General features: G+C 46.7%; 1 protein-coding gene, 1 long non-coding RNA gene and 1 pseudogene across 11 annotated transcripts; all 3 read left to right on the forward strand.

Annotated features, from left to right (window-relative positions):
* The first annotated feature begins 17,385 nt into the window (after positions 1-17,385).
* Art4 (arginine methyltransferase 4) lies at positions 17,386-195,405 on the forward strand. 6 transcript variants are annotated; one of them, XM_055075535.2, is made up of 14 exons: positions 17,396-17,917; positions 27,627-27,761; positions 52,078-52,181; positions 58,120-58,224; positions 77,841-77,951; positions 91,101-91,278; positions 91,338-91,428; positions 114,948-115,029; positions 117,547-117,722; positions 121,116-121,426; positions 121,583-121,646; positions 154,965-155,126; positions 165,529-165,641; positions 192,268-195,405. In XM_055075535.2, exons 1-14 carry the CDS (start codon positions 17,785-17,787, stop codon positions 192,312-192,314), a joined length of 1,812 nt encoding a protein of 603 aa, XP_054931510.1. In that variant the 5' UTR covers positions 17,396-17,784; the 3' UTR covers positions 192,315-195,405. The 6 variants fall into 6 exon arrangements, with proteins under 6 accessions (XP_054931512.1, XP_054931511.1, XP_054931513.1 ...); XM_050186123.3 differs by having other exon boundaries at positions 121,583-121,642; XM_055075537.2 differs by lacking the exon at positions 165,529-165,641 and having other exon boundaries at positions 17,386-17,917.
* Positions 20,676-22,367, forward strand: LOC140214165 (piggyBac transposable element-derived protein 4-like; annotated as a pseudogene).
* Positions 195,406-217,875: 22,470 nt separating the features above from the next.
* On the forward strand, positions 217,876-221,150 carry LOC126517586 (uncharacterized). Of its 5 annotated transcripts, XR_011891254.1 has the most exons (6): positions 217,877-218,800; positions 218,937-219,001; positions 219,074-219,169; positions 219,243-219,401; positions 219,960-220,119; positions 220,936-221,150. It is a non-coding gene; the product is annotated as an uncharacterized lncRNA (long non-coding RNA). The 5 variants fall into 5 exon arrangements; XR_011891252.1 differs by having other exon boundaries at positions 217,876-218,800; positions 218,937-219,169; XR_011891253.1 differs by having other exon boundaries at positions 217,879-219,001.
* Positions 221,151-223,207: the final 2,057 nt, after the last annotated feature.

Raw genomic sequence — 223,207 nt, forward strand, 5'->3', positions numbered from 1 at the left:
ACCCCCCTCCCCCGGGTTTAGCCGGCAGAAAGGGTGTCTTCAGACGTATATGACATCCCCCCCCTTCCCACTGGCCCCATGCACCCGGGGCCCACGGCCCCCCGGCCCCCCCTGTTGCTACGCCACTGTGTGTGGGTGTAACATAAGAGATGGGTGCACAAGAATATGACAGATTGACCATATCTTGATATGAAATGAGCTCTTGCATGTTCAATGAAGGCTTGTGGATCGGTGATGACTACGATGTCGTAGGGAAAGCCGTTCTAGTCTGTAGAGCGGCGAGATAGTACCAAATCTTGTATCTTCATATGGAAGCAACCTACTCGTACTAACCGAAACGCAGCTTTCCAGAAACATTTACGACCTCGACGTTTTGTGTATCTTGCCTAACTTTGATCTATTCCGACAAGCCAGGCGACTTGTCAAATAAGGCGGTGTTCTTATCGCCGTAAACGGCGAGCTATCGTGCTGCCCCATCAACATACCACGTGATCTTGAAATCTAAATCTTGAAATATAAATATATATGGCTCATCTGCCCCGCCGAATCACAACTAATTCTTGGTGTTTGTTACAGACCACCCAACCATCGTCCCGATTTCCGCCGCAAACTGAACATCCCCAAGTGGTATCCTAATACTATTATTTATGTGGTATCGTAAAGTATCCTGAGTGGTATCCTAAAATTTATAGACATTTTAATGCGCGCATTTTCCTCTTTGGATATTTTAATCACGCGATTATTGATTGGACTATACTTCATAATTAGCTACAGGCAACCCAGAAGCTACCGCATTCCTTGACTTTTCTCTCAATAGCAATCTAACGTAACTGATAAAAGAACCAGCTCATTTTACGCAAGGTAGTGCTACCATCCTTGCTCTTATACTGACCACCGTTACGATCGGCCTGCGGGGGGCTGGTGATCTAGAGGAGAAGCGACATCCGATCCCTCTCAGCCCGCTGCGGCGACTCACTTTGTAAGGACGACAATGCGCCGCGTCAACAGCCCATCGGCGCCGGCATGTCTAGACGCGGTCGGCGGACCAAGTATTGTTAGTGGGTTCGCCGTCGCTATCTCGGTTTGTTTAGAGCGGGGGAACTCCTGGAAGAAGATGTTTTGCGGTGCGGTCTCACGGACCCCAGAACTGGTCAGTCAATGGACAGACGCAGCGGCCACTGTCTGCGGCGTCAGGCCTGGGATCAAAGAAGCGCCTGCTCGGGTCAAGACCTCTGTCTGCGAGAACCCTCTCACCTCGGTATGTTCAGTGAAACCTGTGCGGAAATGAGTGTGTAAACCGTCCCCCTCAAAGGCGGGTCGGCTCCGATGACTTTGGACGCTCCCATTGGTCGAAGGTCGAACGGCCATTTTCCCTCACCTAGGGATCTAGGGAGGAGAGGGTGCATTTAAGCAGCCGTCGTCGGCTATTCAGTGCGCATTCTCTTTCAGCCATGCTACACTGATGAACTGTAACGTTCTCATGTAGATACTGTAAATAAATCCAATATTCCTCTTTCTCGATGAGAACAAGTCTCTACCTTCAACAATGTCCTCAGCGTGAATGAGTTGAACGACAGCATGGGCCAGCTACCATCTATTTCATGCCCGACCCCAACCCTTACACCACCAACCCTGAGGGCTTATCATCCATAAGTTACGTTAATGAGTTTAGTGACCACAAAGTCCATGCCAACTTTGTTTCACACCCTCATTTCGCCACTCACGCATGAAATTTATTCGCTTACGAAAACGGAAACTACGCTGCCATAAACAACAGGGAACTTTACATAACATACTAGTTCAACTGGTTATCCTTTCAAATCAAGATAAATTATTTATTTGAGAAGTACAACTCAGTCATTTCAGTTTGTGCAAACCGTCATCATACATGGTTCACCAAGACCTTAGAACACTTGAGAAAAAATAAAATCACCGGCGATTACGGTACGCCCTAATGCGAAATTTGAGCCAGCTCTATGTGTTTCATTTCGCGATATATTGGCTGGCATGGACAATCTGTCTCGTGCGGCACGTTTCGAACGGAGCGAAGTGTGGAGCGACTCCCTCGCTAATCTGGAGATCGCGAGAGGCAGCGCGTGGGTGACGTGTGGACGCGATTCACAGCAGCCACCGCAGACGGACTACGCGCGCTACTGTGGCGCCATCTCGTAGACATCGTCGGCGCACTGCGCTTTTCTTCTTACGCTTTCACCTTCCTCTTCCGCTTTCCCCCTGGCTTCAACGTCCGTTGCAGTACGTTCACGGAGGACTGCACTAGGGGGCACCTCAGGAAGATCGCAAGGCATCCGGGTGGTTAGCTCTGTCCCCTCCCCCTCCAATTTACCTCACAAGGCATGGGAAGATGCACGACGCAATAAATCAATTTTATTTTCACGCAAACAAAAGAAACATTTGTACATTTTATACATTTAAATTCCAGAACTCACCGAATACGTGCTGTGATAAAGCGCGCGAGCAATTCTGCTATTTAAAATCCAAGTCCTCCAGCGGAGCAACTATGTCGTCGTTTGCTTCGGATGGATGCTGCAACTTGGTTGCAAAATAGGCTGAATTGTTTCTGCGCTATTTCTTAATATATACCACACATCGTCACCGGGAAACTTCCTGTAGACCTGTTCCAGGCCACGACGTCATGCAGATAGCTGCCTACCGTTGCCTACCGCGAACCTGATTTTATTGGTCCTGAGTCTTTTATCGTTCTACGGGAAGCCACAGATTATTGCGGCTACTAATTGAAGTGGCTCGACGAGGGGGGGGGGGATTGTTTTCTTCTGCCCATGTGTCTGCGCGCTAGCGACGTCATGGGTTTCCTGTTTACGAACATGAAGCTCCTTTATAGCATCGTGTTTTTTGGCACCATGATCTGTCTTGGAACAGTTGGGCACTGACCTTTGAATTGTCATGCAAAGCCTTTGTTTTCATTGTTTACGTTCGGTATACCTACACAGCTGGCTTCATCACCGCCGTGCGCAGTATGCACTTTCTGCGTCTCCAACCAAATGCTTAATACTTTCACTGACAACAGCTTTAGCACATTATACTTACTGGCTAGTTTCCTGGTCCTTTTTCTCAACCGCGAATCCCATACACAGTAACCCAAGAGACTGCTTTCCTTCATGTTCCCCAGTAGTATTTAGAAGCAGGCTTACTGAGCGCACAGCAGTTATGAGCCAGGAAAAGAGCTGAACGCGTCCGTACGTCCGTTTACAACCACTGCGAACGAGACTCACGCAACATAAATAAAAAGCTGGCAGACTCGGGTGATTTTTTGAAGGCGCAATTACTGCGAATAGCAACCATTTTCTCGCGACTGCTTCCGGATCGGCTTCTTTTCGAACTGCGTCCTCTGCCTGGCGCTTCCGAAGAGTCTGCTGCAATTCTCTCCGGACCTTTTCGGCCAGCGGATGCGAAACTCCCCGCCTCTCTATCTTCCGATCCGATAGCGAGGATCTTTTCCTGTGGCGCCATATATACTGCACTGATGGCGAGAGCCGGCGCGAAGCTTGTCGCAGCGATAGCAATAAAACTGCGCCAATTTTGAACGGGGGCGCGCTCGCACCGTGCTGTCCTGGTAGAGACACGTGGAGGAATAGAAGAGGCACGCAGTGAGTATGGATGCAAAAACGACGAAGCCAAGTTGACGCCCCACTCACTCTGCTGATTCCTGCGCGCGTGCCGCGTGCATGCATCACTGGCCTCCTTTTCACTGGGCTTTGTGACAAGGTTCCCGTAGGTCGTGCACCATTGTTGTGGATTCTGGTCATCGTTGCGATGCCACGGCGCAGCAGCAGCCCTCGCGTGTGCGGCGTTGTGCCTCGGAATATGTCTCCTCACACCATCGCCCAGCTTGAGGGCCAGCCACGCCCGGTATGCATGCAAGGAGCGCGGCCCAATGTAATATAATATGGCGTCATGGAGGACTGGACCCGACGCGCTTTAGTTCTAGCGATGCAAAGCCAGCACTTGGGAAGAAACAGAAAAATCCAGATATAGTAAAAGAGAACGTTGGAAATGAATCACTCACCATAACTCCAACTAACACAGCTTTCTGCCATAGTGAACGTACGTGAAATCAAGCCCCTGCACGTAACCAACAAGTGTAGAGCAGGTATTTTCTTAGATGTTGAGGATCGATATTTCCAAAAAGGATCCGGTAGGTGCACGTTACAGAAACGCAGGCGTACGAAACAAGAAAAAACAAGGACAACACAAGCGTTTGTGCGCCTGCCTGAACCATGTTGCTCGGCTTCCTGTCCTGCGTGGGACATTCCGAACCCTTGCTAAGAGCTGGCACATATGTGCGCCCAGTTGACAAGCGTCTACATAGAAGAATCCTACAGCGATCGACCGTTGACGCCATGTTGGTGCCGCCGTAATGTTATTACAAGTATTGCGCCTGTAGCGAAAGACGCGTGCTACCGCCGAGCCCCGCTCTCCGTGAACGCCCACAGAGCGCCACAACAATTAGCCCGGGTTGCCCGGCGGCGTGCAGCGGGGCGCGCTGCTCGTTAGTCGCTGCTGACCGTCGCGCTCATCGATCGGGGGCGGGCCAAGATGGCGGCCGCGTGACAGGATCTCTTTATTACGCGGCGCCGGGGAAATACCGTGAGCCACGTGCCGGCGGCAATTAGGCGGCTCTCCGCCCGCCTGTCGCGCGCCGCTAATAGCGCCAGGAATTTAATAAATCCTGCCGCCTGCTGACAGGCCGGATTACAGCTGTTCGGGCATGCATGCGTCCCTGTTGATCGAGCTCTCTGAGCGGCCGGGCTGCAAACATGGCGAGCCCGGCTCCCTCCTGCGGCAGGTGCGCGCTCGCGTCGATGCAGCCGAAATGCACCGTCTGGAAACGAGTCTTCTATGCCGCTGCACAAGGACGCCGCCAGCGACATGAAACGAACGCCTCTCCACGGCATCCACAGCCCGATGCTTTTGCGAAAAGGAATCGACTGTGAATAATGGATGTCTTTGGAAAGGCAGTAATCTGAATCTGACGAGGGAATATTAAAGCCCCAAAATAATTTTTCTTTATTGAACAATTATTGTGCGCCAGTTCCAGGGCTGTGCAGGATGCAGTGGCCACAGGATAAAGATGTCCTAGGTTATCTTCGATTTGAAGACAGGACGGTGGAAGTTGTCAGGAGAAAGCTGGTCAACTTGGCGGTCATGAGAAAGCCAGATGAGTTCAGGCTGCTGCTTGCAAGCAAATATGAAGCTTTAGAACAGATGATGAGGACAATGTAAACGCAGTAGCATCTGAACTTTCTTTTTTAAATTAATGGGTGTGCTCAGGCACAAGCAAGCTCTCCCAAGCAACAAAATACCCAATAAAGAATTTCAGAGAATGGAAGTTTAGAACGCTATATATAGAATAGGCGGAATTGGCTTAACTGCCTAAATTGACTAACATGCGCAAAATAAGCACAATGTGCTGTCGTCGTCTTGCCACGCTAACATGTTGTACAACTCGCTGAACAACGCGCGTTATGTCGTTCTTTGTGAGAGAGGCCGGTCGGAAGAATGCGCGAGAAGAAGTGAACGCTAGGGAGAGCCGACCGACTAACCAAGCTGTCAGCGCGCTTATAGATCCGCCAAAATAACGCTTTCGTGTCACCAATAACAAGACGACAGTTCATCTTTGTGCGAACTATCGCTTAGGAAATCGACAAAACGGAACCTTTCGCGTTTCCCATGTTCTGTGTTGAGGAGATCATTGACACCGTTTGCAAGGATTGACATATACAAAGGGCAGATGCATCCCACAGAAGAGACAAACTAGGCTGTTGCTTCTGTGATACCTTTCGGTACACGAAAGACTCCGGAGGTTGGTTCCAGAAAACGATGAATGAAGTACCACAATTCGCATGCGCCAAATTTACAATATGTACGCGGCGCGCCCACTGGTACCATTTCGATGTGGTGCCAATGGGCGCAATCTTGTCTGACGCGATAAGTATCGTCAGGACGTTTGTTTGGATATAGTCAGCTAATAGTCACCTCAAAACCACACAGATCTGTTAATATAAAACCGCACTACATTGAATGCTTTTCGGCTGGCGGCTTCCAATTATCAGCACGGTGGTAACGACATAAAGAACAAATATTTTGACAGCCCATATCGCCCTTAGCACGAAAAGTGTGGTTTAGGTGAACGCTGCGCCCTTACACAGAAACGAAAACGTTGTTTAGGTATTCAAAACACCCTTGCACCCACATTTTTGCGCGTTACTGTTTGGCAAAAGGGTGTTTTTTTTGCGCTCGAAAGCCCCTTGTAAAGTTGTTTACAATCAAGCGTGCGCGCCGGGCCGCAGCTGTATGGCGACAGTCAAGAACTCAACAGCCGGGCCAAATAACTGCGCGGCATATGCATGGTTTCGGGCCAGAACTTCCTCTTCGCGAACCATATACTCGCGCTGCCGCACGAGGCTTGGTTTGGTTTTCCTTCACTGACAGCGGCGGGCTCTGAGGAGAATTGGCCAAGAGCCGGCCAGGCGACGTTGACGCTTAGTTAGTAATAGAAACAAGGGAGAAACCTTGCGAGGAAAATTAATAAAAAAAAGAAATATCAAGAATTTATCTAGAGAACTGTCTTGAAACAAGCACACATTTCTCCACGGGTGAGCAAGCACCTCTATGACAGTGTCCAGAGAGGAATCTAGAGAAAGGATGTCCGGAATGAAATCAACTATACCAAGTTGTATAAACCGTACTTCTAATTTTCCCCCCTTAGATATGCAAAATGGTAACAGAATAAAAAAACATCATCTCCCCATGTTGGGCACAGATCGAGGAGCAGGCGCCAAACCAGCCCTGTGACGACAGAAGCTTAAGGCAGGTATCCCCGACAACGTAATCGGGTAAAAATTACGTTCGGGTGTAAAAGGAGATTTAATGCCAAGGGAGGCGTCGGTACTCAACGAAAGTGCAAGCAGACGCAGGAAGTATTAATCGAAGAAGGCCACTGTGTTATGCGCTCAGCTGGCTATCAGCCATTTCGTTCATAAATAAGGCCTTATGCATGGCCAAGCACCCAGACCGATATAATTAACTTTACGAGCGCAAGAACCAAGAAATGAAATGTGTGTAAAAGATGAGCACCATTGATTGATGTGTGCGGTGAACATATTGATAAATGATCTGTTATTATGAGAAATGTCGAGATTCATAATATTAGTTAGCGTCGCGCTCACTGCTTGAAATTCAGCCAGGAATACTGGAGTAAGGAATGAAAAGTCGGGCAGCACTCCTCCGACACGTGAAAGCGAAAGCCTGCTGCACACACTCGGTAATGCATCAGAGGGGTCCGGCTTCTCGCAAGACATAACGAGCCGTATCGCGAAGCACACGTGTGGCAAGCCTGCGGGCCCTTCGTTGCCGTCTCGCACCTCTGCGGCTTCAGCGTCGCGCCAACGACGTTTCTCTTCGACGCTGCACAGCAGGGGGCCGAGCAGCAGTCGCGGTCTCTGCCCCCGCCGCTTCGTTTCTCGCCTCGGCCGTAGCGTACTTCCGAGGGCAGTGTGCAATGCTTTATTGATGGTTCGGATGCTTGTTTTGAGCTTGTTCTTTATTCAAGCGTATGCTGTTCTGTTTGTTGCATGGGTGATTTCAATGAATGTAGGCACTGTTCGCTTTGCTGAGCGCTTGTAACCTCCACCTTAACGGGGTACGAGTCATTGCATCTTTGCTTACTTACGGGGGTGTGAGCCATTGCTGATGACGATATTTTTGTACCACTCGACTAGGCGCCGCGTTTTTTTAGCTATGAGCCATTGCAACGATCCACTTTAGGCTTTCGCCTTAATAACCAAGCAAGAACACGAGAAAAATTTCAAGGCCATCCCACTTTGCGAAGGTGGATGACCAGCGGAGTTGTAGACGTCCGACCCTATTGCATCGGTCAATCTCACTTAGTAACGATGGTCACAATGATTTTGTGGTCGCTATATGATATATCTTTTTCGGATGACCGCTATTCACCGTCTAACAAATCGTATCGCTCAGCGCGGGACGCGCCCGCATGTATCGGAAGATTTTCGAATGTTATCGATGGTTCTATCTGCTGTCTGTTGTCACCGAGGGTCGTGTGATCTGATCGTATGTGCGACGCAAATTGTGTGGAACTTTCAGGAAGACACACGGGCACCAGCGATTACTCTGGAACCCTTCGATGACTCATGCATAAAAGCCGACGCGCTTGACCGGCAGAGCATATTTTCGACGATCGCCGACTGTGTTCGCCGCTATCGCTGTGCTTTAAATGTAGCCTGCTTTTCTGGGCACAGGTTCGCCCAATAAAGATTTAGTCTCGCCATTTACAGTTTTGCCACTGTGTTCGTGACCGTCACTACCACGTGACAATATACACTGATCGGCACACTCGCAACTACACATTCTTTGATAATGTCAAATCGACGCGCGTACGCCGCTGGGAGGTCAGTTGGGACCACGGTGTAAGAATTATGAGCATAATATTCTTACACCGTGGTTGGGACTGACCAGTGTGACATCGCAAGCGATATGCCTGCAACATGAAACGCGTAAACCGCTCCCTTTTTCGGTCCCGTCACATCCGAACTGAAATCATCGACAACGACAACAGGGGTATATAAGTGTCATCGCAACTAACCCACGCAAAGTGAGTAGCCATGAAACTTACGGGGAGATGAGCGATTGCATTTTTCGCTTGCTTACGGGGGTATGAGCCATTGATGATGACAGTTTTCGACATGCTGTTCCGTATGTTGTATGCGTGATTATAAATAATGTAAGCACTATTGGCTTCACTTTGCTGAGTGCTTGTAGCCCCTGCCTTACGGGGCTATGGTATGGTATGATGAACTTTATTAATGTCCTGAAGATCAACCCTTAGGTTGACGCAGGCGGCTCCCATGTCGGGACATTTAGGCTATGAGCCATTGCATATTTTGCTTGCTTACGGGGGTATGAGCCGTTGATGATGATAGTTTTGTGTGCGGACACGAAAATTCTATGGTACCCTAGCCATATTTAGCTCCAGTGTGAAAAAAATACAATGCTAATTTTTCTGCCCCCTGTGACGCGTCTCGCAATGGCATTTATCGCTATACTTATCAAATTACCTTCTAGTATTCCCATTCATACATTATAGGAGAAGATAACGCATGCAGGCTGGGAAATGAGTATATGCTTTCCGATCTTCTTATAGGGGCTTCACACATATTCAAGAACGTTTGTACAGTCAGTAAACGAAAACTGCACAAAACTGAGGCAACCAATTATTTCTTGATGTAGCACATTATTGATACTACATTTTTGTAATTCGCAGCACTGTCGCAGGGCCTCCAGCTTCAGCAATACAGAGGCGTAATTTATAAGCCTGTGCTCCAAAAAATAACACACGTGCAAATTCTAAAATGGGGCGCGTGCACATACATCTTGTAGATCACCAGAAGACAATTTTTCCGCATTCCTGACCTCTTGTATCTATCAACTCCTTTTTTTATTGCGATAGCAAGTATAGGGTCACTCCGGACGCATTTCTGCCGTCGCCGTGGTGTTCCGCATAAAGTCCAAGGGCGACACCATCGCCACGCGTCGTATGCTGTATGTGCGAGTGAAAGCGCGCGAGGGAAGCCGACTATCGCGGCTCTATCTGGAGCGCGCGAATGAGGAAAGCGGAGAGCAAACGCGTCGCCTTCCGTCACGCGAAAAGCCGTGAGGGGCGCTGTGCTATTTCCCGACCTAGTGTTCCTGTATATGCTCCCGCAGGGAGCAGAGTTGCGCATAGGTCCGCCGCCGTGATCCAGCTCTGCAGCAAAGCCACTCCTCGCGCGCGCAGGAGCCAAATGCCGCGCGGTGTTCCGCCTTTTAGAGCGCAGGTCTTTGGCGTCCGTTCCTGGGTTTCGCGTCGTCGTCGGCGTTGTCGTCGGCCTCGTAACCAGCTCCGCCCCCCTTTCATCCCCCCAGCGCTAGCAGCGACCGACTGATACCGCTGGATGCCGCTGACGCCGCTAGAGAGTCAAGATAACGTGACTGCATAGAACACCGTCGCCGCCATGCAGAAAGAGGAGGAAAGGGTCCCCCCCCCCCCTGTTCTTATGTGGCGGATAGGGTGCTCTTCAGTTGCCGACGCGCCGGTTATTTCACGTAGGCCCCGGCACGTCGACGAATACGTGACCACCTTCCCACGGCTAGACCTGGTTCTTAGCGCTGCGGAAGCGAGGGTATCATATTGTTTGTGTCGGCATCGGCGGCGTTGTCCCTGAAACCAACTCCGCAGCTGGGGTTGACTCACTATCGGCGTCAGCGGCATCAGTCAGTCGCTGCTATCTCTTCCCTCCTCCCTTTATCGTGTTGTCCGCTTGCTGCGCGCGCTTCTGCCCCCATCGTTTGCCGCTGGGTGTACACGCCGCCACCCTCCCCCCTCTTCCTGCGAGTCTCCGGTTGTCAAAGCGCCGGCTCGAACTTAATTCCTTTCTTCGCTCCTCCTCCAATGCAACCCCTGTGCGGTGGCAATCAGAGAGCCAGATCGGTGGCGGCGGATCTGTATATGTGCACCGCCCGAGCCGAAATTGCCGCTGCCGTTCGCCCTGTGCGGTGGCATTTGCTGCGCTCAAATTTCGCATTAGGAAGTAACGTAATCGTCGGTATTTTTTTTCTCTAGTGGTCGCGAGCTACAAGCGCCAATTGTTCGCAGGCGCTTAGCAAAGGGCACTTCTTAATACAGGCTACGCTCGAACGAGTCATTCGTGCAGCCGGAGGGGGCGGGCTTCCAACCAACCGAAACTTTGTATGTACCTATGTAAACACGCATATACAAACACACACACGAACGTACAAATAGGGGGTAGGACCGCCTTCGATTCCCCAAAATAAAATACTCCCGTGGCTCGAGCAGCTCCAAAGATCGCTCGCAAACGCGCAGTACGTTGCCACAAAAAGCGGTGCAATGATTTTCAGCATGCATATGAAGTTGTCTTATCATGGTCAGAAAGCAAGAAATGTTTTAAAAAGTGCTTAAAACTTCACACACGTAAAGTGGACACTTAGCGCATTTTGGCTGCCGAAACCAGCCGATTAATGACCGTCGCCAAGAGAGCTATCGTGCCTGCAGTTATGTCAGTGACCGTTAACAGAGCGCCATTTATCACTAACCATTGTTCACAACAGCTGCATGTTTTCGATACATGCGATGCAGACACACATTTAAGCGCATTTCAAATGTTGACATGCGCACATTTTAAGCAAAGCTTACTTTTATTTACTATTACTATTTAGTAGTACTTACTATTTAGTAGTGCTTACTATTTAGTAGCAGCAAATCTGCAAGTAGAAAAAGATTCAAGATGCAAGAGCTTCTAGCTGCTCCTCTGAACGCACGATCGACGGTCCACTGATTGCAATGGCGATGGTACTGACGGAAACGACGAGTTCGCATGAGTCGGCGATGCGCCCGTAAAGTTGGCTTCGCAGCGGCGCGGATCTTGACGTCATTTTTCGCGCTCGGCCAATAGCGGTGCGAGCGGCGCCGGAAAAGTTATGCGCAACTCTGCTCCCTGCGGGAGCATATACAGGAACACTATCCCGACCGGGCGCGGAAGGAACTGACGATCGCAGCTCAATCTCGCGCACGACAGGAAGCAAAGCGGGGAGGCAGCGCGGGAGGGAATGGGGGCGGCTTCAACTCCGCTGTAGACAAGTGCGTACTTTGCACAGCCGCGCGCGCCGTATCCTGAAAGGGATCTACAGACGGCGCATACCTCTGTGCGCGCTGTGTTTTCGCCGCTCTCGCGTTTAAGCGATAGACAGTACGAAGGTCACTTCGCTCGCTGCTGCTGCCGCGCTTGCTCACACCAGCGTTTTCACAGGGGTGTCCGCGCTCATCGAGTGTGATGTGTTCATGTTTGCTTGTGCGCGCTGACACCATGCTTGTTAATTTATTTAGTAAGCGAATGTTACTAACTTCTTACGGCCCATAAAACTACTATCCTTCTTCGCATAGCTGTTTAATTTGCGATCGCAATCGATGCTTCGCCTTTCGGGCGATACTGCGACCTTTTTAGTCATTATGAAGCCATCTGAGGAAACCGTCATAAATTACACCCAAGTACTTGAGTGACTCCACTTGAGGTATATTCTCGAGACGGTAGCAGAGCGATATGTTAACAGGGTTACGAAGAGCAAAAGTTATTAGCGAGAACTTTTTGTTAATAGGAGGCGAATATTGTCCTAAATAATAATGTCGAAGTGACAGCTCTTTTACGAACAGCGCGCTTGCCTGTGCACACTAAAAAACGCTTATTAGAGAAGAAAATTTTCTCCCAGTCAAAAATGTACAAAACCATGGCACAAGATAATTTGCAAACTCAAGATTTCGTGATCTATCCAATAAAATATTGTGCTCTACGCTGTCGAAGGCTTTGGAAATGTTGAGTGCCACAAGCGCTGCTGTCTATTTCACTTCACAATTGACACATCGCGACGTGAGCTTGCCAGATGAAACATGAGGGACTGGTTCGTCCCGGCAGGGGTGAACCACGTATTTGTTCTGTGCAGTTTTCACCAGGCGGACATTCAGAATTGTTCCAATTAATTTGACCAAATTTTAGGTTAGCGCAGTTGGTATAATGTTATATATTGCGCATCCTTCCCAATGATCTTGAAAAGCTTTAATTATTTTAGCAACGTTCTACGCGCCATGGAACCCGCGAAAATTTCACTGAATGGTCTATAACAGCTAATTCAGAGGAAGCTTAAGCTCCTATCTAAATATATGGAAACGGAGTCACTCGGCAACCGCTGCACGGATTTTCCTAAAGCTTGTTGCATTTAAGAGAAATAAATGAAAGCCTAGCGACTATAGGAAGCAAATCTTTATTATGGCCGTCCTCTTTACAAATATTAGGAAAATAAGAAAAGCTCGAGCAAGAATTTTACAACGCTGTTCCGTGATGTTCCGAGCAATAAAGAATATCATAATTGTGTAAACTGCATCTAATAATACATCTAAAACAAGTAAATTCATGCATTATACACCACTCTGAAATATACAAATAATCTGTGAGTATAAGAGTATTGAGAAACCCTCGTAAACATGTCACGTAGGCTGTGAATTCATACACCGTGCCAGGTGTATAACAGGTGCCAAGGTATACACAATTGCGATATCTGCTTTTGGTGCAGAGTTACAGATTTGTAAACTTCCTGCTTAAATTTTTCAACTTACTAAGTTTTGAGAACTTGTGTAAAAAGTTCCAGGCCCTAAAACAAAATTCTGCTTTCTAGAGTCACTCCTCCTCTCACAGAGAGAGAGAGAGACAACTTTAATGAGAACCAGCAGTTTAGTCGGCTGGGCCTAAGCTTCCCGCGATGGGACGTCGAGGTCTTGCCTCTTCTCCGCTTCGTAGGCCTGCTGGGTCGCCCAGAGTTGGTCGTTGAGATGGAAGCTGCGCAGAGCGGCGTGCCATCTCGACGAGAGGGTCACGGGATTAAGGTCTGGGTATTGATTTTTCCACTCCCATAGCTTGTGGGGGAGTGTTGCTGATCGAGTTTTACAGATCTTGTATGTCTGGCTCGGGCAGATGTCGGGGTATATGATGTCATAGCGTGTGAGGGAGGGGTATGTGTTGGTCTGTAACAGGCGAAGGATGGTTGCCTGTGCTCTGTTTAACTTGCGGTGAGGGGTGGGGAAGGTTCTTCTTACCAGGTAAAATGACTTCACAAGGTCGTTGTATGTTGTAAGGCGGTCGCGCCCTGCGGGTGCACCTGCACCGTCTGCGGCACGGTTGACTAGTCCTCGTGCTACGAAGTGTATAACCTCGTTAAGATTGGTGAGGTGCGGGTGGACAACGCCGGCGTGTGCTGGGATCCAAACGAGGGTGATTTGATTTTCAGATGAATGCGGGGCTTGTTGTAAGATACGGAGTGATTGTCGAGAATTCCGAAAAACGACCCTTGATGTCGTTGTTGATTGCTGCGCGAGAATCGCTCAGTATGGTGTGACAGGCTGGGTCAAGAGTGGCCAGGGCGATGGCCACTTGCTCGGCCGTCTCGGCATTTTGGGTAACGATGCTGGCAGCATGTCGGAGCAAGCCGCCTGCTGTGGTAACCGCCACAAAGCGCCGTCCATCTTGGTACTCAGCTGCGTCGACGAAGCTTAGGTGACGCCCGCGGTGTTGGCATAAGCTTTGATGAGGGAAGTAGCTCGTGCCTTTCTGCGTTATTTGTTGTGGTCTGAGTGCATGTTTTTGGGAATAGGGTCCGCGTGTATCCATTGCTGAATGTCGCGTGGTAATGGGTGTTTGCTTCCATGATGGCGGTGGTAGATGATATCAAGCTTGGTTAGAATGCTGCGGCCCGTTTCCGTGAGGGTGAGCCGCTCCAGTTAGGATCGACGTTGCGCCTCGGTTAACTCGTCTAGCGTGTTGTGGATACCTAATTGTAGTAGAAGTTCCGTGCTGGTGTGGTTGGGTAGTCCTAAGGCCTGCTTATAGCTCCTCTGATGACGATGTCAAGTTTAGTCTTTTCAGCTTTGTACCAGTTGAGAAAGGGCGCAGTGTAAGTAATGTGAAAGATAATAAAAGATTGGACAAGGCGGATGAGGCTTTAACCCTCTATATGTGCCTTGAAAACTAAGGAGTCGCTTTATGGAACCTCTCTAGACGACCCTGGAGGGTGTATCTCGTCCTTATTAAAATCGGGGGAAATGTTCAAGCTTTGCTGTTTCAATTTCTGTAAATCCTGACTTGCACGATTTCGCGTTCGGAAAACAGGAATAAAAATTACTCGCGATCAGTCTGATTGATAAGGAGAGATAGCGTCACCTTTCAAGCGCAAGTGCGAAGTAAACTCCTCATTCCGCCATTTAATTAAATTATGGGGTTTTACGTGACAAAATCACTTTCTGATTATGAGGCACTCCGCAGTGGAGGACTCCGGAAATTTTGACCACCTGGGGTTCTTTAGCCACCGTAGTCCTCCAAAAAGAAAGCAACAAAATCCCAATAAAGAAAGGCGTCAGACAGGGAGATTCGATCTCTCCAATACTATTCACAGCGTGTTTACAGGAGGTATTCAGAGACCTGGAGTGGGAAGAATTGGGGATAAAAGTTGATGGAGAATACCTTAGCAACTTGCAATTCGCTGATGATAATGCCTTGCTTAGTAACTCAGGAGACCAATTGCAATGCATGCTCACTGACCTGGAGAGGCAAAGCAGAAGGGTGGGTCTGAAAATTAATCTGCAGAAAACTAAAGTAACGTTTAACAGTCTCGAAAGAGAACAGCAGTTTACGATAGGCAGCGAGGCACTGAAAGTGGTAAGGGAATAAATCTACTTAGGGCAGGTAGTGACCACGGATCCGGATCATGAGACTGAAATAACCAGAAGAATAAGAATGGGCTGGGGTGCGTTCGGCAGGCAGTCTCGAATCATGAACAGCAGGTTGCCACTATCCCTCAAGAGAAAAGTGTATAACAGCTGTGTCTTCCCAGTACTCACGTATGGGGCAGAAACCTGGAGGCTTACGAAAAGGGTTCTGCTTAAATTGAGGACGACGCAACGAGCTATGGGAAGAAGAATGATGGGTGTAACGTTAAGGGATAAGAAAAGAGCAGATTGGGTTGAGGCAACAAACGCGGGTTAATGACATCTTAGTTGAAATCAAGAAAAGGAAATGGGCATGGGCAGGACATGTAATGAGGAGGGAAGATAACCGATGGTCATTAAGGGTTACGGACTGGATTCCAAGGGAAGGGAAGCGTAGCAAGGGGCGGCAGAAAGTTAGGTGGGCGGATGACATTAAGAAGTTTGCAGGGACAACATGGCCACAATTAGTACATGACCGGGGTTGTTGGAGAAGTATGGGAGAGGCCTTTGTCCTGCAGTGGGCGTAACCAGGCTGATGATGATGATGATGATTTGAGAAGCTTAGCCGTGACGATCGTTACCGTTTCCACATAATGCAGTGGTTGCTGTCGCTTCAAAAGGAGTACACGGAGGAGTAAAAGTAAAGGGGTAAATCTAAGTACATGCGTGTTTTCGCATTTCGCCTCCATCGAGATGCGGCTGCCGTGGCCGGTATACGATCCCGCGACCTCGTGCTCAGCAGCCCAACGCCATAGCCACTGAGCAACCACAGCGGGTCTGATTTCGCCATACAGATGCGGAGGGTACAAAACGCCAGCGCCGTGATGCAGAGGCGATCAATGAGATTCACACGATTTATACCATTGTTTATAGATGTTTTGATCAATAAACGTTGATTCATACGCCATATATGCGACAGCGTAGTTTTATACAGCAGGTTTAGAGAGTTTAAACGCATTAAAAACCAAAAGCGCGATATGCACGCGCACGAAAGCGACTATTTTGCCGAAAACGAAATGTAATCGCCAATGCCTATCTTTTTCTAAATCACTGATCGTTTGTACGCATATGTGGGTTAACACCTAAAACTTGTAAAGAGCAGATAATGACGCCGTGAAGCGTGAGCAATGCCTTCCGTTAAGCGCCGTGCGAAAGCACAACGGTACGCTAGGCGCCTGCAGCAGACGACGCGCTTCCTTGGCGCAAACTTCGACAGCAGCGCCGCGGTGGCGGGTGCAGAGGCGGGCCGCATACTCGCTGCGGGCGCGGCGAGGAGATCAGGAACTGAAAAGATCTATAAACGGGTGCGGCCGCGGCTACCATAGACGGATACCACCGCGACCATAGAGTTTCCTACAAAATTATTCTTGTAGGAAACTCTATGACCGCGACACCACACCACCCCAGCCCCCCTGGCGGAGATAGGGAAGTAGGTGGCACCATCTCTTGACAACCGACCGCAACTCAAGGTGCGACGGCCATAGATAGTGAGAAACTCTGTGGCGACGGCTATACAATGGGTAAGCGAGCGACGCCGCAGGTATCTTTGTAGAGGAGGCGTTGGGCTGGGTTTTCAGACGCCATTCTGCCCACAGACGAAAACAGTTTCTCATTTTTGTCTTAAAAACAGGCGACTAATCGTGCCAAGTGTTATACTAAACGACTCAGACAACAAAATGCGATCGTTCTGCAAAATTTGAGCAAGAACAGCAGAGTGATGAGTGCAAAATCTTTTTTTTTGAACAAGCGCAATCCATTTTTCAGTACTCTGTATGTACGAACCCTTGCATGTGACAGGGGGCCATCCACATTAGTATAAAAGAAAGAAACCATGCAAAAGAGGCAGTGGCAAAATGCCTAGAACAAGGTTTCAGCGCATGTATTCGAGGTTGTTACATTTCACAATTAATAGATTGGCTCAGTGTGTATTGGCTTTGTAGCAGAACACCTATCGCGGCGGCTGTGCGCCGTGAACGCGCATAAGCGCAAGAGGAGGAAGATAGAAATGCAGTGGCATACGTGAGAGAGACGATCGTTTATGGGAGAAAGGTGGAGGTCTCAGTAGCCACTTTTTAACTCCATATACTGTCGATAATTTTTGTGGGAAACTCTATGCTGCCGATCAAGGTAATCTAGTGGTGTGTGGTCAAATGAGAGCAATGTCATCTGTCTACGCATGCTTTAACTCCCTTACCTTGCATTCAATATGTCTATCAGTCGCAAATTGCGCTCGAAGCCCATGTGCAAGTCATGTCACAGAAAAAAAAAGAAAAAAAAAGGAGGAATATAATATCTGCGTGGTAGGATTTTGATAATCCAGCGGGCTAGTCTCGCGCCCCTCCTCGCTTAACGCGCCGCTTTTCTTCTTTTACCCGTGGAGATCGCGCACCTGCACCTGGCGGTGGCTGGCAGTTGTAAATATGGCGGCCGCGTTTGAAGGGGTGCTTTTATCCAGTCTGTCCGATACCGGCGAAATAACTCAGAAGTTCCCCATCCCTTTACTTCTGACAGTGGCCGACGAGTCGGATAACCTCATTGTGAAGTTCAAGAAGCGTGAGTAAAGCCGTGCACCGATCCCGTGCGCTGTTCGTCGGCTCTGTAAATCGAGCTTCTTTGTCTCCGCGCGCATTGTTTACTGAGGCGCATACATGTTGCACGTTCTATAATCTGTTTAGGCCTAAGGTCCTTTAATCGGTCCCTACTATTGTTTCACAGATCCTTGGCTGTTCGAAAAGCTCCTTTCGGCTTAGACGCACTGTGGCCGTACCGAAGGCCTGCGTGCGCGTTCGAAAGTGCGCGACATGTCGGGCCGCGTGGTGAGCTTTGCTGGCCAGCCGGCATCGGGCGGTTTCACTTCACCAAATGTCGCATGCTGCCAAGTGCAGCGGTACCTGTCGTTGGACCTCATAATTTGCGTGACATGCGGTCGGTGACGCTGCAGACATGTCGGTCGAGCAGCCATTTCCACCGTTTCCTACTCGAAGAGCCGGCGAGTCTTCACTTGTGTAAAGGTGTCCGTGCGGGCATGTGCGTTTCGCAGCGATGGTAAACGTTGGTCAACTTTGCTCTCGTCAGGGGTGCCCAGAGTACTTCCCACACAAAAAAAATATAGATACTCGTGTTTACCCTGATTTATCAGAATTGTAGGCTTTTTGTCTGTGAAAGGGCTGCTATCAAAACTACTCTAGCAACTGGAAAGACGCTCAGTGCGATCGTATCCTACCACCTCGAGCGTATTTACCGGCCGTCTACTAGAATTTTTTTCCCACAACAAACGCTAGCGGTTGTGCAGATCGTGATGGTGTCGGGTTGTTTCCTCATTAGTCGTATTGTTAGACCAATCAATAAAGGTCAACATTTAATTGAACAGCTTACCTTCATTTCATGGCAACACATATCGCGGACACGTTTTTCTGGTCTTGCCATAGCCAATCAAGTGCTCTGATGAGCGCAAGAAGTTTATCCTGTTGCATGGCCTTCATACTATTCATAAGTGTAGGTAGTCACTTTTTGAGTGCACACAACCAGGTTTGGGCTCCTTGGCATTCTGTAGCCAGCAGTCTTGGAAAAGCTGTTCTTTCCCCATTTTGCCACACTGAAGTGAGACGCTGTTGTAGCTCTTCTGAAAACATGCAGTCTTGAGATCGGCATCTATGACTATTCTTGTACTACCATGCACATCAGCCACGATGAGCTGCTTCATACTCTTTCAGCAGAGCTGTTACCCTGAGCCAAGTATGGAAAACCGTCGGCATCTTCTGCAGATGTGTTACTGTATTTGCACGATTCTAATGCACACTTTTTAAAATAAAAGGTGCGTCTAAATTGTAACTTCTTTTCAATGAAAGATAGCTAGTCGCACTGCCATCGAACGGGTCGTCTAAAGAAAGCGATGCTCGGAGATGCGATGATTCTGGTTTCGTTACGTGATGTGTGCAGTAAAATTGGCACCAAGTTATTTTTAAAAAAATATTTGGATGGTAAAAGCAGGCTGGGGAACAAGCAATTGACAACTATGGTGTTGATTTTAGGAATGCTAGAGGAGAGATGTTGATAGAATCTGCAGAAACAAATAAGCTTTGAATAATGAATACCTTTTTCATTAAGCGTAGCAACCGAAAGTGGACCTGGAAAAGCCCTGATGGTGAAACAAGAAATTAAATCGATTTCATATTTTCTGCCGATCCCAGCATAGTGTAGGATGTAGAAGTGATAGGTAAAGTAAAGTGCAACGATCACAGAATAGTGAGGGCTAGGATTCACATCAATTTGAAGAGAGAAAGAGCAAAATTGGTCTAGAAGAAACGGGCCTACGTAGAGGCAGTAAGCGTAAAAGCAGACAAATTCAGGCTGGTACTTGCCAACAAATATGCAGCCTTAGAACAGAGAGATGAAGATGACATAGAGGTGATGAATGAAACCGTAACTAGACTGGTTTCAGAGGCAGCAGTTGAAGTGGGAGGCAAGGCACCAAGGCAACCAGTGGGCAAGCTCTCCCAAGTAAAAAAAGAACCCAATAAAGAAACGACAAAAAATGAAAGTGTCCAACTCAAGAGATTAGATAGAATTCGCGGAACTGTCAAAACTGATCAACAAGGCGAAAATAACTGATATTTGAAACTATAACGGGAGAAAGACTGAAGAAGCCGTAAAAAATGGTGGCAGCCTGAAATCAGTGAGAAGGAAACTTGGCATAGGGCAAGCAAAGATGTGTGCACTGAAAGATAAACAGGGTAATATCATCGGCAATCTCGAAGGTATACTAAAGCAGCGGAAGAATTCTGCACTGACCTGTACAGTACCCAAGGAGCCACGATACTTCCATACGAAGCAGTAATGAACAGGTTGCAGAGACTCCTCCTATAACTAGAAGGGCCTTGCAAGACGTGAAACAAGGAAAATCGGCAGGAGAAGATGGAGTAACAGTAGATTTAGTTCAAGATGGAGGAGACTTAATGCTTGGAAAACTGGCGGCTCTTTATACAAAGTGTCTATCAACTGCAAGGGTCCCAGAAAGCTGGAAGAATGTGAACATTATACTAATCCACAAAAATGGAGATGTTAACCCATTCGCGTCAAAAGACGGCGATGCGCCGTCCGGTGGAGAAAGGGCCGAAGTGGCAAAAGACGGCGAAACGCCGTCCGACTGAAAACCGCTGGTTATCGCAATAAATAAGAGATGGTGCCACATGAAAGTGTTTCGTGGTTTTTGTTTACTACTTTTTACACCAGGTGGAGATAGTTGTCTGCAAGATTCTCAAATATTTGCAAGGAGAAAATTATTTTTCAAGCCCGCGTTTCTGAGTCGAACATGGCGACGCGGCGAGGCAAGCCTCTCACGCAGGCAGAGATTGAATCGGTTCTATTTGCGAGTGATGATGACGACAGCGACGACACTGTAGTTGTAGATGACCTGCAAAGCAGTGATTCTGAAAGTGACTCGTCCGACGAGGATGTAGGCTCTGACGCCGAGTCAAACTCATCAGGTGTGGATTGCGCACCGCCTGCAAAAGCACCGAAGTTAGAAGACTGGAAGTGGAATCCGACTGACAGCGACAAAAAACTGGAAAAGTGTTTGTTCAGTGGGAATTCAGGAATGAAGAGAACTGTTCAGTTAGCTCTCTCTGCAAATCCGACAGCTTTGACGTCGTTCAACTGCTTGATCGGCGAAGACTTCTGGCAGATGATCGCTGATGAAACGAACGCATTTGCTGTTCTGAAACGGGCTTTAGCGCCCGATCGGTCTTGGGTTCCCACAACACCAGGTGGGATGAAGGTGTTCTTCGCCGTATGTGTGCTTATGGGCCAAGTCAAGAAAAACACAATTCAGTCATATTGGGCACACAGATCGGTAATTAGCACACCGTTCTTCCCATCCCTGATGCCAAGGCAGCGTTATCAAGCCCTTTGTAAATACCTGCATTTCTCGGACAGTAGCGGCCAAGCACAAGGGGATAAGCTGTGGAAGCTGCGCCCAGTATGTCTTGGAAGCTTTCTCCAGTTCCTATTATCCAGAAGAGCAGTTGGCAGTGGATGAGAGTCTCGTGAAGTTTCGAGGCCGACTCTGCTTTGTGCAGTTCAACCCGTCGAAGAGAGCACGCTTCGGTATAAAATTTTACAAGATCTGGGAATCGACCAGTGGGATACTGCCTCAAATTTGCGATATACACCGGAAAAAGCGACAAGTCGCCTGCGACGGCTGGAATGTTGTGCAGCGAGGCCATTGTTATTGAACTTGCGAGTACCTACCAAATGGCCATACCATTTTTGTGGACAATTGGTATAGTTCTCCGACCCTGTTTCTACGTGTCAAAGATTCAGGATCCAATGCTGTTGGTACAAGAAATTGAACTTGCAACGGGGTGAGTGCTCCACTCTGTTTTCCTATGGCATCATAACTGCAAAATGGCAGGACAAAAAACCAGTGACAATGCTCTCCACTGTCCACGCTGCTGCAGACTTCACTGACTCGTGCAAAAAAACAAAAGATGGTGAACCGATCCGAAAACCTCGTGTTGTGCTTGACTATAATATAGGCATCGGAGGCGTTGACCGTCATGATCAGCTGCTGGCTTCCTTCCCTATAATGCGCAGATACGCCAAAGGATACAGGAAAGTTTTTTTTTTATGTTATGGATTTAGCTGTTTATAACAGTTATATCTTGTTCCAAAAAGCAACCGAAAAAAAATGTCCTACGCGGATTGGAAGGTGGACCTTGTCGAACAGATCGTCGAAGAAACTGTTTTGCCAGGATATCAGTGCAGAGGGAAACCAGCTGTGGCTCCATCACCGATGCGGCTAGAAGCTTCTGAGTGGGCGCATTTTCCTCGCCAGATACTCCCCAATGCTGTGAAAGAAAATTCGTCTCGAAGATGTGTGGTCTGCAAAGCACAGGGGAAAAGAAGTGAAAGCCGTTGGGAATGTGAAAAATGTAACGTCGCATTTCACATGCCAGAGTGTTTTAAGATTTATCATACGCGAAAGAATTTCTAATTCCGAAAATGTGTGCGTGCTCAAAATAAAACCATCTTTTTACGCTACGACTTTTCTAGTGTAAGTTATCGTGGTTTGTTTGCAGCGACATCGGTCGTGCCGCGCGCTCAAAAAATGTCGCGGATGGCAGCGCGCAGAACGCGGATGAAGCGGCGGAAGTGAATGGGTAGAATTGAATAACTATAGGCCCATTAGCTTACTCTCAGTGTTATATAATATATTCACCAAAATAATCTCGAGTAGAATAAGGGCAATACTGGAGTTTAGTCAACCGAGGCAACAGGCTGGCTTCAGGAAGGGATACTCTACAATGGATCACATTTTTTTTTTACTTTATTACCCACAGCACCATAACAGGAATTACAGTGGGAGAGGGTATACACAAAAAAAGATCATCTGTCACACAACTAATACAAATAACCACTAATCAGAATCGGTCACAAAATACACGTGTCATTGGAACAAACTTAAGCGCGGTTATGCTAACATAGAAAAGAAAACATCATTAGATATAACAGAGGCAATGTTAGACGGCAATTGGTTCCATTCGTGGATTGTTCTAGGAAAGAAAGACAATCGTCAGAAATAAGTCAGTCTTGCATGCGATTTCCCTCACCTTGAACATATCAACTCTGTCTGAGGCATAGTGAGGTGCAAGCAAATATTTTGTATTTTTGATCCCAACACGACCATGGTAAAGAGAATGAAAGAATTTCAATCGCAACTTACGCCGACGATTATCTAAATGCTCCCAATGCAGTGTTTCATTTATACTTTCCGCCCCAATAGACCTGCGGTAATTGCCTGACACAAACTGGGCAGCCAAATTTTGAATCCTTTCCAATTTATCATTGTCTCACTTTGCTGGAGGGTCCCAGACTGTGCAGGCACATTCAAGAAGTGGTCTAACATTCGTTTTGCGCAATAATTATTTAGTAGGTACAGGAAAAGTTATGGCATTCTGACGTAAAAAGCCCAACACTTTCCCAGCTTTGGCTGCAACGTAATCGTGTCTCTGCCACCTTAGCGAAGATGTAAAATAAACACCTAGGTATTTGTAATCTGATACTTGTTTTAAAGGTACTGCTCATGTGTGGATACTTTTTTCTGGTAAATGTCATGTACACAGTTTTTTTTTTTTTTTCATTTAAGCTCATATGCCACTTTACACACCACTCGTTGATTTTGTCTAGATCTTGTTGCAGAACAGCTACATCAACACATTCTACTTCCCTTTATAGCACACAATCATCGGTGAATAAACACATCTGAGACTGGATACCCTCAGTTATATATCATTTATGTATAATAGAAATCACAGTGGACGCAACACAGATCCTTGAGGTACACCGGACGTGACACTCTCGATCTGAGATTGAGCCCCGTTAAAAACGACAAACTGCTTTCGTGATGCGAGATATGATCTGATCCAAGAAATAACCTGCGGATTTATATTATAAGCTCCAAGTTTTTTAATTAAGGAAGCATGGGGTACAGTGTCAAATGACATTAATCAGGTAATCGAGAAATCCATAGATCATAGATTACGAAAGCGCATTTGATACAGTAGAGATACCAGCATTCATAGAGGCATTACATAAACAAGCAGTACAGATCGCTTACATAAATACCTTGGAAAATATCTACAGAGATTCCACAGCCACCTTAATTCTACACAAGAAAAGTAGGAAGATGCCTATAAAGAAAGGGGTCAGACAAGGAGACACAATCTCTCCAATGCTATTCACTGTGTGCTTGGAAGAAGTATTCAAGCTATTAAACTGGGAAGGCGTAGGAGTAAGGATCGACGGCGAATGTCTCGGCAACCTTCGATTTGCCAATGACATTGTTCTATTCAGCAACACTGCAGATGAGTTACAACAAATGTTCGAGGACCTTAACAGAGAGAGTTAAAGAGTGGGGTTGAAGACTAATATGCAGAAGACAATGATGAATAGTCAGGCAAAGGAACAAGAATTCAGGATTGCCACTCAGCCTCTAGAGTCGGTGAAGGCGTACGTTTACCTAGGTCAATTAATCACAGGAAACCCTGATCATGAGCAGGAAATTCATAGAAGAATAAGAGTGGGTTGGATCGCATACGGCAGGCATTGTCAGCTCCTGACTGGAAGCTTGGCATTATCATTGAAAAGGAAGGTGTACAATCAGTGCATGTTACGGGCGCTGACATATGGGGCAGAGACTTGGAGACTGACAAAGAAGCTTGAGAACAAGTTAATGACCGCGCAAAGGGCGATAGAACGAAGAATGCTAGGCATAATGTTAAGAGACATAAAGCGGTTTGGATCAGACAGCAAATGGGTATAGCCGATATTCTAATTGACATGAAGAGAAAAAAACATGGAGCTGGGCAGGCCATGTAATGCGCAGGTTAGACAACTGTTGGACCATTAGGGTTACAGAATAGATACCAAGAGAAGGGAAACGCAGTCGAGGACGGCAGAAGACTAGGTGGAGCGATGAAATTAGGAAATTTGTGGGCGCTTGTTAAAATCGGTTGGCACGAGACGGGGCTAATTGGAGATGCTGGGAGACGCCTTCGTCCTGCAGTGGACATAAAATAGGATGATGATGATGATGATACCTGCACATTACAATCGGTTACAATCATCGGGTTTTGGCTCTTCTGTACCGACTACTTCATCAAAAAGTTATTACAGAAAGTTACAAAGGCATTAATACGCTTTAACTTACCGAATAAATTGCACGATACGGTAAGAATGTAAACAACAGGACTGATGAAAGATAAACACACTCTGCTGATAAATGCAGTTGTTGAGCTGATGTGCACAACCAAAGCATTTTTTGGTAGGTGATGGTACTGATTCACAATTTGTGTACTCAAACTGTGGATAGGTTTTGAACAAAGTTCTTGGTTTCTGCAGCATAGAAATTTCTCCAGATTCTATGTAGGACTTCAGAGTCATCATACTCATCAGCCTATTTTATGTCCACTGCAGGACGAAAGCCTGTGACTTCCAATCACCCCTGTTCTGCGCCAACCGATTCAAACTAGTGCCTGCAAATTTCCTCATTTCATCACCCCTCCTAGTTTTCTGCCGTCCTTGACTGCACTTCCATTCTCTTGGCACCCATTCTGTAGCCCTGGTGGTCCACCGGTTATCTAATGTACGCATGACATGACCTGCCCAACTCCATTTCTTTCTCTTGATGTCAGTTAGAATATTGGCTATTCCTGTTTGCTCTCTGATCCACACCGCTCACTTACTATTTCTTAACGTTACGCTTAACGTTCTTCATTCCATTGCTGTTTGCACGGTCCTTAACTTGCTTTTGAGCCTCTTTGTCAGTCTCCAAGCTTGTGCCCTATATGTTAACGCCGGTAGAATGCACTGATTGTACACTTTTCTTTTTAATGATAGTGGTAAGCTCCGGAAAAAAAGAAAAGAAAAAGAAAGGATTTCTTGATGCCTTGGCATGCAGCCTGAAGCTGAAGACTGCAGTTCAGAATGCACATTTTAAATGTTGCTATGCGTTTGTCAGTTTCAGGTTGGTCTGAGTTGCTAAGAAGTTCAGTTTTACTCCCGCCTGCAGAATCCCTGGTTTGCATACTTATGATCAGAGGTGTACGTCCTGCCAGATACCGTGCTGAAACTTCCATCTCTAGTTTACTAGTACAATGAATCACACTTTAGTTTCTATACAACTTCAGTTCAGGAACAGGTGCAAGTGTGTGGCAAGGGACAGGAATGAGGAATGATACACTAAGCTGCATTTATTCTGGCTTGAGTAGGGGGTCAGTGTGGCTGTCATTTTTTTCATGGCCTGGAATTGAGTACACAGTGGTTCTACATGATACAGTATTGCAGCGGTGTGCACTTGTTAAATACTTTATGTTAATATAATAGACCAACCTTTACCTTCAAGCTAGTAAACTGGGAAAGTTTAGGAGTAAGGATAGACATGTTCTATTCAGCAGCACTGCGGACGAGTTACAACAAATGATTGAGGACCTTAACAGGGAGAGTTTAAGATTGGGGCTGAAGATTAATATGCAGGAGACAAAGATAATGATAAATAATTGGGCAAGGGAACAAGAGTTCAAGATCGCAAGTGAGCCTCTAGAGTCTGTGAAGGAGTATGTTTACCTAGGTCAACTAATGACAGGGAACCCTGACCATGAGAAGAAAATTAACAAAAGAATAAAAATGGGTTGGATCGCATACGGCAGACATCGTGAGCTCCGGACTGGGAGCTTACCGTTATCATTGAAAAGTATACAATCAGTGCATTTTACCAGTGTTTGACATATGGGGCAGAGGCTTCGAGACTGACAAAGAAGCTTGAGAACGAGTTAAGTACCACGCAAAGAGTGATGGAACAAAGAATGCTAGGCATAACTTTAAGAGACAGAGAGTGGTTTGGATCAGAGAGCAAATGGGTATAGACGATATTCTAATAGACATCAACAGAAAAAAATTACGCTGGGCAGGTCATGTAGTGTGCAGATTAGATGACCGGTGGACCATTAGGGTGACAGAATGGGTACCAAGAGAAGGGAAGCGCAGTAGAGGACGGCAGAAGATTAGGTGGTGTGACGAAATTAGGAAATTTGCGGGGGCTAATTGGAATCGCTTGGCGCAGGACAGGGGTAATTGGAGATCACAGGAAGAGGCCTTCGTCCTGCAGTGGACATAAATAGGCTGATGATGGTGAATATTGAAGAGCTCCCAGTTACTCTCTACTGACTATTAATCAAATTTAGGCATGTAGGAATGTTGCAAGTTCACTGGTAATGGCAAGAAAGCTTGCCCCATTGTAGGCTCTAATATACTTTGGCTGATACTTCTTGCATTCCCTGGCACAGTTAATTACAAAGTGAATGGAACAGTGATCACTAAAACCAACTAACAAAACTATATTGTAAACCATTTCAGTAGTAGTGCATACGAGGGCGAATCAAAGTCATTGCCCGTATTTTTTTTTAGCCAAATTATGGCTGTAAATGCAACGTCAACACATACATTCCCAGCAGCTAATTTTCTCCAATATTAATAGCATTCTTCTGCCAAATGAAGACTTTAATATTGACCGCTTTATGTAGCTTTAGTGTTGTGTGCCCTTTTAAGCTTGTAGAAACAGTGATGTGTTATGCTAGGGGAATGTCAGCAAACTAGAAAAAAAGAAATCTAGAGGCAGGCATAGGCAAAGTGACGGGAACGTGGCTGCAAGAGTGATATGAGCAGTGCTGCCTAGATGTGGCGAAGTGTGGTGTTTCCTGTGCAGGCGAGAGCAATGGGCCTGAGGCTGTGCATGAGGTGGAGGTCTTCAAGGACACGGACACAGCCCGTGTGGGCAAGCGTGCCTTTGTCATCACCCACCCCAAGGGAACACTGCTGGCGCTCTTCCCCAACAGCCAAGGTGGGCCTGCTGTACTAGGTTGCTTTTCATGAGGAGCCAGCTGTGGATTACTGATGAACCTGTACTTAATAGATTTGCTTTAAAAAACAGGCTTGGAGACCCTACCATATTTCGGTTCTATGCCCACTTAAATGCCTGCTCCTTGTGAAACATTGGTTGAAGGTCTTTTTTTTTTCCCGTGGAACGCGGAACATACCTTTGCAGCTCCGCTCTGCAGCTACTTGCTCTAAAGAATAGATGTAGAAAGTAGGCCGTGAAAAACAAACTTTATTTCTAGCGCCAATGACCGTGTCAAGGGTTAGGCGCGCCGAAATAGTCTCAAATCTGCACTTGCTTTTGCGGCAGCTTCAGCTTCACAACCGTGGTGTGCATGGATTCCAGCTGCTGCGTGAACACTGGCGGCAATCCTTTAGCATGCATAAAATCAATTAAGGAGTCGATCGACGGCAGTGCACTTTGCGTGGACATCGATGTCGGGGTCAAGGAGCCACTGTCAATCTTCTTATCACTGTCGCTGCTGCCGTCGCCACCGTCGCACAACTTTGCCGTCTGTCGTGACAGCACATCTTTTGCGATCGCCTCGTCGGTGACCTCATCGCAGAACGAGGCAGCACTGTCTGCAGTCAAAAACTCCTCCTTCGATTCACCACCTGTGTCACCAGTAGGAACGAGCTCCCAGAGCTCGGTATTGTCAGCGGCTTCCACCGTGTTGGTCTCAGTAGGTTGGGGAAGTTCGTCCTTACGCACAAAGCCCACCTTTGTGAAGCAATTGGTGATGAACCACTGGTAAAGTGCCTCTTCAACATTGGCGTACAAAGGGTCTCTAACCCTTTTCCGCTGATCGGCATGGCCACTGATAGCTCCTGCCTTCACAATCGAGGCGCTCCCGGTTTTCAAGATGGTTGATATCGTTAACTGGGCGAGCTCATACTTCTTCACAAGGGCGCTCACCTTGAAGCCGCATCGAGAGTCCTGCAAAATATCCATCTTCGTGTCAAGCGACACAGCTTTGCGCTTTGTTGGCGCCATCTTCGTACTGGGTTGAACCGTTGATTGCACGCTGCTTCAGTGGCATCAGCCTGCTATCACAAGAGAGAAAGACGGACGACGGGCGCCACTGTGCCGCTTTGCTTGTTGCTGTTCATTTTTTTTTTTCTCTCTTTCGGTGCGACTGTGGCCAACGCGCATGAAGCAGCTAGCGCCATGTTGTGGCGCGCTGCGCCTACTCAGCTATTCTCCGGTGCGCGGGTGGGGCGGGACGCGCTGCGCGGTAATGGCGGCAGATACGAACTTACGGAGGTAAACATCGCCTCGTCTCAACATCATTCGTTTCAGGGAACTAAGCAACGCAAATGTTACGATTATTTGGCACGGAAAACGCCGTCCAGACGGCAAAATTTTGATCGTTATATCCGATACGCGGTGAATAACCTGTCATAAGTGGTTTTTTCCCCATAGACCTAATGCATAAAATGACACTCTCATGTCGACCCATCGTTATAACCAGTGTATCATTATATGTGGTATCTTTATAAGTGGACTGCACTATACAGTTATTGCTCGTTTGAGTTAAACAGTTGAAAAATATATTAGGGTGTCTATCAACCGGGAATCCTCAGGGATTTTAAGTAGTCTGGAAATACTTGGGGAAAACTAGGGGGCAGGGGGTGCTTCTATCAGGCAAAATTAGCTGTAATTTTATTGAAAGGGAACGAAAGTTGCGTTAATGCTGGCTCAAGTAACAGAGGAAGTGTAACCAATTGTCTTTGACGCCGTGTCATCTGCCGGAGGAGTTGTCAGTGTGCAGTCAACGACCAATTTTCCATGTGCCTGATTTATGGGACATGTCCGATAATTTGGATGGCTTTGTGGCATCACCACGTGCCTCATAGAGTCAATGCATAAGTATGAAATTTTGCATGCAAGAACCCATTGCCGTCCGATTTGCCGGACTTTTTACCATCACTGTGCATCCAAAACGGCATTAATGAGAGCCACCACCACCGCTATATTGATTATCTCACTGCCTCGAACCTGTGCTACAGTGTACTAATATCGGGGCAGTGTGGTCAGGAAGTGCTCGCCACTGAGGCTGTTCATGTAGATAGCACGAGATGGCGTTGTAGGAACATGGGCTGTACAAAGCCGACAGTGCAGCACTCATGCTGCGCGTGAATATTGTTGTGATCATTTTCTGTCGCAGTCAAATAGGCTTGTAAATGCTCGGCAGATGTTAAGATGCATGCCTGAAACGCACTTCATATAAGAGTTGAATTACATGTGTACTTCTAGCGCATCTTAATGCCCATTATTTATTTATTTATTTCATCAGTCATCATTAAACTCCTCATTAGATGGATTTATTAACCTGACAACAAAGGTATTGCAGACACCGAAGTAATTGTGTAAAGCCTTGAAATCTGTTTCCGTAACCAGAAATTATTCGGACGGAAAAAGAAGACTGATTGAATAATGGGTTTAATATCTGCAAGCAACACTCATGCTGGAAGTAGCACAATAGTAAAGGGCTTTGAATTGATTTGAAGCAACTAAGATTCCAGGCGCACACATCTTTTTTTTTGCTGTCCGCATTCATAAAAAAATGACCGCAGCATCAGCGACCCAACATCAAGTGCTTAGTTCCTCAGCCGCTGTTGTAGAAGAGAAGGCAAAACAGTATGTACGTACACGGCCCAAAGACCTTCTCTGCTTGGCATTTACTTTCTTTCGCGATGAACATTTGTCCCTCGTTCTTTCATTCTGTTTCGCAAATCCCCCGCAATGACTACATTTGCACAGTTAATTTGTGAATGAATTCTTTTAATATACATAATAAAGTGCTCCCGAACGTCGGGCTCATGTGCGAGCATGAGACACATCGACATCCTACATATTTTATGAAAGGAATAAGACAGGTAGGAAAGACTCCAAGTGAAAGGGATCTCTGAAAAACTACACACAGTATGCCGAAACACAGAAAAACAGTGCGAGTACATTCCAGCCCAGGCACTGTAGACCTACAGTGGAATTAATATGCTTTAATGCATTCCTTAAATTCATTTCTTAATTATATTCACAAAATTAGCTTTTTGAATGCACCAGAAAAGGTTGTGCATTTAGATAAAAAAAACAAAGTGCCAGCGTTCATGTTGCACCAGCCTGCTAAGAACAGTATAGCTAATTTTAAAGTGCAATTAATTTTTTCGTCATGCTTCTCTTCACTGCTTAAGACCTTTAACGTAAAAGTGCAGCCTTGTTAGGACATAAAAACGCACAACTGCTGATGTGAAATCATCAGCATGTGATATACAGCCTATGGCATAGCCATATTTAAAGCTTTCACTAGAATCATGGTATCAACTATGCTGTCGCTGCAAAAAGCAACTTGGAAGGATAGAGCAATCCTCCCCTGTCCCAAATTTCGTGAATTTTGAGACTCTGCCACTGACACTAGAGTTCTGCAAATAAAGAGAGCAGCAGTCCTCACACTTTTTGCAAGTAAAAAATTTCCATGCGACATACCCTGCCATATAATGGATGAAGCGGTCATCGCTCCTTTCCTCCACATAAGCCCAGTGCTCTGCCGGAGTACTGTTTAGCCTTTGCTCTAGCAGCGTCAGATTTCCAGCTTCATCTAACTCGTCAAGTGACGCAACGTCCCCTTCCTTGTCAGAATTATCAGGTGAGTGAAGTAGCGATACTGAATCTTCGCTGACCTTTGTGTTCCCTGTTTGCATTACCTTCGCCAAGTTATAAAAGGACAGGCAATTCACAACAACAAAAAATTGGGACGGCGTTGGATGATCGTTGGTTCCGCACGACTACCTCGCAAAAAGTTCTTAGTCTTATATTGGCTTAATCTAGATGTCAATAGGTATTTTAAAACCCTCTCCTTCCAAGTATTCTAACAGAGCCAAAGTGCTGCACAATGTCACACGGAGCCCATCTGCCGTCGACTGGCTCAAGAAGCCGCCAACTCCTTTTGCATGTGATTCCCAACGAGACAGAAACTCGAGGAATTTTTTCAGTCTTCACATTCTCGGATCCTCGGCGAAGGACTCTGGCTAGGAACCGAGAAGTTATGATCTTGACGAGTTGGTTGATAGCCTTGAAACAGTGTGAAATTCTCTTTTAAAAATGCACTTGTCTTAAGGAAAGGCACTTGTAATCGCTGTTCGCTTGACCTGAAGCATTCTAAATAGTCATTTCTGCTTACATGAGAAATCAGAATGTTGCATGAATCTTCCCCCACGACGACTGCAGTGTATCTTTGTATCAGACTGTCTCATGCAAAACTTTTCAAACAGCTGAAATGCAAGGGTCACCCGCATTTTCTCAAAGCCATTCGGCTGCAGATGTACCAGGGTGAGACCGGGTATTGCCTTCGGAATGATGTTCCCACTGTCTGTCTTGAATGGTTCCCTTAAAGGTTGGATGGAAACCTGAAATTATAGCTGTAAGTAGTTGTAAGAGTTCAGTGTGTACTCATTAGCACAGCGCAACTCAGCAAAATTAAACTGCAGGTGATTATAAGCCATTGACATGAAATCAAATAGCAATTATTAAGGCAATAGTTAGGAACAAACAGAATTTAAGTGGCACTTCTTATGAAGAGAAAATACTTACCATCCCATTCGAAGTGTACAGTGGGTGGCTGAGCAATGTATTCCTCACACACTTGATTAAGTGGGGAAAGTCCAACAGAAAATACAGGTGACGAGCAGGATCTGCAGGGTGCTCAGACTTGCAGGTGACCTTTCCTGACTCCACACCAATCCCCAAGATCTTCCACGTGCGACGGTTCCACGAAGCACTGTCACGCATGATCAAATTAACAGGAAGTCCACTGGCTTCAGCAAGTACTGTTGCTTCTATTAATATCTTGGCTAGGAGCTCTGCTTTCGCATTCCCTCAAGTGGCAATGGAACCTATTATTTGCATCCACTTCCTAATAAAGGGTAGGAACATACCACCATTCCGTGGTCGCAGGGAATGCTCTCTCCTCCTATGGTAAAAGAGCTCATGTCGACAAATCCCTCAATATGCCCGGATGACATCACATTTAGGTGCTCTGACAGTTTGAGTTCATCGACCAATAGCCTTCCATGCCTGATAAAAGTGCTCATGTGTCTTTTTTGCTTCAGTTGTCTCAGTATTTTAGTGCTGAAACCGAAACCACTATTGTACAGCTTCAAGTAACTTTTCAGTGTGCTCTTGCTTGGCAGTGAGAGAATATTGTGCTTATGCAAATGTTCGTAGAGTTTGGCACTTTTCATCTTCATAAGGATACATTCTATAAAATCCAGTCTTTTGAGTGCGCATTACCCTTAAGGTGCAGCGGTGGCGTAGAGGTAGAACACCCGCCTCGCGTGCAAGAGGTCCGTGGTTCGAATCCCGGTGCCGCGCAATTTTCCACCGGATAAAAAAAAATAATAATAATAATAAATCCGCGTGTTGATAAAATTGCATAAACAGGCCTGGAGTGTGGCCTGATGCCGGTGACCAGAACCGGTAACGCACTCCCTCACCAGAGCAGGATTGGCCACCCTGGTGCAGTACTTGGCCACAACCTCCTATATGAACACTACAATCAAACCCCGGCCCTCAGTCCCCAGCAGCTGCGAAGCAACTGACCACGGCGGCGGTCAGACCTGCGACGCTGCAGAGGGTGCTAAGAATCCCTGGCTCCGGACAGGCCGCCATTGGAATATGAACCTGGCAACGTTTAACGCAAGAACATTATCTAGTGAGGCGAGTCTAGCAGTGCTATTGGAAGAATTAGAGGGCAGTAAATGGGATATAATAGGGCTCAGTGAAGTTAGGAGGCCAAAAGAAGCATATACAGTGTTAAGAAGCGGGCACGTCCTGTGCTACCGGGGCTTAGCGGAGAGACGAGAACTAGGAGTCGGATTCCTGATTAATAAGAGTATAGCTGGTAACATACAGGAACTCTATAGCATTAACGAGAGGGTGGCATGTCTTGTTGTGAAACTTAATAAGAGGTACAAAATGAAGGTTGTACAGGTCTACGCCCCTACATCCAGTCATGATGACCAGGAAGTCGAAAGCTTCTATGAAGATGTGGAATCGGCGATGGGTAGAATGAAAACAAAATACACTATACTGATGGGCGATTTCAATGCCAAGGTAGGCAAGAAGCATGCTGGAGACAAGGCAGTGGGGGAATATGGCATAGGCACTAGGAATAGCAGGGGAGAGTTATTAGTAGAATTTGCAGAACAGAATAATATGCGGATAATGAATACCTTCTTCCGCAAGCGGTATAGCCGAAAGTGGACATGGAGGAGCCCGAACGGCGAGACTAGAAATGAAATAGATTTCATACTCTGCGCTAACCCTGGCATCATACAAGATGTGGACGTGCTCGGTAAGGTGCGCTGCAGTGACCACAGGATGGTAAGAACTCGGATTAGCCTAGACCTGAGGAGGGAACGGAAGAAACTGGCACATAAGAAGCCGATCAATGAGTTAGCGCTAAGAGGGAAAATAGAGGAATTCCAGATCAAGCTACAGAACAGGTATTCGGCCTTAAGTCACGAAGAGGACCTTAGTGTTGAAGCAATGAACGACAATCTTGTCGGCATCATTAAGGAGTGTGCAATAGAAGTCGGTGGTAACTCCGTTAGACAGGATACCAGTAAGCTATCGCAGGAGACGAAAGATCTGATCAAGAAACGCCAATGTATGAAAGCCTCTAACCCTACAGCTAGAATAGAACTGGCAGAACTTTCGAAGTTAATCAACAAGCGTAAGACAGCTGACATAAGGAAGCATAACATGGATAGAATTGAACAAGCTCTCAGGAACGGAGGAAGCCTAAAAGCAGTGAAGAAGAAACTAGGAATTGGCAAGAATCAGATGTATGCGTTAAGAGACAAAGCCGGCAATATCATTACTAATATGGATGAGATAGTTCAAGTGGCTGAGGAGTTCTATAGAGATTTATACAGTACGAGTGGCACCCACGATGATAATGGAAGAGAGAATAATCTAGAGGAATTCGATATCCCAGAAGTAACGCCGGAAGAAGTAAAGAAAGCCTTGGGAGCTATGCAAAGGGGGAAGGCAGCTGGGGAGGATCAGGTAACAGCAGATTTGCTGAAGGATGGTGGGCAGATTGTCCTAGAAAAACTGGCCACCCTGTATACACAATGCCTCAAGACCTCGAGCGTACCGGAATCTTGGAAGAACGCTAACATAATCCTAATCCATAAGAAAGGCGACGCCAAAGACTTGAAAAATTATAGACCGATCAGCTTACTGTCTGTTGCCTACAAAGTATTTACTAAGGTAATTGCAAATAGAATCCGGAACACCTTAGACTTCCGTCAACCAAAGGACCAGGCAGGATTCCGTAAAGGCTTCTCAACAATAGATCATATTCACACTATCAATCAGGTGATAGAGAAATGTGCGGAATATAACCAACCATTATATATAGCTTTCATTGATTACGAGAAAGCGTTTGATTCAGTCGAAACCTCAGCAGTCATGGAGGCATTGCGGAATCAGGGTGTAGACGAGCCGTATGTAAAAATACTGAAAGATATCTATAGCGGTTCCACAGCCACTGTACTCCTCCATAAAGAAAGCAACAAAATCCCAATAAAGAAAGGCGTCAGGCAGGGAGATACGATCTCTCCAATGCTATTCACAGCGTGTTTACAGGAGGTATTCAGAGACCTGGATTGGGAAGAATTGGGGATAAGAGTAAATGGAGAATACCTTAGTAACTTGCGCTTCGCTGATGATATTGCTTTGCTTAGTAACTCAGGGGACCAACTGCAATGCATGCTCACTGATCTGGAGAGGCAGAGCAGAAGGGTGGGACTAAAAATGAATCTGCAGAAAACTAAAGTAATGTTTAACAGTCTTGGAAGGGAACAGCAGTTTACGATAGGTAGCGAGGCACTGGAAGTGGTAAGAGAATACATCTACTTAGGACAGTTAGTGACTGCTGATCCAGATCATGAGAGTGAAATAATCAGAAGAATAAGAATGGGCTGGGGTGCGTTTGGCAGGCATTCGCAGATCATGAACAGCAGGTTGCCATTATCCCTCAAGAGAAAAGTGTATAACAGCTGTGTCTTACCAGTACTCACGTACGGGGCAGAAACCTGGAGGCTTACGAAAAGGGTTCTACTTAAATTGAGGACGACGCAACGAGCTATGGAAAGAAGAATGATAGGTGTAACGTTAAGGGATAAGAAAAGAGCAGATTGGGTGAGGGAACAAACGCGCGTTAATGACATCTTAGTTGAAATCAAGAAAAAGAAATGGGCATGGGCAGGACATGTAATGAGGAGGGAAGATAACCGATGGTCATTAAGGGTTACGGACTGGATTCCGAGGGAAGGGAAGCGTAGCAGGGGGCGACAGAAAGTTAGGTGGGCAGATGAGATTAGGAAGTTTGGAGGATCAACATGGCCACAATTAGTACATGACCGGGGTAGTTGGAGGAGTATGGGAGAGGCCTTTGCCCTGCAGTGGGCGTAATCAGGCTGATGATGATGATGATGATGATTACCCTTCACTCTTTTCTTCTTGGCCACTGAGAAGCACTGTTGGGCACAATCTTGCTGTTTCAAAGGCAGTGACGCAGTCTATCCCTGTAAAACTTCTTTGGGCTTTAGGAAGTTCTCCACCTGCATTTGCATCAGCCGGTCTTTTAACTGAACACAGAGATAAAGGAGTTTCATATTTTTTTTTTTTTGCTGCTACTCGGAGTATAGCAGTAGTGGTTCGGGTGCATTTTCTTATCAACCTTCAGCCTTGACTTTCGGGACTGAAGTACTTTTCTGGCGCACCGGCAGGAGATGCACGCTTGTCCTGCCAAGAGTGAAACAAAACTGTATTCTAGGAATCAAAATTACTTAATTTTGATAAAAACTCCACCATGCACCATAGTAAGTGAACTTGTAAATTATCACCTGTTTGTATGCATTAAGCACAGAGCACAGAAAATCATATCCTTTCCAGCATATTTTTGCTGTAGTATGTCCCATTACAGATGGTGACCTGCTGCTCTAGGCTTTCTGTTAAGTTGTGCTTGGGCATGTGGCTCGTTCGCAAGGCGCCAGGGCAGACATGATGCAAATCGGTTCTGAAAGGAATGTCCGCTGCTTGTTCACACCTCAGAATGGTTCCCTATTCGACAATGCTGCCGCAGAGATATGCTGTGCAAGTGATTTGAGGCTTGATGTGCCCTGTAAAGATAACCGCCCTTTCACAGACTTCGGACTTGCACATTCTGAGCTTAGAGTATCCAAATAAATTATGGCCTGGTACGTTGTGAGAACTCCAGTACATGGAAGGCACATAGAGAGTGCGAAGGGATAACGCAGAGTTTGCTTCGAACAGCTCCGATTCAGGTGCATTGCCTTGCAAATCCGGCCTACCAAGTGGAGCGAATTCATTTTCAGCATTATTGTGGCTATTTTGTTCAGTAGAAGGCCTCTTTGGCTCAGCACAATACACCGTGGAGTTCTTCCACTTTCTTGGTGCCCGAGGCTTCAGTGTTTTCAATAAATGGGCTGCGTGTTTGGTAGGAGCGTATGTACGGTATTCGGCAGCAGCTCTGGCTTTTCTCACGGAATGCGTACCTCTTTCCCGTGTATAATATGGACGTAATCTCGCAAGATGCAAGAAGGCTCGAAATCATGCTTGCAGTCTGAGCAACTTTCATTAAGTACTTAATCTTTGCTATGCAAGTTTCGTTCCCAAGCCTTTCTTCATCTTTTGGCACAGCGAACAGGCAAGGCTGCTTGCCTTGGGCCCACTTGTAGTTTGTGTCACACCTCGGCGCAAAGCAATGACGTTGCCTGCGACAATTAGGCATTGGCTCTCACTCGCGAACACTGCATGCAACAAAACATCACACAGCCCGAGCGACCGAAATACGTAGTTTCTTCACAGCAAGGTGGATCTCAGCAAGCACACTGCATTCGGCTGCAACACACGGAGAACACGTCCGTGCAGCCTGTGCGATTGCAGTGCCGCTGCATACATCCGGGACCTGTCTATCCTCCCGGCTTCAAAGCAGTGCGTGGAGCGCTCCGCTGTCTGAACACACTGCCCCTTTGCAGTACACTATACCGGCGCTCTCGCACGCAGATTTTCTGGCAGCTGTAGCCACCACCATGGGAACGCTAGGCCTACCTACTTCGACGTTCGCTACATTTAGCAATGTACCGACTCGGGCTTTGTAATCCTCGCCAATGGCTTTGAAGCTCAAAAAGCACAACGCGTTATGCCTGTTTTGAAAGTAAGCTTCACCTCAATACAGCAGTGTTACGCGGTGAAGCATACGCGAAGTATTGCGGTGAAGCAATACTTCAATACATGTGCGGGTGTAGTATTGCAGTGAAGCTTAACATGTGCGGGAAGGGGCAATTGTCATAAGACCCAGTATGTATTCCTTAAAGGGGTGGAGACATCACAATTTTCGTTCATGCGTTTGTTGATTCAAACGTTGTGTCATGCTTCAGGCAGCACGATACACACAGCGGGATTCATATATATCCGATAAATAATTTAATAATAGCATTATTATACCGAGCGATTTCGGTTTCGGTTTCTGGGCTCAGGGGGATGCTATGACGTCACAGAGGAGGAAACGCAACATGGCTTGGTCACGTGGGCCACAAAAAATAGTGACGTAAAACTATGCTGCGTCGTCTGCTCGCGCATACGCGTGCTCTGCCAGCAGATGTCAACAACTGGCGATTCGAAGTGCATGTCGGGATTATTATAATTATTGCGAAGAGCGACAACAACGGTAAGAAAATATTGCGGCTTGTGAGAGTCGGTGATTCATTCCGAAGCGCCGTACGCTTTAGCTTTGAAGTGAACCGGAAAAGGCCTAGCGACGATATCGGCGGCGCCGAAGATTAGAGGCGGTGAAGCTGCCCTCGGTGCCAGAGTGACCACTCCTTGGTCGCTGATTGGCCGCTTCGCCGTACGGCTGCCGCACAAATGGGTCCCGGGCCCATCCTCTCTACGGCAAGGAAATCTCGCCGTTCGCGAGCAAAACCGCCGTCGCACGGGGGCCCGCGAACGGCAAACGGCGTGCGGCGAGTTTCCGTGCCGGTAACGTGGACAGGCCCTCACATTGAGAAAGGCCAAGCGTATGAGAGACCGCTCCGAGCTGCCGAACTATGCGACTATGCGAAGAGAGAAGCGGACAACACGAACGCCGCATATCCTGGTCCCTTTCGGAGTCGGCCGGCTCAAACGTAGGCCCGACCGCTCGGCAACTTGCCGCACGCAGTTTGCCGTTCGCGGGCCGCCGTGCGGCGTTCGTGTTTTCCACTTCTCTCCTCTTGTGTCAGTGCCTGCACGCCTTACTCTTTCTTTGCATTAAGAAAGGATTTCTATATGCCTGTAGCTCGGTCATAGTGGAGGCTATGCTCGGTCGCTCGGCTCAGCATGCTCCGTAATCGGCATTTCATCGCTACTCATCATACGTCACGTTTTTGTGCTAGTGTGCTATGACGTCAATATTTTCGTTCCTCCTCTGTGACGTAGTGACTGCCGCGCTAGCGATGGGTCTCTACTACGAGAAGGAGTTTTTAATAACTGTTTGGAGCTGAATTAAAATTATTTTAAAACGTTTGCAGCGTCCAATACTTCGTTCTGGGTGTCCTTGCATACGGAAGCAGCCTACAACATGCTTTTTATAGCCTCAAAATTTGGTGTCCTAACCCCTTTAATTATACACACGTGCACCCACCATCTCCTGTCCAAGTATGAGAACCGATATGCTTGATAAGTGTAGTTGCAGGCCTTCAGACGTTGTTGGGATGTGCCTGTGGCAATTTGATCCCGTAAGGGCAGTAAACGACATGCATTCATTTTCTTAATCTGCCCGAATTTTCAGAGGTTTTCGTGCCCCCTAGGGAGTCTGAAAAATTGGACGTTGATTGTACTACTGCAGGGTGTCTACCAACCGGGAAAACCGGGAATTCTCAGGGATTTTGAGTAGTCTGGAAAAAGTCAGGGAAAACTCAGGGAATTTGGGCCTCTATCAGGGAAAATTAGCGGCAATTTTATTGAAAGGGTCGAAAGTCGCGGTAATGCTGGCTCGAGCAACAGACAGGAATCGTAATGAATCGTCTTTGACGTCCTGTCGTCGGCTGGAGGAGTTGCCAGTGTGCAGTCAACGACCGACTTTCCGGATTCCTGATAATTTGGACGGCTTCGCGGCACCGCCACGTACCCCTTAGAGTCAACGTATCAGAACGTGTGAAATTTCGGATGCAAGAACTCTTCGCCGTCAGATTTTCCAGACGTTTTGCCCTGATCGCAGGTCCGAAACGGCAATAATCAAAGGCACCACCGCCGCCGTTTTGATTACTTCGCCACCTCGAACCGGCACTCTCGCACGCGGATCCGCTGGCAGCCGTTGCCACCACTGCGGCAACGCTAGGCCTAGCTGCTTCGACGTTCGCTATGAAGCTTCTTGCCGTTGGGTGCCGAGCTTTTTATTGAAAGAATTAGCTGCTGTCAGCAATGGCACGGACTCCGCCTTTGGTTTCCTCGCGATTGGCTTAGAAACTTAGAAAACACGGTGCGTTGCATAATGCAGGTTCCCGAAAGTTAGCTTCGCCTCTGTACAGAAATGGTACATGGTGAAGCTCACGCAAAAGTATTGCAGTGAAGCATAACAAGCGTGAGAAGGGGCTATTGCCACGGAAAACAGTATGTATTCCTTAATTATACTCACGTGCACCCGGTATTTTCTGTCACAGTACGAGCGCCGATATGCCTAATATGTGTACCGACAGGCCTTTAAGGCACATTCACACCGAAAGCGGAGCGTCCAAGCGGCCAAGCGGATTTTCAACGCGGCGAAGCGGTGAGCGCGCGCGCCTTGTTCAGACCGGACGGCTTGCCTGGCGGCCCGCGTCGCAGGAAAGGCGGAGCATCGAGCATGTTCGTGGCACCCGTGTCGCCATCTCTTGGCACCGGTCGTCCGTCCTCAACGCGCGCGCGCGAGCATCGTCACCGCGCCACCGTCTTCTGGCCAGCCGCTCTCGCTTGCTAACCACTTGTGAAGAATGATCAGCTCGGACGAAGAAGACGAAATAGTTGGTATTCTACTCGCCGCTTCTTAGCAACTTTTCAAGACGAGAAGCAGAAAGCTCGAAGGAAAGCAGCCCGCCAACGCCACTGGTGGGTTCGCCCCGCCTTGCAAGAACGAGAGAGAATGGGTCATGCCAGTGCTTTGATTCTTGTGTTCAGTGTCCTTGTATACGTCGTGTCTCTTGTCATGTAGCATCGGGCAACATTTGATTGTGTCGAGCTGTCGAGATTGTGTCGATCCAGCTGTCTCGGTGGATGCCATTTTGAGTCGGCTTGTCTCCTCGAACCCTAGTTGGCTGCGGGAAAGCGGGAAGCTCCGGCGGGGCGGAAAAAATCTGTCCGAGAGCGATCGGGCTGCCCGCCGCGTTTTCCGCCTCTTTTGCCCGCTCGGCGAGGAGGTTTTCGCCGCTTTCCGCTTTCCGCCTGCCCGCTTTGCCCGCCCCGCCTTCGGTGTGAATGCGCCTTTAGAGCGTTTTCGAACGTGCCTGTGGCGGTTTGAGCCCCTAAGGGGAGTAAATGACACGCATTTATTTTTTTTCCAACTGGCCGATTTTTCGAACGTTTTCGCGACCCCTAGCGAGTTCTAAAAATCGGCCGTGGACTGTGCAACTGACCAAGGTGCTTTAAATGGTCCTTGGGGCGAACGAGTGGCAGAAGGAGGACAAGAACAGAAATGATGTATGCATTGAGGAATAAACGGGAAAGGAAGCTTGCTGCCGCCGTTTTGAAGGAGCTTGAGCTCAAAAAACAAAAGTTTTGGCTGATGCCGAGATGCAGATGTCCCTCATCCAAAGCAAAATAAACTCGTTAAAGCAGTGAAACACAACACTCAGGCGTCGTGCTTGGGCTGAGAGTATGTCAGGACAGTTGAGGTTGACTTACGAGCGGTTGAGAGAGAATCTCAATTGTGACAGAGTTCAGGCCTCATACCACTGAGCTTGCTATCAGTTGGAGTTGGAGTTTATTTCACCACAGTGATTCAATGTTTACATATTCATACATGAGGCAAAGATACAATGTGTGGTGTGGAATGCGGGAAAAAAGCTGCGACATAAACGCAGCTTGACTGGCCCCACATCCCAGCAATACAAGGCAGAAAAGTGACAGCATTTGTAGTCATGGAAACAAGTAAACAGGCACATAAACACATAGTGAAATTGGTACAGTAAGGAAATATAGTTATACAAAAACGAAAAAGGCATAAAAATTTGTACTCCTCGAGAAGACAAAAAAAAAAAAGAATGGTAAAAATGCAGCATCTCATGCCGCATTTTTTGCACCAAGAAAACACATCAAGAAGTACATCTTGTCAGTAAAAAAAAGATTGGACATATCCTGTCGCGAAAGAAGGCGTAATCGCTCAAATGAAAAATTGAACTTGTTTAGTATGTGGGGGAGTGAATATTTCAGCATTTGGAGACCATAGTTTGTTTGGCATCGAGGAACCTTCCAATAATCGCTCTGTCTAGTAGGTCGAGACGAGGTGCTGCGCTCTAAGCATGCTATGGAGGTAAGATTATTATTTCCTTTGTTAAATTCAGTTTTCAAGGACACTAATAAACAATATTCATACATGTTATCAAATCTTAATACTTTGAATTTGTTGAATAAAGACGAGGTATGTGCATTATATTCGGCATTTGCTATACAACGTAATGCATTTTTTTGAAGCGCGAGTAATTTTTGCTTAGATTGCAGGGTGCCAGTGCCCCACACCAAAGGACCATAGCGTAGCTGTGAACAAAAAAGCGTGTTATAGATAGTTAACATCTGAGTAGTAGGCAGAAATGATTGACATCTCCTAAGCATGCCTAGTGCCTTACTTAGCTTTTTTCTTACAATTTCACTATGGGAATCCCATAACATGTGTTCGTGAAAAATTATTCCCAATGCTTTAGCTGTCGAAGAAAAATCAATCGCGGAACCATTCAGGTATAGCTTTGAAGTAGCTGTGTACGTTGTTCCCTTCGATCGAAACAGAACAGCTTTGGTTTTAGAGCGCAGCTCTTTGGCGTCCGTTCCTGGGTTTCGCGTCGTCGTCGGCGTTGTCGTCGGCCTCGTAACCAGCTCCGCCCCCCTTTCATCCCCCCAGCGCTAGCAGCGACCGACTGATACCGCTGAATGCCGCTGACGCCGCTAGAGAGTCAAGATAACGTGACTGCATAGAACACCGTCGCCGCCATGCAGAAAGAGGAGGAAAGGGTCCCCCCCCCCTGTTCTTGTGTGGCGGATAGGGTGCTCTTCAGTTGCCGACGCGCCGGTTATTTCACGTAGGCCCTGGCACGTCGACGAATACGTGACCACCTTCCCACGGCTAGACCTGGTTCTTAGCGCTGCGGAAGCGAGGGTATCATATTGTTTGTGTCGGCATCGGCGGCGTTGTCCCTGAAACCAACTCCGCAGCTGGGGTTGACTCACTATCGGCATCAGCGGCATCAGTCAGTCGCTGCTATCTCTTCCCTCCTCCCTTTATCGTGTTGTCCGCTTGCTGCGCGCGCTTCTGCCCCCATCGTTTGCCACTGGGTGTACACGCCGCCCCCCTCCCCCCTCTTCCTGCGAGTCTCCGGTTGTCAAAGCGCCGGCTCGAACTTAATTCCTTTCTTCGCTCCTCCTCCAATGCAACCCCTGTGCGGTGGCAATCAGAGAGCCAGATCGGTGGCGGCGGATCTGTATATGTGCACCGCCCGAGCCGAAATTGCCGCTGCCGTTCGCCCTGTGCGGTGGCAATCAGAGAGCCAGATCGGTGGCGGCGGATCTGTGTATGTGCACCGCCCGAGCCGAAATTGCCGCTGCCGTTCGCCACTGCGAAATTATCTGCCAGTTCTTTCTGAGCCATGAGCGAGACGACCGATGGAAGTCCTCCGTCTGCTGCTGCTGCTGCTGCTGCTAAACGAGCTGCCAGAGCAGAGGCCCAGCGCCGTCGCCGTCAGAATCCAGAGGTGCGTGCCGCCGAAGCAGAAGCTTACCGTCGCCGCCGTCGAGATGATCCAGGAGTACTCACGAAAGACGTCGTGCACTTCCTGCAACTCGCATTAACCGTCCATCGATCCACACCGATGTTAGTAGTGGGGGACTTTAATGTTGACATAAAGACAAACAGCAATTTCCTAACACTTATGCGGGAGAACATCCCGTTCCTCTCGCTCGTAACGCGTCCCACGGCTGTGACAACCTCGCGAGGCACTTGTATAGATCTCGTCTTTGAGAATCAAGCATTGGTGTACCAAGTCGAACATATATCAGTCTATTTCTCCGACCACAAAGCTTCCTTCATGACTGTCAAGAACTGTTAGTGGAGTCTTTGTTAAAGGAATACGTGTGAAAAATAAAAAAAAAATTCTGTGATAGCGCATACATGTGTTGCTCGATTTCTTTGCCTCAATCTATCGAAAAGGTGAAACAGCTTATTTGCTGCGCTCAAATTTCGCATTAGGAAGTAACGTAATCGTCGGTAATTTTTTAAGCAGTTGATTTGTAAGGAGTTTACGGTCGACCACGCATACAAGTCACCTAGTGTTTGCTGCTGAAATAATGTCATTTGCGTCTACACCTGTGAAAAACAAGGAAGTGTCATCCGCATATATGACATATTGGATTGTCTGGTTTATGTTTGTATTGTCGTTGATATAAGTAAGGAAAAGTAGTGGCCCCTATATACTACCTTGAGGTACACCTTGAGCAACTTTTTGCAAGGACGATTGTTCTGTGTTTATACTTACACACTGTAGCCTATTGCTCAAATAACTGGCAATTAAATTCAGTGCAGTGCCTCGGATGCCGTAATAGAGTAATTTTTGTAAAAGGGTATTGTGATTGATCTGGTCAAAGGCTTTAGAGAAGTCAACAAATATACCTAGTGTAAGTTTCCTGTCCTCTATAGTGCCTAATATAATTTCCTTTTGTCGTAGCAATGCTACCTCTGTCGACAGCCCTGACCTAAAACCGTACTGAGCCGGCGTAATTACAGAGTGTTTTGTAAGGAAATTCGATAATCTCAAGAATATTAGTTTTTCTATGGGCTTTGAAAACAATGGTAGAACGGATATGGGCCTATAGTTTTTTTAATCATTTTTGTCTCCCCCCTTAAACAGTACTGTAACTTTTGCATGCTTCATACGTTGTGGGAAAATACCTGTGCCTAAAATGAGGTTATAAATGTATGTTAAAGGGACGACTAATATATCTATAACAAAACAGATTGGAGCGTTCTTCAAACCGTCAATATCTTCCGATTTACTTTTCTTGAGTTTTTTGAAAACGCACATAACCTCATATTCATCTGTTGGGGAAAGATAAACCGACGAAGCTATTTGTGGGGCGGACATGTAATGTAGTGCAGTGGTGTCACTGACGCTGTCTACCGACGAAGTAAGGTGATCATTAAATTTCTCAGCCAACGCTTTGCCCCTGTATGTTCGATCCCCCTCAGTTATCTCTTCTACAGTAAAATTAGCTTTATGTAATGTGGTAATTGAATTTAATTTGCTCCACATCTCCTTAACCCCTGCAACACACTCGAACATGCAGGAATAATAGTTGCGCTTCGCTATTTTCATAAGTTTAGTTAAATTATTTCTATACTTCCTAAACGAATCCAATGTGTCTGGATTGCGATTTTTCAAGAATAGTTGATACATGCCATTTTTCTTATTAATCATTTTTAACAGCTTCTTTGTGACCCATGGTTTCGTGAACGTTTCGACTTCTTTATTTCTTTATAGGGAAAATATCGCTTGTAGATACGGGAAATTATCTCCATAAAATTGTCATATGCGGCGTTTGCTGATGAGCACGAGAGCACTGTTTCCCAACTAGTTCTGGAGATTTCGTCTCGAAACTGCGAAAGAGAGTTTTCAGTTATGTTCTGGCATCGAAATTTATAGGTTGGCTTTGATTCAATGTGGCACTTATCAATAACAAGATATATCGGCAAATGATCACTAAGTGTAATGTTAATTGTCCCAGAAAAGAGGCTTTCACGTGGTAAATTTGTAATAAAAAGGTCCAATAACGTGGCGCTGGTTGCTGAAATGCGAGTTGGTTCCAGTACCACATTTGACAACAAATACGAATTAAGAAGTAATGGAAAATTGATAGAAATAGCTCATATTCGAATATATTTGCTTCTATGTGCATCTCCTTTTTATTCGTGTTTGTGAATGTCCAACTTCATTTGCAATTTTTTTCGAAGACACTTTATTTGCTGTGCATTTTACTAACCCCTGCCTTCTATTCTCTTTTTGAATAAACACTACTCCTTAGTATTCAAATTGGATTAAGTTGCTTTTTTATTTTTTTCATGTGCTTACTCGAGAGTGACAGAATCAGGCGATATGTTTTCAGCCCGCCTTGACATAAAACATAGTTCTGCATCACTCAGGGAAATGTGCAAAGGCACTCAGGGAAAACCTGGAAAACTCAGGGAATTTGGAAATGTCAACTTGGTAGACACCCTGCACTAAACAAATGGTCCATGGGACGAACATGCACCGGGAGGAGGACAAGAACAGAAAGGACTGACGCAATGAATGAACGGGAAAGGAAGTGTGCTGCTGCTTCTTTGAAGGAGCTTGAGCTAAAAAAAAACAGTGTCCCTCATCCAAGCCATAATAAACTCTTCAAAGCAGGGAAAGGCAACACTGAGATGTGTGCGGGCTTAAGAGTATGTCAGGACAGTTGAGGTTGTTGAGAGAATCTCACTTGTGACAATGTTTGGGCCTCGTATTTATGAGCTAGAAACAGCTCATATTCTAAAAGATTTGCTTCTGTATGCATCTCCTTTTTATTCATATTTAAGAATGTTCAACTCGATTTGCAATCGGTTTTACCATTTCTTTCGAAGATATTTTATTCGCTGTCCATTTTACTAACCCCTTGCTTCTTTTTTCTTTATGAATAAAATAAACACTACTACTTACTATTCAAACTGGATTAAGTTGCTATACATGATTAAGTATTTTTTTTAAACAAGCTTACTAGGGAGTGACAGCATGGGGCGACATGGTGTCAGCCCATCATGACTTAAAACAAAGTTCTGTGTCACTCAGGAAATTTTGCAAAGGCACTTGGGGACAACCTGGAAAATTCAGTGAATTTGGAAATGTCAACTTGGTAGACACCCCAACTATGCATCCTTCCAATGAGATTTCCATGCCAGTTATGATCTCAAGCTTGGAGACACAAAGGTTGGCATTAGCGCAATAAATGCTAATGCAAACCTCTTGTGGTGCGAGCAGCACCCATTTTGGACGCAGGCTGTAAAACTTTGACAGGGTGATGGCACTTTCAGGGTGAGGTGCTTTGAACATCTGAAACATGTCGGGGATAGAACGTGTCGTAAACCACCTTGAGATGTACTCTCTTTTGCCGTTCGTGATGACTGACACAATGTCCTTCTTGTTCAGGCTCTTCCAAGAGCAACCAAGTTTGTCCTTGAAGTAGTCGAGCGTAGCTTGTACATTCGATGGGCTTAATCTTGACCTCATGTACAGATCAAAATCTGACCACATTCCATGCTTTTCGTGCCAATTTCAGGCCTTTCTGAGCACGTATGTGTTGACAGTTGGGATTGCCTCTTGAATGTGTTTTCTTCAACTTCGGTGGCACGACGGTCAAGAGACGGAGGTGCTCTCGATAGGACCTTGAGGCTACTTACGCTTGCTTCAAGCTATTTAACTAGCCTATACATGCCTGACACTTTGTTACAGACAGTTCAGGTGTACTGATCCTTCCGTATGCAAAAGTTGAATGTATCTTCGTCACCACCACGCTTTCAATCTCTGCCTGTTTTTTGTCTGCTGCATTTGTGAATGCAAGATGGTGGCTTCAATGGTGAAATATCAGAAGAAATGTGAATGTGCCTGTTCCAGTTGTCAATCACTTCTTCCTAAAGGAATGCCTCGTCAGCTTCATTTCAGGTGTCATTAGATGAAGACAGGATTTCTTTGAGGTGCGTAAAGCAGTGCTGGCAGACCTTATTTTCTAGCAGTAGTTTCCGCAGGGAGGCAACATGCGAAATGTTTACGCAATGAAAATTTTTTTCTTGGCAATCTTCTTCTTGTGAATGTGTAAATAATCGGCACAGGATACTAGAACCGAGCTATGAGCCACATGCATTGTGCATACCTGCCAACCCTCCCGATTCGCCCGGGAGACTCCCGATTTTTGATTGAACTTTCCAATTGTACGATCACTGTCTTATATCTCCCGAAAAGTGGTCTCTGTACGCACAATAATGGTTTTTGCGAAACTGGCGCTGCGAAATCTAAAGCCACATCGTAATCGTCAGCATCGCCAACAACGGCCGCACTAGCACCATCGGTATCATCGACTAAGCGACTACGGTGCCTAGTAAGCCGACAAAAGCCAGAGCCAATGTAGCTCTTGCATTACATGCAGGCCTTCCTCGATGGCACATCTTGTTGCTGCTGCTTGCAAGGCGTTGCTCCTTGTGTGTATGATTAGTGTTGGCTAGGCCGTGTGCACGCGGTGCACCGTGTAAAGTTACAATCCTCGTGTGCTTGATGCCATGGCGCTATCAAAGCCCAAGAAAAGGTATTTGCAGAAGTTTTTGCGATCTTATACTTCTGAATTTCCATGCTTTTAAAATGACATCAAGAAAATGAGAACCTTATGCATTTTGTACGTGTGGTTGCGATGTCAGCACACTGTGGCAAGGACAACTTGAAACTGCATGTTTCCACGGTGCACCGCTGCGCAGCAAGACATCATATTGAACTTTCTTCGGAACAACTGCGACGACAGTGTCATACATGTGGAGTGCCTGTTTACGGGATTCCTCGTCGAACACAACCTAGAGCTTAGTGTCAGCGACCATGTTGGGCTTCTTCTACGGAAAATTTTTCCGGAATGCGACGAGGCGAAGTGGTATAGATGTCGACGCAACTCTGAAATGCAACTCGGAAGAATGCGGAGGTAGCCAACCTTAAATTTATTTCGCAGGCATTGCTCTTGATTCTTCGTTTTTTTATTCAGTTTCCCTCAGCTGCTGCCCCAAGATTCAAATGAATCAGCTGAAGATGTGTTAGATGCTCTCGAAGCTGAGTTTGCCTCACTACAGGCGTACAGTCTTCAAGAGCACATTCTGAATGAAGAAAGGTGGGACGTGCGTTGTCTATGGTTGGAAAAATGAAAAACACTGATGGAAAACATGTTTCACATGAGTTGCTCAGGTGATGCTCGATTTACTCGTGATACCACATAGCAAGGCAGAGTGTGAGAGGATTTTAGCACGGCGCGATAAGCTAGGACTGAATTCCGCTCCTCAATGTACAGCACAACCCTCCAACACCTGCTGCTAGTGAAGGGCCGTCAGTCTGGACCATGTTTTGAGCAAAGCTACTCGAACAAATTTTTGAAGTGAGCAAAGCCTGCTACTGCAAGGTCTCTGCAAAAGGAGTCATCGAACACTGTATGAAAGTTTGAACCCCCCCTGGTCCCACCAAAATTTGAAACAGTGTCGCGCATCCCACAATATTCCAACAGAGTTGCGCATCCCCACAATATTCCGAACTATACACGTCATTAACTATACCCTTAGTGATCAGTTGCAGCAGGAAGGCCATCCCAGTTTTGAAGAAGGAATGTATAGGGGGAAAATGAACAGTATGGACACACAGGCATGTGACTAGATAACAACCAGGTGTTCATGTTGTCTGCTTAGGTGGAGTTTTAAGGATACGAACCCTTTCAGTGACGCTGACCTACTGGTACATTTCCAGATTTATGTCACACCTTGTCACTGACATACCTGTACATAATCCACTCTATCCAGTAAGCAGCTGTGGAGTGTGCCCCTTCATGGGCCTGGTTGGGCTGTGCAGAGCGCGTACATCTACAGAAGGGAGGGATGACTCCTGGACATTGTACGTCACTACGGCAGCGATTCTTCATTCAAATATTCATGCTGTCGCGTAAGGCTACCACTCTTGCATGTTTCCATTATTTGTTGTACAATTGTAGAAGATACAGTGAAACCTCGTTAAACCGTAGTTGGCTGAGCGCGAAAAAGGTACGTACTAAACTGTAGTACTGCTTACCCGAAATAGCATGAGATCGTCCACTTACCTGTCAAAAACAGAACTCAGAGAGAGTGCAATGAAAGGGGAAAAAGACATGTAGTATTTATTCACTTCGCACGACAAAAGATTTATTTTCGTTTGACGCCGCGGCGGCCTAGCAGTGATGACAGCGGCCTCGAACAACTGAAGCTGTGAGCCAGCTTTTTAGCCGGCCCCCGTCTTCTCGGCAGACACTCGCGTGGCAGATTCGTGCATGGGTGCGGTAGCGCTGCAGGAGTCGCGGGGCGCCTTTTTCATTGTGGGGTGCTGTTCTTGTCGCGACAATTGCATTCACGAGGCTGACGTAACATGCAGCTTCGGCCACTGTCGGGCCTGCATCGCCCGTGCTGTTGCTTTCAGTGTTGTGCTAATCACTGTCATTAGATGACACTTCGGCAACAACAGAGGCAACGATGGTGAAAAGTCAAAGCTCTTAGTCGACATGGCATCTCCACGGTTGCAGCAGCACTGTCGAGCAACTTCTTCACACTCCAAATGCCACACACCATAGTCAACAGTAGACCTCTGTCACGTGCAAGCGCCGACTTTGTGTCATGTTCGATAGCACAAAGGATGTCTAATTTTTCTTCTATGCTGAGCACCCTCTGTCTTTTTTATCCGTGCTTCGGCATGACGCGAGCCCTTGCTTGCACAATGCCGCAACGCTCTGGCACTGCACCCAAATGATGTTGATGTGGCTTCACGCGCAAACGCACAGGGTGCTTCGAGGCCGTTGTTCTGCCCGAGTGAGATGACGCACCGTCGTGTTTGCGCGATGAAAAGTGAAAACACTAAGTGGCAAATCATACGTACGCAATAAGCTGGTACAGTTTATGCAGATACAAAACACATTATGTTCAATGGCTGTTGAGTCGGGGACTTGACTTTACTACTTTTAAAACGAAACTACTGTTTAAGCGGGTACGGTTTAACAGGGTTTTACTGTATATATATGTATATTTTTTCTTTGTCTCGCATTGTCTTCACTATCGCACACCTCTTTTCCAGCGATGAGGTTGCTCCTAGGTTGCTCCTTTCATTGGTTTGCTTTCTTCAAAATGATGCTGCCTTCTGTTGTATCCCTATTATTTGTTGCTCTCCTGTTTGCTTTGTCTGGTTGAGTGCGATTAAACAAAAGCACTCCTTCGTTGAGCATGGCTGCTTGCTCAGGGCCTTCAACTGTTGATTGAAGCGGCGGTTATACTAACTCCGAATGTGAGCTGGCCGAACTCGTCAGATGATAGCTTGTCGTCTGAGGAAGAGGCAACTGCGACCGTGTCGGACTCTGACCCTGACCCAGTGGTGTTATCGCGAAAGCATGCACATCAGAATGAAACTAGGTAGGAGACAGGAAATGGAAGATAAGAATTTGAAGACCGTGCATAGAGTGCATTTGCCATTGTCTGTGTCATTTTTTTCCCTTCTGCATAACCAAGAATAAACTGTTGTGCTTGTCTGATAACACCCAAGAAAAGAAACCTGACACTGAAGGGGGTTAATGAGAAAATTGTAATATTACCAGCCTTCCAGCTTTGCCAAGATCGCTTCACTAGTACTCTTCACTGATTTATAACCGCAATCTTACAAAGGTAGCGAACACGTACAATGCTAGTTATTTTCTCTGTTTCATTTAAGTTAACATAAATATGTGCTTTTCTAGCCAAGCAAAACAAGAATCGTATACAAAAACCGCACACTAGACTTACTGATTGCACATTGTGGTATACAAGATTTCGCTAAGTTGTAGATGGATGTATTATATTGGCCAGACAGGGCGCTACTTCAATGTGAGAGTGCACTAGCATGGCCGAAAAATTTCTGGTGATTGGGGCTTACATCGTACTTACATAACACTACCTTTTTAAGGCATGCAAAAACAAAACACAAGAAAAGCAGTCCACTATTAGGTAAGCTGCATGAGCACCACTAGTAAATATTACTGATAAACAATTGCAGTTTCCGAATGGCCATATCTGATGTTTATTTGTTGTTTGATCATGTCTGTATATATAGGAGTGTTGATAGTTTTCTTTGTGTTCCTATATGTCCTGTCTATTTGCTCTGCACAAACTCGGTTTTCATCTGAGGGCCCATACCAAGCCAATGGTATTTGCTATGTGGACTGTGCGCAGAGTTACTTCGGTTCCATCGGATAGTGGATGCCTTCAAGACGGGCCAGAGCAACTCCACCTTTCGGCAAAGGACTGACGAAGCCTCGGCCACCCAATATTTCCAGGTTGGCACCCTTTCTTGACAGTGCAGTGCCGTGCAAGTTGTCATGATGTGCACCTGCCCAGTGTTGCAAATGTCAAACAGAGCCACCTGGTTTTACAGTGTGTCTGTAGCTAGGGGACTTCGAGCATAGCACTACCCTCACAACCTTTGGCACTCTCGGCCAGAAGTGTCCCTTATGCCATAAAACCCAATCATCATCATCATCATCATGATCATTGTAGAAAATAGGGAATATATTCCACAGGTGCACTTCCCTACACATCTTATCCGGCTTTACCAAGATGGTGGACCTCGGCCTATAAATTGAAATATATCTCTACATAGACTGGTGCCACCACCCCTGCTAACCTCAGCGTCTTCCATCTCTTGGCTACTGCAATGTTGCAAGCAGAAGGTTGACCACCTTGGTGAAGACGCTTTAACACTTCTCTATCTGTGAGAAAAAAAAGGCAGTTCTTGGGTAATCCAGCAAAAATATTTTTAATGCTATTGTAAATGCTTGATATTAGAACGTATCGTATCAATTTGTAGAAAAAGATATGTGCCTTCTAATGGCATAATTTGCAAGCTACCATTTATTAACAATTCTTTAAAAAATTATTTATTACAGTGAAACCTCGTTAAACCGTAGTTGGCCGGAGCTCGGAAAAAGTACGTACTGAACGGTAGTACTGTTTAACCGAAATAGCATGAGATCGCCCACTTACCTGTCGAAAACTGAACTTGGAGAGAGTGCGATGAAAGGGGAAAAAACATGCAGTATTTATTCACTTCGCGCGACAAAAGTTTTATTTTTGTTTGATGCCGTGGTGGCCTAGCACGATGACAGCGGCCTCAAACTTACTGAAGCTGCGTGCCAGCTTTTTGGCCAGCCCCCTCTTCTCGGCAAACACTCGCACGGCAGATTCCTCGTTGGCGTTACGTATTCTCCGTGCACGCTCGCAGTAGTGCTGCAGAAGTCCCGGGGCGCCTTTTTCATTGCCGGGTGCCGGAGTTCGGAATACCTTTCAGTTGGAATAGTTACATTATTGCGCCCCTGTTCCCGTTGAGACGATTGCATTCATGAGGCTGACGTAATGTGCAGCTTCTGCCACTGTCGGGCCTGCATCGCCCTTGTGCAGTCGCTTTCCGTGTCGTCCTCATCACTGTCGCTCTGGTTTGAGGCTTCCGGTGCAAAGGTCTATAAAACGAAACTTGCCCATGGAAAGCTGTTGACGTTACTGGGCTATTTGATGCACTTTCACCGTCTGTTGAAGTCTGATGAATCAAAATCTTCTCTCGAGCCTGTGCTGCTAAAAAATTTTGTTGACGACTCGTCGAAATCCATCAAAATTAGCCGTTTTCCAACGGCAGCTGCGTGCGACATTGACACCATATCAGAAGCTACGAGTGCTCATCCATGAAGGAAGGAAAAAGTTAGGCAAGGGCATTACTTCACGCTGCCAGCCTTGGCAAGCAAACGCTCCGTGAAGCCCATACATTTGCTCAGTGGTGGTCCCACATGTGACATCGTGCGTCGAGATCACGAAGCAAGAATTGTGGTTCGCTGAGATGTTTGCTTCCCAGTAGCTATGCCAGTAGTTTTTATTCGGTGTGCATTTGAGTGTCTGCCCTGGCTCTGCCTGTGGAGCGGGAACACTAAAACCAACTGCGCACATAGACGTGCGATCATTTGTTGAGCCGACAGGTTTGGCTTCAATCGCATTGCGCAATGCTCCCTCCTCTTTTTTTCCTTCCCCCATGTGCTCGTTACACTTGACTGAAAGGCGCTTTAAAAATCCCCCCCTGCAAAGCAAAAGTGCAACTAGAAAAATAGTTTACCTTTTAGGCGCTGGATAGCACTAGCTGTCCAAAAGCGCTGCCAGCGTGGTAAAATTTGAAGTTGACATCATCGATAGCGGGTTATGGCACTGGGCAGGTTATGTAATGCGTAGATTAGATAACCGTTGGACCATTAGGGTGGCAGAATGGGTACCAAAAGAAGGGAAGCGCAGTGGAGGACGGCAGAAGACCAGGTGAGAGTGCTAGTTAGAAGGAGTTGGCACAGGAGAGGGCTAATTGGAGATCGCAGGGAGCGGCCATCATCCTGCAGTGGGCATGAAATAGGTTGTTGATGATGATGATAATAATAATAAATATAATGAAGTCGCTTTACTCGAGTTGTTGCTTTATTCAAAATTTCTCTGAGTCTTGACCAGAACATATTTAAGTCAGATTACTTTAAATTTATGATCAGATTACTCGGGAGCACCCCGATAAACAGCTCCACTTGAAGTGAATTGTGAAGGGGTGCATGTGCACCCATAGCAGCGCTAGGTGCCTTTTGCACCGAGTGGCGCTCTCTGGCGCTAGGTGAGCCATTGTGTGCTGCCTGTGCCTGCGCCTTATAAGCAGCAAGGGGGTGCATACTCACGGCTGTGCTCAGCACCTAAGCTTAGTGTATAAACTATGTGATGAAGAGCAACTGTCATGGCACTGGCACAAGCTGAAGCAAAAGACCATGAAAACAAAAGGCATGGTGGGCAGCGCATGAATGCTCGTGCGGTTGTTTTTGCGGAAACGGCAGTCCGCAAAAAAAAACGCGAGTCCGCTCCACCCAACAGGGAGCCACAGATAAACCAGGGAGCTCTTCACCTGCCTTTGCTCTCTGGCTTGGGTGGCAAGGTAAAAGAATTTTGCTACCTTTAGTTTTATTCGGGCGACTTACATATTCAGTATTTGAGCAAGCGACTTTTGCTCACTCCTTATGAGTTGCTTCATAGTGACTCGGAACCTGCACCTCTATGACACGGTGGCCAAGGCACTTTGAGAGCAGAATGCAGTGGAACAGACAAATCTTACTTCGCGTCGCCTTCCACGGGCCTTGCGTGCCCAAAGTCAATTGAACCAAGACCCCACTGGCTCCCTCCCGCAGCTTGCCCAAAGGAGCCAATCACGACTGAGAAATTCGATCCCGATCTGACTCGAAAATGTGTCGCCTGACAACCGTATCGGACTTCCGCAGAGTTGTGTTATTTCAGTTCTGCTTTTTAGTTGTTATGGAGTAGTCCTTTTTTATCGAATTTCCACTTGTACAAAATTTTTTTGCTGTCCCTTTCGCTTCATTTTATCGAAGATTTAGTGTGTTTGATGCAAAAGGATTAGTCCTAACATGTTTATCGCTGAATTTAGCATGTAACAAACATATGCTTAAAACAAATATTGAATGTAACAATGATACATACATGTTGGATTAGAGTTTGTTTTAATGAAATCTCAGTAATTAGAATAAACAGATTAGTCATTACTTTGCTTATAAAAATGGTAAGTTTAGTTGCCAGTAAACCGCTATATATTGAAGATAAATTTTTTATAGGTTTTACAGAAAGAATGTGCAGTGCTACACACTGGAATAACTTTCATACTTTTTCTTTTAGTGGTGCTTAATGCACACCAACAAACATTCTAAACACTGCGAGAATAAATTCATTAGTGCATAACATCTTTTCCTGCTAAGATATTTCGGAAAGAGAGAATGCGTATGACATAAATTGCCGTGATTAAAAGAAGAAGAATGTTTGAGCGACATGTCTGGGACACACGGCAGAGAATGACCCTTCTTTGTCCTTTGCCTAGTGCCACTATAGCCAAGATGGCACGGGGTACCTTGATAAGCAGTACGTAAAATTGGCACAATGAAGCCGCGTAAGGCAGATATCGGTGCAGATGCAGGTTATGCTCTGTGCAGCCAATGCGCATTTTATGTATTGCAGAATAGGTATGGTTGATGGTGCAGTCAGCGCATGAGTAATAACGCAATGTTAAAGATAGCAGAAACATCTCCCGAGAGATTCTGGCGCCAAATCACACCTAAATCTTCTTCTACCAGTGGGTTCATGATAGACGGCAAATGTGTAAGTGATGAGACTGTCATTTGTTCTGCTTTTAACAAAGTCTCCCAGTCGGTATTTACCAAAGATAATGGTTCCCTTCCCAACTTTTCTATATCGCTTCCTATATCTGACGTCATTTCTGAAAGCGTCGTTTTTAATTTGCTATTGAACGTTGATACTAAAAAGTCACCAGGACCAGATAAAATACCAAACGAGTTTTTAAAGCGTTATGCGGAATGGTGTGCTAAGTACCTGTATGTCGTATTCACCAGATCTTTACGCGATGGTTCCCTACCGGATGACTGGAGGACGGCCGAAATCAAACCTTTACATAAATCCGGGAAAAAAACACACATAGACAATTACCGACCAGTATCTCTTACATCTACATCATGCAAAATTTTAGAGCATATAATTCATAAACATATATTAGGTTTCTTAGAAGAGCACAAGGTACTTACAGATGTCCAACATGGTTTCAGGCATAGGTTTTCTACATGTACTCAGTTAGTTGAGACTGTTCACGATCTCGCACAGGCAATTAATGAAGGGAAGCAAACAGATATTGTGTTCATGGATTTTCGTAAAGCATTTGACAAGGTATCACATAACAAATTAATCCATAAATTAGGGTATTATATAAAAAAATGAGCAGATACTTACATGGATCAGAGCCTATCTTACTAACAGACACCAATTTGTCACCTTAAACAATACTTCTTCTAACAATACACAGGTTGCGTCTGGAGTCCCCCAGGGATCAGTTTTGGGACCACTTTTATTTCTATTATTTATAAATGACATAGTCGCAGAACTTTCAGTTTCCGTGAAACTTTACGCAGATGACTGTATTTTGTATGAAAAGGTATCTTCTGTTGATGATCAGGTGCGTCTAAATAATGATCTGGCAAAGGTCACTGCTTGGTGCGAACAATGGCAAATGTCTATTAATTTTGAAAAAACTGTTTTTATGAGAATCACACATAAGAAAGAACCTCTTCAAGTTGCATATAATGTTGACAACGTATCTCTATCAGAGGTAAGAGAGTACAAATATTTGGGCCTATGGATAACCAATGAGCTTTCCTGGACGAAGCACATGGATACTGTTGTTGCGAATTCTTTGCGTAAACTGTTTTTCTTGAGGCGCTCACTGATATCATCTACGTCTGATGTTCGTTTACTGGCGTACAATTCCTACATTCGTCCGTTGTTGGAATATGCCGTAATTATTTGGGACCCATTCACTTTAACCAATATTAAAAAACTGGAACGTGTACAGCACAAGGTAGTTAGGTTTGTTTTTAGTTCATACGGCCGCGCGTCTGTTGGTGAGCTCGTAAGGCGCAGTGGATTACCTCTGGTGACTGTGCGCAACCGTATCTGTCGATTAAAGTTCCTCTTTCAACTTGTAAACGACCATTATAAGGTTAACACTTCCAGGTTCTTTACTTACTCATCAGGTTATAACACGAGAGGAAGGCATGCTTTATCGATAACCCCCATCAACGCACGGAATAACTGTTTCAAATATTCTTTTTTTTCCTAGGACAATAACAGACTGGAATAATCTTAATTCTCATATTGTTACCCAGAATTCCTTATCAATGTTTGAAAAATGCTTGCAAATGTTATGAATTCGTGTGCGTTATCTGCTTGTATGTTTTTTTTTTCTTGTATGTTATGTATTCTTCACCAATGTCTGAAAATGCCTGCATATGTTATGGATTTGTATGTGTTTACATGCTTGTATATTTCTATGTATACCCACCGTGCTATGATCTGATTTCAGATCGCAGTATCTATAAATAAAAAAAGAAAGACAAGCACTTTATTCTAGACTGGCCATACTAAGTTAAAACGGGCATGGATGCTGAAGTTTTACAGAGAGAACTCCGTTATTGTTATCAGGTAGAAGCTGAAAAATGCATTGTAAGTGGGGCAGCTGTCTCAAATGTTTTGTTTGCTACCATTGTAGATTGAAACTTTAAATGTTTCTTGAATCCTTGCATGCCAGTTGTGATCCTTGGTATGTATGCGGTAATTGGCTTGTGCTTGTGGTTGCAGTTTTACGGCTACCTGTCGCAGCAGCAGAACATGATGCAAGATTACATTCGCACCTCCACCTACCAGAGGGCCATTCTCAACAACATGGAGGACTTTAAGGACAAGGTATGCCACCTGCTCATTCAAGATGCTCTGTTATGCAGGAGTAATGTCATTAGGTTTGCATGTTGTCTTCTCATTTGTGTTGAATAAGTGCACTGCTTTTATGAAATGTTGAGTAGCCGCAAAAAAGCCTGCAGTTGTGTAAAGGTTAAATTTTCGTCGTGACATTCTTTTTGTTTATCAGTAAATCTGTATTTCTAGAAAGATTATCGTGGCACATTTGACAGGTCTTTTGAGAGTGCGTAAAAGAAAAATGAACCTGTGTTACGAAGACAGATGACTTCAGTAGCATTATTTCACATTTGTTAACACTATAGGAGTTCCGTGCATACATATTGTCATAACACAGCTTAGTTAAATTATTAAGGGGGGAAACAAGGATCAGATCGCAGAAAAGCGCCAAGAAGATAGCTTTTGGTAAACCACTCATTTCAGCATCTAATGCCTAATCATCATTGTACCAAACGATTTAGCTAAAAGTACACTGTAAGTGCCCTCAATATTTATTTTTTTCAGCACAGACGGTGAGAAAGAAGCTCAAAATCACGCTAAAACACCGAAGTTTGTGTAGGTTTCTCTCGTCTTTTCTGCCGCCGAGTGCCACCACTTTGGTACAGTACGAAAGCTCAAAGTTCTGCCTTTTCATCCCTGCCCTCCTTGCGCTAACATGAAAAATCGGGGACTGGTCTGACTAAGTTCGCGAGCATTGAGAAGGGGTTCTCTCGCTTGCCACACACTCTGTGGCCCATACATACTCCGTGACCAAAGCTGGTGAGTCCTTCATTCAACAGTGGAGCATACTGCGGCAACAGCGGCACATACTAGCTATTGTTTAAAAACAAAATGTGTTACTTAATAATTAAATACATACCAACCATTTATGTTACAGCACATATCCTCCCCTTCGTTCAATAAAAACTTTAAACGTCTGAACAACAAAAAGAAGAGACTCTCGAGCAGCCAAAAATTAATAAAAACGCATGTGCTTGGGCAAGATACCATGGGGCAGAGAAAACATTTCAGTGCTTTACAGCAGAAGCCAAGCAACAATTCTTTTCTATGACAATAGCTATGATGTTGCGGAATAATCCATAGCAATTCTGGAAAACGAAGCCAGGTCGCCATAAAGCTGTCTCATTATGCGACTATCACAATAACCCTCTTCCTGAAACTGAGGTCCCTAATGTACTCAATGACACTTTTTCTTCCGTATTTACCCTCAAACCCAGTGATAAACTGCCTGATTTTCTGTAATGTACTCAATGACGCTCTTCTTCTGTACTTACGCTCAAACCCAGTGATGAACTGCCTGATTTTGCAGAATTTAATTACCGTACTATGCCCGACATACTATTCAGCCCTCATGGTATCAGCAGACTGATTGACAGCCTTAAGGGGGGACACGGCTCTTTGCGGCGAAAAAAACCGCGAAAAAATCGATTTTTTGAAAACGAAATTTTCGATATCTACAGCTAATATTCCTTTAATTCACCAAGTTTCGAATCTCGGGGAAGAGTATTTCGTCCGCAATATCAATTTGTAACATCACTGTGAGCTGAATTCCGCGCAAAAACAGCCTTTTCTATCGCGGCGCGTAGCTCTTTTTCTACGCGCGCGATCGCAGCCATCTTGGTCTCGTTGGAAAGAGGAGCCTTCCTTCTTTAATTTCCCGCCAAAAGTGACTCCGTCGGTACGCCAGTGATGTTGAAATCCGGGGAGGAAAAAAAGCCCAAACGCGCGATCCGATTCGTTGACTAGCGCACGTGACCAAAATCGCGTGCTGTGGTTGGCTGCGCGAGGTTCCCATCGTCTGCTCCACTCCGCAGGCGACGCGACTGCGCGTCTCGTAGGTTTGTTGGCACATGCCCAAGGATGTCCGATCCACCGGGAAAGTTCGCCACGAGGCACAAGTTCGGCAGAAAGACGAAGCGATCAGCTTATAACTTTCAAAAGCGCTCCATTCCTTCTAAAAGCATCGAGAGTAGCTCGCCGCCAACCGCAAATGATGCCGAAACCGCGGACGATGCCGAAGTAGGCCTAGCCAGCTCACAAATGAGTGAAATCGTTACGGACAGCGGCTGCGTTCGGCGTGACACTGCAATGTTGCAACGTGCAGATTTGTTGCAGAGGGAGATGAATGCTCAAAAAAACTTCGAGTTCTTGCGTCAACGCCAGCAACAACGCGGGTGTTGGATTTGCTCACTCGCGACGACGGCGTTGCAGCTGCGCCAGTCGACGCCGAGGCAGGCTTCGCTTTCCTCAGTAGGACTCCGTGAACGGACTGATGTCGTCAAGTGCAAGGTGTGCGGCGGCAGCGTCGCAGTAGGCAAAAGCGAACGGTAATCTGGCCTCGCCATAAAGATCGTTATCACGTGCGCGTGTTGCGGCGATATGTCTGCATGGAGCTCGACCCGCGTGAACAACCTTGCCGCGCGCGCGATGCAAGCCACCGGGAATCGGCGAACGGCGCTAAACGATGTTTTTGCCGCATTTGGGTGGCCGTGGTCAGAGCGACTACATTCCTGGTGGCTTTTAGCCACTTTCACTGCAATATAATGCAAAATTATTTCTGTACTTTTGATTAAAAGTGAATGTATTCCTTTTTTCTCGTTTTCTCAAAACACCTACTTTTCACTTGTACACGATGTAGGGTCAGATTTTGGAATTTCTGCTTTAAAAATTTTCAATTCTGCTTTAGATCAGACAGTAGGGTAGCCACAATTCGAACAGTAAAGATTGAATTGCTATAAAATTACTAATATTTGATATATCAAAATAGTATTCCTACCATTATGTTCCTTATGTTTTCTAGTACCCAGGCATGTGCCAATACGAATTTCGTAGCGCATTTCCCCCCCTATTTCTGCAAATTATGAACAATGAATTTCATTTATCTTCAGAACTAAATGGCCTATTGGAAAAATAATTACATATTTGAAATCAGCACAAAGGTCTTAACAAGAATGGAAAGTTTCATGAATATTGATGGAAAACATCATGAACATTATTTGAATTACAGTGTCCCCCCTTAAAGAAGCGAAAGTTTCATTCTTGCCTGGTTGTACCCCTGTATCATCCTTGATCAATTTAGTATTCAAGCATTTGCCGTAATCACCATGAACATGTCCTGAAATGTTTTTTCTCGTTTTCTCAAAACGACATTTTTGATGGTAGTGTAGTTTTGGAGTGACGATATCTCTGGTTCTACTCATCTTATTGCAATAATTCCTTTTTCGTCAGAAAGGTGGACAAAATGGGAGTGCAGTAGGCCTAAAATGTGAACAAATATTATTACAGAAATTTTGAAAAAGTAATAATTTCTTCAGGGTTACACTAATGACTCTGCTTACAAAAGTTTGACATGCTGTAACTTCGGCATAAATCAGTTTAGAACATTCATTCTTGTAGCACTGCAACCTCTGATCATTCAACATCATTTTGATGTGCCAGTCTCCTTCATTAACAGCCAGCATTGTAGAGAGAACTTGCCTCCAAATTAGTCCATACAAAAAAACATGAATTGCTTATATTTTGAAAAGTACTTGTTGCATGGGAAAACCAACTGAATATTTGAAATCAGCATGTCAAAATACATAAGTGATGGAAGTTTTATCAAATTGTGGCCACAAGTAAAAAAGAAAATTTAAGTGGGGTGTCCCCCCTTAAAGGAGGACATGGCTCTTTACAGCGAAAAAAATCTTGAAAAAAATCAATTTTTTGAAAAATGCAATTTTCGATATCTACAGCTAATATTCCTTTATTCACCAAGTTTCGGATCTCACCGGAGAGTATTTCGCCCGCAGTATCATTTTATAACACCACTGTGAGCTGAATTCCGCGCAAAGACGGGCCCTTTTTATCGCTGCGCGTAGCTCTTTTTCTAGGCGTGCGACCGGAGCCATCTTGGTCTTTTTGGAAAGAGGAGCCTTCCTTCTTTAATTTCCCGCCAAAAGTGACTCCGTCGGTTCGCCAGTGTCATTGAAATCCGGGGAGAAAAAAGAAGTCCAATCGCACAATCCGATTTGACTAGCGCACGTGACCAAAAACACTTGCTGTGGTTTGCTGCGCGAGGTTCCCGTCGTCTGCTCCACTCCGCAGGCGACGCAACGGCGCGTCTCGTTTTTCTCAGTCGTAGGTCCGTGACAAGTGCGCAACTATGTCCCATCCACCGAGAAAGTTTGCCACGAGGCACAAGTTCGGCAAAAAGAAGCGATCAGCTTATAACTTACAGAAGTGCTCTATTCCTTCGGAAAAGATTGAAAATAGCTCGCCGCTAACTGCAACTGATGCCGAAGCCGCGGACGATGCCGAAGTAGGCCTAGCCAGCTCACCAACGAGTGAAATCGTTACGGACGGCGGCCGCGTTCTGCGTGATACTGCAATGTTGCAACGTCCGGATTTGCTACAGAGGGAAATGAATGTCCCCCAAAAAACTTGTCCTTGCTTCAACACCAGCAACAAAACGGATGTTGGATTCCCTCACTCACGGCGACGACTTTGCGGCCGCACCCGACGACGCGGAGGTAGGCTTCGCTATCGTTAGTTTCACAAACAACGAACTGATGTTGTTTGTGAAGTGCAAGGTGTGCGGCGGTGGCGCCACAGTATGCAAATGCAAACGAGAATATGGCTTTGCGATAAAGATAGTTATCACGTGCGCGTGCTGTGGTGATATCACGTCGGCGTGGAGCTCGCCCTGCGTGAACGGTAATGGTGTATCCACACGACGGACGGCTCCGCACAAATCTGTGCCGCGGACGCTTATTCCGCCGCCCGTCCGGCTGCGAAGCGCAACCAGACGACGGACGGACTGAGCAGACGACCGCGTCGGAAAAATAAAGATGGCGGCACTGCCCGAAGCGACTGCCGTCCGCCTCGAACCTGTCAAGTCGTCGTCGTCCACTGTGTGGCCCATAACTTTCAAACTGAGGATTTTATTTGGTTTAAATTTGTGTCCAGAAGCTTCGACAGCAATGTATTCGTGATGAGTGGGCACCGTTTCCGAAAGCGATACTCAGATTCTCGGCGTGTAGGCTTAGAGTGGCTGTATTGGCTGAACATGGCCTCAAAGATTTTGCGGCGGCCCGGGCGGATCTCAGTGGCCGTAAGTTAACATGATTGCTTGTTTCTACTCACTCTAGATGGCGCCATCGGTGTAACAAACACTTTGTCATCGGTGTTTTTCACTCTGAATGAAAATTGAGATCAAAAGGAAACGACGGTTGGCCGCAATGGCTGTTGTTTTTTCCGAATTGGACACGAATGGTGTCAGCAGCGCTTGTTGCCAGACTGTAGAGCATGCTAGGCTAAATCCGCAGCATTCGACCCCCAAAATCGGATGCGAAAAATAGCTCGGCATTTTCCGTCCGTGGGTGTCGCGGACGACACGCGGACGACACGCGGACGGCACAAATCCGTGACGCGTAGTCACGTGATGCTCCGTCCGCCGCGAAAAAGACGGAATTCGTCCGTCGTGTGGATGCACCATAACCAGAAGAGCAAACCGTTTGTTGGGAGCGTTCTTGACGTGTGCGTGATGCATGCCGCCGGGAATCGGCGAACGGCGTTGAGGTGGGACGTGGGTTTCGCATCGCGAAAAATGGCCAAAAAGATGGATTTTTTTAAAATCATGTTTTCAGTTTCTATAACTCTTTTTCTATCTGATTCCTAAATATCATCCATATAAACCATGTAGAAGTGCTCTAAAAAATTTGTTTTATCAGCCAAGGGGGCGAAAAATCTCGCTGAAATCAAGAAAGAAGAGCGTATTTCAAGCCACAATATCTCCGGAACGGCGCAATTGAGTGCCGCCATCTTGGTCTCGTTAGAAAGCGCATTTCTCCATCTTCAAATTTGCCGCTTCCGCTATCTCCTCCGTACAGAAACAAGCACATAAAAAGCAAATGATTGAAGGTCCTGCCGGAGTCTGCGATTGGCCGCGCCCGCCACGTGACTCCAGCGCGGTTCGCCATTGGTTCGGCGCTCGCGTCGTCTGCTCAGCTCTTCGCACCTCGCGAGTCTGGAGGCCTCCACTCGCCGTAATCTCGACGTATCAAAATGGGTGTTACGCGGACATCGCAGTAGCGTGGCCGATCCCTATGCTTCTGGACGTTTCAGACTCGTGGCTAAGCTTTCCGAGCATTGTTGACGCGGATTTCGCGACCAAGATTCACGCGCGGAATCCTCGGACATGCAGCTAAACCTTTCAGTACTCGGTGTTTTGGAATTTGTGACGAAGCACATTGCGCACGCAATCCTCGGACACGCGGCTCAGCATTTCGCGCCTAGGTAGTCTCAGACTCTGCGATCAAGCGCATCACGCGCGGACTTCTCGCACCCTCGCCTAAGCATTTTGTGCATCGGCACCTCGGACTGCGCAAGTAAGCACATCGAGTGTCGACTCCTCGAGCCCGCGACTAGGCACCTCGGACCCGCAACCAAGCATATTGCATGTTCACTCTATTATCATATTGTCATGCTAGCTTGAAACAATATGTATCATACCTCCCCTTCAAAAGAGAACCTCATCATGCGCTCTGTTCACTAGGCCCCTTGGGCTGACACAGACACCTGGCTGCAGAAGTGATCGAGGCATCATACAAAAGTACAATTCTGCAAAGCACTTAGGAGCTGCAAATCTATCACTGGTTCTCTGATCTCAAGTTCTACAGCCATTGTCCAGAATAGTTGACTTGGGAGGCTGCTGGCACTCGGAGCCTTTATTCAGTAACATGGTAAATTCTACCAAAAGAAAAAAAAAATGTCTGACTGATTGTACTGGAGATTGCCATCAAACGGGCAGTCTGCGGGTACAGGCTGCCTGAATGTACACTGGAACTATATTCACGCCCACACAGAGTTCTGCATGTCACTTGGTTTGAAACTTAGGCATCATGCTCTTTGTAGAGCAGCAGCAGCAGCAGCAGCAGCAGCAGCAGCAGCAGCAGCAGCAGCAAGGAATGCCCTATAAAAAGAAAAAAGGTGGGGTGGGGGAAGCGCACCGACCAGAGGCCACATGTATACAAGAACATCACAAAACACCCCAAAGACTACAAATTTGGTGCCTTTGAAAGAACTGAGGAGAAGGTGAAACCTTGAGAGCCGTTCAAAACTCTTTTTCTGCCTTTCTGCTCAGTTTCTGGAGCTGATTTCGTTGTTACCGTTTAACATATCTTGACTCCGCTTTTTTTGTCACGTTCCTTTGACTGCAGTGCAGGTCGTGACATTCTCGCTTTCTTATCTTGACCCTTTGTAAGTTTACGATATGGCTATTTGTCTACCCCGAAAGTGCACTTGATGCGAAGGTAACAAAATGTGGCACTCCAAAAAATTTGTGCTGCGAAAAAAAAAATGCAAGAATGTCACGACCTTCAGCACACACTTGGCTATGCAGTCAATACTTAACAAGCCTTCTATCAGGTTTTTAAGTTCCCCAGGTTCTCCAGAAAGTTAGAGGAAGAAAAATTCTGCTCAATTTTATTGAATAAAATGTTCTCAAGATATCACTCTGAAACTTTTAGGGAAGCATCTGGGAGGCATTCTAAACATTTGTGCCAATTTTCATCAAAATCCATGAAGAAATAAGGAAGTTGATTTTCAAAGCCATGGCCCCCCCTTTAACAATGAATTTATTAACGTAAAGCACCTTGTGCAGCAAAAAAGTATGTATCGTTCCAAATTTCTACCAGGGCATAGGTGCTGAGGTATAGTTTGCGAAAATTTATTCCATCTGGCAAGTCCGCCACTGAGATGCGCAGTGTTGCTTCCGGGAAGCTCGCCGTTACTGGTGATTTTGAGTGGTCTTGAGAGTTTTGGTATTTTGGCGCGCTTTTTGAGTTGCAGGTTTCACCATTTCTTCAAGTCTGTGCTCCTTTTAGGCAGCAATGTATTTGAGTGCAAATTAAGAACCTTTATAGTCACTTTATTTCGGTTTTAGCTTCTTTTTAACTTCAAGGTCTTGTTGCGCGTTTGTAGAAATGGCCATAGAAAAGCGAACGAAATTATTGGTTCGCATGGTGGTCTTTCATCTGCTTTTGTTCTCGATTGCCGCAAGGCGTTCGTGCACCGTCTGGGCCAGCAAGCGGATGCAAGAGACTGAGACGAAGCATATGGTCGGTTTCTGAGGGACCTCGCGCGTCCCTTTTCGCCTATAGGCGTTCCAGCAGAAAGGCGGCGGCCCTTTTCTGGTCGGGCTACGTGACCCTTTGAAGAAATGACCAAACTATTCGAACACGCTAGGCCGGAGTCATAAACAAGAAAAAAACAGCAACATGGGCTGTGAACAAGGAGTACCGAGCGCCATAGAGTCCCCTGCATGTCCCGACCCATATGGGTGACAACACCCGATAAAAAACAAAATAAATAAATAAATAAATAAATAAAATGACACATGCAAACGATTAGTCTACTTTGCATGAAGGCTTTGTTGAGAATAACGAGAGGGAGAGTGTGGCACAGTGATAGACACTGCACTTTGGCAGCGCTTGTCGTCTGCTAGAAAAGTGTCATCTGTTAGGAAAACAAGTGCGACGGCCGCGCGCCGCATTTGGTACGAACTTGTTGTCCTGTCAACAGGCTTTGACGCTTAAATGTCGCGCTCATGTACGCTCTCCTCCCCAAGAGAATGCATTGCAACGCAAGACGGCACCCCGTTTCACAGAAGACGAAAAGTGCCTGCCGACCGCACTCGTGAACGACTACAAGCATATTATAGAATGTAAGAAAACTGACATCACGTCGTTGACCAAGAAGAATGAGACGTGGAAAGTCATGTGGATGGCATGTGTTATCATTGGAGATGAGAAAATACGCTCGTAATCACACTTTCCGCAAGGTGTGTTGCCTTATCGCAAAGATTGCACGTAAGTACAGGCGCCGACAAAAGTGGTATACTCCATGCAGCGGGAGCCGGAGCAATGGCAAACTGCATCGCAACGCCATCTACAGGCAGCATCTGGGATCGAGACAGCCAATGGGTGCCCTTAATTCTCTGCAGGCATGTCGCTTGACTCGTGTCAATGTAGATGGCGTCGCGATGCAGTGTGCCGCTGCTCCTGCTCCCGCTGCGTGCAGTATACCACTTTTGTCGGCGCCTGTACATGAAACCTGTGTTACACGCTAAAACAGTTCTCGAGCATTCTCTTGCGCCGAAGGGACTGCTGGGATAGTTAAGAGCACTTATTAAATAAGCATATATGAGGGCGGGCTGGTGTGTTCTGCATGTCCCGTCGGTGCTGTGCGATGAGCAGAGTCATCTTTCCAACTGCGCAGCACACTGTTGACTGAGGAATGTGGTCCATATCCCCGGTGACTGACTGTAACGTGCCAGCGCCGTAATACCTCAGAGCCATCAACAACTGCAGCATGGGAGGCACAGGCTATCCTCTGTTGTCCCTGCTTTCCCTGATAGGCAACATAGAGAGAAACTGTCGCACGGCGTTCTTCGTGAAGCTGTAGCGACCGAGGACTTGTTCGTCATCGTACAGCTCCATCGGATTTTTCAATCACGTAGGGCAGGTCGCGGAATTTTCGGCAAGGGATCCGTTCGGGAGGCTACTATGTAGGAATAATGCACAAAGTCAGTTCCAAGCTAGCCCGGGAGTAGACTTGAAACTTGAGCGGACTTCGACCAAGCCAAGTAGTTCGCAAGTCATCCGCAAGGTCAAGCACGATTTAAGATGGTGGCAAAGCTCTCTTGAGACAGCAAGAAGTCAAGTTCGAGCCTAGTTAGACCTCTGCATTCGGGGGTTAATCACATAGAAACGTGCTTGATAATGCAGGCCTTTCAGTGCACTGGCAAATGTGCCATGCCATCTTTGCTAAGATTTAGTTCGTGTCCCCTGGCTCATTCATTTATACAGCACCTGGTCTGTCTGCAACCTTGCTGGCCCGTCTCCTCACTGGTGGTTCTCGAGCAGAGTCGAACCAGCTTGACAGGGGGCAGGAAAGGCAAACGGGTACCCCCACACCGGCCTGCCATATCGTGTACATAAGGAATCGCTGCATATCTTACGGTTATAGTAGTTTCTTCCTCTGCAGTGGCACATTTTTACCTTTTCTGCAATTTCCAAGAGATTCAGATTCTCGGTAGAAGTAAGAATTGGACAGCATTTGAGCTAATGGAAGGTTATTGCAGCATAGAACGCTTATAGCGAAAGTCGCCGGAATCGTTGATATCCACAGTGCAAGCGCTACCGCTCTTTAACCAAACAACAGTGTTCAAAGGCTGCACGCGTGCAAAACATGTAGACCAAGCATCCGCACGTATCTGAGAGTTGAAGCATGCAACTTGGTGTTTTGCATCTGTTTAAACTTCAGCGGTCACACAGGCCCTGCGATGAAAGCGGGCCTCCGATTGGTTGCCGTACTGAAAGGCGTCTCGCCATTGGTTGCTGCTGCAGCAGCGGGCAAGCTGGCAACCACAGCGGACCACAGTTGTCTGCATTGAAAACCACGCCGGCGTCTTTCGTCGTTTGACACTCGCAGAATTCGGATTTATGAAAGCTCCCAGGTCAGTGATAGATCGTCGCTCATTCGAAAAGAACTTTTAAATGAAGCATGCCTTCGGAGAATGGAAGCGCAAGCCTCCTACGGCGAGAAAAAGACGGCGACGAGCGGGAGAAGCAGAGGACCCGACTGAACACGTGGATAACGTGCCGCGTTATCTTGCACCGTGCGATTCCAGCAGCGAAGCCGACAATCGCCCTGTGACATCGACACTGATAACCAAGCCACCGGAAGACGTGCCAACGGAGGCTCTCGCACCTGTGCGTACGGCCGCGCGAGTCAGCGACCGAGATCGCGTTGTTGGAGGCGACGCGGGTCGAAGGTCACCGGCAGAGACGGTGTACGTTTCCGATGCATCGTGCAACAGGGGCACGCAGCCTGCGAGTGAACCCCAACTGTCGACGAGCTACATAATGAATGGTGACTCAAGGCTCACCAGACGAATCGTCGCACGATTCAGACGTGCCTCGAGCCGCGGTTTGTGTCAGCGGTGACTGCAGAAGCGCAAGCATGCAGCGTTCGCGACTCCCTCCGCGCAGTGTCCGCGACTGAGCGGAAGCAGCAATGCCAAGAACAAATTTCGGCCCCTTGTGACTGTGAGTTCATTATTATGCCTGTTTCCGCGATGAACTCTTTGATCGCTAAAACTCTGTGCCCAAGATGCCAACAGCGTTCTGTGGATGTACACTGCGATACCAGGCTCGGTCTGGCAGTGAAAATGGTGGTCATGCACTACTCCAGGCGGCGCAAGAAAAGGATAAAGAACGCCTGAAGAAGGCATCCAAAGCCCACCAAACAAAGAGGCAAAGGTGTAAGAAGATGCCTGACAGCAATGATTCAAAATATTACAGCCCTGGTGCTTTTTAATAAATTTGCAGTGCTTTTAAAACTTTGCAGCCAGTTTTCTCAATTGCATTTTTTTTTTGTCAATCACCTCGCTTGTGGAAAGCGTAGCACAACAATGGCTGGACCGATTTTGGTCCAGTTTGTTTTGCTGTGATCCACAAGCTGTGCTGTACTTAAAGGCAGTCTTGAAATGTTTCTTTTGTTTTTCCATTATTTAATTATTTCACAATTACTACATGGCTCCATGCAGTGAAGCACAGTCATGTGCATGTTATGTTGAGCAAAAAATTATTAGCGCATAAAAAAAAATCGAACACTGTCTTGATGTGGATTCGACATCTGGGCAAACATGCAAAGTATTCCCAGCTCCCTATCACGTTTCGTTACTGTGCCAGGCTTTCCACAAGCAAGGAACCTACAAATTCTTATAAAACAAAAACTAATTAAGATATCCTAATGAAATTTAATATTTGTCTCTTTATTGCAATGTGCAGTGTGGGTGCCAAATTTCAGCACTTTCTGTCAAGAAACAAAAAAGTTAATTCTGATCCCCTCTTCCCCCCTTAAGGAACTTTGGCATTGTAACATTAAAATGCTTCTGTTTGGACTCTCTTATCTTATCCTTCAACTCTTTTTTGAGCGCAATTATCTGTTCTAACAGATCTAGATCGGGAACACGTTTGTACCTTGCTCTGCATCGTTGTATCCTCCTTTTCAAATGGATAATTTCGCGTGATATCCAGGGGTTATGCACACGTTTCTTTTTTACCCTCAAGGGTACAAACTTGGGTATGCATTTGTGTACAAGGGCTTTAAACCTTAGCCAAATTTGTTTATATCCGTATTTTGTTGGAGACAAAGCTCCTTAAACCGTTCAAAAGAAATGTCCAGTTCGTCAAGTATCTCCGTATCATCGGCCATATTGTATTCCCTGTAAGTCGAAACACGTCTGGATATATTTCCATTTTGCTGCAACGTCAGTGTTAAGCCAACGACGAAATGATCGGAAATTCCAGAAGAAATCTCAACTTTGTGTGGCCGGAGGAACAACTTTTCACTCAGAAATATAAGGTCAAGGACAGATTTGCTGGCTTGCTGTACACGAGTGTATTCATTGACAACTTGGTGAAGACTGTGCGAAAAACACATTTCGATTAGTGCGGTGGCAGACTCGCATTCCCTACTTCCGGGCAACATGCTGTCCTACAATAACGTTCTTGTTTTGTACACGTAGGCAATACATGAAATCATTCAGTCTCTCGATAGCTGCTGCACTTGTCCCAGGTGGGCGATACACTGCACCGATTACAACTTCGGTTACCCCCCAAAAAATTTTACACCAGGCTGTTTCTATATCTAAAGGATACTCAAATACTGTATACTGCAGTCTGCTATCAATGAAAATCGCCACATCCCCACCTCGGCTGCTACGGTCGTTCCTTATCACTTTGCACGCCGGCGGACAGATTTCGTGATCATAAACTTCAGAGTAGAGCCATGTTTCCGTCACTATCACTACATCCGGCTCGTGTTCGGTCAAAACATAGTCCAGTTCAACGCTTTTGTTTAAGAGGCTACGGGCGTTAATATTGAGCAAATGAAGCCTGCGCGTCTGGTGACGTCAGTCAGATGCTATCGCTCTAGTTGCAGTTGCGTTCGGGTCTGTCTTTTGCTGATACATTACATAACGTTGCTTTTTCACGTCATCCCAAGCGTAAGTGGTGCCGTCAATCTTCATCTTGTCGTAAACAAGAATAACTTTGTGCCCGCCCTCTCTATCCCCCAAAGCACTGTTCCAAAGGTTCCGTCGCTTCTGTCTAACATCTTTTGAATAGTCTTCATTAATAAAAATACCTGTCCCTTTGAGCTTCCGAGCACTCCGAAGTGCAGCCTGCCTTTCATCAAAATTAGTAAGACGCAAGAATATTGGCCTTGTTTTGCCTGAAGAATACTTTCCAATTCTGTGCATGCGTTCTACACTCGTAACAGGAACATTTAGCTTCTCTAGAAAAATTCTGCCAACTACTTCACCTTTCAATGACTCTGACTTTTCATTTTCTGTCTCGGAGAGTCCCATTACGATGAGGTTATTGCTTCAACTGCGGTTTTCGAGAACTTCGAGTTTTTTCTGCATGCCATGCAAACACGTACGTAAGTTAGAAATTTCTATTTCTGATTGTTCTATTTTCTTAGTTAGCTCAGGAATACTAGACAACAGTCTCAACCTTAGCAACTGTTGCCTTTAGGTTGGTCACATCAGTCTTCAACCCTTTAATTTCAGCCAGAATTTGTTCTAGTAACTGTCTTTCAGGACCCAGATTCGTTTCAACGTCACCACAACACATCAGTTGCATCATAACATCCAAACATTCACTGAAAATTGCACAAATGGCTTGTGGGCTGTGGTTTTTGCAATCACCTATACATATATGTTCTTCGTTTTAATAAAAATTTAGTTGAGAGTTAGCACTCGTTCTTTGTGCTCCTTTCTGTGTCCGTGTTCACTTCGCGGTACAATCCAAGATCATGTTACCGTACCAACTCACCCAACTTTCTATCCTTTTCCTTCAGTCATTTGCTTTTTGTGTGCTTCTTTCTGTACGGAGGAGATAGCTGAAGTGGCAAATTTGAAGACTGAGAAATGCGCCTTCCAACGAGACCAAGATGGTGGTGCTTAGTTACGCCGTTCCAGAGATATTGTGGCTTGAAAAACGCGTTTCTTTCTTGATTTCCGCGAAATTTTTTGCCACCTTTGCTGATAAAACAAATTTTTAGAGCACATCTACGTGGTTTATATGGATGATATTTCGGAATCAGATAGAAAAAGAGTTATAGAAACTAAAAATGTGATTTTCAAAAAATCGATTTTATTGGCCCTTTTTCGCGATGTAAAACCCGCGTACCCCCTTAAGGGCAGGTAAAGACATGCATTAATTTTTTTCACACTGGCCGATTTTTCGGATGTTTCTGTGGCCCCTAGGGAGTCCGAAAAATCGGACGTTGACTGTACAGCCGACCAAGAGGATGCTTCAAATGATCCATGGGGTGAAAGCGTGGCAGAAGGATAAGAACAGAAAGGATCGACACACTTAACCCTTTGAAGGTTTTCGCCGTACATGTACGGCGGCGGTTTTCTGTCCCTCAAGGTCTTTGCCGTACGGGTACGGTTCCGACCCTCCGTTTGAAATTTCGCGCCATAATGACGATGAGCGCTCATCGGGAGGCGCTGCCACCTCTTAGCGCTTATAAGATGCATTTGAAATTGGTGCTACCTTTTTGGTGAGATAAACAGAGCTGATTGCTAGCTTCAGCGCGTCGCTCAGACTGCGGCAACGCCCCTTTGGCGGTTTCGGTTTCGCCGCTGATCGCAACAGAGGCGCGCGAAACGTCATTTATTTCTTTGTCGGCACTCTCTTGCAGGGCGGTGGAAGTTGATTTCTATCTTGATTGGCGCTGCTCTTAGCTTGCTTATCAGCGCCGTTCGCGAGGTACTCGCGCTCTCGGTGGCAACGCGCTTTCGCGGTTTCGGTTCCGCTGCGTGATCGCAATGGAGGCGCGCGAAACGTGATTTTTCTTTTTGTCGGCACACTCTCGCACGGGCGGCGGAAGTTGATTTCTATCTTGATTGGCACTGCTCTTAGCTTATTTATCATCACTTGCTTATCAGCGCCGTTCGCGAGGTCTCGCTCTCCGCGGCAACGCGCTTACGCGAGAGGGTGCCTCAGACCTCTGCCCAAGGCAGCCGCACGCAGAGATGTCATGTGTGCGCCGACACAACTCCTCGCTTCAAGAGAACAGACACGCATTTTAGGTGTGCAGACTGTGATAAGGCGCTGTGCATAGACCCGTGTTTCAAGGAGTACCACGCTCGGAAATACTATTGAACATTTTGCAGTTCTGAGTGATGTTGACACCAAAATACTGTTCCTAATTATTTTTTACTATTTATTCCCGACTTAATACATTTTGTAGATTCAAGATCCGCAGTAAAGTAATTTGACCACCTGGGAAAGTTTTTTTCAAAATAATTCGACCCTCAAAGGGTTAAGAATTAACGGGAAAGGAAGCGTGCAGCCACCTCTTTGAGGGAGCTTGAGCTCAAAAAACAAAGTGTTGGCTAATGCCGAGATGCAGGTGTCACTCATCCAGACCAAAATAAACTCATTAAAGCAGTGACCGAGCTCTACTGCTCGAAAGCCAGTACAGTCGCCGACCGTTTATTCGGAGCTCACGGGGACTGCGGAAATGTGCGAATAAACAGGTGTCCGAAAAAGCAGATTAAGAAAAAAAAATTAAATCCTTTATTTCCTCGCACTTAACCCTTTCGCTGTCACAGACGTACCGGTACGTTCTTTGTCGTGCGTTCAAAATTTCGCGCCTGAGCGCAAAGCTGGCGCTCCTGGACTGTCCTCACCAGCTGTTGACTCTTTCTACAAGTTTGTATTTTCGCCTCCACCTGTGTTAGCACTCGTATTGAAGAGTACGGTGCGACTGCCACTCGCCCCTCTCTCTTTGCTGAGTGGCGCGGTGGCTCAGTCTTCGCTGTATCATGCGTCGCGCCCGTGTGGTTATGGGTTCAAGGGTTGTTCTGCCATCTCCGCTGGTTTGAAGGTTTTTATTTTTCTTCTGTTGGTGTGTCTGCTAGGGCGTGCGAAGTGCAGAAGTGCAGAGGCACGCGCCGTGGCGCCGTTGCCTCTCCGAAAAGAGTGGCTCAATTGCTGCTTTCGCTCTCTCACTGCACCTTTACTTCCGACTTGCAGCATTAAACTTAAAGCCCTTCGAACTTTGTTTTAGCCTTTTTCCATCTCCCTCTGTCTTCTTGATCACGCAATGTCCCATTTCTCTCTGTTGTGCGGGCGACTGAAAGCGCATCCTCCCTGCGCGCGGTTACTTTCGGATGGCTGAGCGCGCGGACCTTCGTCTGCTCATTGGAGCGGTGGCTCAATTCCGATTCAGAATACGAGCCGAGCTCGGATTCGGACTCTGACAGTCTCATGCGAGGAAGAGGTGAGTTCCGCATCGTCAAATTCGGATGCTGAATGGATGTTACAGTCAGGCTGATGATGATGATGATGTTTACTAACAACAGCTGCAGAACACTGAAATGTACATATTGCATTGACTATGTTGTTTGTATACCAATTCTAATCAAAAATAAATTGCTATGTTCATTCCCTGTTATGCTCGTTCCCTGAAACCAAGCCGACACTGGGGGGGCGTCACGGCCAGAAAGGTCCGACATCGAAAGGGTTAATCAGGCTCGGCAGTAGGCTTGAAGAAATTGTGAATGCGCCATTGCACGCTGTTCCGTTTACGCGTAATCAGATAAGCCTGAATCTCGGAGAGGGTCGTACGGTCACTATAGGCGGCTGAAAGCACAGTCACTGCTTGTACACGCTCCGCATGCGACGGCAGCGTAGCACATGGTGCGTCATCTTCCGACTCGGAGTCATCGTCCAGCGGTGCAGCAGAAACCTGACGAATGATCTCGCCGTCGTCGAGTTCTGCGCATGTCAGTATAGCAGGGTCAGCACCTGTGAAACTGTCAAATGAGACAGTGTCCGGAATCGCAATGCAACCGTTGCGCAAGTCTCAGCAGAACATTCTCTGCGTCAGTAGGGAGCACATCGGAAGGCGACAAATCTTGGGCCTCCCGGTACCCGTTTGCCGGCATTCCTCAGTGCAGTCTGCGCGGGCACTGTCGGCGCCCATTAGACACTTGACGCGATGTTTCCGTATGCCGCGTTGGATCACCGGAACCTCAACACAGCACACAAAGCAAACACCACCATGCCGACACAAGTCGCACAAACGAAAAACGTGGCCTACTCGCAGCGTCGTGCGCAAGGAAACAAATCAGCTGCTGGATTGTCTTGACATGGCTTACTAAGCTGAAACCGGAACTGCTGTAGAACCACTCTATCGAACCAGGCAGAAACGATGATGATGAACTGGGAATTGCAGTAGCGCCACTTCGTGGGGCAGCAAGGAGGCTCCGTTCAAATCAAAAATGGCGTTCAGCAAGTCGAACCATGCACCGGTCAGAGTCGGTGCATGGTGCTCTCGATCGAATTTGCTCAAGGAGTGTCCGAAAAATCCAACGAGAGGTCGCAAGGTGTCCGAACTTTCGGCAGGTGTTATACATTATGGTCTATTGGGATAGTGGCAGTGCCGCGAAGCAGACCGAATAATCAAGCATGTCCGAATTTTTGGAGTCCGAAAAATTCCGATATTTTCCGATATTGCCCCGCTCCCGACTTCAGCTGAGGCTGTAGCTGCTTTGACTTTTCTTGCCGCTACCGCGGTACTATAGAAGGCACCAGCCTATCACTTGTGGATCGTTTAGACTATGTTGAGGACGCTGTGGTTAACCATGCGGCTGCCATTAAGAAGCAGGCTACACTGTTGCAGTACTTTCAGCCAAAGAAATAAGTATTTTGTGGGAAGATTTGAGTATTTACTGCACCGTGATTGGTTCATGAATTTATTTGTATAAGCTTTTGACACATTTTTTGTGTGATTTTATATATTGAATTCTGGCTATATTGAACTTTTTTGCGATCACTGCGCTGTTCGATATATTGTGCTTCTACACAAGCGTGTCTTTACAAACTTTGTTCAGTTTTCTCCCATAATATTGATTCTTTTTTTTTCTTTCCTCCCTTTTCTCTTTTTATTTATATACTGAATGCACTTTAGTAAATGTTTTTTTGGTTTTCACGAGCGCAATTTTCTGCTGCTGCTGCTGCTGCTGCTGCTGCTTTTATTCTCTCTTTCTGAGACATGATAGCTCAATGACCTCCAGTGGAGCAGATAATCCCCCCCCCCTCCCCCCATCCAGGCCCCTTCCGCGAAAAACACATAGTTGGCTGACACACCGCACTACTACATATTCCCTCACCAATGTTGAATAGCACCCCTTTCTTTTCAATTTCAATAAGTATTTTGTGGGAAGATTTGAGTATTTACTGCACCGTGATTGGTTCATGAATTTATTTGTATAAGCTTTTGACACATTTTTTGTGTGATTTTATATATTGAATTCTGGCTATATTGAACTTTTTTGCGATCACTGCGCTGTTCGATATATTGTGCTTCTACACAAGCGTGTCTTTACAAACTTTGTTCAGTTTTCTCCCATAATATTGATTCTTTTTTTTTCTTTCCTCCCTTTTCTCTTTTTATTTATATACTGAATGCACTTTAGTAAATGTTTTTTTGGTTTTCACGAGCGCAATTTTCTGCTGCTGCTGCTGCTGCTGCTGCTGCTTTTATTCTCTCTTTCTGAGACATGATAGCTCAATGACCTCCAGTGGAGCAGATAATCCCCCCCCCCCTCCCCCCATCCAGGCCCCTTCCGCGAAAAACACATAGTTGGCTGACACACCGCACTACTACATATTCCCTCACCAATGTTGAATAGCACCCCTTTCTTTTCAATTCTACACCCTTGCTGCTAACACACCTTCAGTCATTGCCTCACCCACCTGCCTTACCCTCTCTCCCTTTATAAGAAGCCTGCCTATATATACTGTGCTGTGGAAAGCATATGTCTCCTTGAAGAAGACAAATCCACTTGTCGAAATGTTGGCTCCCACTTTTCCCTCGTTTTCATTTTTCTCATTGTCTTGAATTTCCATCTCCTGCCTTCCCTGTGTTTTACCTGAATCTTGATTTTGGCAATTTACATATTTTATGACATACATCTCATTCATAAAACATTTATGCGTGAGAAGTGCATTCATTCTGCTTTTTGTTTATGTATTACATAAAATATTGAATTGAGTGGTTTCTTCAGAAAAAGAAGGTCTGGCTTAACCTGCAGCTAATTTCCCTAAGCAGGGAAACAGTTACGTAAAATCATGTGAATAAGCAAGGGAAAAATGACACTGGCTCTGTGAATATCATACAGGTAAAGAAACTGTGGCACGCTGCATTGTTTTGTGTGGGTGTGTTTCCTTTATTCCTTCCAAAGGTAGTTTTCTGCCATTGCCACAAGTGATTTAGTACATATTTGTGGAACTGCCACACACAACAAAGTTCATGTGCTCTACTGGTTGATCAGACCAGGCACCAAGAATGCAGAAGTTTGCTCCGAACTAAAAAGACTTTGTATATCCCTCCCCTTTATGTTTTCCACCTTTAGCAGCCAATGGTGTAAAGATTTGCATTTACCTTGCTGCATCTTTGATATTTGTTTTTAACAAGATGTGCCTCTAAATGTCATGTTGAATGAGGAACCTACAGAGAGATCTTCTTGCTTCCAGGTGGTGCTCGATGTTGGCGCTGGGTCGGGCATCCTGTCCTTTTTTGCTGTGCAGGCCGGCGCCCGCAAGGTGTTTGCTGTTGAGGCCAGTTCCATGGCTAAGCATGCAGAGGTGGGTGTTTGAGGCATGCTGGACTCGATGGACAGCTGTGATGTGATCCTGGCTGACACCAGTTGCCAATGAAATGCCTAGTAGGCAGAGCCAAGCCATGGCTGCGTTGAATATGAGCTGAGGGACTAAGGCTGCTGAGGGGACGTAGTTTAGCCACATGCACACTGGCCAGCCAATTTTTCAGAGTTGCTTGATTTTAGCATTGCAATACACCATAATACGATGTGGGATATACTACAGAACCTTGATATAAACTACAACGGTTGTCATAAAATATTTGTGTAGTTCAAGATTTTTACCACAGGGAACAACTGTAGTTAATTATAGAATCAGAATAAATGTATTTTTTCATATTCTTGGCTGAAAGGGTCCACACAATCATGGACTGTAAATGTTCAATTTGGCAGTACATTGAAGAGTATTGGAGGGAAAATGTATTGCATTTTACTGTGCAATCAGGATATAAAGCTCCTCAGGAGAAACACTAAAACAGTTCACGCTGATGGACTATTCTTTCAGAACACTATTTTCACTATACATTGCTGATCCAACTGCACCATTTGCAACATTTGGCTACAATTTACGTGCCTGTTCTTGGCTGTGCCACTGTGTGTGTAGTGACTTTTGAAGGAGAGGAAGAGAGAAGTGCAGTGCCGTAACTGCACTTCTCTCTTCCTCTCCTTCTAAAGTGCCATTTGCGCCAACTGTGCAAAAGTTCGGTATTTTTACGTTTTTACGGCAATGTATTAATAGCGTTATGCAACTACAGTCAACGACTGATTTTCCAGACGCCCGATTTTTCAGATGTGCCCGTAATTCGAACACTTTCGCAGCACCGCCCTGGTACTTCATAGTCAATGTATAAGAACGTCTGAAATTTCGGTCGCAAGAACCCTTCGCCATCCGATTTTCCAGACTTTTTACCATGACCGCAGGTCCAAAATGGCATTGATCGAAGCCACCAGCACTACCATTTTGATTATCTCACCACCTCGAACAGGCGCTCTCTCACACAGATCTGCTGGCAGCTGTAGCTGAAACGCTAGGCCTAGCTACTTTGACGTTCGCTATAAAGCTTCTTGCTGCTCGGTGCCGTGTTTTTCATTAAAAAATTCGCTGCTTTTAGCTGTGGCGCTGACTCTGCCTTCGTAATCCTTACCAGTGAATTTGAAGCCCGGAAACCACGACGCTTTGCATAATGCTGGTTCCCGAAACTCACTCTTGCCTCGATATAGTAGTGCTACGCGGTGAAGCATATGTGAGGGTTTGTGGTGAGGCATACCAAAAGTGGTAAGAGACAATTGTCACGGGACACGGTATGTATTCCATAATTGTACACATGTCCAGCCGCCATCTCCTGTTACAGTACGAGCACTGATACGCCTAATAATTGTACTGGCAGACCTTCAGAGCTACTTGGGATGTGCCTGTTCCAATTTGAGCCCTCGGGAGCGGTGAAAGGTAGTTCTTCGAAAAGTCGGTTGGGTATCGGTGACGAGTTATGGTTTTATGCTGTATCGACTCCTATCTATTCACGGGGGCAACACGACAGGGTAAGCCAACAAACTGCCTCGCAACGAAAGTGAGTGTACGGAATGGTACGAACATTGTTCTTGACAGCAATTGCAATCTTACCGACACCTCGAACAGGCATCTCATCTTGGTGCCGCTCATAGATGTGTAGTGTTTTGCGGAGCTTCTAGCATTGTTATTGGGCGTAATACACATTTTGTCTTTTGAGGTACAGCATATCGAAGTACATGTGTCATTTGGAATGCACATAAGACATTTGCTATCACTTGTCTTGTGCCTGACGGCGTAAATTGTTCTAGCTCATTTGTAATTTCATGTCTGTCATGCACCCAGGCGCGCACATCTTTGTTCTCGTTATGCTCAAAATTTTATTTAATTGTTTACAATATAAGTTTGTTGCCTACTTAAATGAAAATGTTGACAACATACCGTGCATGGTATGCCATCTGTGGGAAGGCAAGCTTAATAGGTTGCTGTTAGCATTGTGTCTTGCTTCATTGTTGAGCAGCACTTACTGAGTGTACAGTAATTACATGCTTCACCATTTGGCTACAGATTACTGCTATACTACTACAAGTGTTACGAAAAGACTTAATTTTTGTGCTCTGAAACTGCTCCAAAATGCTGGTGTGGCTGCTCCTAAACTACTCCAGAATGACATTTTTTCTACTCCAAAAATTGCTGCGAATCTTAAGCCGGCTGGACTATCAAGGACTATATTTTGTGGTAATAGGTCGACTATAAAGGTAAAATGCAGGTCCAAGTTTTATTTGCTTTATTTTGTCCAAGAACCCCTATGCTGGTCTGTCAGTAAAATTTTGGATTTCAGTTACCCTATTCTTTATCTCTTTTTGGTTGTTCTGCTTGAGTAAAACTTGTTCAACCTTGCACAGCGTAATGAATACAATGTGGGTCCATCTTTACTTTTAACTAGGCCTGAGTGGACACCACAACAAACTAGTGCGGCAACATTAGCTAATGTTGCCTTTTGTCTGTGGGTTTTCTCTGGCTTAACAAGCTATTCAGTGAGGCTCTGTGCAAATACTGAATAGTATATTTCGAATATCCAAAAACTTTTCACAGAATTTCGTGCTTTACCAATTTTGGGCTAGAAAACGATGCTGAACATGTTTGGGAGTCTCCTAGCATTGCATAGCAAGAGTGTAGCAAGCTATCACTGACTTTAGGTACATAGAAATAACGATAAACAGTATGGTTTATTCTTATCAATAGGGATGCCGAATTAGTATGCCAGCACTGATTACAGACGAGTTTTAGTAGACTGTCTGGAAAATATTTCTTTGCGCATACATTTTCTGTTGAACAGAATGAAGTTCTTTTTTTCCTTCTCTGATAATAATGAACTAGTGATGTTCATTTCTTCTGAATACCAGTGACGTTCCCAATCTAAGGGGGGATGCAGCTTTCGCGTCCTGAATAATGGCCAAAAAATGATTTTTTGAAAAACTGCATTTTAATTTCTATAACCATTCTTTTTTTTCTTATTCTTAAATATCCTTCAAAACCACGTAGGAGTGGTCTAAAATTTTTTTCGTATCAGCCAAGTAGCAAGAAATGTCATAAAAATCATGAAAGAACAGCATTTTTATGCCACAATATTTCCAGAACGCCACAACCAAGCGACGCCGTCTAGGTCTTGGAAAGGGCATTTCTCCGTCTTCAAATTTGCCATTTCATTTAGCTCCTCCGTACAGAAAGAAGTTCACCAAAAACAAATGATTGGAGGTCTTTCAGGAGTCTGAAAGACCGCTGTCCAACTCCAGCGTGGTTCGCCATTGGTCTGGCGCTTGCTCTGTAGGTCTTATTGTGCACCTTGCGGGTCTTGAAATGTCAAAAAATCGCAAAAAAGTCGATTTTCGAAAAAGTGCGTTTTCGCTACGTTTATACATTCAAGAATCCCTCCGCGAAATCTAGAACCTAAATTTAATCGGAAAATAATTAAAAACCACAGTTATACGGGCCAGGGTGGCCGCGGAATTAGCAAAAAATCGCCAAAAATGTTCGAACTTCGCGCCGTCGTCATTTGCGAACGCGTTGGCCGGCGGGCGCCATTTTGAGCTTGTTTGGAAGCTGCTTTCTTTGTGCGTATTTTGCGCCGGTTCAATATGGCGTAGGTGAGGAGGAACCGACCCTATCGCGTCATTTCTGAGGGATGCGCCCGTGCCGCTGATTGGCCAAAGCACGCACGCCCCCCGCGCGCCTCGCTCCTATTGGTCTAGCGCCGTTTGAGTGCCGATTCCCGCGTTCCCGACAGGCTGGTCGCTCTCGTGCGCGCTGCGTGTTTGTGTGGTTTCATCGCGCCGCTGTGAACGTTCGGCCGCCCGCTGCTCGACAACGTTCTATAAAGTGTCTTTTTCGCTGCCCGAATGGCTGGAGGACACCGTCGTATGAAGACTACTACGTGTCAAGCGTTCGGCAAGGCGCGAAGGCGGCCGTGGAATGCGCGACAGAAGACGGATAAGCCTGTCGTGTACCCGGAGTCCGGCTGCTGGTCTGCCTGAAGATTCTGCCGGATCGAGTTCCGAGCTGCAACCCAGTACGTCTAGCATCAACACTTCGTCCACCCACGCTTCGCGTGTTGGCGCAGACCGTGTAGATAGGTTTTCTTCACGACCGAAGAAAGAAGCAAGCGCGCAGCGATTGCCGATAAGGCGCAAACGCGCCTGGCGTCTCAGTCTGCAACGGAGCGAAAGTTTGAGCTGCTGGGTGTGGACACGAAAGAGGACGTCAGCGACAGCGGAACGGAACTTGCGATCGTGGATTTATCCGTGGTGCAAGACTTTTTTGCACTTATGCAGTGTCCCGTGTGCGCCAAGAAAACGCTGATGCTTTCGAAGGACCCCGCCAAGGAGTACGGGCTCTGTGCCAAGCTTGTGCTGGAGTGCTCCACGTGTGGCATGCGCGAAAGGATCGTCGGAGGCTTCACATGTCCAACTAGGATCACACAAACAGAAATGCTTTGATAAACAAGCTTGCAAGGAGGCACAAGCCACCAACAGACTCTGCCTACAGTCCTGGGCTTTTATAGGTATAGGTGTGACCTTTTGCTGAATGCACAATTGTGAGTGTGTGCAAGAGATAATTTTTTTTTTTTGATTTGAGTTCTGGGATTTTACGTTCCAAAACCGTGATATGATCCTGGACCAATTTTGACCACTTGGGAAGCGCTACAACACAAGCACAGGAACTTTTTTGCATTTCAGCTCCATTGAAATACGGTGACCACTACTGGGATTTGATTAAAATTTTTTGTTGTAGCCATAAACTTTGTGGAAAGGACATATTTTGTTGTGGCCATGAACTCTGCGCAACTTTATTTGCATAGGGATGCCATTTGTGTGCCTTCTGTACAGCAAGGAACTATAATAGGAATGTGAAGCTCGTGGTGCTAGCTTTCTGGCATTGCTTTCAGTGACTATGCATGATTTTGCAACCAATATCTCAATGTTATTTTTGTAAAATGGCCATATATATGTCATGAACTTGTTGCTGAAAGACAGGGCTACATGGTGGTGCAATTTATATTGCCATATTGTTAGTCCATTAAAAGTTATAGTGAACTGAAAGTTCAAACTCGTTTTTCTCAGCTTCATTTTTTTGGACACCGCACACTGCCTTACGGGGGATCTTCATATGTTCTTTCTAAGTACCAGCAAAATGTTTGGTATCAATATATTTGTGTCGAATTGATCTAGCCGGTGATGCTATTTATTTATTTCTAAAGTTGCCGGCTAAATTATAATTGCCAATAAATACAAATGAAAATTAGCAAAGATATTGAAATTATGTTTACATCTGGTATTTTTGCATTATAATTGCACTGAGAACAATAAAAATAGCATCACCGGCTAGAGCTACTCTCTGGCGTTCTGGCCGTATACTTTGTTTTTCCTCTTGACAAAGTTAAGTTTTTGAAAAGTCCCGTAAGAAATTGATTGAATTTCTGTATTAAAAAATTTGCATCATTTGTTCTAATGAACATATACAAAATCTCATTAGATATTTGCAATCAGCAGAAAAAGCTGAACAATACTGTTAAATATCATCCCGTTCACACTAAAATTAACAAAGTTGGTTTTGGGACCCACATCTCCCCTTAACATCTCGACCACCATGATCTTGACGAGTGTCGAAACAGGCGCAACACAGACATCGTAGAAGCACGGCCGACCCCTCTGTTGCCAGGCATTCTCGGACCCACTCGGAGCATTCCCATACCTGCCACCTCTTCTGAATTTTCCGTAATATGTACTAATTTCAAACATTCTTACAATTTTATGAATCTTGCTTTAAATTTTACGGAAAACATTTTATTTGCAAAAAAGAAACACTGTGAAAATGTCGTGAAACTACACCCCTGGTACCTTGCGACTCCACGAGAGGGCAATACGTATGCGTGTCATCATGAGCAGCAGCTGCAAGGTTGTAGTGACCTCTGTTGTATATTGGGGGGGTCACGAATCCATATCCAAAGCTCGATAGTGCCGTTAGCCAGGGTTGCCAGATTTGGCAATTTCTAGCCAAATTGGCTACATTTAGAGGCTCCTGGCGACCGAAAATTGTGCTTGACGGCTTGGCTACCTTCTGGCTACTTTTGGCAGTGGTAATTGTTATAGGTAGTGACTGAATCACACTACCCCCCGGCGGCTCCCTCGAAGCAACAGCCCCAATCGTCAGATCTTCAAGGCCACGCTTTTGTGTATTGCGAACTCCGGAAGCAAATTCAGGAACTCAAAATATATCATAGCCTCCGCATAGTCAGTGGACCTCTTCGAGGCCCACTGATTCAAAGGTGAATGCTCGTTGGCTGAATTCAACGCCTCGGGCAGTTGAGAACTGTAATTGACGGATAATTAAACAGGCCCAAGCAGCTCCCTCCGAGTAACAAGAATGAACCAGTCTTAAACGCAATGCTTTTGTGTTTAAGTCGACTTTGTGTCGATATCAATACGCGCATCCTCCACTCTCCGTCGGTTCAGCTAGGAGCCGTTGTGACGGAATGAGTTCGGCGGGCCAACTATAGTTATCAAACTCCCCAATGCGGACCTGATCTGCTACGGGTGCGCGAGTTGCCGCGGGAACGCCGTTTTGCGCTCCTTCCTACGCCCCGACCAAGATGCAAGACAACGCGCTATCCGGAACGGCTCAGAGTTCTATGAAATTCGTGTGGTGTCGGTTTCGGATCGTAAACAATTGTGTGTGTGCATGTGTGTGTGTAAACCATCCTGCGGAGAGGCGGATAGTTTGCGATGACTAAACGAACGTTCGCATCACCTTGTATCGCGGGAGGACTGAGTGTTTAAAAACTGCGGTTGTGCGGATGCTCGACACACTTCTCTTAAGCAGTCATGTTGGACTGACATCGACCCCGATGCTCACGCAAAGTGCACTGTCGTCTATCGAGTCGCTCGTTTATTTAATTCATGCTTAATTATTGCGACTAGTGTTCGCACAGCAGCTGGACACCTAAGTTGTGAAGCTGAAACTCCCGCGAAAGCAAGTGCAGATTTCCGACTATTTCAGCGCTGTTTAGAGGTATTAAAGTGGTTGCGATATACGATGCTTATAGACAGCCGCGTATGTTATGTTATATGTTATTGTTATATGAACGCACGTCAGCACACAACGAACGCAGAGCTGCAATCTCTTTATTTCGCTCATCTTGTGCACGTGGTGCTGGCGGCGTGCATTCCGCCGCTGGTATATATGCGGCTGTCTATAAGCGTCGTACATTGAGACCACTATATCTTGGTGATCCGGACATGCATACATGATGGCTACGAACACAAGTCCCATGTCGGCGGACAACGGTACTCAACAATGAGCGCAGTCAATGGTGAGCAACAAGAACTGTTCCCTCGCCATCAACATGGAAGCAGTCTCAAACGTGCAGGTGCGTCTCCTGCCATTTTGGCCAAAGAATCCGGCAGTATGGTTTACTCAAGTGGAAGAAGCACTCTTCGACTTGCGCCGCATCACTGCACAGTGCGCGAAATACCTTCATGTAGTTTTTACAGTACCATCTGAAGTTGCGGGCGAATTCGATGACGTGTTGAGCCTTCTACACGCGACCCAACCATACGACCATTTCAAGACCATTGTTCTGATGCGCAAAACGGTTTCGGAACTCAGCCATTTGCAGCAACTTCTCCACACGGAGGAGTTGGGAGACTGACGATCATCTCAGCTGTCGCACTGAATGCGCCAGCTACTCAGCGACAGCTTGCAAGATTTCGAGAGTCCTCTACTTCATGAGTTATTAGAGAGTTTTAGCAGTACCGTATTACGTTACGGTAAATGCGGTATACGGTACGGTATTACCGTTCCATACCAACCTACCGCGATGACTGAAAACGTTTTAGCTGCGTGTGCCGCTCGATGCGTACGGTAATGTGATAATGATGACAGTGGCTAAACATCGGGGCCTTGCAGAGTACAATAACTATGTGCTGAGCGCGAAATATTCATTTTGGCAAATACTAGAGAGGTTTAGCTTGTCCACACACACATTATTCTTTAAGGAAGTGCCGGGTTATGGCAAGCGTAGAATTGATACGAAGTTTTGTATTTCTTGCGCCGTCGCCAATCCATGATCACAGCTGAGATCCAACGCGAAACTACGCCACGGAGCTTCGGAGCCACTACCGAAACTATGGAGAGGCTCGTGTATGGGCGATAGAGAACGTAGCTGCGGGAAGAGCAAACGATGCGCGGCACTTTGCCCTCCGTTGCTAGGGGCAACCACTCCGGAGACCAACGGGGCCGTGCACCGCTGTCACCTGGCGCGCGCCGCTAATCAGGAACCTCCGCGAGACCTCGAAACTGTTGCTTTTTCTGCGTTTGTTTTCGCTCGGAGGAGGCCGGGAAGGCGGCAGATTTAAAGTTGAAGAAATGCTCTTTCTGATGCGACCAAGATGGCGGCGCTCGGTTGCACCGTTACGGATATATCATGGCTTGAAAAACACTGCCTTTTTGCGATTTCCGCAAAACTTCTCGTTCTGTGGCTGATACAACAATCTTTTTAAAGCACTTATAAGCGGTTTTTAGGGAAGATATTTTGGAATCGGGTAGAGAAAGGGTTATAAAAACTGAAAATGTGATTTTGAAAAATCGGTTTTTCGGTCATTTTTCGCCATGCGAAAGCCGCATCGCCCCTTAAGACACTCACATGATTTGCTGGCTTGTGTGATTGCAGAGTGACTTTATGTCCTGCCCTTGCGGTTGTCGCAAATGCTCGGTGCTTCACATTCTTCGTGTTCATACAGTTGATAACCAGAGTCGATGGTGGAAAGCGTTAGGTAGTGTTTGCGTTAGCATCTCAGCCTGCGTGTACGAACGATTTTGTGATATGGTGTCGCACCTGCGTTTCTCCACCAGAGCGTGCTCCGTGGGTTTAAGTGCAGTGTTGTACTTTATGGCGTAGTGTTCCTGGCAGTAAATGAATTAACTGTCCTGGACGTGTCCTGTTCATGGGAGAGAGAGCTCGACATGTACAACAGCCGGCCAGGCATTTTTTTTTTCTGTGCTCGAATGTGCAGTTGGTCTAGTGCCACACGCTGCCATATCGTAAAGCCCCTCTTTTGGGCAAATTACCGACGTCACCTGGGGAGATGAGTGAGGTAACATTTTGGCACCCAACGTCGGGCAGTAGCTTTCTTTGCATTTCTGCTGTGCGTAGTGAATCGAGAACCTGTGTGATCGGCTTTCCGTGCCATGTTTTCCAGCTTCAAGGAGTAATTGTTGATGACTTGCGGATGTCGCTTTGTTCGACTGCTCAGCTGATGCTGGTGTCGAACAAGGCACAGCTCCACTCCCAGAGCACGAAGCACGGAGTGCAAACTTAGCGAGTGCAGACCTCTTAGATACCATATTTATTCCAATCTAGACCGATTGAATCTAGGGTCGGCATAGATTCAAGTATTTTAAAAATTGCACTGGGTTGTAATGTAAAATTATAAACATGGTGCATAGCTAGCATAGTGAACTAGAATATTTCTAGTTTACTATTATAGCTAGCGTCATCTAGAAAAGTCAGTATCGTAGCCTTTATTAGCCACATCAGTAGCCAACTGAAGTACACGAGCGACGTCGCTATTTTGACCTGTGTCGTATTGGCGTGCGGCGTAGCCCATAGCGTGGCTTTATCGTAAGGGCGCCAAACAGGCGATGCCACTATAGTGCCTGTTTCAAACAAAAAGTTGTGCCAGCTGCAGAGGCATCTTCAAACGTTCAAGCAGGGCAGGGCTTCAGCATTGATGAGAAAAACGTCCGTCGTTGGAGAAAGGCAACGGGGGATGCTTGTTGCGTGTGCCGCTACAAGGAAATGACAACAATAAGGAAAACAAGCGCGCGATAACAGAGAGGAGCTGTTCACCGAGATCGTGCTGCATTTTGAGGTGTGTGGGCCGTGCCGCACTGTCTGTGCATGTATGGGCGCGCGAATGCGAGCTTGTGTGGGTCCATAAGCATGCTTGTGGTCTGGGCTATCTGCGATAACATACAGGGAGCTCGGCATGCTCATGATAAAACCCTCTTCAAAAGCGAAATGCCCTATCTAGAACGGTTTGGCAGATGATGCATGATGGTCATTGTGCGCATGTCTGTGATTTTCTTTATATTTGCTGATTTTCGGTGAATAAAGATAGATGAAGTTGGCGCTTGTCCTGTGTCGTTCTCCCTCTCGTGATCGTCTTAGTTGGGGCTGTTCCTTCCTGATTCAAGTATGCACCATCTAGCCCAAATGAATGTTGTCCTAAACAAATAATAAGCTCCACGGGATAAAGCCACTGTTACGTTTCTGGCCCTTCGCAACAAAATCACGCCGAACAGATGTCCTATCCTGTCATCTCAGAATAAGACACATTTGGCACCCATAATTTTCTACTCACTGAAAATGAACCTCCAACCTGTGGTAGGTGCATGGAAAGGCTGACTGTCCTCCACATCCTACGGGGAGTGTTGGGAAGCTGAATCTGAAAAAAAAAAAGCGACATTTTCTCCTAGCATACCAGCAGCACATTTCTCTTCATCCTGTAATGTTTCTCAGTACAGAACTGTTTTTTATACTAAGACTGTTAGGCTGCTGCACAAGGTTGCGGGATCGAATCCCGGCCACAGTGGCCGCATTTTGATGGGGGCGAATTGCGAAAACACCTGTGTACTTAGGTGCACGTTAAAGAACCCCAGATGGTCGAAATTTCCGGAGTCCTCCACTACGGCGTGCCTCATAATCAGAAAGTCGTTTTGGCACGTAAAACCCCATAATTTAATTTTTAATCTTTAGTCACAGTACGAGCACCAATATGCCTAATAAGTGCACTGGCAGGCATTCAGAACGTTTTCTGATATGCTTGTGGCAATTTCAGCCCTTAAAGGCAGTAAAAAACATGCATTCATTTTGTCGAACTGCCTGATTTTTCGGATGTTTTCGCGGCCCTTAGGGAGTACTAAAAATCGTACGTTGACTGTGCAACTGAGAGGATGGTTCAAATGGTTCGTGAAGTGAATGTGTGTCGGAATGAGGACGAGAACAGAAAGGACCTACGCATTGAGGAATGAATGAGAAAGGAAGCATGCTGCTGCTGTTTTGAGGGAGCTTGAGCTCTAAAAACAAAGTGTTGGCTAATGCAGAGATGCAGGTGTCCCTCATCGAAACTAAAGTAAGCTCTTTCGAGCAGCGAAACGCAACACTGAGGTGTTGTGCATGGGCTGAGAGTATGTCTGGACAGTTGAAGGTGACTTAACAGCCGTTGAGAAAGAATCTCACTTGTGATAAAGTTGGGACATCATACGAATGAGTTTGTAATCAATCGATGGAAATAGCTCATATTCGTAAATATTTCCTTCTGTATACATCTCCTTTTTATTTGTATTTGAGAACTTTCGACTCGATCCTCAATAGGTTTTATCTTTTATTTAAGGTATTTTCTTTGCTGAGTATTTCACTAGCCCCCCCTCCCCTTTCTGTTTTCCTACTGAATGAAATTCTCACTACTCCTTATTATAAAAACTGGATTAAGTCGTTTTTTTATTTTTTAACATGTTTACTTAGAGAGCGACAGCGTTCGGCAACATGGTGTCAGCCCGCTTTGACATAAAACAAAGTTCTGTGTCACTCAGGAAATTTTGCAAAGGCACTCGGGGGAAAACCTGGAAAACTGGAGAATTTGGAAATGCCAACTTGATAGATACCCTGAGCAGCTGCTCAATGTTTGGCTCAGCAAGCCAGTTAGACAGAACTTGAGGGCTGCACACTGAGTAGTTTTTAAGGCGGACATGGGTTCCGGAAAAAACATAGTTTGACTCTAGACACATGAAATTGTTGGGAATATTCAATCTTGTGTGCTGAACACAAATATGCAATTAGTTTTTTTGCTTAGTCAGTCCAAAACAAGTTGCAATAACTTGTATATTATAAATATAAGATGCAACTTGCAAAAAGTGTACTTGCACCAAAAGAGCTCAAATTAAGCAGGTATGTTCCTTAATGTTCAAATAGCGTGTTTGCATTTTAATGTTTGTAGTTTGGATGATGTTATAAAATTCCAAAGTTGTAACTTTGCAAATGAGAATTTCTATTGGTGATTTCTACCATATTTCAAAATGTTGCTGTGCACTCTTAAACAAAATTGCACCCTTTGGGTGGTATCTTGCCACGCAACAATACTAGTCGTCTGTCGTGTGCATATCCTTTCTTTAATGCTGTGAGTCGGGTACTTCCGTCGGGTGTTGCTGTGATGGCTGGCACAAAGCGCACTGAATTTGCCTTTTCCTCTAGAGCTCAAAATCTTAAATCGAGTCGAGCACGGTAAAAAGTCTTTCGGCACGATTTTGAAAAACTAGGGGGAGATTAGGGCTTAAGCGGACAAACAACCTGGTGCCTGTGGCGGACAACACGTACGTACAGCCATAACGTCGAGGCGGCCGTGTACAAGTGGTTCATCCGAAACTGTTTCAGATGTGCCTGATTCCGTATGCTTGATGATGACTCTGAAAATGCTTATGAGTGTGACGAAGCCATTGCCAGTATTGTCTAAGTTTGGGTTGAGCTGTCACATTTGGAAGCCGTTGACAGGTCAACGGTCAAGTTTGTGAGTGCAGATGGTGGTGTCGTGACCATAGGAGAGTCCATAAACGAAAACTACATTGCCAACATCATACTGAACACAAGTGAAAGCGGGCAGAATGAGGAAAGCAACGACGATCCTTTGCCCACATCCTTCGATGTGATTGGTGCACTCGCACTAGTCTGGCGCTTTTCCACGAATGCGGAAGGTTGCGGTTCAGCTGCTCCATAGGCTATTGCGAATAGTACGCGTTTGGTTCAGTTCGCTTCTGATGCAGCTTTTATTTTTAAATTCTTGGCTCAAGTTATACCGAACTCATAGGCATTTCTTTTGCAACTTTGATATAACGGGGTTTGACTGTACGATGCTTTTATTATTTGTCGGAGGGGGAGATGGAGTGCTTAGGGATGGGAATATGAATAGTGTTGAGCTGCAAGTTGTATTATTAGACATGTAATGCAAACATTTAGCTTTTCATGGTGGGTGGTAATGTCAGAAGTTATTTGAATGTGTGTGCCGTGTTCCGCAGTGCCTGGTGTACCATAACAAGGTGTCCGACAAGGTGGTGGTGATACCGGGCAAGATAGAAGAGATCACGCTGCCCGAGCTTGTGGATGTGATCGTGTCGGAGCCCATGGGTTATATGCTGTTCAATGAACGCATGCTGGAGACCTACCTTCACGCCAAGAAGTGGCTGAAGCCCCAAGGTTGGCAGCTTTCCCCCTCCCCGCTGTTCACCTAGATTTGACAGCAGTCTCCTGTGCAGGTAAAATGTTCCCCACACGTGGGGACCTGCACATTGCTCCCTTCTCGGACACCTGCCTCTACATGGAGCAACTCAACAAGGCCAACTTCTGGTTAGTGGCTTTCTCTGGGCCTAATGGTCTGCCAGATATTGTGCAGTAAACCTTTTTTATGAAACAGCTTTATTTAAATAATCGCTTTATTCGAAGCTCTTCATAGTTCCAAATGTTATGCATTGACTGCATTATTTAAAGGGGAGTATTGCCACACTGCTTGGTACAAAGGATGCAAGTGAAAATCTGCATGGGACCACTCTAAAAATAAACTAGTTGAAGCCACCCTGGGCATTTTCAGCAGCGCTGTGGGTATTGCCATGGGAGGAGGTGTTGGATGCCCATGATGGCATACAATGAGATGTCTGCGTGTAAGTCAGTGCTTCTATGTTTCACTTCATTTGTGATGTGGCCATCCTGACTGGGTATTAAACTGGAAATGTTCAGCTTGGCAGCCACAGAATTTGGCAGTGCGCTTTACTGCGCTTGTGACAGGCATTGGCCGTACTGGAATGGGAGCGGGCTCTCCTAATGAGCTGGTCGTGTGTCAGTGCCAGTGCTGGGCTCTTAGCCACTGAGCTCGGTGTGTGCTGTGCTAGGTTGTACCTTGCGTGACGCAAGTGTCAACGTAACGAGCTTGCTGTGTTTTTTCAGTGAGGACACCATGCTTCACTTGGCTGATAGGCAAGTACAGTATAACCTCGATAATTCGACATCCAGTTATTTTAAAATTCGAATAATTCATGGAATTTATGCAGTCCTGTAATTTGCAGTTCAAATTAGACTGGATAAATTGGAAAGCGTGCCTGTACCATCCAGATAATTCATAGTTTTCGGTTGTGGCTTCCAAGGCCGGAATGCTGCAACACGTTCCTGGCTTTGCATGTCTCGGAGCCAGTGTCGGAAATATGGTGGCCCTGCAGTACATCTTATTTTGTTGTAGCACAAGCTGAACAAGGACAACAGAAAGGCACATCTGACACACACAGTGCTAACTTTCAACAAGAGATTTATTTACCGTTCTCGTCGCTATATGTACACCCTCGAAACATCGTGCAGCATGTGTAAATTTTTTTGTTCGGTAAATATGAACAAAAAAAAATAAACTGGGAACCACACGTAAGCAGTTTTTTTACTCTCATATTCGCAGACATGTACACATTAGCACGAACAAAGATAATTGAGCTCTTTTGAGGATAATGAAATGGGAGGTTTACTGCCGCATGATGTGTCGCCGAATGTTGATATGTGTCTAGCTTCTATCATCCAGTGTGTCATCTCACACCTGCTTCTACTCATGATGACTTTTTCTTTATGGGGGGAGGCTACACTTGCAATACTACTTTTTATTTGTGGACAGATCTGAACGAAATTTTCACACTTTGTGTATTTTAATATGCAGATTCTAAAAATATAATTAATTTTGCCATAGGATAAGTAGTTTCTGATATACTCTTGAAGCATTGTATAAGCTGGGTCCTTTGTTTGGAGGAAAATTAGCATCTAAACAGAAAACCTTAACATAGTAATTTGCGTATAAAGACTATCTAGAATCTTCAGGGAGCGCAATAAGGTATTAATCAATGTTCTAGGCTAATCTGAGCAAAAGTTAGAGCTCATCAAAGTTGTGAGAAAAAAATGCCATCTTGACATGTCAAGCATGTGACCCATTTCAAAAAATTTTTGAAAAGAGTACTGCTTTGAAAAGGTGCATATTGCTTACGGCATACATTTCTCTTTCTGGCAAAAAAAAATTATGCCGATAGCTGAAATAGGACAGAAGCTATTTTACCTCCAAATTGGAATTCTGTCAGAATTGTTGTTTTGAGAAATCAAGGAAAAACATTCTGCAACATCTTTATTGAGAACATACCAATAAAATCTCAAGGAAATTCACCAGGGGCATAATCTGGATGCATCCTATCTTTATGCCGCTTTTTGGCCAGCTTCCTTGCGCTCAAAGAGGCTTCGTGCTGGAGTTGGAACTTCGATGGCTGTCTTTCTCCTTTGCTTGCCGAGATGCAGTGCCAGGAATATTCATGTGTAGCTGCTGTAGAATTGCAGTGGACGCAAGCCAGTGTCCCAGTGTTGAAGCGTAGGACAGCTTCCGCAACAGCAGCTTGCACGGCAAAGAGAGATGCATGCTGTTCCTTTGAGACACTCCAAATCACTGAGTGAAGGCTCTCATTCGAATTCTGTGTCTTGCCTCGCTGGTATCTTTGGAGCAGGTTTTTTCAGATAGCCGCGTATATACAGGCAGCATTGCTTCTGCCACATGTTCTGGCAAGTTGTAGTGGTGCCTAGGTTCAGGCTGTCCCTTTGCTCTCGCAGCATTGTGACGACAGAACATTGTCAGAACATTGCTGAGAGCCCGTACTCCTTGGCGGGGTCCTTGAAAGCATCACCACTTTCTAGCCGCACCCGGGACACAGCACGAGTCCAAGGAACTCTCGTACGACGGATAAATCCACCATTGCAAATTCAGTTCCACTGTCGTTGACGTCCTCTCTCCCAGTAGCTTGAACTTTCATTCCATTGCAGACTGCGACGCCAGGCACGTTTTCCGGCGCTCGCTGCGCGCTCGCTACTTTCTTCAATCGGGAAGGAAACGGTGCCTGCACAATCTGTGCCAACACGCGTGGCGTGGGCGGACGAAGCGTTGACGCTAGACGTGCCCGACATGCCAGTTTGCAGCTCGGAACTCGATCCGGTAGAATGTCCAGGCAGACCAGCAACCGGCAACTCCGCGAGTATGACAGGCCTAGCTGCCTTCCGTCACGCATTCCACAGCCGCTTGACGCGTAGTAGCCTTGAGACGACGATCTTTTCCAGCCATCCGGGCAGCGAAATCAGCACCTTATCAAACGTCGTCGCGAAGCAAGCGGCTGAACAAACGTAGACAGCGGCGCGATGAAACCAGAGATAAACAAACGTAGCGAAACGTGAGAGCGGTCGAGCGCGCGTCAAAGAGCGCCGGACCAATAGGAGCGAGGCGCGCTTTGGCCAATCGGCGGCACGGACGCATCCTTCAGAAATGACGCGATAGCGTCGGTTTCCCTTCACCGCCGCCATTTTGAACTGGCGCAAAATGCGCACAAAGAAAACAGCTTCAAAACAAGCGCAAGATGGCGGCCATCTGCCAACGCGTTCGCAAATTGCGACGGCGCGAAGTTTGAACATTTTTGTCCAAATTTTGATGATTTCGCGTTCACCCTGGCCCCTTTAAGCGCAATTTTTATTATTTTCCCATTAAATTTAGCTTCTAGATGTCGTGGAGGGATTCTTGAATGTATAAACGTAGCGAAAATGCACTTTTCCGAAAATCGACTTTTTTGTGATTTTTTGCCGTTTGATTTGAATCTCTGGCAATGGATGGCAAGAAAGCCGTCAGCGGCCAAGTTATTTACTTTGCCATTGTGTTCTTGTAGCCTCAGCTGCCTGTCATTTATGCATCTGCCTGCTTGACCGATGCAGGATCGTCCACACCCGAGAGGAATGCGGTATACCACACGCGCGATGCAATCAATTAATTTGTTTTTATGTTCTTTTTTGCATGCGGTAAGTGCGGTTCTTTCTGGTCTTGTGTTTCTACACATGCTGATCAATTTATTAGGCGCCGAAAATACAATGTTGATGCCGCTCCTTCCAGCAATCTTCTTTAATCTATGGGAGAACCCGTGTATGGAGAGGATGACAGCAACCTTTTTTTTGTTCATGTCGGTGCTTGAACCATGCACCTGCTCCGAACTGCTGTGCTGTGCCTTCTTAAGCAGTCCTTCTGCAACTGACACAAGCACGTGGCTTGGGTAACCAGCGAGGCTTGCCGTCCGATGCTATCGTGCGTTAGGTGTTGGCATGGTTTCTTCAGTGCTTTGCTGAAACACATCTTAGTGATTCCCCTCCTCACAAGCTTTGTATGCGCGGAATGAAATGGCAAAACTGGCTTACTTGCCCTAGGTTCGTAACACGAGCAGTTTTTGTTACCAGTGAGCACAAACTTGATGTCAAGAAATCTAATCCTCCCGTCACATGGCATTTCAAAGGTCACTTCTAGTGGGTTAAGACAGTCACAAATAGCGGTAAAAATGGGAGCACATTCATTAGTAAAACAAGCGAATGTACAGTCAATAAGAACTAAAAAGTCGTCAACATATCTAAGAACTCGTGTGTCAGTAACCTTCCATTTCATTATCCTCAAAAGAGCTCAATTATCTTTGTTCTCGCTGAACGTGTACATGTCTATGAATATGCGAGTCAAAAAACTGCTTATATGTGATTCCCAGTTTATTTCTTTGTTCATATTTACATTTTAAAAAATTTTACACGTGCTGTATGACGTTTCGAGTGTGTATATAAGCGACGAGAAGGGTAAATAAATCTATTGTTGAAAGTTAGTGCTGTGTGTGTCAGATGTGCCTTTCTGTTGTCCTTGTTCAGCTTGCGCTACAACGAAATAAGATATACCGTACCAACAAGCCTCTATAGCTATCCTCATCGCCTGAAGTACACACATACATGGTCTTTGAGATCGGATCCAAAATAGCTGTTGCTGGGGGTGCAATTCGTACACCACCGATTGAGCAAGTGTGATTCCGCAACGTGGACACTGATTAACCGTACAGCCGTGCGAAGTGCTTATGTTGTGTGGTGGTGCATGTTAATCTCGTGTTTGCGTGTGTTACAAAAAAGCAAGTCAGACTATCATTAAACATAGCGCTTTTGCTTTTCTGTTTCTGGTTTCTCCCATATGAATATTCACTGTGTCGTCAGTGTCACATATGTTACGTTTTCTTCACTGCTTGTGTGATGTGTGCGTATGATTTCTTACCCAATGTAAAAGCCCGCCCATGTGTGCATTTTGGCTAGTGTATGAAAACAGTTACTGGAGTGACAGACTTGGGGGACTAGGCAAGCCGACTACTTGTACATAGACATACGAACATTTTACGCTAACATGAAAGGTGGAAGTCATCAACAGTGGTCCAGTAGGCGATGGCAAGGACGCTAATGGGCCCGTACGTGCAGCCACTTTAGCGATGGTCACAAGTACCTAAGCATTGTCCTCAGCTTTGTCGAGTATAACGGCAAGGATGATGATGAGCCCACTCATGCACCCGCTTTAGTGATGGTCATGAGTACCTGAACGTTGTCTGCAGCTTTGTCGAATATAACCGTGGTGACTCTGATGTTTCACATGATTAGCAGGCTAGAGGTCATGACCCTTGCTGCAATGAACTGTGGAAAACATTTCATGGCTATGAAGCGAAGGCTGCGGAACCAAAGTGCGCCTCTTTCGCCGCTGCTGGAAATAGTCCTGTGGTTTTGTTTCCATTTTCTTATGTGGAAAATACAAAACATTATTTTTTTTTTGTTACGGCACTTTTTTTGAAACGATATGTAACATTCACCAGTCAGCTAGTCGTAATTTATTGTATTTATAGTTAGCCGTTTCAAAGTTTTCGCACACCCAAGGCTGTCGCACGTTTTATGTGTTTCTCAAAGGCAAAATGGTGCCCATATCTGCTGGTGATGTGCGCCGCTTGCTGTCCCGCCAGCCAATTACTCCGAGAGGCTGTTGTCTGACTTCAGCAAGAAAACACTTTTGAAGCAATCGTAGCAACTGTTTATAGCACCAAGTGGAAATCGGGCAAACCTATGTCGAAATCAGAACCATCAGCATGTGCAAATGAGTGAACAAGTTGACTGTTGCGCCGGTTCTATTGACACCAGTGTCAGATGTGCGTTCAAGTCCCAATCGATGCCAAGGATGGGCGCTTTGTGCCTCCGATGCAGGCTGTGTTGCTTGCTTATTGGAACTTGGTGCATACTGGATGTGTATAAAGATTGATCGATTCACGCTGAGGTAATTGTCTCTGCCTTGACTAAGGTAAAGAACAGGGTGTCTACAAACCGGGAAAGCTGGGAATTCTCGGGTATTTTGAATAGTGTGGAAATACTCTGGGAATTTGTTCTTCTATCAGAGAAAATTAGCTGTAATTTTATTGAAAGGGAACCGAAAGGCGCGCTAACGCTGGCTCAAGTAACAGAGAGGAATCGTAACGAATCATCTTTGACGCCATGTTGTCCTGTGGAGAAGTTGCCAAAGTACAGCCAACGACCAATTTCCAGGACGTCCAATTTTTGGGAAATGCTTGATAATTCGGACAGCTTTGCAGCACCACTAAGTCAATGCATAAGAACTTATGAAATTTCGGAAACAAGAACCCCTCATGTTTCTGAAACTAACTGTGCAAAACAGACAAGGACGAAGGAAAAGCTGAACACTACACTTGCGACACACGACACAGCGCCAGTGTAGTGTTCCTTTCCTTCGTTTTTGTCTGTTTTGCACTGTCAATTTCTGAAACCTGAATCACCACCAACTCGCCCAAGTTTCTCTTCAAGCAAGAACCTTTCGCCGTCTGATTTTCCAGACTTCTTGCCATGACCGCATGTCTGAAAAGGCATTAATCAAAGCTACCACCACCGCCATTTTGATTGTCTCGCCGCCTCAATCTGGCGCTCTCGCACGCAGATCTGCTGGCAGCCTTAGCCAACACCGTGGCAACGCTAGGCCTAGTTACTTCGATGTTTGCTACTGCTAGTAATTCGCCACTGTTAGCAATGGCGCCTACTCAGTCTTTGTAATCCTCGCCAATGGCTTCGAAGCTTGGAAAGCATGCCGCGTTGCATTATGCCAGTTTCTGAAAGTAATCTTCGCCTCAATACAAGAATGTTGTGCAGTGAAGCATAACCAAAGCATTGCGGTGAAGCCTAGCAAGTGTGGGAAGGGGCAATTGTCACAGCACCCAGTATGCATTCCTTAATTAAACACGCGTGCACCCACCGTCTCCTGTCACAGTACGAGCACCGATATGTCTAATAAGTATACTAGCAGCCCTGTTGCAATTGGATCCCTTAAGGACAGTAAAAGACATGCATTGTTTATTTCGGACTTCCCATTTCTTGCTACGTTTTAATGGTCCCTAGAGAGCCTGAAAAATCAGACATTGTCTGTACAACTGACCAAGAGGATGCCTCAAATCATCCATAGGCTAAACGTGCGGTAGAAGGAGCACAAGAAGAGAAAGGACCGACGCATTGAGGAATGAACGGGAAAGAAAGTGTGCCGCCACTTTTTTGACTAAATGTTGGCTGACGCCGAGATGCAAGTGTTCCTCATTCAAACCAAAATAAACTCTTTAAACCAGTGAAACGCAACACTGAGTCGTTGTTTGCAGGCTGAGAATATGTCAAGACAGTGTAGGTTGACTTTCCAGCTGCTGAGAATGAATAGCACTTGTGGAAAAGTTCGGGCCTCATACCATTGAGCTCGCTATAATTTGATAGAAATAGCTTGTATTTGAGACTATTTGTTTCTGTCTGCATCTCCTTTTGCTTCATATTCGAAAATGTTCGACTTGATTTGCAATAGGTCTTACCATTTTTTTAGAAGATAGTTTATTCGCTGTGTGTTTTACTAACCCCTGCTTATGTTTTCTTTTCGAACGTAATAAACGCTATTCTATACTGTTCAAGCTGGAGTGAGATTTTTTGTTTTTTTAACATGCATACTAGAGAGTGAGAGCATTGGGCGACATGGTGTCAGCCTGTCTTGACATAGAGCAAAGTTCTGTGTCGCTCAGGAAATTTCACAAAGGCACTCGGGGAAGACCTGGAAAACTTGGGGAATTTAGAAATGTCAACTTGGTAGACACCCTGAAGAAGTTGGGCAAAGTTGGAGAAACCAGAAGCGATACCGAGCTCGGCTGGCCTACAGTGCGTATGAATACAATCATGTGCAGGCTTTCCGTCCCCATAGCTTTCACGTCTAGCCAAGAAAAGTTGTCCGCGAGTATAGATGTAGAAAATTTGCCTTCACAAAACACAATTTCCTTCAAAAAGAAATAAAAACGTAGACGCCAAGTGGTGAAGAGGTTATCTAACTGCCATCACAATATAAGGAATTGCTCATGTATGGGAAAACCACATGGGCAAGTGTGTTGCGGTAACATTTGTGTAGATTAAGAACAAAACGAGCAACATGCTTTTCTTAACTAGTTGGTGTGTCGACAGGATGGAAGAAACTACAGAAGACAGTTCAAGAAATTAGAAAAAAAGAAAAGATGGAAGATCAGAGTGCTGTGTTTTGGCCCTTCTCATTTTTGGTGCTACTTCACATCACGTCCGTTTTCGTCACACACTTTATCTGAAACAATGCGCCAAATGTTACCAAATCGAAAGCAGGCAAGTATTAGTGTGAGCAAGCTGCACTAAACAAAGTAAACTGCAAATAATCTGATGTCACCATGGTTCCCGCTAGCATGCATCGATGCAGTAAAATCAAGTTTCCGCAAGATATAAGAGGTGGCTGCGCAATGAAAGATTTTTTAAAAGCTTTCTGGAGGTCGCGCCACTTCAATGGTGGTGATAGTCGGTGCTTTGTTCCAATAGGTGGTGTGCATCACCTATAGAGCCACCACTGAAAGCCACCTAACAGTGTATTTCAGAATTGGGAATTGGGGAAGGAGCGTGGCTGGCCCTCTAAGCGCTAAGGACGGCAGACGTACAGTACTTCCATTGTGCATTCATGGCTTTGGAAAAAATTATTTTTGTGGTGACTATGTCCACAAAGGAAATGCTTTCCACGAGACTAGACATGTTTCTGATGAGACTATTATTGAGATAAAAGTACACTGCTTTCACCAGACGAGCAAGACAGTGCTTGGCTATGAACGCATTGTGTTGTGTCATATATCTTACAGTTGACCCACACTGACTTAATTGCATTATTTAGTTACCGTACTGAGCTTCCTGTACCTGTGCAATGAACATGCGCACTCAAAATAGCGGTAGCAGAAGGGCCAACCCAGCCAAGGATGGAAGTGCTGTGCCAATTGTGCCAGAACACTTCAATTTTGTTTGGGAGGTTCATGTTCAGTGGCAACCACACAGCTATGTGTTCGGTAGCATTTATCCCTCGAAGTCAAGCTAAAGCAATCCGTTTCAGCGTCGACGTATTTGGAGTGCGAGTGTATATGGCGGCTCTTTGCAACTTGGCCACAGGAAAAAAGAAATCCTTTGTGCTATACAATGCATTACGAATGTTTTATGTAAATCTTACACGTTTGTGTCATGCGGACTGGCTAAAGATGATTTGAACTGGCGCTCTTTTTGTGGGTCGGGAAAGAAAGCCACGCTCTCAGCTGAATGAATAAGTTGTACTGTCTGTCGTCATACAGTTCAGGGCTCGCTTGTAAGCCCTATTGGTAAACCTGCGCCAATAATTGTCGGACACCATGTGTGTAACATAAAAATTTATTTTGCATGTGCAGCACATCCGGTTAACGTGATAGTAGTGTGGCACGCTCACAAATGAGCTTCTTGCTTTCTTGAAACTTCTTGACCAGAAACATCCTGTGGTAACAGTAATCAGACTCAGATTTGCACTCCCGTTACTCTATATTCTGCAAAACCATATACCATACAAAATGAGACTTTTTTGGCCGCAAACCGAGTATGTAAATTAGTGGCTGAGTGGCGGCCGTATAGGGTTGGAGAATGCGTGAACGACAGAAATTGCACTAATCAAGTCAGAAAATTTTTAAAAAACATTGCAGCCCTAATAATCGAGGTTGTGCAAAATATTGGTTGGCGATGCTGATTTGAAAGCCACTGAACTTTTTTTCGCGCTTTATTCTTTTCGTGAATGTAAGTTCTTTATTTCTTTCCGCCAAGTAGTGTGAAATTCTGGCAAACATGCAATAACCAACAATTAACTCTGCTTTGTCAACTGAAAGTCACCAAGAATGAAATAACTGAGGGCATTACATGAGCAGCCTTCACTGTTAGTTGATGGTTTTTGTGCGTGGTTGTCATAGTTAGTGTTTGTTGTTCATTGTACACGAATGCTTCTAATTAGCTAGCTTTATAAACTTGCCTGATTGACAAGATGTCAATGAAAATTTGTGGAGGATATTGAGACATGAGTAATAACTGGATTTAAAGCAACCTATGATTTGCATTATCTAATATTCTTACCCAATAAAGGTAATTAACATTAGCTAATGAAACTGAAATATTAGTTGATTGTGTACAAAAAAGAAAGCTCTTGACTAGCATTAACAAAAGCCTATCAACAAACAAGGGATGCTGTTTGGATAAAACCATATTTAGTTGTTAATAGTGGTTTCCAGAAACGTATACAAGTTTCCTTTGCCGGGTGTACGACTTTTTTTTATTTGGTGAAATTTCCTCCACTTTGTGAGGTTCTGCAGAACTGATTCACCGTAACCTAATAGTGTTCTTAAAGTCAAATAAACGTTAGCTTTTCTTTATCTGCCTGTATTTCACTCATGCTGATCCTTACCTAGCATGCTCCACTACGCACATCTTCTGCTCCAAAACAAAAATTTCCTTCTCTAAACATGCTTCCATGTGCGAAATTGGCTGCTCCCAGAGCTGCTTCAAAACTCGCTCGGCTGCTTCCAGCCCTGCCCAGCAGAAAAGTGATCTTTTCAATATGTTTATAGCTTAAGCAAAGTCACTGGGCTAGTTGGTGATCCTCAATGTGAATTTATGGTGCTTTTTACATAAGGTTGGTAGTTTTGTGAATGAAAGTGCACATAAAATGGACACTTCACACTCCATTTATTTCGCCGCTTGTTATGAGCGTGGATGCCTTAGTCTCCAGTTATGCAGTATATCCTCAATATATCAAACATAGATATATAAAACATTGTCCATATTGAGGAGTTGTGAAATTCCCTTGAAAATTCTATGAAAAACTACAGCAATGTACTACGTGTCCATAAAATTCTTATTCACTGCCAAATATGAGATATTGAATGCTGTGACACACTGCACCCCTGGAAGTGCACTTCTGACAGGCGTGATCACGCTTGCATCGTCCAATATATTGAACGCTGATGAATTTGAAGTGCCAATGTTTTGGCAGGTGCTGTGAAACAACAAAATGAATATAAAGGGCAGTACATGCCATGGAGGGAAAATGAGCAGGGTGCTCTCAATTTTCCTTGCTGTGCGTACGGAACCATGGCTCATGCAAAGTGTGGCCGTTCGTATTGGCAAGAGTAGATCACCGCTGTTCTTGAAGAATGCGAAAACCTCTCAGTCTGATATGCGTTTAACAAGAAAGCATGGTTGACATTCAATTTTTCACTGAGTGAGGCTTGGCACAGGATGACGAACTGGAGATGTTTGTGCTGGTGTGTTTGTGCTGTTGTAGACAAGGGCTTTCTGGAAGCAGCATTTTAGAGTTCCACGAGCAGCTAAAACAAATCTAACCCCAACTCCCACTTGGGGATTTTTACATTTCAGTTTGAATTTAGCATCCACAGCACGCCACTTCACTTTTGCGGAAAGATTTGTTATGGCATTGGTGCGCAAAACTTATTGCTGTGTGATTTCGGGGTTTATGCTGAACATGTTTTATTTGTGCTCGCACGGTTGCATGCGAGTGGGAATGAATTCAGATGTTCAGTAAGCTGAAGGCCACTTTAGAAACTAACGTATGTGTAGTATCTGCAGTCACCATTGCTGTGGCCTGTTGGGACAGCAGTGCTATGCCTCACCACACCGAGCCGCACGGTTGGCTTACACCTGCCCATCAACTGCGGTCCGTTACAAACTTGAGGAAACAATAGGCGACAACCAAGTGTACACTCGGAAAGCATTTATTATGATTGCAAGTAACACTTGAGCAGGCCAGCTAGGTGTAGTTGACATCACTGAAGGCTTCCACGGAGAGAATAGTCAAATCTCGATAATTCGAACTCGGAAGGGCCCGAAAATTCATTTGAATTAAAAGATATACATGTTTTTGAATTGTTTGTGCACCATAGCTCGATGCACAAACAGCACAAGTCCTAAAATATTGGCGTGCGCAAGCACACGGCGAGTGAGGACCATGAAACTGCCCATGCCGGGTAACACGTTGTTCCTCATAATGGTAGAAATTGATACTTCAAGGAGTGGGCTAAGCTGCCGCCCGGCTGGCAGGGCTGGCGGCGCCGGCGCTGGTGCAGAGACCGTAGAAGATGAGGGAGTTATTAGGAAGTTGAGTAGGAGGGCTAGGGTAGCGTAGTTGCGAGGAAAGGTGGGAGGGAAGCAGAGTTGTTTTCCCACCAACTTGCTTGATAGTGCTAATTACCTCTACCACTGAAGCAGCAGAGTTGCTGAGGCCAAGACTGGGCCTCCGCTGCGGCTTCTCTCTGCGTGCTCAGATGTTTTTGCCTTCCTCTCCTGACAGATCGGTGGAGTGTTTACCTTCTTTGTCCCGATTTCTTGATGCGGCTCATGTCTTATTGAGATAAGGAAGTTGTTGCCACTGATCACAATCATGTTGATGTGGTTCCTTCTGCTGTGGCGTCGCTGCATTAAAAAATCGAGGAAAATGAGACACTGAGAGTGAGCCTTTGTGTCCTTGTATTTGGGGCTGTCATGCTGTACAGAATCAGATATGGCGCTGTGTATCCAACAACCTTTCCATCGGGACTTCTTAGTTTAGACGCGTCATTGTAAAAAAAACAACCGCAAACGAGACCGACGAAGCCAACCAAAATAACTGCGAGCGAGAGCTGACGCGAGCAGATGATAGTGCGGCACAAGCTGTCTGACCTGAACCAGACGGGAGTATGAATAGAGTGGACGGGTGAGTCCGCATGATACCAGTTTCCCGCACTTGCGTTGGTCTCCTCCGCTCGCGGCGAGCCACGAAAAATCGGCCCAGGACCGATCCCACCCGCAGTGCGCATTTTGCTGCCAGTGTGGCTGGGGCATTGCGGTGCAACGCAGAAACGACCTTGCCATTTGAAAGTGGGTGAAATTTCTGCAGTGTCTTTTTTATTTTTTTTAATTGCGTATGGCATAAAGGGTGAGGGGTTTCTCCTAAGCCTTTCATCTATGACGTGGTCAGAGCAATGCTCGTTGGAGGCGCCGCCGCGTGATTTGGCGCACTGCTGAGAGCATTGTTGGAGCGTGGCATGTTTGAATTAATTGTCGCAAATGCTTGCACGTTTGAATTACTGGGCGTTTTTGCCGATTGTAATACACATAAATATCACGGGACATTGTCTTCAGTTCGAATAAACCAAAAGCTTTAATTGAGCGTGTTCGAATTAACAAGATTTGACTGTAATATGCTAGGCGAAGTAGGGCTTCCAACTTACCAACTGGGGCTACAGGTGGCTGCGGCGGTTGCCACAGCAAAAACGCGGTTCACTATGCATGTGCAAAAAAACTGGAGCGGCGGTGGAGCCTTCCACACTCACCGCTTGCTCGTGACCAAAGAGACTCGGGCAATGTCAGAGAGATCTAATGGGACAAACACGGGGGGCACTGATAGTGCTTGCCATTCCCGTGTGCCACCCTCGAAAGGAAGATTTCCTCTCTCCCCAACCTGCTTGGCACCCGTGTGCCCGACATGACGCTCGCCATTCTTGTGACGGTCATGGGGCCCGAGGATTCCCACAGGCCGGAGGTGAAGGCGCGAGAACAAAGGGACCGTGAGGTGTTAGAGCAATGATCAGCACACAAAAGGATACACACAAAATTTTTAGCGTGGTCGAGAAGTGAGGACGACTGGTTCCAGCAGGAATTCGGTTCCAGCACTTTAACGGCCCCTGAAACGGTTCGGACAAATTTTGTAGACGCGTAGGGTACAGCTTAAGTAGAACATTCGCACCATAATTTAAGTGAAGCGTTACGTATTAATGGAGCTACAAGCGATTACAAGTTACCCTCTTCCCTAGCCATGCTTTTTTTCCTCCACTCGTTCGCCGAGCGATCGGGGCTAAGCTCCGCCTTCACTGGTTCTGCGTCACGATGCACCGTCACATTGCCCACTTCCGGTTGTTTTGGCGCCTGCGCTAAACATCTCCGCTAGTGGCTTGGCTGTCAACCCCAAGCGAGAGCTATCGAAGCAGCGTGCGTTGCTAGCATTCCGTCGTAGCTCCGAACGTGTCTGGTATTCCGGTAATCACACACTAGCAGAACGGTTCGACAGAACGGTGAAGGCATGAACTCATGCTGATGAAGGAACTTTGGCATAGACGTACGTGAGCCGCCTGATCGGTCTCCACGGTCCAGCCACGGTCCAGCCACCCGTCCAGCCACGCAGAGCTTAACCTGCCAAAGAAAGAGCTAATATTGCTCTAGGCAAGTGTAAAACATTTTAAACATTTACAAAAACAAAGTGTGAATGATTACACTCCTGTGAAAAATTTACACCAGCAGCAAAGAAGAATACATTTTGTTACTGCTACTGTGTGTGGTTGAGCTCTATGCCACCAGGTTGCTGCACCGTGCAGACCATTCACATTCATGATTGCTTTGTGAGCCCTAAGAATGCAGTACTAGGCACATCAAGTGCCTGCTGCAATGAGTAAAACCAAATGCTCCCTGTACAATAGGAACTTACTTGTTTTCACATTTGGGAAGCTACTTGTTTCCCGCATAGCATGGGCAACACTGTGGCTAATATTGACATTAACAAATCTTCATAACTTCTTTCTTGCATTTATTTTGTACTTAAAATTTTTTAACTCTGAGCTCTTATACTGAAAAGAAATAATTATTACCATTCATTCGTGTTTTCTGTGGAGCTTCCTTAAAGTTATGAATTCCCAAAAAATTGGTTGAGCAATACTGTCAAATCTCTATACAGTAAAACCTCGTTAAACCGTACCCGGTTAAACAGTAGTTTCGTTTTAAACCCCGCAGGGGCGTCTGCGTCAGCAGGCGTTTGGTGTGTTGCGACACCACGTACCCGAGCACACGAGGGTTGGACCCTCCCGCGTGTAGCCGTGCGCGGCTTAGCCGTGTCTGGGGAAAAGGGGATCCTGGGGGTTGAGCCGATGCTGGGTGTTTGGACCTTTAAGGCCCCCCGGCGGAGGCAACACACCTCTTCGGCCTCGGCTTCACATAGACGGCACCCCCGGACTGACCCACCCGGGGGAAATCGGCAGTCGCCTTTTCCTGTCCTTCTCTCCATCTTCGTCTTTCTCTCTCACCTTTTTTATCTTTCCTGTCTTCTCTTCACTTCTTATTACTTCCTTATTTCCTGGCGGCAAGGGTTAACCTGGTGTAGTTTATCCAACCTTGGGTCTATTATATTAGGTTATAGCGGCTATGTACAGCTGGCGTCTGCGTTTCCTTCGGGTCTTGTAGCGTCCCCTTGTTGGGCTCGATGGTGGGTGGCTGGCATGGCTGCCGAAATCAAATAAACATGTATGGATTTATCATCCTTCCCCCGTCTGTCTGATCGGCCTCTTAACAAAAGAGGACGCACCGAAGAAAAGCTGCTATTTTCTTGTCAACCTAAGCAAACGTTCGCACGATTTCACGTTATTCATAGTGAAAATCCTGAAAAGACAGTTAGAATGATATCGCCGTTCACGGTTGCGAAATGTCTCACTGACTCAATTGGCCCAGGCTACAAAGTCACAAAAATGGCTAGCGGTGATCTCCTGCTTGAGGTCCGTGACAAACAACAGCATGACAAGCTCCCAAATCTGGTCTCCTTCGGTAATGTAAACGTAACAGTGACTCCACATCGATCCATGAATACAAGCAAAGGAGTAATTTCCGACGACGACCTGTTGTATCTCAGCGAGGAAGAACTTCTAGAAGGTTGGAAGGAACAGAACGTCACCACAGTAAAGAGAATCATAATCAAACGGGAAAACAAAGAAATTCCAACTAAACATCTGATCGTTACCTTTGCGTCCAGTGTGCTGCCAGAAACATTAGAAACAGGGTATACTAAAGTTCGAGTCCGACCATACATCCCGAACCCTCGGAGATGTTTCAAGTGCCAGAGGTATGGCCACGGCTCACAAAGTTGCCGGGGTCGACAAACCTGCGCAAAGTGCGGTGTCCAGGATCACCTTTCAGATAATTGTAATGGCGCACTCCACTGTCCCAACTGTGGCGGCGGACATGCAGCTTTCTCTAGGGCTTGCCCTACATGGCAGAAAGAAAAAGAAATAATTAGCCTCAAAGTAAAAGAGAACATTTCCTTCCAGGAAGCGCGAAAGCGCATTTCCTTTCTTCATACCGCAGGGTATGCTGCTGCGGCGCGTAAGGGGGCAACGCCGCAACAGACTCCGGCTTCGGCCCGGACCACAAAGAATGTGGCCGTGGCAGAGCCACCAGCCCCCCAGGCGACAGCAGCCGGCTCTGCTGCGCCATCTCTGAAGGAGGGTCCATCGACCTCTGGGTTGGTGGCCTCCAAGGCCCTGCTTTTCGAGGCAAGGCCTAAGGTGAAAACACCCCGCTTGTGTGAGCGGAAGTCCAGCGGCTCCCAAGAGTCGATGGACACAACCCCGAGCCAGAAGGCGCATCCAGCGCCTCGGGAGCGGCGCGAGTCTCGCGACCGCTCCAAAAAAGACAAAACCCGTACCATAATCACGGGGCCTGAAACGGCTCCGTGAGTCATTTCTCAAACTTGACTCCTCTTGACACACAGCACATAAACACAAACAATATGGATACACAAATATTACACTGGAACGTGAGAGGTCTGATCCACAACCTCGATGATGTCAAAGAACTCTTACACAAATACAATCCAAAGGTGCTGTGTGTTCAGGAGACACATCTTAAATCTACACAAACAAACTTTCTTAGGCAATACGCTATTTTCCGGAAGGACCGAGATGATGGTGTTGCATCGTCCGGCGGGGTAGCAATAATAGTAGGCAGAGGCGTTGCCTGTCGGCAACTGCAACTCCGAACTCCTCTTGAGGCAGTTGCTATCCAAGCAGTGCTATTCAATAAACTAGTTACTATCGCGTCCGTATACATCCCCCCAAGTTATCAACTCTCTAGCACAATATTTCAAACCTTTATTGATGAGCTGCATCGCCCTTACATAGTCGTCGGTGATCTAAACGCGCATAGCCCACTGTGGGGCGACTCTCGCTGTGATGCGAGAGGACGGCTTGTAGAAAACATTCTATTCTCTTCAAGTTCCTGCTTGCTGAACAAGAAAAAGCCAACATTTTACAGCTCTACACACAAAACATTTTCTTCGATAGATCTAAGCATAGCGTCTAGTACAATTGTGCCATATCTGGAGTGGGATGTCATTAATAACCCTTATGGAAGTGATCACTTCCCCGTCGTTCTAAACCTTAAAAAACAAAGTGAGTGTCATGCACATCTTCCTCGATGGAAAGTTGACTCAGCCGACTGGACAAAGTTTCGCGAACTAACACAGCTGCCATGGAATGATATCTCTGATCTTAGCTTAGACGACGCAGTAGCATACATAACCGCGTTCATTATTGAGGCTGCATCAGTATGCATTCCCCAAACAAATGGGTCGCCATCGAAGCGACGTATTCCATGGTGGAATGAGGAGTGTAGGGAAGCCAGGAAAAAGCAAAACAAGGCCTGGAACCTCCTTCGTAACTCCCCAACCACAGAGAATCTGATTAATTTCAAGGCGATCAAGTCGCAAGGTAGAAGAACGCGCCGCCGCGCTAAACGCGAAAGTTGGAAAAACTACATAAGCAGCATCAATTCATACACAGACGAACGAAAAGCCTGGAACAGGGTGAATAAAATAAAAGGCCGCGAAACTCATCCCTTACCTTTATTAAATACACAAGGAGACACTCTTGAGGATCAGGCAGACTGTCTAGGATCACATTTTGAGCACATTTCCAGTACATCTCATTACACAGATACATTTCTAAAATACCAGCGACTAGCAGAAGAGCTGCATTTGGGTCGGAAAAGCACATCTAACGAAGCATACAACCGTCCATTTGGAATGGCTGAGTTCCAGGCCTCACTGAACTGTTGCAACAAGTCTGCTCCAGGAAGTGACAGAATAATGTATGAGATGATTAGACACTTACACCCTGAAACCCAAAAAACACTACTGTCACTCTTCAATTCCATGTTCTCTGCCGGCTACATTCCTTCTGCCTGGAAAGAAGCTATCGTAATCCCCATTCTCAAACAGGGCAAGGACCCCTCCTCACCCAACAGTTATAGGCCCATAGCTCTGACAAGTTGCCTATGCAAATTATTTGAGAAAATGATTAACCGTCGCCTCATCCATTTTCTTGAAAGCAACAAGATACTCGATCCCTTTCAATGCGGTTTTAGGGAGGGTAGATCCACAACAGATCACCTTGTCCGCATCGAGACAAATATCCGAGATGCCTTTGTCCACAAGCAGTTTTTTCTATCAGTATTTTTAGATATGGAAAAGGCATACGACACAACCTGGCGCTATGGAATCCTCCGTGACCTGTCTGAAATGGGAGTTCGAGGCAACTTGCTGAACGTGATTCAGAGTTACCTCTCCAATCGCACGTTCCGTGTTAGAGTTGGTAACGCTCTGTCTCGTCCATTTACGCAAGAGGCTGGTGTTCCACAGGGTGGTGTGCTGAGCTGCACTCTTTTCATTGTCAAAATGAACTCGATCCAGACTGCCATACCACGTAGCATGTTTTATTCTGTATATGTGGATGACATCCAGATAGGTTTCAAATCATGTAACCTAAGTATCTGCGAGCGGCAAGTACAGCTTTGCATAAATAAATTATCTAAGTGGGCGGACCAAAATGGTTTCAAACTAAACCCACAAAAAAGTACATGTGTCCTATTTTCTAACAAGAGAGGCATAATGGCGGACCCCGCAATAGATCTAAACGGAGAACGGCTATCTGTGAGCCATGAACACAAATTTCTAGGAATCATTTTAGACAGTAAGCTTAATTTTGTACCCCACCTCAAGTATCTGAAATCAAAGTGCCTCAAGACTATGAATCTTCTGAAACTCTTATCACGTACATCTTGGGGAAGCGACAGACGGTGCCTTCTAAAACTTTACAACAGTCTAATATTAACACGGCTTGACTACGGATCAATAGTCTATAATTCTGCTGCACCAAGCGCTTTGGAAATGCTAGATCCTATTCACCACCTAGGTATCCGCCTTGCTACAGGCGCCTTTAGGACTAGCCCTGTGCAAAGCCTCTACGTCGAGTCAAACGAATGGTCATTACACTACCAAAGGACATATTTAACTTTCTCCTACGCCTTGAAAGCTAGATCAGATGTTAAACATCCTTGTCATTCCACTATATGCGACTGGTCCACTGCTACGCTGTTTCGTAACCGCCCGGCCACTAGGCCTCCTCTGTCCCTTCGGTTGGAAGCACTCTCAGAAAATACAGGGATCCCTCTTTTACACAATGTCCTAATGACTCCTACACGGCTTCCACCGCCATGGGAGTGGCAGACTATAAGATGTGACATCTCTTTCTTAGAAATATCCAAACAAGCACCTGAGGCTCACATACAATCTCATTTTCTTGAACTTAAAGAGAAGTATTCCTGTGACGAATATTACACAGATGCTTCGAAGTCTCCAGCTGGTGTTGCTTACGCAGCTCTCGGACCCTCATTTTCAACATCAGGGCCACTAAACCCACACACCAGTATCTTTACGGCAGAAGCGTACGGTATACTTTCGGCTGTTAAACACATAAGGCGCAGAAATGTCGCTAAGGCTGTTGTCTTTACAGACTCGTTAAGTGTCGTGAGAGCGCTAATTAGCTTACGAAAACATAAGAATCCCGTTCTGAATGAGCTGTATAGCTTGCTGTGCTCTGCATATATGTGCAACCAAGTGATTATACTATGCTGGGTACCCGGCCATAAAGGTATAAAAGGGAACGTAGCTGCTGACGAAAACGCTACGTCAGTGAGTTTTAGCGACACAGATGGAAATATCCCCATTCCTGCCATAGACCTAAAGCCCTTCCTGCGCCGTAAATTAAGAAATCACTGGCAAGCAGAGTGGGATACAGAAACTTTGAATAAATTACACATTATAAAACCAAAGCTGCGGAATTGGATAAGTGAGAAAACAGCACGGTACAAAGAAGTACTTCTTTGCCGATTAAGAATAGGACACACTTACAGTACTCACTCCTACCTATTGACTGGCGGGGATCCTCCTACTTGTAGTAGGTGCGGCGATGGCCTCACAGTCATCCATGCTCTTATCCAGTGCCCTGCAATAGAAACGGAGAGGAAAAAGTATTTCCCTTCTGCATATCGCGAAAATATACCTCTCCATCCTGCATTTTTTCTTAGTGACGAACCATTTTTCAAACTGCAAACAGTCTTAGATTTTTTAGAAGAAACCGACATCCTGAAAATCATTTGGCCAGGCAATTTTTAGCACGTGACTAACAGCCCTGCATTCAAGGGCTCTCTTAAAACTCTGGACTCAGTGTTGTTTTATTGCACAGTGTTTTAACGACAGCCCATTGCCATAGCCCACATCACTGCCATAGCCCACATCACTGCCCAGTCACCGTCATTATTTTAGCAACTACGCCACTTATTGCTACAGATTTTAGGCCCTTTTACAGCCATATCACATCTACCATGATGAGTTCATTGTGCATGTCATCCACAATACATCGTCAACATTACCACCTGTCATGGCGCTCTTTGGCCAAACCTGGCCCTTGCGCCATAAAACACCACACATCATCATCATCATCATCAGTTTCGTTTTAAAAGTAGTAAAGTCAAATTCCTGACTCGGCGCCCATTGAACATAATGTGTTTTGTATCCGCATAAACCGTTCCAGCTTATTGCGTACGTATTGGTTAACACATAGTGTTTCCACTTTTCGTCGCGCAAACACGGCGGTGCGTCGTGTCCATCGGGCGGCCTTGCAGAACAACAAGCCTCAGAGATCAGCACAACGGCCTCCATGCGCCCTGTGCATTTGCGCATGAAGCCACATTAATATCAAGATCATTTTGGCGCCGTGCCAGAGAGCGTTTCAACGTCGTGCAAGCGAGAACTCGTGTCATGCCGAAACTCAAATAAAAAAGATGCCGGGTGCTCAATATAGAAGAAAAATTGCAAAAGATGCAACGCTAACAAGGAATCTGCCATGCGAGTGTTTGGCCGAGAAGAAGGGGCTGGTTGAAAAGCTGGCTGGCTCACAGCTTCAGCAAGTTTGTGGCCGCTATCGTCGCTGCTAGGCTGCGGCGGCATCAAACGAAAATAACATGTTTGTCATGCGAAGTAAATAAATACTGCATGTTTTTTCCCCTTTCTTCGCACTCTCTCCGAGTTCCGTTTTCGACAGGTAAGTGGGCGATCTCATGCTATTTCTGTTAAGCAGTACTACCGTTTAGTGCGTACTTTTTGCAAGCTCCGGCTTTCTTTATTCTATAAACTTTTTCGTAGTTCGATGGGTATCTCGCCATACATTGTTCCACCAACACGCATATCTAGTCGCACTGGTCATCCTCTTCAAGTCACGCGCCCACGTGCACGCACCGTTACCTTCTCTACGTCATTTTTTCCTCGTACAGCTGCTGACAGGAATGGCCTTCCGGGCGACACCGCTGCCATCCCTTGTCCATCCACCTTCATAGAAAGCGTCGCCAATCACCTTTCACCATAGATTAACACATGGTTTCTGCTTATTTCTGTGTAACCCACCCCTTATGTAATACCCCGTTACGGGGTCTTTAAGGAATAAAAATGAAATGAAATGAAATGAAACTATGGTTTAACGAGGTTTCACTGTATAACGAAGCACGAGGTACCGCTGAAATTCGTTCGTTATTTCGGAATATCATTGTAATGAAAAACTTGCGGTTATAAGCCAGTGGAGAAACCTAGGAATGTAAATGACGTACCTTGGCAGTAGACGCGTGTGGAGACAAGCAAACTCTCAAATAAAAATGTTTCACTCGCTTCAGAGCTGCTTTCCTTGAAGAAATCAGTTATTTTCTTCTCGCGCGTGCAGCACACATGACTGATTGAATTGTTGCCTTTTAGCTTCACATTCTCGCGTCGAAACTATATGGGCTCTGGTGGAGTGGTTGAGTGTTTTGTTTGATTATGTGATGTCTTGCAACTGGTATTTGGCGAATCCTCAATGACGTCGAAAAGCAATCTTTGTATCTTTGTAAAAGACTTTTGAGCTTTTGCTGCTTACTCATGGTGAGACTTGGATTTATGTTGAAAACTGGTTTGGGAACTATGGTCGTCGAGGTAGGTAAGGCAGAATCTGTGAGGACAAACTCGTAGCTAGTTTCCTAGGAGAAGTTAAGTCGGCATCACTTTTTTCCCTCTGCAGTCAAGCGATCCCTCTTGCGATGCAATGATTGACCAGTAGGCGTTGGTTGCGCTTGGTAATGCCTTCTACGTCTGCTGGTGTTTCGGTACCGACGAAATTATCAATGCTGGAGCGAGGCAGGATGCTCACTTGATCTTTGAGCACACTCAAGGCACAGTAGCTGGTAAAGCTCTCCGGCACTATCACACGATTTTCGGCTAGCATTATTGACTTCGGCTTAGGTTGATAATTGCGCCATGTTGGTTCAGGCAGTCCATGCCGAAAATTACACCCCGCGAACACTGTTGGAAGATAATGAATGTGACCCTGTAGGTTCATTCATGAACGGTAATTCTCCGGGTGTAGAGTCTAGTCAGTGTTATTAGGTGTCCTCCAGCTCTCCTGGTTAGCTCAGATGGTAGATATGTTACGTATTCAGTATCCCAGTTCCTCTGAGTTCAATAATTCACCCTCGCTCTGCCATCAGCTAGCCTCCTGGTTAGCTCAGATTGTAGAGCGACCAGGAAAGGTGTTGGTCCTCAGTTTGAGTCCCAGACCTGGACAAATTTTTCAACTGTGAGGCTTTCTTCCTGAGAAACCCGCATGGGTTTCCTTTGTAGCTTTGTGCTACGATTCGGGTGGATGCCAGCTTTTCCCTTTCATGTACTTTTCTCAACCTTGCGGGGTTTGAGAGAACTGATTTGCCTTCTTCAGTGTCCCAGTGCCTCGAGTTCTCAATTAGTTCGCCCTCCCTCCACGATCGGCTAGCCTGCTGGTTAGCTCAGATGGTAGATCAACCGCCCAAAAAAGGTGTTGGTCCCTGGTTCGGGTCCCGGACCAGGACAAATTTTTCAACTGTGAGGCTTTCTTTCTGAGGAACATGTATGGGTAACCTCCTTTATAGCTTCATGCTACAATTTGGGTGGATACCAATTTCTCCCTTTGATGTTCTTTCCTCCACCTTACAGGTTTCTGCAGAACTGATTTGCCATCCTAGACTTCATAAACCATTGTTAACTCATTGCATCATGTGTTTGGCACTCTTTGACCAGATCTGGCCCTTTTACCATTAAAACCAAGTCATCAATCATTTGGGTTGAAGTTGGTCATGAATGCAGGTGCCCATATATATCCTTGTTTCTGCGGTTCCCATAGGAGAGACTAATTTGATGTGCCGGTAGCCCAAGTCGATTGAGTGTCATCTGCTGGCAATATGGGCATTCTGCCAGCTGTACTGAGTGTGCTGACACGTCGCAATATGCTCAAGCTCTCACTCACTCAGCTACCCTTGCACTCTGTAATATGTGTTGATGAAAACATTGAGAACAACTGTGTCAATGTTTCAATTTCCTTGCGGTCAATCTGCAGTTAGACTGCGTAACACCAACATGCGCTTGGTTTGGGCAAGCAGTCTTGACATGGTGTGGGATATTTGTACAGGTACCAGCAGAGTTTCCATGGTGTGGACCTTTCCAGCTTGCGAGAGGCGGCAGTCAAGGAATACTTCAGGCAGCCTGTTGTGGTAAGTTTAATCCACACACAACTGGGGAGACCGTCATAGCAGCCACAGAGCCACTAGTATGGTGTTTAGGCAAGTAGGAATTGATGCCAGGTACTACCAGCTTTAAGAGCATTTGAAATGCCAGATCCCAGAACCCTAAATTTAGTCAACGCAGCTCAAGCTAATTGGATCTTACAGTTGCCACTGAGACTCTGAGCGACCTGCGAACCAAGCTTAACAGAATTTTGGTCACTCTGAGTACGAGTGAAGGCTCTAAGCAAAAAATTAAATGTTTGATTCAGTCTGTGTGATTTTCATTTATTTGTCCGCCTATCCCACACCTAGAAATATCTGGCAGCTAGCAATTGTTGCTACCCACAACACCCTATTCTTACGAAGGTTTAACTGGATGTGCTCAGCTGTTCGCAAACAGCAGAAGTTTTACTTTTCCATTAAGCATCGAGAACATCACTTAACCAGGGTGTCTACCAACCAGGAAAACTGGGAATTCTCAAGGTTGTTTAATAGTCTGGAAATACTGAGGGAAAACTCAGGGAATTCGTGCTTCTATCAGGGAAAATTAGCTGTAATTTTATTGAAATGGAATGTAACTTTATTGAAAGGGAACCAAACTCGCGGTAATGCTGGCTTGAGTACCAGAGAGGAATCGGAACGAATCGTTTTTGACGCCGTGTTGTCAGCTTGAGGAATTATCAGTGTACAGTCAACGACCAACGTTTTGGACGTACAATAATTCGGACGGCTTCGCGGTACAACTACATACCCTATAGAGTCAATGTATCAGAACGTCTGAAATTTCGGACGCAGGAACCCTTCGCCGTCTGATTTTCCGCACTTTTTTTTGCTATACTGCCGGTCCGAAATGGCATTAATGAAAGCCTGCACCGCTGCCACTTTGATTACCTCGCCGCCTCAAACTGGCACTCTCGTATGCAGATCTGCTGGCAGCCGTAGTCACCACTTCGGCAACGCTAGGCCTAGCTGCTTCAACATTCACTATTAAGCTTCTTGGTGTTGGGTGCAGTGTTTTTCATTGAAAGAATTCACTGCTCTCAGGAATTGCAGCGACTCCGCATTTGGGGTCCTCACGATTGGCTTCAAAGCTCAGAAAGCACGGTGCATTACGTAATGCCAGTTCCAGAACATCAGCTTCGCCTCTGTACAGAAATGTTACTTGGTGAAGCATACGCAAAAGTATATCAGTGAAGCATAAGCGTGGGAAGGAGTATTGCCACGGGACGCAGTATGTATTCCTTAATTATATACTCGTGTACCCGGTATCTCCTGTCACAGTACAAGCACCGATAAGACTAATACATGTACAGACAGGCCTTCAGAGCTTTGTCGAATGTGCCTGTAGCGGTTTGAGCCCTGAAGGGCAATAAAAGACGTGCATTTTTTTCCTACTGCCCAATTTTTTCGGACATTTTTGCGGCCCCTAGGGAATTCGGAAAATCGAACATTGACTGTACAACTGACCAAGAAGATGCTTCAAATGATTGGGGGCGAACGAGCGGTGGAAGGAGGATGAGAACAGAAAGGACCTACGCGTTGAGGAATGAACGAGAAAGGAAGCGTGCTGCCGCCGTTTTGAAGGAGCTTGAGCTCAAAAAACAGTGTTGGCTGATGTTGAGATGCAGGTGTCCCTCATGCAAACCAATATAAACTCTTTAAAGCAGTGAAACACAATACTAAGGCTTCGTGCGCGGGCTGAGGGTATGTCAGGACAGTCGAGGTTGACTTACAAGCTGTTGAGAGAAAATGTCAATTGTGACAAAGTTCGGCCCTCGTACCACTGAGCTTGCTATCAGTTGATAGAAACAGCTCATATTAGAAAATATTTGGTTCTCTATACATCTCCTTTTTATTCGTATTTGAAAATGTCCGACTAAATTTTCAAATTTTTTTCGAATACATTTTATTTGCTGTGCATTTTTAACCTTTCCCTTCTAGTCTCTTTTTGAATAAAAGAAACGCTACTCCTTGGTATTAAACTGGATCGACATTTCTAAAAAAAATTTTTTCACATGCTTGCTAGAGAGTGACAGCATCGGGCGACATCGTTTCAGCCCATCTTGACATAAAACATAGTTCTGCGTCACTCAGGGAATTTTGCAAAGGTACTCAAGGAAAACATTGAAAACTCGGGGGAATTTGGAAATGCCAACTTGGTAGACACCCTGCTATTGCTCTTGATTGTGCATGCTTCGCAGCTTTTCCTGTTCAAATGGGATCTAGAATGCAGAAAACATGTTATACGATTGCATTTTCCTAATTATATTGTATTGGGTCATTTTTGTGTTCTCGATTGTAAATTTTAGTGGATCGCATTTTCCTGATTATATTGTATGGGGTCAGTTTTGTGTTCTCGATTGTAAATGTTAGTGCTGGGAAATCATACAAATTGAGATTGTATCAATAAGGTTCTATGGTGCCTTAATTTCATTTTATTCCTGGTGCGTGTATTGTGATGAACTTGGGGAGGGAGCTGGGCTTCAGAGGTACCATTGCACGCAGGACACATTTGATGTGCGCATCTGCCTTGCCAAGTCACTGCGGCACACTGTAGACTTTGAGCGTGCCACTGAGAGTGACCTGCACTGCATCGAGATACCCCTGCAGTTCAGCCTGATGCAGTCGGGAGAGCTGCATGGGCTGGCCTTCTGGTTTGACGTGGCCTTCGCCGGATCCGTGTGAGTGCACTACCGCCAGAGGCTGCGGCGCCCATCTGCCGAGCATGAGGTTAATTAAAGAGATCATGACACCAAAATTATTGAGCTCAAATTGTGCATGTTAAACCATATGTGTCCCACAGCAAGCTAGTAAAATTTGAGTGCATTCGGCATGGTAGAAAATTTCATTGAATTTTTAAAAATTTGGATGGAAAAGCAGTCTGGCAACACAAATTAGTGATATGAAATCATATCTCCAGCAACAGCTTTTCACAGTAATTGAAGCTTATTTCAAAGGCATTGCTTTTTAGTACAGCAAGCTCCAGAAGTTGTTGCAGCAGCCAGAAATACATCACGGTCGCCATGCATGGTTTCATTTTCGCATGTGTGTCTTGGTGATCAGCCTGTGATACTTTTTGCAGGCATTCTTTGGTTTGTGCTGCTCGTATTGTGGAAGTGAAAGAATTGTGTCTTTACATGCCAGAGCATACCGAACAAGGTGTATGATCTGGTTTTGGACTGTTTTAGAGCAGCCGACATAGCAGTGGCCTTGCACTTCTGATGTTGCACGATCCATGCCAGAATGGTGGTCGCTGTTAGGGGGAGGGACTTGGAGGTAGCTTTTTGAAATTGAAATTTCAGTTTAGAAAATGCAGTCAGTACCTAGTTATACTGCGCGCGCGCGCGCGTGTGTGTGTGTGTGTGTGTGTGTGTGTGTGTGTGTGTGTGTGTGTGTGTGTGTGTGTGTGTGTGTGTGTGTGTGTGTGTGTGTGTGTGTGTGTGTGTGTGTGTGTGTGTCTGTGTGTGTGTGTGTGTGTGTGTGTGTGTGTGTGTGTGGGACGATGTTGGCCCTTCTTTTTTACAATCATAAACTGAGAATAGTTTGATGGCCTTATCATGCCTCTCATAACGCTGCATCTTGATATTAAAACAATGGTAGAGAAACTTGTGGGATTTGTGGCTGTTATGGCCTGTGTAACCAAATTGCTGTAGCTCTAGTCCAAAAAAGGTGTTTCTTGACTCGCTGCATCACTGCCAGAACCACAATGGCACATACTAATAATCAATGTAAAGGTATTATCTAAATAAGCTCCTCGTTTTCCCTCTGCAAAAGCAAATCTTGTAGTCTCATCCTTGATCAAGAAGAAAATTGCTGCTCAGTGGTGAAATATGGTAATTTCTCTGTTTTCTATTTTGTTAGAAAGATGTTTGGTCTGTGTGGTGTGGGCTGTCCCCCTTCCAGTATCAGCTCCTGACCTTTGAGCAAATTGCAATAGACAATGAGGGGCTTCGATTCTTATTGGGCACTAGAGTACTGCACTAATTGGGCTGTTCTTTTCTGGCCTCGGCCTGGCCTGAACACGAAGGTGCAAGGTGCTGTTTGCCTGTACCCCTACCAAATGATTTCAAACCTGCTGGCCCCAAAAGATTGTCCTGGCCCACTGCCTTTCATCCAGTTGGCCCTTGATCCGAAATGAAGCATGAGCCATTCTTGTGTAGATGTGCAGATATAAGCCCATACACAAAATACTTGGTAGAGACAGATTTGACTGTATTAAAGTTTCTATTAGAGTTGCTACTAACCTAGTAAGGATAGTAAAAAGCAGAGAGGAAAGTACAAGTGTGAAAGAGAGAGAAGGGCACATGATTGGGAAAATTATCCACCCGAATGTGGACCGAAGCTTCAAAGGGAACCCAATAAACCCGTTTGGATTTCCTTTGTAACTTTGTGCTACAATCAGGTGGATGACAATTTTTCCTTACATGAACCTTCCTCCACCTTCTGTAGAAATTATTTGCCATTACGTAAGGGGATGCCAGCAAATGGTGGGTGCCCTTCCTGCTCCTTTGTCTGTGTCATACCTTACGATTTTTTTGTGGTCTTCCTTTCCGTTTGCTTGTGTTCCCTTCCATAATGCCATGTACCAACTTGCCCAACAAGCCACTTTTGTGATTTGCCATGTCATGCACACAGAAGCTAAAGAAAGGTGACGAGGGCAAGTGCAATACCATGTGCTCTCTCAGTGCGAAACATAGCAGGATAACCGGAATGCTAATTTTGGCTCTGACAATCACCTTTGATGACTTCTGCTCGAGTTCTTTGGCTTGCAGTTTATTCCATATTTATTTATTTATTTATTTCACAGTAACCCTAAAGGCCCTCTAGGGAGGGTATTGCATAGGGTAAAGGTTACATAGGTGGGGCAACGAACAGTGCATAAATGTAAATACAACAGAAAAACAAAACTGGTGTAAAATTAATTACAGTGCACCAACATAAAAACACAAGAAACCAAAAAGAAAGAGAAAAAATAGTTATCAGTACAGTAACTTCAAATGATTTGCACAAACTATGACCACGTTACGGTGACCTTGGTTATCGGCGCATGAAAAAAAAGAGTCAGTTTACAAATCGGAGAGTGAAACAATATATATTTGGTAGGCAATGGTACTGCGCAGAGCGTCTGCAAATTTTGAGGCATTTGTTTCCGTGACAATGTGCGATGGCAGAATATTCTACTCTATCGCGTAATTTTCCAAATGCAATATTGCCTTTAAAATCGCTAATTAAAGCTTTATCTGTAATGGCTGCCAAGCCTTACAGTCTGACAGCAGATGTGCAAATGCGCTCATCACAAGCTATCAGTGCAGCGCCCTGTGTCATTTGGTACAGAAAAAAAAAAAAGAACAGCCTGTATACCTGTATGCATCCCTAATAAAGGCAGGACTACATGTAAGAGTAACAGGAGGAGCTAAAGCAAAAAGAAATGCCCATTTTGTGAAGCGCCACACTAAACGCAGTGCCAGAAATCTTGACAGTGTATAGGAGCTTTTTAAACAATGAAGCTACTGCCAGCAGCCTCTGTACTTACAGGCACAGGTGTCAGTCTGGCATTTCATGGCAGTACTGTGAAACCTGCAACTGGTCTGGAGCACGCAGATGGGTTGAAAGCTAAATTTTCTTTGTGAATATAGGAGCTAGGATTGTAATGGAGCTGTGCCATATTGGTATTCTCTCACATAAGGTCACTGGTCACTGTACTAGATCACTTCATTCACAGCATGTGCATCGTGGATTTTGCTGATACCATGTATAGGCACCGGTGAGGTTGCCACCTTATTGTTACACATAGGTGTTGGCAAGCCTTGAGGACAGCCACACTGAAGGCTTGAGAAGCACTTGTTGAAGTGGGAAGACCTGCTGTGATGTCTTAATGGCTATGGTGTACTGCAGCTGGGCATGAAGTCTGATTCCGGGCTGTACTTGCAATGTGAACAGAAACCGTGCTGTGGTTGCACTTGAAATGTACCCTAGATGGTCAAAAATGATCTACATACAGCTCTGCACCGCAAAGTATGCCAGCTAGCAAAGCATGCAGAGCTATTTGAGCAGGATGTGATTTTCCCTATCAGGCAGACGGTGTGGCTGTCGACGGGTCCAACGCAGCCCCTGACCCACTGGTACCAGGTGCGCTGCCTGCTGGAGAGCCCACTGTTTGTGCAGCGAGGTCAACGACTTGGGGGTCGAGTGGTGCTGCGCTCCAATCGGCGCCAGAGCTACGACGTGGACATTGAACTAGAGCTCGAGGGGGGTGTGCGAGCATCGAATAGCCTGGACCTGAAGAACCCCTTCTTCCGGTACACTGGGCAGCCCCCGCAGCCACCACCCGGTTGCCACGAGACCTCGCCCAGTGAGGCCTACTGGGCCACCCTGGATGCCAATGGTAACCTGCCTTCTTGGTTGTGCTCGACCAGAGCCTTCCAGCACAGTGGGGTGCTTGCAGGCTCTTGTTGAGAATGGCAAGCACAAAATGATATGAACTAACGTCTGCCGTGAGTCATTTGCTTGAAATGACACAGTATGGCTTGATTGTTTGCAGGTTTCTACTCGTACAAGCCTAATGGTGAACCTGTCGACTATGGTGCCTATGCTTTATGCAGTAGGTACTTAACCTTAACCTAATTGCTATGGGCAACACACAGAACGTAAGGATTTGAACTTTTGCTGGCCTCTACTTTCAGTTTGCTTGAAGTGCCCTTCCGGATGATCTGTGCCACCAATACAGCGGGTTTCTTCAATGCCATTTGTAGCGGTGGTTTCCTTGATGTAGTTGTGGTAGTTCGTAGTCTCTTACAGTGCTCTGTTTTAGCCTTTTGGGGGCCGTAATCATTGCTGGATGTGCATGCTTGTCACAGCTTCACATCTGTCACAGCTTCAAACCAGAACCTTATTTGCACAACAGGGAGGTTCAGTCAATAATTGGCCAAACTTTGTCAGCAATGCTAGCCCCCACCATACTCTGAGATACCAACAGTGTGCACATGTAGGGCAATGGTGGCTAGACACGCATGTACTGTACATATTTTTTGTGTGTGGGCCCCATCTCTTCATTTCTTATTATAAATATTTCTGAAAAAGCTTGTGTTTTGGCCGCACTCTTCTCCTTTTGCAAGAACATACCTCATCAGCCACTGCTGCGTAGCGCTATCTCCACTCCATATCGACACTTTGTATAGTGCCTATCGGTCTCCTCTTTTCTTGTACGCACCATCTCAGTTTTAGCTTGGCGACTTCTTTGTAATTAGATGGTAAAGGAGAAATTGTTTTTCTCTGCAACCACTGCACCAAATTTGCTGTGGTCTGTTGTATTTAAAAGTTGAAATCTAATGACTGTTGATAGCATATTTTTAATTTAGGCCGGTGATTTTTTTAATAAACATTGTTGAAAATCATGAATTTTTCAAAAGAAAACTGTCAGGTTTACAATTCTGTAACTCGACAATGAAAAATGACATCACAATTCTGTGATTGCCCCTCATAGTACATCTAATGCAGCCACATACATGGCTCTTGAGTACACCACTAATATGTGAGTAGGACTTCTGCAACACCCTTGTAAGCATTGTAACAGAGTCACATAGGATATAAATTAATAGGATATAAATTAATTAAGTGAAACCTTGTTAATACGACCTTCGTTAATTTGGAACATCAGATCATTCGGACTCATCCTTTGTTTCTGGCATGCATATGCACTGTTTTATGCAGTCAAACTCTCGTTAGTTCGGATGTATTTGGCCACACATACGTTAATTCTAACAACTCTTTCAACTCTGTGATTGGCTTGCAATGAGTGTTTCCCGGTTGAGTCTTCACTTGCAGGCTCGTCTGCTTTGCTCCATGTGCGATCGGTTTGTTTATTAACTTAGTGCAAATGGCATTGGAGTGTCTACAATGAGCAATACTGTTGAAGTTCAGGCACCCATTCTTACAAGACACTTGCAGGACTAACAAATGATGTTGACATTTGGTCTGGCTCGCTGCTTAAAACCGAATGACGAGCTAGAACAGCTGGAACAATCACTGGCTGCTGCCAATGTGCAATTCACAGTTCATTCGTCATGCAAAAAGTCGGGCGAGTGCACTAATCTGTGAAGGGGATTCATACTGCTGTCAAGGGGGCACGTTTGATCACGGGCTACCTCGATCCAGATCAAACTAAATTAAGACCGAGCGCTGCTACACAGTCATTTTGATCGCATATTTGACTTTGGTCGTCCTTATCCTACATACGATCTTAAAGTATAATCATTAGCGTTTGTGGTCAATCGCTAATGAAAGTAGAGAAGCTTGAACGCTCATGTTTTAGAGGTTGTACATTCATACTCTTTGCTCATGACTCAGCGTGTTTACAGTCGAAACCCGCAATAACGAAATCGCCGGGGAAAGCAAAACATTTCGCTTTTGCAGGAATTTCGTTAGCGCGAGAATGAGGCAGAAAAGACTGGGAAGGGAACTGGCTTGCAAAAAAAAAAAATTTATTGCCAAAAGTCAGTCAGCTTACTTTGCCGAGCCTTGCCTTGCAGCAATTTTACTGCTCTCGACTCGCACTGCAAGAAGTGGTCCATTGCCACGTCGTCATCATGCTCACCGAAAAATGATCGAATTACATCGAAGGCATTCAACACATCCCGCGGGTTCGCAGTCCTCTCTTGATTTGGTGTCTGGTGGTCGTCGGCGTCGTCGGCACCTTGGCAAACGCTACTTATGATGACTTCATCAGTCACCTCTTCATGGACGACAACACCTTCATCCACACAAAAGAACTCATCGATGCTGAGGCCATCCGGAACACCATCTGTCACGGCAGAAGGTTCATCCCATGCGTGGGCCAGCGATGGCGGCACTGCGCCGTCAGCACTGTCAACTAGTGCACCTTCAGGCGAATCTTCTTGCGATGCCACTGGATCAGCGCATGATGCTTGCCGAGTGGCAATGAAGCCGGCATGATTAAAACAATTAGCTATCACGCCTGGCGACGTCGCAACCCATGCGGCGGCCATCATCTCAAGCGCCATGAACATGTCCACTACGGTGGTACGCTTCAACTGGAGGTTCAGCAGCAGACGATGAATCAGCCTCTCCTTGTAGGTGCACTTGACGCTACGAATGACGCCTTGATCAAGCGGCTGCAGCACGGAAGTGCAGTTCGGTGGAAAAAAAACCAAGCGCACGTTTCCCAGTTCCACGTCATCGACGTGATGGGCACTGCAATTGTCCACAAAAAGGCAGACCGATCTGCCTGCCTTCCGCATGTCCGTATCGAAGGCCTCGAGCCAGCTGCCAAATATGGCCCGGGTCGTCCATGCCTTCAGGTTTGCGGTGTACTGTACGGGCAGCCGACGATTTCCCTTGAAGCAGCGGGGCTTCTTACTTCTGCCGATCACAAGTAGTGGCCGTTTATCTGTGCCGTCCATGTTGGTGCACAACAAAATTGTTACACGCCGCTTGCTGTGTTTCCCCCCGCGGCATTCTTGGCCTTTTAAGTCCAGGGTCTTCGATAGCAGCATCTCGTAGAATAAGGCCGTGTCATCTGCGTTGTAAATGTCCGAGGGCTTGTACTGGTCCAATACTTCTTTGTTGGTCAGCAGCCACGACGACGTTGTCAAAGGGTCGACGGCTGCTGCCTCCCCGGAAATGACTTTGGCCACTATGTCGTGGCGGGCTTTGAAACGGCTCAACCAGCCAGGGCTAGCCTTAAAATCAGCGTCCCCAAGAATGCATGCGAAGTCCAGCGCTTTCTGCTGAAGAACTCTGCCAGACAGCGGCACTTTGTTGGCACGCTGTTCACAAAACCATGCAAACACTGCCTTGTCAACGTCTGGAAAAGCCGCAGCGCTCACCATTTTGTTTTTTGCACTCACACCATTACCGAGCGCGCCGAGAATGGAGGCCTTGTTTTTCAGAATTGTCGATATCGAACTGCACGCAATTCCAAATTCTTCGGCGATATCCATTTTCTTCCTGCCCTTTCCAGCTTGGGCAATAATTTCAGCCTTATCCTGCAGTGTGATAAATTTCCTCTTTTTGGCTGGAGGCGGCATCTTAGCAGGCTGTCAAAGCAAATGGTCCGATCGGCACAGAGACACACAATTGACGCACTCTAGCACCAACGACACTGAGCAAACGACCATGTGCAGCGGTACACAAAGCCCACTGATACTACAGCGTCATCCGGGTTATCGGAGCCTTCACGTGTAGTAGATGTTTATTTGGCTGCCACGCACGCAGGCGTTTCGCTCCGCATTTAGCACAAGCTGTAATGGCACACAGGATTAAATAAAATGTGCTCACTGCGAGATCGCCTACGGTTCTTGTCCTCTTTTTTTTTTTTTTTTTGTATCATTTAAATGCTAATTGCATTTTTGGCCCGGACACTGCGCAGTCACCCATTGCGATCGTCCCGTTGCGACGGGCGAACGACCACCATCATCATCAGCGCCGTCGTCTGTCACGAGAGGTGGTGCGAGGCTTTTTTTATTGTAAACAATGATGGCGGCGGCCACGCAAGTGCGCTGTGGCGGTAGCTAATGCAATTTAAGCGCACAACAAATGCATTTGAGCAGTTTCCGGACACTACTAGTGTTACATGAGTAGATTATTTGCGGACTGTCGTTTCAGAAAATTTCGTTGATGAGGGATTGCTATAGAAAAAAGTTTCGTTGTCGCGAGATAGGAAATGCATTGACTCCTATGGCTGTTCGCCGAGGATCTGAAAATATTTCATTGCGGCGAAAATTTCGTTCCCTCGGGATTTCGTTACCGCGGGTTTCGACTTTACTTGTATGGTAGGCGCGAATAATTTCGGCACAGGTATTGTTAATTAAATTCCCTTAGGGATTTGAATGTACCACCAATCTTTGAACTCTGCCGCCGCACCACCTCCTCGCCGCCTCCTCATCCCTTTCGTGTCCCCGGTCTTGCGGCTGTTTTTCTGCACGACAATTGGTCTCGTTGCCGTTGCCCTTGGAAACGCGCGGATCTCACGTTTTGCTTGGGTTTTGCTTTTTCGTTCACGCCATTTTTCTCCTCAGCTCGGCTGGCTCAGCGCTCTAGCTCGCCGTAGCGAGCGTTGTACGCTGCGTTTCCTCCTCTCTGTGCTTGCGCTGTGCTGTGCTGTCGCACATATAACTATATGCCGCAAGGAAAGCATGACGGCTTGCGCAGGAAGCAGTGGCTGCACAACATTGGCCGAAAGAACTTTTCCCAACAAAAAACAGTGTTTCTTGCGAGGTGATGAGTCTTTCTTATTGCTAGTATCAAAGCATCCCCTTCTTAAGTTTTAAAGCGAAAGTCTTTAGATCTAGGGTGGTTGCTTTGGCTAGTTGGTAATTCATGATAAAAAATAACGTACAGCACGAAAAACAAGTACTGCGAGAGACGACATACACAGCGTTGTGTATCTCGTCCCTCGCAGTCCTTGTCCTTCGCGGTGTACATTATTTTTAATCTTTAGATCTATTGCAAGGCCGCATTGTGAAAAGAAAATATCACGTGACCCAGGAAGGCCACAAGCAACCCAAAGCATGTCCAGCCATGCGTAAGAGATTGATGATTGACCAAGTTAATGATTCATTAGTGATTTAATTCAGGTGTATTAAGGGGGGACACGGGTCTTTAGACCCAAAATACGAATTTTGGAAAATAGCATTTCTCTAATCTACATCTATTATTCTCCCTATCTGCCAAGTTTCCAATCTCGTAAGGTCATATTTCAGCCATACGAACAACTTAAAAACAGGTAGGGCTCCTGATTTTTTATGTGTGTTGACGCTAAAACGACACACATTCAATGACGCCGCGCTCGCGTACAAGTGCCTTGAGGGCGGCCATCTTGGCCTCATTTGAAAGAATGCGGTTTCGGCTTCAAATATCGCGCGCTGCCACTTCGTTAGGCTTGCTGGTACAATACAAAAACCGGCAGCAAAACTAGATGAAACGCGCGTTCTCATTCGCTGTCGCATGCACGTGACGCGATAACGCCACGTGATTGGCTGGGCGCACTCCCGAACTGTCTTATAGCCACAGCAGAGGCGCAGGCGAGACGCCATGTTCGATACGACTATTGTGTGAGTACGCGCGACGATGCCTCCTCCGCTCCGAAAGTCTGACTCTAAACACAAGTATGGAAAGAAAAGGAAGAGGTCCATGCTCAACAACTTCAAAAAACGCCCCACCGCATCGCAAGTCGTTGAGGACGAGCCACCAACGGCGTTAAGGGGGGACATGGGTTGTGGAGATTATTACCTGCATCTTACGGCCAAATCTGATGAAAATATACAAGCTTACTTAGTTTTTCGTGCTGATTTCAAATATGCAATAATCTTTCTTGTAGGTTCATTAGTTCAGGAGATTGACGGTGCTGCCACTCTAATTGTTTCCGGAGACAATGGAAAAAAAACTGCTCGGCAGAAAGTGAATATTATTGCATAGCTAGATACTATAATGTGCAATAACTGCAATGCTGCAAAAAGTTTTCAAATGAAATTTTAATTAGCCATTCTGCAGGTGATCAAAATTCTTTCCTTGACCTAAGGCTACCACACCAAAAGAAAATTCATAAAATGGAAATATACATACGCACAAATTTGAAATTCTGCTCTCAGCACTTTGTAATATGTATATTAGGCTTTCTGCTAAAGAAAGAATTAGTGCTCTAGCTGTTCTAGATCATGAGATATCACTTCGACAGTCTAGTGAAGTGACCCAAAAACATGTTTTGAGAAAAGTGAGAAAACGTGCAAAACCCTACTTTATTTACAAATTTACAGCTGTAACAGCTCAGTAGGCACCAGGCATGTAGTCCTGCTGACTCCCAGCCCCGGTGTGCCGCTTTTTGAGGGACTGGCGCAAATTTTGTGATGCTTTGCATTTCTTGGCTGATGCTGTCATTTGACGCCTATCTTTCTCGGCCATGAGGGTGCGACTTTGCTCGCTCGGATTTAGACATAGTTCTTTCATTATGTCCTTTGAGGCCCTTGCCCTTGCACACAACGATGTTCCCAGTATGACCCACGTTCAGTTCGGCGTAAAGTTCGCGAACCGACCGCGCGCAGTCGCTCGTCAGATAACGTGCCGCGCGATCGGCCGCTGGCGTCAACTTCGTCTTCACGTAGCTCTGGCACGTTTTCGTGTGAAGAGCCCGACGGCTGATGCCCATCAACGAGACAAACGTCATTGAACGTGGTCTGTCGGTTCTCCGTTGCCTGCATGGCACGCGTAGCCAAAACATTCACAGCAAAGGGTTTCATTCGTTCAGCACTGTGAACGCGCGGCGAGCTCCACACCGACGCAATCTCTCCACAATTTGCGCACATAAAACGCAGCTTCACAGCGAGTCCGTATTCCCGCTCGTCTCGGACGATTTATAAGGCACCACTGCAGATGTTGCAGTTCGCAAATGTTAATAAAGTGTTCACGGCACTCAAATCCACAATCGTAAACGCCGTCCCATCAGGCGGGCGAAGTGCATCGTCCGTACTGTCATCTACACTCGCGTTTCCTCTCCGTCGCTGGAGCGGAAGACAACTCCGATAGCTTTGCTTTGGCTTTCGCTTCCTCCTCCTCCCGCTTGGAGGGTTGCCGGTAGATCGTATCTTGCCGTACGCTAGCGCTGGGTCGAAGGGTCAACGGCAGGCGGACTTGTCACAGTATCCGCAGCAGCCGATGCGGTCGTTAGGCCTGCCGTTGCTGCATCGACGATTTCGGCATCGGTCGCTGAGGTTGTGGCGTCCTGAGCGTTTTGCAGTGTTGAGCAGCGTTTTTTGAAGTTTTCGATGAGTGTCCGTCCCACTTTTTCCGCACCAAACTTGTGCCGCGTTCGAAATTTGCGTTCCGTTTCAGATATCGCGTTGACACTGGGGCAAGATGGCGCACCTCAGTGCGCGGCTCCAAGCGCGGAGCAGACGATGGCCATGCAGTTCCGCCAATCGGGAGGCAAGCTCAAGTCACGTGCACCGAGTGACGAATAGGAGGGCGTTCTAGTACCTTTCTTTGCCGTGCATTTTATAAGTGGCCAATGGCTGAATGGGGCCCGTTCTGGCGGGAATTTGAAGGGAAAAGTCGCCTCTTTCAAATGAGACCAAGATGTCCGCGCTAGCACACGTGGAAGAGCAGGCGCGCGTTTCGGAAAATATGCCGTTTTAGCGCAAGTTCCGCCAGAAATGCAGCTAGTACATGTCGTATAAGGTGTCACTGCGGCGAAAATACTGATGTTATCGGTATGAAATTAACAATATAGATGCAATAATAGCTGTACATTCCAAAAATGCAAAAAAAAAAATCGAGTTTTTTTCGTGATTTTTGGTCGCCACAACCCGTGTCCCCCCTTAAGGGGGGATGAGGGGATCGGAACTAACTTTTTCATTTTTTATCTTAGAGTGATGAAATTTGGCATACAGGTTCGAAATAGCATCAAACAGACAGCTGCAAAGTTTCACAATCATATCTTCAGTAGTTTTTATTTTATCATTATTTATATATTGCTCACATGTTGCTTGCTCGTGGAAAGCCTAGCGTGACAGCAAAATGGGTTATGGGTCTGTAAATGTTTTTAATAGTTACTAAGAAGTATAGTCTAAGTCAAGATTCTCTTAATTTCTTTTTAAATTTCTCTGCTCTTCTTCTAAACGATATAGTATGCACCTTCTCTTTATGTTTAGAATGTATCATGCTCCAATTATTGTGTAATAAAAAAATGGTGAGCCTAAATGGTAAATCTGAGACTGTCTTGACATAAGGCACACTTCACCAATTGCAGCAAAACAAACAGGATTAAAATCCGTGCTCCCATTGCCGTGCTATGCTTTCCACGAGCGAGGTGATAAGCTCAAAACAAACTTTTGAGAAAACAAGCCTCAAAGTTCCATACTGGCACACACTGTCTAGAATGCTCCTGCATTGTAGAATTTGGTGTCCTTGGCAGCAGGTGACTTCTTAGCCCTCTGTCCTTTCAGGAGATGGACTTTGTGTGCCTTCTTCATTCGCTGGGAGTCTTTCTCGACAGCCCGCTGAAGAGAGAGGGCACCAGGGCGCAGGCCCAATGTTGTGCACAGGTCTGAATAAGCTTTCAGACTGCCCGAGTTGTACTTTGAAATTGCCTCGTGCACTGCTGTTTCCACAGCAAACAGTGAGGCATGCTGGTCTTTTGATACTAGTGACCATATCACTGAATGGAGACTCTCAGCCGCGTTTTGAGTTTTGCCTCCTCTGCACCGGGCCAGCAACTGAGGGTCTGAGAGGCGCTGGTACACAGGCAGGAGTGCTTCAGCAACTTTAGCTGAAAGCTTGTACTTGTGAGCTGGTGCTGGCTGCCCTTCTGCCTCAGCTGACCGGTGGTTGCACCAGCTAAGGGGGCCAGGGGGACACAGCTCATGATGGGGCTCATCATCTGTTGATGTGATGTGGTAGTACGTTGCCATTACTGCCCTTTGCATTTCCTCGACTTCCGAGTGGTTCCGCAGAGCAAGGCCATAGTAGTTTGTCAGTTTTTTGATGAGCTGCTGTGTCAGGCCCCCCTTTCCACCTAGTGGCTCTCCTTTCTTTGCCTTGGCCACCAAAGAGCGAAGTGCAGCCCCCATTCGTTTTTTAACATGATTTATGCAGTCCTCTTTAGATAGCTGCACAAAACCATAAACTTCTTCATCACATAGAGTGCGAAACATGCGGCTGTCCCCGTCACAAACTATGTTTGTGTAACGTAGATCATTTCTGCTCAAGGAGCGCCTGAAGAGCTGTAGTGCAGCCTCAACCTCCATTCTTCCAGAATTCACATCAGTGTTTTTCTGGCACTGGTGTTGCTGCTTCCATTCAGCATAGTTGGGGTCACTTTCTGCTGGCTGTCGGCTGCACCCAAGGCAGAAGTTGGACAGAACTATGCAGTCCAACACAAGCCCTGTATGGAAATCAATTATACAGCCTACGCCGGTATGGGAGCTGTGGCCGCGTGTCAACCATGTGCCATCATACACTACTGTAATGTTCTTTGAAAATGTTGTCTCCATTTCAGTGTACACCTTTTTCACTGCCTCTACAGCATCTGTGAAGATGTTGTGTGTAGCTGCCGCTGCGGCAGGCTTGAAAGTCTTTTTGAGGTGCCCATCATATGTTTTGTGGTGTAACCCACGATGCGAGACATTCATGGTGGCCCAGAAGTCATTAAGAGCAGTTGGTCCTTTCCCAATGCTCTTTATTGCTTGCATAGCTCTGATGTTGACCTCGAAAGCTCTAGAGCCGCTCTTCCTTTGTGAGGACCACTCAGACTGTAGGGTACTACCACAGGAAATGCATGAAAGTACCATCTTCACAGCTAGTCCCAGTTCAGTCTCGCGGTGCACTGCTAGGCCGGGCTGCTGACAAGTTGGGCAAAGCGGGGAGCCAATCAGCGAGTTCAAAGCAGCAACTTGAACAAGCATAAACTCCTCTTCTGGAGGTGCGGGAATGGCATTTTCCTGTGAGCCAGTCAGCCCGAACTTGCGCTCCGTTGCTGAAACCGCGCGAAGCGATTCGCGAACTCTCGACGCTTGCAGTTCTGCAGTTTCCGCGGACACAAATCGTGTTTCCAGGTGAGCTTGAATAGTGCGACGTTCACTGGGCGAACAGTCAACACTGCGATGAGCGGCAAGGTCGGCCGCCGGCGCATCCGCGGCAGCGAGCGTGCGCCCGCGTTGCAGCTCCGTCGAAGCGCCGGAACTCGTCGATGGCATGGGACTGCCTTCACTGGCGGTTGTTGGCTGCGGAGACATCTCGGCGTTGAACGACACACCGCGGAAGCGCGTCTCCGATGCTCTGCAGTCGGGCGGCGATGACCGCTGCAAGCTCACTCCGTAATCTGTGCTGGACGAACTTGCGACGGGACGCTCGCGTACGGCGAGACTCACTGGCATGTCGATCGTCACCGGTGAAGTAACACTGCGCCCGCGCTTCGACGGCAAAAGATCATGGTTCGTCTCACTATCGCTGGCTGGTGCTCGACTCGGCGCAAGATCCCGCAGCACGTTGGGCGAGAGATCGCACAGCACGTTGGGCGCGTACTCCGCCGATTCTGAACGGACGCTCGGCTCGGCCGAACCACCTGCTGACAATCGCCGCTTCTTCCTTGCTGTGACGGGCTTGCGTTTCCGCTTCCCGTAGGCATGCTTCGTCCGGTACTTCTTTTCGAACGTGCGCGGATCCATTGCACGTGGCCGACGTCCTCGAAACACAAGAGAAGGAAAGTCCAGAAAGGCTTCCCAGCAGCGGACAAAAGCAGACGCTCCTTGCGCTCCTTGCCTCGGCCGCCATTATGGCGCGGCGTCGACCAATGAGGAGGCGCCTTACAACGAGCCGCGGCGCAGAGCCAATCGGGGCGCGGCAGCCATTGGCTGCTCCGTGCTGCCACTCTCCTGTTTTTCTTTTTTTGTGCGCTTGCTGGCTGGCAGGGAAGGAAGGGAAGGGCTGGGACAAAGAGTCAAAGAGTCGGGCTTTCCAACAATACCAAAATGGCGGCGCTCCGTGGCGGGAAAGCCGAGCAGTCGCGCGTTGAACTTCGCGGCTTTTTCGCGATTTCGGGCGGATTTGTGGACGCCGGCACCGACAAATATATTTATTTTAAGTGCTTAGAGTTTGTTTTTCGGTGAAATATTTCAGTACAAGATAGAAATGATGCTGTAGATTCTGAAAAGCGTACTTTTCAAAAATCGATTTTTTTCGCGAAAATCGCGATCTGATCCCCGCTTCCCCCCTTAAGCGACGAAAGTAATGGAGCCGACCGAGTGCTAGGCCTAGGTGGTGCAATGAGTAGGTGCAACGAAAACGCCAGCCGCGTCCGTCGTGACACCGTTATGCTGACGCCTTCAGATTTGGAGCTAATAGACAGGAGATCCAACGAGAAACTACAAGAGCTCGCGTCAACTGCAGCAGTGAGCCATAAGTCGGAGATCGTGTCCGCTGGCGATGTCGCGACCGCCCCGCTTGACGATACTGTTTTCACCGTGGTGTGCCTGGAATCGGTGAACGCACTGCTGGAGCATATGAATTGTAATACATGCGGCGGTAGCGCGAAAATCAGCCGGAAGGAGCGTGAATATGGCCTTGCGGTAAGTCTGGTGCTCATATGCTCGAAATGCGGCGACAAAGCGTCAGCGTGGAGCTTGCCGCGTGTGAATGGGACTCGGAAAGTGAATCCGTTTACCATTAATATTCTGGCTGCGCACGCAAGCAAAGCACCGGCAATCTGCAAACTGCATTCAAAGATATTTTCGCAACAATGAATATATCGCACTGGCGGGCTGCATACGAAAACGTGGCAGGGGTACGTCAAAACGAAGTTGACACCTGCCGTGACCCGGGCAGCTGAGACGCTTACAACAGAATGCGCGAAGTCGGTCCGGCAGCTTTACAGCCAATTAGACTTCGTCAACCCGGGCAACGTTGCTGTATCGTGCGACTGCTCTTGGATGACTTGCAAGCACAGTTCGCACATCGGCGTCGGCGCCGTCATTGAACTTTTTACGGGACTTGCCCTGGACTACGTTGTGCTGAGCAACTTTTGTACCGGTTGTCAGCGTGGACCAAAAGTTGGTGACCCTTCATACGAAGAATGGAAAGCCAGTCATGAGTGTCAGAAAAATACGGATAAGAAGGCTGGTAAAATGGTGGTGGAGGCTGGCCTCATTTTATTCAAAAAAGATCGCTGGAAAAGTACAGCCTAAGATAACAGAACTGTGCTGTCAGACGGTAACAGCCGTACTTTCTTGGCCCTAAAGGAGGCCAAAGTATATGGCTTTAAAGAAGTTGACAAAGGGCATTGTGTCAACCATGTCCATAAGAGGATGGGGACAGCCCTATGTAATGCCCTGTCAAAGCACAAGGGGCCTGGCTCAGAGCCACTTGGTGGAAGAGGAAGGTTGACTGGAGATTTGGTCAACAAATTGAGCTCTTATTATGGATGGGCTCTGAAGTCCCACACTGGTGACATTGAAGCCATGGAGAAGGCCATGATGGCAAGCTACTATCACGTAACATAAAATGATGTCATCTCGAATCATAGCCTTTGTCCAGAACGTCCCAATTCCTGGTGCCAGCAAAATGCTGCAAAGGCCAAAGGTCAACCTGTGCCGAAGCACCGCTACAATTTACCTACTCATGTAAGCAAGGCGTTACTGCCAATGTACCAACGGCTCTTTGACAAGATGCTGCTTGAATGTTGCCAGCGAGGCAAAACACAAAACAACAATGAAAGCCTGCCCTCGTTCATATGGGCGCTCGCACCGAAGGACCGGCACGCAGCACTCTTCAGCCTTGAGGCTGCAGTGGCGGAAGCAGTGATGAAATTCAATGCTGGCTACAGGAGAACCTCGGCAAGCATTTTGCAAGAACTCTCGATGAACCCTGGCGAAAAGTGTATGCAGCGCATGGAGAAAAAAGACCGGTGCCGATCAGCCACATCTGAACACAAGCGTGCATCGGCAGAAAATGTGCAGTGCTTATTCAAGAAGCGCCACAGAGGTACTAATGTCCAAACTGACTATGCTGCAGGAGCCTACTAATGTTTTGGGAATGTGTATGTGCACACATTTGTGACTCTTCACAATTAAATGTGACATTTATTTGTTTTCTTGATTTTCTCGAAATACTAATTTTGCACAACCAGCAAGACATTTACTGTGATATATCAATAGCTATCATAGATACAATATTAATTTTTTTTTGTAGCATGAAGCTAGATGTTTGGAGCACCAAACATAAAAAGAAGTTTTTCTAGTTTCTTTGTTTAAAGTATTTAAAATTTGTCTTTTGTGTGACTAATCCATGGCCATGTTCAGAACAATGGAGTTCAGTGCACTATAAAGTAGGAAATATTGATCCAATCATAAAAGTTCTTCCTATGTTGGGAAGCTTGTGCTTTCTGCTACTGGACCATATGTCATTGTCTATTTTTATGCAGCAGTTATTTGTCTATTGTAGTAAGAACAAAAGACATTGTAAAATACATTGTTTTCTTAAATATGTAACGAAATAATGAACCTACAGAAAAAATAACTGCGTTTTTAGAATCAGGAGAAGAAACTAAATAAGCGTGCCAATTTTTATCAAATTTGGTTCATAAATAAGTAATGATAACTTTTAATCACCACGTCCCCCCTTCAGCAGGATTAGGGTGAATTAAGATGCATAAACAAGGATTAAAGAGGATTATGGTTAATGCATGGATATTAAGACCCCTTAGAGTGTATAAAGAAGGATTAAGGTGCATGGAGAAGTATTAAGGTGGATTAGGGCAGATTAAGGTGGATGAAGGTGAATTACAGTAGCCCTTACAACGCTTTCACATTTGCGTCTCTTAGGTGATACATAAAGACACCATGGATTTTTGGAATCTGCATGCGTGTGCAGTTCCACAAACGCATGAATGGGCGACGATTATTTGGTTTTCTCGCAGATACAGGCAATGTGTAGGGGGTGTTCACATAATTGCGCACGCTTGCTATCAATATAGACATCTAGGTGTAGGCCAGGAATCTTCGCTTTAAAGGGACACTAAAGGTTACTATGAAGTCAAGTTAAAGTGATAAAGCAATGCTCTAGGACCGTCAATATAATTGCGAACAGTGCTTTAGTAACCGAGAAATTGAGGTAGATGCTTGACACGACTTGAGACCCCCCCCCAGTGACTTTCTGGTACAGTAAAACCTCGTTAAGGGGGGACGCGGGGATCAGATCGCGAAAATCGCAAAAAAGATCGATTTTTGGCAACGACGCGTTTCGGTATCTGCAATGCCTAATCTACATTGTATCAATATGGTTTGACTGAAAACGCACTAAAAGTGCCCGAAAAAAATTAATTTATCAGTGCGTAGGGCGAGAAAACAGCTTTAAATCGCGTAAAATCACCGCAGTTCGCGGAGCCCTAACTCGTCTTTCCCGCCACCGAACGCCGCCATCTTGGTATCGTTCGAACGCTCGAAGTTTCGCCATTCCGTTTCTGAATTCTTCGGTCGTCGCCATCTTGTAACAAACGCACAAACACAAAAGAAGCGCGGGTCTGCAAAAGGCGGTCACACGGGCCCTGCGATGAAAGCGGGCCTCCGATTGGTTGCCGTACTGAAAGGCGTCTCGCCATTGGTTGCTGCTGCAGCACCGGGCAAGCTGGCATCCACAGCGGACGGCAGTTGTCTGCTTTGACAACCACGCCGGCGTCGTTCTTCGCTTGACACTCGCAGAATTCGTATTTATGAAAGCTGCCAGGTCAGTGATGGATCGTCGCTCGTTCGTAAAGAACTTCTAAATGAAGCATGCCTTCGGAAAACGGAAGCGCAAGCCTCCTACGGCGAGAAAAAGACGGCGGCCAGCGGGAGAAGCGGAGAACCCGACTGAACACGCGGATAACGTGCCGCGTTATCTTGCACCGTGCTATTCCAGCAGCGAGGACCGACAATCGCCCTGTGACATCGATACTGATAACTAAGCCACCGGAAGACGTGCCAATGGAGGCTCTCGCAACTGTGCGTACGGCCGCGCGAGTCAGCAACCGAGATCGCGTTGTTGGAGGCGACGCGGTTCGAAGGTCTCCATCGCCGGCAGAGACGGTGTGCGTTTCCGATGCATCGTGCGACAGGGACACGCAGCCTGCGAGTGAGCCCCAACCGTCGACGAGTTACATACTGTATGGTGACTCAAGGCTCACCAGACGAATCGTCGCACGATTCAGACACACCTCGAGCCGCGTTTTGTGTCAGCGGTGACTGCAGAAGCGCAGGCATGCAGCGTTCGCGACTCCCTTCGCGCAGTGTCAGCGACTGAGCGAAAGCAGCAATGCCAAGAACAAATTTAGGCCCCTTGTGAATGCGAGTTCATTATTATGCCTGTTTCCGCGATGAACTCTTTGATCGCTAAAGCTCTGTGCCCAAGATGCCAACAGCGTTCTGTGGGTGTACACTGCGATACCAGGCTCGGCCTGGCAGTGAAAATGGTGGTCATGCACTACTCCAAACGGCGCAAGAAAAGGATAAAGAACGCCTGAAGAAGGCATCCAAAGCCCACCAAATAAAGAGGCAAAGGTGTAAGAAGATGCCTGACAGCAATGATTCAAAATATTACAGCCCTGGTGCTTTTTAATAAATTTGCAGTGCTTTTAAAACTTTGCAAACTTTGCAGCCAGTTTTCTCAATTGGATTTTTTTAGTCAATCACCTCGCTCGTGGAAAGCGTAGCACAACAATGGCTTGACTGATTTTGGTCCAGTTTGTTTTGCTGTGATCCACAAGCTGTGCTGTACTTAAAGACAGTCTTGAAATGTTTCTTTATCTTTCCATTATTTAATTATTTCACAATTACTACATGGCTCCATGCAGTGAAGCACAGTCATGTGCATGTTATGTTGAGCAAAAAATTATTAGCGCACTAAAAAAAAAAATCGAACACTGTCTTGATGTAGATTAGACATCTGGGCAAACATGCAAAGTATTTCCAGCTCCCTATCATGTTTCATTACTGTGCCAGGCTTTCCACAAACAAGGAACTTATAAATTCTTATAAAACAAAAACTAATTAAGATATCCTAATGAAATTTTAGAATTGTCTCTTTATTGCAATGTGCAGTGTGTGTGCCAAATTTCAGCCCTTTCTGTCAAGAAACAAAAAAGTTAATTCTGATCCCCTCCTCCCCCCTTAAACCGTACCCGCTTAAACAGTAGTTTAGTTTTAAAAGTAGTAAAGTCAAATCCCAGACTCAGCGGCCATTGAACATAATGTGTTTTGTATCTGCATAAACCGTACCAGCTTTTTGCATACGCATCGGTTAAAACGTAGCGTTTTAAACTTTTCGTCGCGCAAACACGGCGGTGCGTCGTCTCCATCAGGTGGCCCGGCCGAACAACAAGCCTTAGAGATTGGAACAACGACCTCCAAGCGCCCTGTGCGTTTGCGCATGAAGCCACATCAACATCAACATCATTTCGACGCCGTGCCAGAGAGCGTTATAGCGTCGTGCAAGTGAGGACTCGGGTCATTCGGAAGCTCGGGATAAAAAAGACGCCGGGTGTTCAGCATAGAAGAAAAATTAGACATCGTCCGTACTATCGAACGTGACACGGAGATGTCGGCGCTGGCATGCGACAAGGATCTGCTGTTAACAACGGTGTGTGGCATTTGGAATGCGAAGAAGTTGCTCGGCAGCGCTGCTGTGACCGCAAAGACATGTCGGCTACGAGGTTCGACTTTTCGCCATCGTTGCCTCTGTTGTTGCCTAAGTGTCGCCTAGCGACAGTGATAAGGACGTCACGGAAAGCGACAATATGGGCAATTCAGGCCTGACAGTGGCAGAAGCTACGCGTTACGTCAGCCTCATGAATGCAATCGTCGCGACGAGAACAGGGGCGCGATAACGTAACTCTATTCCAAACGAAAAGTATTCAAAACTCCGGCACCCAGCACTTCTGCAGCACTACTGCGCGCGTGCACGGAGAATACGTAACGCCAACATCTGCCATGGGAGTGTTTGCCGAGTAGAGGGGGCTGGCCGAAAAGCTGGCACGTAGCTTCAGTAAGTTTGAGGCCGTTGTCGTCGTGCTAGGCCGCCGCGGCATCAAATGAAAATAACACTTTTGTCGCGCGAAGTGAATAAATACTGCATGTTGTTTTCCCCTTTCATCGCACTCTCTCTGAGTTCCGTTTTCGACAGGTAAGTGGGCGATCTTATGCTATTTCGGTTAAACAGTACTACCGTTTAGTACGTAGTTTTTGCGAGCTCAGGCCAACTACGGTTTAACAAGGTTTCACTGTACTAGCCCGATGGCGAAGGCACTCATCATAATTTATGTCACTAGTACTCAACTACTCGTGTTAAAAGGATTTCATTACAAGACGGAAGAAAATGCTACTTGTCCATTTTAGTTCTATTCTAAAAAAAAAAAAATAACATTTTGACGTTGCCCTTCAGTAGTATGGGTGGTTGAAAGGTTTTGTTTTCACTCAACTCTGCGCGCCCAACTCTGCGCGCTCGACTCTGCGCCGCGCACGCTTTGGAGTTTCAGTAGTTTCGTTATCGCGTTGTGCTGCGCTGGTTCTGCTGGCTTGCGAAACTTGCATTTGGAAAAAGCAACGAGAATGCCACGTCCATGTGATGTCATGGGATGCACGAACGGTCCGCGGAACTTGGCCAAGGGCAGTTGCAGTGGTGAATACAACGTTGCTTATCACTATGTGCCAACGAGTCAACCTCTCTGTTCAAAGTAATTAAGTGCCGTACCTCTGCGACAGCGCGATGGCAAAGAGCCGAAAAATTGCATAGTGTGCTCGCTGCACTTTTGTCCAGAGGATTTTGAGTTCCATGCCAACCTAATGAAATCATGTGGAGGGCCTTTCAAAGTAATGCTTTCCCGTAGCGCTGTTCCGTCGGTCTTGCCTGCATTCTCCGAAGCGCAAGAACAACTGCAGGTCAAAGACAGGGCGGGGCGGTGAGTGCGGCATTGGTTTTCACGAAAGAACAGCTACAAATCTGCGAATATGTACAGCCATGACATACAGTTGCCGTCATAGTTGTACGCCACAACGCCAGAAGCCTGAGCCCTCAACAGCAGGTCACGTTCATCAGTGCTTAAATTGCTGAAGTCTAGCCCAGCACCGCGAGCCAATGTGTCGTTGTCAGGGTCGTCCATTGCAACGAGCGTCAAAGTTGGCGTCATAAAATAAAGAACCGGCTTATCGTCGCACGCTTTCCCTTCCATTAGCCACCACAGTTCTTCTTTCGCACTGCTGTTGGCTCTGTCTTGGCTCTGTTTCTGGCCGCGCGTTTGCGTTTTGCGCAGAAAAGCCGTAGTGCCGTCTGCGGGCACCGTTTTAGTCACCGACGGCGCAATATCACTGTGCGACCATGACGTAACCACTCCTCGATCGGAAAGTGCGCAATTTGAACTGCGCTAGAGGTACGCGGACGCTTCAGAACACATTTTCTCTTAAAGTAAGTCTCTTCTTCATGAAACAAGTGTTTCTGGGTTTCTGGGATGGTATTTCAGCAGTCCACATTGACTTAATATTAACCTTTAGTGTCCCTTTGATAGCAAATATTTTAAAACCACCTATCTGCAGTTTTGTTCTGTGGGGAAACTTTTTCCAATCATTTAACACACGAGCCGAAATCATTGCATCAATGCGCTTTGATCACAAAGGCTGAGCAGTGAGTCACGATTGTGGTCATTATGTAGTAATGCAGAGAATATTCTAAAGGTAATAATGTGTAACACTGCAAAATATTTTACTCTAATCCACCTTCATCCTGCTTCATCGACCTTAATCCTCCTTAATTCACCATAATCCAATTTAATCCAGCATAATCCTTGTTAATACACCCTAATTCATCTTAAGGAGGGACGCGCGTTTTACATAGCGAAAAATGGCCAAAAAATAGATTTTTGAAAATCACATTTGCACTTTCTATACGCGCCGTGCGCGCCGACGGACGCGCCACTGGTGGCGGCCTTGCGCAGAACACGCGGGAGAGGAGCCTGGCACGCGCCGTAGTTTGTTGTGTCGTTGATCGTGCTTCTCTGTCTTATTCACGTTTTCAGAGCAAGATAGGCAACACCATTTGCACGTATGGGGTGGCCAAAGCTTCAGGGAATATCGAAAAAGAATTGTTACACGGTGGGGGGCTCAAATACCGGTGAAAACGTGCCGGCTATACGGTTCTAATCATTCCTGGCAAAGCCTCATCAGCGGGAGCAACGGTAGCAAAAATGGATCGTCGCTTCGAAGGGAAATTTCTTGTTCTCATCCTTTCCTTTGTCTCGTCGGTGTTTTTTTCCACTCGATCATAGGCGCGTGAGCAACGAAGTTTGTCTGCAGTGCAGCATGAGGTTTAAAGGCATTTCGCTAAAGTTCGGAATGCTGTTTGCCGCTTATATCGTTTTCCGCTTCTTTACCGCGTTACGCTAACTAGGCAGCACGACTGCACGAGCGCATTGCGTTGTATGTTAAAGCTACTGAAGCTTGCAAGAACTGCTGGTTTCATGTGGCGCGGTAAATCCTCGCACCAGCTGTCGCGCACTTCATGTTTTTACGTCTATTTTATGCGTGGCTTCGCACATGTTTAACTGTTGCTAGTTGCTCCATGCATAACTCTTGTCGATTCTTTTGAGCTGCGAAGTTTTCACCCTGCCTCGTTTGTAAAGGGTATAAATCACGCTGTGTCTTATCGAAATGATACCAAGGAAGTGCTTCTTTAACAGCTTTATTCTTTTCGCCCGAGGGCATCTTAGATATTGTTTGCGTTTTTGGAAACGTGTTTAGAAAATAGGTAGTTCAGGGCGAGAATTGCTAATAGCTGCTGCATATGGTATTTTTGTTCCATTTCTCGCTGAAAAGTTCGCGTCCCGTTTGGGAAGTCATCACACCTCGATGCTGCCTGGGCACACTTCACACGCCGAGTGATTTGTTTGTTTCACAACGTAGTCCCTTCTTGCATGTGAGTGTTGTACTCAACTGAATTCTTTCTTGTACTTACGCTGCAGACGACTAAACCGGGCCTTGCCGCCAGCGCTCATCTACTTTGACTGGCGCTGCTCTGCCTTTAAATATATCATGTGGCACCTGTCTCTAGTAATATAAAGAAGTACTGAAAAGTTAGTCTTTAGCTTTATACGTTTCCAAGCAGCTCCCTTGGGGAATTCAAAATTGCACTAACTACAGCGGGAACGGTAGTTCATCGGCGAGTGCAGCAGAATCGCATCGGCGGTACAGCACTAACACGTGCCTTTATTAAACCGTGTTGTGTTTGGTGACTTCTTTGGCTAGTGTACGCGTTTCCATCAATAAATTGGCAATTATACTCTTCTTGAGACGACTTCGACTGCACTTATTCGGCTATGTCACATGTATTCATCGGCAGGAAAATCTCAATGGCATATGCTCAGATTGCACCGTGCGGATTTGTTTGATATAAGCCTTCACTAACGACGGGTGCTTATTATTCAGGTACAGAAGCAGCATTGCGGCAACGGTAGAATAAAAAAAACCATCGACAGATCGCATCACTCAACAAAATTTATCGGCTAGTGAACATGAGCTCCACGTCATGTAAATGGGGTTCATGGCGTTTGTCTGCGGGACACACCTTGCACGTACGTGGACCATGTCCCAAACACCAGTAACATCGTGTTCATACCCGCTCACACAGAGGTCAGCATCTTCCCTACAGCTGTCACCGCAGAAGAAGCAGCCTGGTACCCGAACAAAGGAGAAATCGCAGCCGCGAACTTCAGCCATCTTTGCTGCAAAGGGTTGTCATCTGCTACTGCTCCCGCGTGTACTGTTGGAAGAGTCCGCTAGGTGGCTTTCAGTGGCGCCTCTATAGGCGGTGCACGAGGCATATAACTCTTTTTCTATCTGATTCCGAAATATCCATATAACCCACATAGAAGTGCTCTAAAAAAAGTTGTTTTATCAGCCAAGATGGCGAAAAATTTCGCGGAAATCAAGAAAGAACCGCGTTTTTCAAGCCACAATATCTCTGGAACGGCGCAATCGAGTGCCGTCATCATGGTCTCGTTGGAAAGTGCATTTCTCCGTCTTCAAAGTTGCCACTTCAGCTGTCTCCTCCGTACAAAAACAAGCACACAAAAAGCAAATGATTGAAGGTCGTGCCGGAGTCTGCGATTGGACGTGCACGCCACGTGACTCCAGCGTGGTTCGCCATTGGTCCGGCCCCGGCATCGTCTGCTCGACTCTTGCACAGCTCTTTGCACCTCACGAGCCTGGAAGTCTCCACTTGCCGTAATCTCGACGTGCCAAAACTGGTTCTACGCGGACATTGCGGTAGCGTGGCTGATCCCTACGCTTGTGGACGTCCCAGACTCGCGTCTAAGCACTCGGAGCATCGGCAACGCGGACTTCGCGACCGAGATTCACGCGCGGAATCCTCGGACATGCGGCTAAGCCTTTCATAACTCTGGTGTGTTCAAAATTCGTGACCAAGCACATTGCGCACACAATCCACGGACACGCACCTAAACATTTCGCGCATAGGTAATCTCTGACTCAGTGATCATGCGCATCACGCACGGGCTTCTCCGACCCTCACCTTAGCATTTTGTGAACCGGCACTTCGGACTGCGCGAATAAGCGCTTCGAGTGTGTACTCCTCGAGCTCGCAACTAGGAATTTGGTGCGTCGGTACCTCGGACTGCATCAAGAAGCGCATTGAGTGTCGACTCCTCGAGCCTGCGGCTAGGAATTTAGCGCATCGCTACCTCGGACTGTGTGGCTAGGTACTTCGCATGTCGGCGCCTTGAACTGCGTGACTAAGCACATCGTGCATCGGCTCTTTGTATCTGTGGCTAGGCATTTCGCACATCGGCACCTCGGAGCTGCAACCAAGCATATTACGCTTTCACTCTATTATCATATTGTCAAGATAGCTTGTAACAATTGTGGGAGATATGGGGTTCTCCTCCGTACTCTTGGGACAAAGGAACGACAACACAGTAGTGCAAACAGTCACAAGGGCATGTATTACACCTTTCATAGATCAATGCCTGCTAGCCGAGTTGCTATCCGCAAAACATGCCGATGGGCGCACGACAAATCTAGAAGTCTGACTCATCGCGACCAGAAAACGAGTGAATATGTTCGCCCCATGCTGGATCCCAACGCCTGGTCGTTCGCGTGTACGGTCACGCCAACGGTGTCCAAGGCGGCCACGCGACACGGTCTCGCAGAAGCATGGTCGGCGCACGCGCGGGCGGCACGTCCGTCCCGCTCGCTTCCCGAACCCAAAGAGAGAGCGCCTTGTCTTCCGGCGCCCAAGTAGCCCCGCCTGTCGGCGGCGTGAGCAGCGCAACACTCGCGCCATCTCTCGCACCGCGCTTGTACCACTCCGACCGCCGCGGGCGCCAGGCCACGCGAGCTGTGCGGGAAAACAGCATGTCAGGGGATGCGTGAGAGTCTCGCATCCCCACACAATATCTATCATACCTCCTCTTCAAAAGAGAGCTTCCTCATGGCTCTGTTCACTTAGACCCCTTGGGCTGGCACAGACACCTGACTGCAGAAGTCATCGAGGCATCATACAAAAGTACAATTCCGCGAAGCACCTAGCAGCTGCAAATCTATCACTGGCTCTCTGATCCTTGAAGTTTTACAGCCATTGTCCAGAATAGTTGACTTGGGAGGCTGCTGGCACTTGGAGCCTTCATTCAGTGACATGGTGAATTCTACCAAAAGAAAAAAAAATGTCTGACTTATTGTACTGGAGATTGCTATCAAACGGGCAGTCTGCGGGTACAGGCTGCCTGAATGTACACTGGAACTATATTCACGCCCACACAGAGTTCTGCACGTCACTTGGTTTGAAACTTAGGCACCATGCTCTTAGTAGAGCAGCAGCAGCAAAGAATGCCCTATAAAAAGAAAAAAGGGGGTGTGGGGGGAAGTGCACCAGACCAGAGGCCATATGTACAAGAGCCACATCACAAGAAGCCCCAAAGACTACAAATGTGGTGCCTTTTAGAGAAATGAAGAGAAGGTGAAACTTTGAGAGCCGTTTTCTCAAAACTGATTTTCTGCCTTTCTGCTCACTTTCTGGAGCTGATTTCGTTGTTACCGTTTAACATATTTTGACTCCGCTTTTTTTGTCACGTTCCTTTGGTTGTAGTGCAGGTCGTGACATTCTCGCTTTCTTATCTTGACCTTTCGTAAGTTTACGATATGGCTATGGAAAGTGTGCTATGGAAAGTGTTCTTGATGTGAAGGTAACGTAATATATGGTGCTCCAAAAAACTTTTGCTGCGAAAAAAAAAATGCAAAAATGTCACGACCTTCAGCACGCATTTAGCTATGTAGTCAATACTTAACAAGCCTTCTATCACGTTTTTTAAGTTCCCCAGGCTCTCCAGAATGTAAGAGGAAGAAAAATTCTGCTTAATAAATTTGAATAAGATGTTCTCAAGGTATCACTCTGAAAATTTTAGGGAAGCATCTGGGAGCCATTCTAAACATTTGTGCCAATTTTCATCAAAGTCCTGGAAGAAATGAGGAAGTCGATTTTTAAAGCCATGTCCCCCCTTAAGGGAAGGGGGAGGAGGGGATCAGAATTAACTTTTTTGTTTCTTGACAGAAAGGGCTGAAATTTGGCACACACACTGCACATTGCAATAAAGAGACAAATCTAAAATTTCATTAGGATATCTTAATTAGTTTTGTTTTATAAGAATTTATAGGTTCCTTGCTTGTGGAAAGCCTGGCACAGTAACGAAACATGATAGGGAGCTTGGAATACTTTGCATGTTTGCCCAGATGTCGACATCGTTCCGATAGCCACCTATGCAGCCAGGTATGCAGCATGTCGGCATCGTCTGCTGATATTCTTAACACACTCGACGAAGGCTACAGTTTCGCGAATGACATGCTTGCAGAAATTCGCCGTCAACAACGAACCACAGAATACACCAACGCTGCACTGCGTGCTTAGTCCGGCCTGCCCGCGTAGCCGGCTAGTGCGGAAGTGAAGCTGGGTGCGACTGCAGCGCCACGAAAGCGCGGGACGGTGGTGGTTACGTGCAAAAGAGCCAAGTTTGAAAACTGAAGCTAGTCTCGTAACGTTGACCGACAACAACCCAGGAGACCTTTGGACCAAGGTTGCGAAACTGCTGCCCGCCATCTCTTCCTTCGACGACTATGTGGAGAACGACAGCGCAGCACTAATGGCGGTGGACCCGATAACCGAAAAGATTGTTCACTGTGTTCGCGTCGTCTCCAGTGACGATGACGAAACGAAGGACGATGACTGTGGGTCACCGAACACAAAAGATGAGATCGTGTCAAACAATGATGTTTTATTGCACATGAACAAAGTCCGCACTTTCATTGCTCGGTGCAATGGCGTACCCAATAAGGTATCGCACAAAGTAGAAGATGTAGACGCATTCATAATCAGTCATGTGTGCTGCAAGCACGAGAAGAAAATCACTGATTTCTTCAAATAAAGCAGCTTTGAACTGAGTGAAACATTCATATTTGAGAGTTTCCTTGTCTGCACATGTGTGTATGCCAAGGTACGTCATTTTCATTCCTGGGTTTGTCCACTGGCTTATAACTGCAAGTTTTTCATTGCAACAATATTTCAAAATAACGAACAATTTTCGGCGGTCCCGTGTGAATCGTTATATAGAAATTTGACTGTAGTTCCGAAACTCACTACCGCCAACGTTTTTCCCTTCTAATCCATTCTGTTCTTTCTTTTATGGATTCATTTTTTTATAGCAATTAAGGCATAGTTAGAATTGCAGATGAAAGCTTGCGCGGACAAGAAACACATAGATAACAGGCTTCTGAAAGCAAGGGTGACTCGTCTCAGCGATGCCATCTCTCCTCATCCAACTTCTGGCACACTATCACAGTGGTATGTGTCCCCTTTCGCATGCACTGCTCTATCGAGGCAGGCTTATGACGGGGTATCACTGCCAATGGGAATTCAGGTGCCATTCTTGGCCTGTCCAGACAACAGACGCCGGCTTTTTCGCTCAATGAGCCATTTGATGTTTTCACATCAATAAACCAATCGGCTATGATGCTGCGCTGCTAAGCATGATATTGCTACGGAATAGTATTTCCAATGACGAAGAGGCGAGCAGTAAGAAGACGACGACTTTTGGAGGCTAGCGCGGGCTTTTGTCTCTTGGCCAAGTGCAGCGTATTACGTTGTAAATATACATGTATATAGCTTTTCATCTACGTCTTCTTGCGTAACATATCTGGTGGAGGTGGACGTTCCCTGTACCTCGTCACGGAGCTTCGCAGTGGACGGTACGTCAAGCCTTCTTTCATGGCTCCTGGCAATGACAACTCGACTCAGCCGCCTCCGACACCTACTCCCACTTTGACGACCTACATTACTCTCCCCACTCCCCGTGATCCTGGCGTATTCTCGGGCAAAGATGGGGAAGACGTCGAGGACTGGATCAGCCTTGTGGGGATGCGCGACTCTCACGCATCCCCTGATATGCTGTTTTCCCGCACGGCTCGCGTGGCCTGGTGCCCGCGGCGGTCGGAGTGGTACAAGCGCAGTGCGAGAGATGGCGCGAGTGTTGCGCTGCTAACGCCGCTGACAGGCGAGGTTACTTGGGCGTCGAAAGGGAAGGCGCTTGCTCTCTTTGGTTCGAGATCGTCGGCGGGCGCGGACGTTCGCGCGGGCGCCGTTGGATGCTTCTGCGAGACCGTCTCGCGTGGTGGCCTTGGACACCATTGGCGTGACTGTACACGCGAACGACCAGGCGTTGGGATCCAGCATGGGGCGAACATATTCGCTCGCTTTGCGGTCGCGGTGAGTCGGACTTTTAGATTTGTCGCGCGCCCATCGGCATGTTTTGGGGATAGCAACTCGGCTTGCAGGCATTGATCTATGAAAGGTGCAATAAATGCCCTTGTGATTGTTTGCACTACTGTGTTGTCGTTCCTTTGTCCCCAAGAGTACGGAGGAGACCCCCGTATCTCCCACATCTGGCGCCCAACGTGGGGCCTCTTGGGGCATCGGACGATAATTTTAACAGTGTTACTTCGTTCAAGACCTTTGTTTGAACCGAAGCGTAGGCCTAGCGTGGATTTTGATCGCTAGCGTCGGCGGCGTGATTTCTTGAGCGAGGCGGCGGTGGCTGTAGTGTGATTGAACATGTCAACATGCTAAGCCTTTTCGCATGTGTTTTTCTTTAACCCTTTGAAGGTTTTTGCCGTACATGTACGGCGGCGGTTTTCTGTCCCGCAAGGTCTTTGCCGTACGGGTACGGTTCCGACCCTCCGTTTGAAATTTCGCGCCATAATGACGATTAGCGCTCATCGGGAGGTGCTGCCACCTCTTAGCACTTACAAGATGCGTTTGAAATTGGTGCTACCTTCTTGGGGAGATAAACAGAGCTGATTGCTAGCTTCAGCGCGTCGTTCAGACTGCGGCAACGCCCCTTTGGCGGTTTCGGTTTCGCCGCGTGATCGCAACGGAGGCGCGCGAAACGTCATTTTTTTCTTTGTCGGCACTCTCTTGCAGGGCGGTGGAAGTTGATTTCTATCTTGATTGGCGCTGCTCTTAGCTTGCTATAGCGACGTTCGCGAGGTATTCCCGCTCTCAGTGGCAACGCGCTTTCGCGGTTTCGGTTCCGCCGCGTGATCGCAACGGAGGCGCGTGAAACGTTGTTTTTCTCTTTGTCGGCACGCTCTCGCAGGGGCGGCGGAAGTTGATTTCTACCTTGACTGGCACTTCTCTTAGCTTGGTTATCACCACTTGCTTATCAGCGCCGTTCGCGAGGTATTCTCGCTCTCCGCGGCAACGCGCTTACGCAAGAGGGTGCCTCAGACCTCTGCCCAAGGCAGCCGCACGCAGAGATGGAATGTGTGCGCCAACACAACTCCTCGCTTCAAGAGAACAGACACGCATTTTAGGTGTGCAGACTTCGATAAGGCGCTGTGCGTAGACCCGTGTTACAACGAGTGCCACGCTCGGAAATACTATTGAACATTTTGCAATTCTGAGTGATGCCGACACCAAAATACTGTTCCTTATTATTTTTGACTATTTATTCCCGACTTAATACATTTTGGACATTCAAGATCCGCAAAAAAATAATTTGACCACCTGGGAAAGTTTTTTTCAAAATAATTCGACCCTCAAAGGGTTAATGGCATTCGTTGGTACGAGAGCCACGTGGTCTGCATCCTGGGAGAGCGAGGCTGAGCGCCCGCGGAGCAGTGGCAAGCCTGAAGCGAGTGAGTACGGAAGCCTCGTGGGTGGTCCGAATTTCTTATGTAAATAGCTTCTCCTATCTCTTTGACTAGAATGAAGTCGCAGCTCTGGGAGCCGGGTGGCCGCGGGCCACGGGTGCCACGACGGGCTGACTGGCATTGCGGCCTGGCACCGGGCGCTCCGACACCGTCTGGGACGGTGGGCGCCGTCAACTCGGATGCTGTGTGCACCGAGCGGAGTAGGACCACCTCACAGAGCTAACGTCTCCTCGCGGCTGCCTGTTTTGCGCCCATTTTGGGTGTTGTTTTTGGATGCCGGTTGTTGTCAGGGTAGCGAAGATTTAGGCCTAAGGCTTTACGAAGCTGCCTGTCGCACGTGGAGGGACACAACCTGGTGGACCGTGGCGTTGAGGCGTTGCAATTTGCTTCCCTCATTCTATTTAGCCTCGCACGAATTGAAATTACTCATTCGACTCAAGGAAGCGAGCTTCGTTCACGTGAACTTAGCAACCGAGTAGCCGCCCGATCTTTTGCTAGCCGAGTTGAACATCGTACCACGTGGGCGATGCGCATGCAGAATTCCTCTCCCTTGCACTACTTCAGTGTTTGCCGAGTGTGTTAAGTGTACGCAGCGTGAATGGAGTCACCCCTGGCTTGCTGTCACCTGCACATCGTCTGCGCTGCTGCTCCGGACTACGATCGAGCCACCCCGGGCGATGGTGATGCTGTGGCCAGTTCGGCGCGGCGACTTCGACGGCCTCCTGTATCCAGCTCACAACCCTCGGCGGCAGACAAAGGAGCCGGCGGTCACCGACAGCTACGGCGGCTCTTGCCAGCAGGGCGCGTCGGCGTGAGCGACGCTTGCTCGTACCGACTACTGCGTCGTCGTCTCCGGAGTCCTGGCCTGGGATCGTGCCGTCGAGGCTGCAAAGCCGCTGCTGTGACCGGCGGATGCCAGCGGTGCACCCCAGGACAGTCGGCTCGCATGTTATGGACAGCGTGTAGACATTTCTTCGGCGCGACCACTGATGCATGTACTATCTTGTTCGCGAAGCACGGTTTGATGTTAGACCGTGTCACATGTTTCGCCGGAATAAGAAGTGATTTAAGGTTGGGGGGATGTGGGGATGCGAGACCGTCGCGCCTCCCCTGATATCTTGTTTTCCCGCATAGCCCCCGTCTCCGTGCAGCGTCGCCGCGTGGGCCGCGGCGGTCGGAGTGGTACAAGCGCGGTGCGAGAGATGGCGCGAGCGTCGCGCCGCTGCGTGGTTGCTTGGGTGCGGAAAAGACAAGGCGCTCTCTCTTTGGCGGTGGTACGGCAAGCAGCTCGGACGTCCGCGCAGGCGCCGTCGGATGCTTCTGCGAGACTGTCTCGCGTGGCCGCCTTCGAACGTGCCACCATTCGTTTTACTGTACATGCGAACGACCAGGCGTTGGGATCCAGCATGGGGCGAATATATTCGCTCGCAATGCGGTCGCGGTAAGTCGGACTTCTAGATTTGTCGCGCGCCCATCGGCATGTTTTGGGGATAGCAACTCGGCTAGCAGGCATTGATCTATGAAAGGTGCAATAAATGCCCTTGTGATTGTTTGCACTACTGTGTTGTCGTTCCTTTGTCCCAAGAGTACGGAGGAGAACCCCGTATCTCCCACAGCCTATACGAATACGTCAGCCGCAATAACCGGTGGGACCCTACTATCATGCTCGCCAACGTAGTCTTTTACCTCGGTGGCACACCTCGAGTTTGGTTTCGGACGCACGAAGATGAGCTCACCAGCTGGGATTCGCTTAAGCAAAAGCCCAGAGACTTTTTCAGCAACCCATACGATTACCAACATGCCACGCAGAAGGCATTATCCAGCCGTGTGCAGATGTCAACGGAGCCCTACGTCACGCACATTCAGGACGTCTTGGCTCTGTGCCGCAGACTTGACGCACATATGACTGAGTCCGACAAGGTATCCCACATCCTCAAAGGCATTGCCGATGAAGCCTTCAACTTGCTCGTTTTCAACAACGTGGCTACGGTGGATATAGTTATAAAGAAGTGCCGCCGCCTAGAACTCGCTAAAAGCCGACGTATCAACCAGCAGTTTGCCCGTCTGCCCAACACCCCAGCGACATCTTCCTGTGCCGACACTCCTCGTCCCAACAACACTGCCGATGTTACCAGGATCGTCCGGCGTGAGATCGAGGCCGCCTATCCGGCTGCCTTTGACTCCAGTCCCACCAACACATCTGCAGTCACAGTTTCCCTGATCCAGGCAGTTGTCCGCCAGGAGTTCGCAAACACGGGTCTTCACACCATCTGCTCGGCCCATCGCCCTGATACCCACCCGGCTTCTTCGATTCCGCCCCGTCCCGCATCTTCTTTCCCACCACGTTTCCGCAACCCATCTGAATGGGGCACTGTTGACGACAAGCCGATTTGTTTTCACTGCCATTGAATCGGGCACATTTCTCGGCACTGTCGCAGTCGCTGGAGTTCCCCGACCCACTCTACTGATACTGCCTACTCTCGTCCCCCAGGTGGCCCTTCTCGTCTCTAGGCCGCACGCTCGGATATTGCCACCACTGATTTTCCTGCGCCGAACCGCCCCTATTCTCGTTCGCGTTTGCCCCAACGACGACAATCTCGCTCTCCCCAGCCCTGTCTCTCCTATTCGCAGACTCCCTTCGGACGCCTTTCCCAGCCGGAAAACTAGAGAATGCAGCGCCTCGAGGTGACGCTGCATTGCTCCCTACGCCGCCAAATCCTCTACTGACGTTGCCCACACATCGGAACCTTCTTGACGTGCAAGTCGACAATGTTTCTGTATCTGCTCTTATAGACACTGGGGCGCATTTGTCAGTAATGAGCGTTGACCTTCGTAACCGCCTGAAGAAAATAATCACGCCCACCACGATGCCTGTTGTCTGTGTCGCCGATGGCAGAACAGCCCCCGTAATTGGTATGTGTGCTGCCCGCTTTTGAAAAAGACGCCCGTTTCCAGTGGGGCGATAACGAGGCCTCTGCATTCTCGCATCTAATCGACCTTCTCACAACGCCTCCCGTTCTGGCCCATTTCGATCCTTCTGCGCCTATTGAAGTCCGTACTGATGCCAGCGGTCACGGAATTGGCGCAGTACTGGCACAACGCCAGCGCGGCAACAACCGTGTTATCGCTTACACCAGCAGGCTCCTCTTACCCTCCAAGCGCAACTATTCCATCACTGAGCGTGAGTGTGGCCCTTGTTTGGGCAGTTGCGACGTTCCGCCCTGTAGGAGTCGAGGATGGACGTCGTGATGAAACACACTTGGGAGGTTTATTTTACATTATTTACAGTGAGACGTCAATGAACAGTCGTACAGTCATTACGGGCCGGCAGCAACTCGGACGCTGCGGCCCGCGGCAAGAAGTTCGAGAGAGATGAATCAGGGACTGCTCAGGAATCTCTGGAATGCTCTTCTGCTCCCGGTCTGCGTCTCTTAAACCCTTCGAGGTCTGGAAGACGTGTCATGTTCGGCCAATGGGAGAGCCCGCTCAGATGACGCCACCTTCGGCCAATGGTAGGCACCCGTGCGGTGATGTCACACCCGGCGGCTCCTTGCGGTCTTGCCTTGCTGTGGTGCAATGCTCTCTTCAAAGGCGGCCGGTGAGGCGACGCTTGGGCCCCAATTGTCCGAGGGCCCACCTACTCCCGGCGGTACGGCTCCGCTGGCTTGCAAATGCCTTCTTCAAAGGTAACCGGTGCGACGCTGCCAGGCCTTCCCGGTACATCACAGCCGTTTGGCTTCGGGACTCACGTTACCTGGAACAGTGCCGGGCTATCCCCTCGCTTTCTGGAAGAGCCAAGCAGTGAATAGCTGCCGGCGGCGTACGAAGTGGGGGCCTTCAACTTGTTTGCACGTGCGCTCCTCTGGAATGTGCCTTCCGTGTTTCTGCGCTTCTCAGTTAGCTGTGCTGCGATTCGATGTGGTCTGGGGAACTCGAAGTAGACGCAGGAAACAGCCCCATATCTAACAGCCCATGCTTATATGGCTGACCCTTTTCCGTTGTCACGGACCATCACGCACTTTGCTAGTTATGCTCACTCAAAGATCCTACAGGAAGACTTGGTTGCTGGGCCTTACGCCTCCAAGAATATTCGTATACTGTCACCTACAAATCTGGCCGACTACACAGGGACGCTGACTGCCTGTCTCGTTATGCGGCAGACGAGCCTGACGCCGCCGACAGTAGTACCGCTAACGGCATTTTCTCTGTGTCTGCCTTCGCTAACATCGCCGATGAGCAGTACCGCGACCTATTGCTGCGAGCACTCATCGAGCGTGTGCGCTCTACACCTATCGGCGCATCCGTTCGCCGATATGTCTTTCAGGGCGGCATTCTGTAGCCAAGGAACTTCCTCCCTGACGGATCTGATCTTCTTGTCAGGCCAAAACATCTACGACAGACTGTGCTCTTTGAGATGCATGACGCACCCACTGCAGGACATCTTGGGGTAACCCGCACGTACGACCGCGCCCCCCGCCGCTTCTATTGGCCTGGTCTCGCTCGCTCCGTCTGACGCTATGTTGCTGCCTTTGACCCCTGCCAGCGTCTGAAAACACCTCAGGTTCTACCTGCCGGTCATCTCCAGCCGATCGCCGTCCCTGTGGAACCGTTCTTTCGTGTTGGATTAGACCTCCTCAGTCTCTTTCCCACGTCATCCTCTGGGAACAAATTGGTAACCGTCGCAACTGATTATGCCAGCCTATACGCTATCACGCAGGCTCTCCCTACCAGTTGCGCCACTGACGTTGCGGACTTTCTCTTGCGTGACATTATCTTGCTTCATGGCGCCCCGCGACAGCTGCTTACTGACCGTGGTCGTAACTTCCTCTCGAAAGTTATCACCGACATTGTGCATTCCTGCTCCACTAAGCACAAGCTGACTACCTCATACCATCCTCAAACCAATGGCCTGACAGTGCGGTTAAACCGTACTCTTACCGATATGCTCTCCAAGTACGTTTCCATGGACCACCACGACTCGGACATTGCCCTTCCTTACGTCACATTTGCTTATAGTTCTTCCCGGCACGACACCGCCGGATTTTCTCCATTCTATCTACTGTACGGTGGCGAACCGACCTTGCCCCTTGACACGGCTCTTACTCTTACTGCGATCTTAACAAGCGAGTATGCGCGCGACGCCATCGGCCTTGCCGACCATGCACGCCAGCTTGCCCGTGCTCGACTGACGGATTCGTAAACCACTCAGCAGCGTCAATACAACGCCCGGCACCGTGACGTACAGTTTTCGCCTGGTGCGCTCGTGCTCCTGTGGTCGCCCTCTCGTCAGGTCGGACTTTCAGAAAAACTCCTTTCGGGATACACAGGGCCCTATCGCATGCTGCGCCAGGTGACGCCTGTGACGTACAAAATTGCTCCTGTGAGCTAAACCTCGTCATCTACTCTTTTATCTAGTGATGTCGTGCACATCAGTAGGCTCAAGGCCTACTACACTGCTTCCAAGTCCGGCCTTTAATAGTTCCGGCACGGTGCGTTCGCCGCCGGGGGTAGTGCTATGGAATATTATTTCCAATGACGAAAAGGCGAGCAGTAAGAAGACGACGACGACGATTGGAGGCTAGCGCGGGCTGTTGCCTCTTGGCCAAGTGCAGCGTATTACGTTGTAAATATAATTGTATATAGCTCTTCATCTGTGTCTTCTTACGTAAAAATATAATGGGATCAAATTTTGGCTGCAGTGGTTGGAATTCAATGGAGGTAAAATGCAAAAGCTGCCATGTACTGTGCATGCCATGTACTGTGCAGTAGATACGCATTAAAGAACCCCAGATGGCAAAAATTATTCAAATCCCCCGCTACAGCATGCCTCAGAATCAGGTCATAGTTTTGGCATGTTAATCCCCAGAATTTAATTAATTCAATTAATAAAGCAACCTGGCTTACATGTGTCATAACGACAAGTAAACTTTTTGTAAGAAATATTGCTATAGAAACCTATGTGGGTGTTTGTCGCTTCATGCTTCTCTCGGGTAGATGACCATATTTTGCCTGTGTGGTACATAGTATGTTGTGCCCATGACATGGCCTGCCTCTGTGGTTGTTGAGCTGACCTGGTGTACAACTTCAGGCAAAATGCAGGAAGCTAGACTAAGCTGTGTGTATGTGATTTGTATGTAACCTGATGATAAAAAGTGCAGTAGTGTGACATAAAAATCTGTGCAGCTGGCGTGGGAGCGGACAGTGCAGCAGCCAGTCAGCTTGTGATGAATGGGGTGCCCATCATGAATGGCACTGGGGTGGTGGACATGCACGTGCAGCCAGCAGTGGTGGCGCAGCCACAGCAGCAGCCACTCGGAGTGCACCTGTCAAATGTAGTCTCCCTAGGTAAGAATTTTGGAGCCCCCCTCCCCTTTTCCCCCTTAAGGCCCCCGAAATTTCATGAAGTAGCAATACTCTTTCAAGAATGCCGGCACCTCCTCAGGTGCCCTTGCCGAGGCTAATGCCTCGTCACTGTTGACTTGCTGACGTTGTGTGGCACCTCAAGCCGGCTTTGTTTGTTTACAGTCGCGCTCCACTGCCATTTATGCTTCAGAAACGTCAAGCAACTTGTGAGGAGTGCATGTTTGTTCTTTTGCAATTCCTTGTGCGTTGTTCGTAATTTGCAAACGTCCTCAACTAAGTTTTGTGGCAAGTGGGGCGTCGTTTCACGGTGTTTTCCATCGTAATGAGCTGCTGCACCTTTCAATATTAAAATAGATTCAGGGCACCCAAAAGGTTCTTCGTGAATGCGTTCAGGAAGCCTGTCAGGTTAAGAAGAAAGATACGTTTAGTGAAAATTGAGAGGGTGAACTTCAGACCGACATCCTTCACACGACTGTGCAAAGTAAGTTGTCTCTCATAGTATAGTATTTGCCGAGGCTTGCGTAATTTGCTGCGGGCTGAGGCGTAGTAGACATGACATAGATCACTGAGCATGTTGCCTATTATTTCTACGTTTTAACACAATTCATATGTTCAGTGAAAATTGAGAGGGTGAACTTCAGACCGACATCCTTCACACGACTATGCAAAGTAAGTTGTCTCTCATAGTATAGTATTTGCCGAGGCTTGCGTAAATTGCTGCGGGCTGAGGCGTAGTAGACATGACATAGATCAGTGAGCATGTTGCCTATTATTTCTACGTTTCAACACAATTTTCATGCGGTGTGTAATTTGCTTTTATAAGCCCTATGCGGTCTTTGAGATACCGTGTATACCCATGTAATGAAGACACTTTTTTTCCCAATACTCATCCTAAGGAACGTTGGGGGGTGCTTTTATTATGCAGGGTAAGTCTCATGTAGACATTTTCGAAACGGCTAAAATTGAAAAGTGAAATGGTAATGATTTGGAACGTGCATAAGGTAACTTATCTTTGCTGTAGAAATACATTCATATTATTTACAAACTGTAGCCTTACTCTGCATCAGAACCTCCACACGTGCCGTTCAGGTCACTTGCCGCTTCATCCACGTTGTGGTTCCACCAGAGAATAAAGAACCAACGCATCAGCTGCACGAAGTTGGCGCGGCCTAGGCCAATCGCGCGCACCAAGACAAAGCACGCTTTCAACAGTAATCTTTGACTGCACCCCAGCTCGTCCTTGCAGCCGTTTGCGGTTGTCTGCCGTTATTGCAAGCATCACGTTGAAGCCGACGCCTGTTTTGACAAGCATGCTGTGTGTGTGTCTCTTTCCTTGACTATCCTGCTCATCGGCATGTCAAAGTTTATCGGTGTCTGATCAGCATTTCTGTTTTGTGCGCAGTTCAACTCTTTCTTGACTTAAAGCCCATCACTTACATTGAAACCCAAGGCAGGCAAAAAATCGAGCCACAGACACCCGAATTTGACACTACGCCCAACTATGACCACTACGCCGATCAAGTGCCGGCCATGCCTTCCTAAATTCAAGTCCCGTGCATTCGCTTTCTGTTACGTCAGTGTAAAGTATGTAAAGTGCGCATGTTGTAGAGAGCCAGTTGTGTGGGTTCTTTTTCTCTCTCGAATCTGCAAGGTGCCTTTGCGCTGGTGTTGTGTCGGCAGCGGCTGGCAAGTGGGGGTCCGCGACCAGCGAACGCGCGGCGAGCGCCGTCGCAGAGAAGGATGACACGGAGCTAACTGCTCCCGATGAAAACCGGAATGAAGACTGAGCCGGCTCGCGGCCGTTTATTACTAAAAAGGACTTCACACGCCAGATGACACCTCCTGATTGGTCCCAGTTCGTCACATGACAGAAGGGGGGCGCGCCATCTAGCCAAACTACCACGAAACATAAATGTAGGATAACACAGAGATCTGGCAGGAGGCGACGCTATGCTACATCATCCCCCCCTGAAAACAAAGTAAGCATACAGGTAAACGCACACGCAAGACGCGCACTTAAGTCCAAAGGCAATTTCAGTTCGTTCCCCCGCACCAGTCTTGGGCACCAAAACACAGGCAGTCACTCAAACAAAGTCCGACAAAGAACACGGCACAACACCGCAACAAAAAACACATTTTATACCTGTGTGAACGAAAAATGTGAACTGTCTCCTAAATGTCACGGCGAGGCCCCTAGCCGTGGCATTTCGAAGACGGCAATACGCTCTACATTCAAGAAACATAATCATCGAGCCACGGAGGCTGTTTTTTGTCACGATGAGGACGCGTGCGTACCTCAGAAGAACTTTGGGGGTTGCGACGCGTATCGATCGAATTTAAAGACCTAGTCGTCTCACTACCATTTCCCTCTCCCTGGTTGGAAAATTGAATGTGGTTGTCACTCAAAGCTGGAGAGGGTTGCCCAGGAAGCTCCTCTCGACGTCCCAACAAGTCCTGGGATGCTACCGATTCCCCCACGGAATCCGAAACGATTGCTGACTGTGTAGACTCGGAAGTGATACAGTCAGACGCACTACTTAACTGATGCCTATGAAAGGACGATGTCACGACAGACGAGTCATCGGAATGACTATCCAGGTTTGAATATGAGTACAAAAATCTATCAGTTGTGGACAATGTACTGTGGTTAACTTAGACGCATTCCACGTCTTCCCATCACTGAGTACAAAAGTGGATGGTCCTACCTGGGCCTTCACTGTACAGTCAAACCCGGCTATATCGAACTCGCAAAAGAACGCCTATCAGTTCGATATAGAGCATAATTCGATATAAGCCTGCTAAATAATTGGATGTCATAAAAGCACATTCCATTTATAAAATCACTTTATTAACGAAACTAGCTTAGTTTGGCATAAATTAGTCCTGCATTTTCTTCTGCTTGGGCAATTTCGCTGCCAGCGACGCACGCACTTCCCCACGTTGTCTAAGGAGTCGGAGCAGCTGAGGCCGCAACCTTCCGCATTCGCGCAGAAGCGCCGGACTAATGCGAGTGCACCAATCACTTCGGAGAATGTGGGCAAAGGACCGTAGTCGCTTTCCTCAATGTGCCTACTTTCATTTGTGCTCGGTACGATGTCGGCGATGTAGTCTTCGTTTCCGGGCTCTACCGTGGTCGCGACACCATCATCTGCACTCACAAACTCATCCACCATAGATTCGAATGTCCCGAAAATTTTGACAGTTCGCTCCAAACTTCGGCAACACCGGCAACGGCTTCGTCGCATTCATCAGAATTTACAGTCCTCACCGAGCACGCGGAAACCGGCAGGTATGAAGAACCCCTCGTACACGGCCGTGCGTACGCGTCGGGCGCCATGGGCACCGGGCTGCGAGTCTGGCCACTTTAGCCCTAATCGTGCCGAGAGTGCTCCTTGGAATCTTGCACGCTGCGGGGACATCCAACTTCTCATCGCGTTCGACGCGATTTATGATTTCGGGCTTCACGACGAAAGGCGAATTCTGCCGCTTCATCAGGGCAACACTGCGGGAGAAGGCCCACAAAGCGCAAACACAATAAACCAGAGAAGCAGCCAGACAACTCGCACTTTCGCCATCTTGCACGAAGAGAGCACAAGAGCCTCTGATTGGCTGTCTGAGCAAGCGCTGTAGGCGGGCCAGGATAATTTTTTGCTGGGCAGTGTCGCTAGATAGTGATCTAAAGAAAGGAAGGACGCTTGATTCTGCAACCCGTGAGGGAGCACGGCGAAGCGTCGTCAGGGGAGAGGATGTGGCCTAATAGACTCCACTATGCGCGACAGAGGGAGTGTCGACGGCTCGCCCGAACAGCCCGAGGCAGCGCGGTCACGGTAGGGAGAGCGGTTAGATAAAGCCGCGCCGCCGGGTTTCCCCGCTACCGCGAGGGAAAGCCAACTTCTGGGGGCACTTTTCCGCCGCTTGACGTTCGATATATCGGGAGTCATTGCAATATTTGTTCGATGTAAGCGTAATTTTTGCTATATATACTCGTTGTAACTATACCGTGACCAGAAATTGTTCTATATATAGAATAATTCGATGTAAACGGGTTCGATATAGTCGGGTTCGACTGTACGAGGTTTACGGTACTTGAAAAATCCTTTCTTGGCAAGTTTTACTTTGACGGTGTCTCCCACCTTGATACGAGTTGCCTGAGCACCTCTACGATTGTCTACATACCGTTTAGTTTGCCGCTGTTTCTGCGAGACTCTCTCGCGAGCTTGAGGAAGAAAACTGTCGTGAATCGCTATGTGCTTATGCAAAGTTGCTAATATCCATCTATCCATCTCCATCTATCCATCTGTGAACGGGATTGACGACCATGAAGTAGGAAAGCTGGGGAGAGACCCGTTGTAGCATGTGGCGTAATTCTATAGGAACCCAAGAATTCTGAAATGCTTTTCGAAGCATCTCGACCTTCAAGCCTTGCTACCTGCAGGTGTTCCTTAATGACTCGGTTGAACCTTTCTATTTGGCCATTTCCCTGAGGATAATAGTTGGAGGAGAAAAAACGAGCGATTCCCTTTTCCTTTAGGTAATCTTGAAATTGTTTTGAGACAAACTGGGGACCATTGTCTGTTACTATAGAGTCTGGCAACCCTTCATGGCTGAAAGCCTAGTCAAGAAGCTTAATGACATCATCTGTGGAGATGGAATTAGTACCAAGTACTTCTGGCCACTTTGAGTAGTAATCAACTAGAGTGACTAGATACCTAGAGTAGGACGTGTTTAGTGGGCCAATGATGTCCATTCCCAATTTCTGCCAAGGCCCGTTCGGCCATTCGACTGGCTGCAATGGAGCTACATGAGGCTTTGCAGACTTGTCTGCCAGCTTACATACATGACAATGCTTTACATACTGTTCAACAGTGCTATCCATCTGGGGCCACCAATAGCGTTGACAAAGAAGCTGCTTGGTACGTACTATACCCTGATGATTTTCATGTGCCAGCTGTAGAAATGTCGGTATTAGAACACTGGGTATTACGACACGATCACCACGCATGAGTAATCCATCTACAGAGGACAGTTCTTCATTTACATGAAAGTAAGCTATTAAAGCATTGTCTATGTTTTTCTTAGAAGGCCAACCCTCTTCTAGACATTTACTGACCTTCTGAAGAGTTTCATCTGTGCTCGTAGCAAGTTGCACTGTTTCCTTGTCAACGACCGATGTAACTAAGGATACTATTTCTTCCTCCTGAACAACCTTCTGCGAATCCTTTACTGGAAGTCTAGACAAGGCATCAGCTACTAGATTTTCTGATCCGTTGCAATATTCAATCTGAAAGTTGTAATACAGGAGCCTGGCTGACCATATCGAAATGCGAAGAGGTCGACGACCTGAGTCGCCAGCGGACAGTAATGCAACTACTGCTTGATGGTCAGATCGAAGAGTGAACAGTCTACCCCAGAGGTAAACATGCCATTTTTCACATGCAAACAGACATGCTAGCGCTTCACGCTCTCCTACAGAATACTTTCGTTCAGCTATTGACAAAGTTCTAGATGCAAAAGCTACAGTTTCTAGCTTAGAACCATTAGGTTGTTGTAACACAGCACCAACACCAACGTCAGATGCATCAGTCGTGACTACCACAGGCAATTCAGGGTTGAAAATCTTAATGACAGGGGAACATGTAAGACAAGCTTTAAACTGATTGAAGCTGCGTTGTGCATCATCAGACCAAGCAAAATTTTGCCCTTGCCTGAGCATGAGGCGAAGCGGTTCTACAAGTTCTGCATAATGATCAATCGACTTAGCATAGTAACCAGCTAATCCTAAGAAGGATTGCAATGACAATATCTGTAGGAGCAGGCGCATTCAGGATTGCTCTTACCTTGCTCTCTGTAGGCGAAATGCCTTCAGCTGAAATTTTATGGCCCAGAAAAGTCAGTTCTCTCACAGAGTAGACACATTTTTCATTCAGTTGCATACCACTGTTTGAAATGCAAAGCAAGACTTCTCTTAAGTTAGCATCATGCTCAGGTTTTGTCCGACCCCATACCAAAATGTCATCAAGGTAACAGACAACATTCTTACAACTCTGCAAGATTTGTGACATCATTTTCTGAAACACTGCTGGCGCGGATGCTAAGCCAAAACAGACACGCTTGAACGTGAATAAGCCTTCATGAGTTATGAATGTAGTGAGATCTCTACTATCTTTATCCAGTAACAGCTGATGATAAGCAGATGCTAGATCCAGCTTAGAAAAATATGTGGCACCATGAAACATTTGTAATAACTCTTGTGCGGCAAAGGATACCCATCATTCACAGTTGCCTTATTCGGTTCCCGTAGGTCAACACAGAGCCGGATGGCTCCATCCTTTTTGCGCACCACGACAAGTGGAGACACCCATTCAGAAGCCTCGACGCGCTCGATGACGTCGCAGTCCTCGAGACGTCGCAGTTCATTTGTCACCTGGTCACGGAGAGCCAGGGGTAGTCTGCGCAACTTTGAAGATACTGGTTCCATACCTTGCCGCCGATGTATTCGGTGCACGAAGTTTTTGACGAGTCCCAACTCGCCACTGAAGAGGTGATCAAAACCCGGAGGCACACCTGTGGGGCTCTGTACTGGAGGAAGCGAAGCTAGGCAGCATGTCAGTGACGTACCGTCGATTTGTATCCCCAAGCGCTGGATGGCGTCAAGACCCAACAGTGACGTTCCTGTAGACGTTACGTGGAACGTGACTGAGCACGACCTTTGAAGAAACTGGACAGTGGCTTGGAAAAGGCCTTGAATGTCGATGCGTTGCTTGGAGAAATTGCTCAAGTCCACTGCTGTTTTTGACAGTCTGTGCTGTCGACCAAAGTGCTTTCCAAAATCTTCGGCCGTCATCAATGACACAGACGCTCCTGTGTCCATGAGCAGCCGCATGTCGACGCCGTTAACCACGACCGGTACTTGTAAATCCCTTTTAGCTTCCAAAGTGCTCACCGTCAAGACAGACGCAGACGGCTGTCCTGCTGAAGTTGAAGACAGCGTCTTTGCGGAAGAGACGTGCTCAACAGTACGGGTTTTTCGGCATACTGATGCAAAATGGCCCAACGTGTGGCAGGCGTTGCACCGCCGGTTCCTTGCTGGACAATTCCTGTACGTTGCAATATGTTTCGTGCTGCCACTCCGGTCGCATGAACTACGGTCGAAATTAGGGTCCTTCTTCACATCCTGTGCTTCATTGCGGGTCCCGGAGGAGCCATGTGCGGACTGTCGGCCCTCTTGGCGGCTTCTCGGAGGAAGTCTGCCCTCTTGGCGGCTTCTTGGAAGAAGTCGGCCTTCTTGGCGGCTTCTCGGAAGAAGTCGGTCATCTTGGCGGCTTCTCGGAAGAAGTCGGCCATCTTCATGGCCTGCCGGACTAAGTTGGCCATCTTGGCAGCTTCCCGGAAGAACTCTGTCATCTTGGCCCGTCGACGGAACGCCAAATTGAGCTGCCTCAATTCTTTGTACATTTTCGGAGCCGAACGCGCGGTTCGCTCGATGCAAGGCTTCTAAAGAGCGTCCAATTTCTTCTGCCTTGTCCAGGGACAGGGTTTCGCCATAAGCTAATAACTTTTCGCGAACGCTGGCGTTCGCTACCCCTTGTATTATTTGGTCTCGGACGCGCTCATTGTAGGTTGTGCCGAAGTTGCACTGTACCGCCTTCTCCTTCAGTGCGGTCACGAATTCCAGGAATCCTTCTCCCTCAAACTGCCTTCGACTGGTGAATTCGTGCCTCTCCGCCAGAACATTTGTTGACGCGGCGAACAGCCGGTCAAGCCACTGCAAGAGTTCCTGGAACTCTGACGCTGGGGGGACCGTATCGCTTGACGCTGACGCTGCGCCGGTCGACTGCCTTGCTGCTTCGCTTGACGCTGACGCTGTGCCGGTTAACTGCCTTGCTGCTTCCTGCTTCTTGCTCCTCGTCTGCAAAGTACTTTCGTTGTCCCTCACGCCCGAGAGCGCTGACGAGCGCGGACGCTCGTCGAGCGTCCGTCCAGTCGCCACCACCAGCCGCTTCGAGGTGGGCCTGAAAAGTTCTTTTCCATCGATACCATAGAATTAACGGTGGCCCGGGCAATTCCAGAAAAACGGGAAGGTTCGCCGTAAAAGACGCCATGCCCGGTAGCGTGCAGGAGACTGCAGAAAACAAGCCGGAGCTCGCAGCAGGAATGGGGCAAGGAAGAACAAAGGGGGGCGAGAAGGCCTAGGCTCGGAAGCCTCGCGACGCCAAGTGCGTTGGCGGCGTTTGCATGCCGTGCAGACACGGAAGGGTCGCTTCATTTACAAAGCTCGTTGGTTTCCCGGGGCTTCGGTCGGAACCGCAGCGGGAATCCCATCCTCGTCGCCAAAAGATGTTGTGTCGGCAGCGGCAGGCAAGCGGGGGTCCGCGACCAGCGAACGCGCGGCGAGCGCCGACGCAGAGAAGGATGACACAGAGCTAACTGCTCCCGATGAAAACCGGAATGAAGACTGAGCCGGCTCGTGGCCGTTTATTACTAAAAAGGACTTCACACGCCAGATGACACCTCCTGATTGGTCCCAGCTCGTCACATGACAGAAGGGGGGTGCGCCATCTAGCCAAACTACCACGAAACATAAATGTAGGATAACACAGGGATCTGGCAGGGGGCGACGCTATACTACAGCTGGCACTAGCCAAAAGGATGCATTAAGTTAAACACATACGCAAGAGTCAAAATTGTAGTCTCTTAGAAAAACTACAGCGCGGCTGTTTGATCGTGAGACTGCGCAGTAGCAAAGTTGTCAATGCATTCATTACATGCGAAAAATAAATTCAGATTTTTCATTGTTCATTCGCGTGAACTTGGTGTGTTAAGGTTTAGATGCAGCAGTGGAGCACTGCAAAAGAAACATGCGGTCGCCCCAGGCATTTGTTTAGTCATTCGCTCGCTTTAGTGGTTAGCTAAGTCGTAACTTTACTAGTCGTATCTCACAAATATTACTTCAGGTCGAGCGCAACTGTCCTCAATGCATGCACCTCTAAATTACTGATGCTGCCACTCGGTATGCAACGACAAGTGCTTCACTTTGTGAACGGACGAGCTAGCGCATGATGCAATGTTACTCATGATCAGTCAATAACCTGAAAGACTAAAAGTAATTTACTCAATGTAAGCTCACTATGTTCTTGTTTGAGCCTAGGTTAAGCACTGCTAATGCATTCTCACTTCACAAATGAATGCCAAAGAAAGTGATTTCATTTTCTATGTACGCAAATCCTCGACTTGATGCTCAGCCATGCGTTTTTCTGTCAACTCAAGCATGAGAGACAATAATAGCACGAGTGCCACTTTCGAGCTTTTGCACTTGCTTAGAATATTGGCAAGCGCGCACGAAGGCTAGTACAAAAGGATTATTTAGGTTACTGAGGGCTTGCTGGAGCCTGGATGTTAGCATTCGATCGTAAGTGTCTTATATGCAAACATTCACAGCAAGATTTTGCGACACACTCTGTGGGGTTCTCAACCATCTCAACCATGCTCTTGGGACAAAGGAACGACAGTACAGTAGTGCAAACATTCACAAGGGCATTTATTGCACCTTTCATAGATCAATGCCTGCTAGCCGAGTTGCTATCCACAAAACATGCCGATGGGCGCGCGACAAATCTAGAAGTCCGACTCACCGCGACCGGATAGCAAGCAAATATGTTCGCCCCATGCTGGATCCCAACGCCTGGTCGATCGCGTGTACGGTCACGCGAACGGTGGCGCGTTCAGAGGCGGCCACGCGAGACGGTCTCGCAGAAGCATGGATCAGCGCACGTGCGGCACGGCACGTCCGCACTGCTTGCTGTCCCGAACCAAAAAGGGAGCGCCGTGTCTCCCCCGCACCCAAGTAACCCCGCAGCAGCGCAACACTCGCGCCATCTCTCGCACTGCGCTTGTACCACTCCGACCACCACGGGCGCCAGGCCACGCGAGCCGTGCGGGAAAACAACATATCAGGGGACGCATGAGAGTCTCGCATCCCCACAACAGTTGCCAAATGTTGTGTACCTAATTGTAGCTACGCAGTCCATTCTGAGTTGTCATGGGATAGCATTAGTGCTCGTTTAGGTACTTTACCTAAAAATAGTTATCAAAACAGGAAATAAAGCGGCATTTACTGTATTTAATTAACCCTCAGAGCTAGAACGCTAACGTGAGCACTTAAAAGTGCACCGCCTTGCTCTGCGGGCATTCACTCTGCAAAAGGTCGTCTATTATGGTGAAGCAAAATAGGTGGCACCACGGTCAAGGAGAGAGCACGAAAGATAGGAGAAAAAGGAGGAGTGAAGTCGGAGGAGGAGAGTGTCACTACATAATAAAGTTTCAGGGGCTTTACCCTCCCACTCCTCTCTCTATATATGACACACCCTTCCACACCCTCTTCCAGGGTCACTGCCAAGCCCTGGTACTGTAAACTCAACCAAGACAGTCAACTCGAGAGCTCAGGCCGTGCCCACAAGCTCAATTGGTGGAGGCATCTCACCAGCCTTGTTCAATCAGGTGAGTTTCAGTAGCCAAGAAAAGTGAACATCTCTGAGGCCTCTTTCATAGAGATGTCCAAGGATTTCACAATTAAGGCCATTGTGTGTTTTATTTGTGAGTTTGGGGCAATGGTTGCAGTGCCCTACACTGCTAGCGGCACTCTGCAATCACAGTGGCCACTTTGCATGTTGGCATGCGTTTTCGGGCAGCACAGCGAGGAAGGAAAAAGCTGAGTAAGTACAGTCGAACCCGGCTATATCGAACTCGCCAAAAAACTCCTATCCGTTCAATATAGAGCATAATTCGATATAAGCCTGCTAAATAATTGGATGTCATAAAAGCACATACCATTTATAAAATCACTTTATTGATGAAACTAGCTTAGTTTCGCACGAAATAGTCCTGCATTTTCTTCTGCTTGGGCAATTTCGCTGCGTGCGAGGCACGCACTTTTCCACTTTGTTTAAGGAGTCGGAGCAGCTGAGGCCACAACATTCCGCATTCGCGCAGAAGCACCGGACTAGTGCGAGCGCACCAATCACTTCGGAGGATGTGTGCCAAAGACGGTCGTTGCTTTCCTCGTTGCGCCCATTTTCACTTGTGCTCGGCACGATGTCAGCAATGTAGTCTTCGTTTCCGGGCTCACCCGTGGTCGCGACACCATCATTTGCGCTCACAAACTCGTCCACCGTTGATTCGTCAACAGCTTCCGGAAATTCTGACAGCTCGTTCCAAACTTCGGCAACAACGGCGACGGCTTCGTCGCATTAATCAGAATTTACAGTCATCACCGAGCACGCGGAAGTCGGTACGGCTGAAGCTATTTTGGATGAACCACTCGTACACGGCCGTGCGTACGCCTCGGGCGCCACGGGCGTAACTACGGGCACCAGGTCGCGAGTTAGGCCGCTTTAGCCCTAATTTCCCCCCTTCAAGATGTGCCGAGAGTGCACCTCGGAATCTTGTACGTTGCGGGGACATCCGACTTGTCACCGCGTTCGACCCGATTTATGATTTCAAGCTTCACGACGAAAGGCGAATTCTGCCGCTTCATCACGGCAACACTGCAGGAGAAGGCGCACACAATGAATCAGATAAGCAGCGAGACAACTTGCACTTTCGCTGCTTTCGCCATCTTGCACGACGAGGGCACAAGAGCCTCTGATTGGCTGTCTGAGCAAGCGCTGCGGGCGGGCGGGCCAGGATCATTTTTTGTAGGGGGGTGTTGGCGGCTCCGAGATAGCGCGGTCACGTAGGGAGAGCGGTTGGATGGAGCCGCGCCGCCGGGTTTTCCCGTTACTGCGAGGGAAAGCCAACTTCCGGGGCACTTTCCGCCGCTTGACTTTCGACATATCGAGAGTCGCTACTAGTTTTGTTCGATGTAAGCGTAATTTTTGCTATATATACTCATTGTAACTATACCGTGTCCAGAAATCGTTTGATATATGGAATAATTCGATGTAAACGGGTTCGATATAGTCGGGTTCGACTGTATGACGTCGGGCAGCTAGGCTTTCTTCCTCCCTTTGCGGCCCATCTGTGGGTTGAGTCTTCGGAAATAGGCCCTCCGCAGGGTTGCCAGAGCTTTCAGGGCATTGTACATTTTGTGGTAGGTTGCAGTGATGCACATGTGATTTGTTGGTGCCACGCTCTCCATTCTGCAGCCCCCCACATTCTCTTTCTCTCTGCTATGTTTATAATCTTTAGGTAAATTACCACTTGCCGGTCACAATGCATGAGCCAATTTCGAATGAGTCTCCTTTGTAGTGTGACATGGTGAGAGATGAGTAGAAAGCAACTGATTTTTATGCATGGGCTGTTTACAGAACAGGGAAGCCAAGATGGTGGAAGGGAAGCACATTAAATGTTCGGCTGATTATGGAAGTGATGTGGGACCTTCCCACCAGGCAAAGTGCAGTCTTGTGCACACTAATAATGTAAGCTGAATAGTATGGTTTGAGCTGGGAAAGACATTAGACACCTTTACAGGACATCAGTGGAATACTTATGTCACTGGCAACGGTGAAGTTGGGCCTTTTAAGTCCCAGCAGAGCGCGTGGTGGTAAAAAAACTAGAAGTCGAATTTCTTGCCAACCCAAACTAAAGTGGGGCACTTACACTACGTGGTTGAAAACTTGTACGTTCATGATACAAGGTGGCTGTTCATACATTGCTGTTCATGTTGGCATTGGGCAAGTGCTGAGCCTGTTTTGTGGTTACTAGTATTGGTACAAGCTTCCATATAGGCGGAAGGGTCAAAAGGTGCCAAAATTGGCTCTGTTGCACGTTGAACGTGGTGAATGTGGTAGTTTGCTGATGACCCCATGAAAAAGGGGTGTCCTTAACAATTTCCGGTCCGCCCCTATTCCCATCGATAGCCTCCAATTGATAGTGGCCAAGTGTTATTTTGCCCCTTTCCGAGTGCCCTTCGACTGTTTGTACCATTTATTGGCTTATTTAGGAACGGTATGGTCAGTTTCGGTTCCTGCTTTTCGTTTACCACCATCCGCATATTCTTAAAATACCTCCTTCAAAGGGACGTGGTCGGCGCAATGAACGCTTGTAGTTTTAAGGTGTTGTCGTCGCGTGCTGCTCATGCACAAACTTTTCTACTCATTCTGCTCATTTCTAAGCATTTCTACTCATTCTGATGCATCTGCGTGTGGGTTATGGTAGCAGCAGTGACGCTGAAGACAACTTCATTTTGTCAGATTTCAGAACGGACTTTTGCTTTCTTTGCTGATCTGCTTCAAAGCCTCCGTGTGCTGATATAAAGATACCCTACATTGTTATCTGCAGGGTGTTAATATCCTTCAGTCTGGATCTTTTGCCGGAGGCCACACAGAGAGTCAAGTTTCACTCAAAAACACTGCAAGGAGTTGACCTCAGCATTGTGCCAGGGTTGGTCACTAGGGCTAACATTTTCTTTTATATCAAGAAATTTGTATTAAAATTGTTTACTCCGACCCTTTTTAAAGGTTTTCCTGTGCAAAGCAGCAATGACATTTTAATATAACTTCTTCATAATTTGTATTGATTTTTCTTTTTTCAATTTTTTTTTTTTATGAACACAGTGTCTACCAGCCGGGAAAACTTGGAATTCTCAGGGATTTTTAATAGTCTGGAAATTCACAGGGAAATTGTGCTTCTATCAGGAGAAATTAGCTGTAATTTTCTTGAAAGGGAATGAAGTAACCCAGAGAAATTTAACAAATCGTCTATGATGTCGTGTCATCAGCTGGAGGAGTTGCCAGGAACGCCTCGCTATCCGATTTTCTGGACTTCTTGCAGTAACTGCAGGTCCGAAATGGCATGAATCAAAGCCACCACCGTCGCCATTTTGATTACCTCGCCACCTCAAACCGGCGCTCTTGCACGTACCGTATTTACACGATTGTAAGTCGACTCGAATGTAAGTCGACCCCCCCATATCGCGTGACCGAAAAAAAAAAATAAGAGAGCATACCCGAGGGCGCATTCGATAACGAAAATTTATTAGTAGCTGACATGGTCACTGGGCTACTCGTCTTCACTAGTGCTGCCATCGTCATCGTTGCTGCGGTCCCACAGCGTGTCGTGGTCCAGCGAAATTTCAAATTTGGAAAACGACCGCACCAGGACATCTTGCAGAACAGCAGCCCACGCCAAATGCACCCAACTACACGCAGCCGTCAGGGAGGCTCTTTTGACAGGTCCGGTTGGCGTAATTTCGCAGTCTTCTGCCGCCAGCCACTCGTTGTACTCACAGCGGAGCAGAACCTTAAAATTAAGGCGAAGGTCCGGGCTTGTTTCATGACCACGTCGCACTTCACTGGCAGGGACCGATCACGGATTTCAGCGACGTACGCCGCAAGCTTAGCCTACAGCTCCGGAAAGCGTCCAGACTTTGGCACGTGGGAAATTTCTCACTTGTCGTCACAGGTGAAAATTTCGCTTCGCTGCAGTCGCCACTCTCGCACCACCCGTTTAGAAACATCGAAATTGCGGCCCGCTGTGCAGTGATTTGTTTCTTCGGCGTAAAGGATGGCAGCCCTCTTGAACGCTGCTGTGAACGAGTGCCGAACGATTAGTGGGCCTGGAGCACTCATGACGACTGGGGAAGCATAGAAGTAGCACGTAGCCGGCAGTCAAGTGGAACGCGTCAAACCAATACCATGCCAATACCAATGCCTTGAAACAGAGAAAGAGAAACCAGCGAGCTGTGTCTGCTCTTCCATGAACTACCGATACTCCCCGGAAGCGCCGCCGTTCTGAGGGTGCCGCCGCAAATGGGAACAGCGGCGCTTCCATCAACTATCGACACCCCCCCATGAGTGTTGCATGCACTGTAAAACTCTCAAATATGTTGAAAAACTCTTCCGAAAAGCGAACAAACACGCGGGATAGCGAAAAAATACGGCTAGGGCCATAGAGCAAACATAAAATTCTGACTACGTTGTAGCTCCCATTGGTATCGCTTATTTTGGCGGGGCCATGTTTCGGTTTCGATTGTAAGTCGACCCCCCAACTTCAGACTTACAAATTAAAAAAAAAGGGTCGACTTACAATCGTGTAAATACGGTAGATGCATTGGCAGCCGTAGCCATTATAACGGCTACGCTAGGCCCAACTGCTTCAACCTTCGCTATTAAGCATATTGCCGTTTGGTGCCGCGTTTTTACTGAAAGAATTCGTCGCTGTCAGTAGTGGCACCAACACCGCCTTTGTTGTCCTCACGATTAGCGTTGAAGCTCGGAAAGCACGGCGAGGTGCTTAATGCCAGTTCTTGAAACTTAGCTTTGCCTTAGTACAGTAATGTTACGCAGTGAAACATATGCAAAAGTATTGTGGTGAAGCATAAGAAGCTTGGGAAGAGGCAATTCTCACGGGAAACAGTATGTATTCCTTCATTATGCACGCGTGCACCTGCATCTCCTTCCACAGTACGAGCACTGATATGCCTAATAAGAGTACTGGCATGGCTTCAGAGCTTTTTCAGGTGTGCCTGCGGCGAGTTTAGCCCTCGCGGCCCCTAAAGAATACAAAAAATCGGCCAGTGCAGCGGATCTGCCAACCGGCAAAACCAGGAATTCTCTGAGATTTTGAACAGTCTAAAAATTCTCAGGGAAAACTCGTTGAATTTGTGCTTCTATCAGGGAAAATTAGGGGTCGCTTTATTAAAAGGGAAAAAAAGTCGTCCTAATGCTGGCTCGAGTAAAAGAGAGGAATCGCAACGAATTGTCTTTGACGGTGTCGTCGGCTGGAGGAATTGCGAGTGTACAGTCAATGACCCATTTTCCAGATGCCCAACTTTTGGGACATGCCCGATAATGCGGACAGCTTCGCGGTGCCACGTAGCACGTACCCCCATATAATCTATAAGAACGTCTGAAATTTTGGACGCAAGAACTCTTTGCCGTCCGATTTTCCTAACATATTGCCGCGACCACAAGGCCGAAACAGCATTAATCAAAAGCATCACTGCAGTTTTTATTATCTCGCATGCAGATTCGCTGGCAGCCGTAGCCACCACCGCGGCAATGCGAGACCGAGCGGCTTCAACATTCTTTATTAAGGTTACTATTTGTTGCCACGATTTTCATTGAAGAGATTCACTGCTGTCAGCGATGGCACCGACTCTGCTGCTGTAATCCTCGTGATTGGCTTCGAAGGTTAGAAAGCACGGCGCATTGCATAATCATCATCATCCTGGTTACGCCCACTGTAGGGCAAAGGCCTCTCCCATACTTCTCCAACTGCCCCAATCATGTACTAATTGTGGCCATGTTGACCCTCCAAACTTACTAATCTCATCTGCCCACCTAACTTTCTGTCGCCCCCTGCTACGATTCCCTTCCCTCGGAATCCAGTCCGTAACCCTTAATGACCATCGATTATCTTCCCTCCTCATTACATGTCCTGCCCATGCCCATTTCTTTTTCTTGATTTCAACTAAGATGTCATTAACGCGCGTTTGTTCCCTCACCCAATCTGCTCTTTTCTTATCCCTTAACGTTACACCTATCATTCTTCTTTCCATAGCTCGTTGCGTCGTCCTCAATTTAAGTAGAACCCTTTTCGTAAGCCTCCAGGTTTCTGCCCCGTACGTGAGTACTGGTAAGACACAGCTGTTATACAGTTTTCTCTTGAGGGATAATGGCAACCTGCTGTTCATGATCTGCGAATGCCTGCCAAACGCACCCCAGCCCATTCTTATTCTTCTGATTATTTCAGTCTTGTGATCCGGATCCGCGGTCACTACCTGCCCTAAGTAGATGTATTCCCTTACTACTTCTAGTGCTTCGCTACCTATCGTAAACTGCTGTTCTCTTCCGAGACTGTTAAACATTACTTTAGTTTTCTGTAAACATTACTTTAGTTTTCTGCAGGTTAATATTTAGACCCACCCTTCTTTGCCTTTCCAGATCAGTGAGCATGCATTACAATTGGTCCCTTGAGTTACTAAGCAAGGCAATATCATCAGCGAATCGCAAGTTACTAAGGTATTCTCCATTAACTCTTATCCCCAATTCTTCCCAATGCAGGTCTCTGAATACCTCCTGTAAACATGATTTGAATAGCATTGGAGAGATCGTATCTCCCTGCCTGACGCCTTTCTTTATTGGGATTTTGTTGCTTTCGTTATGGAGGACTACAGTGGCTGTGGAGCCGCTATAGATATCTTTCAGTATTTTTACATACGGCTCGTCTACACCCCGATTCCGCAATGCCTCCATGACTGCTGAGGTTTCGACTGAATCAAACGCTTTCTCATAATCAATGAAAGCTATATATAATGGTTGGTTATATTCCGCACATTTCTCTACCATCTGATTGATAGTGTGAATATGATCTACTGTTTAATAGCCTTTACGGAATCCTGCCTGGTCCTTTGGTCGACGGAAGTCTAAGGTGTTCCTGATTCTATTTGCAATTACCTTAGTAAATAGAGTGTTTTAGCAGAACGTTTTTGACGGTCCGCTCCGCTCTCGCGTACCCGCTCACAGTTAGCGGAGCGGCGGACGAAGAATCAGTTTTAGCGGAGCGCCCGGCTGCGTCCGAAAGGCATGTGCTCGCCTGACGTGCCACCTTGCTGCAGAAGGTAAAACCGCTATGAACATAATACTCAAGTTGTAAGAATTGCCGCAATAAAATAATATATTTGGAATTACTCAAGTGTCTGAAGGCATTTCATGCAATACATTGCATTTTCATTTCTTATATATATATATATAATCCTTACATTAACGAAGCCGTTACGCTGTGTTGTAGCCAAGGCAAGGTTTATTGCTATTTCAGTACACCTAAAACGTGGTCCGCATAAACAAACGCGCGCACATGGCAGGGTTCTGTGACAGGTTCATGGCCACAACCTCCCGAAGTAGAAGAGCTTCGTGTCTCCTAAAGTGTACTCTAGGTTTGCGCTTTACAAATCCCCATTCAAACGAGCTCGTTGACGGTCCAGCCGCACTGGGGGCAGCCATTTTGCTTCGCTAGACCCGCTTGACCCGCTCGCCGCGCTCCGCTGAGAAAGCTTTCTAGCGGAGAGAGGGCTCCCGTCCGCTCGCCCGCTCACGGCTGAACGGGTCACGCATGTGCACTTGCGCTTCCGCTAGCCTGCTGAGCGGAGCGGACCGTCAAAAACGTTCTGCTAAAACAGCCTAATACTTTGTAGGCCACGGACAGTAAGCTGATCGGTCTATAATTTTTCAAGTCCTTGGCGTCCCCTTTCTTATGGATTAGGAATATGTTAGCGTTCTTCCAAGATTCCGGTACGCTCGACGTTGTGAGGCATTGGGTATACAGGTTGGCCAGTTTTTCTAGAACAATCTGCCCATCGTCCTTCAACAAATCTGCTGTTACCTGATCCTCCTAAGCTGCCTTCCCCTTTGCATAGCTCCCAAGGCTTTCCTTACTTCTTCCGGCGTTACTTGTGGGATTTCAAATTCCTCTAGACTATTCTCTCTTCCGTTATCATCGTGGGTGCCACTCATACTGTATAAATCTCTATAGAACTCCTCAGCCGCTTGAACTATCTCATCCATATTAGTAATGATATTGCCGGCTTTGTTTCTTAACGCATACATCTGATTCTTGCGAATTCCTAGTTTCTTCTTTACTGCTTTTAGGCTTCCTCCGTTCCTGAGAGCTTGTTCAATTCTATCCATATTATACTTCCTTATGTCAGCTGTCTTATGCTTGTTGATTAACTTCGAAAGTTCTGCCAGTTCTATTCTAGCTGTAGGGTTAGAGGCTTTCATACATTGGCGTTTCTTGATCAGATCTTTCGTCTCCTGCGATAGCTTACTGGTATCCTGTCTAACGGAGTTACCGCCGACTTCTGTTGCACACTCCTTAATGATGCCCACAAGATTGTCGTTCATTGCTTCAACACTAAGGTCCTCTTCCTGAGTTAAAGCCGAATACCTGTTCTGTAGCTTGATCTGGAATTCCTCTATTTACCCTCTTACCGCTAACTCATTGATCGGCTGCTTACGTACCAGTTTCTTCTGTTACCTCCCTCCTTCCGTTCTCTCATTGCATAATACCGGTTCCGAAAGGTAGCTTCACCTCAGCACACATTGAAGCATATGTGAGGCATTGCAGTGAAGCTTAACAAGTGTGGGAAGGGGTGATTGTCATGGGACGAAGTGGGTATTCAATAACTATACATGCGCACCTGCCATTTGCTGTCGCAGTACGAGCACTGATATGCATAATAAGTGTACTGGCAAGCCTTTAGAGCTTTTTCGGATATGCCTGTTGCGATTTGAGCCTTTAAGGGTAGTAAAAGACATACATTCATTTTTTTCGGACGTTTTCGCGGCCGCTAGGGAGTCCAAAAAATTGGACATGGTCTGTACAACTAACCAAAAGAATGCTTCAGATGGTTCGTGGGGCAAGCGTGCGGTGGTATGAGGACGAGAACAGAAAGGACGGTCGCATTGAGGAATGATCGGGAAAGGAACTGAGCTGCCTCTTCTTTGAAGGAGCTTGAGCTTTTTTGCAGGCTAGGGTGCAATACTTTTGATATTAAACAGCCAAGATACTGACCTCAGTTTAGAGCAAATAAGTGATAAGGGATGTGGCCATGATAAGTTACTATCGAAAGAGATTCTGAGATATTTCACACAGTCCACGTATGAATAGGCGCACATTTACAAGAATAATAATAATAATACCTATGTATACATAGAGGTGTCGATTGAGGCAAAACACATTACAGCTTCGGTGCTCGTCCTTCCTCACAGAGTGGAAGGGGTGATAAATTTTTTGGTGTGGTTTTGCTCTTTGCTATTGGCGATTTTTGTAGAATCATTCAGTCGCGCCGCCGACTCTAAAGCCAGATTTTCAAGTAATGGAGCATATACAGTCAACGACTGAATTTTCGGACATGCCTGATATTTCGGACGTCTTTATGGCACTGCCACGAGCCCCATAGAATCAATGTATAAGGACATTCTAAGTTTCGGACGCTCGAACCTTCCCGCCGTCCAATTTTCCGGACTTTTTGACGCGACGGAAGGTCCTTTGGCTCCTCGCGCAGTGCCCTTGTGAAGGAAATCGACTTGCAGCCGAAGCACATCGCTTTGAACCACAACTAGTCGAATCTAGCCGTCACACACCGATTTGGTCTGGCTACGCTGGCTATGTTCATCGCCGCACTTCCGCCTCCGGTGGAGTTTCCGGAGCGGCGCCATTTCGTTTGCGCAGGCCACGTTTTGGCTAGTATGGTGGGTGGTTGTGCTGTTGTGTCAAGTGCTGACACAACCGTGCTGACATGACCCTTGTTTAGATCGAGGCGAATATGATCGCATGCAACCGGAACGCCGTCCAAACAACAATCAACAAGTTCTTCAAGCCACTGCAGCAATAACACCGGCTGCCCGACGATGCACATGTACATAATAAACCGGCAGTCGGCTGTATGCAGAGTTTTTGAACGCCTCTTTCTATAGCCACTTCACTGATGCTTTGGCAGGGTTTCGGAAGCCTGGTACTTCGCCCTTTACCTCTAGATCCGAGAAAAAAAAGAAAGAAAGGTGCGTTTTTTTTGCATGCATTCAGTTTTTCGGACTGCCTGAATTTTCGAACGTTTCTACGTTCCCTAGAGGGTCCGAAAAATTGGTCGTTGACTGTAATAGTTTCGAATTAATAACTGCAGCATTGTAACTCTGGCATAGCATGCGTAACTACACAGTTAGACCGCTGAACTATCACGTGACCACTTGTCACATGTTCAGGCCTCAGTACTCTCAATGTAACATACGTCGCTTACTTTCCCGTTTACCGGTCATTTCGTTTGCCAGTTCTGCAACCGGCAATTCTGGCAACTCGGGATAACTGTCGACGTTGATGCGATTAGCATCGAAGCTCTGTAGTGACGAACCATATTGCCACCGCCGAAACGCGTCGTGTATGCGTCGCTTACTGCAGCTTGGCTTTTCTCTCACGCTTGCCTCTGGACATGGTGCACCACCTAATGGCACCGCGACGAACTCTGCGTGCGGCGCGTGTTTAAGTAAGTATTTACTCAAAGTTGTCTGCATACAAATGGCACGGATTCTATTCTGAAGAGCATGGCTTGAGCTCAAGAAGCAAAGTGTTGACTGATGCCGTGATGCAGGTGACTGTTGTTGAGACCAAAATCAACTCTTTATTTAATGTAGTGAAACGCAATACTGAGGCATTCTGCGCAGGCTGAGGGTATGTCGGGACAGTTAAGGTTGACTTTCCAGCTGCTGAGAGAATCTCACTTGTGACAAAGTTCGGATCTAATACCAATGAGCTTGCTATCAATTTATAGAAATAGCTCATCTTTGAGAAAATTTGCTTTTGTATACATTTCTTTTTATTCGTATTTGAAAATGCTCAACTCGATTTGCATTGGGCTTTACCATTTCTTTTTCGAATATATTTTATTAGCTTTGCTTATTGCTAACCCCTCCTTTCAATTTTCTATTTTAAATAAAATAAGCACTGCTCCTTATTATTCAAATGAAGTTGGTTTTTATTTTTTAACATGCTTACTAAAGAGAGACAGCATCGGATGACATGGTGTCAGCCCATCTTGACATAAAACAAAGTTCTGTATCACTCGGGAAATATTTCAACGGCACTCTGGGAAAACCTGGAAAACTCTGGGAATTTGAAAATGTAAACTTTGTAGACGCCCTGCAATGACTACAACTGACCATGAGGATGCTTCAAATGGTCCGTGGAGCAAACGTGTGGTGAAGGAGGACGAGAACAGAAAGGACCTACGCATTGAAGAATGAACGGGAAAGGAAGCGCACAGCCACTTCTTTAAAGGAGCTTGAGCTCAAAAAACAGTGTTGTTAGATGCCAAGATGCAGGTGTTCCTAATACAAACCAAAATAAGCTCCTTAAGGCAGTGAAACACAACAGTGAAACATTCTGCGTGGGCTGAGAGTATGTCAGGACAGTTGAGGTTGACTTCACAGCTGCTGTGAGAGGATCTCAATTGTGACAAAGTTCGGGTCTCACACCAATGAGCTTGCTATCAGTTGATAGAAATAGCTCATCTTTAAAAATATGCTTCTTTATGCATCTCCTTTTTATTCATATTTAGGAATGTTGAACAATGTGTTTTACTTTTTTCAAATATATTTTTTTCGTTGTGCATTTTACTAACCCTTCCCTTCTGCTTTCTTTTTGAATAAAATAAACACTGCTCCTTACCATTCAAGCTGGATTAAGTTGTCTTTTTCTTTAACATGTTTACTAGAGAGTCCTACCATAGGGCGACATGGTATCAGTCCATCTGTGTCATTCAGGCAATGTTGCAAAGGCACTTGAAAATTCAGGCAATTTGAAAATCTGAACTTGGTAGACACCCTGTTATTATATTTAAGAAGTTGGTTAATTAATTAAGACTAATTATCTAATTAGGTGAAATCAATAAATAATTTGAGTATCTCCAAGTGACGCAAAACAATGTTACCTTGGTTCTGTCCAGTTACATGGCATTCGCATATTTTTAAACTCTGGCAAAAGTTAGCTTGGACACCCTGCATACATATATATTCGCATGCTGAATGACCTCATAAGACCAAATTCTACTATCAAAGTAAATGCATGCTCACCAGCGGGAAAATTACAGCATAGGCAATGGGCCAGATGACTGATGCTCCCATGGGAGAAACAAAGATTTCGGTCTTTTATTGCTTATGTACTGCAGGTAATTAGACCCCAAGAAGGTGAGTCTGACGCATACGGTACAATCGGGAACGGTAGAATCGGTGCAAGAGTTAGTACTGCAAGCAAGGAGATTTATTGGGGTTCGTAGCGATCGCCGGTTCTGGCATGCACCGAACAGTTCCCGAGCTTGAGCCTCTGCCGCGCGCTTGATGCTGCCGATGCTGCTGACTCTGTGCGCACGTTGGTTATCTTCTTTACAATGGCCCCGCGGAAATAAAGGAGCCATCCTGACGACTTAGCTTTCTGGAAGGACGGTAGAATGGTGATACGGCTTGAGACGCTGAATGTGAACGACTTTGCGGTTACGACGTCGCATGTCGGACGGCGGCGTTAGCGGCTCAACCAGGTAATTAAAGGGTGATGTTCTCTCGAGAACGCGGTATGGCCCGTCGTCCTTCGGAAGGAGTTTCGAAGCGAGCCCAGGCGTGCGGTGTGGCACTAACAACCAGACGAGAGCGCCCGGGAGAAAAGTGGGAGTAGAGTTCGTGGCATCGTGAACGGCTTTCTTACGGTTGTGGTCGTCCGAGGTGAATCGGCGGGCCAGCTGGCGGCATTCCTCGGCGTGTCTGGCGGCTTCCGCGATCGGCAGGCATTCGGATGAGTCAGGCCGGTAGGGTAGAATAGTGTCGAATGTGTGCGAAGGATGACGGCCGTAAAGAAAGTAAAAGGGTGAGAATCCGGTAGTAGCCCGCGTCGCGGTGTTGTAGGCGTAGGTGACAAACGGAAGAACTAGGTCCCAATTAGAGTGATCAGGGGAGACATACATGGCGAGCATGTCACCAAGAGTTCGATTAAAGCGTTTCGTGGTACCATTAGTCTGTGGGTGATAAGCAGTGCATTTACGATGAACAATAGCGCATTAAGCAAGCAGTTGTTCGATGACTTGAGATAAGAAGGCGCGGCCTCTGTCGCTTAAAAGTTCACGTGGACTTCCATGACGAAGGAGAAAACGGCGAAGTATGAAACTGGTGACCTCCTGCGCTGTAGCATTTGGTAGAGCAGCAGTCTCCGCATAACGGGTCAAGTGGTCTACTGCAACGATTATCCACCTGTTGCCGCGGCAGTAAGAATCAACGGAAGTGGCCCATAGAGGTCTTTGCCCACGCGATCAAAGGGACGGGATGGGCATTGTAAAGGCTGGAGCTCACCGGCGAAGTTGTGCGGTGGCGCTTTGTGGCGTTGGTACTCATGACAAGAGCGGACGAACTTTCGAACGAAATTGTACATTCCCCGCCAGTAATAGCGGTGTCGAAGTCTTTCGTAGGTCTTGAAGACTCCCGCGTGGCCACACTGAGGGTGGACGTGGAACGGGGAGCAGAGCTGAGATCGCAAGATTCTCGGAATAACGAGTAACCAGGTGCGTCCCTCTGGGGCATAGTTGCGTCGATATAGTAGCTGGTCTCGAATCGCAAAATGAGGAACTTTGCGCCGAAGCGTATGTGACGCCCGAGCTTTCGACGTATCCGAGAGGAGGTCGAGCAGAGATGCAGTCCAGAGATCATTACGCTGTGCAGCAGCGATAGTGTCAACGTCCAGAGAGGATAATGTGCACTCGCAGTAGGAGTCGTGACTGGCCTTCGGGGGAAGCAGCGATCGGGATAGCGCGTCAGCGTCGGAGTGCTTTCGCCCGGAAAGGTAAACCACGCGGATGTCATATTCTTGAATTCACAATGCCCAGCGGGCAAGGCGGCCTGATGGATCTTTGAGCGTCGACAGCCAACATAGTGTGTGGTGGTCGGTCACTACGTCAAACAATCGGCCGTATAAATATGGGCGAAACTTGCCAAGCGCCCACACAATGGCCAAACACTCCTTTTCTGTAACGCTGTAATTGGTCTCCGCCTTTGTTAACGTGCGACTCGCGTATGCGACGACGTATTCTGTGTGGCCAGCTTGACGCTGTGCCAACACAGCGCCAAGGCCTACATCGCTTGCATCGGTATGGATTTCGGTTTGCGCTTGAGGGTCAAAATGGCGAAGGATGGGTGGCGTCGTGAGAAGACGGCGCAAGGTTGTGAAGGCGTCGTCACACGCTGGAGACCATGGTGAGAGATCTCTAGCGCCACCAAGGAGCTGCGTGAGAGGCGATATAATTGACGTAAAGTTTCGAACGAATCGCCGGAAGTAAGAACAGAGGCCGATAAAACTGCGTAGCTCTTTCATAGTGGTAGGTTTTGGGAATGCCCTCCTTTGACACGACATGGCGTAAAATTGTGAGCTGACGAACAGCAAATCACACTTCAAGTTAAGTTGCAACCGGGCGTTCGTCAAGCAAGTGAGTATGTGCTGGAGGCGGAGCAGGTGCGTTGCAAAATCAGGGGCGAACACCACAATGTCGTCAAGATAGCAAACACAGATTTTCCATTTGAGGCCACGCAGAACATTATTCATCTTTCTTTCGAACGTAGCAGGTGCATTGCAAAGTCCGAAAGGCATGACGGTGAATTCATACAAGCCGTCTGGTGTAACAAAGGCAGTTTTTGGGCGATCGGCCTCTGCCATCGGAACCTGCCAGTAACCTGACGGCAAATTCAGCGAAGAAAAGAACTCCGCTCCCCTCAAACAATCCAGAGCATCATCGATGCGTGGTAATGGGTAGACGTCCTTCAGCGTGATCTTGTTCAACCGTCGAAAATCAACACAGAAGCGGATGGAACCGTCCTTTTTGTGACGAGGACCACGGGAGAGGCCCATGGGCTTTGGGAAGGTTGAATGACGCCTGGACGGAGCATGTCATCGACATGGTCTTTGTCGCAGCGGTGAGTGAGAGCCAGTGTCGATGTAATGCTCGACTGCCGATGGACGACCAAGAGGTGTTTGCGCAACGTCGAAAGAACGGCGGAAGTGCTGAAGGACTGCGAGAAGTTGCGCAAGAGTCAGATCTTCGGCAATTAATGGGCTGAACACACCAGTCCATGTTGAGTTGGGTAAGGAGAGGGCACTCAGTTCATGGACGGCAGTAGATGGCACTTCGTCGAGGACAGAGACAATTCGTGTTGAATCGACTGACTCGACGTAACGAAGGCATTCGTGGCGGAGCAGTGATAGCAGCGATGAAAGATGATTGTAAATGGGCATCGTGCTAACATTGGCGGCAAAATCAAGAGCTGCAAAGGGCAAAGGAAGCGCTTTTCGGGTAACAAAGTGACGAGAGGGCATGAAGAAGACCGTCCGGTCGGATATGGTACTACCGAAGACTGGTACGAATGCTGAAGAGCACGGGGGAATACAGGTGTCTTCTTTCACGACAATTTTAGTAGCAGGATGAGCATCGACGGAGGCCATGTCACCAAGGCGGAAAAGTTCAATCTCATCCCGAACGCAATTGATGATGGCATTGTGGCGTGAGAGAAAATCCCATCCTAGAATAACGGAGTGGGAGCACGATGAAAGAACTATGAATTCAATCGTGTACAAAACGTCCTGTATGGTCACACGGGCAGTACAAGCAGCGGTAGGGCAAATGGGTTGAGCACTCGGCGTTCGAAGCAACAATCCAGACAGAGACGTCGTCACTTTGCGAAGCGAACGACAAAACGTGGCATCCATAACTGAAATAGCGGCACCGGTATCGACGAGGGCGACTGTAGCGACATTTTCGATAAACACATCAATGACATTGGCAGGTAAAGGAGGAGGACTTCGGCATGTCGACACTTGCGCAGTTCTTGCCTCAGGAACTGCGTCGTCTAGTTTCCCTCTTCGTTAGCGATGGGTCGTCGATGCATAGGGGAAAGCCATCGGCGACGTGGAGAAGGTGATCGGAGGCGTTCGAAGCGAGGACGGCGATAAGTCTGGGAGCGAGCTGGTGATGGGTCGAAGGGTCCGTAAGGTGCATTTGAATCAGGCGGCACATAGGGCGCTCGGCGATCGTTATGGAACGCCTGCGATCAGCGGCGGCAGAACCTTGCGACATGACCGGGATACCTACATGCGAAGCATATAGGGCGATTGTCCGGCGTACGCCTCGGGTTAGTGACGGCAGTGTTGGTCCAGGAGACTGGAGGGGCAGGGCGTTGCACAGGCTGCTGGAAGCGACGCACGGGCACAATGCGAGGGGCCATTGCAGCAACCGTAGCATAAGTGACTGGTGTAGTGACGACATCCTGCTGGTGAACAGCCGGCAGCGTTTCCGCGACCTCTTCATGGATCACGTTACGGAGATGAGACGGCAAAGTGCTGGCAGCCTCCTGAGTAACGGACACCAGAGATAGCTGTCGTGCGACTTCTTCGCGGACAAAATCCTTGATTTGGGTTATCAAGGAGGCTTGTTCTTGGCCAGTGGTCAGGCTGCAGAGTGGCGCCGCATTTGGTGTGGGATGTCGCCTTGTCAGAGCTCGCTGCATATGTAATTCGTCATAGCTTTGGCACGTCGCCAACAGTGTGCGGGTCCTTGGCCAGAAGCATCTGGAATGCGTCATCATCGATTCCCTTCATGACGTGCTTGATCTTTTCCACTTCCGTCATGGCAACGTTCACGCGCCTGCACAAATCTAGAACGTCTTCTATATAGCTGGTGAATGTCTCACCCGTGTCCTGTGCGCGTGTACGCAAGCGCTGCTTGGCTCGGAGTTTCCTGACGGCGGGTCGGTCAAATACTTCTGTAATCGACGTCTTGAATGCTGACCACGTTCAGATATCCCTCTCGTGATTTCTGAACCAGAGACTGCCCACACCCGCGAGGTAGAATGATACATAAGCCAGTTTGTCCGAGTCATTTCATTTGTTGTGAATGCTGACCCGTTTGTAGGACGACAGCCACTCTTCAACGTCGTTGTCGTCGGTTCCGCTGAAGATGGGAGGCTCACGCTTGCAAACGGTGCCAGCGCAAGGGACGGGTGGCGATGGAAGAGTCTGCTGGTCGGCGTCTGGCATGGCGGAGGGTAGCGTCCGAGAACGGAGTTCCAGGATGGTAAAATGGAACGTTACCCGGCACGGCTCCACCACTTATAAAGGAGATTTATTGGGGTTCGTAGTGACCGCCGGTTCTAGCATGCACCGAGCAGTTCCCGAGCTCGAGCCTCTGCCGCGCACTTGATGCTGCCGATGCTGCTGACTCTGTGCGCACGTTGGTTATCTTTTTTACAATATATATATATATATATAGTGAATGTGTTTAATTAACAAGCCAGAACGTTGCACAATACACAGGCAGGTCTTTTGACCAAGTGTCGGGCACCGGGCTCGCAAGCTCTGTTCTCGAGCTAGGCGTTGCCGATACGCCTGAAGCACACGCCTGTCTTCTTCGCTACAACTTTTCTCCGGAGAAGAGGGCGCCATCCTGCACTGCATGTGCATTGCATGTCAGTGCATGTGCACCGTCTCACTTACATAAGTGAGACGGTGCATATGCCTTAAGTCAGCGGGAGAGGCTCGACACGGTAATTTACAGGAGATGTCTGTTGCACGACGCGGTAGGGACCATGGTACTTGGCTAGGAGTTTGGAGGAAAGACCGGGGGTGGTGGAAGGTATCCAGAGCCAGATTAAAGAGTCCGGCTGATATGAGCTGGGGGTTCGGTCGTCATCTCGGCGGAACTTTTGCTGCTGTTGGTCTTCAGTTGTAAGAGAGTGGGCTAGCTGGCAGCATTCCTCAGCATATCTGGAAGCTTCAGACAGTAACGTGCACTCCAATGGCTCAGGTCATTACAGGAGAATCGTGTCACGGTCATATATAGGTACAGGAAGGTATGGTAAAATGAGGTGCCAGTTGGTATGGTCGGACGCAGTGTACATGGATAGCATATCGCCCAAAGTGTGATTCAATCGCTCAGTCATACGGTTAGTCTGCGGTTGATGGGCAGTAGTGGTGCATTGGGCAGGACAGCATGGAGTAAAGACCGCGTTAACTACCTTGGAAAGGAAGACGCATCTTCTGTTACTGAGAAGTTCTCAGGGCGCACCATGGTGAAGTACGAAGTGTTGTAAGAGGGAGGGTGCAACAGGGCTCTGGCGGTGTGTAGGGCAGCTGTTTCTGCGTAACGTGTAAGGTGATCCACGGCAGCAACATTTCAGTGATTCCCAGTAGGTGCGTAGGATAGAGGGCTGTAGAGGTCGATGCCGATGCATTCGAATGGTCAGGAGGGGCTCGGGATTTGCTGCAAGGGACCACAAAGATGGCGAGCAGGAGACTTGCAGCGTTGGAATTCTGAACATGAGTAGATGTACTTCTGCAGAGAACTGTACATCCCACACCAATAAAAGCGCAAGCGGAGCCTGGTGTACGTTTTGAAGAGGCCAGCATAATCGCATTGTGGGTCTACATGGAAAGCAGAGCACACATCTGCGCAGAAGTGGCAGGGGACGACGAACAACCACTTGCAGCCGTTTGAAGCGTAGTTGCGGCAATAGAGTAGTCTATCCCATACCGTAGAGGCAGAAGCAGAAGCTTGACGGCGGAGAGCACGGGAAGGGCGAGTCGCCAGGGGGTCAGATAGGCAATCGAAAAGAGCTGCAATCGATGGATTTTTGCGCTGCTCCGCAGCAATATCAATTAGCACTGGTGGTGAAAGAAAGGGAAGTCGTGTCACTTGACATGGGGGAGCGAGAGAGAGGGTCTGTGTCGGTGTGTTTGTGACCAGGCCGACAGGCAATGTTGGAGCCTTGCAACTAGAAAACCCAGCGAGTGAGGTGGCCTGATGGGGCTTTCAATGTCAACAGCCAAGGTAGGGCATGATGGTCGGTAACGACGTTAAAGGGACGGCCGTGCAGGTATGGTCGAAATTTTCCAAGATCCCAAATGATAGCTAAGCACTCGTTTTCAGTTACAGAGTAATTAGATTCGGTCTTATTTAGTGTCCTGCTGGTGTAGGCTACCACATATTCGCCGTATGCACTTGTGCACTGAGCGAGGACAGCACCAAGTCCTATGCGCAGTAAGGGCGGCGATGTGAGCAGACGGTGCAATCTTGTAAACGCGTCGTCACAAAGTGGGGACCAGGTAGGAAGGCCGGTGTCAGCTTGGAAAAGTTGGGTTAACAGAGCAATGATAGAAGCAAAATTTCGGATAAAACGATGAAAGTATGAGCAGAGCCCGATGATGCCCGAAGTTCCTTCAGGGTCGTTGGTTTCGGGAAATTGGTGACAGCCCGAAGTTTAGAAGCATCGGGTAAAATGCCGTCTTTGGAAACGACGGAAAGCGCGAAAGCGAAAATTCGACTTTGGTGCGAGAACACTCAATGACTTCCTTGTGATCAGAAAGAAAGTCACCCCCCCTTAAGATGATATATGAGCATGAAGATAGAACAACCAATTCGACTGTGTACGTGAGTCCTTGAATGGTGATGCAGGTGGTGCATGCAGCAACAGGGGTAATGTGCTGTACGCTTGCTGTATACAGGGTCAGGGCAGACAAGGATGTCATTAAGATACCCTTCAATATATGACTGATCTTATCGGATTCTGTCATTGATGCATTGACGCGCTTGCAAAGGTCAATGAGGTATATGTAGTTTTAAGTTTATTTCTTTCTTTGTTACAGAAAGAGGGAACAAGAGCTAAAGGCTATGTGGCCTGACAGGGGCTCTTGCTCCTAAGCGTGTTTGGCTTACATGATAGTTCAATGTATGAAAAAAGCAGATATACAGTAACACAAGAACGAGCAAGTACCAGGTAAAAGATACAAATAAACAAAATAGTTTGTACATTATACAATGACTATGTGAAAAGACATTTTATGCTTCATGTTTGTTCGCTTGTTTGTACATTCACAATACAGTGCATATTAAGGGGGGACGCGGCTTTCTCATAGCGAGAAATGTCCAAAAAATCACATTTTTGAAGATCACATTTTCAATTTCAATTACTCTTTTTCTATCTGATTCTGAAATATTATCACTGCAAACCATGTAGAAGTGCTCTAAAAAATTTGTTTTGTCACGCAAGGGGGCGACAAATTTCACGTAAATAAAGAAAAAACAGCATTTTTCAAGCCACAATATCTCCGGAACGGCGCAATCGAGTGCCGCCATGTTGTCATTGGAAAGCACATTTCTCCATGTACAAATTTGCCGCTTCAGCTACCTTCTCCATAAAGAAACAAGCATACAAAAAGCAAATGATCGAAGGTCGTGCCGGAGTCTCCGATTGGCCGTGCCCACCACGTGACTGCAGCGTCCGGTGCTCGCGTTGTCTGGTCGGCTCTTTGCACCTCGCGAGTCAAAACGGGCACTACGCGGACATGGCAGTAGCGTCATGGTTCTTTATTCTATGGTATCGTGTCCGATCCCTACGTTTGTGGACGTCCTTTGTCCTTCTCTTTTAGTATCGTGGATATTGTCAATTTCGACAAACCATACTTTTTCACCAGTTCGTGGTTTTTCGCGCCTTGGGAAAGGTCTTTCAAGATCAACAGTTTCGTGGCCAAGTCCAAAGCTTTTCGCTTCACTGTCGAAGTAGACGCCGGCGAATCTGCCATCTCGGATAGGCACGGGAGCACACCAGTAGGAAACAACGCTGACAACGCTAGCACAACCACAAGTAAGAAAAAGACAGTCCCGCAGTCGTGTGAGGTGTGAGGCGCGGCGTTAAAGGGGGGGGGAGAAGAGGGGGTACGAAAGCACGTGATCACGTGCTACGTTGTCAGTTGGTGGAAACTTCGCCGCTGCCCTGACGTCGACGATGGCGAGTGGGGTCCCGTGGCGAATGAGCTGTCACTTTCGACTTGCATGTTCACGTTGCTGATGTGTGCTGGGCCGGCATTTTTTTTTTCTCTCTCTCTCTCTCTCGTTATCGCGGAAATCCTCTCGCCGCATCGCCGTTCCTCCGTGCCTCCGGCGAGACGCATGGAGACGCCGCGGGAAAGCCAATTCTCGGAGCGTGCACAGCACAGGGTCGGCGGATCTCGCCACGTGGAAAGTGGTCCGCGACACCAAGGCGTTCGTTGTAGCCGATCGGCTAGGCTCGCGGGCGTTCGTTGTAGCTGAGACCGAGCGCCATAGCCTAAACGTATATTTTGACGGTCACGCCGGACTTGTTCGTGATAAGCGAGCGTTCGTCTTAAGTGGGGCCGTTATAAGTGTGCTCGACTGTATATGTATCAAAAATTCCGCTTACATTGAACAAAAGTAGCAGCGACTCCCGATATATCGAACGTCAAGCGACGGGAAAATGCCCCCAGAAGTTGGGTTTCCCTCGTGGTAGCGGGGAAACCCGGCGGCGCTGCTCCATCCATCCACTCTCCCCTACCGTGACCACGCTGCGTTGAGCGAGCCGTCAACACCCCCTGCAAAAAATCCTGGCCCACCTGCAGCGCTTGCTTGCCTCGTCGTGCAAGATGGCAAAAGTGCGAGTTGTCTCGCTGCTTTTCTGGTTCATTGTGCGTGCGTCTTGTGGGCCTTCTCCCGCATTGTTGCAGTGATGAAGCGACAGAATTCGTCTTTCGTCGTGAAGCTCGAAATCATAAATCGGGTCGAATGCGGTGACAAGTAGGATGTCCCCGCAGCGTGCAAGATTCCGAGGAGCACTCTCAGCATGATCATGTAGAATAAGGGGGAGATTAGGGCTAAAGTGACCAAACTCGTGACCCGGCGCCCGTGGCGCCCAACGCGTACGCATGGCCGTGTACGAGTGGTTCATCCGAAATTGCTTCAGCCGTGCCGGCTTCCGCATGCTCGGTGATGACGGTAAATTCTGATGAATACAACGAAGCTGTTGCCGGTGTTGCCGAAGTTTGGAGCGAGCTGTCAGAATTTCTGGATGCTGTTGACGAATCAACGGTGGACAAGTTCGTAAGTGCAAATGGTGGTGTCGTGATCACGGGAGAGCCCGAAAACGAAGACTACATTGCCGACATCGTACCGAGCACAAGTGAAATTGGGCACAATGAGGAAAGCAACGACTGTTTTTTGCCCACGTCCTTCGAAGGGATTGGTGCGCTCGCACTAGTCCGGTGCTTCTGCACGAATGCGGAAGGTTGCAGCCTCAGCTGCTCCGAATCCTTAGACAATGTAGAGAAGTGTGTGCGTCACAGACAGCGAAATTACCCAAGCAGAAGAAAATGCAGGTCTATTTCATGCGAAGCTAAGCTAATTCCATCTATAAAGTGATTTTATAAATGGTATGTGCTTTGATGACATCCAATTATTTAGCAGGCTTATATCAAATTATGCTCTATATCGAACTGACAGGCGTTTTTTTGCGAGTTCGATATAGCCGGGTTCGGCTGTACGTGAGAAAAAGAAGGCCACACCTAGAATATTTTGGAACGACGTAAAATTATTAGGCAGGAAGTCAACAACAATACAAGAACATATCCTAGACGAAGATGAAAACAGACTGGAAGAAGAAGTGGCTATAGATAACATCCGACAAATAACAGTCGAATCTTTCCAAGGCAATGCCGAGGTTGTATTTGAAGAAAAAAAGAGCATGAAAGAGACCCAGGTGGAAAAGGAGCTGGTGCTGACAAATTTCAACTGGGAGAAAGCCGAAGAGAAAATTCCTAAGCGCACAGCCACAGGGCTAGACGAGGTTCCCATTAGGCTGATTAATGAACTAGGACCAAAAGATAAGGAAGCTCTGGTGAAATCAGTGGAAAAAACTTTAAAAGATAGACGAATACCAGACATATGGCGACAAAGTAGAATGAATTTAATTTATAAAGGTAAGGGGGAGAAAGATAGAATTCACTCGACTATTACATCAGTAATATACAGGCTAGCTGCAGGTAATCAACTTAAAGCTTCAAGCATGGGCAGAGGATAGTGGCATTTTGGGAGAACTACAGAATGGCTTCAGAATAGGTAGTCATTTAGATGATAACTTATTTGTTCTTACTCACTGTATTGAAATATCAAAAGTAGAAAGCAGACCGTTATATGTGGCCTTTTTAGACATTACAGGAGCCTATGACAACATAGACAGCAACATTTTGTGGGATATTCTGGAAGGGGAAGGCTTAGGTGACAATTGTCTACAGCTTTTGAGAGATTTACCTAGAAAATATTGTTTGCATTGAACGGGATGGGATGAGGAGCGAGGAGAAAGTTCATATAAGCAAGGGACTGAGGCAGGGATGCCCTTTATCCTCACTGCTGTTTATGATGTACATGGTGAGGATGGAGAGGGCGCTAGAAGGAAGTAATATCGGTTTTAATCTCTCATACAAACAGGCGGTTACAGTACTAGAGCAGCAGCTTCCAGGTTTATATTATGCGACGATATTGTGTTGCTAATTAACAATTACAGTGATGTGCAACGTCTGGCTAATATCTGTGGACAGGAAGGCAAGAGTTTAGGTTGGAAATTTAGTGTTAGAAAATCGGTTGTTCTGGTATTCAATGAAAACAGTGAACAGACAGTGACGATACAGGGCCAGGAAATACCTCTGGTAACAGAATATAAATACCTTGGTATATGGATAAACGAAGCCAATAGATATATGGAAACACAGGAAAAAACAGTAACAGTGAAGGGGAAGGGAAATGCAGCCGTAATGAAACACAGAGCGCTATAGGGATACAATAGGTATGAGGTGCTCCGAGGTATGTGGAAAGGTGTAATGATTCCAGGACTTACTTTTGAAAATGCGGTTGTTTGCTTTAAATTGGGTACAATCAGTACTCGACGGGAACCAAAGGTCAGTGGGTCGTCTCACATTGGACGCTCACGGAAAGACTACAAACGAAGCTGTGCAGGGTGATATGAGCTGGACTAGTTTTGAAGTGAGGGAAGCTCGCAGTAAAATTGAGTATGAACAACGGCTGAGGAATATGGAAGAAAGTAAATGGGCTGGAAGAATGTTGAGGTATCTGTACAGGAAACACATTGATTCACAGTAAAGGAAAAGGAGTAGGAAGCTTATCAGCAAGTATGCGGCCTATAGGGTGGGCAACATAGCAACAAAGAACGTCAAGCGGAAAGTCAGAGAGACCGAAATAATCTCATGGGTGGCAGTAATGGAAAAGAAACCTGCCATGAGTAACTACTTAAGAGGAAGAAACGTAATCAGGAAAGAAACCATTTATGATAACTCAAAGGGAAGCTCATTACTTTTCAAAGCGAGATTGGGATGCCTTAGAACACACACCTATAAAGCGAGATATAAGAAGGAAGAAGAGGCATGTGCTTGCTGCGTGCGGTAAAGCTAGGGAAACTATGGAGCATGTTTTATTAGAATGTGAAGACCTCTACCCAGCGGTCGATTTAGGCGCCACTGGCCTCCTTGAAGCGCTTGGGTTCAGCAAGAGCAGTGGAAAAGTAGACATGTCCACAATAGGGATTAGTAAGAGGTGATTGGAGGATTGGTGGAATAAAGGTATGAAAACGACAAAAGAACGGATACATAGAAAAGCACAGTTCGCAATAGGGGATCAGAAAATTTGGTTGTGGGAGTTCATAGTGTTTTTTCTTTTTATTGTTATTATTAGAGAGTTTGAGTTTAGGGGACGCTAGCGGCTTGCGTACGCAAGAACTAGGGGCGACGGTATGCGCATGCGCAGACCGCTACGTCTACTTGCGTCCTTGGGGTGGCTGAAAACATCGCTGCCCCTAAGCGGTCGCATTACTCATGTGACTCTCGCTGTGTACGAGAACTTATGAGTAGCTAGCGGGTAGATAATCTTATAAATCTTTCGCCAAGTGTCGACAGACATCGTTTTTATATATATTAGAGAAGTATAGCATGTCCGGCATTCCGGTAAACGCAGGCGGACGGTGTTGGGGCTAGAGAGTAAACGGGAGTGGCCTTCATGGTGCATCCACCTGGTGGCGCAAAGCTCAAGCGGACAAAAACGGCTAATATTGCTGTAACCAAGTCTATTCTACTTCGCTGCTGGTGTAAATTTTCGTCTTTCCGTTGGCCCTTCATCATCATCATCAGCCTGGCTACGCCCACTGCAGGGCAAAGGCCTTTCTTATACTTCTCCAACTATCACGGTCATGTGATAATTGTGGCCCATGGTTAAACGCTGCATAGCACAGCTGTATTGAGGTGAAGCTGACTTAAGGAAATCGGCCGCCACTGTGCAACACATATTAGATCTTCCCAGATTTTTCTTCCTAAAAAATCGGGTGTATAATAAATTTCTACTTTGTTGAAGAGTTGTATTGTTATCTCTACATTAGTTTTCTACTTTGGACACATAGAATGTGGGCGCACCTTTTTTTTTTATATGGTTATGTTAGAATCGGGCAAATACTGCCAAACGGATCAGCAGCTGTGTGTGGTGACTTTTCTTTATTTGTGTCTAAGTTTAATTCGACCAACTGCGTCAGATCCATCAGGGTCAAATTAACAAGAATCAACTGTACATTGATTTCTATGGGAAGATAAACGGGATTCAGGAAAGAGTGCATTTTGTCCGGTCTTGCACTATAAGCAGTTTTAAGTGGTCTGAGCTGTAGGCAATGACTGCATCAAGTGTAACATGGTTTCTGAACACCAGTATATTGCCCGTGCATCTTGTATGTATGAGCCCATGTCTGTGCATGTGTCACCAACTTTTGCCCACAAATTTTCTGCAAAAGGCTTACTAGACAGGTCACAGAGCTTTTGTTTACAAGTGTCTCAGCTGCCAAGTTATTTTCTTGGTTTTCAAATCATACCTTTGCCATTCCATTCAGATAGATGATGTGTGGGATGGGATGGGATGGGACACAACACTTGAGTGTTGTGTCCCATGACTGCTCACTCATTCATACAGCACCTGCCAGTCCTCCATGTCAACATCCCAACAGACTGTTTTGGTATCTTGGTGGGTGGTACAACACAACTTCTGGTATTTTTGATGATGCTGTGAAGCACTGGCTGGTACATTATGGTGTTTGCACTATAGTGTGTCTGGAAAAGATACCCAGCACCTCCACTATTGTGTGGCAGGTAAAATGCAACGGAAGGTATATACAAAGGCTGTCATATAGAGGATGGGGAAGCCAGGGTGACTGGAGGGAGCCACCGTAAACATTCATCTCGGCTCCTTCCTCCGCTTCATGCATGCATTTTCTAATATGTTTTTCTGTTTAGGATTTAAAATAGTCACATGATGCTCCCTCGTAGTCTTTTTTGTTCCTCCATGGATGAAGAGCATATATCTTTTGGCACATAAAGGGTACTTGTGTGAGATTATCATTACAAAACGTAGACCTGCTCTAACAGATCCCTAAAAAAAGGTTGCTTCACATTTAAAATAAAATGGCCTATGCACCACTTAATCTGGCAATGCTGCGAACACTTTTCTTTCTGATATTGGCACTTCATAATAAAAAGTTACTTAATAAAAAGTTACTTTGTGGATGTCGCTCTTGTATTCTGGCTACTGCAGTGAATGAGCTCATTAGGACAGTTCCACGCGTATTTTGCATGAGAATTTTCTGGTTGCCACTTTTGTTCTTGATTGTGCTTGTTTTTAGCGAGTTTCTATTATCTTTCTGAAAGCATGGGACATCTGCCCTGTCATAGCTTGAATGAAAGCTGAACAGTTGTGTTCTTTCTCCCCCTCATGCAGCAACAAGTGCTCCTCAGCAACAGCACATCTCAGTTTCCTGTAAATAGCAGCCTCATGATTGGAGACTATGTCACACCAGGCAACATCCTGATGCCCACCGGCACCTACAAGAACTGAGCGTCGTACTCTCCGCTGGCAGTTGGTGCTCGCAACACGTGGATAGCAGCTGAACTGGTTGTCGTGGAACAAGGCTCAAAATTTTGCCTCATCAGCGTCTTGTCTGCGCTGCCGCTTTGCTCTCCACGTGGTTGGTCTGCCATAGCTTCCATTGTCAGGTTCCTGGTGCTGCAGTGATGCCATTGCAGGGGTTACATTCAGCTCAGCAGAGCACAGGGGGGCATGCTGTGGACAGGTGGCTTTGAAGCTGTGATAATTAGCCCACCACAGGTGCAGCGCAGAGGCCTTTGCACACCCACAGTCGGGCACAGGTGCACTGTTTTTGTAACTAGTGAATATGGATTGGCTCTGGTGCACACTTGGCAGTCTGGAAGTGGAGCATTCATACATTAAAATGTTGGAGCTTGAGTGGTTACCATCATTTGGGGGTTCAGCTCTTGAAAATGTTAGCGTGCAGCCTCATTCCTGAAACACGATATCTGCTTTAAAGTTTAATGCCACTTGACTGCCTTTAGCAAGTGCACTATCCACATTGCCACAAGCTGCGCATCTCCCGAGGATGGTGGGTTGTGTGCGCTGTCCTTTTTTGTCAACCTGCTGAGTGTTGCACCTGTGTGGGTTATTGCTGACTGTCGCATAGTTCTGGTCTCAAAGGCTGCGCTGCTTGTCCCCTTTGGGCTCTGTTATTCTGAGTGCTGAATGTCGTGCTACCACAGGGCCAGCTACCATGGTGGTGCTCTCCACATCACACAGATGGTTGGTCACTGCCACAGTGAATGAGTGAATGTGTGTGTGTGTGTGTGTGCACATGTGTGCACACACGAATACACTGTGTGTGCACAACAAGAGCCACTAGCTCTGTTCCTGTCAGCTGCAGAGTTCACCAAGCGTGCATCTGTGCTGTGGCTTTGGCAGCTGATCCAATATGCATGCTCTTACTGGTGCAGCTCGCTCTCCTTGCTACGCACATAAAATGGGCATTCTGGGTAGACACTGATGGTCATATGTTTAATTGTTCAACCATCCCCAAGTTAAGTGGTGCGCTTAGGCCTGCCATTCTCCCATTTATTATAGAGTCTCTTACCCAGAGAGAAATGACCATCTTTGCCGTTTTAATGTCTTGAGCAGATAGCCACCTTGTAAATGTAGAGAGTTCAGTTTAGCTTCAAGCTGGAAACATGGGTACGATGGGATAAGTAAATTTTTGCGTAGTGACTGCAGACCTCATAACTCTCCAGCAGTACGGTTTACAGCGTGTGCCCTGGCATAAGTACTCGTAATCAATGTTGTTTATAGCAACATAACACTGTCTACATAAGTGTGGTCTACTAGTGTGTAGTTGCCCTTTGCTGTCCGTGGCACACACATCCTGCCTACGCTGGCTGCTTCACCACAATGCCACTATTCCCCTCTCCATGTAGTTACAAGAGGCTCTATCCAATTTACCAGCCTCACTGCTTATTTGGCTCCTGTTGTGTACTCGCGGTGTTCAACATTGGACGAACCTCCAACACAGTTAATGTGTGTGCGTGCATGTTCATATGCGTATATGCATGCACGCATCACAGCTGCACTGTAAAGTTGGCTAATGCTATGTTACAGCTTCTTGTTTTAAGGAGGCTGTTAGCCATGAAGTGTACATGTGTGTGCGTGTCTTTTTCGACACTTTTTTTTTGTGTAGCTGCCTTTTCATTATTTGTATGGTGTTTGCTGTGTTCTTCCTTGGCAGTTGACCCAGGTATGGTGGAACAGTGCTCAAATGTTTTTCCCTGTCCTCCTTTCCTCTGTGTGTATGGGTTCTGGGACACTTTCAGTGTCTTGCTTCAACCCACGGCAGCTGGGTGTGCCAGCTGCTGAGTCGAGATTAATCGCCTGCTGGTTCATTGCTCATACTGCAGTGCATTCTAGTATGCCAAAGGCAGGTGGTATCAACTTCTCCTTGGAGATGAAAATTCAGTGGCGTCACTGACCAGTTGAGACACTAGCCTAGCAGCGTGAGCCATTCAGTGCATTTCAGCTGCTAGCTGGCAGATAAATGCGTGGAATGAATTGGTACTGGAAGAATGGCATCTATTCTCTTCCTGGTTCGAGTCCATGTGGAAAATTGCCAAAAGTGTCTGATCTGAAGATATGCCAGCCTCCAAATTTTGTAATATCATATTTGCACGAATATAACATAATTGCCGTGCATTTTACCACCTTGGTCTTGCACCATATTTGCAACCATGCTCCAAATACAAGATGTCCCCCCTCCAGTCATTTCACATTCAAAGATAAGGTGAACTCCACCATTGGACTGCATAATAAAGGCAGTGCTCCAAGGAGACTACACTAAGCGCCTGCTCGTGGGGCTTCTTGGGGTGGCAGCACATTTTGGTCCTGCTGGAAGTGCAGCACAACACGCCTCCCATCGCACCAGTGCATGCTGCAGTGCTGCAGTGGATCGTGCACCATGCAAAGCGAAAAACATTCTGTTTTGACTGTGCACTTACGGGTAAAGTGTGTATTTTGATTTGCATGAACTTTTTTATTATTATTTTTCCCATCAGAAGTACCCCTTGAGTTATATTCATGCAAACATGTTATTGAAGGAGGTGGCATAAAGGTCAAGTTATTTGATGCATGGTTTGCCATGCCAAGCCTAAGTAAGCAGCATTTCTTGCGTAGTAGCTGCTGGAAGCTTGTGTGCGTGTTGGGCACATTTTCTGTAAACATTTGTAAATTAGCATCCTTCTCTTTCCCTAGGAACGAATTGCTGTTGTGTCCTTTTAATTTTTCAATGTACGGTAGACAAAGGAAGAGTATCCCTTCCAGCAGTGGGGGGACTGTGTTTCGGTGGCCTCACGCAGAGCTGGTCACTGAAATGGATAGGATTTAACCTGTGATATGCTTCTTGTCTCTGGCCGAGACTGTGAAGTATCTTGTATAAAATCTGTGTGTGGCATTCTCGTGTGGGGCGCCAAGAGCTCGTTGAAACCGAGGAAATCTTGCAATAAATCTGCTCATTCGGCTCATTGCTTATGCTGTGGCTGATTACTTGACTTTCGCCAACACACCAGAGTATGTGCCTGTTGTGCAACCAGATTTATTGTGCTTGGTGAACCTGAATGTTTTCTGCCAGGAAACGTGGGGCTGAGTCGGCAGCCCAGCTGCTGTGGGGATGTGGTCTTCACAACGAAGGCAACGACGAGCCGGTTGTGCTTCCTTTTGGTTTATTGCCCTCTGCATACAAAATAATGCATATAGGTTGTAAGTGCCTTGATTTGCTACCTTAGAGATGCCGATCAACTAAATGTCCGCCTGTGCTGTGACACCAGTAGGGCACACTGTCGCTCTCTCGCAAGCATGAGGCCATAAGTTAAATTCCAAACTCTGGTGATGGCATTGTGTTGCATTCTGACGGGTGTGGAATGCAAAAATGCTCACATGCTGTGCATTGTGTGCACATTCAGGAACCGCAAATTGTCTGAATTAATTCGAAGCCCCCTCCCCCGCCCGCCGAGGAGTTGCTTGGATGTGGCTTCAAGAAGTGAAATCCCTGAATTTGTTTTTCTCCCCATACCGTTGAATAACAGGAAACTCTATTCGTGCACACTTAACTGCAAATTCCTCGCCCTCCTTTTTCTTATCGCAGTACCTCTTGCATATTAATATCCCCGTAGCAGCTTCTAAATCCCAGGCTTCTATGTGGGCTAGCCTAGTCCTTTGGGGTTGGAGAAAATCACTTGCGTATCTTCGGTTGTTTCCTGTGCAGCAGTGGCAAATGTGATACAAACCTTTGTCTCTATTGTGTTCATACACCCAGACCTTGGAGAAGTTTTTAAATGTCTTGAGCCATCTTGTAGAGCTTTAACAGCATTTATGATTCTCCAGTACATCTAAGAATCTTGTGATTGTTTCAGGGTAACACATATTTGAAGATAATTGAAGAAGTAACAGAAGTTCATGTTTTGCATTCATCATCATCATCAGCCTAGTTACGCCCACTGCAGGGCAAAGGCCTCTCCCATACTTCTCCAACTACCCCGGTCATGTACTAATTGTGGCCATGTTGTCCCTGCAAACGTCTTAATGTCATCCGCCCACCTAACTTTCTGCCGCCCCCTACTACGCTTCCCTTCCCTTGGAATCCAGTCCGTAACCCTTAATGACCATCGGTTATCTTCCCTCCTCATTACATGTCCGGCCCATGCCCATTTCTTTTTCTTGATTTCAACTAAGATGTCATTTACCCGCGTTTGTTCCCTCACCCAATCTGCTCTTTTCTTATCCCTGAACGTTACACCTATCATTCTTCTTTCCATAGCTCGTTGCGTCGTCCTCAATTTCAGCAGAACCCTTTTCGTAAGCCTCCAGGTTTCTGCCCCGTAGGTGAGTACTGGTAAGACACAGCTATTATACATTTTTCTCTTGAGGGATAATGGCAACCTGCTGTTCATGATCTGAGAATGCCTGCCAAACGCACCCCAGCCCATTCTTATTCTTCTGATTATTTCCGTCTCATGATCCGGATCCGCCGTCACTACCTGCCCTAAGTAGATGTATTCCCTTACGACTTCCAGTGCCTCGCTGCCTATTGTAAATTGCTGTTCTCTTCCGAGACTGTTAAACATTACTTTAGTTTTCTGCAGATTAATTTTTAGACCCACTCTTCTGCCTTGCCTCTCCAGGTCAGTGAGCATGCATTGCAATTGGTCCCCTGAGTTACTAAGCAAGGCAATATCATCGGCGAATCGCAAGTTGCTAAGGTATTCTCCATCAACTTTTATCCCCAATTCTTCCCACTCCAGGTCTCTGAATACCTCCTGTAAACATACTGTGAATAGCATTGGAGATATCGTATCTCCCTGTCTGACGCCTTTCTTTATGGGATTTTGTTGCTTTCTTTGTGGAGGATTATGGTGGCTGTGGAACCGCTATAGATAGCTTCCAGTATCTTTACATATGGCTCATCTACACCCTGATTCCGTAGTGCCTTCATGACTGCTGAGGTTTCGACTGAATCAAATGCTTTTTCGTAATCAATGAAGGCTATATATAAGGGTTGGTTATATTCCGCACATTTCTCTCACCTGATTGATAGTGTGACTTCCAATCACCTCGTTTACTTTTCCCCTGCTCTCGCTGAACCCAAGAACTCTATGCTATGAGCCATAGTGTGTCCTACAAGAATTTTTGTAGGGAACTCTATGCTATGAGCTGGTCATAGACTTTCTCACTACATTACCTAGAGGGAAATCTGGCGCTGCTGCGCTGTGGTATGCATGGGAATGCCGGTATTTTGTGACTTCGGATTGGCATCGTTCTCGTAGAGACTGGACACCTTGATGACGCGCTTGGCAAGTACCGTTCCGTCTGTCACACCCGTTCTACTAGAACAGCACGTGAAAAGCTGTTTTAGCTTTATTATTACGCAAAAAGATGTTTTGTTTGACTATGAGAGCTTGTTATTGTGTGTACGACTACATGTTACGTAAAAAGTATCAGCGGGCCGCTAAAGTTGGAGGACAGACGACAAGGTTCGCGCTCGCTTTGAAACAGTTGGTCGTCTGTTCTTGCTTTTCTTCGCTTGGTCATGCATCGTGGGTGAGTAAAGATGTAATATGCGTGAATGGAAACATTTCATGAAGATTTTACTTTGAGAACGGGCTATTTGCGCAGCCATATCCACGTTTTAGACGAAGCCTCTTACAACACCAGCCAACACGAGCCTCGCAGACACACATACCGTCATTATGGTGTTCTAGAAGGGGGTAGTGGGCTCAGGAGCCGGAGCGCCCTATGCATTGCGTGCGTCTATTTGTCGTACAAAAATCCCTCACGTGACCTGATCCTAGGTGCCTAGGGACAGCTTGGTTTAGGGATTTTTGAGAAGGCGCGATGCTGGCGCCGAGCGACGCCGTGGCGTGTTCGTCCTCGGCGTGATCGTTCTCTGGACCGCGCGTTGTTCAACATTGCTCATGTAATCGTGCGTGCGTTGCTTGTGTGTTGGTTGTAGGTTCTGTGTTACTTGGCGGAAAGCCGTGAGTAGTGGCGGTGCGGCAATGCGGCTTTGGCCTCGATGAGCTCTGGCACTACAGAATCTGCGTTGTGTGACCCGTGCTTTCTTGAGAACCCGGCGGTGGTGACAATTGAAATATCGAAGTGGCCTAGCGCCTCGGCAGCGAAGTTCTGCGAACCGCGATGTGGCGTCGCCGTGTCCGACTTTGCTTAACGGACATCGAGGGATGTGCTGCTCGCTGCAAGTCATGTAAATGCAACTGCGTCGACCGCCCACTGTTCAGCGCTGAATGTGTGTTTGGTGTGCTGTGCTTGAAACGAGTGGTGCAGCCGTGCAGAGGGGGTGGCGGAGTAGCAGAGTGGCTCCGTTTGCGCATTCACAGACATGTGCTCCCGTCTTGGTCTCATTAGCGGCTGTCGCGGGACTGTGGTGTGCTAGCTCCTTGTCTAGTATGAAGTTTACGACGCTAACACACAGCATGTTCATGTTTTTCCGCGCTCTATGTCATTTGCATGACGGCCGAGTTGAAAACGAGACATATCTCTGTGTTCTTTGCGTTTGTGTGCTGTAAATTACTTTCTATTGTGGAAGTTCTGGGAGTCTTATTACGCAAGGAGTGCGAACGTAAACATAAACACATATGTGTGTGAAATTTTGAATTACCCATAATACCCTTTACGACTGATAAGTGAGCTACACGGCCTGTGTGAATCAGCTACCGTATGTTGCGGCGCTCTTTCGTGTGGTAGAATGATGCATGGTGCGCGTTTATTTCTGTACTGTATTAAAAACCATTTGTTTATTCACTCAATACAAATGTACGGCTTCTTCGCCGCAGTACAGCTTAGTTACGCGGTGAAGCATATTAGAAGTGGGAGGGCGCCGCTATCAGCCAGTATTAGTATGTCCTCTTAGTTGACCTGAGAGGCGGCGGGTGCGCGAGTGTATAATTTAAGAACTCTTATTATGTCCAGTGACAGTGGAGATCATTAACTGTAGCACCAAAGTAGTGGACCACTACCAGAACAAAGGCATGTAGTATGCCCATCTCAATTCTTGTGCTTATGCCAGTCTTATTTTTTAGAGCAATAGCTGCTATGGGCTAACTCCCCTGGTTGTTCTGATGTCTACTGGTGTTGTCACTGGAATTCCCGAATTTCTTGCTAGAATATTGCAAATAAAGTTCTCATTGTGCTGCGAGGATTCAAACATACGATCAAAAGAGTGGCAGTCCACAATTCTACATTTCAGCCACTCTGCTGAAGGTACAGTCGTGGTGAATACTGATCCCGGAGAGCATGATCTAGCCAACAGGTGCCTAGATTGGCTAACACCTGCTCAATATCTGCATACTGTATATAGAGCTGGCATCCACACCTTCACGTTCTTACACATCACCTTCCCACTTGCGAAGGCAGTCCTATGTTAAGTTTTCTTCTTGCATGTGATGACAATGATTGGGTGCATCTGCTTCATTAATCTTCTTCTAGTGCTTGGCTTCTCAGATTTACTGGATGGAGCTGTTGGTGTCTTGTTTTCCTCAAGCAAAGCGCGAGACATAGCAATGCGTAGCCCAAATATAGATTTGAGAAAACCAAAACGAATTCAGCAGTAAGAAGCTAAAGGGTTGTTTCGGTGTAGATCAGTGGATAAGTCCGGATATGAAAGAGGAGGAAGAAAAGCCAAGTCTTTCCACTTCAACACTGAGGCACAACTCCCACAAATAAATAGGACTCTTACTTATTCTACTTTCTTAAGGAGATTACCGACTTGCATTGGCAAGTGTTCACTTCAGCAAACACTGCATGAAGTCAGATTCCTGTGCATATTTCACCAGCTACTGCATCATTGTTTCACATTATGAGTGAAACTGCAATTTTCTTTATGCCACAACTTGCCCAATTTTGTGTTTTACAGTGGGATGTTAGCAGTGCTAATAAGGCACCTAAATACTCATGAATAGTAATACAGAGAAAAAAAAGTAAGAAAGCAGTGGCTTTTTGTGCGTAGACTATGCATACACCTGGTGCTCTTATGGTCATTTTTTCCCTATCTGCTCAGCCATTCTAAACAAGAAAAGTTTATGCACAGTTTATACACAGACCACAACTAAACCACAGGTATCGTTGGTAAGCAAAGTATATTTATTTGGTGACATTTTCTGCAGCCCTGCTATTGAGCTTTCCTTCCTTCCTTTTCAGCTGTGCAGGTTCATTAAGAAGTGATGATACAGTTTGACAATTTTAATCATTGAAAGACTTAGCAAAACCTTTTTCGGGTTGTTTTTTCTTGGTTTCAGACTCTGCACATTGCATTTTAAGGCGTTTTCTGTGTTTGTTGCTTTTTCTTTATGGGTAGGGCATGTAAACATTTTTTACACCATGTCAAGTATGTGGTGCCATAGATTGTTCTTAGATGGAGTCTTGCCCTTTCATTCTGTACAATATGGTGTCGGTTTTTTGTGTCCAAGGCTGTTTTACATTTGAGTGTGATTGTAGCATTTTGCTGTTTTGCCTCTGTCACCCAAGCTTGAAAGATTTCTACCCACTGGTGGTGGCATGACACATGTCACGTTTCTTTTTCAATAAAAGGAAGTGTCACTTATCCTGTGCACTGGTTGCCTTTTGTCTCTTTGAATTGCAATTTGTTGCCTATATTTGCTCTTTTGTTGCATTTCAGATTAGGAATAGCTATCATAATTGACATTTAACCATATTGCACACAATGTGGATGATATGTAATTGCAATATATGGCCACCATAAATATAACAGAAGTTAATAATTCAAGAATAGTGCCTTTGCATGGTTGTGCAGCCATGAATTGTGGCCATAAGGTACCAGCGCTGCAGATAGCACTGCTTGTGCAGAATATAGTGCAGCTCTACTACTTTCAAACATCATTGTTTTTATCTGCGTTTGTATAGCTCCAGTTTCTGTGAACAACACACATCTGGTGGAAGGGTGGCTTTCACCTGCAGTTGGGTCCAATAAATAGCCAAATTTCTGCCTGTTTTCATGTTATTAGCACATTAGTAAAGGCAGTCGTTTTTATAGTAGCCTGTTTGCCCAGTGTAGAAGCCGCTGCAGGGTGTCAGGATCTCATACACATCTTTAGCTTTGCAGGGGACACAGCATCTGGTACATAGTTTGTCACAGGCCATGTATTCGGGGCAAGTTGAGTTCACTCACTAGAAAGGGGAAACCAAGCTTGTTGGATATGAAGTAAACCGCCTGTACACTCAGTGGCCTTCTTCATTTCGTGTGACATATGTGGTTATAGCGACCCTTGTTTTAAGCACTTCTTGTCCAGCAGCGGTCGTTTGCTTTTTGAAACACTCGGGATAGCTTTCAGCAAGCTGGACAGGAATAACACTGAAAAACCAGCAGATGTTAATTGTCGCACTTATCATGCGAAGCTTCATACAGTATGATGAGGGCGTAAATAAATGAGGGTGTTCCTCAAGGCCTTGTAGCACATGTTACGAGTTTGGAGCAACATGATGTATAGCACTTTTTTGATCGCATGCTACAGGTTTAGCAGGTGTGGCCATGGTTGAAGTGCAGTGCAAGGTCAAGAAAACAGATGTCTATGAGCAGCACCCTGGTAAGGAGACTCTAGGAATGTGTCTGTGAATGCGCAAACGGAGCCACTCTGCTACTCCGCCACCCCCTCTGCACGGCTGCACCACTCGTTTCAAGCACAGCACACCAAACACACTTTCAGCGCTGAACAGTGGGCGGTCGACGCAGTTGCATTTACATGACTTGCAGCGAGCAGCACATCCCTCGATGTCCGTTAAGCAAAGTCGGACACGGCGACGCCACATCGCGGTTCGCAGAACTTCGCTGCCGAGGCGCTAGGCCACTTCGATATTTCAATTGTCACCACCGCCGGGTTCTCAAGAAAGCACGGGTCACACAACGCAGATTCTGTAGTGCCAGAGCTCATCGAGGCCAAAGCCGCATTGCCGCACCGCCACTACTCACGGCTTTCCGCCAAGTAACACAGAACCTACAACCAACACACAAGCAACGCACGCACGATTACATGAGCAATGTTGAACAACGCGCGGTCCAGAGAACGATCACGCCGAGGACGAACACGCCACGGCGTCGCTCGGCGCCAGCATCGCGCCTTCTCAAAAATCCCTAAACCATGCTGTCCCTAGGCACCTAGGATCAGGTCACGTGAGGGATTTTTGTACGACAAATAGACGCACGCCTATGCATTGCAGCGAGGCGGCGAGTGTGGACGGGACGCGGATTTCGGTGGTGGCGCTGTAGTCGCGTGGGCTGGCTCCCTCCGCTGCTTCGCCATAGAATAAAGTGCTTCGCGCGCTTGTTCATGCGGGCTTGATTCGCGACGTTGACTGTTTTTTGGTGTTTCAACCTACCGTTCGAGTCCGTTTCGTGCGCAGTCGGCCGAACACGTGAGAAGTAGGAAGGTCGAAACGGCAACGACACTGCTTCGCTGCTGGCTGTGAAACAGGATATAAGTGGAAAAAAGGAAAGCAGCCGTCGTTCACCGCGCCGAAAGATGAGTAAACACGGCGAATTTGGGAACCCAACTTGCACCGCCAAGACAAGAAACTCGACGAAACATGTGCGGTTTGTGTGCGAAACACGCTAGAAGAGTAGGCGGATTTTTAAGCGATTCAACTGCAGATGGCCTAAGGGTGACGATATCCAGCACATTATCACTGCTCGATTATCTTGTCAGCCAGGGATTTAGGTATGTTATGACATCCAGGTTAAGCCAGGATTCGCTGGAAAACTTTTTCGGTATAGTCAGGCAATCGTGTGGGTCTAATGACCACCCAACACCAACGCAGTTTCTAATTGTCGTTAATTGCCTATATCCTTTTATAACCTTGCGAAAATAGTACGCTCATGCAATGCTGACCTTAATATGGAGCTAGTGGAGAAATGAGTTCTCTCCTGAGCGCGCAAGATGCTCCAGCTCAATAAGCCAGGGCTGCTGCAATCGACCATCTCATTGAGGAAGGAAACCTAGCTTCAGCCGAGCGCATGCTTCGTAGTATTCCTGCTGAGCACAAAGAGTTGGTGGAGCAGAAGAGCGACGACCGTCTAATACATTACATGGCAGGGTATGTTGCTCGGAAGTTTCTGAAGTGTTATGACTGCATGTCTAGCAAGGCCTTTCTTTTGGAAACCCCCAATACGGAAAGCAGAAACTCTGAGTTCGCTGTGACATGCGACAAGGGAGGGTTGTTATATCCTTCGCTGGAGCTTTTCAGGGCAGTGAAGAAGTTGGAGGCCATACTAGGGTGGCTAGAAGGGGAGGTGTGAATACCGGCGGCGCTTTCCTTTGTGCGCGCGTGACCCCCTTGCGCACCGATGCCACCAGGGGGAACGTGGCGCTGCTGCTCGCGGCGTGGTATTACGGCGTGGTACTCCCGCGCTGGCCTGCGCCCTCCGCTGTCAGTTGGTCTCGTCGCCTGTTTTGGAGTGTTCCTCCCGCCATTCCGTCATTCGAGGGCGAGATGCTGTGGACCACCAAAGTTATGTTGAGCACCGCAGCGACGCACGGCTAGTTTATTACATTGCAGCTTATGTGGCGAGAAGGCGTGTTTTGCCCACATATTGTGAAGACTACGAAGCACCATAAAGGCAATATCCCCAGAGAGCTTCCACCAGAGGTATCCAAAGAGTGGGATCTTGAGGGCCTTTTATATCCCTCAGAATCGTTCTATAAGCTGGACAATGCCCTTGAAAACAAACTAACTCGTTTATTCAGTGTAACACTCGCCGTGGTTGCTCAGTGGCTATGGTGTTGGGCTGCTGAGCACGAGGTCGTCGGATCGAATCCCGGCCACGGCGGCCGCATTTCGATGGAGGCGAAATGTGAAAGTACGCGTGTACTTAGCTGCACGTTAAAGAACACCAGGTGGTCAAAATTTCCGGAGCTCTCCACTACGGTGTGCCTCAATCAGAAAGTGGTATTGGCACGTAGAACCCCATTATTTTTAATTCAGTGTAACGCTAGCATGCCAAAGATGTGGCCGAGATTTTGCAGTCAATTGGTTAAATGTCAAAGATTGGTTGCCTAGACCATTCTGCTACCCTAACAGCCTCAGTTATACGTTCTTATTGCCTCACAAGGATTCACTTTTTGCTTAAAAGTTTCAATCAGCAGAGCAGTGAGAAGAAACGGAAAACACTGAAACCTTGTGTGTTTCAGTGTCAGTGTTTCAGTGTTATAGCATTATGGGACCGTTTCTTTTTAATATATACGTGAATGACATAACACAGATAGACAGAGAAATAAAAATGGTCATATATGCTGATGACACCAGCTTATTCTTTTCAGCCTCGTCTGCCTCGAACGTGGTCATGAAAGCAAATACAGCACTTAGGCAGCTTGAGAAGTGGACAAAATATAACGCTCTAAAAATTAACACTTCCAAAGCAAAGGCCATTATTTACCGTCCAAAGAACAAGGACGTTCATATTAACGATGATATCACTCTTAATAATTTTAAAATAGATATAGTAAATTCCTTTAAAGTACTACGTGTACTTTTTAATGAGAAAAAGACGTGGGATGACCACACAAATTACGTAGCATCTAAACTGTCACGTGTCATCGGATCGATTTACACTCATAAGGACATCCTCCCTATAAAAGTGAAATTGCTCCTTCACAATTCCTTGTTCTGTTCGCATCTAAATTATTGTCATTTGGTCTGGGGGCAAACATCCTTCGCGAATCTACGAAAATTGCACGTTCAGCAGAAAAGAATGCTCAGAATAATATACAATGTAGCATATATGACCACCCATCTAAACCGCTCTTTATGAAAGACAACATAATGCCGATTCATGATCTGTACGCATACCGCCTAATCACTAAATACATTACAGAGGTCAAAAATAACGTCTCGTTCATTGCCCAACTGGCATCACTGCAGAAAAGAAATTTCGCGTATGCAACCAGAAACACCGATATTTGGCACATACATTCATTCAGAACAGGTTACGGACAACATATGCTCAGAAACACTCTTCCACATCTCTTAAACATTTGCCAACATTACAATTTAAATCTCCAACGCACCCGGTCAAAAGATTTGCGTCATTTTGTTTCACTTATAAGTGAAAGGGCGGCACTTTCTATTTGAAATGTACGACATCATATTATGCACATCGCTTTGTTTTTTTTTTTGCAATTGTACATTTTTTGTAAAAATTGTCATTTGTGATATTCCTTGTGTCTGTACTTATATGCTTGTACTGTTTGCCTTTTTTTTCTAAACATCATGTATTGTATCGGGGAGGCGAGAGCCCGTCAAGCTGGATATCTAGCTTTTTCTCTCCCCCTCCCACATCCTTGGGATGGAAAATAAAGGCATTATTATTATTATTATTATTATTATTATTATTATTATTATTATTATTATTATTATTATTGTAAATATTTTTGCTCACTTGTAAATAAACGATTTCATGACCAGATCTGTTGCTTCACTGTCTGCAATCATAGTAAATTCCTTATATGAGCGTCAAAATGACATGCTACAGGTCTGCAAGCGCAGACAAAAAGTCGTTTGTAAATACGTCCAGACTTTATCAGGTAATGTCTGCAGTTTACAGGTCTTACGGCACGCATAGGGTGATTGACTGCTGATCTCGAGGACGGCGGTCGCATTTTCAGGGAGGCGATATGCAAGGCGCCCGTGTGCCGTATGATGTCAGTGCGCGTTAAAGAACCCGAAGTGGTCGAAATTATTTCGAAGCCCCCACTAGCTCCTAACACCCAAAGCCAGCTCACGAAATGCGCACAGACAAAACGCGTTTGAATCTCGATACAGTGCGAACTGGGCCCGTAAAATCTCACAGGAGTAATGATTTGGGCTGACATAACATTGTTTTCATGATAAAGATTCATTCTTTGACGCTCGCAGAAAGCGCGGGATACCCGAAACGGGCTCATTTTCACTTCGGTGGTAGAGATGCAGCCGACGCGAGGCTGGCGAGGCGCTCATTTCGGCTGCGTGCTTACCCCGCCTTGGTCAACAGCGCCGCCCCGCGGCATCGGTGCGCTGTGGGGTCACGTTTGCGCCGCCGGTATTCACACCTCCCCTTCTAGCCACCCTAGCCATACTCACTGTGTTCTTCAGCCGAGAGAAACTCTGCAGTGACAGCATAGTGGATGTAATGTTGCTAGTGAAGGAGAACTTAGGCTGAAGCCAGCACTAAGATGTGCTCAAAACAGAGTTGACCAAGTTCTATGTGCTGACCAGGCTGCACTTCTATGTAAAAGGGATCAACCAATCGCGACAGGAACGGCGTAAAAAGAAATTACACGCGAAGATAAGCCGTTCCTCATAGTGCCTCTCTCGTAGCAGCCATGCACTTTGAGAAAGGAGTAGCTGCCCATCTTTTGTACCAATAAAGAGTTGTTTGTGGCCACCACGAGTTCTCTTTATTTTGCTGTGTTACGAAATTTCGCTATCCCTGGTAACCACTACTACCGCATAATAGTGGCATCACCATAGGATTAACTCCCTAGCTTTCAGTGGATATATGCTTTCGTAAACAAAATCGCAGTTAAAGGAATAAAACATCATATCTAGCGTCTGTTCCGAATGTGTTAGTACACGCGCCGCAATTGTTTGGCTCACTTGAACTTGTGAATGCGATTGGGTCCTGACCTGTATAAAAATTGTTAATGGCAAATGAATTAAGCAATTTACCCATTCACATATTTACCTCTTCTACGGTGTTCGCGAGCTTTTAGTTTAGAAATCAGTCGCATCGTTGTGCGGCCGTTACCCAAGCAACCTTGGCCAACTGCCGCTGCTTGGCCGATCGTCGGGAAATGATCGTCAAACGACTATATTGGCCAGCGAAGGTTGGCGAGAGGTCGGTATGACAACGGCCGCCGCCTTTACCGGCGGGCAGTCGGCAGAGGGCGTCTTGCCAACCTCTCTGTCAGACTGACTCCCGACCCGCCAGTTGGTCGCCGGCTCGGTACGATGGCAACGCGTCGGACCAACGCCCGAGGCCGATGAGTAGCATAATTTAATTTTTATATCAATTCCTGTCTGTCGGTCTATACTTATAAAATTCTCACTAGGGAAATGTGTTATAGGTGAAGGTAATACATTGTTATGCTTACAGAATTTATACTTTTCGTGACTATTACATATACACAGCTGCATTATAGCGCAATGCGTTCAGAAACAGCGATATATGTGTGTGGGACCGTTTTCTGAAGCAATATGAAACTCGTCGTACGCGTAAATATGTGAATTAACCTGCCATGCTTCTTTAAGGGAAATTCTCGGGATGCTTGCAAGGATTAATTCTGTAAACATGCGGAATTTCACGTGGGCTGTGGTATATATTATGAATTTTCGCTAATTCTTTTTTACTGTAATTTAAACACTAAACTTCTAGAAATATTTGGGGTTTAACAAAGCAAACGTCACTAAATTAAACTTGTACCTACCGCCCTAAACATGGCCTCCGAGATGCCATCATAGAGCGCCGACGAATCTCTGGGGCGGAGCGCTGAAGCGGTTAGTGCGACCAGACATCGCATCGCTCTGTTAGCGCTGCCCTCGGCGCGCTGCCACGTTCGCTGCACTGCTAGTTTTCCTCCTACTCCCTCCCACAAGCGTCTCCTCTCCAGAAACGTCACCCCCCTCTTCCACCCGGACTCTCCGCCTCCGCGCCAAGAGCTGCAACACAGAGGCGCCTTCCCCACCCACTGCATTCAGCCACCACTAAAAAGAGACGCGTTTTACGATGCTTGGCATCTTTCTTTGCCTCCCTCAAGCTCCTTTATGCATCAACTAATAGCGCTTTCACTCGTGTGAACGACAAGTGCACCAGAACATACGTATGCTCAGCCTGAAGTTAACTTATGCGAATTATTACAGACTGTGGAGCTAGGAGTCCTTGAATTCCGCTCAGCAGGCAGTACCGAGCGGTGATGCTTTCATTCCCAAACAGAAAAACTAATGCAGGCCTTGCTCCACAGTGAATTTTTTATATTTCATTTATCACGGCAAGACTATTCGTATCCTCCTCTTTTGGATATTTGACGTAAGGAAAGTGTCAGAAAACTAGTTAAACATCTATTTACTACAGCTGGCGCAGATATATTGTTTACTCAAAATGAATTGGTCAGATATGAATTCACAATTTAATATTTCGGAAGAACATGCGCGACGAGGTGATAACACTGAACGCACGCTGAGCATTTGCCAAAAGGCGAACGCGAATTGTATTGAACCAAGAATAGAACTACGGTTAGGAAAATGCATATTATGTGGAAACCGCTGGAAACAAAAAAACAGTGGCGCAAGAAAAAAAGAGGACTAGAAACAGAATGAGCCCTGTGTCCTCGGCTTTCACGCCATGATGTTTCCCATGAGCCAAATAGCCCAAGCAAACGTTATGCGACATACTAAGAATTAACTTCCCCTAATAAAAGTGCTGATGTCTTCATTTTGCAGGAGATGACTGGGGAGTGCCAGGGGTTTTCTGTTCCTGCTTTGCTACGGGACTGTGAAACGTAAATGCATCAATAGTATAACTTCGGTGTTGCACCTACAGCAACACAATCTCGAAATCTCAGCCAATCTTTTCTTCCTTTTAGTAGAAATGATTTGGCTACTACGACGGCGCAATTCATCTGCTACGGCACCGAGTCCCACTACCCATTCTCTAAATTTTTGTTTCTTCTTTCAAGAAATGGTTTGCCAAAGGCTCGAGGATCCCTTTTTACGAGTGCGTCCCAGCAAGACTTTCTCTGTTGCACGCTTCTGCAGCAACACTTCGCGCTCGCCCAGGTTTTCTCGCATAGTTTCCGCGTGGGCGATTTTCAAATAGCAATGCAAGGTTTTCCCTCATGGTGCGGGCTGCCGATTTGACACTCGGCACGCCGCTTTCCGGTTTTCCAGTTGGGCTGGCAAGCGCTCTGTTAGGCACTCATACATAACAGACAACTGTATCCTCGCAGTAAGCGCGTTTCTCTTCGGTGCAACAAAAAATACGTTCCTTCATAAAAAATCTAACACGTATGATTTCGGCTCATATGTATATCTACAGCACACCGACCTCTTAATGGAATAGTGCTTTATGTTCAGATTCATGATTTATCATTCGCTATGTGCCACTGGCTGCGCGCAATTCAGTCTAATCCTTCAGACTGAGCATGTGCCATCTTCTTCGGGTGATTCGTGACGGACGGCGCGGCGCGGCTCGAGACTGTGAAGTCTCCTTTCTTTTCGAACTCGCGCTGCTGCTTACGGACGGAATGCTTTTCTCCGGAGCCTGAGGGGACGAAACTTGTTCTGGCCTTTTTTTTCTTTCTTTTTCAGCTTCTTCTTGGATCACTGGTAAAGAAAGTTGTGAGTTCGGCGGCAAGCGAACCGCCTGGTTTCTGCGACCTCGAATGTAAAGACGAACACAGCCCCCTCACTCCCCCCACCAACACGTCGCGCGAGAGCAGGCGCGGACCATTCATGCCGTGCAGGCGGCGATCATGTTACAGCGGGGCTGGGGAGAGGAGCGGGCTTCCTGCCGCCGAAACGCGCCGGCGCGCGTATACTACTCCTTGCCCCGCAAAACACACAGTGGAAAGTGCGTGATATATCCTAAGAATTTGAAAAGGCGGTAGCGCAAGAAGACACGGATGGAGACGAGAGGACAAGGATGGGTGCTAAACTTCCAAAAACATTTATTGTGAATGAATCACGAATATATACATGCTGTCCGAGCCCGGTGTAATCATCTGCGCATTCGTAAATATGCCAACTATTTGTCTGACAGCGTGATGGATGCCATGTTGACACATCCCCATGCTTACACAGCTTTTTTTTCCTCTCCTCCATCGATGATGGAAATAAAGTTCAAGTTCACTTCTAGAAATCGGTTCAGATTCTGCGATTTCCCGTATAACACGAGTTTTACTCTTCTTAATAACGAAAGTGTTTACAAGGTCGGGCGAACAGTCCCTGCAAGTCAGACAATGACTTGCCAGAAAACCTTCGAAATCTTTTCCTTCACGCGGATTTTTTTACATTGTTTGCGTGCTTCCTTAACCTATCATTAACACATCTCCCAGTATGGTACACTATTCCGCACCTTAAAAGAATTTCACAGACTACCCCTTATGCGTATTCAATAAAAGGCGGCCTGTGCTTTATGCCGCAGTCACGTTACTGGCTTGCTTCCGGGTCGGTCATTCTACAAAGCTTTTACAGCTTATGGGGAGCAGCGAACACTCGTAACGCTGAGCCACCTTTTCCAAATTGTGGGATAGTGTGTGAACGTAAGGTATCACAGCTACATTCTGCCTACGCTGTGCGCGGGTTTCGCACGTTTGTGGCTTTGTGCGCATATTTCTCAGCAGGTTCCCTGCAGTATTCTTAGCAAAAAAAAAAAAAAAAAGCCCTCCTCCATTGCACCCTGTGAAAGTGGATGTACAACGAAACGATTGCCGACGTTAGACGACGTTACTCAGAAACCAACCACCACTAACACCACAAGCGACGTACGTAACGCGGGCACGCATGTATACGGAAGTGCAGCATACATGGCCCCCGCCAAGCGCAAGAGCCTTATGGAACTAAATGAATCTTTGAGGGTAAATTGTCAGAAAATGCGTAAAATACAACTTAAGCACAAGCTTCATACATGATAACTTCGGATTGCAAATCGAGTATGCGGGAAAACATAATTCTGTTACGCGGAAACTGAAAGACAAAGCCCTTTTCTAGCTGCCATTTGAGGTCTGTCTGAGTGGCCACGGCCGGTAGGTGGTGGTACCGCAGATTAGTACCACAGAGAAAGGCGGAAAAAAAAAGCGAGCTCGCCATGCAATAGGCTGCATAAACATGCAGGGCGCCAGAAGAAAGGAAAAGCGCTTTTAAATTGAGGAGCAGTTAAATAGAGAACAAATCGGGGTGTATGCGGTTATAAAAAACGCACCTTAGAGACTTAAAAAATGCACCAGTCATTGAGAATTATGTTTGGGAAGGTTGCAACAGAAGTAAATCGAAAGGAAAGGGAGGGGGGCCGGAGTGTTCAAATGGGAAAAAGCATATTCAAAGTGTCAAGGGCATTCTTTGGTTTTCAGGCACAATGAGTGGAAATAAAACTTGGCTGGGCTTAACGTATTTATGAACGAGAAAACATTGCAGAGAGAAGAACCAAGGCTTAGCGGAATGCCTAAGTGCTGATATTAGGCGTTTTCGGAAATAATGCCGAAATTACCCTGTTAGGTGACATGAATGCCCACATACAGGATCTAGACGTTTATACCGACAACAACAGGAAGTTATTGCTGGACCTTTGTGAGCAACGTAACCTCGTTATCGTAATTACGGGCCGTAAATCTGATGGTCAGATCAGATGGGAAGTTGGAAATAGGCAATCGACTATTGGTTACTGTCTGATGACGGAAGATATTTATGATAAGTTCAGATCAGTTGAGATAAGTTGAGCCATTGGCGAGTAAGACTGTAGTAACACAAGGACTGGCCATAAACGCACCATTTTGAAAATGGGATATGTAGTTGTGAAGGAGAGCACGGAGCGAAGAATGGCCAGTCCAAATTTGAACGCTTAACAAATAACAAATATAGCCGCGGGAGTCGAGAAAGAACACGGCAAATGGCCAAGCAAAAAGTGGGAATACAATGAGCTTCTAAATGTAATGACGAGAGAAATTAGGAAGGAGAAGCAACACGTTTGTTGGAAAACAAAAAGGAAGTCAAAAATGCTGGTGGAACAGCGTGATACCCGAAGCGATCGATGAACGACAGAAAGCATTACGAGAACATAAGCAGGCATAGAAAGTGCAGTTGCCACAGGTTGAAGTAGACAGAAAATTAGAAGTATACCGGAAGAAAAAAAAAATCTATTGTTATAATACTGGTTCAAGCAAAGTTCAAAGGTGAAAGTGAACGTTGGTTGTCGGAAATACGTGAGAAAAAGAAGGCCGCGCCTAGAATATTTTGAAAACACACAAACTTATTAAGAAGAAAGTCTGGAACACAACAGCATGTCCTAGACTAAGATAAAAAAAATGGAAGGGGATGCGACATTAAATTACATCCGAAAAATAACGACCGAATCATTCCAAGGGAATGATGAAGTAGTTTTAAAGAAGAAGAGCGTTAACGAGAACCAGAGAAAATTCTAAAGCGCACAGCCATAGGGTTAGGCGAGGTTCCCGTTAGGCTGATTAGCGAACTAGGATCAAAAAGTAAGGAAGCTCTGTGGGAAGCAGTAGAAAAAGGCTTACAAGATAGGCGAATACCAGACAGCCGGAGACAAAGTAGAATGAATTTAATGTATAAAGATAACGGAGAAAAGAATTGAATTCACCCATATAGACCGCTGACCATTATATCGGCAATATACATGTTAGCAATACAGGTAATTAAATTACAAGTGCAAACATGGGCAGAGAATGGTATGGGAGAACTTCAGAACGGGTACAGAATAGGCGTCTGGATGATAACTTATTTGTTCTTATTCAGTGTATTGAAATATCCAAAGAGAGGAGACTGTTTTATGTGGCTTTTTTAGATATTACCGGAGCGTATGACAACGTAGACCACAAAATATTGTGGGATATTCTGGAAGGCATAGGCAACGACTTTATATAGCTTTTGACAGAGACCTACCTAGAAAATACAGTTTGCGTTGAATGGGGAGGGATGAGGAGCGAGAAGCAAGTTGATATCAACTAGGGACTGCTGTTTGTGATGTACATGGTAAGTATGAAAAGGGCGCTAGAGGGAAGCAATTTTGGGTTTTATCTCTCATACAAACAGGCGGTTAAAATAGTAGAGCAGTAGCTTCCAGGTTCGTTTTATGCGGACGACATTGTGTTGCTAGCTAACAAGCGGAGTGTTATGCAACGCCTGGAGAATATATGTGCACATGAAGGTGAGAATTTAACATTTGAAATTTAGTGTTAGGAAATCAGCTTTTATGGTAAACAGTACTCAATGAAAACAGTGAACAGACAGTATCAATACAGGGCCAGGAAATACCTCGAGTAAAAGAACACAAATACCTCAGTATACACTAAAAAAAAAAAAAAATCCACGCTTAATCTCACGGTAAACTGTGAGTTTTAGCGTGACGCGCATGTAAGTGAGGCGCGGATGACGTTTCAGGCACCCGTGACCGAAAATAAGCGTGACATTCCTTTGTGTAAGCATGAGGACAAGACTGCCTGCCATGGTTCTGTCTTGTGCGAGCGTGAGCGAGCCGCGTACGCGTGAGAAACGCAAATTACACGCTTAACATCCCGCAGAGCGCTCGCGTGGGAACTTTCCATCACCCATATAAAAAATCCGAATAGCGGATCCGTTTTATATCACGGGATCTGCGCGGAGCGTGGGCGAGGGAAAACAACGCTGTGTGTCTTCTCACTGCCCTGCGGTGAATGCGAAACTTTTCTTGGGGGGGGGGGGGGGGGGGGGGCTGAAGGAGACCGTGGTGTTTTGAAGACTGCACCCGGCCATTTTTCGTGTGGATTTTCCGGCGGACTGCCACGAGCGACGTTCGTTCATTGCAGCGCAGAGCTTCCGGTCTAATTGTCAGAGTTGGTGTGTATCGCCATAGTATCGCCACGCTCACTTCTACAGACCTTCATGGCGTACAACGCCGGTGGTGTCTGCAGACATTGTGCACTGTGCCGAGTTTACGAGAGTTTACGAGAGAGAATCCACCGCGGTCTGACGGCTCCAGCGCCATATGGATAATGGATATATGTAGCGGTCCCTCACCTGCTATTCATGGACGATTTAAATATACAGGTAAGAACAATACTCATGGTTCGCTTTTGTTAAATAGCGGCTGACTGCCAATTGGTCATGATTTCCGGTATGTGCTTGTATGATGTGTGGTGCAAAATTTGCCGTAATGGTGAATTTATTGAAAAGCGAGCAGTAGCGTTGATCGAAATAGATAGCAGTCATCATCGTGCTTGTTTAACAAGTTTTAACACCGGGCTGTTGGATTTTTCTGAATTGTTCAGCTAATTGCGCCGAAGTACCAAATTCACACCATTTCTATTGTTTTTAATTTATCTTCGCCAACTCACCGTTCTCTCTGTGCCCGCTGCCATTTCGCCTCGGGCAAGGGTGGCGAGCTTGGAGTTGTCACTGCATTTCGCACTGTGCTTCTTCTCATGGTTTAGAACTCTGTTAGTGACGCATCGATGTGGTGTGCCGTGTATGCCGTGTACTTGCCGCGTATGCCGCTCATAGTATACTGCGGCCTATAATGTGAAAATTCATAATTTTGTGAGCTATTTGTCGACTGACAGTAACCTGCATCTCCGAAGCGCTGCATGCGAGGTTGCAACCACACGCGCTACTTAATTTCTAACCTCAATTGCACTCTGCATTAGGATATCTATCTTGTGTAGCTCTGCATATTTTACATTTTTAGCTTTAAAAAGAGGAAGTGTGACTGTGTTCGATGAACACGAATGTACTCTTCCCGTTGCAGCTCTTGATTTCCAGCTGCAAACATGTCTATGTCCACAGTGAGAGTTCACGTGTGATAAGTTCACGTAGAATGCCATTCTTGTCAGAATTTCCATCTCCATTGGGTTTAGAATTAAGCGTAACTGCGTTTTTATAGCTCATTTTTGCTTCTATAATGAAAGCTTCTATCAAAAGCGTTGCCACTTGTGTTCGAACTTTTAAACTTTATTTTTATCAAGAGTATAATAGAATAATATCAGTTGCAGCTATGTGACTCACCTAATTGCGTTTTGCACATCGTTATTTTGTTTTTCAGGTCCCATTTGAAAGCAAATAAATGTTTGGAAGTAGAATTGATAAAAATGAACAAAATTGAAAATGTTCCTTCTGATCTTATCAAAAATACTGAAATTTTCTGAGCCTTCATTCGTCGCTTCAGAAGCAGGCTTGCAATGCATGCTCTCATTAATGCGGTGATTTGACCATTTTTCCCATATCCCCAAATTCTAAAAACTTCCGGACCGCAACATTTTAAGAGCAGTCAGTAGGAGAAATCTCAGAAGTGCAATCAATGTTAAAGCAGTGAAAAAGCAAGAGGTACTAGTTTAAACACATTTAGCCTAAAGGAAACATATTTTCATCTCTAAAGTATTATACTTTGCGTATAAAGAATTTTTTTTTTTCAGATAGCGCTAAGCGACCGTATAAGGTCATGCAGTGTCTGGGGGGAAACAAGGCTCCTCATATGCGGCCGTCAGCAGGAAAACGCTGAGATGAGCGATGACACATCCCTAGAAAAGGCACTAGTGATGTGCATATGCCTTAATGGTATGCAATATGTAACATATCCGGCGGCATATGGCCAATTTTAGTGCAAACAACTTAAAGCCAAGAACAAGCAAAGAAATATCATGGGTGCAAACTACATTAAAGGATTTGTTTACTGCGTTGCGCATTTAAACCAAACTCGTATAAAGACTTACGCTTTCTCAGTGATCTGAAAACGCTTTAACTTTAAGTTTTGCTTTTAAGCATCAACGTTTCATTGTATCATATTTTCTGGGAATGAATATTATGAATAAAAGATTTACCCCAGGATGAAATATGTCTCATACTTTTTTCGCTGCCTAGAATGTTCGTCCTTCTTATAGAAAGAGGCCAGTGAAAAAAATATTATCAGGTATCAAGAAGGCGCCGTGACCCTGCTTCAAGCCCACCAAATATGAACTAGTGTTTGAAACTTGTGAACGTGTCGGTGTACATATACAATTACAAGAAATAAAGACCTGTATCAGAATCTTTTGCCTGGCATTTATGTGGCATGAAAAGTACAAAAAAGCGTTCGCTTTCGTGTGGTACTTCTATGCCGGCCACCACACAAGCATGATGCATGATGCGCATGCATCATGCATCATGCTTGTGCGCATGCGCACTTCGTGTATATATATATATATATATATATATATATATATATATATATATATATATATATATATATATATATATATATATATATATCGTTTTTTTTTTTGTGAGACCGAAAGTCCCCTCTCATGTTATATTAGTGGTCGCATCATTTTGTGCATATACGCTAAGCGTTTAATTGGTTTTTTAGTGACGTGCCACAAGGGACCATGCACACTGTCCGACAGCCGCTGAGCCAATTCGTATATTTAAGAAGCTGTGTTGATGCAGCTTAGTCTTGCAGAGGCCGCCAAATTTAATGTCTTGTCATCGGTCACAAGAAAAGCTAGCATAATAAAGTAACGGGGCACGAAAGGTCTTCACGAGTGGTTCAGGCAGCAATTGAACAACACTTTGAAATTGAACCTTCAGGCCATGCGTTCACACGCGCCAGTGCGTTCCGACAGGCTGCGCAGTCCTTTGAAGAAGTGAGAGGCAGCAATTTTTTGTTGTTGTTGCTTTTGCGTAACAAATGTTGAAGGACGAATATATATATAATGACGGAATATATACCAGCTATACAAAAGCGATGACGGCGGTTCATCACACGGGGAAAAACAGCAACCATCACATACAGACGTCAGTGACAGTTCATCTGGCAGTTAGATCACCTTCCGGCTAAAGGATGGTTCTGTGTTTTGTTCCGGACTGATAGAACTCTAGTAATTAGAGTGAATAATGAAATCAGAATCAAATTTATTTTCGCCATATATGCGGGTGCGCATGCAACGACCACTATTATGAGAGCAAGAGTACGTGGAGACCAGTGTGCAAGTCGCAAGAAGAAGACATATCGCGTAAGTATTACATTTGCTTTACCAAAAAGCACAAGATTTCAATACTTCAAAAACGGATATGTTTGCAACACTATTGTGTCATTCATTATTGCTTTCTTCTTTTGTAGTTAAACTATCGAGAAAATAACTATTTAACGGGGAACAAAATTTAATGAAGTGGATATTGCATTAGACAGTTCTCGTAATAGTCATCTGAACTGCAGAAAGAGTCAAGCAAAATTGTTCGCGAACGGCGCGTTAATTGTAAACGGCCCTGTCGCAGCACAGAAAAAATCGTCAAACGAACTAAGCGCAGGCGACTCGTGGACTGTACAGTTCTAGGAAACATTTCAGTTGAATGTTTTCACTGGGGAGGGTGAAAGAAGCGATTATACGAAGGCGAATTGTGAAGAGATGTCAAAATCTGCAATTTTTCTAGCTATTGTCGATTCGTCTAAGAATAATTAAGGCTGCATGCCAATCAATGTAAATCATAAAATAGAGCATTTCTGCTGTCGACGTGGATTTGATTGGGAAGAACTAGAGTTAGATCAAATTCTTCCAATTTTCGCTCAATTAACTAATGACGTTCAATAATCCAGCAGTTAAGAATTAATAAATTCATGGTATATCATGAGTGTTTTTTCAAGCGCCGTCTCCTGTGAAGCATATCTACCATTTTCGTGCAAAGCTCTCTGGAAAGCGTATTGACTGTGTATGCATGCATGCACCTATCGAACTTCGTGCACATATACGGTAGACGTGATGCTTTGACGATAAATACTTATTAAAATTCAAATTATTTATTTCTGCCTTGTAAAGGTACAGACAGCAGAGGCGCAGAAAAAGCTGTCAGATACAGATTGACAAAGCCGCAGCCCCCTTTCGCTTGGCAGAGCCTTTACAGCGACACTTTTAAAACAAAGACAATTGCACCCGGTAATAACAGGTATACAATACTGAGCAAGTACAAAAGGAAACCAATCAAGATTATACGATATTTGTACAATACTCCCAAACAAGAAAACAGAACCTACATGCTAACGTACATAGCACCCAAAGTACTGTTCGACACGTTGAAGAGGTCAAAATTATTGTTCACATAAGGTATATACATATTCGTATAGCGCTACCAATCCCTGCAAAATATAGAACGCAGATTTTCATTACACACACGCACGCACGCACGTACACAGCACACACACCAAAAGGAAACGGCAACGCGCTCACAGGAAGCGCCTGAAAAACGAAAAAAAAGGAAAAGTGTGGGGAACCGAGGTCGTCTTGGGCTGTCGCCTCTCCCTCTCCCAGAAGGAATGAAGAGGTTCTTGGAAAGCAGGGACGGGCGATTCTCTCTGTCAGCATCAGCTCCCACCAGCGAGGACGGGGCGAGAAAGCGAAACGGGACTTTCCTTGCTGTCTATTTTTTCTTCGTCAGGCCAACGCCGCTTGCTTGCAGGGGCGCAGGCGAGTTCCCGCCAAATGGCGCGGGTGCGTGAGTTGCCGCCAAATGCTAGCTCTGGATGCCAGCTCGTTCCGCGTCTCATGGTAGACTAGTTGGTGCATTTCTGTTATCATGGACTGCGCATATAAACGCAAGCTACACAAAAGTGACAAGGACAAGAACAGCGCAAGCCCTTTACATGCAGTGGAGCCGCCGTATCTCGCCGTTCAAGATATGCGTACTCGTAAGTGGCATTTTAATTTCACGTTGTGTAATGCATGACTGTCTTTTTCAAGTGAACAAAGGTCGCTTTGTATTGTGTAAATGGTTTTGCAACGTATGATAAACTCCTTGTCTTTCGGGCTTATTTTTTCTGACAGGAAGAAAAAAAAAAGAGGCTTTACATGAGAACGGATCAAGCGTTCGAGAGTTGGGACAGAGAAATGTGAGACGTACTTTCATGTATATATTTCTAATATTATTTTTTCGTCTTGTATTCTCGTTAATTTTTCTCTAGGAAACGCTGGAACGACACTGCTTAAATTGAAGCACAGTACGTGTGCGAATGACCTGCTACGCTCGGAACTGTTATCACCATTCGGGAAGAAATTGGGTAAGACGCCTGTCTGGTTATTATTGCGGAAAAGTCATAATTAATTAGAAGTTGCTTTCGTTCCTTCCCACAGATGAAAAAACATAACTGTAAATACCTGTATGATATACGTCTGGTGCATTGCAGGTAAGAATGGATTGTGTGTGGCGCGCTTCACCGCATGTGGACTAGAGTAGATCTAGGAACATCAGACAAGAAGACACGTATGTGAAACCCTGCGGATAGCCCATATGTAAGTTCTTCCTCAATTTTTCTTTTGTTGCATTTTCGTAGTTTACGTGTAATACTTTGTCACCGTGGTCTCGACGTTATGTATACCTATACATTTGTCTCGTGGCAGTCTGCGTGCTATTTTGTTTGTGCAACTATGTGTTGTATTCATTTATCGCGCTGCCTGGATGGTTTTTTTTTTTCACTGATATTCCGACCAAAGTCGGTAAACCTATCCTTCCTGTCCTCATGTTTCCTTGGGCGGCTCTAAAGCGTATCTTAGAGGAATATTTAGCTTCAGATTCCCGCATGGAACAGATGGTGAATGACATGCTGTGTTTTCTTTTTAGAGAAACTATGTATTCATGTTTAATATTTGGTTGATTTTCATTTTGTCATTCATACAATACCGCAGCCATATGCCATTCTGTCATAGAACGTTGTTTCTAGATATATTTGTTTTATGTGGTTAAAACATTTAAAACGAGAGCGTTTCTTATCCTGGCCATTATTTTTTATAGACCACGATAATCACGTATTTGGATGTCTGGTTTAACTCTACGTGCGCTGGTTCGTGCAGGTGAACTTTTTTTCCAGATACGGAGGAACGGACACCGGTCGTGCCGTGAGCACTATTCTGCAGGGCATACTTCCAAATGAAGCTGCACTGCAGTTCAGCTGGAAAGGGTCGCAGGGGAGGAAGCACGCCTTCGTGAAGCTCATGGCCATCACGAATATAAGTAAGAAATATGGCATAACAATCAGCTTTCTAGTGCACGTTGCGAACATCGGTACCAACTGCATGCTTAGTTTTTTTTTCTTCATTCAAACAAGCTGCTGCTTATTGCATCTTGCTGCGTCCAGTATTAGCATTTTCTTTAATAAAATAATGCCGTAATAAGTGAGTTCTACTTGCGGCGTCCATATTTTGCCACTGCTTTTGAGGAGTTTGTTTTGCTTCACCATATAATATATGCTGTATATGCTGTTTCTGCTTTAACCCATGTATGCTAACTATTTTCTGCAAAACATAGACCTATCATCGTTGCCATCATGTCAGCAAGTATATGTATCATGCCATAAGCTTCCCCTCTTGCCTCTCCAGACATTTACCTATTCACCTCCTTGTGCCGCTTGGCGCGCTCCGGGCTCCGGCGCGTTCTTTGTCTCGGCGTTTCAACTCGGCTGTTTCATACAGTGCTCACGGGAAGCAACAAGACCTATCGTGGTGTAAGTAGCCGCGCTACCTATAGACACAGTAGCCACTGTGTATGCGTGTTTTGCTATGGTTCCGTGTTCAGTTCCCCCTATTGCTAACGACATATAAATTACCAACTATCCGGTACTTACACGATTTGTGTCGTCCAGCCACTCTTCCTGACAGCTTCGATACTGATTTGCACGTCCCTAATATTGCTTTGTTGTCGTTTCTTTAATGTTTCGTGGATATCTGACTTATGATCTTTTTGATTGTTTCACTTCTTCAAATGGAATGCGACTCACCAACTGAACTATAAAGCGGGGGCAGCTTTCTTATATGTGCCGCTTTTTTGCAGCATCTGTGAGGAGCACGTTCCCTGACGCTTCACTAGCATCAGTGGCTGGAGTCGCAAAACGCTGGTTGGTTGGAGCAGCTGACAGGGATGGAGGCCGGAATGAAAGAAGGCGCCGTGACCCTGCTTCAAGCCCACCAAATATGAACTAGTGTTTGAAACTTGTGAACGTGTCGGTGTACATATACAATTACAAGAAATAAAGACCTGTATCAGAATCTTTTGCCTGGCCTTTATGTGGCATGAAAAGTACAAAAAAGCGTTCGCTTTCGTGTGGTACTTCTATGCCGGCCACCACACAAGCATGATGCATGATGCGCATGCTGTTGTAAATGCATGATGCAAAAGCTACGATTATTCGGGGCGTCAAAAGCAACGTCGGCTTTCAGCACCGGGCCGGTGCAATGCCGACCATTATTGTCGTCAGGGCCATGGCTGGCCCGCGTGTGGCATGCGCTCGGCTGCGTTGGCCAAATAGAATGGCCCTACGGCTGGCCGACTGACTACGTACCTAAAGCCTTGGTAGGCCCTCGTATGGGACGCCGTCGGCCAAGTCGGCCACAGTGGTCGGGCCTACATCGATTGCCGACGATCGGCCGACGTTAGGCCAATGTCAATCCCCAAAGCTGGGCCGCCCTCGGTTGCCGAGGTCGGGCCAACCGTTTTGCAGTCGGCCGGAGACGTCGGGCCGACTTTTTGCCACGGTCTTTTTGTTGCTTGGGTAGTCTGCACTCGTTGGGTCGGCTTTATTTTCACGCAAGCTTGAAGAACGTCCGTCTTTCCACCTTTCTCTGCGCCTTGTCTTAATTTCAGAGGAAGTTTTCAGAAAACATGCTACGGAGCTGCGCGCTTTCTTTTTTCGGCGTGACACCAAGCGCACACGGCTTTCTCTACGTTGAAAATGCTCAGTTTCGCGTTCCGCACAGCCCATGCTCTAGTGGCGCCATCTGGCGGCGTCGACGTGAGATGCCACACCCGCGGGCTCTTCCTGACCTCACTACCCCCTTCCCCCTTCTCGTTCACTATACCGTCATTCCCATGGCGGCACGGTGCCCCCTTAAGAAACTCCCATAGACGGTGGCGCCAGATTACCCTCTAGGTGTTATAGTGAGAAACTCTATGCCTCGAGACCGGCCGTGATATACCCATAGAGTTTCCTACAAAAATTACTAGAGGGAACTCTGGCGCTGCAGGGGGATATGGGCTGGACTAGTTTTGAAGTGAGGGAAGCTCGCAGTAAAATTGAGTATGAAGAACGGCTGAAGAATATGGACGAAAGTAAATGGGCTGGGAGAGTGTTCAGGTATCTGTACAGGCAAAACATTGATTCACAGTGGAGGAAAAGAACTAGGAAGCTTACCAGCAAGTATGCGGCCTGTGGGGTGGGCAACACAGCAACAAAGAAGGTCAAGGGGAAAGTTAGAGAGGCGGAATTAATCTCATGGGTGGCGGCAATGGAAAAGAAACCTGCCATGAGTAACTACTTAAGAGGAAAAAACGAAATCAGGAAAGAAACCATTTATGATAACTCAAAGGGAAGCTCATTACTTTTCGAAGCGAGATCGGGATGCCTTAGAACACGCACCTATAAAGCGAGATATAAGAAGGAAGAAGAAGCATGTGCTTGCTGCGGTAAAGCTAGGGAAACGACGGAGCATATTTTATTAGAATGTGAAGACGTCTACCCAGCGGTCGATTTAGGCACCACTGCCTCCTTGAAGCCCTTGGGTTCAGCGGGAGCAGTGGTAAAGCTAACAGGTCCGCAATAGACATTAGTAAGAGGCGATTGGAGGATTGGTGGAAGAAAAGTAAGTAAACGACAAAAGACGGAGACGTACAAAAACACAGTTCGCAATAGGGGATCAGAAAATTTGGACGTGTTAGTTCATAGTGTTTTTTTTTCTTTTCTTTTTTCATCGGTTAACCTAGGTAGGATATCAGGCAGCATAGTAGCAAGAGCTTGGTGGCGCAACCCACCGCCCCATTCCAAAGGGGACGCTTATAACATCCATCCACCCATCCATCCATCCATCCAGTGTTATTGTGAGCAACGCCTCCTATAATATAGTTATAGGAGGCGTTGTTGTGAGAAACTCTACGAAAACAGCTTAGAAAACAGCTTAGAATTGACCAACCTTAACTGGGAAAAGGCGGAAGCAAATGTTCCAAAATGCACGTCCGCGGGGATAGACGAAATTCCAATCAAGTTAATTAATGAACTTGGCCCAAAAAGCAAGGAAACGCTGATAAAAGCATTGGAGGCAGTCATAACAAA

Source organism: Dermacentor andersoni, chromosome 11 (genome assembly GCF_023375885.2).
Source record: "Dermacentor andersoni chromosome 11, qqDerAnde1_hic_scaffold, whole genome shotgun sequence".
Lineage (NCBI taxonomy): Eukaryota > Metazoa > Arthropoda > Arachnida > Ixodida > Ixodidae > Dermacentor > Dermacentor andersoni.

Excerpts from the sequence above, each read along its gene's own strand:
- Art4 (XM_050186123.3), top strand. The coding sequence starts at position 17,785 with ATGGCGGCCGCGTTTGAAGGGGTGCTTTTATCCAGTCTGTCCGATACC. Across the intron at positions 58,225-77,840 it reads TGGAGGACTTTAAGGACAAG|GTGGTGCTCGATGTTGGCGC; the intron begins GTATGCCACCTG and ends TCTTGCTTCCAG. Across the intron at positions 165,642-192,267 it reads CACCAGCCTTGTTCAATCAG|CAACAAGTGCTCCTCAGCAA; the intron begins GTGAGTTTCAGT and ends CCCCTCATGCAG.